Source organism: Semicossyphus pulcher, unplaced genomic scaffold (genome assembly GCF_022749685.1).
Source record: "Semicossyphus pulcher isolate SPU_LCO1_2020_fin unplaced genomic scaffold, fSemPul1.0.p SCAF_4, whole genome shotgun sequence".
Taxonomy (NCBI): domain Eukaryota; kingdom Metazoa; phylum Chordata; class Actinopteri; order Labriformes; family Labridae; genus Semicossyphus; species Semicossyphus pulcher.
The window spans coordinates 4,099,026-4,336,854 of NW_027211715.1; the positions used below are offsets into that span (position 1 = coordinate 4,099,026).

The 237,829-nt window shown below is 42.1% G+C and overlaps 4 protein-coding genes across 8 annotated transcripts; 1 reads left to right on the forward strand and 3 right to left on the reverse strand.

The window, feature by feature from the left end:
- Nucleotides 1–29,585: 29,585 nt before the first annotated feature.
- Nucleotides 29,586–118,242, reverse strand: LOC138607171 (gamma-aminobutyric acid receptor subunit gamma-3). 3 transcript variants are annotated; one of them, XM_069679739.1, is made up of 9 exons: nt 118,190–118,242; nt 117,822–117,967; nt 85,577–85,644; nt 60,826–61,046; nt 49,126–49,208; nt 44,534–44,671; nt 39,003–39,155; nt 33,290–33,489; nt 29,586–29,864 (listed from the first exon to the last, which is right to left on the reverse strand). In XM_069679739.1, the coding sequence occupies exons 1-9, from the start codon at nt 118,240–118,242 to the stop codon at nt 29,586–29,588; spliced, it is 1,341 nt and encodes a 446-aa protein (XP_069535840.1). The 3 variants fall into 3 exon arrangements, with proteins under 3 accessions (XP_069535840.1, XP_069535842.1, XP_069535841.1); XM_069679741.1 differs by lacking the exon at nt 118,190–118,242 and adding an exon at nt 31,710–31,758 and having other exon boundaries at nt 29,586–29,857; nt 117,822–117,915; XM_069679740.1 differs by lacking the exon at nt 118,190–118,242 and having other exon boundaries at nt 29,586–29,893; nt 33,283–33,489; nt 117,822–117,915.
- Nucleotides 118,243–127,243: 9,001 nt separating this feature from the next.
- On the reverse strand, nt 127,244–166,330 carry gabra5 (gamma-aminobutyric acid type A receptor subunit alpha5). 3 transcript variants are annotated; one of them, XM_069680537.1, is made up of 10 exons: nt 165,939–166,330; nt 163,855–163,939; nt 163,557–163,681; nt 162,584–162,651; nt 160,357–160,577; nt 152,642–152,724; nt 137,352–137,495; nt 133,367–133,519; nt 132,859–133,070; nt 127,244–130,339 (listed from the first exon to the last, which is right to left on the reverse strand). In XM_069680537.1, exons 2-10 carry the CDS (start codon nt 163,935–163,937, stop codon nt 130,049–130,051), a joined length of 1,380 nt encoding a protein of 459 aa, XP_069536638.1. In that variant the 5' UTR covers nt 163,938–163,939; nt 165,939–166,330; the 3' UTR covers nt 127,244–130,048. The 3 variants fall into 3 exon arrangements, with proteins under 3 accessions (XP_069536638.1, XP_069536639.1, XP_069536640.1); XM_069680538.1 differs by lacking the exon at nt 165,939–166,330 and adding an exon at nt 165,523–165,824; XM_069680539.1 differs by lacking the exon at nt 165,939–166,330 and having other exon boundaries at nt 163,855–163,992.
- gabrb3 (gamma-aminobutyric acid type A receptor subunit beta3) lies at nt 135,923–204,656 on the forward strand. Its single transcript, XM_069680540.1, has 10 exons — nt 135,923–136,017; nt 168,649–168,696; nt 171,496–171,587; nt 171,681–171,748; nt 187,437–187,657; nt 189,799–189,881; nt 190,456–190,593; nt 193,995–194,147; nt 200,443–200,687; nt 204,309–204,656. The coding sequence occupies exons 1-10, from the start codon at nt 135,923–135,925 to the stop codon at nt 204,654–204,656; spliced, it is 1,491 nt and encodes a 496-aa protein (XP_069536641.1).
- A 15,431-nt stretch (nt 204,657–220,087) lies between these two features.
- On the reverse strand, nt 220,088–230,328 carry LOC138607197 (stonustoxin subunit alpha-like). The gene is made up of 5 exons (XM_069679764.1): nt 230,154–230,328; nt 228,007–228,075; nt 227,811–227,907; nt 224,852–226,327; nt 220,088–221,683 (listed from the first exon to the last, which is right to left on the reverse strand). The coding sequence occupies exons 3-5, from the start codon at nt 227,881–227,883 to the stop codon at nt 221,133–221,135; spliced, it is 2,100 nt and encodes a 699-aa protein (XP_069535865.1). The 5' UTR covers nt 227,884–227,907; nt 228,007–228,075; nt 230,154–230,328; the 3' UTR covers nt 220,088–221,132.
- Between the last annotated feature and the right edge of the window lie 7,501 nt (nt 230,329–237,829).

Below are 237,829 nucleotides of genomic sequence, written 5' to 3' on the forward strand. Positions count from 1 at the left end.
TGAAAGGCCCTTGATGGACTCCACACAGATCACATGATGAATAAGTTGGTATGCCCATTCCTTGTCACTGTATAGTATTCTGGTTTGCCTATGTGGTTTCCAACACCAACCCACTGAAAAAGCCATGATGAGAACTCGCCCAGTTGAAGCCAACCTAACCCAGACAGGGCCCATGTTAGCCCTACTAACATGGGCCCTGTCTGGTTGGCTGGATGGTACCTAGCACGCTGAGGCTAGCAACCCTCTGGATCATTGATGCTACCTGATAGTTACATCCTGCCCAATCTGTACTGTGCATCTGCAACTGTCAACAGAGATGGGAAGGAAGTGAGATGTCTCACTGTCTGACTATTTCCATCGTCAGCTCAGGAAAAAAAAGAATTTATGAGTTGTAAACACTTTGTTTTTGACTCATTTGATAAGCAACTAATGATCACTTTTAGGTTGCCAGGTTGGGAGGAAAAAACTCTCTTGCTCGTGAGTCCTTAAAGATATGTTCAGATTGCTCACAATGCTCATGCCTGTGAAAATAATATGTATCTTTAAAACAATATTTTTTATAATAATGACAGTGTGTGTAGCTTATAGTCACGAACCCATTAAGAATGATCTGTATCTGCAGATCACTTTTAAGGGCTTCATGACAAGTTTCAGCTCATTGTTGAGCCCCGCTCTACGAGCATCAGCTGCCTTAATCAGAGTTGAAGCTGGCGTCTCATCATCCATTTTGAGATCTGCACTGAGACAGAAAACAGAGATAGACCAGGATATCATCAGCATAGCGGTGTAAACCACCAGGTGAGATGGTGGTCGGCGCCATGAGACGAGATGGGAGGGGAGCCAAGCACAGATACTTGCTGTGACCTGGTGCAAAGATCAGCAATGAGTTGTTTTTAAATGAATTGTGGTCCAGATGCTCTACAGGTTTTTCCATAAAAGGTCAGAGGTCAGATGGTTAAAAGAGGGTCTTCCTGTTCAAACAAAAGAGTTAAAAGCTAAACCGTGTGTCAGAAACACTCACCAGAGGGATTGTTTACAACCTGGCTAACCAAAAAGTTGTTCCTGTTTAAAAAGCCTTAGTAGATCATTCATCAGCCATTAATAAAGCCATTAGTAAGCCATTTATTATCTCTTAGAAAGAGCTACACATAACTTCAATAGTCATTTTGGCTTCTCCCGCTTTTCATAGGAGAATAATCTGCTGTTATCCTGGCTTTAATTTGCTGACAGCATCAGACTGCTCTGTCCACCTCCACTTTCACACACAGCTTTTAGAGTTCTTGACATCTTAAAAATGATGAAAATCACTAAATGTAAAGTAGAGACCAAAGGGGTCAATCACACAGGAACTTCAGTGGCTGGTTCTGTATCTACAGCGATAGAGTGGCTTTTTCTCTCTTCACATTAAAAGCTTTCTGGTACTTCACAGTGTTTCCTCTGAAGTTTCACTGTTGTTCTCCTGCCACTTCCACAGCTCCGCTCTTACTGTGTGTATTGGCAGCGACTGAGAGTAAAACTGACTTTCATGTTCCCTTTAATGAGTCCGGCTCCACGCCAACTAAACCCCAACTACACAGATCGATGTGTGTAGCTCCTGCAGGACTGTTGTTTCAAAATAAAACTCCCGGGGGATCATGACAGCTTGAAGCGAGGAACCCTCCTGTTTGTTTCAGTCATCAGAAACTGTTTGTGTTGTCCACTTTGTTCCAATACAGAGCCGTGCTGTGGATCACAGCATTAATTGTAGCTAATTAATTAGATAGCCTTCCACCCTTGGAGAACTCGACATGGTTCTGCAGCATTAATGCATTTTATGTGTTCCAGCAGTTAGAGCGATTAACGGCTGAGTGCAGAAACACTCATTTCTGTTTTTCTGCACAAAGATTCGCTGCAAAATTCTCAGAGTTGTATTTTCACTTTCATGTGAATTATGGGTTAAACAGGTCGCTCTTTTTGTAGCCTCCACTTTTTTTCATTTTACTTGGATTACCTCCGCTTACTTACAACCTTCACTTTGTAAGAAATGAAACCAGATATCTTTATGTCTTCGGTTGAAATGAATGGGCTCATAGTTACGCACAGTGTAACAGTAGCTCTATCCCTCTGTTCTCTCCACATCTCTCAGTACTGATGCACCCATGTTAGAATACAATACCATAAAAGTGCCCTCTTGGATGCCCCTATGGTAGATACAACAGAATAAAAGGCCCTCCAGGTTGTAAGAAATAATGAAGTGCCCTGTCAGTGGAGAAAACCGGATTCAGTGCCCTCGGTTGTGTTTTTGCAGTGGAGAAAACATGATGCATGATGCTTAAAAATGTACAAATAGTGATGCAGTGCCCTCTGAGTGGAGAAAACACGATACAGTACACTAATAGGTGCCCCTAAGATGGAGAAAATATGATGCAGTGCCACGTAGGGTGCCATTACGGTAGAGAAAACATGATGCAATGTACTCTTACACTCTATTGACAAAAAGACATACAGGGCCTGCTAGAGTTGCCTTTAAGTGGACAAAATGTCATACAGTGCACAAATAACTGCCCTAAAAAGTGATGCACTGCCCTCTTAGTGGAGAAAACAGTATCATACCATCTTAATAGACCAATTAGTGGAGAAACGCAATAAAGTGCACTTAAAATAGAGCACATTTGATGCATTACAACCTAGGAAGTCCCTCCAGTAAAGAAAACAATATGCAGTGCAATGATGGAATAGAGAAAATCAGACGGATGCGAGCTAGAGTGCTCTTTCAGTGGAGAAAAAATCATGCAGTGCAATAATGGGAGCCCTTAAAATGGAATTACAGGGTGCAAGACCCTCTAGGGAAACATTCCCGTAGAGAAAAAGGAATGCAGTGACAGGGGCTTTTTAAATGGAGAAAAAGCAATGCAGTGATCTCTATCGAGCCCTTCCAGTGGAGAGAACATGATGCAATGCACAAATTACTGCCTTACAAATGAAGAAAAACAGATGCAGTGCCGTTGCAGTGGAGAAAACATCATGCAGTGCTCTCTAGGGAGCCTTTGGGGTGGAGAAAATGCAACGCAGTGCAATAATTGGATCCTTTCAGTGGAGAAAACATGTTGCAGTACCGTTGCAGTGCCATTCCAGTGGAGAAAACATCATGCAGTGCAATAATGGGAGCCCTTAAAATGGAATAAAAACAGGATGCAGGACCCTCTAGGGAAACACTCCAGTAGAGAAGAAGGCATGCAGTGACAGGGGCTTTTTAAATGGAGAAAAAGCAATGCAGGGCCCTCTATTGAGCCCTTCCAGTGGAGTTAACATGATGCAATGCACAAGTTACTGTCTTACAAATGGAGAAAACATCATGCAGTGCAATAATTGGACTCCTTAAAATGGAGGAAAAAACGTGATGCAGGACCGTTAGGGAGCCATTGCAATAGAGAAAAACAATGCAGTGCACTGACAGTTGGCCTTCCAGTGGAGTAAGTGCGGTGCAGTGCCCTGAGTCCACCACACACACGTCCTGTGTATAAACTACATGTGGAAGCTGTTGTTAAAACACATCCTTCCTCCCTCCCTTGTGTGGTGGATTTCCTTCACTATGACTTTGAAGTTTTTCTACAACATTTATTCATTTTCAGTTCTGAGGGAGTTTTAGATAATGGAAATTCTCATTCTCTCAAACTCACATATCACACAGCTGCAGAAGCTTGTTTTATTGAATGTCTGTCTTTGTACTCGATCCTGCAGAAACCAAAGCGTGATGGCTCCTGGTGAACGGCTTTTGCTTTGTTTGCTCTGCTCTTCTGCATAACTGCTGACATTTTGACGGCGCTGGAGCAAATCCAGCAGTTCTGTGAGCCACTTATCTGGTGTTCGGTTTGGCCATCCTCAGCGAGAGCGTATTTATTATGCTCACTGACCCAGACGTCTCCCTGAAGACAATCCATCGAGTATTTAATCTTTGTTCACAGAAATCAACAAAGACCCAAATCAATAATACTGACCGGGTTTCTCTAAACTATTTGAGTTTTCTGAGGCTTCAAAGCAGCTGGGAACTGACTAAAACAAGAAAAAAAAACATCAGTGCAGCTTTATTTAACCGACACGACCTGCGAGTCCTGAGAGAGGTGGTGATTTAAACCTTAGATGTCGCAACAACACAACGTAATCACGTGTGCAAACACAAGCCAGGTTACAGGCAAGGATACACAACAGAAACAGACCACACAATGGAGTCATGCAGAAGAACGACACGGCAGGATTCAAAGAGCCAGTGAAACATTTCTGCTTGTTGTATTAATTGATAAAGATGGTAACAGTCTCTTCATCGCTCCACACAGACCTGATGTTTCCTCTTGTATCTTCTGTCACATCTTTTGAAGCTTTAGCAGACGTAGAAGTCATCATCTATTTGCTAAGGCTGTTCTCTTTACTCTTTACTTTATACTCAACTTATGAAAACATTTTGATTTCTTTATAGACATATTGGAGACGTTGTTAGTGCTATATGTTACAGCTTACTGCCATTAGAAATCAAACCATCCATTGAAAGACAGACCTTTTATAAACTACGATTATTGTCCCAAATACATCAAAGAGGGACCTCTACCACACATCGCAGAATAGAGACTATTTATTGCATTATGCACATTTTTAATACGACCATATGTAAAAAAGACACAAGTGGGCAACAATACTTATTGTTCAGTTACAGTTAATAAAAACAATAAAGCAGGAAATGTTAAGCAATGCAGATTAAGCAACACTGACATTTGAAAATCATCAGGCTAATGTAGACGTGCTGCGGTTAGCTAAACAACTGATTAGCATCCTCTAATTACGGCTGCTATTTCTCTCACACTAACTGACTGCTCTTACTTCTTTAATGCTTTTAAATGTCTGTTTACAGCAGTTCTGTTTGGTGACAAAGCAGGGACACAGTAAAGTAACACATGTAATATTTGTTTGAAGTTAATGTTGGCTAGCTGACTTTAGCAGCTTATGTTTGTTAGCATCCCTGGCCACACCTGGACAATTTGCTGCTCTCTGTCAGAGGACGCCACACCACCAGTGTTCCCTCTAAAGAAACATGAACGTAGCTTCAAACTTGATCCTGTCTGGTTTGGCAACAAGACAAGAGACCCCCCCTCACTACAATATTTCAGTCAGACAACTAACGTTTGTAATAGTTTGAATTAAATCCTTAATTTCACTCAGGATCAATAAAGTATCTATTAATCTATCTATTGGTTATTGCAGCAGCAGAACATAGCTTGTGTTCAGCGTCTCGGCTCCGACCTCATCGCTCCTCACACATTTATTTTACAGAAATTTGAGGAGTTATGAGATAATGTCTTAAACCCCTCCAGCCGGAGCCTGCAGGTGGATGCTGGGGTGGTGGTGGGGCTGAAAGTAAGAGTGCAGTACTGGTGCAGGGCAGCAGGGGCAATGACAGAGCAGAGGGAGAGACCGGACATCTTGCAGCTTACATAGACGCCACAGTGGGAGGAAGTGTTTGTCAGATGATTGAGGAAAATGCCTGACCTAGCTCACGTGCATTGCCTTATTAGTTGCCACTGTACGTTTCCTGCTTTGACGTCTAGATGGGTACTGTGAGAACGGTCTAATCCAGTGTGAGCGGCACAACACAACCTGCATTCTACCTGAGGTGTGAACTAAAGCAAATATTTGCCCATCCAGATATGTTTGCAAAACAAACGTTGTCATTTCTTCTTCATTACATCCTCCAGAGGAGATTACTTAGATGGAAAACAACTACCGGAGTTACATTTCAGCGGTATCCTGCAGGTGAGGACAAATAAGGAGCGCCAGACCACAGCTCCAAGAGTCAACCCTCTGTTCATGCTTCGCAGGTTCATCACGGCTAACACTGATGTAAGTTTATTCCGGGCTATTCCGTCCAATGTCAAGTCCAACTTACCTCTTCATCAGTCCCAAACAATAAAATCTTCCGGTCTGGTCCCGCTGGCTCACATGGTAGAACAGTCGCCCCATATTCAGAGACTTCTGTAAGCTTCCAGCCCTTCCCTTTCTCTGTGTGTCCTCTTCTCTCTTAGAGGCCGTTTTCTGTCTAAAAACGTGAAAATATATGATATAAATATGATTAAAAGAGAAAAATCTAAAGTGCTGGACGCTGGGCTAGCTCAGTCTGTAGAGCAGACGCCACATACACAGAGGATACGGTCCTTAATGCAGCCGCCACAAGCTCATTCCCCCACTCTCTTCTCCCATGTCTCTTGTCTGTCTTCAGCTGTCCCATCTAGTGAAAGCAAAATGGCCAAAAAATCATCTACAGTGATATTTAACTAAAACTGTAGCCTAATATGCTATGTTGAAAAAACTTTAGAGCTGGCTAAAGTTTAGAGCTGGAAAACCAAAATATACCCCTTTCACATTAAAATGAGCACTTTGGCGCATTTTTCAGACCCGAGAAGACCTGCTAATAAATGCAGATTGTCAATTTTCCCATTGCCAGTGAAGTATACTCCTCTTTTCTGCTGCGTCACCATCTGACGCCACAAACGCACCAGAAACAGGGTTAGTAAACAGTGAAGATGTTACGGTGGTTAGGTCTTTATTTTTTCTATCACTCACTCAGTCTGTTTATCTAAGTCGGCGCCAACAAATTTGGAACGATGTTCGAGCGCCGCTTGGAAGGAGACGGGCGGAATTTGTAGCTGAGACGATAGCGGCAATTAGCGTGTTGACACGGGTTTTGTGTTCCCATCAATGCCCGTCGGAGCCGAGGCGATAATTACTCGGGTCTACTGCAGAGTCATTTGACCCGGGTCTGAATGCAGATCGTAACCTTTCTAAGCAAAAAAGCTGGGTGTTAGCAGGTTTTTTGACCAGTGGGAAAGAGGCTTTAAATTGCTGGAAAAAAGGTTAAACACTTCCAGATTTATGTGCTATTTTTAGTTGTTCATCACTAAAAGCAACTTATTTCTTATAAGTTAGCATGCGGCCTGTTGTTCACATAAAAATAGCGATTATAGCGGCTTTAAGTTTTGGCTCTTTAATGACCTGAATTAGAGAATTAACAGTTCTCAATGATTTTTCTATAATAATTATTTTGCTTATAACTGAACGCTTCTTTCAGAGGGTGTTTCATGTAGGATGTTACATGGTTGAGTTAAACTGTATACTGCCTGGCGTATGCTAATCACTACCGACTCAATCATGGCGCAAGCATGAACACACACATCGTAATCATCTTATATCTCATTTTCCACTTGTAGCTCTCCAGATGAGCTTCGATGTGAGCATTAATTAAAAAGGGAATATTGAGATAATGACACAGAATCACCTCACAATAGAGTCTGTTTATAGCTGAATATATTGTATTATGGCTACTCGTGACACTATTGTTCCTCTGACCGGATGAACTAATTAATTACAGCGGTTCAATGAGAATTCATTCGATTTCCTCTAAGAAGTCTCCTCTACCCACGGCTAATGCTCTTATTCATCAAGAAGGGATTAAATGTGTTGGAGCTTCTGTAATTAAGAGCTGCAGCGAGGGAGCTTAAGAGGATTCACTTTAAAGGCTATTTTAAAAAAGCCTGATCCTGCTGTTACAACACAAAGTAAAACGATACAGACCGAAATAAACGTCTTCCTCTTTGATCGCCACGACGCTGAGAGCTGACCTCGAGGACGCGTGGGAGGAATTACACACTGCTTTATTAACATTAACAGATGATTAAAATGTTGTAATTTCAACAGCTAATAAAAAACAAGATGAATCTTCGAGTTGAAACACAGTATGAGAGAGACAAATGAATATGCTGCAGTGCATGGTGACCTTTAAAGGGGACCTATTACGCTCATTTCCAGCTCTATATTGTTATTCTGAGGCTCCACTTCAGCTCTGCATGAGTCACAGGTATAAAAAGAATACCTTATTAAGCTTATACAGGCCCTTCATGCAGCCAATAGACAGTATAAAAAGATGGCCGACATGACAGCTCCCTAAAAGTGAAGCCAAACCCTCTCTATCGCCCCCTGCTGACTGGCTGCAGTATAGGTCATAAAGCCCGCCTCCTCCATGTTAACAGATGGGACATGAGTCAAACTATAAAATCAAAATACACGTCAAATACATTTTTCTCAAACATGGTTTCTGTCATTATAGTTAGTTCTTATCGTGCTGATTTATGTCCAAGTATTAATTTTTCTGACAAGTTTATTTTCAATTAGTTATTTGATGCTGTCAAAATGATGATTGACAGCTCTGTTGACAAATACGGCTCCTGCAGACGATCTGTTCTAGATTAGCAGAATGGAGGACGAACGGCGAGAGGTGACGTAACTAAAACAATCACTACAGTCATTGAAGTTTCCATACCTGTGAACGTTAACCTCAGACCAACACAAGAAGCTGTTCTGCTGTTGAACACGCCGGTGTGCGGGATCCTTGCTGTTTTTTCGGTAAGTTAAGTGTGTGTTTGGGTTAGCAGAAGTGGCTACGGCGACTTCACCCGCCGATCTCTACTGTGCAGTCTCTGGCTCCAAATGATGTCACCATCGCAAGATGGCAGCGCCTATCACAGGGGCTATGTTGGCATCATTTTCTTACAATGGTAGCAGATGGAGATGCATCGTCCATCTATACATATTTCTTTTCCTCTGGGCTCAAAAGCACGGCTCATGAGCCTGTTTGAAATTAAAAAAAATAAATACGACAAATTACTAATTATTTTGAGCCATCCTCGAGTTTGTTTCCGCCGCTGATGGAAGTATAAATACAGGAGGTGATCATTGATGGTGTATTTGGGGAGTTTCTTGTTCCTGGAGTAAAACATGTAAACTCACTGCCTCTGCCTGTTAACGGTCGAGCTCTGGACGGCTGTTCCTCCTCAATCATTAGAAGTGGTTTAATGGAACCAGCTGATGTTTGGATAAACTCACCTGTTTGCTGTCTTAGCCAGAACGAAACTCCATTTTGAGTTTCACCAGTAAGCCCTACCTGTTTTTACGTGTTGCATCTGAAATGTGGTCAGACATAGAAATGTGAAAACAGCTGCAGCTACATGTAAAGGATTTCTGGACAGCCGCTGTGTGCAGTGATTGAGCCCAGCGTGGAGCCGGCTGCCACGGAGGGTCAAGACACTGCAGGTTTTCTCTCCATTCAAATGTTAAAGCAGCTGCTTTCACTGATTAGGAAGTTTATCCAGAGAGGGAGAAGTAATCAGCCGATCACCTGGTGTATTCTGTGCTCCGAGTCCAAACCTGAAACTCTCCAACCTCTACGACTCGAGGCGTCAAACTCCAGATTCAGTCTGAACATAGCTCCATTCTCCACCGTGTTCAAGTTACTTGTGATAATTATCTGTCATCGCACCGAACATTCAAACAGGAGTCATCAAAGCCCCATTATTTTCCTTTCAGTAGAAGCTGCAGCGCCTCGTCCGGGCTGAAGCACAGCTGATCAGAACTCGCCCTCCTTGTTACCGTTCCTCCCCTAATAGTGGAGCATTTGCATATCTATGACAAAAATGTATTACACTTTCAATGGCTTATTGTTTATAGACATGTACGAGATGATTGCAGAAAAAGGAAATAAGACTGCGTAGCTTGGACTTAATTGGATTTCTTATCTGGCGTTGTGTGCATGACGGAACAGACTCGGAGCTGAAGTCACGATCCTGCAGGGTTTAACTTTCAGCTGCTGTTCAGGACAGAATCTGAAGGAGACAGATCTGAGGTCTGACGCCAAAGACACTGCAGAGAGATTAGCTTCTTTTAAAGGCCCGAAGTTTGTCATGAAAAAAATAAATGTAATTTAATATTATCTCTACAGCTGACACATTTATTTAACTTCTTAATTTTAAAGCAAAAGTTAAACAATTTGTATGCTTTAATTTATTCGCTTTTTTTTTTGCCAACAGTTAGTCCATAAAACTTCCTGCAACCTTTGAAACCACATCGCTGGTTTGATATCGATCTTAGAACCCATCGGCTGTAGTCTGACGACGATACAATCTCTGCGGACGCTGGTGAACATGCCGGGGTAGACGGGATAAGGACTTCCAGCCAAGACGTCCTTCTCCGTGCGCTGCATTGTTTACAGTCCAGTCAGCAGCTCGAGAAGCGACCGTGTGTTCAGATCAAAGTGAAGTGAAATTCTCCCTCCAGATGTGTCTGCTAAATAAACGCTGTCATCTCTTGGTTCGTCCCATCCCCCGGAGGAGCGCTCGTTCATCTGTTTGTGCTGAGTCTCTGTTTCACTGTAAACAGCAAGTCACACAGAGGCTGCACTCTGGCTTACTGCAGCGGGATGAAGCTGAAAAACATCATGATGCAGATTAGGAACAAGTCAACGTGAAGCTTTGTCAGGTCTGTCCTCAAGAGGAGAAGAAAACTACTTTAACATGAGACGTTTGTTTAACGGAGGGCGGAGCCATCATTTATGATGCATTCAAGGACAGCTGACAGCTTTCGTGACAGCGTCAAGTGAATTTGTCTCAAGTTGACATTTTTGATCTCTGAAGATTGTTAGCTGTTAGCATGCAGATGTCTGTTTATAGAGATCAGTAAGAAGCTAAATCATCGTCAGATAGCCGCTGATGGGAGCCGGCATGTTATTATGGCAGATCACGTTCCGCGTGCTTTTGCTCTTCACACAGACTGCTACAGCCTGCTGGTACGTGCCTGGTCAGTAGTCTAACTTACTACAGATGGAAACCAGAACACTTCCCAAACTGAGATCTGATCACATGCTAATAAAAGAGATTAGATAGACATACACTCAGTATAGACCTAGCATTGTTGGCTATACAGCAATAAGTATATCAACATTCATGTAAAATTAGGTCCAGTGTATTTCCAAATGTAAGTAACTTTCTTTAACGTTGGGTAAAGTCCAGATCAGTGACAAGGTCGATAACTCCCAACGCTCTAGAGTCAGAACAGTCATTTAAATACAATTTAAAACAACTGAGTATTATGATTCAATCATATTTGATATGAACATTTGACGACGCTTCAGGAAACTTGGATTTAAAATCGGGCTCTGTAACCCAAGAAGGTGTTTTTGAGCTCTGAAAAATCTCAGCCTCACGGCAGTTTGTGACCTTATCATGAAAATATCACAAACAGATTTGTGTGCATCGATATGTATTTAACTTCTTTATCATGTTCGTTGGCATGAATGTATTTCAGTTGGAAGTACATTCAGCACGTGTTGGTGGCCAAATGACAGCCTTCAACAACAACGCCACTGTTTGTGTCCCCTGTGAAGAATGAATGATGACAGATGATTTTACCTTCATGTTTTCCTCAGCAAGTAGTTCTACTGCATAAACAACACAGAAACCACAGTCTGGTCATGTTTAGGCACCAAAACTACTGCTGAGAGAAATAGGTTGGCTTTTGGACAAATCTATAATAACTTAAACAAAGGAAGTGAAGTGACATGTATGGTACATAACTTATGTCAGTCGAAATAATTCAACTTTAACTTCATGTCCTGTATATGACTCAAACTCCGGTGTGAGTTCGACCCATGTATCAACCCTGCCTACGGAAGCCCTAAGCGGACATGCATCCATACATTTTATTTTCTCGAGATAACAAAGCTGGTTTTCTCGTGATAACGGGATAATCAACAGGCTGCTCACTGTGATGTTACAGACAGTATGGATGCATGTCTGCTGAGGGCCTCCGTACCTGAGCAACACCCCTGTGGACTCTCTGCTTTCTACACGTCCGTAAAGGCTCAATCAGAAATGCTCGAAATGTACTTGAATTGAAATACAGTACTTTGCAATTTGTGCTGAGTGATATGAAACAAAAATAAATTAGTGTGCACATACACACATTTATGTTTGTAACCATGGCTACAAACCTCCAAAAGTGCATCAGCTGCAGGTGAACTACTTAATAAAGATGGCTGCTCTTCCAGCGCCGTTCTTGCCGTGATAAGAAGCCTCACACTCAGAGACTGTCACAAAGGTAGATAAAGAAATTCAGAAAATAGAGAGAATATTGAGAAATGAAATCACTGATATGAAAAAATCTTACCAGACAGAGATTTCACTTTGAATAATACAAACTTCAAACCATCCGAGGACATTCAGGGTTCAGACTCTGTGAGAGAAAGCGTGTTCCGTAACCTCTCGTTAGAGGACTCTGTGAGCATTAAAGACACTGCTGAGGCGGCAGATCCGTCTCCTGATGATCTGACATCGCAGTGGGACAGAGGGTCGGGCTGACTGTCCCACCTTCTACACCTTCTGCTGCTCGGCCCGGCAGGAAGTAAGCGCTCTGATTTACCTGCATGAGCACATCATTTGTACAGCACTAGAGAAGGTACTGTGTGATCCAAGAGGCTGAACCCATCAGTTAGTGTAATAAGTGCTCTATTAGGTATGAATACTTCAGCTGTCGTAAAGTAGCATCTTGTTCTCTGGTTTCTTGGAACGACTTTCTCTAATAACAGAAGCAGAGTGAAGTGCGCCGTCTAACGTGGAGTCATCAGACTGTGTGTGAGGAAGAGAACCAGATTATTCCAGCAGCTAAACGTTTACATCCCGCACCTTCCCTCCTCCTCTACACCTGCTCCCAGCTGGCTGCACACAAGGATGCATTGTGCAGTCACTCTAATTACCTACACAGCTTCCTCCTCCCTAAATGCATCAGCTGAGCATCGTGGTGGAAGCTTGCTTAAACCGTGAGACTCCGTTCAGGAAAGATGTGTAATGTTTTTCTCATTTTTTCTGGAGCTGAAACGACCGAGAGCGCTGGGAGCGGTTTAAAACACATGAAAGGGTGTGTGACCTTTGAGTCAAACTTTTTACTCGATTATTAACAGATTTTTAATGAATGTAAGGTAAGCGAGCGGTGATTAAAAAAGCTGCTGAATACTAAAATGACATTATTCTTTAATTGGTGAAATAAATGTCTCACATCATAACAAATGGATAAATGACAAAATGTCAAATGCTGCATTTAATAAATGTCACTGTTTATCTGCCGACGTACTTTAAAGGGATATTATCCAAACAAAATGCACATATTAATAAGCTCGCAGATGAGAGTTTTATTTATTCCCTCTCAAGTGAATTATTCCTGCTGTCTTTGTTTTGTTTGTCATGCTGGTGACATGGTTTAAGGGATGATAATGTCCAACACTGACTGACTATTAGAGGGATCCCAGGAAGGTTTGTTCATGTATTCGTTTTTATTACAGGGTCATCCATGGACAACACAACTGTTAGCTATACAGAGCCAGAGTTAGTAATTTAGCTGATTCACATCTGCGTTCCCTGGGCAGTTAGTTTTGTGATTTCTCGATCTCGGGACCTGCAGCTATCGTCAGGTAACAACATAGCCTCTGGAAGCAACGGCTAACCTTTCAGGACCTCTGGTGTAGCTCGTAGAGATAAAGGACATCCAGCCAAGACTTCCTTTTCCGTGCGCTGCATTGTTTACAGTCCGACAAGCAACTTGAGAAATGAGAATGGAGTTGGAGGTGAGAGACGAATTCTAAGAAAGAAGATTGTTAGCTGTACTTGTAACGCAAACATGTGAGGCCCCCCCGCAGCTAATCCTGGGTGGGCCCATTGCACAGAGCATCTTTCATAGCGAAGACACGTCTCATTTCAAAGTAGCAACGCAATTTAACAGACCACTTTATAACACTGGACACAGTTTATGGAGTGATTTGTATCGAGTACATTTTAAACTGTACGCTTTTTAACACACATGCTGCGGTTTTTACTTTATTGTGTATTTGAATTGAACACCGCGCACCCCGCAGCTTCACCTTCAGGTGAGGGAGACCCAGGTATGCCCCCGATCAGTCTTGGATGCCATCGGTTATAGTCTGACGACGATGTAGCCTCTGCGGACCCTAGTGAACATGCCCGGGTAAACGGGATAAACAACTAACAGTCAAGACTTCCTGTTCTGCGTGCTGCATTGTTTACACATAAACAAACAGATTTTCTTGTGATTGACTTTAATTAACGGCTCTTAAGTTTGCTGAAATTTCAACATCATGATGCAGATTAGTAACATATCAACATGAAGCTTTGTGAAGGTCTGTCCTCAGGTGGAGAAGGAAACTACTTTAAAATGCTTGTTTGTTGAACGGAGGTCGGAGCCATCATTTCTGATGCATTCAAGGAAGTTGGGAAATCTGAACGGCTTTCGTGACACAACATCAGGGAATTTATCTCAAGTTGAATTTTAGCTCTAGAACAGCTGAGGTAATCATTAAGCTCAAAGCATGGCGTCACTCGGCCCTTCCTCTGCTCTCAGGATCAGCTTGTACAAACATTAATCTACCTTCTCATCTACTTTATTCTCATACTTGACTTTTCTTCTGCAGCCACACAGTTAAGTTACATGTAGCATCTTGTTCTCTTGAATTTATATTAGAAATGTTTCATTCTTATTTCTCCGACAGAATGACTTCAGTGTTTCACACTGGACCAAGGTGAGGACTCAGATGCAAGACTCTGAGACAGGTCGCAAGAATCAGAGAGCGTTTAATCACAGTCAGGGTTCTGCACACAGGAGATCAGCAAGCAGGCAGAGGGATCCAAAACGACAGGCAAAGCCAAAGTCCAAAAAACAGAAAAAGGTCAGATCAAAAGGAGCACAAAACACGAGGGAACAACACGAACTGGCACAGAGGGGGGACACAGACACCTTACAGGATACTCTGGGCAGTGGTTCCCAACCTTTCCTCGGAGCCCCCCCCGGACATCTAAGAAAGGCTGAGCCCCCCTACCCCCCCCCTACCCCACACACACGTACACCAAACAATAAAGTCTATAGTCAGCCTGTCGTTTTAGTTTATCACAGTTATCTTTAGTTATAATCATAAATACCACTTTTAGTTACATTTAAATACGTGGATGTAGACATTTCTGCATGTGTGAATGTGTGTCAAAGAATATAAATCTGTGTGTATGTATGGATGAATATATCCTTTTAACACTTGAACAGACTTGATTATCAACTAAGTGCTTTTTTAATGATTTTATTTCACATGTGCAAATCTAATCTGGACAGTCTCAGTGCAGACAAAGCCTCTTGCAATCTTTGGCGCCCCCCTGAGGGGACCCGGACCCCAGGTTGGGAACCACTACTCTGAGAAGAGCAGATTAGACGCAGGTGGAACACATTAGGGCGGGGCTAATCTCTGTTTACAGATTCCACATAGAAACATCGAATCTACAGGCAGGACGTTGATTTCCGGGACGGCAAGTGTTCTGGTTTCTGTTTGTACTATGCTTGTCTGAGTAGTATTGACCAATCACATATCAGCAGGCTGCGGGGTATGTAGGAAAAACAGTCCATGTGCAGAGCAAAAGCAGGCGGGACGTAATGCACCGTAATGACATCCCGGCTCCCATCAGCGTCGTCTGATGATGATTTAGCTTCTTATTAATCTGCATGCTAACAGCTAACAATCTGTTCTAGATTCTAAAATTCCCCGACGCGGTGTCACGAGAGCCGTTTAGCGTTCAGATTTCCCGACTTCCTCGAATGCATCAGACATGATGGCTCCGACCTCCGTTCAACAAACGAGCATTTTAAAGTAGTTTTCTTCTCCTCTTGCGGACAGACCTGACAAAGCTTCATGTTGACTTTTTATTAATCTGCATCATGATGTTGAAACTTCGGCGATGGTAAGACCCGTTGATTAAAGTCGATCACAAAAAAAACTGTAAACAATGCAGCATGCGGAGAAGGAAGTAGTTTATTGCTGACCGCCGGTTCACCGTTGTCCCCAGAGGCTATATCATCGTCAGACTATAGCTGATGGGAATCGGAGATTAGGGCGGGGCAGGTAGTCACATGGGAGGGCAGGAAGTGTGAGGATCTGAAACGAGACACAAGGTGAGTATCAAAATAAAAGAGGAAACACAAGACGTGAAACTTTAGTGTAACAAAAGTGAGATGAGACACAATCAACACGTCGCTATTGATCATTGTGTGTGCATCATTGTGTGAACAAAATAGTTCATTTGGTCTGATTATGAATTTGTTGGAAAATACTTGATATTCCAAACATCTCCGGCTTTTGTGCTCCGAGGCCACTCAGATCTCTTTCAGTCGAGTTCCACTTTGTGTGAATTATTCGTCGTTTCACGCAAAGAAACCTTGAAAGTTGCTCTCGAAGTACTGAAGCAAAATGTTGTGAAGTCAGATTGACAAAACAGAGTTGCTGCCTGATCTTTAGTTGCACTTCCTTATATCAGGAGGAACACGGTTACCATGGCAACTGACAATTTGTAGGGCCGAGTAGGCAGGTAAGCGGAGGTCGACAAACAGCGCTGATCTGTGTGTGAGATAAACTAGTTTTGTTTTTGTTTTTCCTGCAGCTGCATCACTCCTCCACCGCTCAGACACAGACTTTTAATGACTGCTGAATATTTCTGAATGAATCACTGTGTGCACCTGGAAGATGATGCATTCACTTTAGTTGTTCCTGCACATCATCATTTCACCTTGTGTTGTTTCTGCCTGTGTTATGCACCCATCTGCAGTGTGCTGGATTGACTTGGAGGCATTTGTGCAAAGTCTACCCCTTGACTCCTGACCTGGGAGACCCCTGCTTCTTCTCTGCTGATGATGCCTTAGAGGGGAGTCCGACCCCAGAATCCTCTCCTTTTTACCATCACTGCTTCTATATCGGTTTTCTGAAATGTAAACCTGAAGCTGTGCTAAATATTTTTATATTTACAACAGATCAAGTGACTGCTTTTTTTAAAATGTGAAACGATTTGAACACACAGAGAATCATCATTTAACTCTGCAGTCGTCCTCATCTCTGCAGTGTTTTAACATCTTCCAGCTCATTTACTTTGGCTTGTCTGGTTGCCCGTTTACAGCCACAGCAGGAAGCTTTTCCCTGCACCGAAACCAAACATCAGACAGACGATGTTTGTAACTCTGGAACATGGGGGGGAATTTACCAAATGGCAGGTATTTCTGGCAGCAGAAGACCAAAAAAGAGCTGAATGAAAAATGAAATTCACAGTACATTCATTTCTAGAGCTAATGCTAATGATAGGAAACTGTTTGCTAGCGCCAAAAACTGCTGTTCCTCAAATGACCACTCGAGGCTGGCTCCAAAAGCGAGTCATTCTCCAAAGACTTCCATGTTAAAATGATCAGCTTGATGTTTACATGTTTACAGCAAGAAACAAACAGTTGTGTTTTTATGATTAATTTCCCCATTCATGACAACTGTATGGGAAGAGGTTTTTATATAACTCTAAAATTTTGTATAATTAAAGGTGTGGCTGCTTTGAGTGACAGGTGGGTGCCACTAGCTGCCACTCAGCTAATTCTGTCACTAAACTTCCCCTCTCGCTGTGTTTGTGGTGTTGGTGCCTTAATGAACAAATAATGCGGCTATTTTTGCAGATAAACACAGCTCCACAACACTGGTGGGACTAAGAGCCTGTGTTGTCATGGAAACAGCTCTGCCTAATGCTGTCTGCCTCTGCCCAGTTCACTGTCCTATTGTTAGCATAATAAAGACCTGTAAAGGTTACACTGCGTCTGTCATTCCTGTTATTAGGCTGCAGAGTTACAGAATATGGGCCGTAAAAGAGGCTGTGCAGTGACGGTAGAGACGATACATTCAAAGGTTGGCGTACAGGAGGCGACACGCCGTCCTGACAATATAACACACGTGTAACGAGTCGCGAAGGGGGTTTAATTTTTGGTAACACAAAAGTAATCTAACACATTTTTTCAGCAGGTAACTCTGTAACATAACAAGTTACTTTAAACAGTAACCCAACACTGAGAGATTCACATAAGTTGTATCTTGTGGGGAACATGAACAATCCTACGACTGTTGGACAAAAGTAGTAACTGAACAACTGACAGACCAACATTGTAATAAATAGAGCCATGCAGCCACCATAACACAACTAATAGTAGTACTATAGCAGTGTTGTATTTACTGCTCTTTGTGTTGTAATTGAATGAGTTTTGACCCTGTAAGGCTGCTTACCTGTCTCTGTACTGATAGAAGGTGAAATAGATCCACAAAGCTTGGCTTCTACTGTGCATAACTTCACAGTCTACCATTAGTAACTTCTGCTCTTTGTTTTTGTTTTTGGGTGACCCGACCTTTTAGTGATGTTCTGTGTTGGCAGAGATGTTAACACTCGCTACACTGTGAGTGTGTTTGGAAAACAACAGTCCGCCATGTTAAATGCAGAGGTTTGGATTTTGACCCTGTGGTGAAAAGACAAACAAACTGTGTTCCATCATTTATTTATTGGTGTGAGCAAACAGATTTCCAAGGGGCACCCACTTACGTAACTTCTCCTCTAAAAGTTTAATATACAAATGCATTTTTGTAGACAGACTCACAAAAACAACTCAAAATAGTTTGTTCCTTTGAATATATGTTGTCTCTCTCAGAATGTCTGGAGTAGCCTGCACCAACTCACCAATGTGAACATTTGCTGCAGAGACTGGCAGCCATTTTGTCTTCTTGCTGCAGATTGTTAGCTTTGAATGAATGGAGTAGTTTCCCCAATTGGTCCCATTGTGCTTCTACCTTTTTCCATAATAATTTTGACAAAGCACAAGAGGTGTAGAAGGAGCAGCTCAGGTACGATTGAGCCTGTCAGGGGGAACATTTTCTAATGAAACCATTAAGTCGTGCTTCCAAAATAGACTCACTCTAAATGTGTCTATGAGGAGCTTTAACTACTTATGAGACAATCTAAATGTATTTCTTATGCCTCTATATGGTTTACAGACCATCACAGAGAAGATTGACTTTTTCTAAATAGTTATAGTTAATTCCTGTGAACCGGGTCAGATTCTTTAAAAGCTTGTGTTTACGTTCTCCTCAGTGTTTTTCACAGTACCTATTCTGTTTAAAGGAGAGTATTTAAAGCTCCTGTGAGGAGTTTTTCACCGGATATAAAACAGACTAATATTAATTCTGATGACTCTATATGCCCTACAAAAGCAAACCAGACCATCAGCAACAAGACAGATTAATTCTATATACTTATTTTTAATGCTTGAAACTGCTGGCGGGGGGTAGGTGACGGACGAAGCGATTAACTGCCTTTGTTTACATTATCCAGGGGAAACATTTAAAGTGAGTGATACATATGACTGTTAAAGAAAGCAGGATAATGTGTTAAAAACAACCACTTAAGCATGTACAGGACAAAATCAGCAAAGAGGTAAGAGGTACGGCTTTGTCCACAGGGGGCGCCAAAATCAACACAAAACAAAAGTTCCTCACAGGAGCTTTAAAGAGAACTATGCAGGTGTGGACAGACTTCACGACTAAAGTGATAATAAGCCGAGAATTGCCTGAAGAAAAAAGAAGAAAAAGAAAGCCATTAGCCCTCAACCTCCAAGACAGGTGTGTAGTGTCCATTTTGTATTTGAAATACATCATGAGATGCGGTGGTCCCTGGAGGTAACAGCTGACATAATTGTAAAACAACTCGCTGATAATGTCCCATTAATGCTGGTCTTGCTCCAGAGCTCCAGAGGTGCTGATGGGTTATTATTATGAAGACATGACATTACAGGGAAGGTTAATAAATGGAACAATGCCTGTGAGCTAGTTCAGGCAGACAACTCGAGCTGCGCTGATTCACACTTGACATGCGTCATTCTCCACAATCTGACAAACACTTCCTCCTAATGTGGCGCTCTATTTACGCTGTAAGATCTCCGGTCTCTCCCTCGACTCTGTCATTGCCCCTGCTGCCCTGCACCAGTTCTGCGATCATACTTTTAGCCCCACCACCACCCCAGCATTCACCTGTAGGCTCCAGCCATGGGGGGTTTAAGATATCATCTCTTCACTCCTCAAATTTCTGCATGTAAAATAAATCGATGAGGAGATATGAGGTCGGAGACTAGACACCAAACACAAGCTGTGTTCTGCTGCTGCAGTAACTATTACGACGCGAGTTGTCTGACTGAACCGTTTTCCCATCATTATTATTATTACAGACCAAATGAATCTTTAAGCTGTAAGAACAATACTATTACAGAGTATCACCATCGTTGTGTAATTTTATATAACCATACAAATACAATTACCTTATCATAAGCTGTGTTTATAAGAACCAGAATGATTGCCTCCACCACATCCGTCCATCGTCATTTTCCACAGAATGACGATGTAACGGAGAAGAAATATATTTGTATACTGAAAATAATTGACAGCAGACATTATTTTAGAAAAAAACAGTAAGGCTACATCAAACAGGAGAGGTCACACCACAATCTTTTACCATATTAGGACAATAATACCAGATAATGTCTCTCTGGTATTTTGTCCAAAGCATGTGATTGTCAGTAGACTCTTCTCGCCACATCAGAACAAATAGGTACACAAGGGTATAAGCGCAGGGGAGTGTCCACCAATGGATTAATAATTAAATAAACCAGACGTAATGAAATTCCCTCCTCTGTCGCTAAGATATCGTGTTTATAGGAATGGACATGAGGTCACATGAGGGACCTTGACCTTTGACCACCATGGAGTCCATGGATGTTTGAACATATTCCCAGCTTTATTGACATTTTATTCACAAAACCAGGACGGCAATAATGACCAGAAAAGGGTTTTTTCCAGGACATTATGAGGCTTCAGTGAAGTTGACCTTTGACCTTTTTGGTGTTAATTGTTATCACTTCTTTATTTTATCCCATTAGACGTTTGTGTAAAATTGAGTCATCATAACAGTTTGAATTCTTGCGTTGTGGACAAAAAGGTTTTTTTGCGAGGTGACGGTGAGTCAGTTAATCTGCGAGAATAGGAGGTGATTTCTGCCTCATACGAATAAGTTCCCTCCAGGTGTTCCTGGAATTAATGCGTTTACAATGTGATGGATGGATGTACAAATGGACAACCCAAAATCATCGTGCCTCCAGTCCCGGCTGTCTACGGTTCAGCACTCAAATTTTATTAAAAAGAAGTACATCTTATGTCAACAGGGGCCTCCAAGATATTTGATGTGCAATTTATATGAAAAAAAATTATTCCATATTTTATGGTTTATTGTTAGTAGTGCACATTTCAAATATAAAAAGAAACATGGGTGTGAAAATAGCATGGGCATCAGATATGGATTGTATGCTGGCACGAAAGCAGAAATATCATCAGAACAACCCCACTCACAGGACAACACGCTGCTGAGGAGTACAATCTCTACCCTCGACTGTACATCACGGTAATGAGATATCTATGTCACACTGAAGCCACAAATATGAAAACACAAAGAAGTGTACAGTTGAGTATTGTGTGTACAGTAAATCAGAGCATGTCAACAAAAATGTGATTCACCACCGTTGAACTGCAGATAGCAAAAGTTTGGCTACAGAATGAAAGATTGTGTTAGAAAAACACTTTGAGAACAGCAGCAGACACTTCTGACACCTCCTCAGCTCGCACAGGAGCTGTAAGTGAGATTTCTGCCACAAATAAAACAACAGTGGATGAACTGGCACATCACATCAACCATCTTAAAGCACTTCTAGCTTAATAATTATTTCTGTTATGCTCATAGTACATCACTGAATACATGTAACACAACACCGTCCTCGACCATGATTTAAGCTATCAGAGAATAAATGTCTTTGGCTTCTTCATCACAATAAAACTTCTGAATGTGGCTTAGAATCAATGCAGTGTTTGCACTGACTTCAAGTCACCAAAGCAGCAAGAATTATCTGACAATCATGTCAATAAAAGTGACCAAATTATGGAAACCCTGAGAGGCAAGTGTCAAAAAAATTCTTGGATATTTTTAACGGAAAAAAGCTGTTAATAATAACAAACAGATTTAATAATTCAGAAAAAGAAGTGATTCTTGGAAAGGTTTTATACTGAACTATTTATTGAAAAAATTGGTTAACAGGTGCAAAATTAAAGAAAAAAGATTTCTGGATCTTTTTTCTCAATTTCCTTTTTTTGGCAGCAACTAGAGACAAAATGTTTGAATGTTTTTGAATGTTTGAACATCCATCCCCATGTTCTTATCAAGACTGAAAGCAATCCAGTGATGTAACGTGATGTAATGTGACGTGACGTGACGTAATGTAACGTTGCAACAATCTTGTTTTTCACCCGTTTTACAAAATACATTTTCACCTATGAATTATTTTGTAACTTTTCCCCCCAATTTTTTTTAACCTATTTTAAAACAAAAGAATGACTTACTAAAAAGCTACAATAAAACCTTAATAGATACATTAATAAAGAATAAAAGATATTATAAAGATTATACTGCCGTTTCTCAGTTATAAACACAGGGGAATATACATTTAGATCAGACTTTCATGATGGAGCAGCATGTTTTTCTCATGAACCTCTGAGGGCTTCTGTACCAAATGTCCAAAAAACAAAAATAGTTTTTTGGCAGGGATTTACTCAGCCCATCAGCGACAGACAGATAAGTTTCATGTCTAAATGTCTGTCCCTCCCATGCCCATCTGCATAATCCCGCTGATCCTCGGCACAGATGATGCAATGCCCAGAACGGGTTCACTGGTTCAGTCTGGAGCCACACACATGCCCATACTGGCCTGGGATCAAATCCCAGCCTGAGTCCCTCCCTGTGGTTAGCGCCTTTGCTCTCCCTGAGTCTGCAGACAAAATACTGAAAAATGTGGACTGTCCAGTTGGAAAAACATGATGCAAAATAAACAGCAGACATGCCAGCGAGAGCTAGAGTTTGGGTTTTTAAAACTTCAAATGTCATGTTGGGAGCGGCGAGACTGCCAATGGATAATCTGTTTGGTCAGTTTAGAGACACACTGAATTCATTTTGTCCAAATCTGCCGTCATGCCAGACAAAGCGTTATGAATGTTAATGTAAATCACTGAAGATCAAAAAGTAACACCTGCACACCAACTCCAATCTACAGTTTTTATTCAACATCATTAGACAATATATCAGTTCAGCTGGAGATCTGTCACGACTGACGTTTTTAAATTTGTCTTAATGAGATCTTACAGAAAATGTGATTAAAATTAACTCTTAAAAGACCATCTGGAGCCTTGTTGCAACCCAGTCTCACAGCAGATCACAAGATAATCATGAATATATAATACATGCATTAGTGTGAGTGGACATTATGTTCCCTTCTTTTTGTGTAAGTCAGCATGAATTCAAAATGATATGTTTTTGGAAGTATTTTTTGTGCCTGTGATATGAACGCCTTTTTGTGTCGGTCAGCGTGGCTGCATTATGTGGTGGTGCCAAGAGTTATGGCTCGTGTCAGATTTAAACCCCAAAGTAAACATTGGTGTATTGTTCTCACCCAAACTGTAATCTTTTTATAAATTTAACTGCATAGTTTTGGTGACAAATCTAAACAAAAAATGATTGGTAAGGTTTAAAAAAATGTATTGTTGTTTCATCAAAAATAGTCAATAAAGGGAACTCAAAGTAAAGTCAGTTAATTCATGTAACGGGCCGGACAATTCTTATTTAAGTTGAAATAATAAAACTTTGACTTCAGGTCTAGCATGGGACTCGTCTTGAGTGCAAGTTCCAGCTCATCACCTCTGACTACCACTTTCTGGATCTTTATACTGCAACTACTGACTTCTTAAAAACGTTCGCGTACTGGCACAAAGCATCCCTCCAACGTTTGGAATTCGTGCTGACTGACAGGAGAATAAAAGCAAAAGTCCATTTACATGTTAATATTTATTATATTTTCATGACCATTACACAAACGTCTGTCAGACTGAGCTGCTTATTCACAATAACTCTTGAGTCCAATTAGAAAAAAAAGTGCCTTCTTGTGTCTGTTGCTGCTGTGTGATTAGCCACAATTGCCTGATAATACAAAGCGAGTCAAGAATAGTTGACAGTATTATTTTAACAGTCAAGGCCCTGTTGTAAGTATTTAGTGGCACAATACAAAGTTACACATGGGTGCATCCTGATGGCTCAGTTGGTTAAGGTGAACCAGTCGTGACAGCCACTGTCACATGCCTCCCTCCTTCAGTTGTTTAATCACTTTCTGTCCTAACATTGAAATGCAAGAGTTATTGTAAAGTTTAGCACCACTCAAAATACCTTATTGCATCCCCTTTCATCTGTCAGCAGAAGGGAGTCAGAACACTGTAACACCTGGGCTCCACAGAGTAATGAGCAATCATTTAACACTGCAAAACACATACTGATCATTAATATGATATAAAACAATAGTTTTGCATTCACACTGTGGCTAACAACATGACATGTGTGGCAGGCTTAGGTGTGTTATTGTTACTATTATTATTATTTGATACAGATACTTAAATAAGTTGTGTTTATATGACTCAAATAACTAAAAAGAAATGTTTATTGAGAGAAACAAACAAGAGCCACTTTTCTCTGACGTCACCCTCTGGGTGGGACGCTGAAATGCTGTAACAATGTTGTACTGCTCACATTCAGTAAAAGAATAAAGAATTTGAAGTTGTGTAAAAGTAAGGAAACATTTTTGCTGCTTCCTGATTGATAAGCAACTGAAAAAAGCTGCAGCTAACGTTAGCATTGAACCACTTCCTTACTAACATCACCATTAGCAAGACATTTAGGCCTTACATATTGTATGGTATGGTATTGTAAGCTAGGAAGTTGTGTTACTGTTAGCTAGGTTTACTCCTTTCTTCCCTGAAAGCAAACACTTTCAAATAGTAGTTAGCTAAGAAATGTTGCTACTGTTAGCTAGAATTTTACACCTATTAGATTTTATTATGTAAAATCAAACTGTATTGTTAGCCAGGAGGTGCTATTACCTTTAGCTAGCTATCTTGTGACACTATCAAACAATATTGTTAGCTAGAAATAGGTGCTACTGTTAGGTAGGGTTTTATACCTCTCTCTTATTGCATCATGTAATACTATCAAATAGTATTGTTAGCTAGGGTGTACTTTTAATGATAGCTAGGAATTCGCACCATTTTTTTTCCCCCTATAGTGTAAGACAGCATTGTTAGCTAGGGAGTGCTATTACCTTTAGCTAGCAATTTGTGCATTTCTGGATGTATCTTGTAACAGAACTACGATGTATTGTTAGCTTGGAATAGTTGCCACTTTTAGATAGGATTTAAATTTCTCTTAATAAATCATGTGATACTATCAAAGAATATTGTGAGCTAGGAAGGTGTACAACCGTGTTCTATTGTATCCTGTAACACTATCAAACCGTATTTTAGCTAGGAAAAGGTGTACGCTAAGATTTTACAACTCTTATTGTATCATTTTATACTATCAAATAGCACTAATAAACAGTATTGTAAGCTAGAAATATGTGCTGTCTAATTTATACATCACTTATATTGTGTGAAACAGAATTGCTAGCTAAGAATTGGTGTTAGCAAGGTTAGCTAGGTGTAACACTTTCTATCTGTCTTGTTAGCTAGTAAGTGGCATTACCATTAGCTAGGAGTTTGTGCCTTCCTCATCAAATTGCCATTAAACACCATTAAAAAGATGAGTAGTTAGCTAGGAAGTGTTGTATTGCTAGATTAAGTGACTGAATGCTAGCATCAGCTGTTGTCTTGCAGAAGCCAAATGGTTATCAAATATATTGGTTTTATGGCCCGATGTTGCTCCGGGATTTCAGCTTTAGTCTTTTTAGTTGCTGATCATTCTGGAAGCAGTGAAATGATAAGGAACTGTCAGATACCCTACCTTAATACTATTTTCATTCCTTGAACACGGCAGTAGGCCTACAACATTATAACTTTTCAGTATGACATCAGAGGAAAATGGCTGCTGTGTAAATATGGTCAAAAAACTGGTGCTCTACCAGCCATTTCCATTCTGTCTGTCTGCAGGCACAGTAGGCGGCACTTTACAGCAGTGCTGCCTGAGGTTATTGTTCTCCTCCTGTTTGAAATAATGACCATTCAGTTTCACTTCACTGCATAGAGCCACAATGTGAATGCAGCATCACCCACAATCGGCAAATACTCCACAAGTCAAAAGCCAACATTAACAACACTGTTTCACCACCATCCTTTACTGTGTGTGCAGTATCAAAACATAAACGTCTAACAAATTCATGATTCTTCAAACTTGCCAGAAAACATAAACGACTGGGCACATATGTGAAATATTTGGCACATACATAACAAATCGATTAAAAAGAAAACAGCTTGAAAAAGGGATATAAAAAGTCCACTTACTGCCCAAGGCAAAGAAGTAGCCTTCACTGAGGTGAGGTCTTCACCATGCTGAGGTTATTATCAGAGGTAAATATGTATTAGTGGTGTTCATCTCAGCTCTGGGCGGGCTACACTAAGGCAATTCAACGGTTGCTAATGCCAGGTCTAAACACAGGGAAATCAAATTAAGATACAAACCGTCAATATTAAAACTATAAGTCTGTCACTGGTCTTATTACAACTTCTTCAGGGTCATGTTAAACGGTCTATTGCGTTCAAACAAGAGTCAAACCGAGACGGGTTGTCCTAATGAGTGTGATTATCATATTGGTGCCTGCAGTAATGTACAAATGACGCCCATTATATTTAATTTGTGCACTGTTCACATAACGGAAAATAAGAAGCCCAATTCTAGCCTAAAAACTTCATCTCGTGTGTTAGGAGCTCTGGTACGATGTGGCTGCTTTGCAACACCAATACATAGTGAGAATATGTGTAGCATCTAGAAAAATCACATTTGAATTACACCCATGGCTGCCTTTGTTCCCTGGGTGTTTCATCTCAGAGGCCCCACAATCTGTGTGTGACAATGCAGTTGGAAAAGCTGTGTTATACCCACGTTCTATTATTATTTTTAACCCCAGTTTGATTTTTGTAAAACCTAGATATACCCCCAAAATACAGGCTCACATACTGCTCACATCAATCAATAAACCGCTTATTTTTCACATTTCTTTTAAAGGTTAATAAAGCAGTTAATTATTATTGGAAACAACATTAATTTTCTTTTTGGCTGACAGTAATCTGAAGATTGATACCACTCTGATGAGTATGAAGCTGAAGCAAGCAGCTAGTTGGCTTAGCTTTGATTAAAGACTGGAAGCAAAGGGAAACACCTAGCTTGTTATTTTCCAAATGAAACCAAAAAAAGTATCTTAGCATTAAACACATTATATCTCTTTTGATAACCAGTACAAAAGCAAAAGTGCCCGTTAGAAAATAAATGTTATATTTATACTGTCATGCTTGTCTGGTAGGAAGAGAAACAGGGGACCAAAGAGCAGTTCAACTGAATCAGTTTTAAACGGGGAAAAACAAAGCGGCAGACTCCAGGGTTGAAGAAAAACCTGTTCACAGCCTGGTACAAAAAACGCTTTTGTTATAAATAGTTAATTTTACTATTGAAGATAACTGTAGGGGGTTGAACTTTTTTTAAAACTCACCTGTTCAAATAATATTGATACTTAAATTATAGGGGCGGGGTCACTTGAGTGACAGGTGGATACGAGGGCTGTCTGTTTTGAACACAGAAGAAGACACTCCTTTAGTCTGATAAATAAAGTGCAGTCGGTCACCACCACAAAAAGAATCTCCTCTGTAGAAACACAAAGTTAAACTAGCTCATTCACGAGCTGATGGATCAGCCACAGACACAGACGGTTTAACTTTGATAACTTGCCATCCCTCCCTCCTCTCCAGCACAACCCTCTCATCCAATTACGGTCACGTCTGGCTCCAGAAAACCAACATGGCAGCAGCCATATCCCGAACTCAAGGCTTCATTTACACAGTTCAGAAACCAATGGGTGACTTAAGGGTGGCTACATCCATTATTTATACAGTGTATGGGGAAAATACCAGGCTTACAGATCTGTGAGTCAGGCAAGGGTCAAACTAGAAAGCAAGCCGATGCAGGCATACAAACCAAAGGCGTGAGCATTAAATCAGAAGTCCGGAAAAGAGACGATTATGAAAACTGGCAACGGTAACACTCAAAGAAAGTGTTGGAACACTGTGGACGTGGGTAGTGTTTGTAGGCTATACGAACACATACCCACAAACACAATGACAGGTAGTGAAGCTTCACAAACAAGATAAGAAGGTGAGAAAATAAATAAACAGGAAACAACAACAAAGGAGAAAGCTTAGACAAGACAGTACGTGGCACTGTGAGTTATACATGACAGCGTCAACCCATAAACAGCAGCTAACATTAGCATTAGCCTTAGTAACATAAGGTTTGAAGTTTATTGATCCTTATAGAGAAATTAATCTTTTTTTCAGGCCATATTGCCAAGCCTTAGGGCCCGATCAGACAGAACGCGTCTTATCAGCTGGGGCCTTTTTTGTCTTTGTTTTCACTGAGAGGCTTTTTGCGCGCTGCTTTTGCGTTGCAGAGCACCTCACGTTTTTTTCCGCTCTGTGCGCCTCTCGTTTTTGAGGAAACGCTCTGAGCACCTTGAGTTGAAAAAACTTCAACTCAAGCAGAAATGCGCCCGACGTCATTGGTGTTTTTTCTGATTGTCCAATTGGATGAGAGGCGAGCTCTTTTAAGGCTTTAACAAAAAAGGCAGTGCGGTGCACCTCATGTTTTACAGCCTGCAAAATGCGCTCTGTCTGACCGGGCCCTTAGACGGAGCCTCGTTTAGACGTTGGTCTCTGTTACCAGTCTTTATGCTAAGCTAGGCTATCGTCACTGCTCGCTGTAGCTTCATGTAACATGAGAGTGGTATCAATCTCCAAACCTTCGTCTTAAGAAAGCCAATAAATGCATTTACCCCCCCAAAATCCTCAAATGACTCCCTTAAAGGATATCCTTTAAAAGCTCTTTGCTCCAACGCAGTTAGTAAAGGGACTTTGTAGTTGTATTTTCTCCTGGGTGTACATCAAGTATATTCCAATGTATGGTATTTGCCTGTACGAACATGAACTAAACCTAAACAATGATGGCATGACATGTTTTTCTTTCTGCTGTCAGGTTAACTCAAATCGTCGTCTTTCCTGGGAACTGATTTATTTATTACAGCTTACAGAGCTGCTAATAGTGAGCAGGCAGGAGGAATGAGTCATGCCTAATGGCTGAAAGTCAGTGAGAAGAGATAAAACCCGAATGATTTTTCATGTGGTTGTTGCAACAAATGGCTGTTTTATAAATGTAACTCAAAGCTCTGAATGAGAACAGCCATAATCAGTCAAAGCCAGGCTCTTCTTCATCCTCCTATAAATCATTATTCCCTGATTATTGTAGCAGATAGTATCTACCCCTCCAGAGGAAGGCACTATGAATGGTTTGAATGTCCTTGGATTTTCATCAACTGGATTTGACTGATGGCTGGATAATATCGTGCCGGCACTCTCCCTACAACACGAGTCCTCCTTCTGAGAAGTTTCGGGAAGAAGTGCAAAGCAGATTTCAGATTGGTCTTCAAATCATGGTGAGCACACAGGCCGTCCCGTCCTTCCTCTGTGTACAGCATATTGAAGGGAATCAGTATTGTGATGTATTCTCGTACCTGAAGTCACAGAGGCAGAAATCTCTTCTTGGCACAGGCCTGTCCTCTCTGTTTATCTCCAGCTTACTGCTTCAGGTACCACAGACAGTTTATTTGGTGTTACCTCTTTATTCATCTTGCATTTCCTCAGTTAGACTGTGCTGTCCGTCTCCTGCGGCGTGCTAAAGGTAGAGATAGCCCACCCAGTAGACGATGTTGAACAGTAAGAAGGAGGTGGGAAAAAAGACGCGCGAGTATGCGTCCAGTTCAAGTAAATCTATGTGGACGCGTCCTTTTCTCCACCTTCCTCCTTTACATTCTTCAAAGCAGCAGAAGAAGCTCTGGCAGTCTTTTCCGTCCAAACACTCGTAGACACAAGCGTCCTCAAAGTCCTGCCAGTACAACGAGTTATTTAAAGTGATGGCAGTGTGTGGAGGTCTCACGTCCAGGACTGAATAGTTCTGAGAAGAAGAGAAAAGTAATTTTGAAGTTAAAGCCATGTTCATTCATCAAATATGTTTTTTTTTCAGATTGTTTTTACAGTGGAAGATGTTATAACTGTGTATTTTTCACTCCTAACTCAATATGTCGTATTTGTCAGCGGCCCAACGCCTCAAAATACGAAACTGTAGGGACCCATCTAGCTTCACTTCTGGCCTTTTGTTTAGATGTGCCATTGAAGTCCTTTAACACAGTAAAAACAGTCCTCATTGAGTCGCGCTACGGGGCGATGGAAGGGTCAAACATGGGACCATCAGCCCGGACACTGGGGATTGATTTACATGTGACCTCATTTAGAAAGTGGACTTCTTTTATAAGGAACGCAACATTAGTTACAGCAAAATTCATTAGTGGTGTAAAAAACTGATATGTTTCTTAAGTAATGTGTTTTTGTTATAACTTATTCAATCAAGACGATGCCTTTCATCTTCACCTAATCAATAAGTTTGGTGCCTTAAATGAACCTTACCAATCTGCAACACTTTAACAATGTTACCTTGTGTTTATTATTGTTCATCGTCTAAATCACGTGGCATGTTTCAAAGAAAGCTACAATTTTAAAGTAAGTGTACGTTGAATATTTATGCTAGCTACACATGCAAAGTGACGCTGACTGTACATCCTCATAGTTTAAAGCAGAGGGCCACGAAAACGGGAGTGAGAATTTGAATTGTGAACACAGCGGGTCACTGTAAATGTCTTACATTTATTTATTTACTTATTTTATACAAAGCAATCCCTGAAGAAAGCATCGTCAGCAGCGCTGTGACTCTGATTCGGTCCATCGGATTTAGTCTCTGCAACCTCATTGACTTTTGGCTGCTGGTTTTGCTTTCTTACACTTCACAGTAATCTTTTTCTTGGCAATGAATTAAAGTTTATTCCTCTGATTGGTGCAATATAATATAAATGATCTGAGGGGACAATTATTCTCCAAAACCCTTGAATTATTAAAAAAAAAAGCTTTGTATTAATGTGTTTTATTTGTAGTCAGATTTGACCCGTGCTCGGTTAAAGTTAGCCAAATCATTGGTATGCACCAAACACCTGAAGTCAAAGAAGATGGCAGCGCGGCGCTTTCCGACAGCAGCTCTCTGACTAAAAATAATACTTACACCCGAACTAACCGAATGAATCTTAGAAACCATTCGACTGGTTGTGCTCCAGAAGGACTCAGCTCCTTCCCAGGGGACATAACTCGCTCGATCGAGTGCACAGAAAGAACGAGACCGGACCGGCTGGGAGGAAACACAGGCGGCAATGTGAGAGGAGAAAGAAGCGAGGCAAGTGAGCTGGAATCTGGGCTCGGCTGAAAGCGGGCCAGCGTTAAAATGCACTATCTCGTGTCTTTCTTGCCAACGCCCGCTCTCTCATCAGTAAGATCGATGAGCTTAAACTGTGGACCAAGCGGGGCTTGGACAGCTGTCTGATGATCATAACTGAAAGCTTTTTAGGCCATGACAATAAATTACCCATCCTATCCAGATTAACATCACTAGTCTTTTTTTTTTTAAGTACTGAATTGCCTTTTTATTAGGAGCCAGAATAATATTGGTTTAAATCCATTAATAGAGGCGAAGATATCCTGACTATTTAACACTTCAGTCCAGCCAATCTTTAATATCTCCTTTTACTGTGAAACTTGGATGACAGACTCATACCATAATGCAACTGCCCAGATCTCCCTGCACAATAAATACACACATCCTTTAAATCCATGTCTCCAGCTTGTAAGGCAGACTTTTATTAAAATCTGAGATCTAATCCTACGTCAAGATAAACTCAGACTGGAAGAAGCTCCTTGAGGGCCTTAGAAGAAAATACACGACTGTTTTCACAGGATCTCTTAGTCCTCTTTATTTCATGTGTAAAGAGGTACAATCCTGTTTTTCTGTTGGGGAGTTCAGTGTAGAGGCAGCTGCGGCATTAAACAGTATATGAAGCTTTTCCTATTGAAATGAAATACTGGATACGTATGAAATAAACTGAAGTAAAGAAATATTTCCAACTGGCTGGAGATTTATTTGCATTTAGAAAATAAAATACAATTGTCTGAAAGATGGAAGACATGACAGCTCCCTAAAAGTGAAGCCAAACCCTCTCTATCGCCCCCTGCTGACTGGCTGCAGTATAGGTCATAAAGCCCGCCTCCTCCATGTTAACAGATGGGACATGAGTCAAACTATAAAATCAAAGTACACGTCAAATTAATTTTTCTCAAACATGGTTTCTGTCATTATAGTTAGTTCTTATCATGCTGATTTATGTCCAAGTGTTCATTTTTCTGACAAGTTTACTTTTAATGAGTTGATGCTGTCAGAATGATGATTGACAGCTCTGTTGACAGGTACGGCTCCTGCAGCCGATCTGTTCCGGATTAGCAGAGTGGAGGACGAACCACGAGAGGAAACGTAACAAAAACAATCACTACAGTCACTGAAGTTTCCATACCTGTGAACGTTAACCTCAGACCAACACAAAGAAGCTGTTCTGCTGTTAAACACGCTGGTGTGCGAGATCCTTGCTGTTATTTTCAGTAAGTTAAGTGTGTGTTTTGGTTAGAGGAAGTGGCTACGGCCGTTTCACCACCGATCTCTACTGCGCCGTCTCTGGTTTCAAATGAGGTCACCATCGCAAGATGGCAGCGCCTATCACAGGGGCTATTTTGGCATCACCATCGTACAAATGAGAGCAGATGGAGACGCGTTGTCCATCTATATATACAGTCGTTGGTGGACACAGGCCCTTAATTATATAATCTTAGCTACATTTTAAAACAGTATAACATGCATGACAAACAGGTATTTTTGGATATCTACCATCCCACAAACTAAAGAACTGTATTGCAGCTTCATAAATCTCTGACAGACTTTTCAAACTGTCGAGCAGGAACATGTAGGAGGGGAAACTTTCGGCGATATAGGCACATTTCACTTTTTAAAACTATAAAAAATGAGCTCATATAGATGGAAAACTCAAACAAAACTCCGCTCTGGAGATTAAAGCTTGCCTCTGTCAATTTAGCAACATACAAATTAAAGCTTTAGTTTTCCAGACAGAACAGAAGTGACAGTCTGCAACCCCTGCCTTCAGCTGTTGATGGGCCCGTCTGTCTTGAATGCTTGTTCAGACTGATGCAGTGTCCCTTAAAATAGAACCAGTCTTATCAGAAGAGCTTATAAAGGGCAGCGTCACATCATTGCGACCCTGGAAGGCTTTCTCACATCTGTCTTCTGATTACAAAACCAAATCTCTTCGAGAGTTGCAGTAATTCTACATATAAAGGCATCAAACACAGCTACATTCTATTATCTAAGTCACATATGAGTTCACGAGTAAGAATATTTAATATATTTGGATTTAAAAGAAGATTTCATAGACTCACCGATCTTTTTGGCTGCATGCAGCTGGGTCTTCGAGTGCTGTATGAGTAGTAATTTAAAGTTGCATACTCCATCAGAGCAGCAAAGACGAACAGGAAGCAGACGGTGACGAAAAGGTCCATGGCGGTGACGTAAGACACTCTGGGTAGAGACGTCCTGGCCACACTGCTGAGGGTGGTCATAGTCAGCACTGTGGTTATACCTGAGGGGCACAAGAAAGAACAGACGTGTAACAGGTAATAATGGAGGTCCAAAGGGTTTGTGTTTGATGCTGGTATTGATCTGTATTTAAGGTCACATGTGTACTACTTCCTCCAACTGAAGTTCATTTTATCAACAAAGCACAAGCAAAGCAGGTACATAAAAAATGAAGAGAAAGAACAATTATTTTTTAAGAAGTCAAAACTGATCAGTAGAGGTATTGATGGATCTGTGCAGTGTTTGGCTCGAGCTAATCTGTGATCACCTCGACTTAGAAATGAGATGTTTTATACTGTCTTGTCGTTTTGAAGAAGAGGAAGCAGACTACATGAATCCTGTCAACTACAGTGAACTTGAGCACTTTTTATAAGTTGTCAGTACGTTCGGCAGCAAGAGAACATTTTGTTCTTGAAGTTGACGTGTTAGAAGCAGGAAAAGTGGGCAAGCGTAAGGATGTGGGCGACTTTGACAAGAGCTAAACTGTGATGGCTAGACATATGGGTCAGAGCATCTCCAACACTGCAGCTCTTGTGGGGTGTTCCCGGTCTGCAGGGGTCAGGAGCGACCAAAAGTGGTCCAAGGAAGGAAAACCAGTGAATGGGTGACAAGCTCAAACCTTGGGTCCTGCCATTCATGTGGATGTTACTTTGACATGTACCACCTACCTTAACATTGTTGCAGACCGAGTACACCTCTTCATGGAAACAGTATTCCCTAATGACATTGGCATCTTCAGCAGGATGATGCGCCCTGCCACACTGCAAACATGGTTCAGGGATGGTTTGAAGAACATGAGTTCAAAGTGTTGACTTGGCCTCCAAACTCCCCAGATCTCAATCTAATCGAGCATCTGAGGGATGTGCTGGACAAACAAGTCAAGACAAACCTCGCAGTTTACAGGACTTAAAGGATCTGCTGCTCACGTCTTGGTGCCAGATACCTCAGCACACCTTCAGAGGTCTAGCGGAGACCATGCCTTGACGGGTCAGGGCTGTTTTGGTGCCTACAATATTAGGCAGGTGGTCATAATATTATGGCTGATCGGTGTAGCGCATATTAAAACACTGTACATTGCGCTCTTTCAATAGGAATGGTATCAAATGTCTAAAATAAGCATCCCTTCATTAATAAAGTTTAAATCTGCCTCGTCGTTACAGAGAAAGAGAGCGGGGAAATTATTCCACACAGGGATTTTTTAATGTAAAAAAAAGGTCTACGTCTCTATACCTGTCTACCTCAGACTGCTGCAGCCTTATTTTAGCTTTGAACAGACTTGAGAAGGAATTTTTGCATTAACAATGAAGAAGCCTGACTTCACCTGTGAGCATTGTATTCAGGAATGTCTGCATAACTCTGGCTCGCTCTGCATGCTGCTTTTATTCTAAAGTTCTACCATTAAACACAGTAAACATGTATTCATTGTTGCCTTCCAACATTGATCAACTTATGGTAAAATGGTAGATAAACTGCATTTGTATAGCACATTTTTAGTCTTCAGTATCTTGTTTAGAGACACTTTAACATGCAGGAATCAAACTGCTCCGATTAGTGGATGACCCTCTGTACGCCCCAAGCCACATCTGCCTTATACAGTTGATATGGTTGATATGAAACTTGGCCAACATTTACATATCGAGTAGACACTGCGATATTTTCATTCATAAGTTTCTGGCCAAATCGACAAATATAAGTGAAATATCTCTCTATCCTTGTAGCTCTGTTTTTGGTCTCCACCAGCAGCTGAGAGCAGCCTCTGACTCTTAAGCTGTTAGTTGCTCACTTTGTGTTGCGCCTGCGTGGCTGCTAAACATGTAGCACAAAAGATTTTGGAGGTTTATGGTGATGAAAGAAAAGAGACCAAAACAGTTTAGCTGGGGTCATAAAACCAAAACAATGAGCTGAAAGGTGCTCTAAGACCTCTGCAGAGCTGAAAGGAGCTGTCAAGTAGTCATAGACTCTTCTGTGAGTTTACCTTCTTAGTCATTTGATCTATCTTTATTTTAAAGATATTGACTAGTGCAGCTTTAACGTCTGAACACCCTTGTGAGCATGGTGTGAGTAGCGTGTCGCAGAACAACATCTGGAGATTTGTCTATTTTTTCTCGTGTGACTCACGAGATTCTCAGCAAAAGTTTGACTGTGAAAATGATCTGTTGATTGTCATACCGACAACTAAATTACACCTTTCACTGCAGTGTCAGTGTCTAACCCTATATCTGCATACTATGTCACAGACATGAAAAAAGTATTTCTAAAGCTACAACAAGACTTTTAACCCTTTCAGCCCTGTAATTGACTGGCGACCAGTCCCAGGTGTACCCCGCCTCTCGCCCAATGACAGCTGGGATAGGCTCCAAACCCCCCGCGACCCTGAACAGGATAAGCGGTATAGATAATGGATGGATGGATTATCAAATGCAACATTAATGTAGAGAAGTAGGGCTGGCAGTAGAAACCATAGACTGTATAAAAAGATGGACGACATGACAGCATGACAAACCCTCTCTATCGCCCCCTGCTGACTGGCTCATAAAGCCCGCCTCCTCCATGTTAACAGATGGGACATGAGTCAAACTATAAAATCAAAATACAAGTGTTGTTTTCTGACAAGTTTACTTTTAATTAGTTATTTGATGCTATAAAAAGAGGTGTGACATCATGATTGACAGCTCTGTTGACAAATAGGGCTCCTGCAGCGTTCTGTTCCTGCTTCATTTTTGTATTACGAAAGGACGAGGAGACCTACGTCCATCTTTATATACAGAAACACGGCGTCACATACAGGTAGGGATAGTCAGCGTGGCCTGGAAGAACCTGTCGGTATTACAGTTGTTTTATTTATGGTAAATAACCTTTACAGACTCTTAGCTGCGAAGTTAGAAGCTGACATTTTCCTTTTGACTAACATCAGATGTTGTTGACGTCAGTCAGCTCGAGAGACGTGAGGAAAACCTCTCTATCTCAACTATGATCTCATTCTCTCCTCTCTCCCATCTCCCCCTGCTCGAGCATTGTCGAGATGCCTGTAAGAAAAAAAACACATCTGTGACTGTTTCACCGAGTTTCCATGGTAACAAGCTGGCCCCATCTATTTCAGGCAGACATCTCACACGTTTCCTTTGGCCTCTGCTCGCCACAGTGATTACACCTAACTGCCTTCTGCTGATGCTGTGGCACAGATTCCAGAGTTTTGGCTCTAAATGATAAAATCAGCTGCAGGTTTGAAGAGAAGAAAAGTCTCTAAAGCGTGTGTGAGAACTTACTGAGCTAAATTAGTCCTGTAACTACTTGTTATTAAGGATCAAACCTGAGCTGATAAGGTATGACTCACACTCACCCCTTTGTACACCTGAAGGACTTCATCTTTCCTCCTACACTGCTCCCGTACTCCGACAATCAGCCCACATCCAACATCCATTCATTATTCCCATCCTTTTTAGGATTTCTTGCATTAATTGATCCAGATCCTTTGAAGCAAAGATGACAGATCAATGGCACTCGTTTCAATAAGAAAACTACAGCTAGTTCAGGACGCTGTGGCTTTCACTGCTGTAGAAACTGCACTGGCTACATGTTACAGGTGATTTACACTTCATATTTGTTTATAAAGACTCCAGAAAGGTAAGATATATAAGACAGGATAAGGATAAAATATAAGTATAACGTATCGTATCATACCATATTGTATTGTATCGTAGTGTATCGTATTGTATGGTATGGTATGGTATTGTGTTATATTATATTGTATTGTACCGTATCATAATGTATGGTATTGTATCATATTATATTGTATCCTTTTGTATCCTATTGTATTTTATCATATCTTAATGTATCAAATCGTATCTGATCATAACGTATGATATAGTATCGTATTGTGTTGTATGGTATTGTCATCATAATATATTATCATATAATGTAACCTCATTGTGTGAGTGAAAGTATATATACTCCTGGTCAGTATTGCTCCACTACAAGTGAAAGTTGCTCAGTGAAATTATTACTTGAGTTAAAGTACTGGAGTACTCGCTTTTAAAATACTACTTTTTAAAAAATCTCAAAACGTGTTTTCACGATGCCTGAGTGCAGTCAAGAACACGTGGGAGAATCGTCCTCCTTCTCTGCCGAAGCCATCATTACTGCGTTCAACCATGGTACAGGTACGGCAACACCGCTTAGACAAACCACACGCAGAACTACACGAACACTGTTTACTGTCTTTCACATTTAAAAGAAAAGAAAATTAATCAGCTGACTTTAGAGCAAAAGTAGCGAGTAACGAGAGCGTTTATAGAAATGTAGCGGAGTCAAAAGTACAACATTTGTCTTTTAAATGCAGTGGAGTAAAAGTTAAAAGTTTCCCCCCAAAATAAGACGAGAGTAATGTAAAGATACAAAAAATGTATTTAAGTACAGTACTCAAGTAAATTTACTTTGTTACTGTCAGCCCCTGTATAATATCGTATTGTATCCTATCATGCTGTATTGTATCGTATTTTATTGTACTGTATCTGAATGTATGACATTGTACCTTTTGTATCATATTGTACTGTATCACATTATATTGTATCTATTGTATCATATCATTATGTAAGGTATCGTATTGTATAGAATTGTATTGTTACGTATTGTATCATATTATATTGTATCTATTGTATCTCATTGTATTGATTTATTATATCTTATACTGCATCATATTATTGTATCATTGTATTATCGTATTGTATCGTGAAAGCACATGTGAGCACCTTATGTTTTCATGTGCTTAATCTTTTGAATTTACAGAACAATAAGATTAACAAGCTCTGTCAGTATTTTCTAAAGTGAAATAAAGATTTATCTTTTTAAATCTGACTTTTGGAGTAAAGTTATAACCCAAGTGCAAGTTTAAATTCCTTGCATTTTATGTAAAGCACTTTGGGCTGCATGTTTGTATGACAGGCGCTATGTAAATAAAGCTGAGTTAAGTTGAGTTGTTTGTTTTCAAGCTTTGACCTTTTCATAAGTTGTTGATTCACAGTAACGCACACAGATGCTCTGACCAGAAGCCATCAGCAAAGATAGCTTAGTAGTTTAAACTTATAATGTTCAGAAGAAACACACTTGCACACAATATATTTTTGTGATGCCAATCTATAGAAGAATATCTTTAATGAAAGGCCCGGGCGAACACAACCTCACTCAAACACGTGTACAATAATGGATTAAAGTGTAAAAAGAAAAGAAAATCAAAATGTATGAAATTAATTACCTTACCCAAAATGTTCCACAGGACTGCACGACAACAAACAGAGAGCATGAACAAAAGAGTTAAAAAGTTAAAACAAAACAGAAAAAGCAAATGGAGAAACTGAAGTTTAGTGACAAACAAACACGCAGCAGAGAGCAGCACATAAAGATGGAGCAGAACATGGTTTCAGTGAGCAAAGGAACACCTCACAAATATGACCTTTAGTGACGCCGGCATCGTGCTTCTTAATATTTCAAAGGCTGAAATGAAAGAATGTTCCACAGTACCTAAAGCCGTTCTGGCGGGCGTGGCGTCTTTTTTGATCCAGAAGGAGACCCAGGAGAGGACCACGGTGAGGATACACGGGATGTAGGTCTGAATGGTGAAGTAACCCATTCTCCTACTCAGGTCAAAGTACACCGTCATCACCACATAGTCACCTGAGTGCGAAAAAAGACAACACAGCTGGATGTGGAACTTTACAGACACACGTCTCTGATCACTTTAGACATTCGGGCTGGGCGATATGGCCCAAATCCTTCATCACGATATATCATGTTTTCTGGTATCTAACTAATAATAAATCCATATGAAATAACCACATGATAACGCCTATTTTTGGATAATCATGAGTGAATTAAATACTTGACAAATAAAAAGTTTGTGTTTTCGCTTGTGGTGAGCCAGAGTCCTTTTCTGCACGTTAATGTCCATGTTAATAAACAGCGCCTCCCTCTATGGGTCACTCCAGGTTAACTCCCTCAGCTGCTGGTTTTGTGACATCATGTTAGAGACGATATAGAAAAACTCACCCGATAGACATTGTCATATTGTTTTTGATATATATTATCATATTGCCAGCCCTGTTAGACATCATTACAAAAATGGTACTGAGGAGGATAAACAATAACAGGGAATAATCCAAACAAACAAGAGCTGACATTTTATAAGCAGTGACAAAACACTTTCAAAATAGAGTCATGCAATACACTGTACTTTTGTGCACTTATTTTGAAGAGAGACATGCAGACACACATATATATTTGGATAATTTTAATGTTCAAATGTCGTATTTTTTCATGTGTTACTATAATGTTTTTATAATAGTTTTATGTGTGGTTTTGCTTATATTTGCTGGGGATTTGTTTGTATTTTGTTCACATTTTTGATCATTTTTTTTATTACAGTTTCATGCCGGTGAAGTAAATTGGAACATCAACTATCTGCACTGCAGTGGTAGACCAACAAGACTATTATAGAATAATACTAATATGTTTTTGTAAACAGAAACAAAATAATTAACAAACTGTGTACATACTGAGAATAGTTTAATTATTTTGTCATATCTTTTAATGTCTTTATTCCACCTACTTTGTGTCTTCTTTATAACTTGAGGACTTTATTTAATTTGCCTGTTTTGTGAGCTGCTGTAACGAGTTCATTTCCCCTTTGGGGGATCAGTAGAGCTCATCTTATCTTATCTTATTTTATTGCTCATCTTATATGTATTTCTTTTTTTGCTCCTCATATGAAACATTTGTAACTTAAAATGAGACACTGATAATATAACACCACAGTTGTCTCCATAAAATGTGTCTTCATATGAATAATAATGCATCTGTTATTTATATTATAAATATATTTTGTATTTATTACAAAGTAACAACATTTTAAATTGTTATTTAGTCATAATGCATGGTAATTATACTCAGGTGTGTATAATAAACACTCATGACAACAACTAAATCTCCACCTGCTGGTGACGGCTGAGCTCTTCAGCAGAGGTGCACCGTAAGTGAAGATTTGTTATTGATGTCAAGAATGAAACATAAAAACCTGAACACATCTTAAAGAGTTGTAAATCTTTTTATCTAAAAACACATTGTAGAGCTGTCACTCAGTCATGTCTCATTAAGTAGAATTACAACTATGTCAAACCATCATTTATTCAGCCTCTGTTCACCTGTCATTAAATATCTCTTCATGCAGCAGTTATGGCCGATATATAAGAAGGAGGAGACGTTTCAATTAGCCTTAGTCCTTATATCCGCTGTAACACATCATTGGAGGTGTTTAATACCAGTAGGTGCTACATGGAGCGGGACGGGGAGTCGGGATGTAAAGGTGAAGTTTCATAAAAAAACTGATAAATGCAAATGATTTATAACATTACTAAAAATATAAGAGCTGAGTCAGCTCTATGCAGATTATTACAGCTTCCTCCTGATTTCTCCCTTCAGCTGATAACACTTTTTATTAGTGGTAGGAACATTTAATTAGACTTTAAAGCTGCATGATATAAACGGTGGAAGCTGTGAACTGCAGAGAAGACGTCTGACACGCTGACAGTTTGTTTTTGATGTACATAGAATCCATACGTTGTCAATTCTTTAATTGATAGGGCAGCTGAAGAGAGACAGGAAATGTGGGGAGGAGAGAGTGGGGGGGCGACATGCACCAAATGATTGGCAGTCCGGCAGTCGAACTTGGGATCAGTGGGTCGAGGACTGTAGCCTCTGTATACCAACCAAGCTAAACCAGCGCCCCTGTGTTGTCAGTTTTGACCAAATTAAAATGTGTAGATTTTCTTGAAATCGAACCTTATTTACATACATTACATTGTTTTGTATATAATGCAGTCTTCATTGTTGGTTGCAGAGTCCACATTCTTGCAAATGTCCTTTAAATACACGACATTAAATGTGTTTTAATTTTGTAATTATCTCTTTATATTGTTGGTTTGCAAGTCTGTGATTCTTTATTTATATCAGACCTCATTCACAAACATTAAAAAGGTATGTTGCCCTGTACAACATCAGGAAGATGCAACACAACTGCTGGTACAGGCTCTTGTGATATCAGGCAATGATTATTGAAACTCCCTCCTGGCAGGCCCTCCTGCATGCACGTTCAAACCTCTGCAGATGATCCAGAACGCAGCAGCGCGACTGGCCTTCAATCAACCCAAAACAGCACATGTTGCACCTCTGCTCATATCCCTCCACTGGCTCCCAGTCGCTGCTGGCATCAAATTAAAACTAAACCCTGTTGCTCGCTTACAAAACAGCAACAGAAACTTCTCCTGCCTACCTGAACGCCCTCATCCAGGTCTACACTCCGTCCCGCCCACTACGCTCTGCCACTGAAAGGCGCCTGGTACTCCCATCACAACAGGGCCCTAAGTCTCTAACTTCTCCTCAGTCGTCCCCAGGTGGTGGAACGAGCTACCAAACTCCTATCTTATGACCAGGATTTTCATGATGATGACTATGACTGTACTGTAAGAGCAACACACTTGTTGCTCTTCTTGTATTTATGACTAAGTAGTTTCACAGCATTAAACTGGCTTTGTGTTTCACCAAATCAACAGGACTGAAATCTTAAGGAACACAACTTGATTGTACATTTTAGGTCCAGCTTGTTCAGCGGAGAACCCGTCAGACAGTCTGCAAAGAGTTGCAAAGCAGAACCAAGAGGTTTAAGCAGCGATTGGCTGCAGTGGCTGGCAGTGACAGATGGAGAAGGAAGAGATAGACGGATGCATTTGTGACTTTCTATCTTTTGATGGGATTACATAAGCGATCATTGGACAGCGAGAGGTTTGACTAATGGATTTGTCTGTTTATCTTGGAATTGATTTGGTGGTCTGGACAGGGACTTAATCATTTTTTCATTTGCACACTTTTCAATTGTGGCAAGTACAAGTGCAGGAGGGGAAACTCCAAGGGTACTCACCATCTACTTGGTATATTTATTGCTTTAGATTTATGCGTTTTTTTTAAATCAGATTTTTGAGTTTTGACAGTTTTTTCTTGTGTGATTTTCCTCTAACGTCTCAGCTTCCTCTTCTCAAACTAATGTGGAAGAATTTCACAATTTAGAAAACTAATAAAGAAAGTTGATGTGACAAAACTTTTTCTAAACAAAAGATCTTATATACAGTCTTTGGTATTGACACTGAATTTTAACACATTTTCAATGAGCAATATGTTTGAAACTCTTAAAAACTCATAAAGTAAAAATTCATATATTATATCAAAGTCGGGTGTCTCATACAGGATTCACAAAAATCTAAGTGAAAAAAAAGACCCAAAACTATAAAAAACTGTTTTACTCTTTAGAACATTTCACAAGACTTTGTGGGCGTGGCCACCGTGATTGACATCTCCCTAGCTCACCTGCAAAGTGATTACTATTGTCACAATCAGCTCTGTGCAGCCCTAAACAGTACGTTTTTTAAAGATTGTTTTTTTGGCTTTTTGCCTTTATTGACAGGACAGCTGAGGAGAGACAGGAAATGTTGGGAGGAGAGAGTCGGTGATGACGTGCACCAAATGATCACAGACCGGGAGTCCAACCTGCGTTCAGTGCGTCTGTAGCCTCTGTACGTGCTGCTGCTCTACAAACTGAGCTAAACCAGCGCCCCTGAAACAGGACGTCTGAGCCGTCTGAGCCAGAATCAGAGGAGGAGTCAGAGACCCTGATATTTAGTTTCACTCAGTCACTAACTGGTGAGTTACAAGATGCTTTGCTATCTGTATCATAGTTAGCATTGAGAATACACATGCATCATTAGCTGAAATGTTAGCTCTATAGTGTTAGCTTCTACCGCATTGCTATGGAGCTAAACTCCCTCTATTGACACCTGCCGTCAGAATAAGATAATCAACGTCCTGTACTAAACTTTAGCGGTAAAAACAACCGTGGTCGACACTCAACACCTGCAGCCATGATGCTAGCGATGAGTGTAAATAACCAGATAGCTGTTGTGTTACTTTGTCCACGATCTCTGAACCTATCGGCAATAGTGTGACGACAATATAAACTTTCCGGGCGTTCCAGTTCAGCCAGCGGTTAGTGATAAACGACTTCCTGCCCAGACTTCCTCCTCCGTGCGCTGCATTGTTTACAGTCCAGTCAGCAGCTTGAGAAGCGACCGTGTGTTCAGATCAAAGTGAAGGTAAATTCTCCCTCCAGATATGTCTGCAAAATAAACGCTGTCATCTCTTTGTTCGTTCCATCGCCCGGAGGAGCGGCCGTTCATCTGTCTGTGCTGAGTCTTAGTCTCACTTTAAACAGTAAGTTACACAGAGGCTGCACTCTGGCTTACTTCAGCGGGATGAAGCCCAAACAGAAACAGATTTTCTTGTGACTGACTCTAATTAACGGCTCTTCAGTTTGCTGAAATAACAACATCATGATGCAGATTAGTGACAACATGAAGCTTTGTCAGGTGTGTCCTCAAGAGAAGACTTTAAAATGAGACGTTTGCTGAACGGAGGTCGGACCGATCGTTTCTGATGCATTTGAGGAAGTTACGGAAATCTGAACGCTGAACGGCTTTAGTGACACAGCATCAAAGGAATTAATCTCAAGTTGAAATTTTGTTCTAGAACAGATTGTTAGCTGTTAGCGTGCTGTAAGCGTCTGTTTATAGAGATTAATAAGACGCTAAATTGTTGTCAGATGACGCTGATGAGAGCCGGGATGTTGCTGCACACGCCGCAGCCTGCTGATAGGTGATTGGTCAATATTATTAGAGATTATGTTTCCTATGACTATGGTTCGTGTGATTAATTGCATAATGTTCACAATAAATATCTGAGCGTAACCACGTCCAACTCAAACCCAAAATCAGGAGAGTACAGAAACTTAAATGACCTTTCACATTTGGATGGCAGGTAATTTGTAATACTTTGTAATTGCTTATAATGATAAACATAAGACCCTACCTGACACAGTGAGGAGGATATTGTGGATTTGGGTTTTCCGGTAGCGTTAAACTTGAGTAAGAGACAGTACAACAGACACATCCTACCTGCTGTGGTCTTTATTATGTCTGTGGTGTTTCTCAGGCCCATAAAATCAAACTGGTAGAGACGCCAGGACTTCTGGTCGGCCGCCTCCACAGAGTTCTTCCTCCACTTGTAAATCATCTCGTCTCGTGGGTATCCATCTGCAATTACACAGAGCATGTGTGTGTGTGACCCTGGGCGGTACACGGCACATCCTAATGATAGATCTGGTCGTGCAGACAGACCTAGGGCCACCCAGAGCAACATTAGTCTTGTGCTGGAGGCTGTTTAATGAAAAGACGGTGGGGAACGAAGACAGAAGGCAGAGGGAAAGTGGTTTAATGAAAGCTTTGGTTCAATAATGCGCTGAATCCGTCTTCATGTTGAGCCTGACCTTCACATGACGCGCACACAGCCTGGGAGTGCTTTTACATCGATCATGTGAGGTTAATGACGGGTTAATGATTCCATCTCTGCGCTGCCTGAGTCACCGCGGTTTAAACAGACATATAATCATTCTGAGGAGGAAAACTAACAAAGTTATGACTCTGCCTGTTAGCGTGCTGATGTAACAGGCTGTCGATTAACACAAACATTAACTGGGAAGATGCACAAACTACTAATTGTTTTCAAACATGCCTGATGAATGAATGCCATTAACATTTGCTATTAATGATGTCATTAAAGAATCAGCGATCGCTGCTCAAACTCAAACGCTGGTTATTCAGAAAACATCAGCGCTGAAAACAAATTGAACGGAAACACTGGTTCTTTTATGTCTTTTACATGAATCAGTTCATCTTATATGTATACATGGACAACACCGACAACATTAACAGGAAGACATGTTGCCTTTCACAATAAAGCTGCTTTAGATCAATGTAATCTTCACAGTCTCCTTGTTCTAACAGGCCCTGAAGCCGGTCCAGACTTTACTGTGTGGTTTGAACCAAAGTAGTGATCCCTAAACATCTCTGCTTGAACAGTTTGAAGCCCAGTACATGTGATGAGTATCATATTTGATATTTAGCAATTGGATAAACCAGAAAGGTGCACCTGGTCACTTTATCAATGAATAATTCTTTAAATGAATCATGAGGTCCTTCTTCACTTACACAATAATCTCTGAACCTTCGGCAGGTGTGACTGAATGTCTTCATCTGAATGTGAAATTTATAAACATACCCAAGTTACTCGTAAACCCTCTCTATCGCCCCCTGCTGCCTGGGTGCAGTATAGGTCATAAAGCCCGCCTCCTCCATGTTAACAGATGGGACATGAGTCAAACTATAAAATCAAAATACACGTCAAATACATTTTTCTCAAACATGGTTTCTGTCATTATAGTTAGTTCTTATCATGCTGATTTATGTCCAAGTGTTCATTTTTCTGACAAGTTTATTTTTAATTAGTTATCTGATGCTGTGAAAAGGGGGTGTGGCCTCTTGATTGACGGCTCTGTTGACAAATCGGGCTCCTACAGCGTTCTGTTCCCGAGTAGCAGAGTAGAGGAGGAACGGCGAGAGGAGACGTAACTAACACTAACACTACAGTCATTGAAGTTTACATAAGCGTCTAAAAAGGAAAGCGACCGCTTCCTCGTCAGCGAGGAAAATCAAGAGTTACAACCGGAGCCAACCGTGGACGTCTGGTTAAACTGGGAAGTGTCCTCCTGCGAGTACCCTTTAGCGCCATTAGAGGCGCCAAAGAGAAACTGAAATCCTTGCGATTATAACTTGAACTGAAAATCTCTGTCATTATAAGGAAGTACTGAACGTTTACAAATTGTTAAATATCATCTGTCTGTGACTCGCAGGTCTCCAGGCTGCGCTGCTTTTAGTTTTGTTGATTTGTCCAACTCTACATGTCTTTTATCATCTTTTGCTTGTTTGTTTGCTTTTTTTCTTTATCTTCTTTTTTCGACACAGTAAGCGGTCTGAATTAAACTGATATGATTTGACCTCGTTCTATCACAGCCATCAGACCTGCATCTGTAAAGGTTTCCATTCACAGCAACAGTCTGCTTTAATAACAGACTGTAAATGCTGTGTAGTTGACAGATCAAAATCGTGCTTTCACAAAGCCATGTATTAACGATCATTTAGACAAGGTGAGTTCATAGTGGAGATTAAAATTAAGTCCTGATTATTCAGCTTTCGCTCATTTTATAAAGTTAACTTTGAAAAACAAAGAAAAACATGACAATCTCCTTAATGGCACATCATCAATACACATTCGATTAGAATTCATTTAAACATAAGAGAGAACAAATCACATCTTTATGATAAAATCCTGTAAATATTGTTTCTATTTCAGCAGACAAGCTGACAAGTTTGACCAGATGTTGCGTGCTAATTGTCTGCAGCGCCTCTACTGCTCCCCTTCTGTTTGTCTGCTCGACTCTGCTTCATGTTTGCATCTACTCTGCTGATTGTCCCAGCTCCCCAGAGGCACGCGGCTTTAAAGATAAGAACATCCAACTTAGTCACAAACAGAGACGTGGTTATGAACACCAGATTGTCATGATTCCAAGCGTGCACCAGGTTCAAGGTCTAACCAGCTGAATGAACCCTAAAATGTCACTTTAAACACCGAACAGAATGAATGTGATTTTGACAGAGCAGTATCTGCTGAGTAGATAAGTAATTCTCACCCCGTTGAGCTCTCTTTAATGGACTCTTGTAATATTGCATTACGTGCTTGTGTACTTGTTTCTCTATAAAGGGGAGGCAGTCTGCTGCCGGTGTTCACACAGTTTAGTACTCGAGTTCACTTTAAAAGCACTTCTGCTTCAGTTCACTGTACTTATCTTTCTCTTAGTTCTGCAGACACCTCAGTACGAGCCTCCGCTAAGTCACACTGTTCAAATGTTGCCATAGTTACCTGAAGCAGCCTGAGTGTGAGAGGCCAAGGATGCAACACAAAGCTTCACAATGATGGCTGACAGAACCCCTGTCAGTAACACATTATTTATTCACAATTACAATTCAAACTGTGCAATCCTGACTCAACAGTACATCATTATGTGCAATATATCAACTGTAACAATAATGCTTCTTATTTATACTACTCATAAATACCCCCAGTAGGTCTCCCTTTTGCATGCACACCGTCCTCTGAAGGTGTGCTCAGGTATCTGGCACCGAGACGTGAGCAGCAGATCCTTTAAGTCCTGTGTGTTGCGAGGTGGGGCCTCCATGGATTGGACTTGTTTGTCCAGCACATCCCACAGATGCTCGAATGGATTGAGATCTGGGGAATCTGGAGACCAAGTCAACACCTTGAACTTGTTGTCTTGTTCCTCAAACCTTCCCGGACCATGTTTGCAGTGTGGCAGGGCGCATTATCCTGCAGCTTGAGCTACAGTAGCTCTTCTGTGGGAAGACAGTTTTTAGCTAGCCAAAATTAGCATCCCAATTTATATTTAAGTAACTGTAATGTACACAATGCACCTTGCTGACTAAGCTAGCATTAGCACATAACTTAGTGTTTGCTAACCCCTCATTCCTCTCCTGCTGCACCCTCTCATCAAAACACGGTCACTTATGGCTCCAAAAACCAAAATAGCAATGGTTAAAACACCAAACTGGTGGCCTCAAAAGGTGTACCAGGGGCATGAAGGAATAAAAATGGGGTACCAGGGGCGCGAGAATCTGGTGGATGCAGCCACTTGCTGTTTCCCAGAGAGGGGAGCTTAATACCCTTTCCCACCAAAATTATTGCGTTGGATGCCGATTCCTAATTCCTATAATCTTTCCCACTAAGCAAAGAAGCCGGGTGTTAGCGGGTTTTTTGACCTGTGCGAAAGGGGCTCAAGAGTTGGTCTGCAAGTTCGGGAGGTGGGCATGGTCCCGGAGGTGGGTGTGAGGAGGGGGCTGGAGTGCTGGGCCAGGCCCAGGATGGAAGCCCTCCTGGGGGGCGCTCCTGGGGCCAAAAGCGGCCCAGTGAGGTCTGTGTTATTCAGGCAAAAAGGCCTGAGCCTTGTCTCATTTCTTTAAAACTGGATTTCCAATTTCGTGCAAAGATCACCTGCAGAAACTGGTAAAAGTGTGTCGGAAGGGAAAGCTGTGGAGGGCCCCACGAAACGCCTTCTCTGTCCACATACCAGAGTGTGACCTCAAGGTGTCCACTTCTCATATACAGTCTATGATTCATAATAATTCCATGACAAAAATAACTTGATTACTTTTGGTGACGCACTTTATTTATGTAAGTCCTCCAGTCGTCACACACACACACACACACACACACACACACACACAAATGTTTTTGATTTGTCATTCAGTCCCTTTGCCGTCATGTGTTTTAAAGCAACACTTCTAAAATCATATCTGATTATAAGAGGCCACTTCAACAATGACTCTGCACCTCTACTTTGACTTTGGTCACACAAGCAGCTCAGCTCAGGTGTGACGACAGCGATGGACACCAACCTCAGCGTGTTTTTTTTGCACAAGATGCTCCAAACAAACATTGTTTTCCTCTTTGGAGCTTTCCTCTCAGTTCATATACAGTGAATATTTTACATAACGAGATGATTTAAAATACATGCTTTGGACTGACATGGCAGAATCAGACTCTTTACAGAACATGGCTTTGAACAAGGCGTACTCACAGCTGGAGAAGATGAGCGGACAGGAGTGTTCGTCCATGGGGAAGTTGTGCAGCTGCAGCTGGCATTCAGCGTTTATAGTCAGCCTGAAAGAGAACAACACAATCAGATTGTGATTCTTTTAAAACTGTAGGAACAAATACACACGTCTTCCACTACATCTATAAAAGTTATGTCTTGTAGATTATTATTATGCGAATGTGTGCATGACTAAATAAGTGCTCATTAATGTTAATAAAACACTAAATCTCAGCCTGAAGTGGGGCAGCAATTTTCACATCAAGGTATAATCAAGGTACAGGGAAGAGATTAAAGGGCCATAATCAGTCAGTGTGAGACGTCTCTGCATCGTCTCGACACCGGCAGGCTCCTCCTCCCTGTAGGCCAGGTGCAGAGGTGGAAGAATCTGAACTCTGCTGCTTGTCTTTCTATGAATTGCTTCTTGTTTAGTCCTCACGACCATTTGTAGACAAGAAATGTTTAAAAGGAAACTTTCACCCATAAAAAACGTCTTTTAAGACCCAGACAGCAAATAACAAATTCAACACTCTCAACTTTTATCAATTTTTTTAATCTTGTTAGTCCATGAAACGATGAGTTGATTGACAGACAGTTAAAGGTACCTCTTGAGTAAGGGCATGTGTCAACTAAAGGCGTTTTTTGTGCTGGCAGCGCCCACGACTACGATTTTAGAGCGCTTCTCACCAAAGCTCACTGTTGCTAGGTTACGAAAGTCGTCTGGTGGCACTTCCACTTCCTTTGGTAGTGACTGTTAAGTCTGTTTTAAATCGCTCTGTATGCGTAATATTTGCTTTTATTCAAGGACATTTTACAAAGAAATCGAGCCGCTATTGTTGTTGACAAAGTTGACATCAGAAGTCCCGCCCCTTCTTGATTTTGATTGGTCGGTGAGGGAGAAGTGACATTGACGAGCGTGGAAGTGTTCCAAAAGTCGAACTGAGAGAGTGAGCGCAGCAAGAGAGGTATCTGCAGAACCGGGTACCGCAGACTATACTGTAGCCAAGTAGAACGAGCTGTGTGCGTCAGGACCAAAGACAGTATAAAAAGATGGACAACATGACACCTAAAAGTGAAGCCAAACCCTCTCTATCGCCCCCTGCTGACTGGCTGCAGTATAGGTCATAAAGCCCGCCTCCTCCATGTTAACAGATGGGACATGAGTCAAACTATAAAATCAAAATACACTTCAAATACATTTTTCTCAAACATGGTTTCTGTCATTATATTTAGTTCTTATCATGCTGATTTACGTCCAAGTGTTCATTTTTCTGACAAGTTTACAGCTCTGTTGACAAATCCAGCTCCTGCAGCCGATCAGTTCCGGGTGAGCAGAGTGGAGGACGATCAGCGAGAGGAAACGTAACAAAAACAATCACTGTCTCAGTGACATCAACTGTTGGATGGCAGAGAACTTTCTTCAATTAAATAACTCCAAAACAGAAATAATACGAATCAATGCAAACAACTCCACCCTCCATATCGACAGTGGCCTTGGCGCCCTGTCTACTAATGTAAAACCTACTGCCAGAAACCTTGGCGTAATATTCGACTGTGATCTTAACTTCGACAAACACATAAAGAAAGTTGTACAATCCTGCTTCCACCATTTACGCACCATCTCATAAACTAAAGCAATAATTACCCAACCGGACCTTGAAAAAATAATCCATGCACTCATCTTCTCCAGATTAGACTACTGCAACTCCCTCCTCTACGGAATCAGCCAGAACTCTCTCGCCTCTAACTAGTCCAGAACGCTGCAGCTCGGCTTCTTCCTGGTTCTAACAGACGACATCACATCACCCCCGTCCTGGCTTCTCTGCATTGGCTTCCAGTGACTTTTAGAATTGATTTTAAGATTTTACTGATCACTTTTAAAGCATGCATGGGTCTGGCTCAAAGCTACATCACAGAGCTGTTAACACCATATGAGCCAGCCCGCAGCCTTAGATCCTCAGGTGGGGGCCTTCTGGTCGTTCCAAAGTCGAGGCTTAAAACCAAAGGGGATCGTGCCTTTGCCCCTCGGCTTTGGAACAACCTGCCTGAGGAGGTAAGGCTCGCAACATCAGTGACATCTTTTAAATCTCTTCTTAAAACTCACTTTTATAGACTTGCTTTTATGTGATGTCGTCTTCTTATTGACTTTTATCTATCTTTTCAAATTTTTTATTTCGCTTTATTCTTTCTTTATCATCTTTTTATTTGCTTTTGGTTCTTTTATGTCCTTTTATTGTTTTATCATTATTTTGTTGCTTTTACAGCTCTTATTTAATTTCCTCTCGTTTATTTGGTTTAGCTATTTTATTTCTATTTACGTTTCTACTTTGTCTTGCTTTGTCCCCTCGGTCTCAGGCCTGGCCATGTTGTGTGGGTTCTCCTATTGTTGGGTTCTGTGCTTTGCTTGTTCTTGTGATCTGCTGGTTTTACGATTTGCTTGTTTTCCTGTTTTTCTTTGCTTCGTTGTCAAAGCACTTTGTAAATTCTTGTTTTAAAAGGTGCTATATAAATAAAGTTATTATTATTATTATTATATTATATATTATATAAGTTTCCATACCTGTGAACGTTAACCTCAGACCAACACAGAGAAGCTGTTCTGCTGTTAAACACGCCGATGTGCGGGATCCTTGCTGTTTTTTCAGTAAGTTAAGTGTGTGTTCTGGTTAGCTGAAGTGGCTACGGTGGCTACAGACCGTACTCTCTTTTATTATTTAGAGAGACCAAACATTAATCCACAATGAGCAACTTGGCAACAGTGGCAATGAATAACTTTCTTTTAACGGAGAGAAACCTCGAACAGAACCGGACTCATGGTGAACACAGACATCTGCAGCCACTGGTGGGACAGAGACTGGGACAGAGAGAGGCAGGAAGAGGCCCAATGACTCCACAGTTTATATTAGTGAAGAACTATTATGAACAGAACTTTACAGGACATCTTTTTGTGATTACTCTTTAAAGGTTTGGTTTGTGATACTGATCCATTACACCTGCTGCATGTTTGATCAAATCGTCAGCTGTCAGATCTGTGTGCTCTGAACACAGAACCTGAACACTGGTTCACTCTGTACATGAAAAACAAACAAAGCTGCTCAGAGCGAGCTACACAATAGCTCCCATAGACAATCATCTTACTTTCTAGTGTGCCAAGATATGTTCATATTGTGATGTAAGCTGCAGCAGCAGGGGAGTTGTGAGTATCCCTGTCTAACTGGTGTGCTGGCTCTGCGAGGCTGTTTATCTCCTCAGTAGAGCCCCTTTTTACACATACACTGCTCTCCTAAAATTCCTGACATCGTTTGGGTTGGGTGCATGTGTGAACGCAAATACCCAAATCTGTTCACCCTGACTTTATGCAGAATTTATCTTGCAGCTTCCTAGTAAAAAGTCAACGTGAAGTCGGGGTGAGCCGACGTGTGAACGCAGCAGGTGATAGTCTGGACAGCGAGTGAGCAGGTGATGACGTTTCTCTGCCTATACTCTGCACTGCTCGCTCCATTTGTCTGAATTATGTTTTCCACTCTTGTGCCTGTATTGTGGATCGCCCTTATACATGTTGTAGTGATAGAACAGTCACCATTATGGAAGACTTTCTGTAACTGAGGTGGACATGTTTCAGTAATGCTGATGTTCTTCTCTTCAGGCCTCAGGATTCATTGATCACTTAGGAAAAACATAGTTAGTAGCAGCAGGACATTCTTCATTTTAATGTCCTCAAATGACTAATGAATGACTGCTAAATGTTTAAAGCTGTTGAAAAAAGCTGTGCACATCTGTTTGGAAACAGGTGCGTAGGAGAGGAACAGGTCAAACAAAAAATGTAAACTCCCGCACACGGTGTTATTTGCAACGTTTCGGTACCAGACCTTCGTCAGGCAACGTTTTCCTGATGAATTTTTGTTTAAACATTTAACATGTGTAACAACTGTTATCTTGCATTAAGTACAAAAGCTAAAGATTGACGTTAATCATCTTTAATGTGTCATGTTCGACCCTTGTTTGTCTTTGTATGTTACTCATATTAATGTTCAGTTCTTGTTTCCTGTTTTATTTTCCCATTCATCCTTTTCTCTTGTGTATGTTGTTATTTCCTGCCTTTGTAAGTGACTGTGTGCCCCGCCCTTATTGTGCCTTAATTGTCCCACCTGTCCCTGATTACCCTTCACCTTCAGTACATGTGGTTGCTAGCTGAATCTCAATTTGGGGGCTGCATCCTTCAAAGGACGCAGCCCCCAGTGACTCTCAGGCTGCGTTGGGCAGTGAAAGATGCACCTGATGGATCCTCCCGGGGAAAGAAGGACCCATTTGTCGCCAGCATCAGAAGGAGCCTTGGAAATGGGCAAGCCTTCAACGCACCGCTGTGACGCAAACCGCCTTCATATTCGTCCTTCGGAGGATGCGGCCGCTGGATTAAGACACTGCTTTTATATTCCCCTGTTTCAGAACCAGTGCTTCTTGTGTGGATTTTTCCTTGTGACTCTAACAGTGTTTTTATTATGTTTTGCATTTAATCTTAAACTGTGCTACTGGGTCCTCTCTCTTTGTGTTAAAACCCAGCTTCAGCATCAACAGGCCTTTGCTGCCTTCAGTGGCCTTTAATCCACAAAACCCAGAGCCAGTGGTGAGTGCACAGCTGGACTCAGTCCACTGACAAGTACTGAAACACTTTTGTCCCTCTGGTTGTTTATCTTGTTTTATCTCACTGCTCTGCTTCCATGTGTTCTTCTACTCTGATGATGTACCAGCTTTCTCGTCTTAGAAAACAGCTCACTGCTGTCATCATGTTGGTTTCTGGGGAAATGTCTGTTAGATGCCGTCTGTCCCTTAAGACTACATAACATAAGTTATCATTATGCAGCTGACATGTTGAAGACCCTCGATTATAAACCAATTAAAGAAAGCAAGTAACGTTTTGTATCTCGATGGGAACACAGGAAACATTAAGATTGTGACAGCCTCTTCAAACATGATGAAATAGTCTGGCTGGTTTCAAACACGAGACACTAAACCTGACGGAGAAAACAACAAGGAAGACATGAAAGGAAGTAGGGCTGCAACAACTAATCGATTAACTCGATGATTAAAATAGTTGGCAACAAATTTCAAATTTAATTTCATGCACGGCATGCGCTGTGAAAACGTCACTGGGGGCAGCCAGCCAATGCTGCGGCTTGTGTAGCTCACGTGATGAATTACAGGAAGTTACAACATCTCCGCTCTTCTTTGGGATAAACATGAATTATTTTTCAATGAGGAGTATCCGTTTGTTGTGCAGTGCTGATGATGTGTCCGCCTCCCTTAGATAAGTGTCCGTTTACATGGACAAACATACGATTGTGGTTTCTAACGTTAATTTAAAAACCAACGTAATGGACTGAAACTCCCGCCTGTTTCCTCTCCTCTCCGTTGTGTGATGGGCCCACAGCCGGGCCGCTGATAAAGCAGCAGAGGACAGTAGACCGTGGTAGTAAAGCTTTTAATAAGCTAATGCCATGGGTAAAGCTAATTCAATGCTAACTCTTGATAAAGCTAATGACCAGCTTCATTAAACATCACAACATGGAGAGAAAACTGACAGAAAGTATTTCTGTCCTTCACGTTGTTTTTAAATTAACTTGTAACAGTGTGTTTGTCCGTCAGAGCGGACTCTAATCTATCGCTAATTAGCTGAAATTCGGTCGGACAGACACTGGAGTGTAACATGACATTATGGAGTTTTTTAATACTTCGTGCCATTAGTCAGAGACAGACTAAAGTGAATCATTTATTTATTCACAACAGAAACTTGAAACATGTCTGATTATATACATTTTGGTTAGTTACATTTCCCTTTTATACTCCTTGACGGCTGCATCCCCAATGTTCTTTTTTATTGTCGTGGCCTCGTCTGAACTTTCCTTTTTCATGTGAAATTATTCAGTAAATCAGCAAGATACTAATTGAGTTACATAACTGATATATTAACATTGCATTGTTCAAGATAACAAGATATAATATTTTTGTGTTTTGAATATAATGCTAAAACTAACTTTTTTCTTTTGATCCGATTAATAATCAATAAATTGTAGAAATATAACAGATTAATCGATCATCATAATAGTTGTCAGTTGCAGCCCTAAAAGTAAGAATGTTGAAAGACAAATTTTCACACAGTTTAATTTCCTTAAACTTGTTCTGGAAAGAGACGAGATAAAGTCCAAAATAAGAGAAAAGAACGAGTAAATGATGAATGAAAAGTTCAAGAATGGACAGAAAAAAAAGAAAGTAGAAACTTTTTAATGTAATTCTGATATGATCTTTAAACCTCATTAAAGCATGGAATTGGGACAATATCATGCATGTGGGAGAGGCATGGATATCACAAAATGTCATCTCTGTTTACTGCAGCCAGGCCAGCGCACAATTAATACCCAATGACATTTCATTGTCTTTCTCTGATGCCATCAACGGATATTACTCCTCAAAGTTTGCACGCTCCTGAATACTGAATATCGACAGAAGTGTGTGAGCCCCGGCTTTGCCTGTGACTTGATTCGCTTGTAAAAGAGGTGTTAGCCTTTGTTCCTCAGGAAACGTGTTACCTTTGTGTGAATTGTTGACATTTCTGCAGGTCCAGAACAAAGTTTACAGACAACAAAGTCAAGGCAAAAAGTGTTTGGATAATGGCTGCACTAGAGGACTTCAAGTAAAAACATTTAAGGGGTAAAGTCTGACAAACTCTCACATCTCAACATATTTGAGTCACAGTATAATATTTTCCAAAGACTGAAATATCCAGCAGGGTCACGGTTTAAAAGACTTCTACTGGATTCTTGTTGAAACTCTCTTCCATCCTGCTCCTGTATGGTGCAGGGAAAAGGACAAAATTAAGACTATTGAGAGGCCAAAGGAGGCTATATCCTTCTTGGTGGCGGTAATGCGATGCATTGCGCTCCAATATGCCACTAAAATACAACAGAAGAAAATGACTAGTCAAATCAATGGCTAATGTAGCTAGCTTCAGCGTGCTAGTCGCCAGCATCGGGAGCTAATGACCAGCCTAGCCAGTAGCCGATCCAATGGGTTGCTATGTTAGACGCATGACTTGCCATCCTGTTCGAATGAATTTACCATCGCCGGCCTCTCTGTTACCTGCGCTGGCTCATCACTGGCCAGATCAGTAGCTGGCTTCGGCAAGGATATAGCCCCCCTCAGCCTCTCAATAGTCTTAATTTTGTCCTTTCCTCTGCACCATACTCCTGGTGTTAAGAAAAGAGGACCAGTGAGCACAGAAAGAAGCAGCTTAGCATGGTTAGCATTACAGGCTAACAGGCCGCCATCGACGAATATCCTTCCTCCTTATAACTGCAAACTTTAACTGGTTGACCAGAGCTGCAGTAACACACATCATCCAACTCTAACATTGCATTCATTTCAGACCATAGACTGTATTTATAATGAACATAGCCACCATGAGTTCTCCCATTTGTTTCTCAACTGTCCTTTTTTAATTTTGAGTTTGGTATTTTGGCTGCTGCCATGGCACCAGGTCTGTGTTGTAAAACATAGTGAGAGGACCTAACAGCAGACTTGAGGAGGATTTACTAAATAAAGAAAAGCACAACAAATGGCTTACTTTGAGTCCAGGGAATTATAGTTTAAGAACAAAATTACAAGGTCCAGAAAACACAGGAACACGAGGAATACACAGGAGGAAAACCACACGAGAAACATGGTCAGGTTTAACGAAAACAAACTAACAGAGACAGGGAAAGAGAAGTAAGTACACCAGGAAGGTTAATCAGACACAGGTGAGACAATCAAGGAACAGGTTAAAAAAAATAAGGCCGGGGCACATGATCACACAGGTGGGAAAACACACAACTGCAGGAACTACAGCTACACACCGGAGGGAAGGGTGAATGGCAAAATAAAACCCCTCATCCCAATACTTATAATTAACCTACCACGTGACCTAATTAACCTACCACATAACCCTTAGTGGTCACTGCAACCCAACCATTGCCTACTTTAACAGACCCAGGCCTCATCATCATGCGAGTTCCAGTTATTGGCCGATACTACAATAAAGTATTCATCACAAAAGAGAAAAATCGAGAGAGAAGGAAAGAGAGAAGAGTTCAAGCAGAGAGAGGTGTGTTAGAAAGAAGATGCATGCAGAGCCAGGGAGAAAACATGTCACATGTTGGATTTTTGGAGCCAGAAATGACAATATTTGGGCAAGCGGATGGAGCAGGAGAGGAGCGAAGGGTTGGCAAACGCAGAGTTATCAAAGTTGTACAGTTAGTGTCCATGGTGGAATAATAGAATGAGATTCTATTCGTGGTGGCAGCTGACCGGAGCTGTTTGACTAAAAAGTTCAGATAGAGCAGGGGAAACATGGCAGACCTGCTGCTGGCTCGCTCACATCCCCTCATGGAGAGCCAGAGGAACTTAAAAGAACCGGTCCCCTCAGCACTGCTGTCAGCCGCAGTCTCTCCAGGAAAACTCCAACAACAAGCCACAAATAAATATGTCTAAGAAACAAACTGAATGAGCTAACAAGGAGGCATTTGGAGCACAGACACAGATTTCTGCTAGTGTAGCAAGTAGTGCTGACATATTAATACTATAATACTAAAATTTCACCCACACTTCACACTCACGGTGTGTTAGTACAGTAAACTGAACAGAAAGTTAAATTATTTGTCCAAGATGTCCATGAAAATATCCTCAAATGGCACCGTAACGCAACATGGCCAAGAGGTTAAATTCAGTCCCTCGTAGCTGTGATGACACCGAGCAGGCCGCTAACACGACCCACCTGTCACTCAAAGTGACCCGTATATTTCTCATTAATACAGAAGTACCCTTTCTTTTGAAAGGCTGTAAATAAAGTTGTTCTTGCTGGACAATGTTGGACATTTTAACATGAGGCCTAATAGGGATTGACTCACTTTTGAAGCCAGCCTCAAGTGGCCACTCATGGAACTGCACTTGTTGGCTCTTCAGCATTGGCTTCCTTATTCAGCCCCTGAGGTTGACGTTGGTTAGGACACAGTGACAGCAGCTCTTGTGTGTCCAGAGGCTTTCAGTCCCCAGAGTCCCCTCCATTTTTACAACCTTTGTTTCGCTCCTTCAAATCAAAACTCTCATGATTTGTCTGCCACAATGAAATCGTTTGTTTGGTCTAAGGTAAATCTACTTTCCACATGTACAGTACATTTGACGTAAACATACTTGAACATTATTCATTGAAAATCCGGAAATGACTCACAACATAAGGACAGTTCCAAGGACAGTGTAGAGATGCTTATTACTGAAGGAGCCGCTTAAATTAATGTCGAGTGCTCCAATTACAAAGAGAGCTTTAGGGCACGAGGGCGGCTGCCTCAGAAAATTGGTCTTAAAGCTCAAGCAGGCAATTTGCACTTACAATTGGTAATCACAGGGGCTAATTGCTTTTGCACTGCTCTTTTTTGGGGAAGTTTGCATCACAAATTATTTTTCATAAATTCTTCAGTTAAAAAGGCTACAAAAGTCTTAAAACAAACAATATAAACTGATTGGCTGATTCATAAACCTCAGTGATTCTTCAGGGAAAGAATGGACACACAGCGCAGAGACCAGGAGATGCAGGAGGTCATTATAGACCGTGTTGATACAGCTTTTAGATAATAGGCTACATTACATCCCATAAATCAGACCACATATTACCTGTAAGTAAAGGTGCTGCAAGAGATGCAGCGTCATTAAAACAAACTTTCTACATGAATTTGTGGACTCTGCACACCCGGTGTAAATTAGCTTACTGTCTTTAGAGACTGTGTTACTTTCATGATGGTGTCTGATGAACTTTTTGATGTGGACAAAACAAGGCCTCTGCAGCTTTCAGTATCTAGTGTCATATCTTGTGCACCTGAGTCACAGCCTCTTAATTCATTGAAAGCTTGGAAGTCATATGGAAACGCTATTTATGATGGTGCTGAAGATTGAGATGTTTGAGAAGCCTAGAGTCACACCTGATCGTCTGCCAGGGGTTTTATTTTTTTCATATTAGTAATGGCATTACTTGAATAACAGCATCCTCTTACTGTCTGCACCAACAGGGCGCCTTGAGGTCGAGACCCAACAATCGATTTACTCCATAATTTCATCTATTGGTAACACAATTATAGAATATTGGTCACAGCATTCATAGGAAGTTCTCTAATGAAACGTTTAAAAGCAACAAATCCTACAACAGGGAACACCGGAAACAAATCTTGTCTAACAGGGTCCATGCTCTAAATTTGTCAGTTTGCGTATTTGTGACGTAAAAAAGTTTGGGAACAACTGCTTTAAAACAAGGTTCTGATTGTTTAAAACAGTAGGCCTCTCCATTAATGATGAACACAATTATAATGTTTCACTGTTAAATTAGCTTGAGTATGCAGAGCATAAATTCTGCACAAGCTTGAACTTTGTGTTGCATAACTTCACTGAAGAACTGAAGTCGTCTAATCCCAAAGGTCAGCTCTGGTTTTATTTTACTCCACCAGGAACGGAGAGGCCAGAGAACGTCATGTGTGCGTCAGCGGTGGATGAAGAACCTGAGAGCCCTACTTGAGTAAAAGTACAGATATGATACCAGATAATGACTTTGTTCAAAGTGACAGTCAGCTGTTTTAATATTACTCGAGTAAAAGTCTGAAAGTATCTGAAATTTACTGAACTTAAGTATTAAAAGTATTTATCTCATATTAATTGTACTTAAGTATTGGAAGTAAAAGTATGAGTAAATGTTGTTAATAAAAAAGTGGACAGAATTTCCTGAATTATGAACTTTATTTTTAACTGTAAACCACCTTAAAAATGTTGCCACCTGAAGGAAAAAAAGGTGTTCACAGCTTAAAGGCTTGTTCGTCGAATAGTTTGTCTTCCATCATCATGATCATCATGGTCACCAGGGTCCCCACCGTCAACACCATCACCAGGGTCACCACCATCACCACCGTCAACACCATCAACACAGTCACCACCATCAACACAGTCACCACCATCACCACCGTCAACACAGTCACCACCATCACCACCATCACCACCGTCAACACAGTCACCACCATCACCACAGTCACCACCATCACCACCGTCAACACAGTCACCACCATCACCACTGTCAACACGGTCAACACGGTCACCATCATACCCACCGTCAACACCATCACCACCGACTCCACGGTCACCAGTGTCACCACAGACACCAGGGTCACCACTTCATCCTTCACCGGAGTAGCGAGAGCTGATGCTGTTGCTGTCTCTGCCTCTATCATGCATCCAGTATCACCGTTAAGTGGTTTACATGTGACATGCCCGGACTTCACTTAAAAGCGAAACCACAGCTTTGAAATCTCTGTAAGTCTTGCTGCCTCTTCTTCAAGGTCTTTATGGCAGTTGGCGTCCACCATGTTGCCTTACTGTCGCCCTCAGTTTTTAACCTCTCAGGTTTCGCTCATTTAAAGCCAATCCAAATCATTAGAGCACCAAACTTCTCCAGATTTAATTTTGAGAAACGAAGATTCTTAGAGGAAATGCATCGGAGTAAAAGTGGAAGTAAACAGAAATCTAAAAACCCAAATAAAGAACAGATACTCGTTGAAAATACAGAAGTACTGTAACAAAGTACTGGTACTTAGTTACATTACACCACTGTTGTGTGTTTACCTTAAGGTGTAGAGGATCTTCCCATCGTTCCATATCCTCAGCAGCTGGTTGGGCATTGTAATCCAGTGGGAATCTGCATTCTTGGAGTTCCTGAAGATGGTGTCTGGCAGCCAAATGAGTCCGACCATGTTGCTGTTCAAAGTCAGGATCTTCATTGTGCTGTTGTATCTGAGGCGGCTGTCTGTCCACGTCTGGGCGAAGATGATGTCTATTTGGTATTCCTAAACAGAGAAACAACAGACCCGTAAGTGGATTTACACAACAGTTTGACGTGAAGCCATTTCATTTAAAAACCATCACTACAGCTTCTGTGTCCTGAGAGAGAGCAGAGAGGAGCAGCTTCACCTGCGACTCAACTATATTGATTTTCCCTCTAAATGACAGTGAATAGGAGGATTATGTGTTTCAGCAACACGTCTCTGCATGTCGTCTATCATTCATCACATTCACCAGCGGGATGCTTTATCATTTTACTCAGTCGCTGGGCCTGACGTCGAGCACAGACCTCACCTGCCATAGATTTACTTTACCCACCGCCGTGCTGAGAGAAACCTCCTGTCAGACTCCACACTGAAACTCAATTCATGTTGGTATTTATTGATAACAGAATCAAACACTCATAGTGAAGAAGGTATCATCAATAATGTAAAGGTAATGCACATTCCCAGTCAGTCAGATTGCTGATGGTGTACGTTTTTGTTAAATATCTACGTGGGGCGTGTCTATATGTGACTGACAACCACTACAAAGGTGATCCTGTCCTCCAGGATTGAGGCGTAGTAATGCTATTGTCCAAATATGGCTTTGGAAAAAAATGCCAGACTTAAGACTTCAAAACGGTTGTCCACAAACCAAGAGGTGACATCTTCACATCTTTGATCCATTTTTAGCACCGAGTATTAAATAAAGCAGAGGCTGATAGCAATATGTTATGTAGGTATTCGTTAAAAACAAAATATAACTCAGGCTACACCTGTCGAAACTGAAACTTTCAAAGATGTTTCCTGCTGTGAATCCATCCTGTGACCGGTGTGGACAGGGGCCAGCCTCATTAGCACACACAGCATTGTTACTTATTGGTCTAAGATATTCCAAACTTTATCTGAGATCTTACAGAAACAACTTAAAGGTATAATAAGGAGGATTTTCCTAGAAAAATAAAATATAGACTTTTACAAATACAATATGATATAAAGCATCACTTATGGGCCTCTATACATGTGTGTTAGTGAGTGTGTGTGCAGACCCTTGTGAGACCCTTCCCTCTGCATCTATTCTGTCGTTTTGCTTTGCTCGGGACCTTTTCAGGAGGGGCGCTGTTGTGGTTCCCTGAGCCAATCACAGCGTACAGGTGAGAGTGGGAGTGGTTCAAATTAGCAACTGGGCCCCATTCAGACCGGCGACCATGGCGAAAGAGCGATGCAGAGTTGCTCTTCTTTCTGCTGGACAGGTAGGTGCCTCAAACCGGGTAGGACTATCTAACCGGAGGTAAGCATGCTAGCGCAAAGATAACCGGCAGTTAGCATGCTTTCGCAACGGTAACCAGCGGATAGCATGCTAGCGCAAAGGTTACCACGATGCTGTCAGTGTTAGCTCGGAGGGGTGGGCGTGTTCTCGCACGAGAGAGTGAGAGTGAGCTTCTGGTGATGAAGAGCCCAGGAGGAGGAGCCCAGGAGGAGGGGCCCAGTTTGAATGTGTTGTTGACAAAAGGCAAGGAAAAATCCTCCTTATTATACCTTTAAACAAGACCCCGTTCTGGCAGTGTTTGGGGTGAGACCAGCTGCTGTGGAGCTCTGAAACAACCAAAGCGATGTGATATGTTTAGTGACATTGTTAGCACGAAGATTAATCTTGCTGAATTGGAAACAGACAAAACCACCAGCTGACCTAACCTTACTGAATGATGTAATGAAGCACTTACAGTTAGGGAAAGTAACACTTTCACTAAGAGGGAAGGTACATGTATTCTACACAACGAGACAACCTTTTATAGACTATTTCATAAGACAAACCCATGAATGAAAACAGAAACAAGATGTAAAACATAGGACATCCTCTTCTTTTCTTTCTTTTTCATTGTAGATGTATGTACAGAATGTGTTTGGGCGTACATACCGGAGCCACAAAAGCAGGACGTGAATGTATGAGCCAAATGTTCATTAGTTGTTGAGATGATTCACACGAAATCTCCTGATGGCCCTAAAGAAACAGTCAGAGAACCACGACCCATTACATTTGAATTTGGAAACTTTGACCTGCTCGCAGAGCTAGAGGAAAAGTCAGGGTATCACCAAAGCGATCAGGAATGTATCTACAAAAGTTCATGTCAATCCAACCAATAGTTGCAGAAATCTTTCAGCCCTGACTAAAGTTGCTTCCTTAGAGCCATGAATGCAAAAACTCTAAAACTCCAGCAGCTGTTTTCACGAAGTCTGCGGCTCTGAGCCCTTCCACAGAGGTTAACAGCAAACGTGCCCCTCACTAAAATGTCCCTGTTGCTCTGCAGGAACCTTTGACTTCTTTATTCAGGCTGCTGTCACCTCTAATCTGAGGACAATCTATCCAGCTCACTGATTTGCTTCTCCTTGCTCTCACAGCGGGGCTGTGGTTGAATAATCAGCACAGCAAGAAAACAGGAACAGGAGAGTCAGGAGGGCGTCAGGCAGACGGGCAAATGCAGTTTGGAAACCTGCAATATTAATGTCTGGCCGAGGCTGAGGATGGACTGACACCATGGTTATGTCAGGATTTATTCTATCTGTACCTGTGTGAGCAACATTTCCATCTCATTTAAAGGGGGTGGAAGGCTCATTTTGAGCCAGGGGAGCTGTTATCTCCCTCCAATCTTTGTGCTATGCTAACGAACTGCTGGCTCCAGGTGCATATTTACCATATAGACATGAGGATGATGTCACTCCTCTCATCTAACTCTATGCGAATTTTTCGAAAATGTTAAAACTTTGCTTTAAATACATGTGAAAAATACTGTGTATACTGCTGTGTTAAAGTTATAATCTCGGAGATTTTCATGAGAGTAAATGTCCATTAAGTCACTATCCATCAAATGAGGTCACACAATGGTGATTGAGCCTGTGGCCCACTGATGAAAGCCTTTGCATTTGCAGTATTACAGACTGGGTGTCTGTGGCGACATTCGTGGAAAAAATGAAACGCGTGCCCAGTTAGTGACGCGTTTTCCATCAGCCAGCAGTGGTTGGTCTGCCAGAGAGGGTAGGCGGAGCTAAGTGGCTGCTTTTCCGCTCTCTGCAAGTGTTGCTAGTAAACAGTAATCTACTATGGCTGAACAAACAAAGAAAAGATGGATGACTACAGATACAACTTCAACAAGAAGTGAAAATCCAAAGAAAAAGAAACAAACTCGACGCTCAGATGAAGCAAACAGTCTGAAAAGGAAAGCGACCGTCAGCCAGGAAAATCAAGAGTTACAACCGGAGCCAACCGGGGACGTCACACATGCAGCACTGTCTGGATATCTGGGAAGTGTGCTCCTGCAATTACCATTTATCGCCACCAAAGAGAACGAAACTAAAATCTTCCAGATTATAACTTTAAACCCCCGCCCTGTAAAACCAGAACCCATGCTGAGATACCACAGACGATCTCTTTAGCCTGTTAGAAATAAATGTTATAAACTTCATTCAGGGATTAAAAGTGCTACAGACTTGAACTTGTTTCAGCTTAATTGATTAACTGTACAAAGTCTGGTTCTTACAGTAAATGATGTCTTTTCTCACCGTCTGAAACTCACATTTCTAATGTTCAGGCGATACAGGGGGAAACCCTGCACAGATGGTTTCCCCTCAGGTGTGTCAGTTTCTGCTGATTTTAGCACCTTGAGGTGTGAATAATTTACAGTAAACAGCCATGTAGGTCACATCTCCCAGTAGTAAATAAACATCCTCAACACACATCCAGGTATAACTGTTCTCGATGGAGACACCTGATTTGACTCTGAAATAATACCAAACTGCGACGGTATCCCAGCGTTAACTTTATACAAGATTAGTTTAAAGAAAAATCCTGGTAAGGGTGAAAATATGAAGCCAGCGTTGACCTTTGCCAGTCCGTCCAGGAGGGTCGATGTTACATTCCCACAAATTCACGCAATTCAACCGATTGCCACAACTTTTTTGTCGACCTTACAGTTCTGGCCAATTTCTGCAACTTTTCCTCAAATTTGCTGATAAACCCAACACAAATAAAGAGTAGAACAGTATAAATGTAATAAATAATGTGTAGATTCTTTCTGATATCGACCTGAATGATGTCAGAACACACACAGCTCTTTCATCCAATAGATGGCCTTAGTTTGTCCCAGTCGCTCACCCTCAAATTCCACGGGATCCGTCTCCAGCGCGCTTGCGCCCATCTCCGGCGCGTGTCTTTAGCGTAGCAGAGCGGAGAGACGCGCCGGGTCTATTTTTGACAGAGGCCGCTTAAAACATGAGTCAAGCTGAACAGAGCAGATCGTTCCAAACAGTCAACACTTTTAATGAAGCAGTGTACTCTCTACTAAAATCACCGAATGATCTCCAAATGAGCAGATAATCAACCTCAAAGGTGCAAACTGAACTGTTGTTTGTGTGCTCTGTTTAACATTGATGTTATCGTGTGATTGAGCAATTCTTGCGCGATCTCGCAAATCCAGCTGCTTGGGCCAGCGCTCCGCTGCGCTGTGGATCAGACACGCTTCCTGTGGGCGAGGGCTCGCGCCGTCTGACGGACCAGAACCGTGGCGCAGACGGAACGCGCCGGACACCGATCCTGTGGGTTGAAGCGTCACAGTGGATGTGTAATTTAAGAACTGCCCGCAAAATCCTGGAGGGATTGATTTGCACCATATCACAACGTATCCAAAACCTCTGGGTGAAACTATTCTGACCTTTTGGTCTAACTAGCCAATCACAGCACAGCAGCACGGGACTACACAGTACAGTATTTGGACGTCTAATTGAGATGGCCAGCTGGTTAGAGCAGAAAAAACTTGGTGTTTAATTCTTCTGTTGAGATGTTAAAACTTCAGAAATATAGCTGAACTTTTACTGACAGAGATAGGAATATAATTTAACGTGCATATACATTAATTACACTGTAAAACATCTGCAGCTCTTTAATTTGTTTTCAAATGTATCTGGTTGTTAGTGAACATCACCGCTGCATTCATGGATATTAGATGCAATTTGATGATGCAAAATACTGCTCCGTTAACTGTGTATAAGGTGATATTTGCTATTTAAATTGACTTACTGTACAAAGATGTTAATGCGAGCAATGACAAAAGATACAATAATAAAAAAAATGCTCATAATAATAATGCAAATAAGTGTAACTTGTCCGGACTAGCAGAGACAAACATCTCCCCAGCAGCAGAGTTCTTCGGCTCCTCTTCAGCAACAACAACTCAGTAAAGCTGAACTGTACAGATACATAAATAATGCTCTGCCTTCCAGCAGAAACTCGCACCTTTTAAATGCATTTGACCTTTACCCCGTCTCTGCACCAGTTTGAATAGCTCACCAATTAGAGTGAAGTCTATAATCAAGAGAACAGCGGGGTGTTCGTGACCTTTAATTGTACGGAGCTCAGAGGAAAAACTGAACATTAGCCGGGATTTAATGACCAGAGGAGGAAAAGTGCTGCAAATCAAATCAACTAATACGAGCCGTCTGGAAACAGAGAGCTTCAGATGGAGGCAGAGAGCTAGATCTCAAATAATGCACCGGTATTTCCAGCCTTGTAATCTCTTATATAATTTCACATCAGAAGGTAATTTTAACTATGCTGAAAGAGTATCGATCTCATTCCCCCTCCCCGCTGCTCGCAGCTGCCTTCAGCCTCTACAGCCTCTACAGCCTCTACAGCAGGGGTTTCTGGGAAGAAAGTGGGTCTTTTACCTCGGCGGCCTCAGAGGAGCTGCTATATTAAGGCTGCTGATTTAGAGGTACTATATATACCTGCAGTAAAATCAAAGATACTGTTGTACATGAGGAGCAGACCTGCATGAGGAATCCATCCATGCAGACTTATCAGAGGCTTATTACTGAGAGGAAATCCCACCTGTGTTGTTAAAGTGAACCTTATTTTAGAGGAAGAGGAGGAGGCAAACACTGTATGGTTAACATATATGTGCACTGTACACATGTGTTTGGGTATTATAGATCCCTTATTTACGGTTACATTTTACTGAATCAAAAAAAGTGAAGAAAACTTCCCTGTTATTGTTTTTTTAATGACGTCTCCCTCGCGCACAGAGCCGAGTCCACACAGATATGACTTTGGATTTAAAGGACTGGACTGGCCTGCACAGAGACCTGACCTCCACCTCTGTAAACACCTTCAGCATGAGTAGACTGTTAACTTCCTATCAGACCTTATCACCAACATCAGTTTCTGACCTCTATAATGCTTTTGTGGCAGAACGGGAGAAAATAATGCAGCCAGGTTCTGTACGAAAGCCTGACATTGACTGGTTTTACAGTGAAATCTTATGTCGCCCATATTGGTCTGAAGCAGAAAGCCTGGGTCAACAGAGAAACTTCATAACCGCCTTCATGATCCCCGTTATCTCTAACTGATGCTTGAGGCTTGAAAAATGACTGATTTTAAATGTCCAACAGCCCTCCACTAACATTTTAGTCTCGTCCTGTTAACGAAAACAAAACATAGGCCTACTTAATCAAAGATCTATTTTTTAGCTCGTCTCTTCGTCATGGAAAAAAGGTTTATCGTATGAATAAAATAAACACTGGTTCACTTTAATAGAATCTGCAAGAGTGAAGGAGGTACTTTTATAAAAAATCTTTTGCATGGAGCTGAACGCCATGGTCTTTGACCTTTTAAGGGCCCGATCAGACAGAACACGTTTTAGCAGCTGGGGGCTTTTTTGTAATTGTTTTCAATGAGAGGGGCGCTTTTTGTGGGCTGCTTTTGCGTTGCAGAGCATCTAGCGTTTTAGAGGAAATGCTCTGAGCGCCTCGAGTTGAAAAAACTTCAACTCAAAGCAGAAAAGCGCCCAACGTCATGGGTGTTTTTTCTCATTGTCCAATCGGATGAAAGGAGAGGCGGGCCTTCTGTTAGTTTACAATATAACGGTAAGACAGCTAACTGACAGCTAATGATTCGGTGGTTGCCTTAACAACAGTAGGAAAAAAAAGCACAGCAAGTTGTTTTTTTTTTTTTTTTTACTGTAGGCTTCAACAAATAAAGGCAGTGCAACGCCTCGCGTTTTATAGCCTGCAAAAAGCATTCTGTCTGATCAGGCCCCAAGGGAACTGGGAAACTAGCGCGGAAGCTAGCGTAGCCTGCTAGCTGTGTTGCACTAACAAGTTTTATTTCAGCTCCTCTGCAGGAGTGTACAAGGTCCACAAAAGAAGCAATGTAAGTCATATAGATACGTCATATCAATAAAATGGATTGACTGATTGAGAATGCAGACATTAATGACACAGGAGTCAGGTGGTAAAAAATTTTTTATCCCAACTTAGTAATTGGTTAACTATGAGTTAGGGTTGTACCCAATTCAGAATTTTCCCTGTAAACCAAAGATCAATACTTAATCTTCTTCTTCAATACATTTTGTACAGTTCTGAGAAATATAAAAAAAATAGTATTTTTTTTATTCAAGGCCTTTTTGTACTCATAGTAGGTAGCAGCCTTTAGAAGTCTCATGCTTTTTCTAAAATGAGTCTTACTTCAGAGGTTTTGTTCGTCCTCTGTCATGTGAAAACAGATTTCTGTCTGCACAAAGAAATCCTCACACAACACAGAGCGTCTGTCCTGCCTGTCTGCAGTCAGCTCTGTCAGCTGAATCCTCGTCACAGCGAACAAAAGAGGAGAGGATCACAAGTCGTTAGCGGACTTCACAAACATGTAGCATGAGAGCTGAGAGGGTCAGAGCACATCCTGCAGTGCTGTGTTCACAATGATGCAGTGATTTTACCGACTATATGAGATTAACACGTGGGCTTTCTGATTAATATTTCCAATCCTCTATGTTTACAGAGTCAAAGTCAGCAAGCTAGTAAGCTAACTTGTACCTCTAGTATGTTCCAGGTTGGCAGTTAGCAAACAGTAGTTTACTAACCAGCCCTGCAAAAACACACTTAGTCACAAAGCTTCAAGAACTACCCACTTTGTAAGGATGTGTGCAGAAAGTTGAGACCATGCAGTGACAAAATGATCAGAGAATGACTTTCTGACAAAGAAAATCCACATCTCGTGATATCACGCATTGATTACTGAAACTCCCTCCTGGCAGGCCTTCCTGCATGCACATTCAAACCTCTGCAGATGATCCAGAATGCAGCAGCGCGACTGGCCTTCAATCAACCCAAAACGGCACGTCACTCCACTGTTCATATCCCTCCACTGGCACTCCCAGTCGCCGCTCGGGCCCTGAGTCTCTCTTCTCCTCAGTCGTCCCCAGGTGGTGGAACAAACTCCGTTCGGTCTGCAGAGTCCCTTTCACCTTTAAGAAGAAGCTAGAGACCCAGCTCTTTATGACCTCTGAGATCGAGGATGTAGTTCATGCTGACTTGGATTTTCATGATGATGATGATGACTGTACTGATCTTGTTGAGGTTGCTGATGATTATTATTATTAAAAATAAAACAAAAACGGCCTATACACTGCCTGTCAGCACCAGTGTCCGATCGCACTTGAAGCTGTTTGTTGGCTCTTACTGACTTCGTTCCCTCCTGTCTCGATCGTTGCTTGTGTTGTATTAACTCTCAGATGTCGTCGCTTTGGACAAAAGCGTGTGCTAAATTAAACTGTAACATTATAACATAAACGGCCGCTAATGTCGGAACAACAGCTTCGAAAGTTTGGGAAAACTTTGGTGCACGATTTCCTGAGTTGACGTCATATTATGCAAACGTAAGCGGTCTTTAATGATCAATCATGAACTGCAACCGTTAATCAAACATCATATTAACATTTTTAATACATTATGAGGTTGTAACAGTGACTTCCTGTCCATGTAGAGCGACCTAGATGAGTCAGAAGTTGTTTATTATTAACCCTGACGACAAGTTGTAATATTTAAGTGTGCTATTGTTGCAACAATTCTAGGACACTTCTTCCTACCATCTTATTACCACTGAAAGATGAAGGAGCGCGTAAATGTACACGAAACTTTGTGGCCACACCCCCGTCAGTGATGTCACCACAGGTGTTTCTCGTTAACTCTCTTCTCTGCCCTGATCCACTTTTACTTTGAAAGGATGCTGAGAGGAAATTGAAATGTTTAATTCCCTCATTCATCACTCTCTCTCTCCCGTCTGCACGCTGTTCATTTGGGTCACGCTGAACACATTCACTCTTATAATAGAATATTTCCTAATCAGTTTTCTAATCAGGTGGACAAATAGGAGTATTAGTCATTATTGAAAACCTCCATGTGGCTTAATGTGGACTCTGATATGTGGGGAATTATTCTGCCACAGTTTACACGCTGTTTAAAACGACCAGAATACAAATCAGAGCGTGACAGGCGGACTAACAGCTCAGGATGGAGTAAACAGCTGGACTGTGCGGCGGCCTGGTGGAGCCTCCTGCCATGATAACACACGGCTCAGTGCCGCCTGCAGAGCTGCAGCTTTGATTCTGTGAAGAGAGCCGAGCAATATGCCACTGACCCTGCTGTCACCTCACGCTAATAAGGAACGGTTAATTATTTTTCAAGAATTTTGTGGATGAACTAAGGTGCACACTTTCCCCATAATCACCACATTCTGTACCTGCAGAGAGCAGGAATACGAGTAACATAACATGACCCATTACGGCTTCTTATAACACGGTCAGGTAGACTTCTGGATTCTGATTGGCTGCGTGTTGCCCATTAAAACCTCAAAATGTTCCAGTGATGCAGTCTATTTACAGTCCTGAGTGTGGCAACACCTTTGAAGTGCTGGTGTTGATAATTCGCACATAAAATTTGTTCCGTTTACTGGGGGAGTGAGCAATATTTTTATTGCAAAGAATGTTCTGGAAAAGGTCAGAGATAACAGCCAGAGAGGAGTCCATTATCAGGACAGTATGGACACTTGGAGGCTGTCCTCCGCTTTTCTTCCTCTCAGTCGGTACATTTCTGATTAAGAATACCTTGAAGGGCATTATCCTGCTAACACGATGCTCACTCGCTAAAGGAAAGACCATTACGCTATGTTCTCATGCATCCTGCAAAAGGCAGAATTTGTCTTTGACTTGCGTGTGCAAATATATTTCGAGATTCGTTCTTTTTCTTGTGAACTTGCGTACATAAAAAAAACAACATATCGTTCCCCCCAGCCTGCGTCGGTACCACAAAAAGACAGCAGTCAAAGAACAAATAACATAAAAACATACAAACATAAAACATTAAAGACATGAGGGTGGAACAGGAGCCTGAGCACAGTACGTTAAAGTGCTTATAGAAAGTGTAATTAGCCGGGTACATAGCAGCACAGTTGTTAAAGTGCTGTAGAAAGTGCAGATTCAGAGTCGTCACAATCGGTTGCCATTTCATACACGAGGCTGAACTTTTAACTTTTAACGATACCTGACGGGTTTGAGAAAAGCTTAAAATAATTTCCATCCTATTAGGTTTTAGAAAGCTAATGCTACGATTCAAAGTCAGTTACAGAAAGTACGGTCGACATTCAGTACATTTACTTCTGTTTAAATATTCTGTTTTATATTGTAGTGGAATGCAGCCTCTTTACTTTAAATGTTCTCATTGTCATTGGTTGTTTGGAGTCACATGATAGTTAGTCATGTGATCAGCGGCTCGGTCATGCTTATTGAGAAAGCCATTTTCTTGTGTGACAGAGAACAGACCTCCTTTTGTATCCAGCTCCATCTGCCTGAGTAAGCCTTGGAGAAGCTTTGTTTGTGAGTAAATTAGTTCAGTTACGCTCATAGAAATAATTTCTGCTCATATTTTATTCTTGTTGTACATTTTTTTGATAGGAAACTTTGTAATATTTGATTTACAGTTTCACACGACTACAAATAACCTGACAACATTCAACACTGTTACTTCAATTAACAAGTGTGCAAGTGCTCTATGAGAACTCACTTCACGTTCCTACATCATTGAAGCTACCTAGCATCATAACAGTCCCTTCTTAAGACATACTTTTATCGGCGAGCCTTTCCGGATTTTACTTGAATTTTAATTAAATTTTAATAATTAATTTAAAGGGATTTTATGTCTTTAGAGTTCTTTTAAATGAAGTTTGTATATTTATTAAATGAATTGTTATTTTAATATCTGCCTTTGATTTTATGACCTGTCTGTTTTACTTCATGACCTGTTTGTTTTGCATTGCTGCCTCTGTAAAGCACTTTGTAACTTTGATTTTGAAAAGTGCTCTACAAATAAAGGTTATTATTATTAACAGTCAAGTTAGCGTGTTAAGCTATCCGGTAATGTGTGCCTCGCTACGCGCTCAGGTATCGGAATAATACTTTAGCTTGTTATTATAAGGATTGTGTAAATGCTGCGTTCACATGGATTCAGGCAGATGGTAGACAGTAAACCACATCTTATTTAGTGGACGAGAGCAGCACGGTAAACTTAGACGATGTCAGCGTATAATGCAGGCCACAATAACGGTAGCAACATCAGCGCCAAAGTTTAAATGTTTAAACTTTTTGTCGTCCTCCACGAGGGAATAGAAACAACCAGATGTGACGTAGCTGCCTCGATAAAGGAGAAAACACGGTGACCTGGCTTGACGGCTAATCATCAGAAACAGAAATAATGAATTACTTGATTAAGGAGTTTGCAGTCGAATATCTAGCTAAAAAACAAAATAACTTTGATTATATAAACTTTAGATTTTGAGTGCAAACAGCATGAAAATATGTGTCAATGGTCTTTTTTTTCTTTGGCTAGTGTCTGTGGTATAAACGGGATCAAAGAGTCCATTATCAGGAAATAACGAACACCTTGCCGTGCATTATCTGTTACTTATACCACATTATGGCACAGTGTGTCTAAAAAATGTTACAGCTGGGTGGATGGACAAGGTATAAGAGGAAAAAGTGGATAAAAACAACACAACATCTTGTATTTTTGCAGTTGTACATTTCCATCATTGCTCCTCTTCTGTCTGACTTTACCTTGAAACCAAGGACTCGCATTAAAACTCAATTCTCTCCAGCTCTGCATAACCGAACAGACAAAGAACTCAAACAGTGAACACTGCGTCTTCTCCTCCCACAGTTCAAGGTGGAAGTAGTATATTTTCCAGAACATACACATTTGAAATTTCTACTTTAATAAACACAGTCTGTTACACTCGTTCCCCGAGGTCCTACACCGGTCACTGCGGCAGATATACTGTAAACTGGGGCAAAGCATGCGGCTCGAGCTCCGCAGTGTGAAGTGGACTCTTTATGATTATGCAGTAAAAGGCACACAGAGCGTACAGTATCCGTCCTGTGCTTTGAGACATCATGTCATGTTCCTTTGTTGCCTTGAAGCCTCGGCTTGTGCCCTCATTAAAGGCTGCTAGAGGTCGCTTAGAACGAGGAGACGAACTCTCATCACACACCTGCTGCTGAGAGTTTTTCCTCAAGTGCACAGACACAGTGTGTAAGGGCTGGAAATCCCCAAGTCACTTTTTAATTGTGGGTGATTTGATGCTGCAAGACAATATGTGTGGGTTCTTTGGCAGTCTACTGCATTCAGGTCAGGGGAGCTGGAAACTGTAAATTGCATGCTGGGAAAGGTTCTACCCCCCCTCATGACCCTGTAGAGAATAAGTGGGTGTAGAAAATGAATGTCACCAATTAAACACTTTTTAAAGGTCTAATAATTAGGATATTCCTAGAAAAATAAAATATAGACTTTTACAAATGTTCACTTATGGGCCTCTACACATGTGCTAGTGAGTGTGTGTGCAGACCCTTGTGAGACCCTTCCCTCTGCATCTATTCTGTTGTTTTGCTTTGCAAGGGACGTTTTCATGAGGAGCGCTGCTGTGGTTCCCTGAGCCAATCACAGCGTATAGGTGAGTGTGGGAGTGGTTCAAATTAGCAGTTGGGCCCTTTCAGACTGGCGAACATGGCGAAAGAGCGATGCAGAGTTGGCCTTCTAGCGCAACGGTAACCGGCTGTTAGCATGCTAGCGCGAAGCTAACCGTGGTGCAGTCGGTGTCAGCTCAGCGGGGTGGGCGTGTTCTCGCACAAGAGAGTGAGAGTGAGCTTCTGGTGACGAAGAGCCCGGGAGGAGGGGCCCAGTTTGAATGTGAAGTTGACAAAATACAAGGAAAGATCCTCCTTATTGTACCTTTAATGTTCTGTATCAATGCAATTAATTGAGTCAACAACCAAAACCTATTTTTTCTCCTCAGCATTGATGATCTGCTCCTCCACATTTTGTTTGGCACATTCACACATGCATGATGATCGTGATGGTGCGTCCCTCCTAAGATAAACCTGAACATGTAAAATGGATTACATCACAGATTCTGGGTCCTTGTTTTACAGTGTCAAAGGTTGAAGTCAACATTTGTTGTCATTTCATTACATAGTCTGAAAAATTATAATCCAAACTGCGTCTCATGCATATACTCTTCCACACGAGACACACCCTTGACAATCAAAATGTTGTCCTGTCTGTGTGAAATGAAAGCAGCATTGTGGTATTTTTTTGACTTTTTTACTATACACTTAAATATAAAGTGCATACAAAGAGTTTATAATGTCATAAAAGCGTGTTGAGAAGGATGTAAGAATTCACATCAACATGAGATCCAGAGTAATCTCTATTTACAGATTCGACATGTAGATGTCGAATCTGTAGGCAGGGACGTGGGTTTACAGGATGGCAGGTGTTCTGGTTTCTGTTTGTAGTACACTTGTCGTTGTTGTAGTCCGTGTAAGTTTGACCAATCACGTATCAGCAGCCTGCATATGCAGGAAAAACAGTCCGTGTGGAGAGCAAACGTAATGCACCGTAACGACATCCCAGCTCCCATCAGCGGCTATCTGACGATGATTTAGACATCTGCATGCTAACAGCTTACAATCTGCTCTAGATCTAAAATGCATCATGAGATAAATTCCCTAACGCTGTGGAATTCATCTTAAAAAGCCATTCAGTGTTCAGATTTCCCGACTCTCTCGAATGCATCAGATCGATCCGACCTCCGTTCAACAAGCGAGCATTTTATAAGTAGTTTTCTTCTCCTCTTGAGGACAGACCTGACAAAGCTTCATTTGGACATTTTACTAATCTGCATCATGATGTTGAAATTTCAGCAAAGGTAAGACCCGTTAATTAAAGTCACTAACAAGAAAAACGGTTTATTTTTCTGTAAACAACGCAGCACGCGGAACAGGAAGTCTTGGTTGGCTAGACGCCCGGCATGTTCACCGTGTCCCCAGAGGCTATATCATCGTCAGACTAGAGCTGATGGGATCTGAGACTGGATCCAGAGCAATGTGGGATTTTTGAGTTTTAATCTGGTGATACACTAATCAACTTCTACATCAACATCAACAGACAACGTCAATGTTTAATATCGGCTGTACACTTTTATATTGAAAGAGGTCAACCCCCCCTGATCTGGAAATGTAAGATCAACAGCGACCCCCTTGTGGTAAACATACAGCATTACATCAGAAATGCTCCAATCACAGCCCAGATTTTGGGTCATGTGATCTCTCGGGCCTGAAAAAATTCAGAACAATGGCGGACATCCAGGCGCAGTGGACTGAGGAGAACGAACACTGATAAAACATTCCTCTGGTCAGTGAATATGTGGAGAACACCTGTCAGGTAAAAATAATTGAATATAAACTAAAAACAAATTTGAGATGATTTATTGCAGTGAAATTTGTCAGTGAGCAGATTTGCATTAGGTCGTTTGAGCTAGCATAAATTCTGGTCCTGCTAGGAGTTGCTATGGTAACGCTGTAGTTGTGACAGGAACGGAGGAGTGCGGAGAGCCTTGTTGCCCTGTGTCTGATCATGTTGCTCGTTGTTGTTTACGTTGTCTGTTGATGTAAAAGTTGGTGCATGTATCACCACTTTTACACTGACGTCGATTTTGGAGAGAAACCCTGAAACATAAACTGATCTCTTCTGAGTGGATTGTGCAACATTTGTAACCCATATGTCTCTGTAAAGGAACACAGAAGGCTACTTTCCTGAACAAATAACTTTCTGAAACAATATCTAACACTATCAAATTGTCAGCCAATCCTAGACCACCGTCTGCTGAGCTGTGATGCTCTGCGACATGTGCTGCAGACAGTGCTGAGAGGACTGTATAAACAGAGCAAACTCTGTTAGACAAACTGTGATGACACATTTCAAACTCACCCCAAGCACCGTTTGCTATCAAAGCATATCGGACAACATGTACGCAGATACTGACGTCTCTGTGACAGGCCTGATCATTTCAACCAGTATGTTAGTCAGGCTTTAATCAAGGCGAACAGAGTCCTTTGATAGTCTCAATGTCACCTGGTACACCCCGAATCTTTCCTTCTTTCCCATAACTGCACAGCATCTGCCTCCATGCCTCCAACAGTCAGTCATCACTAGTTTAAATGAAGTCGTGCCTCTGCAGATCAGCTGCCTGTGTGCAGCCTGTAACAGTGTGAGGATGATCAGCACTCGAGCCACTCAGGTATCATGAAAGTTGTGAACACTTGTAAAACAGAAGGATATTTTTATAAGTTCATTACATGCTGAGTGAACCACACCAGCAGAATATTAATACTCCTCTGAGATCTGTTCTTTTTGTGGCGTTACCAAGAGCCTCATTACGATCCTCATGCTGATGACTTCATTACCCGAATCCTCCATCCAGAAAAATTAAATGTTTCACTCGAGCTTTTGAGTGAAAACATCATTTCTTTCTGTTTCTGAGCGATCCTGTAACTAACCAGCTGACCCACCTATCAGAGAGCCATTTTCGTGAAGTGAACACAAAAAAAAATTCAAGGCAATTTCCTCTCCCAGCAGGTGTGAGCCAAACAATTACAGCAAGCAGCAAATTTCAGGAACATTACAGATTAATATTATGCTTGGAGCTAAAGAAAAGCGAGGACGCTGCAGCAGTCCTGCCAGCAGCTCGCTGACACACAGGGAAATGAACTGGCATGAATATTGTATTTGTCCTGGTGTTCAGAGTGTGCTGGCCTGTGTGTGGGCAGCTCCTCCACAGGGTGAGAATAGCATCAGGGACACTCTGGCACCACTTTCCTTCTGGCAGGAGATTCCTGGACGACACCGAGCAGCCTTGGACACGGCGAGAGCCTCCAGGATGAAAATGTCTTCTTTATAATTACAAACAGGCGGCCTTCTCCAAAGCAGCATATGTTTCTGCTTCTTCAAGCATCTCGTTCAGTCTGCTGAGTGGGTCATCTATGGCATGTCACTGTGCCTATAAGGAGCGAATTAAATAGTAGACGGGTTTCCTATTAACCATGTAGCAGGATGCATGTGCAGCAGGAGGGAGACCAGGTGTGATGACTGTTGTCAATGTCATGACAGCCTCTCTATGAGCTACAAAAGCAACGACAAGGTTGATCTTATAGTTATTTTTGATACCTGTAACCACCAAGAGCAAGCGATACGTTTGAGTGTTAAAAGAAAACAGGATGACATTTTTCGTGCTGCTTACACATATACAGGACTTTGTCCACAGGGGGCGCCAAAAGCCGCACAAACAGAACGTTCCTCATAGGAGCTTTAATTAGGGATATTTTCATGAAGTAACTTTACGTGTTTGGAAGCAAAACTTCTGTATTTTTAGGCCATTTTGAATGTATTTACAGGACAGCTGAGAGAGACAGGAAACGATGGGAGCAGAGAGAGGGGGATGACATGCATCGAGGACTGTAGCCTCTGTATGTGGGGCGCCTGCTCTGACTGAGCTAAACTAGAATCCCCAATGTATGCAACACTTCTCGAAAGCTCTGCCTGCGTCAGCCTCGACTCAGGTCTGTGAAAACATCTTTAAAGATTCTATCTTATGCATTATCTTCTTAGTGCTTGTCTTCTTCTGTCTCTATTGCATTAACACATACACTTTATATTTCACTTATTGTTTTTTCTATTTCTGTTATTCTGTATTTTTATCGAATAATCTGATGCTATAATTTCCTTCAGGATTAATACATTTCTATCTCATCTCTTATTCCCAGTTTCCATGTCTTCTGTTGAAATTATTCAGAATTCTGTTTAATGTTTGATGCAACTTTTGTCACCAGAAATAATCTCATAAAACATTTACAGACTTTGTTACATACATTTTTAACAACTCAACAAGAAAATACACAAAATGTAACAAACATCAATGATTGAATTTGATTTAAAGCTGCTGTGAGGAGTTTTTCACTGGTTAAGAAAGAAGGCTACAAAAGCAAACGAGACCATCAGCGACGAGATTGATTATTTCTATATTGTCATTTTAAATGCCGGACAGGGGAGTAGGTGTCAGACGAAATGATGCACGCTGCCTTTGTTTACATTTTCCAGGGCAAAAATTAAAGTGAGTGATACATATGACTGTTAAAGAAAGCAGGATGAGATTCTTTGTTAAAAACACCACTTAAGCATGAACAGGACAAAATCAGCAAAGAGATAAGAGGTACGGCTTTGTCCACAGGGGGCGCTAAACCTTGCACTGTTTAATCAAAGAAAGTGCTGCAATACTTAAAAGTATTTGTTCTCATATTTAAAAGTAATTTTGCTATTTCACTGTGCAAAATAAAGCTCGAATGGAATTCTTTTGTCTTTTGGTACAATTTAAGGAGCTGACTGTTTGTATCTGAATTGCCCAGCTGACTTTGCTACAAGCTGATTGGCTGTTCAGACATGTCTTATGCTATTACCCCTTTTCTGTTTTTTCAGCTCAGGTGCTGTGAAAATAAGTTCAGTGTTTGGGAACGTGTTTTTTTTATAAATAGCACAAACATTTCAGAAACATTTATAACAATCCACGTTTTAGGATATTTCTTTTTATTTAACTTCCATCTATCATCGATGCCGCTTATTCTGCTCAGGGTCGCAGGGGGCTGGAGCCTATCCCAGCTGTCATTGGGCGAGAGGCGGGGTTACACCCTGGACTGATCGCCTGTCAATCACAGGGCTGACACACAGAGACACCACATGTAGGGCGCATTCACACCTAAAGTCTGTTTGACCAAATTGTTACAAATTGCTACACAGTGCGAGGAAACTGCTCTCTGATTGGTCAGAATTTCCACATGGGTAAACTCCCTGAAGTAAACAAAGAGAGAGAGCACACTGATCAATCAGACTTAACATGATCGCAGACTTTAATGTTTTGATGTCGGAGTTTTTTACTTTAAACCGACACCGTTCCACAGATCGATCAGTTCCATCTCCTTTAGTTCGTCACTGAACAGTTTGAACACCTCTGTGTTCTCGTGCGTTTCCACAAGCATTTGTGAAACTGTTTGGTCAGCCCATATTTATATTTCCTCATTGCTCCTCCACGTCTGTCCTCTACTCATCTCACTGCGTGTATCTGCAAATGTCAGCACCTGTAAACACTACAATGCACAGTTTCATGTTTTGCTTCCTTTATTAGGTCCTGCTTTAAGTCCGTTTACGTCCTCACCAGAATCAAACCGGACTGTGGGTCGTTTGGAAACGGACCGAGACCCGTCTTTTTTAACTGACCTGGTCCGATTGTTTGGTCCGCACCTGAGTTGGATTCCGGGGTCACTGACCTAAACAAACAAACGCTCCAGGGTTCCGTTCAGTCGGACTAAACAAGGCTGGTCTGAACCCCGCCCTTGGAGTCATCAATGAACCTAACAAGCATGTCTTTGGATTGTGGGAGGAAGCTGGAGTACCTGGAGGGGACCCAGGTATGCACGGAGAGAACATGCTAACTCGACACAGAAAGGTTCCCTTACGTCTGAACCACGGTTCGAACCAGGAACCTTCTAGCTGTGAGGTGACAGCGCTAACCACTGCACCACCGTGCAGCCCCTTTTCATTTAACTTCCGCAGTTCTATTCACATTTCTTTCATTACTTATATTGTACAACACGAGGAACAAGACACATTGGATTACAGTGGAGATGATGGAGGCAGCTTGTTTCCTCACAGGTATAACAGAGTCTACCTTTCTTGTGCGTCAAGCTTGCTAAATTTAGCATGAAGATTACACTCATGCTCAATGAGTGCATATGTACAGAGCACTCAAGTAGGCAGGTTGACAGGCAGGTCAGCATCCATCTGATGGACTTATCACAAGGATGCAACAGCCACAGATCCTTTTCTCTTTTTGTCGGAGGATTTGATTTATTGTTTTTAATTTCAATAAGGTTTAAGGATGAGATCAGACATCTGTAGCTCCTTTTCCATTTGGGTAGTCAGTTTAGGGCACTTATTAGGATGCTTCCTGTGCAGATATACAGTTCTTACAGTGTCCAAGTAAACACTCTGCCAACAGTACGCTGCAAGAACTACCTATCCCATGTTGTCATGAGAACGCCCGGAAAGTGGTACAAAAAGGATGGATGAAAAGATCAGCCTTCAAGTGATGTCATTGCAAATGTCAGAGATTAGCACCTGAAACCTTTCAGGCGCTGTGTAGGCAGTCACACCTGCATCTTATAAGGCCTACAGTCCTGCAGGTTCTCAACATCAACATTTCTTTTGTATTTTAAAACAGAAACTCGTCCACAGGTGTGCTGAATTGATTCCCGTGATCGTCCACATTTCTTCTCAGTTTATTCCCAAAGCGAGAGAATTAATCAGCGTCTGTGTGCAGGAGTCATGACACCCTGCATTATGCTCTGCATTGTAATTAGAAACAATACAAGTGTGACAGCTGATACTGTATATGAATTCTTCCCCGACAATGAGGCTTAAAATGAGCTCGTCACACTGAGAGGCTGTCTGAGTGCCGCTGTAGCTCTCAATGCACTAAAAATACTCATTTTAATTACAACACAGAGCTGACTGCTAATGCATACTGAATATTCCAGACATGCTAATATCAAGCACAGGACTGTCACGGATACAATGTCCCATGTACCGAGACATTTACGAGCTCAGCATGCGGCCTGATCTCACGCTTAACCTCCTGAGACCCGAGTTTTTGTTTGGTATGCATTTTTAATTTCTCCTACCTTTTGGGGATTAATAGGACCTAATAAGTATAAAACCAAAGAATTGTCTTTGTGTTACATTGAAAAAGTCCCAATGTCCTCATGTGAGTACATTGTCTGGCCTTGTCTGCCATATCAAGCTACAACTGTTCATACGCATTAAATAAACAAGTTTCAATCATAAAATCTGAAGAGGTTTTGTTCCTGGTCAAGTTTTCTGTAGAGACCGACTGTAACAAATTTTGGTCGGGATCACGGCCATCTTGAATGTACACTGATCAGTGTAATTTGCTTTTGTGAACACAGGGTGGTGGACAAAGTGTCCATGAATGAGACCAACGGGTCTAAGTTTTGTAGAATTAAATATAATGGTTCAGTGAAGCCAAAATGTAATGTCCCCGTATGAGGACGCAGGGTCTCAGGAGGTTACATACCACAGCCTGGTCAGTACGCTTCAGATAACAACACTGTAGAAACTCTGTAGCACGATGTCTGAACACTCTCACTTACAGTGTGGTGATGTGATGCTGGTGACACTTTCCTCCAGGAGATCAGTGTTTGATTTCAGTTTGAAACATTTACGTAACAAACTTGAAATGTGAAATAAAATCTGTACGTTAGTTACATTTAAGTAACATTAACGTTAAATTATTCACCTTTTTATGTAAACTTCATATTTATACTTATTTAAAACTTCAACTGTTTTGCAACATAAACAACACATTTATTATTGTTGTACGTATAAAACTGAGAAGCAGCGCCCATGACCAACGCCTCGCATTTTACAGCCTGTCTGATCGGGCCCTTAGCTTTTCCTCCGCCGTTGTTGTTGACAAAGCTCTTCTTTCTTCTTGATTTTGATTGGTCGGTGAGGGAGAAGTGACATTGACAAACGCAGCGGTGTTTCAAATGTTGAACTATTTTCAACTGCGAGCGCAGCGACAAAAACCAGCTGACTCGGTGCGTTTTTTTGCTGAGCATGCTGCGTTGAATTGTAAATAAAGTATCGAGGTCTGAGCCTCTGAGTATGGCATTCGCAATTTAACCGCTGATCAAAATCGGCGCCCCGGCTTGTATGAAGTTTGAAAGTGTCACCCGACATTGCATTTGTATTACTGCTCACTTCACTGCAAAACTGAACTAAAGGGCTGCTTACATCTTATTTTGAGGGGCAGTATGACAAGACGTTTTATGTCCAGTTATTGGAATCAGTTAAGATGGAGGAAAAACTGGAAAAGTGCAGCCCTACTTTTATATTAATAATGATGATTAGAACGATTTATGAGAGTCTGGCCACTTGCTCTAAAGCAGACCTGAGAACAGATTAACAGCATGCACAGAAATGTTCCCGATCAGATAAACAGAAAACAGCTGATCTGTTTGGCCCTCGCCTGACTTTAAATCTGTTTTTACTCCAAACTAAACTCTCCTATCTCAGCCTCTGTATCCTTCTCTAAAATCCACACCTCTCCCTCCCTCCACCACTCTTCACCCACACACTCCTCGTCCTCTAATCTTCATCCAGTTTCCTTGCTTCCTCCTTCCATTTCCTTATCCAACCTAGACTCCCTCCTCCCTCCTCCTCTGAGTTAAAGCATCGGATGATTCAGGCTCATAAACTGTTGTGATTTAAAATGAAGCATGAAGTCAAACCTGAGTCAATGTCTCATAAAGATACGCACACAGCGACAGTGTTGGACAACACACATATTGTTTGTAAAGAGGGACAATTAGACAATAGATACATCCAGATTTAGAATACTAAATTGTCATTGCACAAATTTACAATGAAAGTTCAGTGCAAATATACAAAAAATAGTCAGTGAACTGCACTTAGTCGTGATAAAATGTTCGATATTTTAGAGAGCAAAGCCGCTGCGTACCGCCATCTTGGAATCACAAAGACAACCTAAAATGTTGTGAGTGAATTTCTCCACAGACAGTGAAATTAAACATCATTTGTCCGTCACAATCACACTGATAGGGGTGTCTAACAGTAGGACTTTGTTGCTGTGAGGATGCTGTGTGCAAAGACATGGAAACTTCATCTGACACTGTGGTCCACGAGACATGACTGCAAATGATCGCTAAGTCAAAATGCCGTCGTTCTTAAATCATTTAATCATGAAACTTTATTTTCCCAGACGCAGACTTAACTAATGATTTATTTAAACACAAAAACAAGGCACAAACAAGAAGAGTCCTGGCACCAAAAATCCAACGAAAAGGTCCAACGAAAAATCCAACAGAGGGAGGAAACACGAGGAGAATCCACAAGATAAACCTAAACTAAACTCACAGGAGAAAACACCAGAGACTTGATGAAGATAATCATCCATGATCGATTAACCTACTGGACACGCTCACCTCGCGTTCTCTCTCTCTCATACCTGCAGCAGCGTCTCCGCACATGCTCGTCACAGAAGCAGCACACATACGGAGAGAGAGAGACGTCCGCTGGTGCTTCCTTCCTGCAAATGCAATGATTGAGACGCCACGTCTTCTGTTAAATTCAGACCTTATTATTCTGCGGTAAAAGATTTTAAATGCAGCTGTGTCGGTCTCATTAGTCTGTTCTGATCGTAACGTCTTTAATGACGAGCCTCCTTCCCGCGCGGCTCACCTGCTGCTGTGAAAACGACTTTGTAAAACGTGCAGCTCATGATGAATGTCAACAGAGCGGAAACACAGAAAGAGAAGCACACAGGATTTCATACAGTTACCTAATTTTAAAGAGGGTGATTTAATGTCTGCTGCAGTGTTTTATCTGCAGAAGTGGGTCAGAAGTCCTGCGTCCATGGACTAAAGGTTTCACAACAATTGACTAATGCCTGACCCACACCAAAAGATTTTTCAAATTTAACAGATGTTGAAAAGGTGAGAGACCTGACACATGACGATATGTAATCATAGATTGAACAGTTTTGTTCCTATAGTGTGTGGAGAGCAGCGATATGACCCAAACAGCACACCACACACTTTCAGACAGATTCATTCACCAACAAACAGTCCGACTCTCACAACTGGAAGTCTCACAAAACTCTCGTGGTCAAACGAGACTTTAGAGTAAACAAACATGGCCGACGACGGGCAGGAAGAACTGGCAATGATGAAAATTCAGGAAGAAAAAAGAACAAACTGTGGATGAGATGTTGTGAACACGGGCTGTACGTGTTACTTTACGCTCCCCGTTTGCTTTTGCCGCCATGGCTGCAGTTGTTGTGCTTCCTGCTTCAGTCAGCTTGCGTCCTGATTGGCTATCGTTTCATTCCACGTGACAATCCACAGACTGCGTGCTTGGCTGTCCTCGGGGTTCCCCCCCACACTACAGGATAACGGATCATAAATATTGAACATGTTTAATATTTACGATTTGTAAACAGTGCGGCCTTCCGAGCAGATCGGGGGAAGTAAAACCAGTCTTAACATCCCTCGCAGCGCAGGAACATCTGGAGAGATCATCTTCAGAACCATCAAAAATTGTGACTTTGCTTACGATTGTCTGAAGGGGGGAATCGGGCCCAAAATCGGCCCAATTATCTTGTAGTGTGTACCCTGCTTAAGGGGTTGACAAAAGTCAAACTAGCAAAGAAACCGGAGAAGACAAAGACTACATACACTGAGGGGAGAGACTAGTGAAAACAATGAGGGCGGGGCACACAGTCACAAAGGCGGGAAAAGAAACAAAGGAAGGAAGAACAGCAACACAAGAGACTAAGGCTGTTCAAAATGCTGTACTATATACTATATACTACATACTATATGCTACATACCATATACTATATACTACATGTATGTAGCATATATATACTACATACTGCATGCTATATACTGCATACTGCATTCGACGGTAGTCTGTAGTATGGAGGAGCTTTTCGCCAGGCGGAAGTAAACAATAACCGCTGCTTCTTTAGCTATAGCGCCCCCTTCTGCTGGAATGCTGCGGCTGTCCGTCATTTCAACTGCCGCTTTGACGTTACAACGCTTTGCATTGTGGGATACAGTAGGCGAAGTAGACTGGTCCGTTGCATACTGGAGATATTCTCCAAATCAGTACGACATCGGGGCATTTGCTTTTGCTTTCGTTTGCATACTACAGACTACACTTTGGCCAAATCAGTACGTACTGCTAGTAAAGTATGGCATTTTGAACACAACACATGTGACATCAGCGGAACAGGAAATGAAAACAAAACAAAATACATAATTAAACAAGAATAATTCATGACAGAAAAATGGATATAATATTAGCTTCTACTTATATTTGGTTTAAATACGGCGTAGCTTTTAAAATCAACTCTAAATGAACATCATCATAAAGTAAAAACTGGAACTACTTTTTCACTTCCATTCAGACAATTAAAGAAGTTTAAAAAGGGAACATCCTTAATAAGGAAATTGACACTGATAATAAAGTCGACTCTCTTCTTTTGCACAGACAGCCTCGATTCTTACAGCATGAAGGCAGTTAAACTCCCTGTTTGACATCTTTGTTCTCACAGTCACTTCTTATCAATCAGTCATCTCACTCAGACAAGCCTGCGCCAGCTCACACTCCTGTAACGTCGTCAGCATCGCCGTGGAAAGTTAAAAAAAAGAGCACTTCCGCTGTAATGAAAAGGATGGACTCACCATATTTATTGACGACACCGGCCCGATGCTGTTCACAAATATGTCCACGTCTATCACAGTCGGTTTAACTGTGGAGAAAAGAGAAAATCATTATCGATCAGGACTTTAGGCTCCATACCTGCTCTTTGTGAATCACAGAGAGGAAAGTGAAGTTGGATCAATGAGACTTTGTTGTTGTGAATCCTTTGAAGAGGAGCTGCCGTGTGAAGCAGTCCTCAGGGGACTCAGCCGTGCTTTTATAACCTGGGCCTTATTTCTTATGTATTTTGGGGTAAAAATGATAAAAGGCTCAAAAAGTTTTTGGAACTGCGCCAGTGGATTGCTCCAGCCGGCAGCCACGACGACACAGGCTGCAAAACGTAATCCTCAAACCCAGATCAAAGTATGTCCACTACTCATTCTTGTTTTTGCCACTGACCTGCTCCGATTGTTTCAGGTGAAACAAAGAGGTCTCTCTGTAGGGATCTTTCCATGATGTTGTCAACACTTAAGTAACAGACGCATCTTTCAAGGAAAAGTCGAGAACCAGAAGTGAATTGTTGCAGGAAGAACACGAGGAAATGTGTGAGTGTGAAAGAGGAGAGTTTGTTTTGTTGGAGGACAGAAGGCGGAGCATGGCTTGTTAAGGATTCATTTTAAAACCTTGTTAAGTCATGGTTTCATGTTGCTAAAACTTAAAGCAGCTTAAAGTTGAGAAAGATTAAATTGTAACCTCTCTTTAAACCTTAAGATTTTTTAACCCTTAACAGATGTGTAAAAGGTGAGAGCGCCATCACATGATGACAAATAATGATTGAGCTGTTTTGTTCCTGTAGTGTGTGGAGAGCAGCGAGACCCACACTGCACACCACACACAAACAGATTCATTCACCGAGTGAACAAACAGAGTCTGACTCTCACAGCTGGAAATCTCACAAAACTCTGTCGCTCATACGAGACTTTAGAGTAAACAAACATGGCCGACGATGGGCAGGAAGAATTGATGATAGTTTTTGGACTTTTTACTGAAAATTCAGGATGAAAAAAGAACAAACTGTGGATGAAGTGGTGGAGACGGCGTGAACATGGGCTGTACATGTTACTCTACGCTTAACGTTTGCTTTTGTCGCCATGGCTGCGGTTGTTGTGCTTCCTCCATCAGTCAACCTGCCTCCCAATTGGCTATCGTTTGGTTCCATGTGACAATCCACAGAGTGCATGCTGGGCTGTCCTCGGGGTTCCCCCCCCCCCCACTACAGGATATTGGAATATAAAACATGTTTAATATTTGCCACGAGGTCTTCTGAGCAGATCGGGGGAAAGTAAAATCACTCTTAACGCACCTCACACCGCAGGAACATCTGGAGAGATCATCTATAGAACCATCAAGAAATTGAGACTTTGCTCACGATTGTCTGAAGGGGGGAGTCGGGCCCAAAATCGTCCCGATTATCTTGAGTGTGTACCCCGCTTTAATCGCAATTTACAACATCTTTACATCTTTATTCATTTTGATTTAGGTGAGCAAACCTTTAAATTCAGTTTACAACTGTGGCAACAAAAAGCACTTTTATTGGACGTACTTTGATCGCTCACAGGTGTCCATGTTATGTTGCAGCCTTTTTGTTTTTGTACCTTTTAGTCATTTGGAACAAAATAAATAAATAAAAATAGGACTTGAAAAAAGTGCTTTAATAATGTTCATACGATGCTCTTCATCAGTCAGCTGCAATTACACATTCATGCCTTGACAAACAGGTGGAGCAGCAGACTGCACCATCCTGAACACACTGTTAGACATGCTGACACTTCGCTGTAACATAATAAAGAAGCAGTGCCGGCCCGTCCGCTAGTTCTCAGTCCCACTGCTTAAAACCCTGCTGGTTTTCACTGCAGCCCACTAATCATGAGCTGGATTACACCTGAGACACCCGATGAATGTAATTAACTGATAAACCAGCAGAGCTTCTCTCACTGATTGGACCAAGATGAAGAGCAGTGCTGCTCTTTGTCCTTCCTCTAAGTCCACAGATCTGTAACCTGAAGGTGGGAGATAATTCTTTAAACTGATTTCTTAATCAGCAGCAGAAGAGGACAAATTCTGCAAACAGTGACGGACTGAGTGCAGCTAGCCAGGCGCTAACGCTAAACACTACTACCTGTGTTGGGTTGCTTTGGTAAAGAACACATGAGAGTGGGGAGAAGAGTGAACTGAAATAATGATGACAACATGCTAAAAGACGCTGACTGCAGTGTTGGCGAAAGAGCAGCTGGGCCGCACCATTAAGTCGGAGATGTACAGTACTTGCTTACTTGCTGCTTGGCCTTGCGTTCGCGTACACAACCGGCTGCGTCATGAACTGAATTGTTCACATACTTGTCTCTGCACTACACGTGTTTCTGGAGGATACCTCTAGAGGGCAGACCAGAGAGCTCAGGCTGTAGGCAACAGCCGTATGTGCGGGATGTAAACAACTGACATGGAGACACTCGAGGAGGTTACTGTGATGTTCATTCTGATCAGTGGACAGAACACACCGTCTGCACCGCCCCCACTCTGTCTCTACGACATGTTTCTCCGTGCGCGGACGTAACGGTCCAGGATTTGTTTCTGTTTAGTTTTGCAGGTTTCCACGTCGACTTCTAAAATAATCCTATCTGTCTCCAGCTGTTTTGTCAGGCATGTTTGTTTCTGTGTAGCAGTAATGACACTATTTCGGCTTCTCATGATTAAATAAAAATGATTGACGATTGCATATAAAATCAAGTGCTCCCTAAACTAACAGCCCCTCCCCCAGGGGGCGATGGAGAAGTTTGGGCTTCACTTTAGGGGGGCTGGCATGTCATGTGATGAGCACCTACCTCGCAGCAGCAGTTTAGAGTGGAAGAGTAAACAACAGAGACGGTCGGAGAAACTAAAGTCAAATGTCTGGAACAGAAGAGCTGGAAGCAGCTCGTCATGATTTGTTTGGAGTGTTTCAGAAGAAAAACTAATATGCAAAGAGGTCATGAAACCTGCGTCTGCGATGCAAAGCAACACAACTAACTTGTTCAAGCAGCTGAAAAGAAGCTGAAAAGACAGCACAAAGTGCAGCTTGATGAGTGTATGAAGGCCGAGAGGAAGAACGAGCTGCTCCCCGTCCTCCAGCGCCAGGTCAGACATCCAGAACAGAGACGCTGTACAGAGACACCCTATCTGAAATTACCGACGCAATCACATGTAATTTATTAATTATTTGCCTCTGCAGGATTCACTTAATAGTCTAAGTTTGATGCAAAATTTGTACATGAGCCGGACTGTAGCACTAAAGTGCACAAAAACAAACGCAGAATCCTCATGATGGGCGTCATTAAAGCTAAAACTTTCTTCTTGCCAAATGATTAATCGTAAATGTAGTAGTAAGCCTACCGGAGCTCTTTAGAAAATGTATAACAATAAATGAAAATACTGTATAAGAATAATAGGTTCACTTTAAGGGAAACAAAGGAGTTAGTGCAGATGAATTAATTCCTTTTTTCTGTATCAGTGGTTTAAGATTATAAGGTAGTAAGGAGACATGAAAAGCTCATGCAAGCAAAACGTTAAAGCCACATAAGATCACAAAGTTAGTGAGGCCTTAAGCTAAACGTCACAATATGTCAGCTGTTGTCAACAGATATTCTGGCCAAGGTGAATCATTCCTCTGTCACTGGTTTTACACGTCAGAGCTGTGTCCTGCAGGCCGTTGTTGTGAGCCGTCAGAGGCTGAGTCACATAAACATCCATCAAAGTCGCCTCCATCAGGAGGGTCCTGTACACCGAGGAGAAGGTCTGCCAGGTTAGCTTACAGCAACACATCAACACACCGCAACAGTGCATCCAAACTATCAGAAAGTATTCCCTCTTCCTTATTGTCTATAATCGGACCCCGTCTGGCTCCCACAGCTTCCTTCGTGGTAAATCACTCCTGGCTTCCCCTCTCTGTGCCGCTCTCCAGGATTTCACGCCCAGCGTTAAAGTGTCACTTAAAGGTTGAACTTTTAAACCGGCTCGGAGACAGCTGTGACACAAACTGCTGCCACGAGCGTTCACATTTACATAGCAGAGAGCTCCTCCATCACTTTACATCACCTGTCTGCGGAGCCTTCAATGTCCCAACCAATTAAACTGGCAGCGAGATTTTCTCCACCTGCCAGTCTCCGTGCAGCGCTCGCTTCACGCGTGAACAGATGGCTCGCTGGAGAACACTTGTGCCGAGTCCCTGCTGAGGCAGCTTTTCAAACCTCCACATTCAGAGCGGCACAACACCTGGTGAGCACAACGCACAGATCCACTGTATACACCTCCAAGACCTACAGCTCGAAACATGCACATCATTCAAATTAATCATGCAAAACCCTGTATGATAACTCTCGATCATACCACACAACCTCCAGATGCAACAGAAGAGGAAGAAAACACTTCAAACACGAGTAACGTGTAAGTCAGACCTGTTCACCTGGTGGCCTGTGGGGCTTCTCTGGCACTTTAACGAACTCAGTCAGGCCCGTTAATCATTTATAAAACATTAAACATATTAAAGAAAAAGGAGCTTTTAACAAATTTTAAACAGACTGAAATCAATACTGATCTACAACAGCAAACAAAACCAGCAGGAAGATGATCTTTGTTACGGCACACAAACAGGAAGTGCCTTCATCTGTATTTTCTGCCAGAAAAGATCCACAGTGAGTGATTCGACTGAATGTTACAGGACAGCAGGAGGAGAGTTACTACAGGACAAATTCAGCACAGACATAAGAGGTATCAGTTCCACAGGTGTCGCCTAGATCGACACAAAATTGAAGTTGCTCACAGTTTCTTTAAGGATAAAAAAAACCTTAAAATAAGAAACGAAGCTTTATGAAGCTCAGGTCCTGGGCTGTTCAGGAAAAAGACAACGAAGAGAGTGAAACTGAATCTTTCTCTAAGATTTAAAATGTTTACATCTTAACGTTCCGAGCTTTGCAGGTCTTTTTATCTCAAATACTTTTCCTTCTAAAAAAGTCTTTACATGAGCCTGATTTCAGTCGTCAGTTCAGAATATTCTCTCCTGGATGTATTTTGCAACTAAGACGAGACAATTAGAGACAATGAGCTGTGCTGGGTGACCCTGAACACTACGCGGCTCTGCTTGTCCCCCCCTTCCTCGCTCCTGACCCAATCTTCTTTCCCAAACAACGTGTTCATATGCAGACGTTGAACTGAATACAATCTGGGGTGGGCAATTTACACTTGACAGAAGGGACCTGTATCATAATGATTCAATGGTATACACGTATACGGATCTGTCAGAAATCCATCACATCACAATCAGAATCAGGTCTACTGCTAAGTTTTACACGTACAAGGAATTTGTTTTGGTGGTTTTGGTGCAGAACGATTAACACAGAAGTAGAATAAAAAAATAAGTAAAAGACTTAAACAGAATTAGATAAAAAAGCAAATATAAAGCTATATGTATAAGACAAAATATGTAAACAGGTGTGATTAAAAACTGTGCAGATGTGCAGGATATTAGTGAGTGCAAAAGCTTACAGCACAAAGTTAAAGTTAAAAATAAAATAGTGCAGTGTACAGACAATATAAGAGTCCAGTGTGCGTTGATGTAACACATAGTCTGAATTAGAGTCTGAACATGGAGGTGTCAGATGTGCGTTTGTTTTCTATAACCAGATTCATAAATCTTCTCGCCTCTTTTTTGTGCATCTACTGCCGTGTTAGAAGCTTTCTTCGTTGTAGAATTCTCTTTGCAACCCGAAACCAATAAACCAAATGCTCTGACACTAAAAAAGATACAAAAAAACAGGCCTGTAATAACTCCAACCAATTAATTGTTGGGATGGCTTACCTACCTGCCTACCTGCTCCCTCTGCCCACCCACTCATGGCCCATTGAGTATTCCACAAGCTAAAGCTAGCAAGCTATTAGCATAAGATTAGCAGAGAAAAATAGTCAACAACGTAGACTATTCTTGCACCATTAGTGAGGAAGTGTCCTTCATTTTGTGGTTGGATACTTTCAGCAACTAGCTTGCTGGTCTCTCTCCAAAACTCGAGCTTTAACACAGATCAAGAACCAAAGGAACCCTGAAAGGCGTCATCAGGTTGCTCCACCAAAGTGGACCTGTAAGATCTCTGCTTGTAAGATCTGACTTCACAGCAGAGATCAAAACAGAGAGAAAGAGAAGAAGAAGAAAAACATTGTTTTTGGGATCCATCGGACGGATGAAACAGCTCATTAGTGTTTCCAGATGCAAATATGAAGAGAAAGGCTTCATCTCATTTAGATCAAACGTACTCTACACAACAGTAAATACTTTGTTATATAAAGAGGCACAACTCTCTTTTCTGTTAATTAGGCTCATGTGCAACTCATTTGCATCGGTAATTTATGTCGAGCAGGAGGAGGCGTGCGATCATACAGTGAAATGAAAAATGAGGTGTGTGTAGGATTTGAACAAGGATGTTATTAAAGTACACTGAGAGCTTTTTCCATCTTCACACAAAGACCTCATTTGAATACATGCGCCTCTTGAGGGCTTCACCTTCAGTCTCTATGGCCCACTCTGAAATTATAAACGGCTCATATATCTACACGTGACACCAGCTGAGCAGGTATAAATAGATGACCAGCTGGAACACCTCGATGTCGGATCATCGGAGACAAATCAGCATGATATCCATGTTACGATCCAACATGTGATCATGTGACTCACCGTCCATTACGCGTAACAAAAGCACCTGCTTCTTTTGTTCATAATAGCTCAGCGTGCTTTGTGCACAACGGTCAGGTGAAGTGGAACCTGAACCTTAGGGATTATTATTCTCTCAGACACAGAGCGGCATTTTCACTGCCTGATGTTCATTTCATTTCATAGCACATTGATCCATACCACAACCAGTAACTGAGACGGTTCTTATGACAAAATTAAAACTACATTTTTTATTGGAACAGAATTTATGTTCTCTATTCTACAATCTGTAGGCAGGCACGTGGATTTTAGGGACGCAAGTGTTTGCTTGTAGTCCGAGTAATACTGACCAATCACGTATCAGCAGGCTGCGCCGCATGCAAGAAAAACAGTCCGTGTGGAGAGCAAAAGCAGGCAGAACGTAATCCGCCGTAATGCCATCCCGGCTCCCATCAGCGTCATCTGACGACGATTTAGCTTCTTATTAATCTCTATAAACAGACGTCTGCATGCTAACAGCTAACAATCCATTCTAGATCTAAAATGTAACTTTAAATACATTCCCTTGACGCTGTGTCACAGAAGCAGCTCAGCGTTCAGATTTCCCGGCTTCCTCGAATGCATCAGATCGATCTGACCTCCATTCAACAAACGAGCATTTTAAAACGTTTTCTTCTCCTCTTGAGGACAGAGCTGACAATGCATGAAGTTTTACTTCTCACTAATCTGCATCATGATGTTGAAATTTCGGCAAAGGTAAGACCCGTTAATAACAAGTAAATCACAAGAAAACGTTTTCTCTTTCTGTAACTATGCAGCACGCGATGGACGACACGACAGCTCCCTAAAAGTGAAGCCAAACCCTCTCTATCGCCCCCTGCGGACTGGCTGCAGTATAGGTCATAAAGCCCGCCTCCTCCATGTTAACAGATGGGACATGAGTCAAACTATAAAATCAAAATACATGTCAAATACATTTTTCTCAAACATGGTTTCTGTCATTATAGTTAGTTCTTATCATGCTGATTTATGTCCAAGTGTTCATTTTTCTGACAAGTTTACTTTTAATTAGTTATTTGATGCTGTCAAAATGATGATTGACAGCTCTGTTGACGAATCCGGCTCCTGCAGCCGATCTGTTCCTGATTAGCAGAGTGGAGGACGATCCGCGAGAGGAGACGTAACAAAAACAATCACTACAGTCATTGTACAGTCAAGTTTCCGTACCTGTGAACGTTTACCTCAGACCAGATGCTGTTCAGCACCAACTACCAACACATCTACAACATTATTTAGTTGTGCCTTTGTTGAGCATGTTTCCTGCTCAGTGAAGTTTGATACTGTCGCGCTGCTTCTGTCAGTTTTTGTGCTGCAACAAAAATAGATGTTCCGTAAAAGATAAGAAAAATGGTGGTTCAGCTTTTAATTATAAACCACTGAAAATTTGTGGGTTTGACCAAGAAGTTGCATTGCATTACTTTTGTCATTACACAATGCCGCATTGTGTTGCAGGCTGTAATTCTGCAGCTGCCTACAGTGCCACTTAGCAGCAGTTTGGGGGCCTCTCATTAGCTTTAGGACAAAAGATAACATGAAGTAGAAATTAATAAGTAGTCGTGTGTGTGTCATTTATCAGTGCAACCATCGGTGAAACAATTGGAGCAGCCATCTACTAAATACACTGCGCTGCTCAGGAAGCTGCCTCCTTAGATACACAAAGTATATTGTGTGAAGATGTGCAGTTTGAATAACAGGAAGACAACAGAGATGAACTGTCTCTGGGGAGGGTATAATCCGCTCTACAATGGGGAACCAGTGCTCCGAGACACACAGGCGATCATCCAGTGACGGGCAGAGGGAAGCCGTAACCTCTTGTGAGATTTATTTGTCATTAAGGTGGGCAGAGGATGATGAACAGGTCCACAGAGACGTTAGCTAATCTCTTCCTGGTTTGCTCTGCAGCCGGGCCCTGCCTGATGAATGGAGCTACATTAGCTGGTGAGGAGCGAGAAGACAAACTGCGGCCGCGTCTCTGTGTTTGACAGACTGACAGTGATGTTTATGGCAAACAACAACTTGGCTGCAGCTGAATATTTGCCTGTTTTTGTTCATATAAAATTAGAAATGTCCTTGTCAGGCCGCATTAGCTTTATTTAGAGAGACTGCTGGAGCAAAAAGTCAATGAAAAAATATAAAAAGTAAGCAAATGGAAAAACAACATCACAGATGCAGATTTCATCGTGTCCTTCCAAGGGTAATCGTCCCTGTTTAAAAGGGACTGAAATGTTTAATGAGTTTGTTTGACTTCCACTCGAACTGCAGCATCAAACTGATCAATTCTGTTGACCTCTGTGGCCCGAGCGTTACCCTGAGTGGGTTCAGCTCTTCCCACCACATCCCCTCCTGTATGGATCCTCAGTCAGGACGATAATCCATCTTTGATTTTCAATAATTCCTCATCAACAATCACCCCCAAACAATAAGGATTGGGGCGCGGCGTAGGTGTTGTGTATTAGAGTGAGAGCTGTAATGAACAGGTTTAGTCCTCTGAATGCTAAATGAGCTGGAAAAGCTGGTTTCAATCACGGTACTCAGAAGAAGAAGAAATAAGTTAGAGATAAAAGTAAACACTTATCTCTTGTCACAATTCTGACATAACATAACATATTTATGAGTAAAATGAAGAGTGACCGTCAGATTTAATTAAGTCAGATTTTTAAGTTATTTAATAATTTTGATTTACTTTCTTTTAATTTGGAACAACTGATGTTTTTGACCTGACGAGTTAAAACTTCATCTTCTTATAAAAGAAGATTTTGAATTATAAGGGCAATTCAATCTATTTTTAACACTGACTCTGTATAGCAGACCAACCGCAGGGGCAGAGGGTGCGGCATTTCAGCCACGTTTCAGCAATGGACAGCGCTGCACCTACAGTATAGCATCACTGTGTGATCTGACACACTCTCTCTCTCTCTCTCTCCTTAAAAAAAAACAAACCAGATTTCTCCGGAGCGCGTCCCACGTGTTCTCACAGATCTGTGGCCTTTTGCACAAAAGGACATCGGCAAATTTTACAGTTGTGAATTTAAAATGTCTTTCAGAAGGGCCCATCGAGAAAGCTCTGCACCCTGTGGGCTGAGACTCCCCCACTGCACTGACTGGATATGAGAAGTGGAGCAAGCCACCATTACGTCACCAATCAGTTTGTAGCATGCCGTTCTGAAGCCTCAAGTTTGGTCGCCATCTTGTTTTGTAGAAGCAAGAATGGACGAGAAGGTGAAGACGCAATTCTGCGCTCCAGTTCATCAGTCAGGCGGTTGCCACCCCCTAAAGCATAACCTGCTTTATGGTCTGTTTAACTGTGAAAGGGACGATTGGCCATGATTAACAAATATAACGTCTTCTTAAGAGGAATAGAGATTAAGACCAAAGACATTAGTACAAATGTTTACTGAGGTAATAAATCAAATGAGAAGAAGAATAACTTTCTCATAGACCTCTAGACAATCAGACTTATTTTTGCACTAAGTGGAGTCGCCCCCTGCTGGTCATTACAAAGAATGCACTTCTGCATTGGCTTCACTTTTGAATCCTAGAGGCTCTTTCTACTTCTCTTCTTTTTTCTTCCTATACTTATACATAAACTATAAGGTATATTGTGCTATATTACACTTATGAATACTTATTTAAGCAATATCACAGGCGAGGTCGTGATGTTGGACTGAATGTCTGTGGCTGTGATTCGGTCACAGACACGAGGCCGCATCATGACCTCAAGGGTGCGGCAAATAGTAGTAAACAGTAACAATCAACAACAGATTACTTTGTGTTCCACTAACTCAACTACTTACACAACTTAACTGAAACTGGGCTTTTGTTGCCAAGCAACCCAAACATTCTCCTGCACTCTGTAGCTGTGTCCCAATCATAGGTCCCCATCCACGGGCTGGAGGATTCGAAGGAGGCCGTCCACGGAGGATGCTCTACTTATAGCCTGTGTACACCGTTAAAGCCGAACTGAAATGAGACGGACTGGTCTACCTTAGCATCACCAAACGCTGCTCCTGTCGCCTAGCAACAGGTAGCTAGCAGACTAAGTAGCTAGCATAACTAATGTCGAGTAAGTTAACCTACTATTTTAAAAAAGAATTTGTCTCAAGGGCCCTTTCGTTTTCTTAAACGTGTATCTCTAGCTATTCGATTGAGCTGAAACCTTTTACATTTTAAGGTGTATTCCGCGGCCGCGTAAAAGTCCGCCATTTTGTTTGAATTGGCGCGCGGTGCATCTCAGGATACGTTGGGACACGAAGGATGCACCCGATGGATTGGGACACAGCTTGTGTCTCCAGGTTATACCACAGATCAGCTGTTTTATCATGTACAGATAAATTACTGTGTGATTCAGAGGTACCAGCTTGATCAATGGAGACATACACAGTCTGCTGTTATACAGTGTTCAGAACGCCTGGCTGAGGCGGAGTAATATACTGAGTGAAAAGTCCCAGTCATGTGCAATCCGACTTAGTCACTGTTATGGGCTATGAGCCAGATTATGACACAAAAAGTGTGAATTCTCACTTATTTTGACTGAGTAACTAAAACGATGAACTCACCATCTTTTCATTTGGACAGTTTGAAAAGATGAAGAATGGAAACGTTTTTTTCATGCTCAACTTTGTGAGTCACTTTGACTCATTATCACAGCGCTTTGTTTCCTCGGAAACCTTCAGGAGCGAAACAGAACTTTATCATTGTCTACTTTCTCACACAGAGCTGTTTCTTGTCCACATCTCTGCAGTAACTGCTCGCCGCTGCTGCACATTCTCCGTCCATTCATTAATCACATCAGCTCGCAGGAACTCCCGATGACATAACTACATGTGGGAAAGTCGCAGCCTATTCTCGGTCGCCGTCTTCAGACTCTGAGCCGCGGCATAATGACTTATGGCACAAAAACTTCAACTTCCCCTCTCAGTGTCCGGGCTCATTACTAGAAGAAATGCCAAGGGCTCTGAAATATTCAAAAAGCAGAACAGATCACCTCCCCGGGGCTAACTGTACCCGGGCCGATCATCTGTCAGCCTGCGAGCAGCGAGACACCGAGGCGGCTTTAAGAAGAGCTCTTTAATGAAAGTGCAGGACGGGAGCTGCTACGGCTGCAACTCACTTACATCTCAGTGTATTTAACACTCTACTGTTTATTCCTTTAACCGTGAACGGAGCCACTCTGTCATATTTTCTTTATTAAAGACTGGAAAAGGGCACAAATAACTAATGCATGACTCATGATGATTTAATGCAGGATGTATCAAGAGCTGCTGTTGCTCACCGTGAACACATGATCCAGCCTGATTGGTTCAAAGGATCATCAGTGAAGGAATGTTCATTTACAGCTCTGTTCTAACGTTCCCAAACTCAAGCACACCGAGGCCCACTGCGAAACTAAAATGATTCATGCTCCTACCCGAACGTCTGTTCATACAACTCTGATCAACAGCTGAGGCTCATATTTAGCTGATAAACTTTTATTTCATTAACAAAACTATTCTCTGTGAAAGTGGACGCTCAGCAGTTCAGTGCAATAAATAATCCATCCACATACACGTAACAAAAAGAAACACATCAGTGCAAATATACGGAAGCAGACGTGCATTTTATTTCCGGTTTGTTGCCAGATTGGGGCGGCTTTTCGCCCAATTGGGCTTCTTGTGATTGCTTTGAGCTGGGAAACTTGTGTCGGGCTGGTAGATGTAGTTTGGGCTGCTTCTGTCTGTTTATTAAAAAAAACAAACAAGCTTCATTCATTTTATGGTCAAAAACAAAGATTTGGTGGTTCCCACTCGCTCACTGTTTACCCATTTGACGTCACTGTCATTGACAATGTGAGATACATTTTCTTTTTACATTTCTTCAATCACAAATATCAACTTAAGTCACATTCTATCATCAATCAATGCCTAAATAATGACGGATTTTCTTTATGTTTTTGGTACATTTAATGGCATGTTCATTTATTTATATATTTTTTAATCTATTTATGGGTTTTTTTTAGATGACCTGTGTGAGCAACATTTCCATCTCATTTAAAGGGGGTGGAAGGCTCATTTTGAGCCAGGGGAGCTGTTACCTCCCTCCAATCTTTGTGCTATGCTAACGAACTGCTGGCTCCAGGTGCATATTTACCATATAGACATGAGGATGATGTCACTCCTCTCATATAACTCTATGCAATTTCTTTGAAAATGTTAAAACTTTGCTTTAAATACATGTGAAAAATACTGAATAGCTGTGTTAAAGTAACAATCTCAGAGATTTTCATGGGAGTAAATGTCCATTAAGTCACTATCTAACAAATGAGGTAACACAATGGTGACTGAGCCTATGGCCCGCTGATGAAGACTTTTGCATTTGCAGTATTACAGACTGGTGTGTCTGTGGCGACATTCGACATGCGGCGCCCAGGTAGTGACGCATTTCCCATCAGCCAGCAGTGGTTGGTCTGCCAGAGAGGGTAGGCGGATGCTTTCCGGTCTCTGCAAGTGTTGAACAAACAAAGGCTGAACAAACAAAGAAAAGATGGATGACTACAGAAACAACTTCAACAATAAGTGAAAATCCAAGAAAAAGAAACAAATTCGACGCTCAGATGAAGCAAACAGTCTAAAAGGGAAAGCGACCGTCAGTGAGGAAAATCACGAGCCAACCGTGGACGTCATGCGACACTGTCTGCTGCCAAAGAGAGCGAAACTGAGATCTTCCAGATTTGAACTTTTCCCATCACTTCCAGCGAGGATCCTTTACGTAGTTCTATCAGTCTTGATGACATGATGACTCGATGATGGTAAATGAGGCTGAGCGCCTGTTCAAGCAGGAAGTTCATCATCTATTCATTCATCATTCATTCATATCACTCTCTATCTCTTCCCGCTTCTCAGCTGATCATGGGTGTCTACTGTTGTTCTCTCTGCTGCTGTCACTTTGACACTGATCGCTGCGACCCTCCTCCACAGTCCCCTCCAATCCAATTTTCAGTGTCCACATCTTGCATCCATCCTTCCTTTGCCACCACCATCGGGGGGCATCCCATCTTGCCCCTGGCCTCACTATCCCTTTTGAGTACATGAAGACGTCGTAATGGTTTTATTTAAACTAAAATAAACAATTGTTCAGTCATGATTAAGTTTTACCTGACTGAAACAGAGAGAGACGGTGCATTTGAGGAAAGAGAGACATTTAACAGAGGTTCTTGTCTGGATTCAAAGTATGGATATAAAGAGATTAATAAAGATCATCAGGCGGCTGGGTGTGGTAAAAAGTGCAGCTACACCTTCCTCACTCACCTCACCTGACTGTGACTAAACGTGCTTCAACATTTAAAGAACAAGAACGCAGATTTTTCCTGTTTAGTCGTCGACATTCAGCCCGCAGCTCTGATTAATCACAGTGAACTTAACGTACGATGTGTAAGTCACACGCATCCATCACTGTCGTCTGCCGGGCCGACTCTGACACATTCTGACAGACTCCTTTGTTACAAACTTATTTACAAGGTGATGTTCAAAACAAAGGAGTCCGACTTCTCTCTGTGTGGAAGGTGGCATTTCAAACGGCACGTTGTTTTGTTCTCGATGTTCTTCTTCTGTTCTGCCCTGCTGCTTTCAAAGCCTTTCATATTACTCAGATGGTGTCAGGTTTTAAGTGCTTTGTCTTGACATCACGCTCAATAGAGAGACAAAACAGGGAGAGTCCATCACAGAGCTGCACATGTACGGATCAGGATCTATATTCAGATTTCCTGATTGTCTGGCTGTTTATGTAATTATCTCTCTATAGAGCAGCTTTTATTGGTGGAGTCAGTCCTGCTCTGCCAAACTATGTGTGAGAGAAATGTGTGAGTTTCCTGGCTGACGGTCGCTTTCCTTTTTAGACTGTTTGCTTCATCTGAGCGTCGAGTTTGTTTCTTGTTCTTTGGATTTTCACTTCTTGTTGAAGTTGTATCTGTAGTCATCCATCTTTTCTTTGTTTGTTCAGCCATAGTAGATTACTGTTTACTCGCAACACTTGCAGAGAGCGGAAAAGCAGCCGCTTAGCTCCGCCTACCCTCTCTGGCAGACCAACCACTGCTGGGTGATGGAAATATTTAGTCTTTCACGAGCAAGGACCACACCATCAGTGAGATACACTTGGACCGTTTATTATTACAATGGAATGTTAAACAATTAGGATATGAGGATAATAATGATAAATGAAGATGGCTGCGGTGTGTGGAAGGCTTCGTTGGGGATCAGCGGCAGCTCCCGGGCTGGCGAACCCCCAAAAGCTTCCTTGAGGATGGAGATAGGACTGAGCTTTGCAAAGATCTTGAAGGTTGAAGCGGATGTAAAGCTGGTAAGCTTGAGAAGACCAACGACCCATGGTCTTACTCATGTGGTCTGGGACCCCTCGGCAGGAGGCTGTTGGGGCTGCTCCAACTCGGAAGGAGTGGCCAGAAAATAAGTTAGGAAATACCAGACGAAGTTAGAACCTGTTTGAAGTGTGCCGGGAAAACGGGAGAGAGAGTCAGCGATGGTGTTGCAAAAGAGAATAAATTGGTGGGTAACTGACAGCCATGTGAGGCGGCACATGTGAGGCGGCACATATAAGGCCTATGTGACTGCGGGGGAGTTGCTTCAACCCTTATTGAGGATGTCGACGACAGCAAGATTGTCAGATCGAACGAGGATGGATTTTCTTCATGTCCCCACGGGAGGGTGGCGATAACGACCGGATATATTACGAAAACCGCAGATGATGGTTGAAGGGGTTTTGAAGAAACTGCAGAAACTCGAGTGGCCATTCGGCAGAGAACCACTTTTGTCCATGTGACATGTTGCGTTACCGGCCTGCCCTTTTTATCCACTTCTTGGGGTAAAGGCATGGAGGCAGCGAAGCTCATGGCAGCTGGAACAACAGTGGGTGATTGAGTGGTGAAAGAAAAGTGACTGATGGTAGAAAGGCTTTGGTTCTGTGGTTTTTTGAAGGGGATGGTACAGGCGGTGGCGGGGTGAGTGATGACCCACATGTGGCAGCTGAGACCAGAGCAGGCTGCAAAAGTGCGGCAGTACTGCTCTTGATCCGGGCAACCCCAGAAGGTGCCTTGATTAAATTGCTACAGGTGAGCCGCTGCGCTGGAGGTGAACTGGACGTGGTATTAGTAGAAGCCCGTACCGCCAAAGTGGAGGGCTAACTCGAGGACCAAGGAGAGGTAATCGTCAAGCTCCTGTCCACGAGCCGGGTAGACGGAGCAGATGATGTCTCTGTAGAGGGAGAAGGTGTAGGCGAACTCCACCGCTGTGAGCTCCTTGGATCGAGACGGGGTCTTGGCGCGCATGATCAAGATGCCGTCATGACTGTTGAGTAGGCGCGGTTGAGAAGGTTGGTCAAGGGAGGGAAGAACTCCACGAGGTCGATATATTAACCACTCAGGATCTGGTGTCAAAGGTGAGCTTTGACAGGAGCTGGTTTAGGAGGACGTTGGTTAGCTGGAGGGACGGCTGAGGCCATGGAGAATTGAAGGCCACCTGCCGGCGGGATTGTTGCGACCAGAGGAAGAACGGATGGCATGACAAATAGGAGGAGAGAAAAGGGAGAGAACCTGGCAACCCGGTGCCAGTAGAGGGTGGCCGATGTAGGTGGGAAGAAGAGGCAGTAAGGAGAGAACCTGGCAACCCAGTGCCAGTAGAGGGTGGCGGAAGCAAGTGGGAAGAAGAGGCAGTAGGGAGAGGACCTGGCAACCCGGTGCTGGTAGAGAGCAGAAAGCAGTCCACTGTTAATGGACACTTAATCTAATAAGAAAGAAGATCGCCTCCAGTATGTATTTGTGTGTCTTACATTACAGTGTTTATGTATTTTAACAAACTATCAGAAGTCAGAAGAGCATTATTTTTTTATTATAAGAGACAGACATCTCTAAAAACGTGCTATAACAACCACCACAGTGATTAACGACATGTCGTCATTTACAGATGAACTCATTTAGTCACCGTTCATGCTCGCTTTATTTACATTTAGGTTGTTTTGTTCAAACTTTATTGATTACTACGTCAATGTACGAACATTTTTTTACATTTAGCGCAGGGCTGGACAATCAGGTTTACATATGTCACCAAGATCGCTATGAACTCTGGGTAATTACCAAAGGAAAGTCTGCCGATATGCCGACTCACGGAAAGTCCGCAATTTGGCGTTAAAAAGTCCGCATCAGAGCCCGCACGCACTTGGTGATCAGCACTCAGCGCTCACACACTTAGCTGGAACGCACCTCAGAGTCTGTGAGCCGGTGAGTGCTGAGATTTGGATCGGGTCTTTGTCTTCCTCTGTCTCTGTGCCAGTTTGTTTTCATCAAAGTGTCGACCCTTGCTCCTTGTGTGGATGTTTCCTGTGGATGTACCAGTGTTTTTACCGTGTTTTGTGGAGGGTTTTTTTTGGATGTTTATTTCTACCTGCTCCCCATGGACCCAAACAGTAAGCCTTTTTGTTTTGGTCTTTCTGTTTATTAAATTCCTTCTTTGGCAATTGAGTCTTCTACATACAGATGCTGCAGTCCTCACAGCGGCTGCGGGTTCGACTCTCGTCCATGGCCCTATGCTGAGCCTACAGTCATAGAATACATTAATACTGAGCGGCTGTAAAGTCTGCTGAACACCTCTGCATATAGTCGCCCTGTAGGATACGCTTCATGTTTATTTGCAATTCTGTATAAACTGTCAGTTTTTTAAGCGCTCTTATAAAAAGATCACAGTTAACACGTCTCTTCTTCTCTACAGCATGAATATAAAACCTTGGACCATTAAAATCAGCATCAGAAGAGCTTTCACTTTCAAACACAAAAGCAGTCACTTTATGAAAGCAGTCTGTTAGAGAAGGCTCTCAGTGAAAACATGTGGGACAAGACTGTCCACTGTTACTTTAAAAAGTGCGAACGTTTCCCTCTGCTGCGACTTCCTGTTGAAAACATTCACGAAGCACTGAACGCACGCCGAGGTCAGCCATGACCGCAAACGTTCATTTCCTCACCTTGTTATTTTCTGCTTTTTACATCTCTGTGGGGGCATAATGGCAGAGTGAGAGCAGCTACAGTGAGCTGATAAATAAAAAGGGTGCAGGTGACAGCTGCACACCTTCTCCTGCTGAATAAGTGCCAAGACTAAATGTGCTTCTGTCGAGTGAAATGTCGTTCCGAGGTGCTGCAAACAGTGTTTGTGGAGCTCCAGCACAGAAATACACTCTTAACTTAGGCTGCCTCCACACTTCTGCATTTTCATTTTAACACAACAAAATTCATCCAAACAAGTTCAGCAGCGTTTCAGAACTTTCCAGAAGCCAGAAGATGCCTAAGAAGCCAGAAGATGCATATAACATGCACTTTCACGTACACTGGCAAATGTGTGCGTGGAAACCGGCACACGCAAAATAGGTCCTGGTTCTCTCTCCGAAAACATAAGCCTCTATGTACGGATAATAACGCAGCTGGACACAAGGATCACTGTGTAACAACTTCCTGCAGTGAAGGTAGGCAGTCGCAATAAATCACAATTTCAATGTTATCGCAACATGAGCAATAAACACATCGCAAAAGTTTTAATTTATCCCAATGAATGAGAACGATTATTGATGTAAACAAGCCGTGCTCACTCAGTATATGTATATGCTTTATATGAAGCCCAATCAGCTGTCAGCTACCCTCACATTAACTGGTGTCCATTTTGTGGTGGAAAGAAAAAACACTTTTGGATTCATGTAGGATTCAGGAGGAACATGATGCAAACAGTTAGTGTGTAAAACACGCAGAACAGCACAGAGACTTAGAAACTAAGAGTTAGATAATATGCACCCTTAAATATTGATGTTGTAACTGCCAGCAGAAGCAGTTAAACAATTTTAGATCATTTAATAATTTCATATAAATACAAAAATATTTTACGTTTTAATAAATAAGAATTTTGTTAATAGATACAAGGAATAAAGAAATAAATAGTTAAATATATATATTACCCATATATATTAAAATGGTCAGAGAGGAGCTTGTGTTCGCCTCTATCACGGGGTCGGAGTGTTTTCTATAGACTGACGCATGTTGAGCTGAAGCGTAAGCGCATCATTCCAGAGAGAAAAGTTGTTTTTGCAAGTTTTACTTTGTCTTTCCGTGTCCTGAAGAAGTGGCGTTTTTAACGGAGATTTGTTACTTGATCCCTCAATGCAGCCAGTGAGGTAGGAAGTGTTTTATTTAGGTTATTGTATAACGTTATTATCATATTGATTATGTTCACGTGATAGGTGCGTGGTTGCTACTGTAGCGCATCACAAGTATTTAATTTAAACAGTAGAGTTAAATTAGAGATAGATTGTTTATGTATGTTGTGTAATTATTGTTCTCTAAGAGAATGTTTTGTTAATTGGATTTCAATTGTGCTTTATGTGTTTTGTTAGTTTTCACGGCTCAATAAACGCCCGTACAACAGAAATCTTTTGAGCTCGTCACTTTACATCTTGAGGGAAGTCATCGATGTATTTATAGCGCTGTATGTCGTTATTAATCTTTAACAATAATCTCACGTCGCAGAGTTTTCTCTTGTGTGCAGGCCTGGTAGGCAGTCGTATTTTATTTACTAAGTTTATTTGTAAAGGGACCATGTGCAGTATGAAACATAAATGTTGCTATTTAATGCATTGTATTAGAGTTAGCTGAAAGAGGGGGATTATGCTGTGTCACATTTTAAGACAAATATATATAATTTTACTAATGTTGGATGTGAGACTTTCTTCTACGCGCTCGCAAAGTGCAGCCTCAGCAGGCTTCAGAGAGCTGGCCAATCAGAAGAAAGTGGGTTTGTAAGGGCGGGGCTTCTTAAAGGGACAGAGCTGACTGAGTCGTTACAGGCAGAGGCTGTATGAGGGCCTGCACAGAGCACCAGTGTGAGAAGAATGTAAATTATGCTCAGCTTGACCTTTGACCACCAAAATCAAATCACATCATCCTTGAGTCCAAGAGGATGTTTGTGCCAAATTTTTTGAAATTCCTTCAAGGCAATTCCTGAGATACTGTGTTCACAAGAATGGGATGGACGTGAGATCACAGTGACCTTTGACCACCAAAATCTAATCACATAATGCTCGAGTCCAAGAGGACGTTTGTGCCAACTTTTATTATAATTAGCGTAAGAATTCTTGAGTTATGACCACAAACATGTTTTGTGATGTCACCGTGACCTTGACCTTTGACCACCAAAATGTAATCAGTTCATCCTTGAGTCCTAGTGGACAATTGTGCCAAATTTGAAGAAATTCCCTCGAGGCGTTTCTGAGATATCGTGTTCTCAAGATTGGGACAGATGGACGGACAACCCGAAAACATAATGAAAACAGTACAGAGTTACTAGCATTATATAATAACAGAGAACAACAGCAGCTAGCATAAACAACAAGGTCAGCAGCACCTGTAATTAGTTACTAATATTAAATTAATCACTGCATGTCCATGTGTTGTTGTTGTTAGTTTTGTTCTGGAAATAGTTAATGTTAATGTAATGTTAATAGTTAATCAGCAAGCCAATTTGGGTGTGTGCATCATCATTTCCAAGAGCTAACACAAGCTTAAGCACAAACCTGGAGTTGTCAAACTCAACTGAACCATCGGCATGTTTAAAAGTCTCATTTTTACAGGCTCTAAAACACCTGAGTGTAGCTTCAGTTACGGTTTGGTGTTAAAGAAGCTCTATGCTATGATATCTGACTCGTGACTAAAGGGGGAGAAAGTTATTTCTTCTTACAAAAGTTTTGTCCAGTCTCACTACTTGCTGAAAAACTAGGCTCAAATATGACCCAGTATGGTTGAATATAGCACAGACACAATACTGGGACAACCTGTCTGAGTACCACTGTGGTGTTTTGACCCAGTGTTGGTGTTATTCTTATATCACTGTTTGGTTAATGGGTCAAAAACACCTTCTGTTGGCTGCTTTTCTAATTTGTGTACTGGGTAAAATGTACAGCGCAACACTGACTCTGGTCTTTTAAGGCTCCTGTGAGGAACTTTCAGTTTGTGTTGTTTTTGGCGCCCCCTGTGGACAAAGCTGTACCTCTTATCTCTTTGCTGATTTTGTCCTGTAGATGCTTAAAGTAATAATCTCGAAGATTTTCTTTCAAATAAATGTCTGTTAAGTCGCTATCCATCGTCGAATGGGGGGGTCCGCAAGCCTGGGAGCTGCCGCTGAACCCCAACTCAGCCTTCCCCACACGGCAGCCATCTTCATTTATCATTATTATCCTCATATCCAAATTGTTTCACATTCCATTGTAATAATAAACAAATGTGTCTCATTGATGGTGTGGTCCTTGCTCGTGAAAGACTAAATACAATGGGAAGGTGAAGGTAATCAGACATAGGTGAGACAATAAAGGCGGGGCACACAATCAAATAATTAAATTAAATAATCTCGAAGATTTTCATGTAAATAAATGTCTGTTTAGTCTCTATCTATTGCCAAATAGGGGAACGCAATGGTGATTGAGCCTATGGCCCACAGATGAAAGCCTTTGCATTTGCAGTATATAGTATTATTATGGACTGGGTGTCTGTGGCAACATTAGTTAGTGACGCGTTTTCCATCAGCCAGCAGTGGTTGGTCTGCCAGAGAGGGTAGGCGGAGCTAAGCGGCTGCTTTTCCGCTCTCTGCACGTGTTGCGAGTAAACAGTAATCTACTATGGCTGAACAAACAAAGAAAAGATGGATGACTACAGATACAACTTCAACAAGAAGTGAAAATCCAAAGAAAAAGAAACAAACTCGACGCTCAGATGAAGCAAACAGTCTAAAAAGGAAAGCGACCGTCAGCCAGGAAAATCAAGAGTTACAACCGGAGCCAACCGTGGACGTCTGGTTACATTGGGAAGTGTCCTCCTGCAATCACTGTTTACTGCCAAAGGTGGCGCCAAAGAGAAAGAAACTGAAATCTTCAAGATAACATCTTTAAGTCATCCTGCTTTCTTTAACAATCATGTATCACTCACTGTGAATCTTTGCTGTGGAAAATGTAAACAAAGGCAGCGTGCAGTTCGTCTGACACCTGCTCCCTGCCAGCAGTTTCAGGCATTAAATATAACTATATAGAAATAATCAGTCTTGTCGCTGATGGTCTGGTTTGCACAGTTATCAGAATTAATTTCAGTCTGTTTCATAACCAGCGAAAAACTCCTCACGGGAGCTTAAAGTGTTGAGGTGAAAAGTTCAGCCGAATGATCCTATCCGAAATATTCCTGCCTGTAAGCATTTAATGTTAACTATCACTACAGGCACACGAGACACAGCTGAGACTCATACTGAGTGTGGTCTGTCTGGAAACATTACGGTATCACTTAACATGCAGGCAATGTGGTGGAAAGCCCCCCTGTTATTTAACCACGGGCCATTACGAGCTTTAAAAAGTCACTTTCATTAAAGCTCAGAGGACAAGGTCGAATGACTTCAGTGCACCATCTGCCATCAGAGGCCCGCATCACAACAAACGACTTTTTAATTTACTTATCTGAGGTCTGCGGTCAGGGGAATTAAAAAAAAAAAACAGGCTAATTGCCCACATCCTATTTATCATTGCTGATTTGAAATTATCCCTACAAGTTAATTTAGTCAGCGGTGGCCGGGCAGCCGGGGAGGAATACAGATCTGTGATTCACACAAGAATATTAATTACCTCCGGCAAGGTCCTTATGTTTCTGTGCCGTTTGTTTGTCTGTTAGTCGGCAGGATTACTGAAAAAATTACTGGGCTAATTTACATGAAACTTAGTGCAAGGTTGAAGCACAGGTCAAGGAAGAATGCATTAAATATTGGACTTAATCCGACTCAAAAACAAGCAAAAATATTTCACAAATTGAGTTCTTAAAGTTTTGAAATATATCCAGTCATGTATGGTGGCTTTGCTTGCAGATTTGCACATAATAGAAGACTGGACTTTTGGCCTTGATGGTGGTCTGTGCCCTGAGAGTGCCCCGAATAAATGTGTGTGTGCGCGCGTGTGTGTGTTAGAGACAGAGTGGAAAACACTGAGAAAAAAGAGAGAGGATCTGGTAGTCCCCAAAGTAGCTTACTGAAAAGGTCACTGTGTTTATTACTCAGACACTTTGTTTCTGCATGACAGCTGAGCGCTGAAGCTGCATCATCCATAAAAGCTGAGATTCCTCCTCTTGTCATGATTTTTCCTGGATTACTAAATACATCAGTCCACATAAACCAGGTCCCATAACGTCTACGACTATAAACACATTATGCAGTTACAATGATTGATATTTTCCATCTTTAACACTGCGTTCAAATTTGAAAATTATTCAGTAAAACGTTAGAATTGGACGCCTCAAATGAAAAACTGCAGCCAAGTTTCATATTTTCTAACACGGATGGCAGCACAAATTGGATCCACTGCCTCCCTGGCATTTCCTTACTTTCATTACACACTGTTTCTTCTGACTGGAAACTTAAATCATATAAAAAAATAGAGAAACCAACTGCACAGTAGCTGCTCAGCACCAAACAGCAGACAGACACAGTTACAGACTAGCTGGGGAACAAAGTCGGGCATTTAGCAGCTCAACAGCCAGGTTTAGTTTTCAAAGAAAGATGGTAGGGACCAAAAACAGAGCTCAAAGGAAAGCAAATATTGACCTTTATTTATGTGCACACAAACACTACATCTTATTAAAGATAATGATGCGACAGTAATGCTGGGTGTGTAAGTAAGCAGATGATTCTTTTAGTGTTATGGCAGGTTTAAAGAGACACTATCATTCAAAATGAATGAAAATAGGCTCATGTGAAAACTTAAGAAAAAAATCACCCTAATATTAACCTTATTTCTATTGGAGCTTAGCATTTAGCTGTTGTGGTATTACAGCACATAACAGCGCACAGTCAGTCACAGTTGGCACTTAGCAATCACTGTATTTTTTAATATATAGATGGACGACGCGTCTCCATCTGCTCTCATTGTACGTGAGGCCAAAATAGCCCCTGTGATGGGCGCTGCCATTACGATGGTGCAATGGTGACGTCATTTGGAGCCAGAGTCTACGCAGTAGAGATCAGCAGGTGAAGCGGCCATAGCCTCGTACGCTACCCAAAACACACACTTCACTTACAGAAAAAAACAGCAAGGATCCCGCACAGTGGCGTGTTTAACAGCAGAACAGCTTCTCTGTGTTGGTCTGAGGTTAACGTTCACAGCTATGGGAACTTGACTGTTTTAGTTACGTCTCCTCACCGTTCCTCCTCCACTCTGCTAATCTGGAACAGATCGGCTGCAGGAGTTGTATTGGTCAACAGAGCTGTCAATCATCCTTTTACAGCATCAAATAACTGATTAAAAATAAACACTTGGACATAAATCAGCATGATAAGAACTAACTAAAATGACAGAAACCATGTTTGAGAAAAATGTATTTGACGTGTATTTTGATATTATAGTTTGACTCATGTCCCATCTGTTAACATGGAGGAGGCGGGCTTTATGACCTATACTGCAGCCAGTCAGCAGGGGGCACTAGAGAGGGTTTGGCTTCACTTTTAGGGAGCTGTCATGTCGTCCATCTTTGTATACAGTCTATGGCAGCTAGATTAAGCTAGCTTACTTTCTTCGGAGCTTTACAGTGATAATATGTAGCCCTGATTCTGCTGCCCCAAGTGGCCAAACATTGTTGCAGGTTTAGGGCCTGTGTCAACTAGCAGTGCCTATTGTCAGCACAAAAATGTATACAGTTCAGTGTCCTCAGCACAAAAATTCCCTCAGTGTCAGCTGTTTTTATGTCGCTGTGTTCAACTTTTCACTTCTCCCTCACCGGCCAATCAAAGTCAAGAAGGGGCGGGACTTCAGATATCAACTTTGTCAACAACAACAATAGTGTTGACATAATTAGCTAATCATTTAGGTTTTTTGAGTGTACAATTTCCAGGTGTGGAGCTGCTGCTGATGCCAGCACACGATTCCTTTACATTGTTTTTAAGTTTCTCTGTAAGATTTCATTGAATAAAAGCAAAAGCTAAATAAACCTTGAGGCGAGATTCTTTAGTCAACCGCTGTATTGCTCAACGGCAATAACATTAATATGGATTTACAAGGATTAAATTGTAGACAAAAACTCAAATCTATTAGTCCTGTCCATTAGGGTAACTTTCTCACTGAGTTTTTTCTGTGTCTTACTGATAAAAACACTACATTTCATCAGAGTCCAGAGTATCACGACAGAAAAAATGTATTTAAAAGGAAACATGCAGCTCAGCATCCCATGACTCAATAAGTTTATTGTTTTAGTTCACAGAGGCCGTCAGCGTGCAGGGATAGTGTTAAATCTGTGTCGAGAGTCCTTTTCATCGTGTGAGGAGGCCACAGTGATTCATCAGTATAAATGCCGGGGTGGTTCACTGTCCATATGTCACTAAATGTTGTCAGAAAATCTTTAACTGGTTACCCTGAAGAGACAGAGGAGTTGGAGAATTGAGCGAGGTACATAAAAGTCTGAATGTGTCCAAATATTTAGACAAATTGTATTTTGAAGCTTGGAGAACATTCTTCTTTAAAGTCTCAGGCCAATAAATCTTTTTGAATTGTATGAAATAAATAAAGGCAGCAGAATATGTCCACCGGGTGAGTGCAAGTGAAAAAAACAAACCCGTATGTGCTCCATGAAGCAGGCCAGCGAGAGGTTAGGGTTCTTTATTGGAGTCAAAGTGACACACGGACAAAGTGACGGAGAGAAAGTGGCACTTAGGATGTGAGAGATGAATCGAGTCTCTCAGGACCGCCTCAAAAGGTCTTTCCCACCGCTCGATGTGTGAGGGCATCGACGTGTGCCCCCCAGTGACATCCAGTGTACCAGTACTATTTGTTCTCTTCTGTCCCCACTCTGTCAGGCTGAAACAGCAGGGCTTACCTGGCTCATTGTCCATAGTAACAGGTGTAGTATGAATGCAACACCTGGGGTCCGTTTCAGAAAGCGGGTTTAGTGAAAACCCCGAGTTTGTTAACCCTGAAATGAGGGAAACCTCGGGTTTGCCGTTTCAGAAAGAGAGGTAACTTTAACTCTGAGTTGGTTACTATGGTAACTGTGTCTGTGAACCTAACCTGGTCGAGAGCAGGTTTTCTTCAGGAAACTCAGAGTTTCTCTCTGTCTCCTCCCTCTAGAATATAAAACCCTCATTCGACTTCCTCATTCATTCAGCCCGTCTCACGCGTGTGTTTGAGCGGTTACCGAATTAAAAGAAGAAACGTTGCGTCTCTGTGCTGCTCTGACCGGATTGCAAAAGTCTTTTATAATTATGATTAAAAAAAATCAAAAGACAAATCTGTGTCAAAGTCATAACTTTTAGATTTTTCTACCACTACTGCCGAGAGCACTCAAATAAGACGCCGTAAGTTATTGGAATATTTTTTTTTAAACTAACACAATTCAGTTTAATCAAGATAAATTATAATGTATGTGAAGTCAGCATCATGTTAGGGATAAAGCTAATGCACATTAAAACAGCCACTGAATGATATTTCATTAGTTTAATATCTAATATATGATTGAAGTGAGGTTCAGCCATGAGCCTGTTCTGCCTGAGCCGCACCTTTGAATTATGTTCTGGTATTTTTTTTTTAACTGCTTCCATGTACGTTTTTCTCCCGCTGGATTGCTCCTAAATTAATATACATTTAAGCTTCCGGTCGTGATTAAGTATTAAATAAATGGACCCGTTCAAGCAGTTTCTTCCCACGCCGCTTCTCTCTCTTTTGCAGCTGCAGCCGTGTTACTTTATTTTTCTAAAAACATGCTCGTATTCGCTGAACGTCCGCATGAGGATTTCGAGCTCCACTGGTGTGACGTAGGAGGACCTCTTTTTGTGTACCGTTGCCATGGTGAATCGTGGTATCGGGGCTCCATTAATGGTGGCTTTTTAACTCCGGCTGTACCTACTCAGAGTTGATTAAACTAACTCTGATCAGCTGTCCTGAAACCAAAAAGCCAGCGAATCTTAACTCAGAGTAAGTGAAACCACAGTCCGGGGTTAGACTGAGGGTTTGTTGAGCCTCCTTTCTGACACGGACCCCTGGCCTAAAGGCTCGAGTAATACAGATGCAACAGCCTGTTAAGTAAAATACATTATTAGGATTTTACATTTGAACTTAAATGTTGTCAAGCTCCTTTTATAAACATATCATCTGTTTCTGACACAAACTTACTGTTATCTTTATACTACTGCTTTATTAAAATATTTTAAGCATGCATATATGCTGAATAATTTACCAACCAGGGCTGCAGACCCACAGGAACACAGAGGGTTCGCTGTGAGGCCATTCGTGTGTGTTTATTTTATTAACTGCATATTTTGTTTGCCACTCCACGAAAGGATTAAAACTGAATTACAGTGACCGTAAAGAAAGTCAGAGAGCTTATTGGCAATACAGTCATTCGCTTTCATGCTGAGAGTACGATGAAAAGGTCAATACCACCCTCCTGACTAGATGTTAAGCTAGAACCAGCAGCTCATTAGCATAGCTTAGCATAAAAATGAGAAACAGATGGAAACAGCTAGCCTGGCTCTGTTAAAAAAACAAAAACAACTGTGAAACTAAAATCAGCACATAAAAACTAAAATGTAGGGATGGGTATCAAGTACTGGTATTTTTTGGTACTGGTATGAGAATGGTTAGTACCGAAAGTACCAATAAGCTCCTGGATTAACGGTGCTCCTATCTGTAACATTCAGTCTTATTTAATGACGTTTTCATTCAATCGTTTCGTTCTAACGTAGCTGGCATCCGTCCTCGATAACGAAGCCACCGGCGTCAGGCAGTGACGTGTCATTGTTGTGGCCTCATGCTGGAGAAAGTCTTGTAGGTCTATATGGCGGACAGAGCAAAGCGCTCGATAGTTTGGGCCCACTTTAACAAATTTATCTCCGCTGCATCTTCAAGCAATTTATGTAAAAGGATAGTTGCGTCTAAAGAGGGTAAAACAAGCAACCTCACGAAACATGTACAAGTTCGACAGTTCATAAATCCAAAGCAGTGCGGTGTGTTTGACTGCTTTAGCAAAGCGGCTAATGCTAATGCTGTTGCTAGCTTAACTGCTAGTACGTCCTCAGTGAGGCCTCCGAGTCCTGGTGGCTTGATAGCAATGCTGCAGACTGGATAAGCCAAACTGAAAATGCAGTTAAAACACATGGGTCTTATAAATAAGCCTGTAGTTATTCAGTCACTGTTATTAGCACTTCCATTAGCATGTTCCGTTTTAATCCATAGACAGCATCAGGCAAGCATCAGCCCCAGCTTCATCTACAGTGGCTAACTTATTGAAGTATCGATAAGCAGTATCGGTATCGATAATATCCTAACGATACCCATCACTAGTAAAATGTGTAACTTTTTATATATATGCCAAGCTAAGATTTGTGAGGCCCTTTATTGTAGAGGAACGTATGTTTAAGTATAGCTTTATTTCCTTAAGCTCTCATGTTGCACATTTCTTTATCTTATCACGACTAACTGTCTGACACACAGCAAATATGGCAGGTGGGCTAAGTATTCCAACACTGACACATTATCACTTTTTAAAATCAATATGGCGTTATGTTAGCAGACAAATGCACATAACTGAAAAACAGCAACATAATCATTCGACATATTCACTAAGTTATGTGTCTGCTCTTAGAGAATGTCTTTTACTAACTCTGTTTATGGTCTCCACCAACTCCTGAGGGAAACCTCTGACCCTTAAGGTTCAGGTCCGGCCAATCACAACCATTTATCTAATGAGGGGACGTATGAAGTTCTGAATGTGCTACCCTGTCAGTATTAAATGAACTGGATGGTGGTTCATGTTACATAAAATGGTGTTGGCTACCAAATCATGTCATGCCAAACATCTGGTTATTATGTAGAACTTGAAGCCATATGAATTGGATGTTTGTGCTAACTACATAGCCTAGCATCCAACCGCTATGTCTCATTGCTCTGATTGGTTGTAGTGTCCAGAGGCATTTTAATCTGATCTTGTTGATTAGAAACTGAACATTAACTGAGAGGTTCCAGACTTTCACATTCACAAAGTGGCAACGCCAGGCTGGAAAATCCTGGCAACGAAGACAGACACCCAGCAAGCTGAGGAAAGAACCATGTCTGAGTGAGTCCATCTTTTGAAGACTCTGTAAGTGTCAGCGTGACCTGCTACTTTGTGTACTGTTATGATTCAGCTGCTCTGGTAGACGAGCACCTGAACTCAGCTCCGTCCTGAGCTGTGGCAAAAATTGTTGTTTTAAACAAAATAAAAGCAATTTTTTGTGTCAACCACAGACTGTATAAAAAGGTTGTACGACATGACAGCTCCCTAAAAGTGAAGCCAAACCCTCTCTATTGCCCCCTGCTGACTGGCTGCAGTATAGGTCATAAAGCCCGCCTCCTCCATGTTAACAGATGGGACATGAGTCAAACTATAAAATCAAAATACACGTCAAATACATTTTTCTCAAACATGGTTTCTGTCATTATAGTTAGTTCTTATCATGCTGATTTATGTCCAAGTGTTCATTTTTGTGACAAGTTTATTTTTAATTAGTTATCTGATGCTGTCAAAATGATGATTGACAGCTCTGTTGACAAATACGGCTCCGGCAGCCGATCAGTTCTGGATTAGCAGAGTGGAGGACGAACGGCGAGAGGAGACGTAACAAAAACAATCACTACAGTCACTACTCGCCTATCACGGGGGCTATTTTAGCATCACTTTCATACAACAGGAGCAGATGGAGCCGCGTCCTCCATCTATATATTCAGTCATTGGTTCCAACTTATACCTGATAAGGTACAGGTCACTGAGATATACGATATGAGGCCCATCTCCACTGTGCATCCATTACAGCTCTCTTAGAGTAAAGCATTACATTTCTTCATCTTAGCGCCCAAAACAACCAGAGACCAAAAAACAGCACGCAGATCTTCTCATTCTCATTAGAGATGAGAAAATCTGAGTTATAGAGACCCTCATATCTCCCTCCTGCACTCAAAGTTCCAACCTCCAAATGTAATTTATATTCATGAGGGTATGCTGATGAGCCGCTTCATGACCTTTGTTACTGCAGGTCAGAAACCAACTAACAGCTGAGAAACTGGGCCAGTTTCCTCCTGCTTGAGAAAAACTACCACTCACATTTTACCTTTGTAAAAACTTAATTATTTCAGCATGTCAGATCTGAGGTCTTCTATAAACCTGTAAATGTTGTTCATAAAGTTTTTATATCAACACCTCAACTTTCACAAGTGGGTCAGGTAGCTGCTTTGTATGATATTCAGCCATTCGTGCTCATCTCAGTCAGGTGTACAGTTCATACAGTCACACGCACTGCTCATCACAAGCATCACCACACAGCTACATTATAAATAAACAGTTGATGATGTTTAACATGACAGCAGGAGTATCTGCTATTCAATTAGCTGGTTAATTCTACTGTAGTTATGGATGTGTTGAAAATAGAACCGTCTCTGTGAACACTTTCTGATGTGCCGCATGGTGTTTATTTATTCCCGAGGATAGAAACATAAGTCGTTTTGTTGAAACTGTTTCTCCACCCCGCCTGCATCGCCACACCTGACCGAGCCACCTGCCCTCTGACCTGTGACTCCCGTTTCTTTCCCTCCAAACCAAGAACAGGGAAACCACCATGTGAGTTCAAATGGACTTTTACCTGAGTTAATTCTTGTTTGTTGATATAAGCTGCATTATTTATAATTAAACACTTTGATTGATATTTACTTTGTTAGATTCCCATTTTATTTACCTTGTTTACTGAAGAGAGAAGTACCAAACATGGAAGCATTAATGCTGTCAGTTTGATGAACCTTATTTAAAGCTACCTAAGTATTATTGTTTGTTCCACTTTAAAGACCCCCTCCAGTGAACATCAAGTGTTTAACCTTGTAAACATCTCCACGTGGTGTTCTTCATGTGCTATAAGACATATCAGGGACATCATGAGCAGTCATCTCCATGGCTGGGCCTGTCTGCTTTTAAACTGCAGTGTACCAAGGACAGGCTGAACAACACGTTTGCAGATTGGCAGGTTTGAGACATCACAAACCTAAGGAGCCAATCCCGTTAATGGACGGGGTGACGCTATGCATATAATTATGTGTAACCTATGGCATCCACTTCGGGGATGTGCGAGTCAGCTGTAACCGTCATCGTCATTTTTTAACAAACTCATTACTGACTACTAACGTTAACGTTACTACTACTAATTACTACATTCCAAACTAGCTAAGTTTTAACAAGTTGTCTCTAAACGATGGCAGAGACGTGTTTTGTTTTCGTGACGGAGGGGGCGGTTGGAAATGTGCATAGTGGGCGTGGACTATGTGGATTCAGGAGTTTTTAATGAGGGAGAAGGAGGAGATGCTTTGGGAGGATTTTAACAGGGTAATACAAGACACAATTTATTATTTCAAGCAGAGCATTTTATACGTCTTAAAACATGACTGGAGCTGCTCTATAAGATTTGTTATATTTCCTTTTGTCATTGTATTTGTACATGGAGAAAATCATCCACATCCATCTCAATAAACCTTGAACCTGCACATGCACTTTATGTGACTGCAACTCTTATTTGAGGTATTATTGAAACCATCAGGTGTTAACATGGAGTTATGTCTTGTTGTCCTTTTGTTGTCTGAGGGAAGTGACCATGGTATAAGCAGGATAAAGCCCTCTGAGTCGTCCATTATCAGAAATGATTAGATGGTCTGGAGTCCAGTTCTGTCTTTTCCTTGCATCTCAACCGACTTAATAAATCATGATTGATTGTTGAAAATGACAAAGGGACATGTATATTCAGTGCACAATTATAAAGACTGCATATGATTATCATGAATAAAAAACCTGAATGATTTTCGGTCCGATGATGATGGCTGATGGTGATTTCACTGACATACTGTTTGCATTTCAGTGTGAGATCTGTCATAGATATCCAATCAGCCGATAAGCTGTCACAGAGGTGTTACAGCGTGTTACACACACATTAAACAGAGATGTCACCTTATCACCTAACTTGCAAGATGGATGGAGGTGTTAAAAGAAGCTGTGATGACTGACCTTGAGGAATATTATTATTATTAGACGTATTTATTTAAGACAGCTGCTGTGAGACGTCTTCATTGATTATTCAGGTTTGTACAGCAACTGTGACTGTAAAGATGATTTCTGCACATTATATATGTTTAATGATACATTTAATTGAATATATTGTAATTGTATGAGGTGTTCTCCCAGTGAGTTAGCTATTTATTCTACTTTAATCACAAGTGAGTGACAGCATACCAGACTATAATACCCCCTGAATCTGCAGGTTAACAAAGGGCAGTTCGAGGTGTTTCTCCAGAGCCAATTAAACAGCTCATTTACATCTTTAAATGTTAAGCATTTACCTATTAAAAATCTATTCCACAATCTCTGCTTCCCCAGCATGACAGTGAGACAAAAGGTCAATTACCTCCGATATCCGGCCGCAGCTTCTTGTCATATTCTTTGAGTAAATTGTTGAGTATTTCCGTGGCGTCGGTTTCCTGTGATTTAGGAGCCAGCATTTGGTTCACAGTGACATCCTCGTATTCCTCCTCGTACTCGATTGTTAGAGAGCTGTACAGGTAAAGAGAAGGAAGGTGGTCAGAACAGGCGATGCCATGAAGAGGATTCTGCAGACTGCATGCATGCAAACACCACGTCAGACTCGTGGATAAACTTGGCTCGCTTAAAGTTTTCCTGACAAACATCACAAAATTAGGAGAGTTTACATTTTATCAAGGTTCCCTGAACACAACACTAATTTAAGAGCAGTTTTAAACAACACACGCAGCTTACCAGGTGTGGAGGACAGACAGAAGTAAAACATAAGCCAGAGATTTGGATGTCATGTTTCTCGCAGGGTGACAACAAGTGGAGATGTGTCAGCGGCGGGCGCGTGTCGGTGTCTGGAGCCGGTGGTCACAGCAGCTCAGAGGATGAACCGAGGGGAAAGCTCCTCATAGTTTGTAATCCAACAGAAATCATTGTTAAAATCAGGCGTTTAAAATCCTCCCTCTCAGGCGTGTTCACGCGCAGGAGCAGCTTCTCTCTGGGAAAGGTTGCAGTTTAGTCCTCAGATTCGGGCTCTGCTGGTTTTACGCAGGTGCGCACACTCTGAATGCGTCCTCCGAAAGCAGCTCATTCATCCCAAACTCCTCTCTGGGTGAACCTGCGTCACTCCACTGTTTACAGCACACTTTGCATTTCTCAGAAGAACAGTAAAATCAGCAGAATAATACTTCTTAAATACTTCTTTTTTTGTCCTCATTATTTAAGGATTAAAATAAAACAGAATTAATTCTGGTTGGATTTATATTTTTAAATGATATAGCCTTTTACACTAATGATACATCTGGCCCATATTTATACATAAATATTTGCAAGTCCTTTATTGTGAAAAAAAGTCATGTTGAATATGTTTATGTTGTCATTATAACTCATCATTGATAGATGTATTTTGGTGATGTACCTGCAGTCCATGCACAGGTGATGTTGCCCTTGTCAGTAGCCACATATTAATTTGAAAGCTTTCACATCAAAGTGCTGCAGGAGCTCTTTCATAGCTGCCAAATGCTACTAATTGGCATGCAGCCGAACACAGTTTAAAGGCACCTTTGTAGCACTGTTTGTAATTGTAATTGAGGGCCCTTGTGCTCTGTTCATACTGTGTGTCTCCTGCACCAACAGTAGCCGTTCTGTGCACAAACGGTAGTCAACATTCTACACTTCAACAGGAAGCAATTTAGAGTGCATTTTTATAATGTTGGAGGGCTCCCAAAAGCCTGTAAAAACATGTGTAGCAGAGACCAAAATATCCTGAGTTTTACACACTAGTATGGGTCGGGCTCTAGACTCTGTAAGGAGTGGATGCACCCACTGTGACATCATCCTTTGGTTCGTGGATGTGCTTTGCTTGATGCCTCAAGTGTTCACATTTTGGCCATCACTATCTTGTTTTCTTTGAGTCAGAAGAGGCTGACTGCAGAACAGCGCACGAGAGGAAGAAGAGGTTAGCAGCTAATGCTAGTGCTGCCTCAGTTAGCAAGGTGCGCCCGTACCTGTGATATAAATTAGGATGCTAATCTTGGCTAGCAAAGAAACTTTCCAATGACTGTTTTGATGCGACCAAACTTTTTCAGGTCACTTAAATCGCGACCTAAATCCTGCTTTATCATTTTCTCTCTCAATGGGAGCATCATTTACAAAATGATCATCATGTTGTACTGAAGAAGACTTAAACCAGAGACCAAAAACGTATTAGGAAAATATTTCCTGAGGTAATAAATCAAGCAAGAAGAAGAGTCATTTTCTCATAGACCTATATAAACACAGACTTCTTTTTGCATTCAGAAGAGTCGCCCCCTGCTGGTCATTACAAAGAATGCAGGTTTAGGGTACTTCCGCAATAGCTACAATTTTGAGGCTACGTCCCCTTCTTATATACAGTCTATGGTTAAGCTCCAAAAACATCCTACATTTCCCATGATGCAACTGGATAGGGTCTTCCTCCTAAATTCCCACTTCTTTAAAACCCCACACCTCCACAATGCAGAGCCAATCTGAATACCACCCTGATGACATCACCATGACATCATCAGAGTTATGTTTCCAAACTTTTTTACATGTCATTTTGGGTCACACTTGTGCTTTAGCCCTCTACAGCCACCGTAGGAGAGCTCTCTCCTGAGCCGGTTAACTGAAATTCACGTGTAAAATCTGCGGAGTGCCCTTTAAATAAAGGTTGTTCTATCTTTAGAGGCGCGCTCCGGAGAGAGAGAGCGGGGTGAAAGGCAGAAAGTCTGGTGAAAAAAAAAGCCAAGAAATAACACAAATGAGCCGACGCTGTAGAAAAGGGAACAAACGTCTGTCTGCCTCGGTGAAACACCAAGAACCAAACAACAATTTCTCCCTCTGTCGGCCTCTTGTGTTTTCCTCTGACACGTACACAAGATTCCTGAAGGGTCGAAATGAGCCGCTGAGATAAACAATGCCTCGCTGACACTCAGTAAATATAGTTTAATTTGGTTTTGATGGAACCAAATAATGTGAATCATGTTTTAATGGCAGATTCTCTTTCACACTGGCAGGAAAATAAACCACGGCAGCATCAGGCTCGCTGCACAGCTACAGGCTCCAGCATGTTTAACAGGCAGTGATGATCCTCTGACACAGAGACCGTCTGCAGAGCTGCTGATGCTGCTGCCTGCTGTCGCCCTCTGCTGGATCATGAGAGAAATACAGAGAGTGACCTGTGGTGATTAACGGCAGAGGATTTGTACAGAGAGGGAAGCAGAGCTGCAGGAGGAGCTCATCTACACAGAAGATCATGCATCATCCTCATGCAGTACTTGGGACTATAATGCATGGTGGTAACTACTGAGACATGACATTATAAGGACATGTTGGTGTTCTTCGACATTAGTAGACTCTAAATTTTGTGGAAGAGTTAATATATATAACTGATGAACTAAATGTTTTAACACAGTTCCATTAAGCCCGAGTCTGTTTATTTTTAATGAGCCATCAGCGTCATGTGACCTGACGCCACCACCAGACTGTGCCTTTGTTTGGAGGGAAACTTCTGGTAAAACAATATAAGCGTCCTCTGCACCAGCACCGTCCCCGTGGCACACGTCTATTGGCTGGCTGCCCAAGAACAGGTATCAAAGAGGCTGTTTGATGAGGTGAAGTGGTATCGTTTGAAAAATCACTTCTATATCTGGCATTTCCAGTGTTTACGTAAAGCAGCAAACTGTTGTTGAAACTAACTGAAGGGTTCGCTGTATTAGAAGAAACTTTTGTGCATCACTTTAGTTACAACAGAGTATTACATTTTTATTCTTTAACGTGACCCTGAGATTATGAGAATAAAGATGTAATTTAAGAAGAAAAAGTCGTAATATTGCGATCACAAGTCTTAATTTCAATTTGTTTGTTATATTGAAGGGTAAACTCAAAAGAGCGGCCAGCCGCCTGCGCTAAAATCATGAGTCATTTTCAAATTAAATCATTTTTCAGAGTCTGATGCTAGTTACAAAGTGGTGCTGATGAGCCAAAACATTAAGTATTTCTATTTGTGAAACCTAAACTAAATATAAAGCTGTGTAATGTGCTTGCTAATGTTACACGGTGACACAGTCTGCAGCGAAACCCAGGAGATCTTGCATGTTCTCGCCAGGTACGCCAAGCATCCATGCTACCGCGTGTGTTCAATAAATACAGCTCAGTCTGCATTAATATTGCGACTTCCTTTTTTTTTTGTAAAATCACGACTTAATCTCAGACTTTTTTAAGCTCTAAAGTGGCTCTAATATGCCATCATACTTTTATAATATATTATTTACTTTTGATGGAAATATATGCAGGTATTTATTGTTTAAAGAAAAGCTTCATAAAAAATGTTTGCATGAAGCCTTAAATCTGTCAAGGACGCATATGACCACGAACAAACAGCATGTAGCATTAAAAATGAATGTTGGTTTAAATATTTTTTAACTGCTTTGACTCATTTTCAGTCAGGAAGTATCTCACAGATTGTTTTGGGAGTAACTTAAATGACTGGAGCTTAGGGACATCAAATATCTGCTGTGAGGCATCAGAGCTGAGGGCAGTGAGACGGAAGGAAAAGGACTTACTGAGGCCATACTCGACCTTTTAACTTGACCCACAGGTTTGGTGGGTCTGTATTGTTCAAACAGTAACTGGACTGTGCTTACACAGCCCTCCTCTCGTCCTCAGACTACTTAAAGCACTTTAACACTACATGTCACATTCACCCTTTCATACTCACATTCACACACTGATGGCAGAGGCTGCTATGCAAAGTGCCAATCTCCCGTCAGGATCTATTTCTCCATGCACACACATGCACATACATGCACACACACGCACACACACGCACACATGTACACACCGTTGGCTAAGGCTCAGTGACAGAAGCAGCAGGAGATTGAACCACAAACCTTCCGATTGAAAGACGGCCGTAATCGGTCAGTTTCACGTCTCATTTAGATCCATTCTAACGTGAAATGATCATTAACTCAGGAAAATCAATTAAACCTGACATTTAGCTACAATGAGCTTAACAAACACATGACGTCATCAACCTGATAAACCTTAAAGAAATCTCACTTTAGCTGCTCTTGACAGGCGAAGGAGAACTCATGTCATGGTGGCGGGGCAAACTGAGCATCAGGTTCTCCTCCTGTTTGTAAGAGCTGTGAGTGAGGGCAGACTGAGGTCACCTGTGTCTAATTGATTCCACACAGCACAGGTGTGCTTGTTGCTGCCCTCCAGAGCTTAGAGCAGGGGTGAGCAACCCTGCTCCTGGAGGGCCACCTTCCTGCATGTTTTAGGTTTCTCCGCACTCTAACACACCTGATTTGAATGATCTGCTCGTTATCAACCAACTGAAGCGTCTCAGGGGATTGATAACGAGCGAAACATTTGAATCAGGTGTGTTAGAGTGCGGAGAAACCTAAAACATGCAGAAAGGTGGCCCTCCAGGAGCAGGGTTGCCCACCCCTGGCTTAGAGGGATCATGGCAGATTTAACCTTTTATTGCAACAAATGTGAAATACGTTGTTGGGCTCTGGTTCCTCTGCTCTCGGATTAGCTTAGCAGCATGCTAATCATACACAGGGAGCACAACGCAGACACCACAATAGGAATACATGCGTTGTCCTGAAGCAAGACACTGCCTGCTTCTCCTCTGAGCTACGTTAAGTCTTTAAAGCGCTTGTTGTGAGATCTGAGGCCTCTGTTTGGAGTTTCACTGATTACAAACAATCACTCATCAGTCAGCTGATTCCTGCTGGTTCGTGTGACTTTCCTCACGAGCTGTCGCGATGCTTCATGTGATGCAGAGAGGCGCAGAGAACAGTCCCGTAACAGCCTGTCCGTGCACAAACACAAATCCTTGTTAATCTCTTTGAAAAGGAACTGTAAGCATTTACTACTGTGTTGTTTCAGCTGTCACTACACTTCCATTATGAAAACACTTATTGCACAGAGTCAAACCTAAACCACATCCAGAGTCCTCAGAACACAGAGCAATGTTATTTTTAGTAACCTACGTACTGAGTGCATTTAAACATGCCCTTGAAAGCATTTGATTTCATCTTTTCATTGCATTGTACTCAGGTGAGCAGCAGCACTGTGCAAAAATTTTACAAACTACTTTTTTGGTTGACATCTGAGTTTTTCTGGGGCCATGGTTCTCTGTCGGACAACGGTGGATCGCTCCCTTCGGGTGGGGGCAGAGGTGCTGCCCCCAAGTGAAGGAGTTCAGGTATCTCAGGGTCTTGTTCACAGTGAGGGTGAAATGGATCGTGAGATTGACAGATAGATCAGTGCAGCGTCCGCAGTAAAGTGGGCGTTGTACCGGACCGTCGTGGTGAAGAGGGAGCCGACCCGTAAGCGAAGCTCTCAATTTACCAGTCGATTAATGTTCCAACCCTCACTGATGGTCGTGAGCTTTGGGTAGTGACCGAAACAAGGAGGTCGCAGATACAAGTGGCCCAAATGGGTTTCCTTCGCAGGGTGTCTGGGCTCAGCCTCAGAGAGAGGGTAAGGAGCTCGGATGTGCAGGGAGTTCGATGTAGAGCCGCTACTCCATCGCATCAAAAGGAGCCAGTTGAGGTGTTTCAGGCATCTTTATTGATCCCTCCTGGGCGCTTCTCTGTGGAAATGTGAGGAGACCCCGGGGCAGACCCAGAGCCCGATGGAGGGATTGTATATCCCACCTCGGCTGGGGACGCCTCAGGATCCCCCAGGAGGAGCTGGGAAATGTTGCTAGGGAGACGGACATCTGGGTCACCTTGCTTAGCCTGCTGCCACCTCGACCCGGCTCCGGATAAGCGGAGGAAGATGGATGGAAAAAGAAATGCAACTTTACCCCATGCACTTAGAATACAGTACAATGCTGTGCATTGTGTCTTTGCTGATGCTTTACAGGGTTAACTCACTGTTTCTGACAGTAAATGATTCACAGTACGGGATGTAAATATCTCAGTTTTTGTGTCTTGAATGACCATTTTTCTGTCGATACATAAAAGTAAACTGATCCAAGTAAAGACAGTTTGTAACTTTGGTTTAATTGACTGCAGTGTAAAGTCACTTTAGACATCATTATCATCTACACTGATACAGCATGTGCAACAGATGAAACGATACCTGTGAGCTAGTTCAGGCAGGCGACTCGAGCTGCACTGATTTCACACCTGAGTCATTCTCCAAATAATGTGTATTGTCGAATCAAAAGTTTGGAAGAATTCTGTGTAGGCTGTGCAATGATGGTAGAGTCATCACATTCGAAGGTACACGCAGTCCTGACAATATAACCCACATGCATAAAGAGCTGCAGAGGGGTTACTTTTCTCAGGAGGTGACGCAGAGTTACTTTTGTAATAACGTTACCCAACAGCTCATGAGGTATAAAACTGGTGTCAGTTCGGCACCATCCAATCAAATCAAATCAAATTTAATTTGTATAGCGCCAAATCATAACCGAATAATAACTGTTTTATTACGTTGCTTTCATCCTTTGTCTGGCACTTGTATAAATTTAAAAAGGCTTTTATCACTTGCAGGAAAAAGCAGGCTTGAATCAAGCTGACCTACTTATTCTTTATAACAATAAACTTCTGTAACGTTCAATGTTTTTAGACTTTCTCTGCAAACAAGTAGTGATCTGATGTTTGAGGTAGAGTGATACTCTACACAAAGCTGATTGATGCTTTTTATTGATAAGCCCTGCAGTGGCCAAGCTGTGTGGTTCATCGAATTCTACATACTAAGTTATGGTAAATGATATCGCAGTCCTTTGAGCCTCTGCAGAGTGAAGGTAAATTCACACTTGACTCTGTTACAGCAGAAAGTGCTCACTCAGCAATCCAGAAATCAAAGACGCCAGTCGGCTACATGCAGCAGCTACAGATGCCTCGTGTGCTGATAAAGTAGCTGCAGTGTGTCTGAACATAAGGTACAGCAGTGTCCTCTCATCCCTCCTGACTCAGCACTTCTGCAGGCGTGTCATAGATAGCACCCATAATGAATAGTGCCCTATATTAGAATGCCCACACATCCCCCACAAGTTACTTACTCTCAACACTTTCACAGCTCTCTGTTGGCCCTCAGCCACCGCCTGCACAAACCCTACACACACCTGTTTGTGGTCTGTGTGATCCACAAACATACACCTTAGTGCTGACATGAAAAACTCACAATACTGTATAGGAATGGGGCGCTGGTTTGGCTCAGTCGGTAGAGCATGCGCCCCACATGCAGAGGCTACAGTCCTCGACGCACTGATCACAGGCTTGAGTCCTGTCCTGTTTCCTGTCTCACTTCATCTGTCCTACCTAATAAAGCCAAGACAAAAAAATAATCTTAAAAAAACAAAATACTGTATAGGAAACGTCAAACCCTCTCTATCGCCCCCTGCTGACTGGCTGCAGTATAGCTCATAAAGCCCGCCTCCTCCATGTTAACAGATGGGACATGAGTCAAACTGTAAAATCAAAATACACGTCAAATACATTTTTCTCAAACATGGTTTCTGTCATTATAGTTAGTTCTTATCATGCTGATTTATGTCCAAGTGTTCATTTTTGTGACAAGTTTATTTTTAATGAGTTATTTGATGCTATAAAAATGATGATTGACAGCTCTGTTGACAAATCCGGCTCCTGCAGTCGATCAGTTCCGGATTAGCAGAGTGGAGGACGAACGGCGAGATCTTTGCTGTTTTTTTCAGTAAGTTAAGTGTGTGTTCTGGTTAGTGGAAGTGGCTACGGCGGCACCACCCGCCGATCACTACTGCGCAGACTCTGGCTCCATATGATGTCACGATGGCAGTGTCTATCACGGGGGCTATTTTGGCATCACTTTCTTACAATGGGCGCAGATGGAGACACGTCGTCCATCTATACATACAGTCATTGATCCGCACTAAAATGATGCATTCCAACAGTTATTCTTCCACACAAAACCACGAAAAAATACTCCTGAGCTCCTTTCTTTGTGAAGGCCAAAACCCCAAAGTGAACTGGTGAGCGCAATCAATATGATCAGGACCATTACTGCCCAAGTTCAGGTGAACACTCAGTAAACAATTAAGAAAACTATGAAGCTAAACTTACAGTTGGTGCTCCTACAGTGGTTTTAATACATATTCACATGTATCACATTGCATGTTATCTATTTATGCCCTGTAAATAAAATAACCCATCTGAATCACTGTATAACATGCAACATGTAGGTCAGCAAACATTCTGAGTGGGTTAGGGTTTAGAGCTGTGGTGGTGGACGAGCGAGGTCAGCCCTCCTCCACAACATACACTGTGGCCTATCTCTGCTCCATGACTGATGTCATTCGGTGCCATCAGTGACAGCTTAATTTGCTGCAGAGTACGGGCCGGCTGAATGGAAAAAGCAACTTAAATGGAGCTAAATCCTTGACAAACAGATGTGAGCCAGATGTTACCACCACAGAGACCCCCAAGATGGATTTACCAGCCCGCCAACCGCAGAGCTGCATGATCTGCATGTGCATGTGTATAATCAAAGGAGAGGCCGCACGTGCAGGCTGTTGTTCCATCAAGGAAGATTAAAGCGGCGTTTTATCACGTCCGCTGCATAAATGTCTCTAAATATGTAGATTAATACATTATATGCTGGATCGCACTCTATCGTTCTCTGTGTGCTTATCTGAAATCTCACAGGAGAGACGGAGGAGAGTCTCTGATGGGTGATGACCCGACAGTCAAAACAAGCCTCTGCATGTCAAACACGACGAGATAAAGGCGTTTCATTATCTCGGCGCTCTCTGTACTAAAAACAGCACACAGATTGAGTCAGTGAAGCTTTATTTGGAATCAGGTATGCATAACAATTGAGAAAAAAGTAAGGTTTCAATAAGAGCCTTACTCAGTCATCTGCACAGGTCTGTTACCAAAATAAAAGAGAGCGCTGTGCTTCCAAAGGGAGAAGAGCAGAGCCAAAACAATCAGAGTATAGTCATATATAGAAAAAGACTATTGCCAAATCTGCATAAAAAGACAAACTAAAAGTCCAATGATCACATTTTACCATCAACAGAAGTCATTAATAATAACAGCATTATTTATTGCTTCAGATATTTGCATTTAATGAACATTCGGTACCTAAAATTCACTGAAATGTAATAATACAATACAACGTGTGTGCTCCATAAACGTATTAAATAGTGTCCGGCCACACTGAAGGCAGAAAGTCACATGATCACATTCATATTGATTTAACCCTCGACCCAAACAGACGACAAGCAAAGGTTTGATCGTTTATGGGAGAACAGATGGGAAAACTGTAAAACGTACTCTGCTGAGGTGAGTGCAGCCGGCATGCAGCCTTCACAGGGAGTTTAAACCGTTTGACTTCATGGGCTCCGAAGGAAACCTTAAAGACGTCTTAATTTAAGTTAAATGCCCAGTCCCTTTCTGCTTAAGAGTTTCAGGAAAAGACTGAAAGCGCTCTCATATCAGTGTGGCAAAGACTTAGAACCAGGAGACGTTTAGCTTAGCTTAGCTTAGCAGAAATATTTACAAAAGAGGGAAACAGATATTCTGGCACTGTCAGAAGACAGTGACTTCCATTAGCTACGGATCCAAGTTAGCCGTGCAACTAGCAGTACTATCAGCTGGCTCTGACTGGTGTTGGGCTCTGAGCACAGGGGTGTGTTAGTGTTCACTCCTCCGGACTCCTGAAGCCCCTGTGCTAGTGAGAGGAGTTAACAACATCACTTCACTGTGCTCAGAGCCTGACACCGGGCAGAGTCATCTAAAAGTAGCCTACCGCTAGCTGCACCGCTAACTGAAATCTGTAGCTAACACAAGCAACACTTAGCAGTGGTTACTTCAGGAAAGCTGATCGGAGCCATTTGTCAACAAAAGTTGTGATTTCTTTGCTCATGTTATAAAGTGTTATTGCACAGCCGTCACTGGTACATGGACAACAGAGACTCTCTACTCCAGCGGTGTCTAACTGTACAAAGTCTCACTGTCTCATCTCCCTCTCTCTCCCATCAGTTATAAACCTGTCACACCGAGCGCCCCCTACAGGCCTGGAGCACTTCCATTGCGTGGACTGGATTTGCAGCGTTTTTCTTTTGCATGTGATTTCTGGGTTTGTGTGTTTCTGACTTTGCATTGTTTCTGAATGTGCAGCTAGTTTGATATTCATGCATTTGTTTTGAACTGGCATCATTTATGAATTTACAGCCTGTTTCGTCTAATGGAAAATGTTGAGGCCGCTGCAGCACTTGTTGGCCACCGACGTTTTCAGGCTAAAAGCTAAGCTAAGCTAACAAAACAATCGCCTGGCTGTAGCTTTATAGGACTTTTGTGATTAGAGGGGTACCAGATTCTCATTTAAGTCTCAGCAAGAAAGGGAGAAAGTGTTTTTAAAAAAAGGTCAAACTTTTCCTTTAAGGTAACGTTCTTTTGGGGCATTATTTTAGGATTAAGATTTAGGCCGACTTGATTTCTTGTTTTTACCTGGAATGCTAAAAAATTGAACAAGCCGGTCAATATGACTCTCTGTGTCTTTAACTGGCCTGGTAACCAGACAAGCTGGAATCAGTCTCTTCACGACAGCATTTACTCTACATTATGAAAAAAGGTGAATCTGCTCCAAAGCATTCAAATATTTATAACATTCGCGAGTTTTCATCAAAGCTTAGAAAGAACAAAATTATGTTTTTAAATGTTTTACGTGTTTTTAAAAAGCGTCGTATGTTCTGTCAAAACTGCTAAAGCTCAAGCTAATCTGCTCATTTCTCAACATCCAGTCAATGAAGCACTAGACTAGAGTAACACTGTGCTGCTGTATATGCATAACATAGAAGCTAACCTTACTGGCGTAGTGGTGCTATTCTAAAAGCGGGGGCGTATATACATGTTTCTTAAACTAGGTACAGTACGTACAGGATCCTCCACACGGTGACCTGGAAACAGAAGCTGCCTCTGAGCTTGAGCTCTGTTCCCATTTCATCTGTACAGAAACAGAAAAACTGGCCATTCAGAAGTCGGAGAAATGTCGCAGGAAAAGGAACAAACAGACAAACTGGTTAAATTAAAGTTGTAAAACAGGCTTCTAGAAATCTGATATCTCAGTGCATTCACGATGAGTTCTCACACTCTGAAGGCAACACATTAAGCATGGCTATTCATCTGCTTTTAACAAGGAAGCAAAGTCCCATGTGCCTGGGCCCGTGTCGCACACCTGGACCTCCAGCCCATTTCACAAAGTAAGAAAGGTAAAAGCTGCTTTTGAGTCACACAGTAAAAATGTAGTTTGCATAGCATTTGGCCTGGCTGTACCATCGTCTGCTGCAGACTTGAGGAGAAACTATAAATGCCAAATGCTAAAATGTTCAAATATCAGAATTTGGCGGAAACAAATCTGTGACTTGAGTTCTGAAATTAAACTGTCATAGAGGAGAAGTTGTATGTTATATATGTACAAACTCAAGGCAAACATGGCAACATTATCCTGAAGCAACAGACATGCAATGTTATCCAATGACATAAAAAAACACGGCTATGATACAAGGACTAAGTGCTTGGCTTCGAATTTGATTGCGCTCCAGTTATCAAATCCTTCAGAGGGGGTCGGAGCTCACACGGCTCCTTTGATCACTGGTTCCCTGTTGAGATACGTGGCCCAGTAGACCAGGTTGAAGGTCCCAAACAGCACGGGGAACACTATCCTGGACATCTTGTCGATCTTGCTCACGCTGTTGTAAGTCTTTTTGGGGTCCGGGGCCTTGGTTTCAGTGGGTTTGAGCTGGACGGCCGTGCTGTTTGAAATGGTGGAGATGGACGCGTCCTTTGTAAGGTTGGTTGTGTAATTCACTCCGGCTGAACACGTGTTGTTTGGCTTTTTCGACAGAGCCAAAGGGTCCTTCTTCTGAAAGGGACAGAGACAGGCATTGATTGAAAGAACCAAAACCACACCAAAAATAATAACACAGGCTCAAACACATGCACAACAACACAAAGAGAACAATAAAAGATGGCCAGTGATGGGTGAAAACGTGGATCGATGTTCCCGGGCAATAATGAACTGGCACTGTGCCGCTACACTGCAGACTGAACTGTGAATTTATTGATCCACCATTTCTAAACTTCTACTTCTTCTACTTCTAATTCATCTCTATAATCATGTGCGACACGGACTTCTCACTCTCTTTCCACTCTAACACTCCCCGACTGTTAGCAGGAAACACAGAGAGAGAGAATGAAAAGAGTAGAGAAATTCAAACTGCTGAAGACATAGGTTCACCCAGCTGCTCATACATTAGCTCGTAATGCTACAACATAGAAAACAGCACGTCCGGTAACACATGCTGATGTCTGCATCGACACAGATGATCATCCAGCTCTGCCGTTCTTCTCATTTCTACAGAGCGTTTCAGAATCTTTTATATGTTATTTTGCGAAACTTTATCTCAACTGTTCTAATTTGTTCTGATCAACCTCGTAGCCAGGTGCACGAGGAAGTAGTTTCTAACATAAAACATGTTGCATTGACTAATCCGGCGACCAATTTGTGTGTAGCGCCATCTTGTGTAGCCGCCATAACCGCGGTGGCAACTCGATGTCTGCTGCTGCCTGCTGACTGTGCCAGCAGCATAGTTAGTTGGATTAAAGATGTTAGAAGAAGAAGACATACTTTATTAAAATCTTTTCACTCTGTTAGTACAAACATGCTCCACACACATAGGCCTGAAATACACGCATGCACAAATAGGACCCTATGGACATGCACCAATGGAGAGATGTCAGAGTGACACGTGGACATGCGCCCCGAGCAGTGGGGATTTGGTGCCTTGCTCAAGGACACTTCAAGCTCAGGAAAACCACTTCCATGCTTGGTTCATACCGGGAAGAACTATCCACCCTCCAGTTCCCAACCCAAGTCTCTCCACACTGAGCTAACAAAGAGACAGCTGCATCCAGTAACTGATGAAGGTACGTTAATCACACACTTATTTCGATTTGACATATTAGACATCGGTTACAACAACAGCCTGATTACATGATGGAGAAATAGAGAAAAAGAATCGACCATCGCCACATGTTTGTGATGAAGTGCTGTGTAATATAACATATTCTACTAGCTAGTTAGCTTAATCAACTAACAGCTGCATTTAATCTTCACAGGCTAGTTACATTAGCTAATACGTTTGTTATAGATAATCATTCAGCACGTATCTTCTATTTTTCGGCTGACAGTTGCTCTGAAATGATTACATGCAACTCTTACTTTAATATGATAGCTAGCTACAGGAATATTATATATGTGATCATTTCAGTAATCGCCTGGCGATGAACAAATGCCTCTACAGGTCACTCAGAGAGGGCAGACATCACTGTTAAAATCATAATAATAATTATTACAATAATTCTAATATTCTCGATTCACTTCTGAAGAATATCTCAGTCCTCTGCGCGGTCAGTAAATCTGTAAAGTGTCTGGTCTCGTACAGGCGGGCCTCTTCATGACGTTATTACTTGTGTACTTTGCACTCTGTTTGTCTCGACTGTTAGAGCAGCCGATGACTCTACAGGTTCTTCCCGATGTCCTTAATATCATTGTCAAAAGTAAATTTACACAGAAAGTAACAGTCAAAGTAGAAAATTGTTTCTCTTCTGAGGACAGCTTGTATTCAAACACACAGATGTTGTAGGGAGACGCCACCGCAGTGATGGCGACTCGTTAACTTCCGGGAATTCCCCGGATTAGTGTATAAGAAGTGGATGCAGCCTCTGTGACGTCATCCATTGATCTGTAGACCACCTATTGAAGCCTCACGATTGGTGTTTTGGACATTCGCATCTTTAATCTTTTTTAAGACAGAAGTGAGCAAGGATTGGAGAGTGGATACACATCGCTACGTCTCTTTCCTGACTGACAGGTTGCTGTAGTAACAATCTTTTATACTCTAATTGGCGCCATAATTTACAAGATGACATCATTCTGTATTGAAGAAGACTTGAAATGAGTATTTGAGATTATAAAGTTATGAGGAAAATGTTCACTGAGGTAATAAATCAGCTGAGAAGTAAAAGTCTTCTTTTTGTAACCCTGGTCTGATCCTAACACATGTACATCACTCAAACTGCCAAATAGAAACACAACAATGAACTGCACGCTGCATCCAAACATTTAACCACAAAGATAGAATTATAACTAGTGTTGGGACTCCACTGATTACATGTCGAAGGCCCAAAATAAACTATTAAACTTGAGTCCGGCGTCAGTGCCACGAATGTTTGGTCCCCACATGGTGAGTCGGCTGCAGGGGTTTGGGTCCCCACAATGTCCAATCAACAGGAACACTTACACACACACACACACACACACACACACACACACACACACACACACACACACACACACACACACACACACACAGTACACACCTTGGGCTGTTGGGCCTCCATTGCCTTTTTCCCGTCCCAGGCCCAGCTCCTCTTGGTGAAGTAGTTGACTGTGGCGAACTCAATGAGGGCAGAGAAGACGAAGGCGTAGCACACCGCGATGAACCAGTCCATAGCCGTAGCGTAAGCCACTTTGGGCAGCGAGTTACGAGCGCTGATGCTGAGAGTGGTCATGGTGAGCACTGTGGTCACACCTGGAGGGGAGAAAACTGGGTCACTTTGGTGAATCAGACTCACTCCTCTGTTTTTATTCATCTTTGTTCTGACAGATTAAGTCGTAGTACAATGAGGACACAGTTCAGAGCATTGCAGACAAAACATGCAGCAGCAACACATGATTTCATTCAACTTTCAATTTAATTTCCAGACCTGTGCATCTACAAACACTTCAAAGTGAAAACACTGCCGTTACTTGACAGGTGTATTCCTGCAGAATATAAACATATAAAGTGTCAAATCTCAGATAATCCACAACTAATTACAAACTCACCAAAGACGGTCCGCGCTGGCACAGACTCACGGTTCAGCCAAAAGGAAACCTGCGACAGGATCACAGTCATGAAGCAGGGCATGTAGGTCTGGATGACGAAGTAGCCGATCTTCCTCTTCAGGTAAAAGTGAGCCATCATCACCGTGTATTGACCTGCAGTGAACAGACGAACACAGGAGGAGAAGATGCTGTCAGAATTCTTTTTAAATGTGAATACTTTCTGCTTTCCTTCCTCCTCTCTGACAGTGAACGCACAGATTAATCAATAATAATAATCATTAGTTGCAGCCCTCATCTGAAAATGAAATCCCGCCGCTGAATAGTTAAAACCCGTCACAACAGATCTGACCCGAGGACGCTGAGAATGAATGGAGAGCTATTTATAGACAAACCAATATTCATCATTCCCTCATTAACATGAACACAGGCGCTGTTTATTTTGGGCCAATCCCACAAACACAGTCCTGCTGCTGAGCAAACACTGGACCAAACGTCTAAATAATTCATGGCTTAAAATAGTTCCCAGAAAAGGCACTATTTATGTCTGTTTGACCAATGTTTGATAAAATACAGCTCAGCTAGGACACTGAACACACAAGCGATCAGAACATTTTGGTCTTTTTATGGGATTAGGTGACAGTATAAATACAACCACAGAATATCTCCAGTCCAGAGTGATACTTTAGTTTACAACATAGAGTGTATAAAAAGATGGCCGACATGACAGCTCCCTAAAAGTGAAGCCAAACCCTCTCTATCGCCCCCTGCTGACTGGCTGCAGTATAGCTCATAAAGCCCGCCTCCTCCATGTTAACAGATGGGACATGAGTCAAACTATAAAATCAAAATACACGTCAAATACATTTTTCTCAAACATGGTTTCTGTCATTATAGTTAGTTCTTATCATGCTGATTTAGGTCCAAGTGTTAATTTTTCTGACAAGTTTATTTTTAATTATTTATTTGATGCTACAAAAAGGGGGCATGGCCTCATGATTGACAGCTCAGTTGACAAATGGGGCTCCTGCAGCGTTCTGTTCCAGAGTAGAGGAGGAACGGCGAGAGGAGACGTCACTAACACTAACACTACAGACAGTGAACTTTCCGTAAGCATGAGTATCTGCTTCAGACTGACACAAGAAGCTGTTCTGCTGCAGACTGAGCCCACCTGAGGGCTCCAACACGTCAAGGCCACAAGGTAAAGGTGTGCTTTTCGTCGTCCATATACAGTCACTGATGTAGAGCTGCAGCCAGCTGATGGTTAGCTTAGCCTAGCATAATAAAGGAAGCACAGAGATCTATCCCAGCTGTCACTGGGTGAGAGGCGAGGTACAATGACAGGGCTGACACATAGAGACAGACAACCTTTAACACTCACATTCACACCTACGGGCAATTTTAGAGTCACCAATGAACCTAACGAGCATGTCTTTGGGCTGTGGGAGGAAGCCGGAGTCCCCGGAGGGAACCCACGCATGCACGGGGAGAACATGCAAACTCCACACAGACAGACCCCCTACATAGGAACCGGGATTCAAACCGGGAACCTTCTAGCTGTGAGGCGACAGCGCAAACCACTGCACCACCATGCAGCCTGCATTAGTAAAATGTTAAAGGAACGTGTTTAATTTGTTTCTCCATCAAAATATGCATTTTTCAACTTTCATGGTTCTTTTTGTGGTATTAATTAATACTGTTTTTATCATTGGACTGTTTCAGAGGGGGCTTCCTGTCTCTGGGACCCTTTTAACAGTTGTTCTTCACATCATGTTTTTTATGCTTGCGGTCATCCTAGGACTCATTTTTGGATGTTTTCATTTCCTTTGGTAATCAGCGTGTGCCGTCCTGGGAGGCTGTGATTAAAGGCTAAAGAAAAACTTTTACTTGAAAATCTCCAGGTCAAACATGTGAGCTAAATTATTGTAAAAGTATTAGAGTGCAGAAAAATCATATCCTGTTAATCAACTGAAGATTGCATTTGAAGGATTTCTTTCTGAAAAATCCCGTCGAGCCGTGGAGTCTGATAAACTATAGGAAATCCACAGATGACTGCTGCTTTCTCCTGGCAAAATCGGATTTTTCTGTCTCACTAATCCCTTGTCACAATCTGCATCCTGTATATCTCTCTCCCTCTCTCTCTCGCTCTGCCTCTCTAACCCTCTCTCTCTTTTTCTATGTGTGTGAGTGTGTTAGTGTGTATGTGTGTGCAACAGACAGTCTGTCCAGTTCTGTCAGGGCCGGCCACACTTGATTGGGGACATACATCGCTGCCTGCTGAGCTCGAACACTAAAACAGACCTGGATCAGCGGTGATTACACGCAGGTGCACAGATGAGTGAGGCGGAGGGGGGCTGAGAGGGACGCAGGAAAGTTTGGATGCTCCGTGCGATGCAGCGACAAGCATCATGTCATTAAAGAAAGGGGCACCTGTGTTGCCTTCGCTCCGAGGACTACTAGCCAGCAGCCCTGCTCTGTGGTGGCACGACTGGGCGAACTCCACGCTGATCTGACCGCCTTCTGGGCTTGGAAGTGGATGGAAATCTGCGAGGCGTGAAAATGCGGTTGTGGTGGATTTTACTGTTTGGTTTTTGGAGCGTGTGCGGGGAACTGCCATTCATAGCGGAGAACAACGCAGCTATGCTGGTCAACTGGTGAGTACAGATCAGAACCATCTGTTGAGCTCCGCTGCTTCCTGTCATGACCTGAGAGCGCTGATGTGTGTAATGTAATGAAATTACAAGGTTTGCTCAATGCCTGTGGCTATATTTCATCTGCAGCGGCTTAACCTGAGAGGTCAAAGGTCACCTCAGCCCTGTGTGAGCTCTTGGTTGAGCTATTCTTGGCTTGTTAAAGAGGGTTTGTACCTCAGATTAGCACCCCTAATTAAGGCCGTGTGAGCTCAGTGTGTCTGAGCAGCGCCGGGTGGGCACAGAGGAGCACAGAAATATATACGACCTGTGTGTTAATCTGTACTTGTTGAGCGCCGGGTGTTTCCGGCAGCCCTGCAGGATTTCCTCATGCTGCTTATGAAGCACCGTTTCACACGTAACACGACATGTTTCATACTCAGACATGATCCAGTGTGAGCAGCATCTTCCCCTGGCAGGATAAAGCAGCCCGCTCTGTGTACAGCTATAGGAACTCCCCGTGTAATAAACTCTCCAGCAACAAGCAGCAGAAATGTATTATCATACTTCTTTACATAACAGGATTAAGCAGATGTAGCTCCCCCCTCCAGCGCAGCAGCCAATCCCTGCGCTGTGACGTCACTCAGTAAAAGCACAACTGATGGGCCTGCATGAGGATTAACCCTACAGACCCAATGGCTCAGACCCCGGATAAGTGATTTTTTTTGCCCCCCCCTCCTCTACTCTTCTCTTCCCTTGCTGCCCCAGAGACAGCTGGCTGTGAGTGGGAGGCATCCTCAAATCCTTGTGTTTCATTCATTGTCTCTATCCAGCTTGATTTGAAAAAAAAAAGTTATTCTCACAGCATCTTTGGTGAGCACACACTGATAACACCGAGCCCAATGACAGGTTGTAACAGGGGCTTAACACCCCCGCTGACACTACTGTACCACCAAAGACTGTACATAACAAGTGGACGCCACATTGTGGTGTGTGGGCCACTGCTTTGACGCCTCAATTTGGCATCTTGACGCCGCCATCTTGTTTTTTCTGAGCCAGAAGTGACCATATTTGGTAGTGGTGGAAAGCAGCCGGGGTTAGCAAATGCTTAGCTCAAAATGCTAGCACTAGCTTGTCTTTTTCTCATAGACTTCTATAAAATCAGACTTCTGTTTTTGAATCAGAGGAGTCGCCCCCTGCTGGCCACAGGGACAAGGCTTTTAAAGGGTCAGAATAACTGAGTGACACAAGGTAGCAGAGGGACCAAGCTAGTTCCAGCTAAGGTGTAGATGGTTGTGTCTTATAGAGTAGGTGATCTTTGATCTGAGGTGTAATCGTCCCGGATCAGCTGACTGTACCTCGGCTGGTGTAGATGTCCTCTGTTCCCGCAGTCTGACCGATCAGATGGTACTGGTTGAGCCGAGAGCCTTCCTCTGCCACCACCACTGACTTGGCCGCTCCCTGAGTCCAGGTGTAGACCACCTCTGAGACCGGATAGGCATCTGTCAAAACAGCACAAAAAGATGTACAAAATACATTTCTGAATCTTTTTCAAATACTTCATCAGCAGTTATCACTGTTAAAAACTTGTATTTCTATTGGTGGAGCCTGACTGACAGCTGACATTGTGTGACAGGCGGGGTTTACCCTGGACATGTTGCCGGTCCTTTACAGGGCTGACACATAAAAACAGACAATTAAAAGAGCAGTTTAGAGTTGATAATTACCTTAAGCTACTGTGAGAGGTAGGAGCACCTGGAGAAAACCGGCCCTGGCACAGGGATGAAAACTCCAAGTCTGTCCACAGTTCAGTGCTAACCACTGCACCCCTGTGCCACCATATATTAAAGAGCCAGTTCGCCAATTTTCACCCTCAGTTCTATCATGCTATAATGAGGAGCTAATGCCATTATGGTAAAATAAATGCAATTTCGCTCTGTGCGTTTGGAGGACGCTTCTCCAATGGGCGCTGGAAAACCAGGGAGCTCGCTAAACTACACTTCCTCAATCTAGGACGTCTAGCCTGCCTCCGATGTCATGTCTCATTCAGAATCGTCAGGTTTGAAATGTAGACTGCAGACCTGAAGGTTTTTTAGATGATCCTCCGGTATATTCTCGTTGTAAACTGTTGTATTTCACTCCATCATCTCTCGCTGGGCTGTTTCTTTCAGAGGGAGGGGCGCAATGCACGCTGGGTGTTGTAGGAATGTAGAATGGGCGAAACCACGAGCTGTTTGTACAACTTTCTCCACAGCTATGGCGCCTAGTTTCAAATATTATTGCTTCTATCAATTACAGAGAACACCAGCTTTGACTGACAGTGGCTTTTTCCAGGGGTGAACTGCTCCTTTAAACCAGCGTTGTACAAATCACTGCATAGAAGTGGTCGTTTTTCAGTTTTTAACATAACATGAAGCAGTACAGAAACACCTCATGAATTAACTAGAAGGAGAGACGTTCATAAAAACATATTGGCTTGAGCCTCTTAATAATGTTAAATTGTTGTGTACTGTGTTTGACAGAAATGTCGACTCTTTACACTTCCTGTTTCAGGTCACAATGTCAGAAATAATCTGTCTATTGTAGGTAGTTTGCAGATTCTTGACTAATAAGACACATTGAACCTCCAACAAGCAGGATCCAGGTACTCAGTAAGTCTGGAGCTTTCACACCTGTCTGTCTTCAGGACTAGCTAAGACAGAGGGCGTTCTTTTTCATTTAGGACATTTAAAGAAGCAGATGTTGTGATTCACTTAGAAGGCTGATAACACCTCATTATTGTCTAAAGGTCAAAGGTCACAGAAACAAATGGAAAGGAATATATTTGCAGCAGTAGCTCATGTCGTCCAGCTCTTAAAGCTACCTTAGTATTATTGTTTGTTTCACTTTAAAGACCCCCTCCAGTGTAAATCAAGTGTTTAACCTTGTAATCATCTCCATGTTCTTCATGTGCTACAAGACATATCAGGGACAACATCAGCAGTCATCTCCATGGCTGGGCCTGTCTGCTTTTAAACTGCAGTGTACCAAGGTCAGGCTGAACAACACGTGTTCAGATTGGCAGGTTTGAGACGTCACAAACCTAAGGAGCCAATCCCATTAATGGACGGGGTGACGCTATGCATATCATTATGTGTAACCTATGGCAACCACTTCAGCAATGCGCGAGCCAGCTGTAACCGTCATTGTAATTTTTGCAAACTCACTGCTGACTACTAACGTTAACGTTACTACTGCTAATTACTACATTTCAAGCTAGCTAATTTTCAACAAGCTGCCACTAAACGATGGCAGAGACGTGTTTTGTTTTCAGCTGTTATTTATGAAAGGAGAAACGTAGCACATAGTGGGCGGGGCCTATAGATTCAGGAATTTTTAATGAGGGAGAAGGAGGAGACGCCTCGGGAGGATTTTTACAAGGTAATTAAACGCATTTTGCAGAAAAAATATATCAGACACAATTTATTATTTCAAGCAGAGCGTTTTATATGTCTTCTAACATGACTGGAGCTGCTCTTTCCACCTGTTTCTACATGTTAAAGGAGCCTTTAGTCAGACACTGATCCTCCTGATGTGTATAGGATAAGATTCAAACTTTGGGTAAAGACTTTACCACTCTAATGTAATGTACAGTCGTGTTGTGACTGCACACTTTGACAACAATAAAACAACTTCCTGTTTCAAACAAAGACTAAACAAAGGGTCGTGTCCCTTCAGCCCCGACTAGGTGCATGTTTACTGTATTAACTTCATGTTCTCTGTGAGCTTTTGTTGTTTCTTCCTCTCTAGCAAAGATGAGTTTGATGATGACATGTTACCTTAATAACATTACGTAAGAGTTTACTTTATAGTCGTGTTTTCAGGTCACATTTGGCTCCTCCTGTGAACTTTGATACGATGATGAAATCCAAACATGGACTCAGGTTAAGCAGATAAACTCACAGTTCAGTTATTTTGCTGCCCTGTTGTCCTTCCAAATATGACAAGCTGCAAAAAAGTCACTTTATCCCTGAAACTAGATAAAGTAACTCCCTGGGAGTAACACCACAGAGCTGAGTTCTACTGTAGTCCCAAATCGTCTCCAAATAAACAGAACTTTCAGTGATGTTAGCATTTAAGTCATCCATCCAGCCATCTGTTATGTTCGTTTTGTCGTGTCATGATAGTTGAAAGATGATGGAGCTCTAATTCATGAAGAATCTTAACAGATATTGGCTATTCAGTAAATATTTGTTAGGATTATAAATCCATTGTTGGTTTCCGTCTTTTTATGGGATTCATTGATGAAAAAACGTCTTTGTAAACACATTTAAACTTAATAAATCATACATTTCGTCCTTACGTTTTTCCTGGAACTTTAAAACCGCCTGTGATTAATTGTCCATCACGATTGATTTCACTAATCAGCAACTTGCAGAAAATAAATCTATTTGCTTGCAAAGTTTCGGTGCTCAACCTTCATCAGGTTAACACTTTGTGAAAAAAGGCTGGTGATCTGAAGCAGGGAGTGCTACAAGGGAGCGCTTGTAGCCAGTCAACATGTCTGATCTCAGTAAGTAAACTAATAAACAAATAAATATATCATCAGAGTTAAAGTAATAATCTCAAAGATTTTCATTTAAATAAATGTCTGTTAAGTCACTTTCTATCTCCGAGTGAGGAAACACAATGGTGACTGAGCCAATGGCCCACTGGTGAAGGCCTTTGCATTTGCAGTATGACAGACTGGGTGTCTGTGGAGACTTTCGTGGAAAAAATCACAAGCTGCGCCCAGTTAGTGACGCGTTTCCATCAGCCAGCAGTCGTTGGTCTGCCAGAGAGGGTAGGCGGAGCTAAGCGGCTGCTTTTTCGCTCTCTGCAAGTGTTGCGAGTAAACAGTAATCTACTATGGCTGAACAAACAAAGAAAAGATGGATGACTACAGATACAACTTCAACAAGAAGTGAAAATCCAAAGAAAAAGAAACAAACTCGACGCTCAGATGAAGCAAACAGTCTGAAAAGGAAAGCGACCGTCAGCCAGGCCTTCTAGATTACAACTTTAAAGTACCAAAGGGCTACATTCCAACCAAAACAGAAAACATGACAATAGATCATGAGACCGAATAATAAATTAATAATATGAATTTTACATCATACATAATTTTTTACAATTTGTCACCCTAGTCAAGAAGAAGTCCCCACAATCTGCACTAGAATAACAATCAAGAAATGCTCCTCCATGGCAGATCATCTGTATCATCTGTGGACGAACCCAACACAGGAATAAAAAACTCAATGTCTACAACAAGTACATCCCAAAGCAAATCTAGATAATGCCTCGAGACTGAAAAACTTGTTGAATAGGTGTGCACATATGAACAAATGTATCCAGGACTGTGTAGACAGCAAGCAAATACATGTATTTTCTACACTGGACAGTGTGCAGGAGATTTTTCCTCTCCTACGCGCCTGTCCTGTAAGACAGATTTTCTCTACTTCAAAAATTACAGTAAAAGGCCGAGGTCAGCCTTCAACACAGGCCCTTTCATCACTCGTCATCCCATCTCTCTCTCTCCCATGCATTTCCGGTCACTTGTCAGTTTCCTTTATCCATTAAAGATTAAAAAAAGCCCCAAAATGTTGTTTATTTAAAGATTTCTTTTTGGCCAAGGACAGTGGAGAGAATCTGAAATGTTGGTAGAGAGAGTGACGAGAGTGGCTGACATGCAGCAAAGGGCCGAGGGTCAGAGCTGCATCGAGTACTGTGGCGCCGAGCTAAACCGGCAGCCCCCCAAAAAATGCATTTTAATAGATAAATTACAGCAAGTCTGATCCTTTAAGGACTGTTTCAGTGGTGTCCTCACAGTACACTCAGCATGAGAGCAGAAAGGACACCTCTTATAACAAACATCCTCCAGGAGAAGCAGGATTTCCTTTGGAGTTCCTCTGTGCTGGATGTGGCTCGGCTGTGACACAACACTTGACCTCTCACCCACTTTGCTTCATTACGAGGAGATTAACTTGGTGTCACTGTTAAGAGCTCGTGTTTGCATCTGATGTAATCAGTCGTCGGGTATCCCAATGTGCAGATGTTACTGACCGTACCGTGTTATGTGTGAACGTTGGCACGGGCCGAGAGATGGCCTCAAATGATTCCAGGTTCACCCACGCTGTTTGACCTCTCAGCTTTGGAATGATTATTTCGGTGCCTTATTTACCGTCCGTGTGATGCACAGATTATAGTAAGCCTCCGATTCGGCCTGCCTCTGATGCATTTCAAACACTCTCTCTTTCATTCATGCAGATTCATCTTAAAAACAAACCCTGCTAAATGCAGAAAGAGCCTCGCTCGTACTGTACCCGAGTACAAACCTCACACATACTGTAGCTGCACTAAGTCTGTGTTGTGTCGTGTGTGTGTGTGTGTGTGTGTGCATGTATGTGTGTCAGCCTCTCATTCGTCCTGCCGTGCGGTGTCCAATCTGACAGTATTGCACTAATCCAGCAACTGTGGTGTTAGAAGACTTGACAGCAATTTAGATTGAGCGCGCTGCACCAGTGTGTGGATTATCAGACACTCTGCATTGTCTCATAAATCTTTTTAGGGATGAGTTACGTGAGTTACTCGATTTATTTAGATTCTTTTAGAACAAACATCATTTCACGTCTCACATGCAAAGTGTGTGACTGAGTGTTCCCCTCGTCGCGATCCTGTGCCTGAACACAGAGCTTTGTCTGCGGATGGATGCTACACTTTGTACCAGGAAGAGAAAAGACACGTTATGTAATGGCTTAGCCGCTCATTGCTCTAAAAGTAACATGTAAAAAATGAACTTTAATCCAGTGTAATAAAAGATTGAGGGTGACAGTTTGGATTTATGTGCTGCTGCTGAAGTCTGGACGAGCTGCAAGAGATTTAAGTGTTTCTGAATGATTATAAATAGTTTATATGAAATTAATTAATTCATAAAAGCAATACAGCATGCAATGACCTTATGAGAGAGGTACATTTTGGGGCTTTTTATGCTTTTATTAAGAGAGAGAGGACAGTGAACAGTGTCGGGAACAAGGAGGGAGAGAGGGGACGACACACGGCAAAGGGCCGAGGGTGGGAGTTGAACCTGGGCCGCCACATCGAGGACTGTCGCCTCTGTATATGGGACGCACATTTTAACTGCTGAGCTAAACCGGCGCCCCTGTGTTACAGATATTTAAAAGATTTTGTCATATTGTTGACTTAAAAAAATATTTTCTTGAAATGTAAGACTTTGAAGAGAAACTTCTTCACCGTAAGATAAAAACAGGGCGATCTGTGGGAGTATCTAGTATCCGCTTTCAAAGCTACGCTGACTTGAGACATTTTATTAAGTTTAAGATACCCAACAATTATAAAATGATTTTTATGATACTGCTGTTTGCCTGGCAACTATACAGTGACGACATTTTAATAATTGAGCTCCTGAGGTGCAGACAGGTGTCATGACTTCACCTCTTAGCTTAGCTAAGCTTAAAGGTTGAGGATGGGAAGCTGCAGACATGCTATCAGCAGCTACTCACGTCTTTTTCAGACTGAAGCATCAAACCATCTGATTCTGAGGAGGGCCTTTTTTTATGCCTTTATTGACAGAGAGGACAGTGGATAGTGTTGGAAACAAGAGACTTTAACTACTGAGTTAAACCAGGTTTCTTTCATTTTGAGGCTAAGACAATACTTCCCCAAAACCCAAACAAACAAAGAAAAGAAATAGAAATGTTTTTGGGTGCCATTGAAGTTAACAGCTAGTAAACCCAGCTAGTGGGAAACATTTCCATAACAGCGGCTAACATTACAAGTTCTAATTACGTTTGAAAGAAAACATTTGAATCTAATATTCAAAGAACGTTTTAAGGATGTTTATCATTTCAAATAAAGTTCTTAACGTTAAAACTTAAACTAAGACAAAACATTTTAACTGCAACATTCTGAAGACATTTTCAGGATGTCATTGAGGCCTGGGACGTCAGAACGCCTTTCATAAAACATTTGCTCAATGTGACATAAAAACAAAGGTAGAGCATGCTCACTGCAACATGCTGAGGATCTTTTCAGGATGTTCGTACGGCCTGAATCAGAGCGTGATTTATAAAACGTTCCTGAAATGTGATCTGAACATTCTCACTGCAACTTTCTGAAAATGTTTTCAGAGAACGTTCTCCGACTATTAAAAGGAACATTCTGGGAACCAAGTAAAAACATCCCGCTCAAAACATCACCAGAACATCGCACGTAACGCTCTTAGAGCAGCTGGTCAATATGCCAGTGGAAGCATCGGGTCGATGAATGGCAGCACTGTGAGCTGAAATAGCTTTTTATTATAAGACAGCCTCAGAATTCTTTAAGTCTGTTGCCACCTTTACTTCCTGCTTACTTTTGTAAATAACTACTCTAATATTGTTATTCTTGTTTTGCAGTAAGCCATACACTTTATGTTTTCACTTATATTTGAGTTGTTTTTTTGTATTCTTCACAATAATTTCCTTCTATCTTATACACTTCTATCTTCTCTTCTCTTATAACTCTGCCTTCAAACAGCACTCACATGTACACATGTTCCGCAGGCTGTAATCTTTCCAACTGTTCATTGTGGCCATCAATAGATTGCCTCCTAACAGGCCTCTGATTGAAGAGCTGGAGGACAAACTCAACAGTCCTCTAGAGTTCATCAGTTTGGGTTAATCAAATCAAGCAGGTATCGTTCTGAGTGAATATTTCAAGTCGTGATCAAAGTTCACTCTGAGCTGCAGGGAGGAATTCAGGGCTGAAGACGACGCTGGAAGATGAAACCTTTACAATTCACTTTCAGTCATTAAAGAAGTTTTTTTAGTTTGTGCTTGTGTTCTGAGTTTAAGCTCATTAATTATTTGATGCTTTAAAAAGGGGGTGTGACCTCATGATGGACAGCTCTGTTGACAAATCGGGCTCCTGCAGCGTTCTGTTCCCGAGTAGCAGAGTAGAGGAGGGACGTTTAGAGGAGACGTAACTAACACTAACACTACAGTCACTGAAGTTCCCATATCTGTGAATGTTTGCTTCAGACCAACACAGGAAGCTGTTCTGCTGTTAAACACACCGATATGTGGGATCTTTGCTGTTTTTCCGGAAATTTCAGTGTGTGTTTTGGTTAGCGGATCTCTGCTGCACAACTCTGGCTCCAAATGACATCACCATTGCAAGATGGCAGGCCTATCACAGGGACTATTTTGCCTTCAATGTCATACAAGGGGAGCAGATGGAAGCGCGTTGTCCATCTTTATATACAGTCATTGGTTTTTCCAATCACTATTAATGTCCATCAATCATTCATACTTCTTAAAAGAAGAGTTTCAGCAAACCAACTCAAATAATTACTATTTAAAGTCACACAAATGACATAATATTTACAGAAAGACGGTCGGTCTGATGATGAAGACAGAATTGATCTGGTTCATACAGCTAGTGAGTAATAATCAGTGCTGTGACCAAGTCATCTTTGCTCAAGTCCCAAGTAAGTCTCGAGTCATTTTTTCTTGGGCAAGTCAAGTCAAGTCACAGGTTATGTCAAGTCAAGTCAAGTCGATTCCTTAGTTAAGTCAAGTCCCGAGTGAAGTCACTTTTTTTCCACCCAACATCCAGCACTCTTACCTGTAGTATCCGGTCTTTATAAAGAGAAAAGACAAGGTGTTAGTAGCCCGTCTAATAATGATATTATTGGCCAATTTATATAACCTGTTCAAAAAGTATGACAATGAATTGTATCTGTGTTATCTTGGCACAGACGCAGCCATGATGATGGTCTGCTCTGAGAGCGTATTGAGTAGTAACGAGTACGACTGATGAGGCTTCTCTTTGGGGGCTTTGATGTTGCGTGTTGCCATAGTGAGGAGTTTGACTGTCAGCCAGTCATCCAATCATGACAATCACATACTGGGGAGCTTTTTGAGTCGTCCAATCATGATTCCCAGTTTGCGCTGCGTACATACTTGATAGTTCGACAGAAATTTGACAACATTGAATTTTACAACATTCAAACTTATGAACACACTGAAGTCATCCGAGTCGTCATGCCTCAAGTCCAAGTCGAGTCTCAAGTCAATTATTTTTTGTCAAGTCAAGTCGCAAGTCATCAAAACAGTGACTCGAGTCGACTCGAGTCCAAGTCACCAAGTCTCAAGTCCACATCTGTGGTAATAATCTATTGATCGACTCCAGACTGTATCATGTCTGCCAGGTTTTTCATTAGAACAAAGAAACATGACAACAAGCTTCGTATTTTAGCCTCTTTACACTCAGAATGATGTAGAATAGATTTTAACATCCGGTTACTTTTAAGGAAGATTTAAGTTCTTTTATCTCTTTGAACAAAGTTTCTAGCTTTTTCTTTTATACACTGTTTTTATTTGTTTCATATAAAAACTGGAGGATTTAATAACTTGTCAGTCTTATGTTGCGTCCTTTGAAAAGCACTTTGAAATTGAAATGTGCTCTATAAATAACTATCATTATCATTATAATATCATAATTCATAGAAGTGTGTTGTGCTTTTACACTGCATGCTGTTCCTGGAAGATTAAGTCACTGACATTAACGGAGTATCCCTGATTTGGAACGGCTCCCAGTGTTCAGCGGCTGTGGGTAAACACTAGAACTGTAATGCAAAGAATTGCACCGTCACATGTGAACTTTAGTTGATTCACAGGACATAGAAGAGCTTAGTTAGCATATGGATTAATCAAAGAAAGAGAAACCAAAGGTTCATTTAACCATAACTGTGAAGATAAGGATGCAAAGACACTAAATCAGTACGGTAACCTGCGGTCGAAATGTCTGATCCTTTGTTTAGTGGCTCTCTGTATGATGTGTTTTACAGCACAGACTGAACGTGTGCACTTGTGAATCAGCTCGTCTTATTTCAGCTCTTTCCCCTGCAGAGGGGGGGTTCCCTCTCTCCCCCTGCAGGCTTTTCCACAACCCTTATGAACATTGAAAAGTTAAAGCTGCTGGAATTGAGGTCATTTACGTTCCTGCCCGAGTTTTCTGTCCATCATTAGGACAAAGAGAAACACAGGCAAACACAATGTGAGAACACCTCCTCATGAACAGCGGGACACGTTTTAATAAGCACCCAGATGTGATTCAAATGAAGGAATAAGATGTTAGATGCATTGAGTAAAGAGAGTGTGTGAAAATGAGCTTTCTATTTGCATTTCAGGTCATTTTAAAAAGTGCACAACGCAGGCTCTGCCTCCTCTATTTATTTATACGCTATTATTTCAGCTGCAGGGACTCATCATCAACATGTTCGTTTCATTGTGTTATAACCCAAATATAATTAAGGCCAGAGTTAGCGCTCAAGTCCCACAAATACAGCTCTCCAAAAGTATAAAAAACTCAGATTTGCATAAATTAATAAATAAGATAACAAGCGCTGTGTTAATGTTGCTTCTTGTTCCGTTTCCCTCATTTTAAGGAGATTTGTAACCCAAATCTTGCTGAGAAGATCGACACCACTCACATATCACATGTCTGTTAAATATAAAGCTACAGCGACGATATGTAAGCTTAATTTAGCTTAGCTTAATTCAAAGCTATAATCTCGAAGACCTCAGTTTCACTCTCTTAGGCAGCACCTATGGTATTAAACTGTAATTGCAGGAGCACCCTTCCCAGATATCCAGACAGTGTTGCATGTGTGACGTCCACAGTTGGCTCCGGTTGTAACTCTTAACTCTCTGGCAGGCCAACCACTGCTGGCTGATGGGAAACGTGTCACTAACTGGGCGCCGCTTGTGATTTTCATCATTGGGCCATAGGCTCAATCATTGTGTTACCTCGTTAGGCGATAGATGGAGACTTTATTTAATTTATTCACATAAAAAATCTTCGAAATTATTACTTTAACAAACAAGATATTAGAGGTTTGAATGGGTTACATTAGAAGTTCAATCAATCAGTTTTTTTTTATAGCGCTTAATCATAAATAAAGTTATCTCAAGACAAAAAGAGCAGGTCCAGACTCTTTGTTATATTATAGAGAGAGACCAACATGAATCCACCACGAGCAGCCAGATCCCGGCTCATGCTGAAGAGCCGTCTGCCTCGACTGGATGGGCCGAAAACTTTGACAGAGGGAGATGCAAGATAGAGACAAACAAACAGCAACAACAGCGACAACAACAACATATGTCGTCGTTGCAACAAGTTATAGCAACTTTTATTGCTTCAGCCGAGCTAGCTGTTTGTTTCCATCTAGTCTGCAGTTTTCATGCGAGGCTTCACTAACATCTCCTGGCTGCAGCTTTATATTGAAAGAACAAACTTAAGAGCAGAATCAACCTTTTCTTGCAACCGTCCACAACAAAAGAATAAAAGCAAAGATGGAAAACTACAAAGAATCACAAGTAAAACGTTTAGCGAGATGAGGGGGGCAAGCTAGGCTACGACTTTAGCATAGTAGCAGAAACGGACAGCTAAAAGGACAACTGACAGAATCTGTGGTGTAAATGGGAATGTACTTGATGCCAAAGTGACACCTCATCCGACATTGTTTGTTAAGCAGAGCGCTACTGTCAGTGACAGCAATATCACAGGAGAGAGAGTGCTGTTGTACTGAATATCAGCACGGCGGTGACTCAGCAGCTGTTGTCCTGCTGATATTCAGTTCAGCAGCACAACCTCGAGTGTGATCGAGTGTGTTTTTATACAACAGTGTCACAGAGGGATCGACAGTGACACGCAACAACAGCTTTATGCTCATTTCATTATTCATTTGGATCCACCAGCAGAAGTGGTTCTACAACGGGACTGGAGCTGGACTGCTGCAAAGAGCATGCTAATAATTAGCTTAACACTTGCTACTCCGTGTGTGTGTGTGTGTTTGTGTTTCTACAGGCTACCACAGACCAGCTACTTGTATTATGTGCTTTTATCTGTATGTGTCCATTTATCATGCATCCAGTGAATTACAAGTCTGTGATTTTGAGGTAGCCCACAAGCTTGATCAAGCAAGACAAAGACTGTTAGCTGTAAACAGTATTCAGAAAGCCTGAGGTGGAGTGATACATAGGTAAAGGTCCCAGTGCTGTTGTACTCTATAGCTGTGTCCCAGTCAGTGTTGCCAACTGAGCGACTTTCTTGCTAGACTCTGCAACTTTTCAGACCTTCTCTGCGACTTTCTTTCTAAAAAGCAACTAGCGACAAATTCAGTGACTTTTTCAGACCAGTGAAATATATTATATTGTAATTAATTCCCATGTTTGCTGCTCAGAGTAATCGCAATTCACGGCTACAACAGCTCGAGCTGCTCTCTCTCCTCTTGTCCCGTGCAGCAGCACTGCGCAGGCAGTCAGGGGTGGGCGGGGCTTGCCTCACAACCAGTAAGCATTATACAAATTAATATGTGATGATGTCACCAATATGCAAAGTAGTGTATTGCGTCATTTGGAGACTTCTAGCGACTTTTGGAGCACGTACTAGCTACTTTAATTGGAAAACAGATGGCAACACTGGTCCCAGTCCAGGGCAGATTGCGTCACAGCGGCGTGACGAAGGTTGTCCCAATTTGAAGGCTCCTTCAGATGCCTGAAGTATCCCAAGATGCATTGCGCGCCAATTCACACGAGATTGCAGATTCTTACGTGGCTGAGGAAAACTCTTTTTGGTTTTAACTCAATCGAATAGCTAGAGATACACATGTTTAAAAAACAATAGGGCCCTTGAAACAAATAATTTTTAAAATAACAGGTTGAGTTACGTGATGTTATTCTAACTAGTTAGCCCGCTAGCTACCTGTTGCTAGGTGGGCCGCCTCCTTCGAAGGCTGCAGCTGAATTGGGGCACAGCTTATATCAGAACTCATGGACTTCCTCTCGTCCAATCAGATTACTTGGTTTGAACTGACTGATGCATAATGTAAAATGAACTGAGAACTAGCTGTGTGTGTTAAGCTAGCCAAAAACAATGCTCCACACGGCTAACAGCCAAAAATATATTTCATATTTCAGGCCATTTCAGTGAATTTACATAATTCAGAACATTTCTATGAATGATCAAAGTTTCTTTGAAGAGTTACAATGATACATCTGTTATACCTCGCAGACTGTTGAGCAGTAATAGAATAAAGGGTCGGAGAGCGGGACCGCTGAAAGCAGAGCTGAGTCCATGAGAGGTGATTAACACAACGGCACAGGACAGGTCTGCTGCCACTCTGAAAGCCTGCCGCTCGTGGCTGAGTGCTGTCCATTAGGTCAAAGGATTAGCGGGGGTTAATGGAGTCGGAGAAAACAGGATATGCCTGAACCACAGTAACTTTTACAGCTTATAACGTCGCACGGGCTGTAGTTTTACTCTGGCATTAGGTTTTTAAATCATTTCAGGGTTGACAAAGTTTGCATCTGGATACTCTGTCGTTGGTGTTAGCAAACTTTGTAATGAAAGCTCTTTAAATCCTGTATTTTCATATTTGTCTTAAAACATAATACTACCAAGACATTATGTCAATGAAAAAACTCTGAGCTATTTTATGGTGTTAAAACTTTTTGGATGTTTCAATTATTTATCAATATATTTATTACAAATTACACTCATCATTTTTAAGCTTATATTTTAGCCTTTGATGGTTTTTGGATTTGTGATTAGCATGAGTAAAGTTTTTATCCAAATGTTGATAAAATAAAATCTGCATTCGATCCTGTTTCACGCCCTAAATGTGATTTAAACAAACCGGACTACAATCTGCTTTTAAACATAAAACAACAAAGATTTTTAATTGTATTTATTGATATCATTATCCTTACAGGGATCAATAAACCAAGTCAACTGAAGTATCTCATTAACCTATAATCTCATGCGGTAAAGTCCTTAGTGTTTAAACGTCTTCTAATTAATCCAAGCAGGTTTTGGCTTTTTGGGCTTCCCGTTAACTTAATTGACGTCCAATTTCTTGGCGGCTGAGGTGGTTTCAGTTAGCGGCTCTGGTTAACCCCAACCTCCGCTCTCAGCTGGGGATTGAGGTGAGCAAAGCAGGTGTGGAAGCCGCTAAATGTCGTGCATGCAGCAGACGGACGATGGGGATAACCCTCCATACGTCAGTGCAGGGAAGACCTTAAACCCTAATCTTAAGCTGACAGGACAGGAGCTCCCCAGATCTCTCTGTGCCATCGCAGCTGTGTGATGCCACCTAACTAGGTTAGAAGTCATGTGGAAGGCTGGGCACGAGTCAAAACACGGATCAGCTGTGCATGTGCAAGGTGTAGGGTTCGATTTTTAGGTTACCTGCAGGGGCGGATCCTGACTTTTGTAGCCTAACTGGGGCACTGACTTCAGCCGGGGTGGCTTGAAGTATGCGTCCACACACACACACACACACACACATATACACACGAATAAATAGCACTTATTTAGTCTTTCTATCTCCACTAATCATATCTTCTTTGACTACTAACATTAAAGAGTGTAAAAGATGGTTTTACTTTAACACAACACAGTGGCAACATATAAATCCTTTCAGCTTAACTTCAATTTAAAGTAATAATCTCGAAGACTTTCATGTAAATGAAAATCTGTTAAGTCTCTATCTGTCGCCAAATGAGGTAACACAATGGTGACTGAGCCGATGGCCCACTGATGAAAGCCTTTGCATTTGCAGTATTACAGACTGGGTGTCTGTGGCGACTTTTGCTGAAAAAAATCACAAGCGGCGCCCAGTTAGTGACGCGTTTTCCATCAGCCAGCAGTGGTTGGTCTGCCAGAGAGGGTAGGCGGAGCTAAGCGGCTGCTTTTACGCTCTCTGCACGTGTTGCGAGTAAACAGTAATCTACTATGGCTGAACAAACAAAGAAAAGATGGATGACTACAGATACAACTTCAACAATAAGTGAAAATCCAAAGAAAAAGAAACAAACTCGACGCTCAGATGAAGGCAAAAGGAAAGCGACCGTCAGCGAGGAAAATCAAGAGTTAGAAGCATGACAAAGGGAGCCAACCACAGACGTCTGGTTAAATTGGGAAGTGCCCTCCCACAATTACCATATATCACCATTAGGGGGCGCCCATGAGAACAAAACTGAAATCTTCGAGATCGTCAGTTTAAGGACTCAGAAAGAAGAATGATGTCCATACTGACAAGGCAAACACCCAATCATAGCTCAGGATCTTGGGGTGGCACCTGGAGTGTCCAATCAGATTTCAAGGGGAGCCAATGCCACCCCTCTGAATCCACCTGTTTACCTGGGTGTAAGAGCAGGTTTGGTTTGTGTGTGTGTGTGTGTGTGTGTGTGTGTGCCACAAATATTTCCCATTAAATGTGGCCGAGGCAGTGAAGGATGCAGGAGAGCAGCCCTGACATGTTGATTAATGGCTTAATCAGGAGCAGTGTGTCACTGTCGACATGGCTATCTCCTGCTAAGCCACAACAATAGCTTTAGCACCTGAGGGACACGGGCTGGCAGACACACCCAGGTACATCCATCCTGATTCCCTGCACGGATGAAGACACTAAATCTGATGCCATGACAAAACTACATGCTACTTTTCTCACTAGTGACCTCATGTATTTTTAGAAATAATGTGACTGCTGAAACATAACACTGTACCTTTACCTGCAGTGTTCAAAGCTGTGACAAACTGTGTGCCTGCGCGCAGGTTTACTCACAGCTTCCAAATTTAAGGGGACAAGCATGGGCGTCCATCGGGAAATCCTCCAGCTGCATGGGGCATTCTGCTGATATAGTCAGTCTGCAGGAAGAAGAATGCACGCAGTCAGATTCATGTAAATAATAATGATGAACTTTGCTTGTATAGCACTTTGCTGTGCGTTATAACGAGGTAAATACATGCATGCAGATGTAAAAATAGACAGAGCACATGAAGAATTCAGACAGAAAGTAAAACTCAACTGATAACAGTAAAAATATGATGCAAATAAATAAAGGAAAACTACACAGCATGTATATCAGAGGAAAACAGGAGACAAATTGACTGTGTGAGAAGAGACATCATCACCATCATGATCACCAGTTTCACAAATTAACACGTCCTCTCATTCTGAATTATTTGTTTCATTTAGCTTGTGTTTAATTTAGTACACAGCCATTAACCAATGAGCATCATCCTCTGTCTTCATTAGTGCGTCTCAGATAGTTAACAGCAGAGAGGAATGTAATTTTCATTTTGCAATAAGCAGCAGAGCCACCAGAGGGACCCGCGATGATGATGGAGCCCAATGATGGAGGATGATGATGCAACCGTTTGTGCAGAAATGAGCCCGAGAGTTATTTAGGAAACAATTGAGGATTATTTGGTGGAGTGCGGCTGCCACCTGTCTGTGGAGCCGAACAACGTTACGTAAAGCTTTACTGGAGGCAAAACATGTGAGGTTATCCTGAGGGGAGAGGGAGCACACAGGCTTGGCTAATGCTGCCCTCTAATGGCCAACTGTATACAAGGCAGAGCAGCTGGTGCCAGCAGACAGAAGAGTAAGTGACACTGACTGACAGACATTTAATGTCAACAACACAACGCCACCAGTTATAATATTCTGCTTCTTTAAAATGTATCTCCACCACACTTCAGAGGGAAATTTTTTCTTCTTCTATATTCAAGATTCAAGACGTTTGTCACTCCGGTTATACAAGTACAGTCGTGTGAAATTCTTGTGCTGGCAGGCTCCAATCAAAAGGGTTAATATGAGATATAAGGGGCATCTAAAATATAATAAAATAACATACTGTATATTAACAAAAAAAAGGATGCAATAAGGATAATATGAAATATGTCCTTTTTTCTAAATATACACTGTGTAGGCAGAATATACACATATGCAGAGGCGGAAATACACATTCACTGGTGGGTATTGCATATGCACGAGCGAGTATTGCACAAAAGGGATTTAACTGCACTTGTGTGTGTTGAGGTTTCATTTATTTAAAAGTCTTACGGACTGGTGGAGTCTAGTTACAGCTATAGTTAATTATTTCTTACAGCTTAAGATTTAACATGCAGCATACAGCCAGCATTTAAAGTATACAGACGGCTGATCTGGGTCTCTCTCTGCAGATTAGACATGTTCAGCTTTTGTTCAAATGGAAAGGACTTTACTTTCAAGTTTGAAATCGAACTGTGATGAAAATTTGAGGTAAAAAATGAGGCACAAGAAATCTAAAATATTTGTGTTTGATAGAAATGTGCAGCCATAAAAAAGCGCCTTAAACAAAGAGTTTGGCCAAGCTTACACAGCTCCACTGAAAACGTGTTTTTCTCTGGTTCTACTATTGACAGGTTTGTGTTTGTGTAAAATCAACTTTTGTTTAATTGTATAAAACATTTCTCCCACTTCTAAATAATAGGTCTTCTATTTGTAAAAAATACCAACTGGTTAAGAAAACCAAAAGATGCAATAAAGATGTTTTTCAGACCTCGAATAAAGCAAAGAAACGATCCGAATTTAGCTCCAGAGCTGTATGGTATGTGCCAGACAAAATGAAGGGCGGCACAGGGACGCAGCAGGTGAGTCTCTTTGTTTCAAAAAGGGGCCTTCCTGTGTAGAGTTTGCATGTTCTCCCCGTGGATGCGTGGGTTCCCTCCGGATTCTCAAGCTTCCTCCCACAGTCCAAAGACATGCTCGTTAGGTTCATTGGTGACTCTAAAATTGCCCGTAGGTGTGAATGTGAAAGGTTGTCTGTCTCTGTGTGTCAGCCCTGTGACTGGCGATCAGTCCAGGTGTAACCCCGCCTCTCGCCCTATGACAGCTGGGATAGGCTCCAGCCCCCTGCGACCCTGAGCAGGATAAGCGGTATAGATAATGGATGGATGGATGGATGGAAAAGATGATTTTTAAAGTATGACTTCACCCTCAGGTCGGAGCCTGACTAATGAGGGGGCTGCAGGGTGGTGGCATGGCTGTGACGGGCAGGAGCTGTTTTATTACATTGATCAGAGGGTTGTTTTTTTAAATATAAATTTAGTGATGTAAAAACTGGTTGACTCGATGTCAGCGTGAGCCTCAGGGCTGGTTAAAGAGTTAAAAGTGTCTTCAGCCGTTTTTAAACCAATAAAATCGTGTTGTTTAATAAATTGTGTATAAAATGAGATAAACATCGGTATGAATGTGTTTCGTCACAGCAGCTCAAAAAACACATTTAATATTTATTCATATTTAACTGGGAGAAACTAAAAGTTGAATCTGCTCAGTAACAGGTTCAAAACATGTAGTGTATATAAAGCAGCTTATATAGCTCCACATTGACCCTCCATGACATTAATATAAACTAGTATAAAAATAGACCTCTATATTAAGATATCACTTTGAAAAGAAGAACTCTGATAGCACATTATGCTAATAGATGCATGAATACAAAGAGGGTTTGGAGTGAGCACAGAGGAGGGAGAGAGTGTGCGAAAGGTCGTCTGCTGTCTCATCCGTTCTGCTGGAAATATTCTGCACATCAACAAACAGTGGCCTCGACATTTCAACAGAGAGAAGAGAAATACTGATGAGTGTGGGACTATACTGACGGTGATATATTACACAGCTCAGTATTATACTGTTTATTATAATCAGCTCTGCTTGTGTGCTGTGTCCTGCATCTCTCTCTGCTAGGCTGTTAACAGGGGGAGTGTCTTACCTGTTATCAGTGTGTGTGTGTGTGTGTGTGTGTGTGTGTGTGTGTGTGTGTGTGTGTGTGTGTGTGTGCAAACTGTTATTGATCTAAACTTCCTATTCTGGAAATGTAAGTCTTCATTTAAAATCATGTTGAATGTCTCAGAATGTCTTGACAGAAATGTTTCATTCATGAGAGTGTGTGCTTCCAGCTTCTTACAGGTGAGCATGTGCTGCTTTTACTGCTGGTTGGAGAAAACAAGCAACTTGAATTTGACACCACGGACTGTGGGAAAATATATATTAAATATTGATTCACTATTTCTTAATATTTCATAAACAAAAAGATCAAGTGAAAGATCTTTCTGCTGTCTGTGTGAAGCTGCTACACACATGCACAGCCGACAATGTCCAGTCTGCCCCTGACATCGAGAATGTGCAGTTCCTGCACCTGGCGAACAATGTTGGCATGTCATCTGTCAAACGCTCCTTCAGCCTCGGATGTATTTAATCGTCCTGTATGTGTCTCTCTTCTGGTTTCAAACTGGTCGCATGATATAAACATCAACGAATGTTCCAGAGGATTACCTGCTGCGGTCTCACATCGGCTCATCCCGACTTCTTACAGACATTTTACTCGGAAGCTGGCAGGAAAAAGTCTGCATAAAGTCGGGTGACAATGTCTATTCTTACTTACGCTTATTTAAATGTATTTATAGTTTTATATAGTTTGGTATTTATTGAGAGGTATAGTTTTAATTTACTGTGTGCAGTTTCTTTTCACAGTTTTATTATCGTTTCTTTCCATCATTGCTTTCTTTTAAAGTGCGAGTACCTCTTTTCTTTCCCTTTCATGCAACATGATTTGGCAGCAAAACTTCTTAAAATCCTTGAAAATAATCTGCAAATTAATTAATAAAAAAAGTTCTAGTTCAGTCAGACAACTCACGTTTGTTAGAGTCTGAAATGTTTATCGCAGCAGCAGAACACAGCTTGTGTTTTGCGTCTCGGCTCCAACCTCATCATTTTACATGCAGAAATCTGAGGAGTGATGAGATGATGTCTGAAACCCCCCTCTAGTCGGAGCCTACAGGTGGATGCTGGGGTGGTGGTGGGGCTGAAAGTATGAGCGCAGTACTGGTGCAGGGCAGCGGTTGCAGAGGGAGGGAGCGGAAATCCTGCAGCTTAAATAGACGCTACACTGGGAGGAAGTGTTTGTCAGGTGATCGTGGAGTGTCGAGACAAGTGTGAAATCAGTGCAGCTCCAGTTACCTGCCTGAACTAGCTCGCAAGCGTCGCTCCGTTTGTGGTCCAGGGAAGTTATTTTTATTAAAACCAAAAACTAATGTAGCTATCAGATCATAAGAATAAGATCCTGGTGTATGACAGAGTGGGTTTATACTACGACAAATGTGTCTGGGTGTTCTCGAGCAAAACAATAAACAGAAATAGAATAAAATATAGCAAGTAAACAACAAACAGCACTACAGTCTGGACACGTCAATAAAGCAAAAAAAAGAATAAAATTATGAAAGAAATTTGCATAAAATATTTATCTATATGAGTGTGATGAAAGAGCGGCACAGTCTGTGCAGGAATGTGTCTGATATTTCCCAGGGACAGTGCAAGAGTTTGATCTGCCTCTGTCGCGTAGATTAAAGTATGTTTCTATAAATGACATAAATTACAAACATAAAGTCTGTTATTATCACAGAGCAGAACTGGAGCCGATACCCGGGTCACTCAGGTCAGCAGAGCTTTATATTCTGAGCATGATACCCACAGCGGGACGTTACAGTAAACTGCAGGACTGAGCGGCTTTAATTAGTGACGTCAAATCTGTGAGCTACTTCCTCCTTCATAAATCATAGTGACCGATAAGGACAGTGGAGACGAGCACATAAATTAGCAGCTGAAACAAAAGAGATAAATATTGGTCATTGTTATTTCACACAGGTACGTGTGATGTTTCAGGTTCAGAGGAGATACGAGGTTTTAATGGTAGACTAGCCGCGGCTCCGATCACTACTTGTTCTGTGAGAAGAACAACAGAGGGGAGTAATGCATGCACAAATGTCTCTAATAACCTGGTTCCCAGAACACATTAACAGACCATAGTGAACCCGTTTCTAATGGCCTGTAGTGTGTGGAGGAAATGTCAGCAGATCAATAACTGAGCCCGTGTCCACTTCCTTCATTTCACGATCATTTGATTTGGAGGATTTAACGTCCTGATGAGAAGACGACACCGACATCAGTGAGATGCTTCTATCTAAGAAGTGTAATGACCTCAGAAAGCCCCATTAACCCTCTGAGCACTGATGATGAACCAGGATGTGTTTGAAGTGACTTCTCAGGAACAGATTCAGACCTGACTGATGTGTCGGTCGGACGAGATCATCAGCTTATGATTTACAGTAACACCGAGTCAAACTCCACGTAGGTGTAAACATACTTGGCAATATAAGCTGATTATGGGGCGCTGCTTTAGCTCAGCGCTTAAATCGTGCATCACGTATACAGAGGCCCCTCGATGTGGCGGCCTGGTTTCGACTGCCACCCTCATCCCTTCGCTGTGCGTCATCCCCCACTCTCTCTCTCTTCCTGCTTCTCACACTATCCACTGTCCTCTCTCTATAATAGAGGCATAAAAGGCATACAAGGGCCGTTCAAAATGGTGTCATTACATAGTTTGTCCAGCAGAGGGCGTTCTGACACCACAGTTTGTAATCCTCTCAGCACTGTCTGTAGCACATTTAGCTGAGCATGACAGCTGAGCAAACCACTAAAACTGGTTTAAAGTGTAGTTAAATTTAGATATGATAGCAGGGCTGTCAACTCATATTCTAAATATGAATATATATCTAGTGAAAAAAAAAAACTACAGCGGCTGTCTCACAAGCTTTCACGTCCTCGCGCGCACTCTCTTGGTTACGTAGCATCTTTGAATGCATCACGTCACTTTGTACTATGATCCATTAATAATTAACTCGAGTCCAGCGGGCGTGTCCCAGCCCGGTCGGACAGAGAGAGAGAGAGATCCTCACCCTAGCATAGCAGACAGGTACAGGTATGTTGATTTTTTAAAAACATGTTTATGTTTAAAGACATGATCTCGAAGTTCTCAGTTTCATTCTATTTTTCGCCACCGTATGGCAATAAAAGGCAATTATGGGCGTATACGTCCCAATTTAACCAGACGTCCATGGTTGGCTCTGGTTGTAACTCTTCTGTGGATTTTCACTTCTTGTTGAAGTTGTATCTGTAGTCATCCATCTTTTCTTTGTTTGTTCAGCCATAGTAGATTACTGTTTACTCGCAACACTTGCAGAGAGCGGAAAAGCAGCCGCTTAGCTCCGCCTACCCTCTCTGGCAAACCAACCACTGCTGGCTGATGGAAAACGCGTCACTAACTGGGCGCCGCTTGTGATTTTTTCCATGAATGTCGCCTCAGACAGTCAGTCTGTAATACTGCAAATGCAAAGGCTTTCATCAGTGGGCCACAGGCTCAGTCACCATTGTGTTACCTCATTCGGCAACAGATAGAGACTTAACAGACATTTATTTAAATGAAAATCTTTGAGATTATATCTCTAACATGTCTGTTCTACTGTAACTGAATTCTTTTGTTTATTTTGCAAACAGGAAGCCTTTGTTGATCTTTTAATCGGCATGTTTATGTTTAAATAAATATATCTGCAAGTAAGTTTGTCTCTCGTTGTGTTGGACATATCGCGCAAAAATAGATATTCGAACAGGTCGAACCTGTGTTCTTTTAGAAGGAATAATCAAAGTCAATTCTGACAGCACTAATATGTCAGCAGCCGTGAGGCACTGTCATTTTGTGTCAGCTTTGGCAGCATGTGTTGCTTCTCTGTCATATTCTGTCTTGTACATGTTTGGAGAAAAATCCTCCTGCTCCCTTTTAACTACTCATCACTGTAAAACTCTGCAGGAGAAAATGTGAACAAAGGCTCTTTTTTGTGCACACTACAAAAGTCTTTGTCCAAATCCAGCTTGACAGCAAAGGTGGCATTCAAAGGAGTCATCTTCTCACTGATGGACTCCTCATGGCAGGTTTAAGAGCGATGCCTTCGGAGTACCTTTGCATACTTTCGACACACGATATCAGTCGTAAAGGTCTATTATGATTGTAGCAAAAACTATTGGCTTCAATTTGATTGTTTTTCTTCCACTCTAAAACATCAGTCGGGGTCTGAACACGTCGTATTAAACGCCTGTCTGTAGCTGCTTGTATGTTTGCACATTATTTAAATCATGTCTACAATGTCTGGAAGAGGAACTGTGAGTGTTTATAAGCAGAACAAGTCCTGCTGGTTTCCCGTCAAAGCACATTTTTCAGAGATGCAGTGATGTAGTTATTGGTGGAGGACCAGGGCAGGAGGAGGAGGAGGAGGAGGAGGAGGAGGAGGAGGAGGAGGAGAGTGAGAGCACCGGGTCAAAGCAAACATTTAAGTTCCTCTGACCTCCAGTTTACAGTGCGAGGACAACATGATGACGCATCAATGCACCACAGAGACGTGTAGTAAGAGCGTGTGGGCTGTCTGGGAGCAGCAGGGGTCTTATAAACCATTACCAAAGAAGCACTACAGGCTGACGGAGGCTTTAGTCATCTCTCCCGCTCTAATTGGATTACACAACATCTCTAAAGAACTCTCATCAGCCCTTATGATTAACTGATTTATGGCTGTGAGACTGATTAGAGAAGAACTGTGGCGCAGATCAAAGCGGGTTTAAAGCGAGCGCACCTCATGGTGTAGAGCAGAGTGCCGTCGTCTTTCAGCCGCAGCAGCTTGTTGGGTGTCGTCATGTTGTGTGCGATGGATTTCTTCCCGTTGAGGAAGAAGGTGTCCGGAGTCCAGATGTTGCTGGCCAGGAGGTTGTTCAGAGGAAGCATCTCCATCGGCCCTTTAAAGCACAGTCGTTCGTCTTTCCAGCTTTGGCGGAAGAACACGTCGATCGTGTACTCCTGCAGAGAAAATGACACAGTGTACACGTTCCCATTAAAACATACAAAGAACAATAATCATGGTGTTTTTAAACCTGGGCCCTATTTGTGTTTATTTTGGGTCAGAAGTTTTGGACGCCGCTCCAGTAGATCGCTTCAGCCTGCAGCGGAGTAACAGGCAGTGATGGCTGCAATGTAATCAAAGTACATCCACCTAAAGTTCTTGTTCTCGCCTCTGACAGGCTAAGGTCGTTACTCTAAGTATATCACTACTTATAAAAAGGATTCGTACAGATATAAATGTTTATATTCAAGAGTATGAGCCATCACATCCCTCTCTCTTTAAAGGCACCAGATTACACTGACTAAACAAGTTCATTTACCTTGTAGAACACTGCAGTTGCTTGTCTGGTATTTCCTAGATCTGTGGATGTTTTTGGGTGTTGAGTGAGTGACACAAGTATCTTGCAGGATCTGCACTAACCATATTAAACACCAAAGTCATAAAATACCACAAACAAACTGACCGATGGAGGCAGCGGTACCAGCACCTCCTGTGGTCTGCAGGGTGAAACTGTTGTTTTTGTCAATGGAGTCTGGTGGCTTTGAAGAGAGTTTAGAGAGTTTCTGCTTAAAAAAGGATCTCGCTTTAACACAAAAAGGTCTGTTCTGTTGTTTACCTTTCCTCTAATGATGTCAGACACTTAGAATAACAGAACTTTTAGTACCCGGAGAGAACCGACACATTAACGGGGAGAACATGCAAACGCCACACAGAAAGGCCCACTGCGTCTGGACATGGACTCCAACTAGGAACCTGCTAGCTGTGAGGCGACAGCGCTAACCTATTAATCATAGAGACCAAACATGTAAAGAAACAGGGCCCGGGCTTAAGAACACTGGACTTCTCCTTTAAGTGATTCGTCTCATAAATGAATGAATATTGGGAGTAGTGTGTCAGAAAGGTAAAAGCCTACAGCTGTCTGTGAACACGCGTTAAACACGATGAATATTGAGTACAAACTGTATGAGTCAATACATTTGTAATTTATTGAAGTGCAAACAAGGCGACATATTCAAAATACACCTGCATAAACACTTAATCAGTGTGCATTGTCTGTTCATTTAACATTTTGCGTTCATTAGATACGATAGGGGAAGATACACAGCAGGGGACGACATGCAGCGAAGGGCCGAGGGTGGGAGTGGACCCTTCAGCCGCTGCGTTGAGGACTGTAACATCTGTATATGGGGCGTCTGCTCTACTGACTGAGCTAAACCAGCGGCCTAATATGCAGCATTTTAGTTTAGTTGTTGTTAAAACTTCAGGTTAGTCAAACAGTTTACTCTCGTTTAACCGAACAGCGTTGTGTGACTGTGATATTCAGTCTGATTCTCTTTGGATTTTTAGAACAAAGTTAGATTTGAAATAATGTATCAAGGGACTTTGAATCTTCTGATAACTTACGAGTTAAAGTTATAATCTCTCAGTTTTGTTCTCTTTGGCGGCATCTGTGGCGATAAACGGTAATTACAGGAGCACACTTCCCAGATATCCAGACAGTGTTGCACTGTTGCCGGTTGTAACTCTTGATTTTCCTTGCTGACGGTCGCTTTCCTTTTCAGACTGTTTGCTTCATCTGAGCGTCGAGTTTGTTTCTTTTTCTTTGGATTTTCACTTCTTGTTGAAGTTGTATCTGTAGTCATCCATCTTTTCTTTGTTTGTTCAGCCATAGTAGATTACTGTTTACTCGCAACGCTTGCAGAGAGCGGAAAAGCAGCCGCTTAGCTCCGCCTACCCTCTCTGGCAGACCAACCACTGCTGGCTGATGGAAAACGCGTCACTAACTGGGCGCCGCTTGTGATTTTTTCCACGAAAGTCACCACAGACACCCAGTCTGTAATAATACTATATACTGCAAATGCAAAGGCTTTCATCAGAGGGCCACAGGCTCAGTCACCATCGTGTTCCTCATTCGGCAACAGAGTATCACTTTAAAATGTGACTTAATAAAAGAACTTCTTACCATTTCAGTGTCGGACACTGGCCCGAAGCTCGTGACGAAGATGTTGGTTTTGATCTCTGTCACCTTTTCTGTAAGAGCACAAACAGCCAGACTTAGTTTCAAAGCTGCAGACACTTAAATGCAGTCAGTACTAATCAATAAATCAGATTATCTGCTTCTATAATCATAATGTCATTATACTGTATCTGCCTGTGTATTCAGCAGAAGTGTTCATTTGTGCCCGTGCAAATTACATTCTCCAGCCTTTATCGGCTCACACTCCTGATGTACGATGTTATCATTCATCCTGCTTTGTAGCTATTTACAAAGAGTCTTTATTTAGTGACAAACATCTGCAGGATCAGAGCGATACAGTACAACAGTTTCCACTGATAAGGTCACACACAGTTCATGATACACTCTGACTTAATGGTGTTTATCTGCGGTGATTCATCAAACTCTGCAGCACTAAAATCACTTTGCAGCAGGAGGGAAACATTTTCTCTCCTTATTGTTTCGTCCTGATTCTGTTTCTTCTCATTTCTCCTCTGATGAGAACTTCTGGCCTGCATCTGCCGAGAACAACGTCCCTGCTGTTTAATGGCAGGAATAATGGCTTTCTCAAGGTCACACTGGCACACTGTGTGCCTCAGGGTGTGTTCACGGTGCCATTAAATCATACTTAGAGGGGCTGTAAACAGCTGATCATGTCTCTTTGTCAGAGACCGGGTGAACACAGACACATTTTTCCTGTCTGGAACAAGCAGGAGACAGATGTTGCCGTGCAGAGGATCGTTCTCTGTGAGGACTGAGGGGCTGAAATCTGTCACGCAGAGCTGTCCCTGCAGCTTCCTTTCATCTGTGCCCAAAAGTACACAGCCTTCTGTTTGTTGTTATCAGGACGGAGAGAGAGACCCCGATATAATCATAAAATCTGTCCTCACCTCGTAAATGTGTGACTGTTTTATGAGGCATTGAGGCGTGCATGTTTTACCTCCCAGTCCAGGGCGGAGTCTGTTGTCGTAGCCATCCAGCAGCCCGTCCAGGATGCGCGTGAAGATGGTGATGTTGTCATTTAATTCAGCCTCTTTGGGAGTTCCAGTTACTTCCTGAGAGAGGCTGCGTGCACAGGAGCATTTTTAAATCATCAAAGAGACACAAACTAGTTCACAAAATGTAAGTAAGTTCAAAGCTACATTTAAATCTATGACAGAGGAAGTTAGATTTACTAAAGAGGAGAGTTATTCAGAGCGTGTCTTTGTGCTACAAACTCGCAGGAGTCAGTTCCTCACCTCAGACGGCAGGTGATGCTCACAAGCAGCACACAGACCCACAGACGTCTCATTGCAAAGCTGTAACACATTCCATCGCCCATTCCTGAAAAGAGACGTGCTCACTGATTTAAAACCGCAAGAAGTGAGTTTCCATCGGCTTTGATGAGCGGCTGCTGAAAGTGAAGCTGCAGAAACAAGAGTTATTTTTAGAGCTATTAAAGCTGTTGTCCTCGCAGCTTCACAGTGAAACTTATGAATAAATATGAACAAATACACACAGTGTCTCTCATTATTCAGCTTCTTCTGCATGCACTCACTTGTCACATTTGACCCTCGCTGCAAGCATTCAGCTGGAAATCTTTCTCAGGTGCACACGTTCTGTCACTGCAACAAAACCCAGAGTCACAGTGCCTCAAACTATTTATGTGTACACAGACACATGTTACCTTTTCTCACTGCTACAGGACATCTGTAGCATGTGCAGATGTTAGCTGCTGAATAATGCAAAGTTCTACTTCTTTGTTGGACCCTCTCGTACACACACACACACGCCCCTCTCCCTGCAAGAGCCTCGTCTGAAGTGTAAAGGTGTGAACAGTAAATCTTTATCAGGTGCACAAATACAACAACACAGAAACAACTCCCGAAAACTACAGCAACTACTGAAAGTGTCTTCTCACTGCGAGGGCCTCAGTAAGCTGTCGAGTGATCGGATCATCTTTATCAGATGTACAAACGCTACACCAGAAACCAGAGTCACAATACACAACGCTGCAATGTCCCCACACCTGAATACATAAACAAGTGTTTACTGCCTCTCTCAGAACGACAGAATGTCTATAGGGCCTCTACATGTCGCCTGATGCCCAATTTAATCCTCCCTATTATATGTGTAGACGACAATGTGTGTCCTTTCCTTGCTGGACCTGCTCATAGAGCCACCTATATCCACACAAGAGCCTCCTCTAAAGTGTAAAGGTGCGAAGCGATCAGTCAATCTCTATCAGGTGCACATCCACACACCTTCTGCCTCTACCACCAGGACAGGACAACATCAGTGGGACCTCCAGATGTTAGCTCAGGTCTGAATAATGCATAGTTTATCATATCAACGTGTCCTAGCTGGACCCTCTTGTACACACAGCCATCTCCCTGCAAGAGCCTCCTGTGTAGAGGTGTGAACCAGGTGCTCGATGCTACAACGCTCACAATGCTGCAACATCCTCACTCCTAAACGCACCCACAGCTGCATCCTGCCTTCGACACTACACAGAACATCTGTAGGACCTGCAGGTTTTAGCTGCTGCCTCAATAAAGCAAAGTTCCTCTTTGACTTGAAAGCATGAGTCCACTCCTGTCTTTGTCCGACCCTCTCCTACACACACGTCACCCTGCAGGAGCCTCCTCTTTCGCAGTGTGAAGGTGTAAAATGGTCAGTAAACATCAATTGTTACATCACAGAAGCAAATCCAGAGTCACAGTGTCCAAGTGAATGCAGCATCCAGCCCTCCACCTCTCCGACCTGCAGATGTTAGCAGATGTCTAAACAATGCAAGCTTCTTCCTTTACAAGCAAACATGTGTCCTCTCTTTGTTGGACCCTCTCCTACACCCTCCTCTGGAGAAGTTGATGACAGGACACAGGCTCATCTGTCCGGTCAGAGCTAAAGGTGTGACATGCCTCTACCTGTCTCAAGGTATCACGATGCTCCACGAGCACAGCTGTAATCCCGCATTCCCTCCTGCACCGCAGCAGGACCCTTCAGTGAATCCCCTCAGTGTTGCTGCTGTGACTGTACGCACTCTGCACCGCATCCTCTTCATTCACGACTCACTCATGCACCCACACCCCCACACGAGCCGCCTAATTCCCCGGAAAGCGCGGACACCCCTCTTCCTCCGGTTACATCCCCGCAGCCCGCGGTTCTCTGAGTCTACAGCCTCCCGGTGCAGCTCCTCCAGCATCAGCAGCACACCTCTGCTACACACTACAGTAGAACAGCTCCTCCAATGCCCACACCTCCGACCACATATCCCACTGTACTCTGGCCTGTTATAACATCGCTCTGCTGCACAGGCAGAGCCGCAGCTGCCAAATCTTACCACACAAGACGATGCGCAGTCAAACTTCTCCGCAGATTCCTCTCACGCAGATTGCACTTGTTTCCTATTTGGCATCAATTCTGCAGGACGTCACCTCCATCCGCGCGCGGTTATTGCATATCGGAGAGGGAGCGGGGGGGGAAAGAGGTGGTCTAATTTCAGTGTCAGCGAGGTTTATTTGGCCCCACAGCGATTAAAATGTTGGCAGCGGGAGAAGAAAAGCGTCCCAACACTTGTGCTGACCGACCATCCTTTACAGTTTGGTCTCCGAGGAGCGCGAGCACACAGCAAGCTCTGCACAAAATCCAGCTCCGTATCCAAAGGCGAAGTACAATGCAAATAGAGTTTAGTGAGAAATAAAGAGACGAAGCGTGCAGTGCGGAGAGGAGAGCGGGAGGATGTGTGGACGGAGAGATGCAGGAGAGAGAGAGAGAGAGAGAGAGATGAGGAGGCAGATAGAGGAGGGGGCGGCGTGGAACAGAGAGAGAGGGAGAGAGAGAGAGAGGAGGAGGAGGACAGGATAAAAGGGTATCAGTAGTAACAATGAGAGCTATAAGAGGGATCTCTGCAGCCTCTCAAAGCTTTAATGATCTCCTGCTGATCATTAATCAGCTCAGTGTGGTCCACAAATGATCTCAATCTCGGTTTTTTAGGAATGTTGCGCTAAACTTGAGCTGAACAGAAGCAGGAGCGTTAGAGACACAAACCATGTGGGTTCTTTATCTCATTGTAACAGCGTTTCAGAGCCATAACTGGCAGCAACATACTGTATGAATGTGATGAGCCACAGTGCAGATGGTTAATGGAGTTTCGACCACTCAAAGTACTTGAACACGACATGTCAAATTCACCTTTTCACACACGTTCACACACTGATGGCAGAGGCTGTGATGCACAGTGCCAATCTCCACACTGATTGCTGGATGCCTTCGGGAGCAATTTGGGGTTCAGTGTCTTGCCTAAAGACGTGTAGCTTTCAGCAGTCGGGGATCGAACCCCCGACCTTCTGACTGAAAGTCGACTCTGCCACTGAGCCACAGCCGCCCTAAGAGTACTGAGATCCTTGACTTAAGTCCAAGTATCAATGGCACACTGAGATACAGTCCTGCATTCAGAACCTCATTTAAGTAAAGCACAGATGTCAGGTACCGTTCCCATAGCGACCTGAACTCTGAGTGTCGGGCTCATACAGAAACAACAACAGCTGCACGATTAACCCTTTAGCTAGGCCTTATATTCATGAAGTTATTATAACGTAGGTTTGGAAACAGGACCACGCCTCCCTCGCTGATCCAATCACCTGTGTCTCATTAGGTCTCACACCTGCGCCTCCCTCATGCATACGCCTGCCTCACCCTCCTCCTTTCCACCCCATTTCTCTCCTCTCTCCTCTCGCAACACAAGAACCCCTGGGGGATGCTACATCAGAAAACCCATTGAGACATGCCCCCCACGCTGTGTCTCGACCCCCAGGTTCCTGACGGCTCCAGCTAACTCGACCCCATTCGACCCCCTGTCGTCCCACCTTACCTGCACCCTTCATGAAATTGCCTGTTTCATAGTTGAGTTCTTTTGAGTTTACACCAGCGACATGTGCTCACTTCTTTCTGTTATGTTGAAGAGGAAGAGTCAGATAGCTGCAGAGGTTACTGACTGCAGCGTCCTCTCTGTAGTCCTGTGACAGTGACGGCTAATCCAAGGCGCGGTTGAATAGTTAATTGAGTTTAAGAAGTTGCTGCACGGTGGTGCAGTGGTTGGCTCTGTTGCCTCGCAGCTAGAAAGTTCCTGGTTCAAATCCCAGATGGGACATAGGGGCCTTTCTGTGTGGAGGTTGCATGTGCCCCCCATGCATGCGTCGACTTCCTCCCACAGTCCAAACACATGCTCGTTAGGTGGTGACTCTAAAGGTGTGAGCGTGGAAGGTCGTCTGTCGCTGTGATTGACTGGCGACCTGTCCGCAGTGTGACCCCGCCTCTCGCCCAATGACAGCTGGGATAGCCCAGCCCCCCCGTGACCTTGAACAGGACAAGCGGTATGGATGGTTTCAGTGGATAATAAAAAGTACTGTATTTCATCTGAAAGTACTCACACGTGTACCTGCATGCAGTGATTGAGTAACTGTACTTAGTTGCTGCAGCTGCACCTGCTTCGTATCGCCTGATGTCTGAGCTCCTGACGACAGCTGATAACGGCCATTTAATAGGCTGATAACACCTGAAACGGCTGCCAAGATGTATAATAGGGAGAGTTACAACCTCATATTAACTTACATGGCAATCATTTCAGTGAGCACCATGAAGTGAGGTCAGGGAGGACTCTGGGATTTGTAAGACTTCATCTTCTTTTTTTCATCTGCCGACTGAAGTGGGACACAAACCTGAAAGAACAGAGTCCTGATTTCTTTGGTTAATGGTCCAGCATGCAGCAGGAGACGACATGTCACACACACACACACAGAACAGATATAACTCAGTGTGTCATCATCCTGCATTCATCTGCACCAGCATCAGGGTCACATCCTACATAGAGGCGGGTTTCTATCACATTTTACAGAGGAGAACAAGTGCAAAGAGGTTTGTTGTGGCGTTGTAGCACCTTTATGACTCTTGATTGCAGGTTGAAAACAAAGGCAACAAATCTCAAGCTACGGCACAGAAGAATCAGCCAAAGTATTTGAACGTAACATGATCTCTCTCTTCTGTCTTTACAGGAACGCTGTCGATGGGAACAAAAAGCTGTACGCCATCTACGACACCAGGTAAGAGTCACTCCTTAAAAACTTGTGTAAAGCAGTCGTGTAGTCTGACATGAAGCAGAAGGCCTAAAGAGTCTCATTTGTTGGGAAGGATCCAGTTCCAGCACGCTCTCGTCCCCTGCAGTGATATTGAACTTCTTCCACTACAGCAGAAAGTGTAGCAACGAGGGAAAAGAGCTCAGAGAGAAACGGGACAGAGAGCCGTCTGTGACAGGAAGGACTGAAGATGAGCGACACAAAAGTAACTCACACCAGATCCAGAGATTCTCTCTCACTTCTGCTGCCAAGAATCGTGAAAAATATGCAAGCTAATCAGAAGTGATTAAACAACTGCACAGACAATATGAGACTTCTGAGGGGCCAGATACTAGCCTTCCTGAACCCGCTCCAACCGTCTGACAGTCCTGAAAGCAACTGAATAGTCGTCATTCCTCTCACTATAAAAAGTGACATGCTCTCGCTTTAAGAAACGTCATGCATGTAAGCAGCGTTTCTCCTAAAAATCAGTAGGTTGTTTTATCATACGACAGCACTCACAGGGCATCGACTGAACCTCAGGTGCTTTGATTTGGAAGAGACACTCTCTCAAACATTGAGCTGTCACATATATACGGAGCGACACCTGCGAGCTAGCTCAGGCAGGCAACTGGAGCTGCACTGATTTCACACTTGACAGGTGTCATACTCCACAATCATTCAACAAACACTTCCTGTGTCATTGCTCCTGCTGCCCTGCACCAGTACTGCGCTCGTACTTTCAGCCCCACCAACACCCCAGCATCCACCTGCAGGCTCCGGCTAGAATTAAGATATCATCTCATCACTTATCATCAAATTTCTGCACGTAAAATAAATCTGTGAGGAGCGATGAGACGGCAAACACAAGCTGTGTTCTGCTGCTGCAATAAACATTTCAAACTATAACAACATGAGCTGTCTGACTGAGACTTGGGTTGTTGGCGAAGTGACTTTAAAACCATTAGACTGCAGGCTACAGAAACTGAAGTTGAACTACAACAAAGCTAACCTTGCGATAAATCTATACTATTTAGAAAAAAAGCAGTTTAATTAACTATGATGTACACCGGAAGCCGGAGGCCGACATTCATCCGAACATTTTATTTACTCCGTTTTCCCGTGATAACGTGTAATTTCCAGTTGTTTTCTCGAGATCTCGTCTTATTTATCTCGAGATAACAAAGCTGCACCCCCGTAACGTCAGATGATCGTGAGTCGAATCCCCAGAGTTTCAAAAGCACAAAACAAAGGGCCTGTTTCAACCTCAGTCCTGTCATGCTATCATGGGGAGCTAATGCCATAATGGTAGGAAAAAATGCAATTTGGATCTGTGCCTTTGGAGGACGCTATCCGCTTCGAAAACCTCCAACAGACTACGTAAAACGAGTCATCTGGCGGAGGCCAGGGAGCTCGCTACACTACACTTCAATCTAGGACGCCCGCCTCCGATGTCATGCCTCGTTCAGAATTGTCACGTTTGAGATGTAGACTGCAGACCTCAAGATTTTTTAGCTCTGAGCCGTTGCCTGCAGTGAAAGTGGTAGTATTTCACTCCAGCGTCGCTCGCTGGGCCGTTCCTTTCAGAGGGAGGGGCGCAATGCATGCTGGGTGTTGTAGGAATTTAGAAGGGGCGAAACCACGAGCTGTTTGTACAACTTTCTCCACAGCTATGGCGCCAATTTCAAATATTATTGCTTCTATCGATTACAGAGAACACCAGCTTTGACTGACAGGGGCGGAGGGCTCCTTTAACGTAGCACATTAGTCGGGCAATGGCAGCATGGCATGTCCTGGTCTTGCTCGTGCAATCCTTCACTGAGGTCAGGATAAAATAAAAAGGGGTGCAGGGTTTATAATAGGAGGTTTCATTACATTAGGCAATGGTAACATACATTTTAAAATAATTTCTCTCATTTTATGAATTTTATTTTAATGCTTGCTTAGAAATTAAACCCACAAAAATGGCTTAAAGAAATGTGACTTTGCAAATATGAATGTATATGCTATTAGCAGGGAGCTGGAAAGGTAGTTAAAATACTGGATCAATTAGCTGTAGCTCAGCACTCAGTGCTACTTTAACTCCAGGTCGATCTGAGATCCTCACATCAGGATAAGTGTGCTTCTACATGCAGTCAGTCACGTGGGCTTTAAAGATGACCAGGACAGGCTCGCGCACACTGACATGAAGAGTCATTGTCCTAAAGTCAGAGTTAGCTCCAGTCTGAACTGAAAAGGCTCTGTGAGGGATTCATATGAACCTTGGTGACAACATATTTTGAATGTTACGCACGCGAGCGGCGGACCTGTGGATTTGTAAGAGCTATTGTGGATATTTAAAAAACATTTACCGGAGGATGGAGGCACGGAGCAGCCTGTGTGAGGCTCTCCGGCTCCGCAGCTGCATCACAGGCAGCAGTGAACACATCTGACGTCCCGGTGGACGCGTCTCTGCCTCATGAAGCATGTTCACACAGGCGGAGGACACGTTAGACACCATGTGGAGGGAGAGGAAGGAGTCTCACCTGATGAAGCGGAGCTCGGCGGGGGTGTGAGCATTGGGGCTTCTTCATTTAGTCATTTGTTGAACGCTGGACCGCGAACACCCACCCAGACTCCACACCGGGGATGTGGGGACCCCGGGCATCAGGGCTGTTTGACTGGGTGTCTCTGCCGCTGCTCGTGGCGGTGATGTGCTGCGCGCAGAGGTGAGAGTCCGGGGGTGAACACCGGACACAGGTGAAGCTGTCCGACCTTAATTAAGAGTTCTTGTTTTCTGTCTTTCAGCGTAAACGAGCCGGGGAACATGTCTTACGTCAAAGAAACTGTGGATAAACTGCTGAAAGGATACGATATCCGCCTCCGGCCGGACTTTGGAGGTAAGTTTCACCCTGAAAGTAACCCGGAAATGTTTCTGTGTTGCTCTGTTTATCATTGCAGTTTTTATTTAACTTTATTGTGTGTATTTTCAGGTCGACCGGTCGCTGTTGGCATGAGTATAGACGTGGCCAGTATAGACATGGTGTCAGAGGTCAATATGGTGAGTTGGATTTCTATTGTTTTGTGGGCTGTTTAACTCCTTCATCTTAATTAATTAAACTGCTGTATTAAGGGGTTAAGTTAATCAAAATCCAGGGTAGTACTTCCTTGTAGTCGCCGTTAATAATTGGTTTAGAATAACTGGATAATTAGCTAGTAATTAAAATCCTTCAGACCCTGGAGGTTGACTTTTTAGTCGTTTAGGTACACAACTGCAAATAATCTATAACTTTACTAATAGCTTAAAAAATGTATTTTTTTTAAGATGACATTAATCATATAACTCATAATGAGAAGAAATCAGTTGATATTTTGCTAAGGTGGTTGTTTCTTAGTTTACTCTTGGGGTGCTTCCTCCTACGTCACATAGAGGGATGCATGATTTTTTGCAGATATCCAATACGCCGATATTTTCCAACCCTTTTTGCTGATTGCTGATTTAAATATCAATATATTAGGCACATGTTTTTTTCCACCTAATTGCAGAGAACGTCAAGTCTCCCCTGTAGTGGAAGTGATATCATGCCTACTCTTCTTGTAGTGGCCCACTGGCAGATACAGAAATAACATAACACAGTGCTTTTTAAAATGAACACGTTCACTGGGCAATATAAGAAAAGTACTTAAACCTAGGTTATATACAAAATGCCTTACTTATTTGTATGCAACATTTTCTTCCCAAAAAAACTGTAATATTAATTCAACTTAAACAGGCTTGGATGATCCTGACAACAGCCACAGCTCGGGCAAATTTTACCTTTTGCACAGAACAAATACATCAAATAGGAAACTTTGAAAAACTGCCGTCCCACAGACATCTAGGCTGCTGATGCCGATATGTCATTTTCAGGCCATAATCTGCAGATACCGACATCGTGCATCCCTAAATATAAGGGTACATTTTTAAAGATAATTTAATAATTCTTTATATTCTCTTTAAAAGCTATTATTAAGACGAAATGCTGTGTTGCCAGATTGTGAAAAATCCCTCCTGCTGGTTGTAAAAATGTAAACGTTGGTACAATAAATAATCTATTAATACATTTCCTCTCACTTCCTGCCTTCATGGCGGCACTTTTATGTGAGAGTTTTCACAGTAATCCAATCTGCTGTGGTGAATGCAAATAAGTTGTTAATAAACGCCTTTTGCTCCTGATGCTCTGCAAACTTGGCAACCCTGAAGCTGCTCCTATTAATATCTTAACGGATGTGTAAATGATTAGTAAAAGGCTTTTTAACCACACATGAAGCTTCGCACTTCAGCTTTATACTTGTCTGAAGGTAGTGCTTAAAGGGATACACCCAAAATATGTTAATGAATGTGCCTTACAAAGTGGTGTAATGTGTAGAGGAGCTTTTGTCATAAATAAAGCCACTAGTTACTCCTTCTAAAAGGTGAGTTATTAAAAAGTGCTGTCCAACAGTCTGCATAACATTCTGCATGTCTCCAGTCTGGTGTGTAAACAGGAAGCAGTTTAAAGATGCGTTCGTGTACAGTCCGGAGTGGTTTGGTCGTCGCTCCGTCAGACTCATGTTCGGTTTTACATCCTGGCTCGCCGGCTGTGTGACTCCAGCAGATCCCCTAATGTTGCTGTTAGACGATAAGGTCAGCAAGTCCTGCTGCCATGTCGTCGTCTTCAGATACATAAAACAGGCGGCATCTTTACAAGTGTGTGTTAGTGTGTGTGTATGTGTGTGTGTGTGTGTGTGTGCTGGGGCTCTGCAGTTTAAAGCCTGTATGCCATCTATCATCGCTCTGAAGTGCTGACAGAGCCTGATGCCCGATCACATGCTACCAACAGGAAACAGCAGCTGACATGCTGTCCTGAAGAGTGTGTGTGATGAAATGTACCCGCGGTGCATGTCAATGCATCTCTTCACCGCAGCAGCAGCAGAGTGAGAGCCACAGAGGAGCTAAACACTCATAACCCAGATTTATATTTTGTAAATAAGTCAGGTTTAGTTTTATTACAATACAGGGAGCCGTTGTTTTGTGCTCTGATGGATTTCCTGTGCAATTAATCTGCATCTTGTATTTACATATTCAAAGTCACGAGCTGCAATCAGTCAAAACCTTTCCTCCTTTTGGGGCGCTGGTTTGGCTCGGTTGGTGGAGCAGGCGCCCCATATACAGAGGCTACAGTCCTCGACGCACTGATCGCAGGTTCGACTCCCGGTCTGCCGATCATTTGGTGCATGTCGTCCCCAACTCTCTACTCCCCACATTTCCTGTCTCACCTCAGCTGTCCTATAAATAAAGCCAAAAAAAGAACAAAAAACAACAACTTTGGAGTGAAATCCGAACACAAAACTCCACTTACAATTTAGTCAGTCAAATTGAACATGGGGCTGCACGGTGCAGTGGTTAGCTGTCACAGCTAGAAAGTTCCTGGTTTAAATCCCGGTTGGGACGTAGTGGGCCTTTCTGTATGGATGTTCTCCCCGTGCATGCGTGGGTTCCATCCGGGTTCTCCAGCTTCCTCCCACAGCCCAAAGACATGCTCGTTAGGTTCATTGGTGACCCTAAAATTGAGTGTGAGTGTGAAAGGTTGTCTGTCTCTACGTGTCAGCCCTTTGATTGACTGGTGATCAGTCAAGGGTGTAACCCTGCCTTTCGCCCAGTGACAGCTGGGATAGGCTCCAGCCTCCTGCGACCCCGAGCGGTATAGATAATGGATGGATGAAACATTTTATTTGGCTTTTGAAAACAAAGGTTAAACTAATCGTCCCTTTTCGTCGGTTCAGCAGCTCAACAAACTCCTTTAACAGCCGACATGCGTCTCGTGGTTTTTCTGTAAGATGCACGTTTATCAGATTTATTCCAAGACTGCCTGCTGACAGTAAGATGTCATGTCATGTCAACTGAATAGCATTTAAAAGAAATCTTCTCACAGGATGAGTAATTATAGACGTCTGGATGTTAAGTTATCAGAGCAACAAGCTGTGTAAAACGTATCGATAGCCTGACTCACAGCCCACGACGAGCGCTGAAGAGATGCTGATTTTTACTGTTTTAATCGACCTCTGTGGATGATTCTGTCCTGGTAAACTCTGAGCTAACGGGAGCTGCAGCTCACCTCATAACAGATGAACACTGCAGGGTCATTTTGAGACTCTCTGTGCAGAGAGACGACTTTCAAAATAAAAGTCCCCTCAGTGTCTTCTCAGCTGATGACTTCAATCAAAGACTTTCTGGGGCAAACCATAAAACACATATTTATACATTCAGCCTGTGTTACACCTTCTGAGGAGATCCTTATGTCTGAAGTCCATTGAGAATAAATGTTAACTTTCCTTTAATCATCACGTCCTGTAAGTATTCTGTCAGACTTTATAAACCCCTTGGAATAAAATAATTGTCTTACCTACTGAAGGAATAATATTCTTTGTTAGCCAGCGTCTTTGTTTTAATACTGATCATCAATAATGAATAAGTCTAATAATCCATGCAACTGTTACTGTGGACAGAAGAAGAAAAATGTGACTCAATGTTTCTGAATGCAAACATTTCTTTCCGTCTCATTAACGCTGAAAATCTGTTTATTCAGTTAACTAAGTCTCAGCACTTAACGGAGCGGGCCTAAGTCCTGTGGTAGAGACCACGCCCGCTTTTAACTGATGCAGTCTGTGTAGCCAATGTGGATGAAAGCACTTGGCCTCCTCAGTGGTGATCAGATCAGACGGTCTGTGCTAATGGTTCTTGGCGTGCAGAAGGGACAGAGGAAATACAGCTCCTACTTATCGCTGGAGGAACTGGACGCAACCACAGAATAAACACTACAACGGGCACTTCAGCCAAACAATGATGCAAATGACAGGATTGAATTTAGTCAATGAGACATCACAGGAAGATACCAGATATCCAGAAATGTCCACACAACCCTGATAGAGGAGAAGACCACAAACACACAGGAAGCAGCAGGGTCATTGGACTTATAGATCAGAGTGTTCTGAGCAGCCAGTGGCACAAAACACTGCTGCAGTTTGTCTGCAGCTGTATCAAAGTACCGATCCAAAAGAATTACCATGGTTAACTTCTGGAGAAAGCTCCTCCTGTAAAACCTCTTTCACACGTGCACTGCAGCTCTGAAAGTGTCCTGACATTGTCCAGAAGGGCTGCGATGGGTGAACGCAGACGGCTGAATGTTTCACCCCCTCTTAATGTGGCCTTTTTCCTGCCAGCCTGCTAGGAGAGGGTCCGCAGGAAGTCGGGTTGAGCCGATGTGTAAATGCAGCAGGTAATAGTCAGGAACATTCACCGCGAGCGAGAGGGTGGAGGCCGTTTATATCATGCGACTGGTGCGAAACCGAAAGAGCGACACACAATAGATTAGAGACGAAGAGATTCTGGAGCGTCTGGCTGTGAGGGCCAATGGCCAAATTGTTTGTCAATTGCGGGGAACAGCAAGGGACTCGGTCGTGTTTGACCACATTACTACCACGACACCCCCCATGACACCCCCACGCCCATCCGCCCGACAGGGGAAATCTCTCATCGTGAAGCACATCAGTCTGGAAACTGTTCGGGCAGAGTGTCTTGAAGTTTTCAGGAGTTCGTGTGTGAAAGGGGTTTCAGTTGATATTTGCTGGTAAATATTTGCATCTGTTTTATTTATTGGCTATGAAGCTGTTGTAAGGCCACAGTTGCATCCACAAAAGGTATCTCATGACACTTCAAACAGTACAGGTCTAAACCGTACCCATCCATTTGTATGTGACGCGACTCTCTGTTTATACGGCTCTAGATACTTTGTTCGGGGAGTAGGCGGGGCTGCTCATCCGCTGTCCTCACCTACGTCCGCAGCGCGCACCTGCGGCCTCATAAGGACAGTCCTTGTAACCCACAAAAGAGCACGTTGACCTGATGCGGCCAGCCACATGCTAGGTTTTGACATTAGTCTTGTGAGAACATGAATCCACCGTGAGCAAACACTTGACAGAGAAAACACCTTGAGCAGAACCAGACTCACTGCTGAGCAGCGTCTGCCACGACAGAGACAATTATGTAGCATGTCATTTGCAATACCTGGCCCTTAGATGGGCTTTTTAATAATCAAAAGTTAGCAACAAAACACAAACACAACAATAAATATGTTCGTTTAGAAAATAAAACCCAGAACTTAACAAGAAAATACAAACAGAAAAATCCAAAATACAAAGTACGCTACAAAAAAACACCATGAAAATACTGGAAAATAACCTGTAAGAGACTTTTAGAGAAGCAAAGTAGGACAACACACGACTATGAAGCTCTAAAAATCGTGTAAAGTTAGGAAAGATGAGCAGGATGTGTTTTCCAGCACAGGTTTGATTGTTTGATGATTTACTGCACCGTGGCAGCGTCAGTCTCAATAACTCTAAAACCTTCACACTTGGCTTTTGTTATTGCCTTCTTCTTTGACATATAGCTCTAAATGGCTCTAAACACTTCAAACCTAAAGCCCTCTGAGATGTTCTCTGAAAAACAATAATAAATCTAAGCACTAGAGTATCACGTCACGAAGCCAGACTATCTAACAAGCTCAGCTTTCACGAGATTCAGGTGTAGTGAGAATCTACTGAGCGCAGGAGATGGAGTGTGTCTTCAAACTTTTTCTCTCTTTTCTACAGAAACTTCTCGTGATTTGGTAAAAATGTGATATTTCCAGATCAGCTGTCATTCCAGTTTGAAATCTGCAGCAAACGCTGGTGACAGCTGGGTGAGTGGCGTGTCTGGTGTCCAGTCAGACCAGTGAAGGCTCCGTATGAATGTCTGAGTGAGGATGACAACTTGTCAGTCAGCTATTGTGCAGCTTGAAGGGAAAAAACACCCGTCCCGGGCAAAAGCTGAGTCACACGATGCCACTCAGAGAGAGGCTGAAACTTTGAGAAATAAACCAAAGACGACTTAACCAACGAAGTTTGAGGCTTAACCTGAGGTGGAGGGAGGTTAGGTCGTAGAAATGCACATAAAGTCCACCTGGGTCGCGGTTGAGAGCAATTGGTAGGTCGAACAACACAGAACTTTTACCCAGAAGTCCATGATGTTTGTCCTTAACCTAACAAAACCTTCCTATTCAAGTTCACAGGTTGTAGAGCAGAAGAAACAGGTTATAAAGAGTACCTTGAGACGGCTGTTAGTTTCCTTGAAACAGGCGCACAATGGCTTCAAAAGGATGCAAAACGGGTACCTGAACACTAAAAGGTACACTGACACAGACACCAAAGGGTTCCCTAAAACAGCAGCTTAAAAATACCTGGAAACAGAAATGAAACAGTACACTGAAACAGATGCCAAAGGATAAATTGAACAGATGCTAAAGGGTACCTTGAAACAGACGTTAAAGGATAACTTGAAACAGAAGCTACAGGGTACCTTACTATAGCTGTCTAAGGGTACCTTGGAACAACTGCTAGAGGGTTCCTTCAAAGAGACACTACAAGGTACTCTGAAACAGCTGCCAAAGGGTACCTTGAAACAGCAGCTAAAGGGTAACAAAAAACAGAGGCTGAAGGGTACCTTAATAAAGCTGCTTAAGAGTACCTTGGAACAACTGATAAAGCTAACCTTAAAACAGATACGCTAAAGGGTACATGAAACAGATGCTGAAGGGTACCTTCTAACAGGTACCAAAGGGTACCTTGAATAAGCTGCTAAAGATTACCCTAAAGAACCACTAAAAGGAACCTTAAACACACAATTGAGGATTCCTTGAAACAGGAGCTAAAATGAAACGGGGGCCTGACAAAGCGTTGATTTTTGGGCCCTGACAGTCCTCCAGGCTGCGTCATCAGCCTCACTTTATTGTCTCTTGCTCACTTTAGAAACACCAGAGCTGCTGATGGATTGCTTGTAAAGTGCATGTGTGTCATGTGCGCACGTGTTACCGGTTTGTGTGTTATTTGCAGAAACTTATAATCTGTAAGTAGGATCAGAAACTACATTTTTTCAGCGTCAGTGGTTGTTGCTGGGAAACAGACCGATTAGATCTGCACTGCAGTGCGTGTCTTGTCTCTTTTCATGTACCTCAACGCGGTCCTGTTTGTAGTGTGGCTCACTTTCTGCACATGGAGTCCAGAGGAGCAAACTTGTGTCTCTCTGCATTTTCTGCAGTCCAGTTGCACCATGCCCAACATTACTCGCTGTTTTTGTGCTAAAAATCTGTCAATAAAATGTGTTTGCAGAAAGCACTTTATAAAGTAGCAGCACAAAAGGTAATCTTGGTGTTAAGATGTATCCCAGACCGAACTCAGTGGGGCCTTTTAAGAAAGAGCTGTGATCGGGGTTTATGCAGCAGAGTCTGATTCCCTGACACAGGCAGGTTGTAAAGCTGTGAGAAACGAGAGCAAAAGGAGAAAACTTGGATCGAGATCAAGTTCATCTCGCTGACTTTAGAAAGAGCTGGAAGCTTGTCAATGTGATGCACAGCTCTGTTCCACATGCCTCACATTGTGCAGGAAATAGGGAAAGGAGTGATATTACCAGATTTGAACTGTGCATCCTGCCACAGAGGTATGCATAATGAGCTGCAACCTGTAAAACATGTAAATGCAATGTTTCAATACCACGTTAGTGGCCAAAATCAGAGCAAGGCTGCTGTTTCCTTCCACTGCCACTTTTTACTATATGCTAAGATAGGCTAAGTGGCTAGCTTGTCTATTAACAGTTAAGAGAGTCGTCTTGTCTCACTTGCATAAAGAAAGCAAATAAGTGCGATTCATAAAATGTTGAAGTTTGAATTTAAAGAGTAATAGCAAGAAAGCCGAATGTTCTCATCCCAGGGTTCAAATATCAAATATCAAATACCAACGCTTTGTCAGGCTGCTATACAGATGCATAATGTACCCTTTAGCATGAGACGCGTCAGGCTTTCAGCTACCTCCACTGTAAACACATTCGCAGCAATATTAGACACTAGGAGCAACTGCTCCAACTGTCCAGTACATGGGAAGTCAGGATACACAGAAGAAAGAGCAACACTATCCATGTTAAGAGAGGGTTGACGTGGGTTGTTGGGTCAGACGCTTTTTACAAGGCAGCGGGGGGGTGGGGGGTGGGGTTGTGTTCAGCGTGAAACCAAAAGTAAACATGGACCGTAAACCGAACACAACTGCCACCGCTTCGAAATATTTACCCCAAAGAAAATACTAAACAGTGCCTGTATGTGTTAGAAATACAGAGGAGCGTGAATGCGTTAAATGCAGGATTTAGAGCTCTTTAGCTCAGATGTAAATCAACGTAAAGGTCTGTTCTGACTGTTGTAGTCGAGTCACCAGAACTCCAGTCCAGTCGAGTTCCTAGTGTTCAAGTCCAAGTCCGACTCCGAGTTAGCTAGTAGCTTAACGGTAACGTAATCAACAGTCCAAGGAACTTTAGGAACTTACTTACTTTTCTGGGTGCATTCTGGACAGACGTCTGTTAAAGTCTGACGTTGTCCCCGTCTTCTCCTCAATGCTTCTTTTACATATCGAACATGTTGCACTGCTCTTGCTGCATTTGCTGTAAAATCTTTCAAAGCGTAAGATTCGTGGCGCCTCTCTTTAGGCCTCCCGGCAGGAACTGTTGCTGTACAGGACGGGACGTGAACGCACATGCAGGTGAACACACGCGCCAGCCCGTGCTCGAAATTGAATAAATAGTTCGGGCCTTAGACAAAAACAATAAAACAGTCCTTTTCAATAAGTAAGTCTAAGTCCTCCTCTCCATCGTCAGAGTCCAAATGCAGTCAATGCTCGAGTCCAAGTCGAGCCCGGAAATTTAGGACTCGAGTCAGACTTGAGTCCGAGTCCTGGACTCGACAACACTGCTGTCGTCTACCACAGACCACAGCAGAGGTCCCTCTCTCTCCCTCATAGAAGTAGAGAGCATGTCGGTGTTGGAGTTGTGCTTTCAAACAGTCACATTCACACATTGTATTGGCCGGTTATAGCCTGTGTGGGCGAGCTGCGGAGCTTGTTGTCTAGGAAATGGGATTATTAATATATTTCTGACTTTCCTCGCTCCTCTCCTTTTATTTATAGCTCAGAAATTAAGACTTCACTGTGTCCTTTTCTAGTCTGTTGTTATTTTTAAACTTTACCACATGTTCACGTTATGCAAGTACACGCTAGGAACAAAGTACGATCTCTTAGGGGTCTCTCCTTTAGATATTACCCACTAGAGTTTATACACTTTGTAAAGAAGCACCTGTCTAGGCTCATAAAGGAGCTCACATTGTAAAGCAGATCCTTCTTAACACAGTTTTTCAGTGGCCTCAGTATTAGTCAGCTGGAAGACGGATCCATCATGTGCTAAAACACCCTCCATTCTGACACTTTGACATTATCCACCTTCTGCCTGCAGGGAGCGGTACCCCTAAAAAACTCAAACTACAGATGTTCTCTCAGATTTATATCGAAGGACTCAGGTAATAAGTCAGCCATATAACACATCAGATGGCCTCAGGCCACAGCTACTCACGAGAACGGAGAACTCAGCTAGAAATAGTCCTCTGTAGACAACATGCTGAGCTTTCTTCTGTGCTGGAACAATGCTGCATTTACTGTTATAAAATAGTGACCCTACAGGTATATAAACCCTCTGTGCAGCAGAATTCTGCTGCTTGTCACTCTAAAGGTGCTTTGAATAAAAAAAGCGCTCTAATTGAGTTGATAGACCTTATGTAGGTGAAGCTAATCGAGGCTGAACTTTTGATTGATGCAATAAGTTGCCTAAACTAAATGTTTAAATCATTGCAGGCTGTTTCAATGTTAATGATCACTGTAAAGCTGCCCGACAACATTCATAGTTCAACATCTGATCTAATGACAACGTGTATATCTGCAGTTTCCCTCTGAGCTTTATTCTTTCAGCTTTTTGTTTTGGTTTTATATTCCGCAACTTAATCGAACAAAGCACCTTGACGTCGTGCTGAAACCAACACTCACTTCCTGGTCGACAAAAAGCAGACGTAACCATACAGTCAATGTGAAATTGGCTAACTGCAATGTTTCAGTTGTCATTTTTAGCTGCAACTAGCTGCACAAGCGTCTTTGATCCACCCAACAGATAAACCTCACACTCAGGCTACCCAGTGAGCACCAACATCTGAGACCTAATTTTATCCACCTTTCAACCGGCTACATCGTGGTTACCACATCAACATTTTAACACATTTTGAGTTAATTTTAGCTTTGAAAGTTTGACGAAAGTGATGATTGTAGCGGCATTTCTCCTAAAATCATTTTGCAGCAGTGGTTCAATCCGGTCTACACAAAGACGTAATTTAAACACATTTTATTTCTCATACAAAAATCATAAACGCGGCGCTTTATGGAAGAAAGATGAGAATGTGCAGGTACTTTGACTCTGACTGTGAAAGCAGAACGACCCCTGGATGCTGACAGAGTTTAATACCTGAAAGGAAGACGAGTTTTAAGAGATCTCGGTGGCCGACGGTGATGAGTGTTGGACTTGAATGCAGCTCTTGTGAGATCGAGTCCATCTCCGTGTTTGCTGTAAGTTTTTCGTCGGTGACTGTGACTTATACATTATTTTAGCTGCTAAATATGAGATGCAAGATTTAAATCTGTGTGATGAATCTTGGTGAAATCTGGTCTACACATATAATAACATTTAATCCATGTCTTTTACATAGTGGGTGAAAAAACTTTCACTGTGTTTTAAACAGAAAAATGCTCCCTGAATAATTTAAATACAATATTCAGCTCCTAAACGTTGCCTTAATTAGCTAAACTAACTACCTGACCTGCTGTGATACTTTTGAACCACAAACACAGATTATGAAATCAAAGTGTTTCGACTAATGCTAATGTCGACTTAAACAAATAGAGCGTTAGCTAGCCAGCATCAGTGCTCAGCAGATAGTAACGTTAGCCTAGCTAACTCTGTCCTTCTTCACATGCTGAACAGAGAGCTGTCTTTGAGCATGTTGGCTCTTTGCAGTTGGAATCTGAAAAACCTGATCCTTTTGTTGTTACCCACACCACCAACTTTTCTTCTACTTGCCTCTTTTGTTTCCCATTAAACTGTACGTGTGAGTCGCAGGAGTTTTCTAGCCAGAAGCTAGTAACCAAACATTGTGATTCGTTCTATTTTCAGTATCATCACTCTCATTAACCTAATTTCCTGCAGCTGTAAATAGCCAACCGCTCTGCTAAACATGCTAAACACTGCCCTCAAGCACCAAACACGCAACAGCTAAAGTTAGCAACTAATGCTAGCTGGTGGAGCATTTAGCAGCAAATGAGCTTTAACCTGTCCTTGGACTAATGCAATCATTTAACCCATTTTATCTTTATGCCTGGCTGAATTGTGTAAATGTGAATGAGTTTATCGACTTTCCAGCACATTTACAGACCCCTGTTAAACGTGCTGAAGACCTCGGTTTTTAGAAATGAGTACCTTTTGTGGGTTTGGTCGTGCTTTGGCTTTGGTCATTGATATTTTGAGGAAGTATCTTATGATGATCAAACATAGCTTAATCCAAAGACGCACAACTGATAAATTAAAGGACAGATCCTTGACTGATTCTTTGTTTGTAGGTCATAGTTAAACCAAAGTGCTGTGTTTTAAACTTGACATGTGGCCTAAAATATTGCAAACTGCATCTATGTGAAAAGGTTGTGTGTTATTTTTGTTTGTTTTCAGTCCTATAACGCTGCTGTCAGGAATGAAGATCTGAACTAAGAGGATTTGTTTTCTTTCATGTGGCTCTGGAGAAAACTTGTGATTTCAGTGATCTAACAGTCCTCATCCCGCCACGCTGCAAAAATAGCTCACCTGAGACTTTGCTCTCATGCTTACAAACAGCGTGTTAGAAGGGGGTGAAAGAAATGAAATCATTTAATGAAAGCCTTTTCTTAAATGTGTGGGAGGACGCAAACTAGTAAACGCATGGTTTGTAAAACATATACAGTTTGAACTCCACTGGGAACACTTAGCTGTCTCATGGAGTGATGAAAAGCCCCCTCTTTTATGGGGCAAGCATCTCTGAGTGCTATTCCTGTATTCCCAGCAGACATCCTGGCGTTAGGTTGACGTAGACGATGTTTGACTGGCACACAGTAACCACGTCTGCGTATGAGACCGAACACTCAGCGAGCCGAAGACGACACGACAGGCTCGTCCTCCCACTGGGCCTCATTTAGTCACCGGTGCTGAGAACAAACCTCTTTCTGTCTCTCGTGTTCTACATATCTGACAACAAACAACTCTACCCTTTAGGGCGCAAAACTCAAATCATTTTAGGGATCTACAGTTATTTTAGCATTTTTTAAATGTGAAAAGTGATGCATAAAGGACGCTTACACCGCTTATAGTCTGCTGCTTTAAGAGAGATTAAAGTTGTGTTCAGACCAAAGGCTAGTTTTCAAATAGCACGATAACATACAGTCAATGCAGAGGCACAAGTGGACACCCGTTTGCACCATGCTAACGATGCAAATCATACAGTATGCCCCTAACTGAACCCCTTTTGACATACAACTACGTAGCAAACTGTAGCATACGGAGCACGGAAGCTGTAAGCGATGCTGCAGCACAGCGAGGGGGATGGGATATTTATTGCCAGTGCACAAAACTTTACAAAATAGAACCAAAGCGAGTATTTTTAGAACTTAATTAAACTCAAGTAACAAGTTAACAACATTTTGTTAAACCTATTCACTGACAAGGGCTACACGGTGGTGCAGTGGTTAACGCTGTCACCTCACAGCCATAAGCTAGTTCGAAATGCATGTTCTCCCTGTGCATGTGTGGGTTCCCTCAAAGTGACCCCAAATTGCCTGTAGGTGTGAATGTGAGCGTGAAAGGTTGTCTGTCTCTGTGTGTCATCCCTGTGACTGACTGGAGATCAGTCCAGGTGTAACCCCACCTCTCGCCCAATGACAGCTGGGATAGGCTCCAGCACCCCCGCGACCCTGAACAGGATAAGCGGTATAGATGACGGATGAATGAATGTTCACTGACACGGAGCAATTTAGGACATCTTCATTGACAAAAACTGAAATGTTCTCTGGTGTCCAGTCCAGTCATTAGTCAGCGTCATGGATTTTTCATCATTTGCATTTTAGTTATTTTAATCTTTCAATTTGCAGAACGCTTGTTAACAGTCTGCTAGCTAACAGGTCATCAAACCCAGCACTGTTTAGCCTCAAGTAGCTGGAAGCTAATCCAGATACAGTCCCTGGAGAATAGGGGAGGGACCAAATATGAATACGGCAATATATCGTCGTCCTGACTCGTGCAATACAATGATTAAATATCAATATTTTAATTTACAAATATACGGCACTCTAAACAGATTTCCCTGTGATTTTGACTCACCACATCACTACTTCATGACTCCTTGTGAAGGCTACTTATGACTGAGGGGAATGAGGGTAACGTGAACGGAAATTAACGAGCCGAAGAAGTTAAGCAGAATCGTGACATTATCGTTATCATGGGCCCCGTATCGTATCATTAGTTATCCTGCCATTCCCACCCCTGCTGGAGAAGGTAGTGTAACTTGACAAGCTGAGTACATCTCCTCATGATGTTATGAACCCAAACATGATGTTGTTTGGCTTCCAAATGTTTGAGGGTTGTGTTTAACCTTTGCAAATAAACACAAGAGATGCTGTGATCAAAGTCGCGCCGCTAACGCAGGTCAAAAAGCAGGCTCTTGCAAACATGAATTTGAAAGTAAAATATCAGATCAGCACCTCCTGTGTGCCTGCCAGAGGGTGTCTGTTTCTCTGTACACCAACTCAAGGTCCTCTGTGGAGAATCTGCTGAGGCCCGGAATAGATCCCTGTGGGACTCTGCAGGTTACACAGGGTACTGAGAGCAGGAGGACCTACTGTACTTTGTGTACAGTAAGGGTGATGTGTCATAGATTTGTTTGTGAGATGTTAAAGCAATGTTTAACTTCTGAGATGGGATTTAAAGATCTTTAAAGGACTGAAGTAGTTTTTGTCTAGACGTTGAGTGAGGGTTGTTAGATGGGCTTCAGAAGAGCTGTTGTGTAAAGCTTATTCAGTCAGCCCACACCTGCACTGTGAGTGGGACGGAGCGTAATGAGGGCGTCTTCTGTTCACTGGGGTAAAAGGCATCTCTAAAGAGGCTCAAAGAATAAAACACTGATGTCTTACTGTATCGCATTGATTACTACAGAACCTACACCAAGTCTGACTGCTTTAAAAAGTCTCTTTAGATGAAGATTAAAAAGAAATGTGGTTTATTTAATTTTTTAATCAGAAAATAACAACAAGATGAAAAGCCACAAAGTGTCAGTAAAAATAGGCACTTTTCGACATAGGGTGGATTTATTAATACTGATTGTTCGTACGCACACTGAATTATTCACAGGAATCAATATTGTATTATTTTATCCTGTCCATGCAATGCTCTCCATACACAAGACACGCCCAGCGTTTGTCAGCAGTGCACGATGCAGCTGCTGTTTTGCACCAAAGTGTGTCGTGTTTAATGACAGAATCAACAAAATAATTGCAAGCCTTTATTTTATAAACCTGCTCAGCAGTTTCCCAGGTGAGGACCCCCCAAAAATAATTAGTTCAGAGTGTAAAAATAAATACACTTATTGATTTTATATCCGAAGGAAATGTGGGCATTTTCAAACACTGTACTGTGAATATGGTTATGCACCAGAGGATTGAAATGTAGGCATTTTGTGCACAGCGCCAAGTTTTTGTTTATTTCCTGAGAAGTGCTTATTTATTAAAGAGGACATTAGTCAGCAGAACAAAGCGGAGCGAGCTGGTAAAGAGCTCCATTAGAGGCCGGAAAAGCTTTTGTGTTTGATGGATCCACTTGTGGAGCGAGCGGCGAATGAGCGCACGCTAAATTATTGAAACAGCCTCATGTCAATGCATGTATGGCTGCTAATCTATCTATCTATCTATCTATCTATCTATCTATCTATCTATCTGTCTGTCTATCTCTCTATAGCTGTCCCTATTTATATTTCCTCTCTCTCATGTATCTCTCTCTTTCTTTATAAACCGTTTTTTATACGTCTGTCTTTCAAATCATCTCCAACTCTCTTCCTATCTCTCCATCTCTATCTATCTCTTTATTGATTAATACATCCCTCTATCTATCTGCAAATGTCTTTATACTTTATCTAGATATCTATTTCTATGTTCTCTCTCTCTCTCCACATAACTATCTCTATCTACAAATGTCTACATCTTTATCTTGTGACCCCATTAATGACCTAAACTCTTCTTACAACTTTATATCTCCATCTATATCTATGTCTATCTGTACATATTCGTACTACATATCTCGCTCTCTCTATATATAATATCTATCTATATGTTCAGCTGTGTATCTCTCTTTAACCCGGCGTTGATGCTGTGCCTGCAGTAATGGAAATCTATAGTCTGAGGGCTGCTGCCAGTTTGTGCAGAGACCAGCTGAGGTTTCTTGGTGAGACTTAAATTAGGGTCAGGGGCAGACTGAAGAGAGTCACAGTTTCTTCTTTAACAGTTCTATAAATACATCACCTTTGTTAGAAATAATCTGTGTTGATATCTGGGCTGCAAACGGTTAACACTGAATTTGACAACTTTGTAATAAAGTCTGGCTTCAGTTTGGACAAAGTCGGTAACACTGGCACTTGTATCTAAGGTGTAGTATAACTGCATTTCTCTGACTTGTTGTGAAGTATAACCACATCACGCTGTTTCTCTCCCCTCAGGACTACACGTTGACCATGTACTTCCAGCAGTATTGGAGGGATAAGAGGCTGGCCTATGTAGGGATCCCTCTGAACCTGACCCTGGACAACAGAGTGGCAGACCAGCTCTGGGTCCCCGACACCTACTTCCTCAACGACAAGAAGTCCTTCGTTCACGGCGTCACTGTGAAGAACCGTATGATTCGACTCCACCCGGACGGCACTGTCCTCTACGGCCTCAGGTGAGCAGGGACCTTTATTTACCTGCTAAAGCTCTAAACCCACTGTGTGTTTACCTGTCTTGATTAAAAACTGTATAATTGTGCATTATCTGTCACCGTGAACAACTAATAAGTGACCATAAGTGATTCACAAAAGAGTGTTAAAAACAAACCAAGAGATTTTACTGTCCTTCAGTCCGGACGGAAGGTGTTTCACTGTTTATGGCAATAATAACTGGAAGCAATGTCACAAGAGTTCTTGTCGGAAACATGCTGAATATATTTATATGAAAGGCTCAATAAGTTAACTATAAATTAGACATCAACACTTCATTCATAATCATCCATTAAAAGTCTTGGAGCCTGCCCTTTAAACGTGCTTTTAATGTGAAAAACCAGGAATTCAGCATTTTGAGAAAGGTGGCTTAACATGAATTAGGAGCAGAAGAAGAAACAACCTGAAATCATCACTGTTTTTAGAAACCAACCTTTAGCCACCGTCCAGCTACTATCTGAATAATGGTTATTAGAAAAAAGACTCTTCTTGAAGACAGAGTGATTGCAGCTAAAAGCCTGTTTATGCTTACAAATTCATATCCTATCATGTGACCAGAAATAAACTCAGTCTAGATCTTTTGCTTCCCCTGCACACATAAATCTGATCCAATATGGAGCAGCAGGAATAACGCATGCATCGTATGGAAAGTGATGTATTTACGGACACAATTATTTCAGCCATACCTACAATAACCGACAGTTTTAAATATTGTACTTAAAAAAGAAGATCAAATTCTCGTTACCGTGGTGTTACATGTGACAATCATCTTGTCTTTCTCTTACACTGTAAACAACATCTACACTTGTTGTGTCACAGTGATGGAAACAAAGGAGTCATTTCATATTGTTGCATATCAGACAACCTGTGAGCTGTTACAGGTGTATACTGAATAACTGTGCAAATAATAATCCTGGAATTTAAACAATTTTAATATCTCATACGAGATGTGGACTTGAGACTTGGTGACTTGGACTCAAGTCGACTCAAGTCTCTGTTTTGATGACTTGCGACTTGACTTGACAAAAAAATAAATGACTTGAGACTCGACTTGAGGCATGATGACTCGGATGACTTGCGTGTGTTCATAAGTTTGAATGTTAGCTGTTAAATATAAAAAGATAAAATTCAATGTTGTCAAGTTTCTGTCCAACTATCAAGTATGTACGCAGCGCAAACTGGGAGTCATGATTGGACGACTCAAAAAGCTCCCCGGTTTGTGATTGTCATGATTGGACTCCTCGCTATGGCAACACGCAACATCAAAGCCCCCAAAGAGAAGCCTCATCAGTCGTACTCGTTACTACTCAATACGGTCTCAGAGCAGACCATCATCATGGCTGCGTCTGTGCCAAGATAATACAGATACAATTCACTGTCATACTTCTTCATCAGGTTATATAAATTGCCCAATAATATCATTATTAGACGGGCTACTAACACCTTGTCTTTTCTCTTTATAAAGACCGGATACTACAGGTAAGAGGGCTGGATCTTGGGTGGAAAAAAAGTGACTTGACTTGGAACTTGACTTGCCTTAACTAAGGACTCGACTTGACTTGACTTGTCCAAGAAAAAATGACTCGAGACTTACTTGGGACTTGAGCAAAGATGACTTGGTCACATCTCTGTCTCATACCAACAAAGATACCTCCTTTTTTTCTGGCTTTCATGCCATCACGTTGGATCCTCTGTGACACAGTGGAGCGTATGAAGAGACTAAATGTTGTATTTGTTTTGTTGAAGCCATTAAGGCTGATATTCTCTCATCTCACATCACATCGCTCGTCTCGTGTTTATTCGGAGTGGATGGATTCTTAATTTAACAATACAGATCTGAAAAGCCTGGAAGTGCCATTAGCAGTAATTGACAGAGACTCTGACTTCCAAACAGATAATATTGAATGTCAGTGCATGGTCATAATTTGTTCTAAATTAGATCTTGTCTCCTCAGACTGTAGGGGAGAACATCGCTATGAATTTGCTGTTGTATCTTCCTCTTTATGACACGGTGCTTTGACAGTGTGTCGTCACAAATGAGCCGCACCGTTTAAAACGAGGTCACCTGATTAACGTGCGCCTCTCCTCTGCTTTTGTTTTGCTCCAGAATCACGACGACAGCGGCCTGCATGATGGATCTGAGGAGGTACCCGCTGGACGAGCAGAACTGCACCCTGGAAATTGAGAGTTGTAAGTTTTAGCTCCACGTCTTGTACGCAGTAAAGAAATACAGCGGACAGCTGCACTTTTTCATCCCCTTTGAACAGCACCGTTATTCTCATAAAAAAGTTCTCACACTCTTCATCTCCTGGAGACAGAAACTGCACCGGCTGCTGAATTGCTTTCGATTTATGAAGCTGTCGTATTTCAATGAGATGGCCTGCTTGGTCCTCTCCAGTTAGAGCTGCTGTGTTCAAACAGGAATGCTTTCACTCTGTGATTTCCATATTTGAGTACAGTAATGATTAGTCAAACTGCATCAGTCTTGATGACATGTTTGGCAACCTGCGCTAAAGGTAATAAAGGTACCACGCATGTGCTGGAAGCATGTCTGCCTGCAGTGACACATCCACATGAGGATTTACGCCTCGTGTGATCAGCACTTTCAGCCGGCCGAGTCTGTGTCATTAATATGACTTACTGTAAAGCAGCTGTAGCCATTAGACCACCAGATCTCGTATAAGCAAATAAAACTCAGTTATTAAATGTAGTCCTCAGACGAACTGTGAAGAATGTAAGCGTGTTTTTGTGTCCGTGTTTGCAGACGGCTACACGACAGACGACATAGAGTTCTACTGGAAAGGAGGAGACACGGCTGTGACCGGGGTGACACGCATCGAGCTCCCACAGTTCTCCATAGTCGACTACAAGCTGGTTTCCAGGAACGTGGTCTTTTCCACAGGTGAGTTTACAATAATGCTGTTTGCTTGCTTTATAACTGACTGTCCGTCCCTCCAGGAAATGTTTAACCAATTGTAGCAACTTTTCTGCAAATCAACCATCCCATTCAACATCCTATTTCCTAACAATCATCCTGTTTTAATGCACGTATGAAGTCATTTATGCCACCAGACTCACTTTATATTATATATCTATTCAAAATACTGATCCTCTCGGTGTGCAATGTTGTATAAACATCAGAGGGCATCTTTGACTGTATCTTAATATGTTTAATATCGTCTCTCTTTCATGAGCTACGGTGATTCCAGAATAATTAATCGACTACTCGATGTCTTCTTGTCATCATTTATCCACGTTTACGTCCTGAAAACTGTTAGCCGCCCAATTAGCCACTTGTGTTGAGTTAACTGACCAATCAGAGACTGTGTCCTGGCTTTCCCTTAACCAGAGGCTCTGTTACTGATGTTTGTGTCAGTGCTGTTTTCAATTAGTCGTTGTACAGTGAGACAGTAACCCCTCAGTCTCTTATCAATTGTTTTATGCTGCCGCAGCAGCCGAACAGAGAAGACCAGCGTAAATGTAAAAATGTGTATTTTAATGCACATGTGCAGTGTGAAATGAGCATGACTATTGACTTTAGTGTCTTTGAGTTTTTACACATTTTATTTTGAGTCCTGACGAACAAAACGACTCACAGCTCGCTCAGCCAATAGATGTTCTTATTGGAGCGTTTGTCCCAGTCTCAAATCATCGCAACTTTTTAAAAAAGCTGCCACAAAATCAGGCACGTAAGGCCGCAACAATCACAGAAATTGATAAGGAAATCCTGAGGGGACAGACTAATATATCAGATACTCTCCTCCTTAAAATCTGACCCCATAAGTTAAGATACACTGCAGATCGTGGCTGCCACTCGCTGTGTCTCAATTCAGGGGCTGCATCCTTCGAAGGACGCGGTCTACAAAGGATGAGTCATTTCAAGCCTGCATAGAAGCTAAGGCCGAACTGAACAAGACAAGACTTCCTGTTTGCATCAGCAGCTGTTCCCGCCCTTACCCTAGCGTCACCAAATGGTGATGGTCGCCTAGCAACAGGTAGCTAGCGGGCTAACTAGCCATCATGACTAACGTTGTGTAACTTAACCTATTATTTTAAAGATAATTTAAAGTTTCACAGCCCCTTTCGTTATTTGTAACATTTGTATATTAAAACCAAAAACATTACATTTTAAAGTGTATTCCTCAGCTGCAAAAGAGTCTGCCATCTTGTTTGAATTGGCGCTCATTGAATCTCAGGATACGTTGGGCCACGAAGGATGCACCCGATGGATCCTTCGTGGTCCGGGTAAAGGAGGACGCATTTGTTGGCCGCGTGTGAAGGAGCCTTCAGATACGTCCTCTGAAGGTTGCAGCCCCTGGATTGGGACACAGCTATAATGTACATAATGATGTCAACAAACGTACATTGTGATGCTGAAAGAAGGAAGCCTAAGCTTTCTGCTGCTAAAGAACGAATACTCTGGCGACTGTTGTTTTTATTTTATATTAATTTAATAAGCTTAAACTCAGCTAATCGTCTTTTTAAAACTGAATTGCTTCAGTTTGATCACATTTAATTGACAGAAGCCAAACAACACAGCTAACGTCAGGATGTAACGTAGCCCTGCCAACTTTAAACAACTGATAAAAGAGAAAAACAGAATGAGACAAAACTCTTTAATTGTGTTTTTAATCCCTCATAGTAAAAAGCGAATTAATAAAAACAGTTTTCAGGGCCTCTTAAGTTTCACAATCACTAATTATCAGCAGCTTTCCTCTTTGTTGTCTTTGTTTTCCTGGAAGAATCCATTTACACACAACAAGATCCTTTTTCCGGGATGTGAATCATATCATGACCTCTCTCGTGGGTACACCAGAAGAGGGAATCATAGTGCGGAGACAATTATCCCTCTGGTTCATCAAGCTCTTGATAAAAGAATGGGGGTTGTTCTTACAGGAATATTATGTATGCATGAGGCAGAGCTCTGGCAGTATGAATTATTCTCTTATAATACAAAAACTCAGAGGCCCAAAACAGTGATAAATCCCACGGCTGCATTCATAGCGTGTAGGATGGAGATAATACTGATAAGGCTATTAGAGCACATTACTGTCAGGGTCAAAACGTGATGCTTATAGACTCTCATTATGCTTTTAACATCTCCGAGGGGCTTTTAGGACACAGGGAGGAAAGCAGGTGTGTGTTTGATCACTTAGTTAGCTTACAGTAGAAACCATAATGGGGCAGCGAGGTCGCTTAATGTTTGCAGAGATCTTTTTAGACTACAGTTGCTCAGGAACAGTCTCATGTTCAAGTTTAAAGAAACACAATCAACTGACAGTTGGCTTCATTTGTCAGCCAATGAGGTTGAAGCTTGCATGAGCCTGGTATCAGTAGGCTCGTTCGAGATGAGCGAGGCCTGCGCAGGATCGATCACCACCTTGCCAAGCACATTGCAGAGCGAGTCGTTTCCCATCATGCACGGAGTTGTGCAATCGGTGGAAACTGAGAGTGCCTCGCTCCTGTGAGACTTCCAAGCCTCGCACAGTCGGGTGTTCAGAGCAAGTCGGACAACATTCTCACTGTCATGCAGTGTGCTTGGCAAGGCGGCGATCGACTCTGCGCAGGACTCGCTCATCTCGAACGAGCCTAATGTTGTCCGACTTGCTCTGGTTTGAGTGAAGCGCCTATTGGCTGAAAAAAGCTTTGACACCACCCACAAGGAAGCGATGAGACTTCTGACTCATTCATCGTTACTCATTATACTTCATGAAGTGTCGGACGGACACCAAACGGTTTTATCAAAGCTCTGACATTCACAATGTAATGCTTTACTCATTCCTCATGAACGCTGTCTTAATAAACATAAATGCAACAACGTTTATATTGAAAATAACCAAAATCAAAATCCATGAATAAAATATAAGGAGAATTATTTGAAGAAGGACTTGGTATACAAACTCCTTTATCCAATTAAAATAGTAATAATAAGGAGAATAGTAATAACAACAACAACAACAACAAATGAAGCCTTCATTCACATTGTTTCACAGTGAGGTGTTGGTATTATAGATGCTTGACGAGGCGAGCAACAAAGAAGTGTCCGACTTCATGTCTGCAATCAGCTGCTCTCACCTGTTGTCGAGGCGAGCCGGCAGTCATCCCTAATCCTAGCTACGAGCTCTCAACAAACCGTTCCTTTAACAGAGAATATGTTTGTGTGTGTAAATAGAATTCATATTCTCTGCACTGTTCTTTTACAGATAATCTCAAGGCTAAGTTTCATGCCATTTGACACATGCTTGACTCGCTTGTTCCCCTTGAATTAAAGGGCTTTTTCCTCTGCACCGTCCCCTCCTGCAGGTGCCTACCCTCGACTGTCTCTGAGCTTCAAGCTGAAGCGAAACATCGGATACTTCATCCTGCAGACGTACATGCCCTCCATCCTCATCACCATCCTTTCCTGGGTGTCGTTCTGGATAAATTACGATGCCTCGGCTGCCAGGGTTGCATTAGGTATGATGTGTCCGTGCTGTAGATTGACCTCAGCTCTGTAGTCTCACCTTCAGTCTGATGTCTTTTGTGTTTCGTGGTTTCCGCCTGCAGGTTTGTAAACAGTGACTGTGATCAGTTCTACAGATAATTAATTAGGAATTAATGGTAATGTGGCCCCAGTTATATTTTCTATGAAAGAAGCAACACTCACAACAAACACATGATGTAGTGGTACACATTCAGGGGGGAATTCACTGAAGGATTGTGCAGCTTTTGCTCCCACAAAACCTGTGCAAATGACACCAAAGACTCCGCCTCCTTCTCCAAGCACACGCAGAGGGCTGAATGCACCCCAAAGCAACTCTCTTTCTTTATTATACAAATACCAGTCTCAGATCCCATCGGCTACACTCTGACAACGATATAGCCTCTGGGGACCCCTGTGAACATTTTAGCGATAAAGTGCTTCCTTTTCTGCATGCTGTGTCGTTTACAGAAAAAGAAACAGTTTTTCTTGCGATTGACTTTAATTAACGGCTCTTAAGTTTGCTGAAATTTCGACATCATGATGCAGATTAGTAAAAATGAAGCTTTATCAGGTCTGTCCTCAAGAGGAGAAGAAAAGTACTTTAAAATGCTTGTTTGTTGAACGGAGGTCGGATGGATCATTTCTGATGCATTCGAGAAAGTCGGGAAATCTGAGCGCTGAACGGCTTTCGTGACAAAGCGTCAAGGGATTTTATCTCAAGCAGAATTTTAGATCTAGAACAGATTGTTAGCTGTTAGCATGCAGATGTCTGTTTATAGAGATTAATAAGAAGCTAAATCGTTGTCAGATGATGCTGATGGGAGCCGGGATGTCATTACGGCAGATTACGTTCCGCCTCCTTTTGCTCTCACACACTGATGGCAGAGGCCTAAGTGCCAATCTCCAATCAGATCTATGCCCATTCATACTTGATGTCTATGTCACCGGGAGCAGTTTGGGGTTCAGTGTCTTGCCCAAGGACACTTCGACATGTGACTGTAGCAGTCGGGGATCAAACCACCAACCTTCCGATTGAGAGACGACCGACTCTACCACTGAGCCACAGCCGCCCCAAAAGTAAACACTCAGCGACACGGTATAAACACGTCCGCGTATATAGCAGCAGCATTAACCAGCACCGGGACGAGGTGCCACTGTTAACAGGAATACACTCACTTATAAGCCACCTCTGCCTCGATCATCCCGTCGCCATGATCTGTGACAGCAGCAGCGTTGTGTGCATGTTTACAGTTTACAGGCAGGTGACACACAGACTGCAGCACAGCGGTCAGGTCACTCTGTGCTCTGGTGAAAGGCTGCACGAATGTGACGTCAGAAGGACTTTTGTTGTAGAACACGAGAAACTTTTTGTTTTGCACCGAGCAACAAGAAAGTAGCAGCTTGACGTGTTTCACTTAATTTGCTTTACTACTGCTTGTCCTGTAATGTGACTATTACGCACATCGCAGTTGTTAAACGATAGATCATTCAACCCGACCAGCCAGCAGCGGACGTGGAGGTTAAAGATTCTGATGCAGCATTACACTCAAGTATCAGGCTGGTTTTATCTGTATGAAATACATACAAAGCACAGTTGTTTCCTCATGTACGACAATGTGAATGGATAAATATCACATTGAGATTTATCTGTTATCATGGCTGTTTGTTCCTCTCAGTCTGTGTGAGGCTGCTGCTCTGTGGTGAAACAGGAGACTGGCCCGGGATGACTCACTCTTTCCACTGAAACAAATATGAGGCTCACTCACTGCTGGAAAACACCCCACATCCCTAACTGCATTGATCCCTACTACTGAAGAATACTCCCCTTAATAAAAACCCTCACTCAGCATCAATGCTCACAAAGTACTGACTGTGTTAGAAAGAGCACCGTGCTGTGTGTAAAGATGGATGTAGTAAACTGTGAGGGGCCTGCTGAGCTGATAGATTTGGAAACACTTCTGTTGGGTCCGAACTGTTCGGGGGACGAGAGGGTTCATCTGCTGTAACAAGTCTACGACGAGAAGTGAGATATTTATGGACCACATTTAAAAACATCAAAAGTGCTTTACAGATAAAATCACATAAAAACAGACAGAAATATGAGGATATACGGGAATGAATAATCTTCATATAGTCATTACAAACAACTAATTTAGAGATAACAAATAGAAGCTGATGAAAATCACAATCCATCAATGAGACTTTTTTAAATCAAGGTAAATATAAAACAAAATGCTTCACACCTGAAATTAATTATAATTATTAAAACATTCAACTGCCAGTTAGAGTCGAGTAACTCAACAAAGGTGCCCTGATGAAGACCAAGTTAGTCGCAACACCTCGGCTATTTTAAAGTCTATGTTTGCCATGTGAAATTAAGGCATTTTAATTCTACTTAAATCCTACAGAGCGGCTTGGATGTGTAAGGACAATTGCATTTTACACTATTTAATTGAGTTAGTTCACCCATGCAGTGACGCCTTCACAAGATGAGTTAACCACAGCAACACCAGAGTATCTAAAGAGCACCTGTATGTGATTACAACAAAGACCCTTCTGCTCCTTTGTCTTCAGAGTCAATAAAAGCGGCATTCAATGAAAATAAGGAACAGAAACTAAGGAAGCCTAATCTGGAATCTCTCACTAACTTGGTATCACATATATACGAAGTAAAACAGACTCAAATATATACATAGACAGAAAGATAAGTAAAACCTCTATTAATGGGCAGACTGAAAATGTTAAATATAATAAATAGATAAATATTTAAAGCTCAATTAAAAGCCAGATTGGTGAATGGAATTGGTCATCGGATCTGAGGGGTCAGGAGGTGGAATAATGTCTGAGATGTAACCTGGTGAAAGTTCATGCAGTGCTTTAAAAACAAGTAAAAGAATATAGTAAGAGCGCTGTGTGAGCCCCTGTGTAATCAATGCAGTGACAGAACATTAACACCAACTGTTCTGTTCAAATTCAATCACCGTCTATGTGAAGATTGAATGTAGGTTTCCTGTCTGTCTGGTGATGTGAGTAAAATGACAGAAACTTCAATTAGAGGGAAAGGAGCAGCGAATCTCACTGTAGCTGTGAGCGGTGTAGAAGAGTGTATCCGGTACAGTTAGCAAAGCGTTGGTGCTGAATTATCATCAACACATTTTTGAAACAACGTTTCCTTAATGTCAGACAGAGAGAGAGAAAAACAAGCTTCTCATTCTTAACCATGAACCATCGACTTTGCCGACGTAAATGATAACTGTAGCTGGTAGTTTAAGCTAGTTAGCTATTTAAGCTAATGCTAGCTCTTATGTTAGCTTAAAATGCTCTCTCCAGCTTATTTTTAAATGTTTATACTATACTTGTTTTAAAATTATAATGTCAGTATCCTTATAAGTTGATAATCCATTGGAATAAAGACCTGGAAATAAAAAAAAAACTTGATTTATTGGATCACTACGTGGTAAATGTTCTTATATAGCACTTTTCTAGTCTTCCAACCAATGTCACAGTCACCCATTCACGCTCACATTCACACACTGATGGCAAAGGCCTGAGTGCCAATCTCAGTGCCAATTCAGTGTCTTGCCCAAGGACATATTGACATGTGACTGTAGCAGTCAGGGATCGAACCCCAAACCTTCCGATTGAGAGACGACCGGCTCCACCACTGAGCCACAGCTGCCCCTAAACTTCCCAAATTGTAATAAAGAAAGGGTTATAGCTGCTAACATAACCCTAAAGTCTGAAAGCATGCTCTACCAGCTTCATAAGCCCCTTTCACACATGCACTGCACACTGAACTTTCCAGCATTGTCCGGGTGGGCGGCATGTGTGAACGCAAATGGATCATTTTTCACCCCGACTTTATGCAGACTTTTTCCTGCAGCCTCCTGGTAAAGTGTCTATAAGAAGTCGGGGTGAGGAGATGTGTGAACGCAGCAAGTTATAGTCAGGAACATTCACGGGCGCGGTGATAACATTTATATCATGTGACCAGAAGAAAAGCAGAAAAGCGACACATAACAGGGTGATTTAGAAACATCTGAGGTTGAAGAAGAACGATCGCAACACGACAACAGCAAAGATGTCTGGAAACTGGGGAGATGATGGGATTCGGGAGCTTGTGGATGTGAGGGCCGACTCTGAAAATGTTAGACAGTTGCAGGGGAGCAGTAAGAGACTCGTCGGTATGACCAAATGACTACGCTGCTGCGCTACACTGTGACGTCGGCAGCAAACTTTTTCTGTCATGTGCTGCCCCTACCCCCCAATTGACATTGAAATGACATTTTTAAGAGTTGAAAGGGCAACTCCGGAAAATGTCAGGGGCAGACTGTCTTCTGCCAGGAGTGCATGTGTGAAAGGAGCTATAGAGCTACCCTGACATCAACCATATCCTTCGGCAAAGCCTTTGATTGGATCTGTCTTCTGGGCTGGGGTTTTGCAAACAGCCTAAAAGTTATAATCTAAACTCATTTCTCAGTCTGCTCCTGTGCTTTTTACAGCTATAATCCCAAAGACAACACTGAACTCTGCAGCACTGCACTGAAAATATCTCTGGGATTTGTTGAGTAACGCTCTCCTCTGAGCTCAGAGAGACTCGAGATTCTTGCTCTTGCCTTTGTTCTGCAGGAATCAATGCCATACACCCACAGTGCTCTTGACACCCACACACATACAGTACTGTACAGTGCAACATTTTTGGTGTAATTATATAAGCCTGAGTCGACAGAAATAGACACACAGTCCAGGATGGTGAGCGAAATCCAGGAGACGCACAGAAAACGGCACAGACACATTTATTGTTGATGGTGCACATTATGAAGAGAATTACTACACTGCTGTTTGTTGTGTATTTGCTGACGCTGTTTACTCGCTGCGTGCTTCATGAGCTGTAAACCACAAAGTGGAACATTTTCTGCTTAGCCAAGTAGATTAAACCTGAAAGAGGCGGCGTCCACAGAGCCTTTTACTTGTTCTTGACCTTTTAAATGTTGTATCATGGTGTGATTTAAATGTTTGTACCTGCAGCAGAGGACAGTGACATGATAGAAAAGTACATTGCTCTTTCTTAATGACTTAATATCTTTCCGTATACCTTCATTTAAGCCAATTTAATGCAGCACACAGAGACGTATCGGCAAGAAAAAGACATGCATGAGCTCTGTCACTGACTGCTTAGGGGACCATTTGAATTCATGCAATAGCAACATCTCTTTTTTCATCCATAAGTAACCATAAGAACCATGTACAATACGTGCTATACATTTAAGAGTACCCATCGCCGTTTGTGTTAATGTGGCAGCTGGGTATGATTGAAAACCAGGGATCACAGCAGCTTTAACCAGCTTATTCTCTAATTAATTAGTCTTAACACACCCAAACAGCGGCACATCCGTAACATTGATTTGAATTACAGATCAATGAAGGCAGCTGGATATGGCTTCATTCATTTCCACAAATCGTATTAGAGAATTATTCAGAAGATCGTCTTTTAGGGGGACAGTGAGGGGCGAACATTAAGCTAAAACAGTCACGTTTGACGTATATTTTTCCACACACGTCTCTTGTGCGTGGTTGGCTCTCACTGTGTACTTTGGTTGGTGGCTTGATACCAAAATGTAGATGCTACAGATGCTACGTTTAGCCTTTGATAGTTTGATTCCAGCGTTGATAAGATCAAACATTCAAAGGAATCTAAGGAACATTTGGAGTGGTCTCTTTTCCGGAGCTGTATAAGCAGCAGTATCAGTGTTGTTAACCGCGGTTTTGACCCTGTATTACTTGGTATTAAAAGAGAAGCTAATTTTATGTTATTCTCCACCCTTACTGTGAACACAAACGAAAGAGAAGTGGGTTTCTTCTCCTTCTAGTGTTTAGAGATGGTGTGCAAATTAGCTTTAGGGTGCATAACCGCCATCCAATGGACTAAAGATGAACTATGTCTTTGTTTATTGTTTGTTTTTGCTTTGTTTTGTCTTTGTCTGTTTTTATCCTCTATAAAGCACGTTGTATAAAATGTGCTATACAAAAAATGTAATTCTTGAAAGGGAGTGGCTTTAGGGCAGGCGGTGAACTTTGTGAATAATGGTGAAATTAAAGTTTCTCCAGTACGACTTGTTCTTACAAAAGAGTCACACATGTAGCACCAGGTTAGGGTTAGGGTCATTTGTTGTGCATAACAAGAACAACAAAAGAATATCTGGATAAGGAATTTTGTCTGTTAAATTCTACTAAATTCTGCCACTAACATGAGCAAGTTAATACAAGCGAGTACATTCTTCCTTCCAGGGATCACCACTGTCCTGACCATGACAACCATCAACACACATCTGAGAGAGACTCTGCCGAAGATCCCGTACGTGAAAGCCATCGACATGTACCTGATGGGCTGCTTCGTGTTCGTCTTCCTGGCTCTGCTGGAGTACGCCTTCGTCAACTACATCTTCTTCGGACGAGGCCCTCAGATGCAGAAGAAACTGGCTGAGAAGGCGCAGAAGGCAAATGATGAGCGGGAAAAGTTGGATAAACTCAAGGTGAGAATTATTTCAGTACAGCAGAGAGACACTGATCACTTCACAGGTTAATGACAACGGGCCACAGCGGTTTAAAGGAGCAGTGTGTAGGATGGAGCAGCATTTAGTGGCGGCGCTCCCATCAGCCCCACTTCCAAACTTGTAGCAGCCCTGACAGTATCTGCTAAATCGTAAAAACATTGGGCCTCATGCAGCAACAGTCTCTGAAGTTTCTCTAAAATGTTCTCTTAATTTTCTGTTGACAGAAAAAATGAGAGAAGTCAGCCAGATGCACCAAACTTTCTTAACCATCCCAATCTGCTCTTACCCAGGAGAGCTGAATGACAAATCCCACTTGATAATTAGCGTCATAATTAGCATAGGTAACGCCCCTTTAACACCATATAAGGGCAGGTGCATGTTGTGCCGTCTGCAAATGGGCACAAGGAGAAAAAGAGATGCCACCGAAAATGGGAGTAAGAAGAAGAGGAACTACAGCAGCAGAGAAATCGAAGTACTTTTAAATCAACTGAAAGTAAACTTGATCTTCCAGGGTGGCCGAAGCATCTAACAGCAGTATGTAAGCCATTCAAAAGCACAAAGCACACAAGCATCCAAGGGTTTTTATAGGCTTCATTAGGATCAGTTGAGCAATAGTATCTCTTTAGCCCCAAAATCAAATAATCCAATCATTACAATTCCCCTAAAAACATACAATAATCTAAATTTGATTATGTGATGCATTTTTTTCTTACGTTTCTCAATTTTAAATGTATATTTCTGTTTATTGGACAAACAATTTGTGGACTGTGAAAACCAGAGTTCTTTTTTTTCTTATCTTGGTAAGAGTGCTCTCCACCAATCGTAAAACTTTCTCTTACCTGAGAGAAGAGCCAAAATAAGAAAACACTGGTGAATCCCAGAAACCAATGGGTACCAAGAAAAGATCGTGGATAAGATCAAAAATAAGAGAAGATTTGTTCGTATCTCGCTTCTTGCATGAGGCTCATTGTGTACTCAATGGACAGAGTAATATTCTGTCACTATGATACGAATAGCTCCCTAGCTAGTGAAAGACTTTATTCCTGCTCAGAGCGTGCATTGGTAGGTTGTGCTCAGGTAGGCAGACAGGTAAGCCATCCAAATTTAAAATGACTATCAGAAGGGCCCATCAAGAAAGCGCTGCACCGTTTGAGCTGAGAGTCTAGGTCCATCCCTTCTCCTGTGTTATGAAATGTTATGTCAAATGTATGTCTTTTGTGTTCTCTTCTAAACCTTTATGTTGCAAATGGAGCTGCTGTGATGCAAGAGAAATGTCAGACTTGGTCTGACAAAGTAATATCTCTCTATCCATCTATATGTAATGGCAGACGATCCACCCTGCAGAGATCAAGAATTAAGCAACATTAATTTATGAACTCTGCTGTCGAATGATGTCCGTGGATTACAACAGTGTGATACACCTTTAAAATAACAAGTGTAATTTAAGTTGGACCAAAATGTAATGCTTATTTTTTATCTACATCACATGCACATTAGTGGAAATCTTCCAACATCCTCCTCCTCATTGTGAAGCTCTGTGAACCAGTGACTCTATATAAAGATGGGTGTGTCTTCATGTTCTCTCATTGTACAAAACGGGCGCTGCCATCTTGCACTGGTGACGTCATTTGGAGCCAGAGCTGCGCAGCTGGCTGGTAGAGCCGCTGTAGCCACTTCTGCTCACGAAACACAAACTTACCGAAAAAAATATTTAACAGCAGAACAGAGCTGTCAATCATCTTTTTTACAGCATCATATAACTAATTAAAAATAATGAACACTTGGATGTCAATCACCATGATAAGAACTAACTATAATGACAGAAACCATGTTTGAGAAAAATGTATTTGACGTGTATTTTGATTTCATAGTTTGACTCATGTCCCATCTGTTAACATGGAGGAGGCGGGCTTTATGACTTATACTGCAGCCAGTCAGCAGGGGGCGATAAAGAGGGTTTGGCTTCACTTTTAGGGAGCTGTCATTTCATCCATCTGTGCTGTGAACTCTCAGCTAACACGTGACCAAAGCTCAGACACTGTTTGTGTTTCTCCCGGATAGTCCATTCAGGAAGGAGGCAATTGCAAGTCTTCGTCTCTTAAACTGTCCAATCAGGTAGAAGGGCGCCGTCACTCACGACGGGTGAGTTTCTGCCACCGCCTGCTGTGTCACACCTGTGGAACCTCCAATGAAACTTTGCTGCTGCAGGGCAAAGTTTGACGTCCTCATTTAACTGCCGAACATGTTTAATCCCTGCATCTTTCTGTCATGACCGTCATAGATCTTTTCTCCATTCTGACTCCATCTGTTGTGTTTTGTCTTAGTGCGTGTGTTTGTTTGTTTTGTCTGTAATGAAGGATTCTCCTCTTTGTTTTGACCTCACCAAACTAGTACACACCAAATACCATCTCATCATTTAGCTCATCAAGTAATTATATCTACTTTCTATTCTATTCTATTCCAAAAGCACACAGAACAAGGACTACATGGACTCTCTCCAGTAAGTTGGTAACACAAACACTAACAAATTACACTGTACACAACAATGAGAATCATTAATACTTTAGGGTTATATTTCCACATGTTTTGGTGTGGAAAGAGCTCTTACAGATTTAGACTGTTATTCTAACTGCCTGAAAACATTACAGAGATGATCCCTACAGAAATAGACATCTTAATTAAGGTATTATTCTCATCTATTCAACCAGGAACAGTCGTTATATCACTCTCTCCAAAGCCGCCAGACTCCATTAACAAAAACAGTAATTTAACCTTGCAGAACATGGGAGTTTCTGATCTACTGCTGCCTTGATCTGTTAGCTTGTTTGTGTGATTGTGTGACTTGGGTGTTTTAAATGGTCAGTTTGGATTCATCAATATATTTGGTTAAAACACAACAACACAACAAAATTATAAATGATTGAGGCAGAGGCAGGCAGGCGTCTTCTGTGTCCTGTGAGGTTAAATTAGTGTTTTTGTTAATGGAGTCTGGTGGCTTTGAAAAGAGCAGTGTAACTTGGTTGAAAAAAAGGGATCTAACTCTTCAACAAAGTGGTCTATCTGTGCCGGGATTCTTTCCTTAACACTGTTACTTTATTTGTCATTTAGACCCCAAATTATGTCAAAATAGCGTCTACATACACACACGAGGTCTGAGGTGGATCTTCACATCTTCATATTTTAATTTCACATGATAAAGAGCTGTTTCTGTAATTAGTTTACACTGTTCTCTGTAATAAATATTACCTTGTCTCTTCCTCTCATGCCTTGCGACCACACTGTTTTATTGCCGTGTACATATTGTGCCTCTATTTTTGCCACATCGGTCTGAGTGATTTATATGTTTTTGTGTTGGAAGCAAAAGCTGTCATGAGTATAAGAGCCACCCAGTCCAACCTTGAGCTGATTTGTGAGAAGTGATTTAACTTTGAGACAGGAAACCTGGTTTTGAAGGCCGCTCTCTGTTTCCCCGGCTGTAATCTGTCAGCCTGTTGGAAGCCGGCGGCCCCGGGGCCTGACGCATGCTGTACATGTGTCATCAGTCACTGAAGCCTCAGCTCGCAGCCCATTTTTAACACCGCTCCTGTCTGTTGTGCCTAGGTCGACACCCAGGGGAACATTTTGCTGACAACCTTGGAGATCCACAACGAGGTGGGAGAGAATGAGATCACAACCACGCTGACCGAGACCCACAACTCCTCCTCCACGGTGTACGACAACTCGGGGGTCCAGTGCAGGAAGCCGAGCGTGCAGCGCGACTCGGCCCGCCCTAGCGTGGACAGGAACGCATATCCAAAGAAGCCGCGTCTGAGGAGACGATCCTCGCAGCTCAAAATCAAAATCCCAGACCTCACCGATGTGAACGCCATCGATAGATGGTCACGGATTATATTCCCCTTCTCCTTCTCCCTCTTCAACGTAATCTACTGGCTTTACTATGTCAATTAATGCACGGATGATGATGTTTGTGAACCCATTTCTGTCTCGTTCTTGTTTTTGAATGAAAGGACACTTCTTTATATAAGGAACATTACATCCTTATGGACTTTTTTTTTTATTGTCGTGAGTGAAGACTGATCACAGAAGGGTCACTCAGACTGTGTGCATCCTTCCAGGCACAGTCACAAGGAATTACCTGCAGAACTATTTTACAAATACTTCATGTGCTGTTTACGACTCTCTGAAAACCCGGGACGCTGTAACTCATGGAAAGAGGCGCAGGCTTTTTACAACTGGCCCCACAATTCCACTGCTCACTGTAATAGCACTTGTGCTAATGACAAAACAGCTGTAAAAAACTGATAGCAGTTTTACATCTCAAATAGTCTGTAAATGTGCACATTAGAGCCGACCGATATAGGACTTTTGAGAACGATACAGATACCAATTTTAGAGGGGAAGCATTCACCCAATACCGATATAGCAGCCAATATTGCGATTTTTTTAAATACAAGATTGAGATAAATACATATTTTCTATGTGGATTGTGCACGGATTCTGCACCAATATGCCTATGCAAAGGAACTCAGACAGCTTCTTTCTTAAAAAAGTCACCACATTACACAATTATTTATTATTTTCCATTGTCAGCCAATGCTAGTGCAGACCAGCATCGCTCAGCTGTGATGATCTGCTACATGTGCTGCAGACAGTGCTGAGAGTATGGTGGAGTTAGAGAAACTCATATTGTCACCATATTTAAATCACCCAAAGCATTGTTTTCTGTGTCAGTGTATTATAAAAAAAAGTTTTCATAAAGGCACATTTCAGAAAACATACACGCACATGCCGATATATCTGTGATTGGCCCGTATCTGCCCGATAATATCGGCCAACCAACATCGGTCAGGCTCTAATGCGCATACGGTAACATGGTCAAATATCTTCATAAGACCACAGAGAGACTCTGACTTTTGAAATTAAATCTTAATTAAAGGAATAGTTGAACCTTTGGGAAATGCACACATTCGCTTTCTTGCTGAGAGTCACTAAAAATTGATACTGCCCTCATTTCTGTATGCAAATATGTAGCCATAGCCAGCGGCTTGTTAGCTTAGCCTAGCATGATAATTGGAGATGCGAGGTAAGCGTTTTTCCTAAAACCTCCAAGTATTCCTTTAATTTGCCTCGGAGTCGACACAAGCAACTGTTCACTGGTTGTTTTGAAGTGAACTCTGTGATCTGGGGCTTTAACACTGTGTTCGTATGTCCAAAGTAAGTAAGATTATGCTGCCTAGGTTTTATTAAAGATATAATCTCGAAGTTCTCAGTTTCATTCTATTTGGCGCCACCTAATGCAGACAAAAGCGGGCGCAACGGTTGTAACTTGATTTTCCTGGCTGATGGTCTCTTTCCTTTTTAGACTGTTTGCTTCATCTGAGCGTCGAGTTTGTTTCTTTTTCTTTGGATTTTCACTTCTTGTTGAAGTTGTATCTGTAGTCATCCATCTTTTCTTTGTTTATTCAGCCATAGTAGATTACTGTTTACTCGCAACACGTGCAGAGAGCGGAAAAGCAGCCGATTAGCTCCGCCTACCCTCTCTGGCAGACCAACCACTGCTGGCCGATGGAAAACGCGTCACTAACTGGGCGTCGCTTGTGATTTTTTTCCATGAACACCCAGTCTGTAATACTGCAAATGCAAAGGCTTTCATCAGTGGGCCATAGGCTCAGTCACTATTGTGTTACCTCATTCTGTGATAGATAGAAACTGAACAGACATTTATTTACATCAAAATCTTCGAGATTATACCTTTAAGAAGAGAGAGGCTGATGGAATCCATACCAGCATTTTATAAAAATGTTATTCTGTCATTCACTGCCATTGAAATATTTTAGGGAAATGTGCTTTTATTTTATTTTATTGTTTCTGAGATTTAGATGAAAAGATCAATACCACTCTAAACTTAACAGTGAAAATCATCCTCCTACCAGCACCTCTGAAGCTCAGTAACACGTTTATCCCATTTGGCCAGACACTATTCTCTGTGTACAGATTTTCCCTGGAACTTTTTTGTAAGTTTGGACTTAACCAGGCTAGCTGTTCCCTCCGGTTTCCAGTTTATATTCTACGCTAGGCTAACTGACTGCTGGAAGTACCTTAATAGTAATTAATGTACAGACCACAGGCTGTGTAGGCTACCGTTATGAAGCCTCAAGTTTGGCATTTTGGCCGTCTCCAGAGGCAGAAGTGACTGAAGGAATAGAGCTGAAAAAGACTGCGGGGTAAAGTTATCAGCTAACACTAGCGCTAGCTTGGCTAACATAGCATATCTGTAATTCATGGTAAATATGATAATTTTGAAGACTAAGTTTTGCTAGCATTAAAAACTGGATTTAAACAAAATGTAGTTATTGGAAAAATGTCTGCTAACTCATCAGATTGCCTTTTAGTACAACTGTACAGGTCGCCATGGTAGCAACTTGTCAATCACAAGGTTAACATGCCCGAAAGACAAACTATCGATAAACTAAATGTAAACTGAGGTAATAAATGAAGTTAAAAGAAGGCTCATTTTAACCAGTGTAGTCGCCCCCTGCTGGTCATTAGAAATAATGCACTAATTCCACTGCACAGTCTATGATACAGACACCAGAGTGGTTTCAATCTTTTCATCTCAATCTCGCATCCAGAAAGTGAACAACAGTATTTCACAAAACATCAGATCATTTCTTTAACATTTACCAGTAACTGTTTGCTCTTGCTCTCTGGTATTTAAAAAGAATGTCCTAAACCGAACGACAGTGTATGTGTCATATGAAGGTAGAAAAAGGCTCTCATTACAGGGAACATGTAAAGTTTACACTATTTCACTCGATGTCACTGTCCTTTCAGGTCTGCTGTCACATGTTATTGATTTTGTGAAACACTCATACAGCATCATTCACATGGCCTTCTTTCTGTCAGACTGCATGTGGACTGAGTGTAAATGTCAGATTTTCACCAACCTTCACGTTTATATTTCTTCATGTACATACTGTTTAACCCTGCTCATGTTCTGTCACTTCACAGTAATTACATGGCTTTGTTGTGAACAGTGTTTCCTCAGTGGTTTCTGGCTTCGCTGTTCTGTTTTGTTAGCCTTTACACAACATTATCATTTCCTATATTTGTTGTAAATATAAAACACAATATCAGTGCTTCTGATTATTTCCATTCTTTCCCGAAGAAGTAAGTACATCATGTGAGATACGACAAGGGAAGAAGGATTCGGTGGGTATGTAGTATCTCCAAAACAGCAACTGTTGGCATGAACGGCTCTCAACGCACCATCTGCAGCGCTCGACGGAGCGGCTCGCAGCGCGTAGGAGTGACACCACCTGTCAGAGTCTACTCAGCTCAGCGACACCCGGGTGCAGCCGCCTGACGGAGCCCAACATCCCATAACACATCAAAGACAAACGCAGGACTACTGAACCAGGCTTCACATTCTCACTGCACTAGAATTTCCTTGTCCATTATGCTCGGTAATTTCACATTAAGTACAGTAGTAGTAGTAACAGTGGCACACAAAACTAACAGACTATAATAATATATTATATATTTTCATTATATTTCAAACCTAATCCTGTGTCTTCATCATACGTCCCGCCAGCATTCACACAACCATGAAGCGACCATTTTTTACCGCAGACTGTTTATAAGAAGTGGACGAAGCCTCTTGGTTTTAAAAGTGAAGCCAATGTGCCTTCAAGTGTCTTAAACCTGCATTCTCTCTAATGACCAGCAGGGGGCGACTACACTGGTTGTAAAAAGAGGTCTGATTGCATGGTAGACTTATTCCCTCGGTTTACATTTTCCTAATGAGTTTATGGTTTCAATCTCTAGTTTCAAGTCTTCTTCAACACAGCATGATGTTCATTTAGTCAGTGATGCTCCCATATAGAGTCACAGAGACCAGAAATCAGGGGAGGGTTCAGGGCAAACAAAAAAACAAAATCAGTCTCCCCCTTAGCCTCCAAAGTGTCTTGTCATCTCCTTCTTCCGTTCCTTCACACTCTTTCCACCGACCAATGCTCAGTATGCCGCACCAAACAGCGGTTTAGGCTGGTCACACTGGCTGCAGGTGTAATGCAAGACCAGCGGGCGAGTTGACGGCCCCTGCCCTTTTAGCAGAGGCCTCAGCCGCCTTCCTCTTCCTGAAGCTGTGGACCTCAGAATTCTTGGTCCAGGAAGAGGAGGCAGACCAGCAGGAGAAATGAAGCCACCTGGGACCTGTGTGGTGGTGGTGGAGGAGGAAGAAGAGGAGGAGGAGGAGGAGGAGGCAGACCCCTGTATGAGGGCCCTGGCTGCTCCTCGGGGAAGAGGTATTCAAAGGACTCTCCTTGCCCCACCGGTACAGAAGAAAGCCCTTTCGCTGGAGGGAGGGCCTGGAAGGCGACAGCTGGAGCAGGGACCACGACAGTTGCCTGCAGCATCACAGCCTGCCGTCCCTCCCTAAGACGCTTAGAGTACTTGAAGACAAACACAGGCCGTCTTTAGGCTCCTCATCAAAAGATAAATCACAGTACAGATTAGAACACATCAACACAGCTTGATGTTAAACTCTCACCACTGAGATAAAGTCCTCTGATTCCTCAAAGAGCTGAATATATGAGTATGAGGGACCACCGATTCCTGGTGATCCCTCCAAACCGGGTGCCCGCAGGGTGGAGATGAAAGAGTTTTGTCTGAGGACGCAGCTGAAAGCGTCACAGAGAGGACAGTGTGGGTTAATACACAGCAGGTTTTTACTCGAGGAAACATTAATATTAGAAATGAGTCTTACCGTCGGAGTCTCTCGTTACCAGGACAGGAGGAGTCCTTCCCCTTCGCTGCCTTAAACCACCCCTCAGACGGCCTCTCCCGGTATCTGGGAGGTTAGACATCTCGTTGTTTGTCACGCAGGCCCAGGCAATGCCAGAGCGCGATGAGTCTGTCTACCCTACTGTCAGTAAGCCCCTGAAGGCTCCGTGCCTCCGGCAGGGCCTGGTCCAGATTCTGGACATGCTGGTATCCTGGCTGGCCGTCAGGTCCCTGTATATTCTCCTCCTGAGAAGAAACAGAGGAAGGGGAGGGAGGCAAGAGCAGAGAAGAGAAGTCGCTGTTGTGAGCAAACAGAGCGCTGTGAAACATTTCTGTTTTGTTTATGTCTAAATAAAATTATTATAATAATATTTCATAATAATAATAATATAATAATAATATTATACCTCAGTGTCTGAGGAGGGCTGCTGGGGAGCAGGAGCCTCAGGGGCCTCGGGAGGGGAATCTTGGTCAGGGGTGGCTGGACTGGATGGCTCCGACCTGGGTGCGTCTGCTGGATCACCTGACCGGGCTGCCTGAATGGGGTATCGGAAGACGGTGGGGTCTTCGACGTCCTCCACGATCTCCTCATCCTCCTCCTCGAGCGACTCGATGGCAGCAGCCAAAATTTTTTGCCGAGTATTTTGATTTTATAGTTTGACTCGTGTCCCATCTGTTAACATGGAGGAGGCGAGCTGTATGACTTATGCTGCAGCCAGTCAGCAGGGGGCGATAGAGAGGGTTTGGCTTCACTTTCAGGGAGCTGTCATGTCGTCCATCTTTTTATACAGTCTGTGGTTAAGACATATAAAATCTGGCCTACTAGCAGTATAGAAGTATGGACTTCGGAGCGCACCCTTAGATTCATCCTCTGGGAACCATGAATGGTTTTATCAAATTTAGCTTGAGTCCATCTCTAATGTGTTGCCTAATGGTGTGATATTTTACAGACCAGGTCAACACAGGGCTTAATAAACTATAAAATTCATAAGGCTTAAAATCAAAAATGCATTTGGTAAAACAAGAGGAAAAGTCAGGATCACCAGAGTCGGTCAGATTCTTCCTTGGGACAAAATTTCATCCAATATTTGTTGAGACATTTCAGTCTGGGCCCAACCAACCTACAGACAATACCAACATGGCAAAAAGAAGTAACAAAGACATCTCAAATATACAACAAATCTCCCAAATGTACTCAGAAATTAAGTCTTCCCCCACTTATCGATGACCAGCACTAACAGAGGCTTGGAACAACAGCAGAAATAATTCTTATACAGGCGTGTCACCACCAAGTTTCTGCTGCTTTATGCAGATTTTCTTTTCTGTTACAGGATAATAAAAGCATGAATTATATCTTCTGCAGCAGTGAATATCATAAGCCACTTTAAAGAGGTAGTTTTTCTCCTGGGACCTCGTCAGCAGAAACAGGATTTAAACTTTTACAACGGAGATATGATCCTCGTGTATCAACACCAGCGAGCTCTAAATGAGCAGTGCTGCTATTTTTTTAATAAGACCACTGTAACCGCTCCCGCCAGATTTTATATGTCTTAACCATTCATTAGTCAGGCGTCCTCATTCATCCTCGCCGTCCTTTTCTGTCGTGTTATATTTCAGCAAACATTAGTCAGTCTAATCTCATTTTAGTCACTGTTCCTTTATCTACCTGCTCGTGTTCATGTTATAATGTATAGTAGTAGTGTGGGATGAATGGATGAACGGCTGTCTGATGTGGTGGGGCTGTAATAATTCAGTTCACAAATTAAATGTGATTTATAGTCACACACTTCAGAATGGGCTGTGCGTTTCTCTGTGTGTCGTATGTTATGATGATGTGAGACAAAAGAATACGATTTTAAGACTGAAATTTCTCTTAATGTCTCTGAATCGTGTGGCTCCGGTCCGCCGATCGCTGATTACACGATCGCCTTTGTTCTGGTGACAGATGAGATTAATCGATCCCCTGGAACCGTTCTTGGATGTTTGACATTAACTATTGAATGAAACAGGAATATTTTTACATGTAGAAGTCCACTTTCGTTTCTTAATACCACAGTCCACAGTAGTATGTTAGATAATGGTGTGCTTCAGGTTAGGCAGAGGCCTTTTAAACCTAAATTCTATGATAAATTAAAGAGAGTCAGTCTTACAACAGTACTTAATGTTGTCACGACAGAGGAAGATGCAGGATGGAGGCAAATTGATAATTCAGAGGTGAGGGTGTGTGTATGCATAGTATGTAACGTGTAATGTGATGAGAGAATACGGAGTGACTGAAATAAAGCAATAATGTGAGGGAAAAGAGAGAGAGATGGTGACGTTAATCGAGCCAGCACAGTAGAGATCGGCAGGTGGCGCTGCCATAGCCACTTCCGCTGAGCGAAACACACACTTAACTTACAAAAACACCCCAGCAAGAATCCCACACGCCGAGCATTTTCACATTTTCTGGAACTGCCCAGAAATTCGGACATACTGGTAGGTGGCGATAGGAGCAATACAAAACATATTTGGTGTCGGGATCGACTGTTCTTTTCCAACCACTTATCTGGGCAACATTGCAGCTCACTTTTCAATACAGGACAAATACTTATTAAATATATTAATAGCAGCCAGCAAGAAAGCAGTAACACGGAAGTGGCTACAATCCAACCCTCCAACAGAGACTGAATGGATAGATATTGTCACTAATATTGAATGTATGGAGAGAATGACCTTCTCACTTAATCTGAGGGCAGAAAAATGTCTGCAATGCTGGGAAAAATGGATTGTCTTTGTAACTTTAAGAGGAGATGAACCATTATTGTAAACTGACATGTATTTCCATCTCTATATCATAAGGATTTATAGATGACCAACTGTCTGTTCTCATTGTGTTGTATTGTTTTTCTATGTCTGTATACAAGAAATGAAAAAATAAAGTATAAAAAATAAAAAAATAAAAAGAATCCCGCACGCCGGTGTGTTTTAGAACAGCTTCTTTTGTTGGTCTGAGGTTAACGTTCACACTTATGGAAACTTTAATGGCTGTAGTGATTGTTTGAGTTACATCTCCCCTCGCCGTTCGTCCTCCACTCTGCTAATCCGGAACTGATCGGCTGCAGGAGCCGTTTTTGTCTACAGAGCTGTCAATCATCATTTTGACAGCATCAACTAATTAAAAATAAACTAGTCAGAAAAATGAACACTTGGACTTAAATCAGTATGATAAGAACTAACTATAACAACTAACATTTTGAGCGCCCCCTGCTGACTGGCTGCAGTATAGCTCATAAAGCCGCCTCCTCCATGTTAACAGATGGGACATGAGTCGAACTATAAAATCAAAATACACGTCAAATAAATTTTTCTCAAACATGGTTTCTGTCATTATAGTTAGTTCTTATCATGCTGATTTATGTCCAAGTGTTCATTTTTCTGACAAGTTCACTTTTAATTAGTTATTTGATGCTGTAAAAAGGGGGTGTGACCTCATGACTGACAGCTCAGTTGACAAATGGGGCTCCTGCAGCGTTCTGTTCCCGAGTAGCAGAGTAGAGGAGGAACGGCGAGAGGAGACGTAACTAACACTAACACTACAGTCATTGAACTTTTCATAACTGTGAATATCTGCTTCAGACCGACACAAGAAGCTGCTCTTCTGCAGACTGAGCCCACCTGAGGGCTCCAACACGGCAAGGACACAAGGTAAAGGTGTGTTTTGGGTAGAGGAAGGGGCGGGGCGTCAATACTGCGGTTCCACCAGACGATCTTTACTGCACAGACTCTGGATACAAATGTGCAAGATGGCAGCGCCTAATCTGGCAACGAGAGGAGGTGTATGTACAGTCATTGTGATTGACTCCAGATACCTTTTCCATTATAAAAAAGGAGAAGAAAAATAACAAACCAGGAGACTTGAAAAATTGGTACCTACAGATTTACTTTAGCGACATTGTTTTCACTAAAATATCTGTGTTTTTTCTGTTTTTACATATAGTTCAGAGACACCTCAAAAAAGTTTTTCAGAATATTACAGAGCCATAAAGTTAACTAGATGCAGAATCTGCAGATTATGAGCAGATTTCTGTTGTTTGTAAAAGCAGCGCAAAAATTGTACAAACAGTGGTCACTCGCATGCTTATTTGTTGTGCATCATTAACTAAAGCCTTCATAATGGCAAACACATCTCTGAAGCTTTTGGTTTAAAGCCCAGAACAAGCAGCCAAAAAATGTCAACCATTACTGCACAGTGACAATAAACCTGCAACAAATGTGATGCTGCCACATCAAAGCAGGCCTGACGAGGAGTCAGAAATCACAAATCTGGAGAAAGTCTGACAAAATCCAACAAGATGCTGGACAGTAAAGCCTCCTTGTAAAAGGCTGCCTTGAGGATTTGACTGTGTAATGAGGTATTTTTTACAGGGAGTCTGTCAGATGGGCGGGTGACACAGTGTCACTCAGTAATTGGCATGTAAATGAGGGATCAGATGGTACAAGGATCATAGCAAAGAGACGGCTCCTCATGGTGGATTGTAAGGACTGAAATTAAACTGCACAAGGACTTTCAACATAATAATATAGATTAAGAAAACAGTTGTTGGAGTTAAAAGAGGTTTTTCCTGTTTGTTTCTCGCTTCCAAGTCTTCAGATTCTCTCCTGATGAGCCTCGGGGCATGTGTGTGCAATAAAAGCAATAAAGGGAAAACTTGATGGGCTTCATCGGGGAAACTATGAGGAACATAATTAGACAAAGGCAATAATAATTCTGAGTATAATGAGACAGGAAGTTTGAATATCTGTACATTTCCACAGGATAATTTATCTATACGAGTCATGGGTGGGAGCAACAACAGCAGCTGCAGTGTGAGTAATCCCCCGAGAGCAGGTGGACCAACAACCAGGAGGCAACACAAATCTGATCTCCAGGTTCATCAGAGAAGCTCTTCATCACCAACAGAGTGTGAACACAAGGATTTATCATATTAACATCACCAGCATTCATCAATTCTGCATGTCCAACGATACTTTCAGAGCATGTGAAATTGTACAACTTGTTCAAAATATACAGTGTAAAGTTCTCCACATTATTAAAATAAACATTAACCAACATTAATGAGTTTAGTTCATCAGTTCATCTCAGATTTTTCGTATCAAAAGTAAATATATCAAATTATTACACGGCTGTTTAAATACTTGACTCTGATTGGGTTATTCCGGGGTCTGCTATTTCTCGACAACAGGCCATTGCTATGAAGAACAGGCCGTTGCTAGAGATGCAGCTCTAATTAAATCTGGAGGACTAACTGTAATCATATCAATCCGCAGAAAGAAGTCCGGAAAATTTGACGTCCGTCTGTTTACAGAGGGAAAAAAAAGAAAAGAGACGAAACAGCTAGGTTAGCTCAGTTTAATGTGAGTAATAACAGCTAGGTTAGCTCAGTTTAATGTGAGTAAAAACAGCTAGGTTAGCTCAGTTTGATGTGAGTAACAGCTAGGTTAGCTCAGTTTAATGCGAGTAAAAACAGCTAGGTTAGCTCAGTTTAATGTGAGTAAAAACAGCTAGGTTAGCTCAGTTTAATGTGAGTAACAGCTAGGTTAGCTCAGTTTAATGCGAGTAAAAACAGCTAGGTTAGCTCAGTTTAATGTGAGTAACAGCTAGGTTAGCTCAGTTTAATGTGAGTAAAAACAGCTAGGTTAGCTCAGTTTAATGTGAGTAACAGCTAGGTTAGCTCAGTTTAATGCGAGTAACAGCTAGGTTAGCTCAGTTTAATGTGAGTAACAGCTAGGTTAGCTCAGTTTAATGCGAGTAAAAACAGCTAGGTTAGCTCAGTTTAATGTGAGTAACAGCTAGGTTAGCTCAGTTTAATGTGAGTAACAGCTAGGTTAGCTCAGTTTAATGCGAGTAAAAACAGCTAGGTTAGCTCAGTTTAATGCGAGTAACAGCTAGGTTAGCTCAGTTTAATGTGAGTAACAGCTAGGTTAGCTCAGTTTAATGTGAGTAACAGCTAGGTTAGCTCAGTTTAATGCGAGTAAAAACAGCTAGGTTAGCTCAGTTTAATGCGAGTAACAGCTAGGTTAGCTCAGTTTAATGTGAGTAACAGCTAGGTTAGCTCAGTTTAATGCGAGTAACAGCTAGGTTAGCTAAGTTTAATGTGAGTAACAGCTAGGTTAGCTCAGTTTAATGCGAGTAAAAACAGCTAGGTTAGCTCAGTTTAATGTGAGTAACAGCTAGGTTAGCTCAGTTTAATGCGAGTAAAAACAGCTAGGTTAGCTCAGTTTAATGTGAGTAAAAACAGCTAGGTTAGCTCAGTTTAATGTGAGTAACAGCTAGGTTAGCTCAGTTTAATGCGAGTAAAAACAGCTAGGTTAGCTCAGTTTAATGTGAGTAATAGCTAGGTTAGCTCAGTTTAATGTGAGTAAAAACAGCTAGGTTAGCTCAGTTTAATGTGAGTAAAAACAGCTAGGTTAGCTCAGTTTAATGTGAGTAACAGCTAGGTTAGCTCAGTTTAATGTGAGTAACAGCTAGGTTAGCTCAGTTTAATGTGAGTAACAGCTAGGTTAGCTCAGTTTAATGTGAGTAACAGCTAGGTTAGCTCAGTTTAATGCAAGTAAAAACAGCTAGGTTAGCTCAGTTTAATGTGAGTAACAGCTAGGTTAAATCAGTTTAATGTGAGTAAAAACAGCTAGGTTAGCTCAGTTTAATGTGAGTAACAGCTAGGTTAGCTCAGTTTAATGCGAGTAAAAACAGCTAGGTTAGCTCAGTTTAATGTGAGTAACAGCTAGGTTAGCTCAGTTTAATGTGAGTAAAAACAGCTAGGTTAGCTCAGTTTAATGTGAGTAAAAACAGCTAGGTTAGCTCAGTTTAATGTGAGTAACAGCTAGGTTAGCTCAGTTTAATGTGAGTAAAAACAGCTAGGTTAGCTCAGTTTAATGTGAGTAACAGCTAGGTTAGCTCAGTTTAATGTGAGTAACAGCTAGGTTAGCTCAGTTTAATGCGAGTAAAAACAGCTAGGTTAGCTCAGTTTAATGTGAGTAACAGCTAGGTTAGCTCAGTTTAATGTGAGTAACAGCTAGGTTAGCTCAGTTTAATGCGAGTAATAACAGCAAGGTTAGCTCATTTTAATGTGAGTAAAACCTGCTAGCTTAGCTAATTTAAGAAGGCTACCGAGGTAACCGTTCATTTTTAAATTAATGAAATCATTTCCATATTAATATGATGTGCCAAATAAATTATTTGGTAAGTAAATAATCGTGTAATAAGCTGGATATTGAGGAGGAACTTGACCTGACAAGACTGACAAGACCTGTTGGGACACTAAACCATCCCTCACATAGCTTCAGTTATTTTTTTGTCTGGCTGAAACATGTTTAGACCTTAAGGCAAACTTTGTAAAGAACGCCCATCACATGAGCTTCTGGTGCTCAGAGACTTGTGATGCAAGTCAAAAAAGCCCTACGTGGTAATGAGTTTTTTAAAATCAGTATCTTCATTCATTAGAAAGTTAAATTAAAATGCATTTCTTCAAAAATTCTAATCCGAACGTTATCACATGTCAAAGCTCTCCTCATGCAAGTCCACGCTCATATCTCGAATAAATCTATGCTTATTATACCATTCATACAGCAGCATACAGTATTAGCTAGGGGTGGTTAGCGCCTCATAGCTAGAAAGTTCCTGGTTCGAATCCCTGTTCAGACATAGTGGGCCTTGTTGGGGTCAGTGGTGACTCTAAAATTGCCCGAAGGTGTGAGTGTGTAAGGTTGTCTGTCTCTGTGTGTTACCCTGTGATTGACTGGAGCCCCCCCCCCGTTGTTAAGGCAACCACCACATCGGTAGCTGTCATCAACCTAACCGTTATTTTGTAAACTGACAGAAGGCCCTCCTCTCTATTCATCCGACTCGACAATGACAAAAAACATCAACGATGTTGGGCGCTTTTCTGCTTTGGCCCTAACTTGCAAGTTTACCGAAGTGTAACCCTAAAAAACTGCAGAGCCCATTTAAATTATCAGCAAAGTAAAACAAAACAATGCAAGGTTATTTTCTTTATCATACAATGCCCTGTGAATAAGTCAGGTAAAATGATGATGTTATTACTTCGCAGAAATTAAAGCCTTAATGAAATCCTTTCATGTAGCACATGATTTATGCAAATGACAGATGTGTAGCTCCGCCCTCTTATTATAGGAAACACCATTAAGCTGACAGGAAAATAAACTATTCAGACAAACCTGCAGCAGCTTCACAGTATGACCGTCATGCTGGTTTCAGCTCAGCACCTGAACTCATCACTTTTATTAGCAAACCTCAGCTGGCTGTGCAGAGTGCAGAGCTGCACACCAGCTGGGTTGCAGGCTGTCCACATGCTGCTGCTGCTGCTTGCACCCAAATATAAAGTCCATGGTTATAGATACATGGAGAGCTGACAGAGTTTAAATTCAGTTTCATTCTCATAAATGTGTTGTCTAATACAAAAAAATATTTAAAATATTGCCACAAAATTTTATACAAACTCAATTCTTCCTTTACCCCAAATTGTTTGTCATAGACTTTTACAAATACAATATGATATAAATCTTGACTTATGGGCCTCTATACATGTGTGTGTCCTTGTGAGACCCTTCCCTCTGCATCTATTCTGTCGTTTTGCTTTGCATGGGACGTTTTCAGGAGGGGCGCTGTTGTGGTTCCCTGAGCCAATCACAGCGTATGAGTGTGGGAGTGGTTCAAATTAGCAACTGGGCCCCGTTCAGACCGGCGAACATGGCGAAAGAGCGATGCAGAGCCGGCCTTCTTTCTATTGGACAGGTAGGTGCCTCAAACTGGTAAGACAAGCTAACCAGCGGTTAGCATGCTAGCGCAACAGTAACCGTCGGTTAGCATGCTAACGCAAAGGTAACCGTGATGCTGTCGGTATAAGCTTAAACAGAGAGTGAGCTTCTGGTGACCAAGAGCCCAAGAGGAGGGGCCCATTTTGAATGTGTTGTTGACAAAATGCAAGGAAAAATCCTACTTATTATACTCAATTTGATTAAACTGTAGAACTGTTTGTCCGGCTTTTTAATAAAACTAATTGAAATGAAGTCTATGGAAATTTGTTCTGCGTGTTAGCATTTACATCTTGAACATGTTAGCATGTAGCTCAAAGCACTGCTGTGCCTTGTAAAAGTGTATCAGAGCTAATATTATTTCAATCCTTGTTTTATTGTAAATGTTCCATCCATTATTTATGCCGGTCACGGGCTGGAGCCTATCCCAGCTGTCATTGGGCGAGAGACAACCAAACACGCTCACATTCACACCTACGGGCTATTTTGAGTCACCAGCGAACACAATCTCGGATCCCATCGGCTATAGTCTAGTCTGAGACGATATAGCCTCTGGGCACACCTATGAACGGTACGCTTCATTTTCTGCATGCTGCATTGTTACAGAACGAGAAACCGTTTTCTTGTGATTTACTTGTTATTAATTGGTCTTACCTTTGCCGAAATCTCAACATCATGATGCAGATTTGTAAGAACTAAAAATTCGCGCTTTGTCAGGTCTGTCCTCAAGAGGAGAAGAAAACGTTTTAAATGCTCGTTTGTTGAACGGAGGTCGGATCGATATGAAGCATTCGAGGAAGTCGGGAAATCTGACCGCCGAACGGCTTTCGTGACACAGCGTCAAGGCAATTCATCTGTCTGTTTATAGAGATTAATAACAAGCTAAATCGTCGTCAGATCACGATGTGAGGCAACAGCACTTACTATGTAATAGAATTTAAAATGTTATAATGTATAATTTAATTGCAAATTTGTTCTCAATTAATAAAAGCTTTAAAATCGATGATACTTTTGACTGCTTAAAATTAAACTTTTCACTGAATTTTTTTCACCACTAAATTGACACCAGCTTACCTTATACCCAGGGCCCCATCTAAGAGGTAAAATGTTTACATGTTTAATGAGAAAGCGTGGCTTGTTTACATTAAATATTTTTTATCACTCATAGCAATAAATTCAGACTTCTACAATGTGGTTTTTTTTGTGAATGCTCATACTGCAAAACGATGAAATTGCGATTAATTGTGCAGCCGGATGTATGATCAGAACTGAGATATCAATAAATACGATATTTGATATGAACCAGATAGTTAAGGATGAGGACTATTCTGTGCATTTGATTGTCTACAGATTAAGTCATCATTTTAAATCTGCAGTTATCTTGTTTTTGTTTGTTGATAAAACAAAAATGATGCAGCCAAGGTTAGCCTACAACCTTTTCCTGCTTGCACGAAAATAATGCTCATCATACAAAAAAGTTACAGCTGATGTGGAAATGAGATGCAATCGTGCAACGCAGCAACATTTTTTTTGTTGCTGTTTTTTGTTAATGTTTTTTTTTCTTATTTTTTCTGCAGGGTGAGTGCTTGTGAGCGCTCGGCGCACAAAAACAAAATATCCGTGCCGTTCAAGTTCTGATCAATTTCACGCGTGGAGTCGTAAAAGGCTTTGTAAGCAGCTGGTGCGCTCCAGAAAACTCACCATTAGTTCGAGGTCAGTGAACAACAACGGAAGTGGACTTTGATTGCAGATGTTTTTAATGAAATTCAGACACAATTCAGTGACAAGTAAACATGAGCTTTCATCATTCATTATCAAAATGTAAATTATAATAGAACAGAAGAAGGTGGTGGTAGAATAGTGCTACCTTTGTTCAGTTTTATGTGGAAGTATAAGGAGAAATCTTTATATAGAGGACCCGACACGTCGCCAACCTGCTGTTATTGTGCTGGATTTTTTACTCTATAATGGATTAGATTTCTCAGAGTGGAACCTTTCTGGACTTTCTGCACCGTCAGCAGCCTTTGGCGACCACAATGTCTCAGCTGTTCGATGCATCCTCTCTCCCACTCTTAATGATACAGTCATTATCACAATCAGCGCTAAAGCAGATCTTAGACTAGATTTTCACATGGTGCACTCTTATCAAACACTGACACTACAAGAAAAAGTGTGGAAATCAAAAAATATCAGAGCCTGAGACCGGAATGTCAAGATATATTATTTTGTTTTTGATCTGTTTAACTGAATTTGAACCTGAATCATGTGATATCGATAGATTACGGCGGCCGACAAGAGTAATCACGCTGCAACGGCAACAGGCTGCAAAATCAGAAATGATACAAATTCAAAAACACGTGCAAAAGTCCAAAACACATTCAACGTCAGAAATGAAAAAAAAAAACATGCCGCGAACGGCCGAAACAAATGCATTAATATCAAAAGTGCTGCAAATACACAAACGATGCAAAGTCACAAACCCAGAACATGCAAAAGAAAAACGCTGCAAATCCAGTCCTCACAACAGAAGTGCTCCAGTGCCGTTGTGTAGTGCGAAAGCTAAGTGTGAGTTCTGTTAGCTACAGATCTCAGTTAGCCGTGCAGCTAGCAGCTCTTATAGACGACTGTCTTTTGTCAGGCTCTGAGCGCAGTCAAGTGTTGCTGTTCACTAACAAGCACAGGGACTTAATGAAGATGCAACGTTTCTGAATTTGCAGCCTGTTTCTTGTCATGGAAATCGTTTGGCCATTGCAGCGCGAATGCACTTGTCCGCAACCGTAATAGATACCTGGACAAATTAAACACCAAACAGTTCACAGTCACAGTTTACATACGCAGGAACACGTAGTTGACTTTGCCACAAATTGAAAAGGCTGGGTAAACGGGCTCCGTGAACGTGGCATGGAAGGTGTGGAGGTGACTCAGTGTGTTGGATGAGACTTTATAGAAAGACAATGTGCCACCAGGCCAGTCCAGATACACTCCAAGTCGGCCGCAGCTCGGCGAGGGAATAGTGCAAGACTTTTTATTGTGCTCTGCATAGAGTTTCTCTTCTGATGGCAAGAACCAACTGTGGCCTAAACACCAAGACACATCATTCCCTCCAAGCCGGCACCAGTCCCCTTTTCCTCTCCTAGACATTCCTTCGTAGCAAACACCCACAGCAACATCGTCACCTCGGTCAGAACTCCAATCCAGCTCCCAGTAACACCGCGTAGTCAGCCCTTCCCTGCACAGAACCTGAGGAAAACCATCAAATCTCTGTGGGAGAGGCTCGTACGGTTTGGATGATGCCCCATCTGTCGCCTTCTTGTTTCCCTCAGAAACAGTGAGAGAGATGTGTGCTGTGTTTTGGTCCAGGGTGAGAGCGCGGGCATCTGAAGGAGAACACAAGACAAGTCAACTCTCATCAAAATAATTTTCAATATGTAATATAAATAATTTAGATTGGTTTACAAATAAGAAAATAATAATAATAAACAATTTATGGTAACACTTCAGATTACAGTCCACAGGTTACAGCATTTTTACCTGATGGGAACAAAGAAATAACTTGTTTGGTCATTGTAGGCGCAATTGAGACATACAGGTAAAAAAAATTGCATTTAGGGGGGACCTAAAATACACTAATGCTTTGTCAACGTCCCTAAACATAATTAATAAATACAAAGTACTAACAGAACTAGTCCCTGATGAACATATGTCCTTTCACAAGACCAATGTTCAATTCACGTTTAAGTTCTCAGATTTGTTCTATTTGGCAGCACCTTGAGGCGATAAAAAGCAATTGTGGGCGCATACGTCCCAGATAACCAGATGTCCACGTTTGGCTCCCTTTGTTATGGTTGTAACTCTTGATTTTCCACAGAAACGGTCGCTTTCCTTTTTAGACTGTTTGCCTTCATCTGATTTGTTTCTTTTTCTTTGGATTTGTACTAATTTTTGAAGTTGTATCTGTAGTCTAGGCATGGGTTTAAAAAAATAGATTTTTATGATTCGAATTGATTCCCATTTGAATGACCCAGTATCGATTAATAAATCCTGTGATCGATCTTTAAAAATGTGTAGAAACGTTTCTGAGCGCCCCTGAACGCAGCACACTCCCAAAAGTTCAGAGGCCCTCTAATTCATAAAATTGTTAATATTGTGTTGACTGCTGAGTGTTTGTCATGTTGAATAAAAAGTACATGTTACTTCTTTGGGGTCAATTCTTATTGTAAACATTAAAAATGTTGCACCGTAATAATGCACCAGTTTAGAGGTGCATTGATATTGTAACTGAAATACCCCGAATCAAATCGAATCGGGACCTTGTGAATCGCAATTAAATCAAATTAAGAAATCCTTATCAATACCCAGCGCTACTGTTGTCATCGATCTTTTCTTTGTTTGTTCAGCCATAGTAGATTTCTGTTTACTCGCAACACTTGCAGAGAGCGGAAAAGCAGCCGCTTAGCTCCGCCTACCCTCTCTGGCAGACCAACCACTGCTGGCTGATGGAAAACGCGTCACTAACTGGGCGCTGCTTGTGATTTTTTCCGCTAATTTCACACCATTATAAATCATCATTTACATTTTTAAACCCACATGCTACAGATTTCCAGATTTTCAGCTCCAAAAGGCCATTTTGAAGTTGCGCGGTAAACAGAGCGAACATTTAAAACGATATGAATCATTCTTCATTTCAAAAACCTCAAACATGGGCTTAAGATATGGCCATGTGTGCTCAGGTGGAGAATCGTTATCCTTCTCTGCCGTAGCCTTCGTTACCACCACTAAATGAACTGCCTGATCTGAGTGACGTCTGCTCCGCATTAAACCATGGAGACGCGCGAGGTACAGTTACGGCAACACCACTTAGACAAACCACATGCAGAACTACACAAACACAGTTTACTGTTTTTCAGATTTTAGAATAGAAAAGAGAATTCATCAGCTGACTTCAGAGAAAAAGATGCAAGTAACGAGAATATTCATAGGCCCCTTCCACGAATGCACTGCACTCCTGAACAAAAGTACGATATTTGTCTTTCAAATGTTGTGGAGTAACAGTCATATGTTTCCCCAAACAATAATACTCAAGTAAAGTACAGATACTCAAAAAATGTACTCAAGTACAGTACTTTACTTTGTTACTGTCCACCCCTGCATGGAACACAATGATGACATTACTAGAATACGTCTGAGTCCCTGCAGAAGGACATCCTTTTTCCTTATCCATCCATCTGTCTTCCCCCAGCCCCTTTCACACATGTACTGCACTCCTGAAATTTCTCGATATTGTCTGGGTGGGCTACTGCAAACGGCCAAATTTTTCGCCCTGACTTAATGTAGACTTTCCTGCCAGGCTCCTGGTAAAATTTCTGCATGAAGTCAGGTTAAGCCAGTGTGTGAACGCGTGTGGGCGGGGTGATGATGTTTAGTTTGTGAACGTTGCGAAACCAGAAAAGCGACACATAACAGCCGTGGCATACTCAGGCTGTTTGAGGGGCAGGGGCAAAAAAAGAAAAAAAGGGCACCAGTTGTATGCCATGGTGCACTAGTGCGCAGAAAGTTGTGATGTGAAACAACAACAGGGGCACTTTCAACTATAGGCATCCCATGAGGGCACATTGTCTTACATGAGCCCATGAGGGCACTTACGTGGCATTTTTTCAAACACTTCATAACACGATGATTGAAAACATCCAAGGTTGAAGAAATATAATTTATAAGACGACAACAGCAAAGATGTCTGCAAATTGGAGAGATGAAGAGATTCGGGAGCATCTCGTTGTGAGGGCAGAGGCTGAAATTGTTCACAAGTTTTGGGGACCGCAGCATACTTTTTGCGTCATGTCCTGCCTCATGAGACCCCCACTCCCCTCCTCTATCCGACAGGGAAAATTAGGGACGTGTGAATGGGCAGCTCTGGAAAAATTCAGGGGCAGAGTGTCTTGAAATTTTCTGGAAATTGTCAGTAGTGCATGTGAGACGGGGGGATTCTGTCTCTGAGCTTGTGTGACGGAGGAGACCAGCAGCAAAACTCAACAGTGTGATTGTTTGAAAGGCGACATTTATCTGCATTTCACATGGTTCCGCATTTGAAAGTCGTCCGCAGTTACTGACGGCAAAGTCTTTACCCATGCAGATAGGTTGGTGATGTCTGGACATCCAATCTAATCACATGTAAAAAAAAAAAAAAAAAAAAAAAAAAAAAAAAAGTGCAGATGCTCCGTCTTAAAGATCTGATTGGAGACACAAGTGATTTGCCTGTAGTCTGAACAATTACTTTGTTATCAATACACAGTAAAATGTACCAAGAGTTACTGTAGACGAGCATTTGGATGGAAGCCCACTATTCATGTTTTATGAGGTTAATCATTAGGGCATTAATCTGTGTCCTAGTTTATGTAGGTGACACCATTCTCTGGTGCTTTCTTACGCAGGCCTGAATTTCATTCTGAAATATTTGAAATGTAACCTGATTAAAGGCCTGTTGGGTTTCTGAAAATTATACATTTTCTTATTGACTAAAAGAGGGGAAAATGCACGAAAATACTTACACCAAATTAAAGCACTTTTGTCTTTAATCTTCTCCACTGCTGGAAGGTCGGGCTTTGAAAAATCCTCAGTGATCAGAGTGCCCTGCTTGTAATGGTAGATGTTTGCTCCATTGTACTTCCCATTTGCTATACCTGCAACAAAGAACTTGAATCTGCTGTTCTTCAGGGCTTTGGCAAGGTCATGGAAAGATTTGGCTTTCTCTCTCATGTTGGTTACCACTTCATCTGAGAAGTACCAGTGATCTTGTGTCGTTGGAGGTTCACCAGAAATATTCAGTTGTTCAGATTCAGTGTAGTCGGCCAATTCCTCTAGGTAGGGTTCAGTAGTTTCCAGTGAGGTGAAAACAAAGCAAAGAGTGTGCTCTACACCCGGAGAAAGAGCCGCCCTCTCCAGCTCTGACTGATCTCGAGCGATCTCTATTCCCTCCATCATATCCACGCAGGAACTTACAACATTTATCTCTCTCTCTTTGTCATACATCCACTTGGTTAGTTTGTCATGACTGAATGGTGACTTGTCTCGGCCTTCCAAGATTTCGTTCAACTTTCTCCCACCTTCTTTACCGGTTCTGATGAAGGGGAGTTTCTTTGCAATCTTCTGTTGCAGAGTGGATTTGTAATGGATGCAGAGTTTGAGGAAACTGCTCAACTTGTCATGAATCTTTGGAAAATGCTTCACAACTTTGTGTTCCAGAAAGTCATTGCATCGTTTTTCCAGTTGATGCAAGTCTTCCAGAGCATTCTGAAGCTTTCTTACAAATCCAACACTGATCTCAAATATCCTCAGAGACGGTTTGAGATCCAAAGACGTCAATGGCATCAGCCAGACCTTCAGGGGAACCGCATTCTCTCCCTTCTCTCCTAGTAGCTTGGGAAGATTAAAGCAAGTCTTAACTGCCATTTCAAAAGAGACGGGGTTGATGTCAAGAAGGAAGTCTCCGTAGAATTTGCAGGATAATTCGTCCATCAGGGCCTTTTCTTTGTCAGTAAGCTTGATATCAACTTCACCATCAATATCAAACTTAAGAGTCTTTTTTATCAAAGCCTCTATGCTTCCCTGGATGTCCTGTATTCTGCTCGCCTCTAACTTTTTAGTGTCAAATACAAAGAAAGCATTTGCCCCATAAAGGATGCCTGTGACTACATGTGTTGCCAAGACCTTCGCGACAACATCTCTTTGTTTTTTATCCATGTTTCCAAGAGGAGTCACTGACAACTGCTTGAAACTAGTGGTAGCTTTGTACTGAAGCGTCACCCTGCTCTGGTGGTGGAATTTTTTCCTGTCGTTCAGATACTTGGCAGATCCTCCCACTTCCACCAGTCCACTCAGGACACTGGCCTTCAGGGAAGAATCAACATCCAGCAGGAGAGACTTGTCCTCTATGGAATCTGACGCAATGATTTTAAACGCACTGCTGATCTGAGAGCTCTCAACTGTGTGCTCTTCTAGAGTTGTTTCATTGCACAGCGTCACACCTATGGAAAATATCAGAATAAAGAACATATTTTTTTAATATTAAGTCAAAAAAAGTGAGGTGCCTGTTTAGCTCAGTGGTTAAGGAGTGTTCCCCATGTACTCAGGCTCAGTAGTCCATGTAGCTTCCCCGGGCTCGAGTCTGACCCTTGGCCCTTTGCTGCATGTCATCCCTACTCTCTCTTCCCACATTTCTGACTCTATCTACTGTCCTTTCGATTAAAGGCAAAAGGCTGAAAAATACAGCGGACAAGGCAACTTCACAAAGCACAAGCAATTATCTAGCTACAGCTCCGGATAAACAGAAGAGCCCATTGCAAAAAATCTTTTTTTCTCTGGTTCTACTCTTTATAGGTTTGCGTAAAATGAACTTCCATTTCATTGTCAATAACATTTCTCCTACTTCCAAATAAAATATTCTCATTTAGGTCTTTTATTCCGCAACGCCAAGAAAAAGTGGCCAATGCCATTGTGTTCCGGTAGATCAGCAGCATGTGCCGTTGATGATGGCATGCCACTAGGGGGCCAGTGATTGTTAGACTGGCATGCCGATCCCCTCAGTGATATGCCACATATGCATACGTGCACCTCCACGTTCGAGTGCAACCTGCCTTTGGAAGACGAGTGGCATATCACTGAGGGGATCGAGAAGAGCGGTCCCCTAGTGGCATGGCATTGGCAACGGACATGCCCCTGAACTACCGGTACACACAGTGGCGCATGCCATCGGCCAAGGGGGCAGAGATTAGCGTGTCGACCCTGGTTTTGTGTTCCCATCAATGCTGATCGGAGCCGAGGCGATAATTACCCGGGTCTACTGCTGAGTCATTTGACCCGGGTCTGAATGCCGATTGTAACCTTTCCCACTAAGCAAAAAAGCTGAGTGTTAGCAGGTGTTCGTGGGTTTTTGACCAGTGCGAAAAGGGCTAATGTGACAAGCTGTGGACCCACATAATTTATTTCTTAAACACTCTACAATAACCAAAAGTTGCGAGCATAATTGGGGTGACTATTTCAAAAGTTTTGTTATTGTCTTTGTTCAAATATTATTGTCTGGGGGGCGCCGGTTTAGCTCAGCGGTTAAATAGCACATCCCTTTATAAAGAGGCCCTCGATGCGGCAGCCCAGGGCTTGGCTCCCACCCTCTGCCCTTTGCCGAGTGTCATCCCCCCTCTCTCTCTTCCCCTGTTTCCGAAACGATCCATTGTCCTCTCTCTCTGAATAAAGGCATAAAAAAGGCCAAAACATGATTGTCTGGTATATTAGTGTTAATTTTGTCAAACGATAGTTCAGATAAAATATGTTGTAAAACTTAAAAAATGAACACCCAATACCATGTGAATACATATATAACAGTACACATACATTTAAAATCCCTTTAAGCTGATAGGTAAATGAAAAATAAATTCAGATGTAACTTTTGACCTCCCTTAATCTCTGATTTTTATTCAGCATTATGCATTTGAATTGAAAATTGAAATTTACCTGGTATCAGTTTATGATGATAGGCATCATAAAGCATCCCTAAGGTGAACGGTCGACCGAGGGCCGACTCCATCACGTCTGAAGAGATTTCTCCAGTCTGGTTATAAAAACATAACATGGCAAGTCAAAACCACAAAGCCTTCAACACTTGATCAAACAACAGATTTAACATCTGGGACGCAGTGTCAACCTCTACCTTGTGGCCTTGACGTGTTGGAGCCCTCAGGTGGGCTCAGTCTGCAACAGAACAGCGTCTTGTGTTGGTCTGAAGCAGATATTCACAGTTATGGAAAGATCAATGACAGTAGTGTTAGTGTTAGTTATCAAATAACTAATTAAAAGTAAACTTGTCAGAAAAATGAACACTTGGACATAAATCAGCATGATAAGAACTAACTATAATGACAGAAACCATGTTTGAGAAAAATGTATTTGACATGATTTTGATTTCATAGTTTGACTCATGTCCCATCTGTTAACATGGAGGAGGCGGGCTTTATGACCTATACTGCAGCCAGTCAGCAGGGGGTGATAGAGGGGTTTTGGTTCCAGTTTTGGGGAGCTGTCATGTCGGCCATCTTTTTGGCTGACCGCTGGGGTCAGCCCTACATATGGGTCTGTATGTGACTGACTGACTGACTGAGTAACTGACTGACTGACTGATTGACGGTCCTTTTAGAGCCATAGTTGCAACATCGCAATGGCGGATCATGGAGCATATTGGACCTCCACTGACGCGACACTCTGTCTACATGGCTCGGGATACTTTGTTTGGGGAGTAGGCGGGCTGCTCCTCCGCTGCTTGTACGCTATCCTCACCATGTCCACAGCGCGCATATCCAGGGGTAGTTTCGGGTCTTTGTTTTAAAGGTTTTCCATGGGTTGGTCTTAACAGAAAACGATCTTATTTAGAAACGGGACCTTAATTAACACACAGCGAAAACAACCTTGTGAGCCCAGACAGAGACAGAGGGACAGATCACACCCAAGTGCCGTCTGTAACATGATGTTATTTATTTATTTTTACTAACATATATACTCATGGCCTGCGGGAGACTTATGACTATGTTTTTATTTCAAAGGAAATTCAGCATGAACCGCAATAAGGAGCCTGTGAGTGACTCTATCGAACAAATAACTTCCTGGAAAAGTTACAAATAAAGTAAAAAAACAACAACAACAGCCCGGGAAACACTTCAAAATAAAAGCATTGTGTACAAACAACAGGAGTCAGAATTCCAGATCGGACAAGTGTTGACCTACTTTGCTCTCCATGCCTGTGACTTTTACTTCAGGAAGAGAGGTTGATATTGCTGTCAGAGACTCATCACAATTCATTTTCACCGTGTATTTTGGCCGAGAACCGCACGCGGTAAAAATAGGCGAGCCTTCTTCAGCAGTGTGAAGACGCTCATCTGTTTTCATGCATTTCAAATGAAAATGAACACGTCCCGCAGCCATCACACACACGCCATGCTTCCAGTGTTGCCCACAAAAGCGCACATTGACCTGATGCGCTCAACCACAGACTAGGTTTTGACCTAGTCTTGTTAGACAGTCTGTGGTTCACACAGAGTTTGTCTGCTGCAGGGCTGCTATAGTCAGCCCCATCTTTCTACATTAAGTTTGCCTGTTATAACGGCCATTATTAATAGAATGCTTCATTTAATTTAGTTAAAAATGTAATTTATATTTGACACTGTTCTGAGATTTAAGAAATATTTTGAGGGGGTTTTGTGACACATTCTACAGATAAAGGCATTGAAACAGTGAAAGGTGTAACATTGCTTGTATCATGTTAATATGACTGTCCTAAAAGGATTTTCACCAGATACTCTGAGCTGCTGGTGCGGGCTGTGTGGCTGCTCTCACCTGTTGAATCTGAAAAGCAAGAGGCTCTGCGTCGCACGTACTCTGCTCAGGCATTCCAGGCAAAAGTTTGCACCCACAAGTCCCATAAGTAAGGAATTATACGTTATTCTACCTGCAGTTAATTTCCTGTGTTGTGAGTCGTGTATTGATGTGTGTTCAAACTGAAGCTGGAGTGATTACTGACGGCTGAGTCATCAATGATTATATGTTTAGAAAAGATCACTTTAGGCCAAGTGCATGACATCACAATAAGCACATAATCTTTTAAATAAAATAATGCAAAAAAGAGAAATCATTAAATATTATAAGCTATCATATATACAAGTTAAAAATATCTTTATCATTGTTTTATAAATCAATATATGAAATAAACAATCAGTATTATTTTACTAATCCAAATGCAGACAACGGAGGCAGAGATGATGCAATTCAATGATTTTACTGCAGAGAGGCAGTGAATAAAAGGCTTACTGGTACGGTGAAGCAGCTGAGTCTCCAAACCAGGGAAGGCCGTCCAAACAGTCAAACAACAGGAAGCAGGAATAACACAAGTCCAAAAAAAAGGCAAGGACGAGGAAAACAAAGCAAAGATCCAAAATGTGAGGATTGAACTCAAGGAGAGGGCTGCATCAGTTCACACAAACTGGCACTGACAGAGAAAAATCACTAACACCAGGATAGGGAAGTGCACTAAAGCTAAAGGGATCGGGGTGTGGCAAGCTACCGCACATGGGAAACCACAAGGGCAGGAAGTGAAGTTACTGAAAAGAGAGAAGAGGTGAACATGTCAAAATAAAACTGGAAACAAATAATGAATGACTCTACATAGCATACAAATTCTACATAGAAATATAGAATCTGGGTGATAGATAGTGACTTAACAGACATTTAGTTACATGAAAAGCTTTGAGATTCTACCTTTAAGGATTAATACTATGTATGACCAGAGTAACAATTTACCAAAGGAAATGTGCCACATTGAAAGCTACTCGCAGACTGTTGCAACACAGCCTAAATAGTGGATTACAAGGCAAATAGCCAATCATAGTTCAGGATTTTGGGGTGGCCAATCAGATTTGTGACTTGACAGACATTTATTTATACGAAAATCTTTGAGATAATACCTTTAAGTATAATTGTTTTTTGGGGGGGGAAATAAACACTCCAAAAAACTCTTTAGAAACAAAATATTTGGCCATTCCTTTGTAAGTCTGTGATATGATTCCCCACTGTAGGGCTTCTTACTTCCTGTGCTTGGAAAGAACAAACACCATTCAAACGTCAAAGATCACAGAATTGCTTTCTTGTCAGTAAACGGTAGACACCACTTAATAAGATGTTTTTGAAGCCTGCAAACAGTCAGCAGAGTTAGGTAAAGTCGTCCATGTACAACACTCACCCCTAACCTGGCATGTAATGAAGCGTTCTGTAGATTATTGTAATATCTCTAAATAACATTAGCTTTATGATGCTCCACTTCCTTGGCACACTTCATTTCAGCTGGCAGGACGCCCAGAAGCCCTTTAAATTAATGAGATTATTGTACATATGCTGCGCTCACCTGAATTCTCTGAGCCTGCAAGCACACTCACTTCTCCTGCAGCCCAGTTTAAGAATTCACTTTGCAGCAATCTAAAGAAAGAATTCACATGTCAAACGTCAGGTTTAGACTTGCATGTGACATACATGTAGAGGAAGAACAGAGCGAGAGAGAGAGAGAGAGAGTAGGGCTGCGGAGGGTATCTTTTAAAACCACACAATATATTTTTGCCATTTATCAGTTATCCAGAGACCTGATTATTAGATTTAATATTTCAATGAAGATCAAGCTTTCTACAATGTGTCATGTGGATATGAGGACGTTGTGGGGCCTTCGACTGCAGTCGTGGGGTCGGGGGTTTTTTGATTAAAGAAGCTGTTTTAATGGAATTTTCTGCAGTCTTTATTTACATTTTTAGTAACCATTAAAATTGTACAAATGTTTTTGCGGATGGAGCTGCCGTAGCCACGTCCGCTAACCAAAACACAACCTTCACTTACTGAAAAAACAACAAGGATCCCGCACACCGGCGTGTTTAACAGCAGAACAGCTTCTTTGTGTTGGTCTGAGGTTAAAGTTCACAGTTATGGAAACTTCCATGACTGTAGTGATTGTTTTAGTTACGTTTCCACTCGAGGATCGTCCTCTAGTCTGCTAATCTGGAACAGATCGGCTGCAGGAACCGTATTTGTAAACAGAGCTGTCAATCATCATTTTTACAGCATAAGTAATTAAAAATAAACTTGTCAGAAAAATGAACACTTGGACATAAATCAGCATGATAAGAACTAACTATAATGACAGAAACCATGTTTGAGAAAAATGTATTTGAGGTGTATTTTGATTTTATATTTTGACTCAGTCAGCAGGGGGCGACAGAGAGGGTTTGGCTTCACTTTTAGGGAGCTGTCATGTCGTCCGTCTTTTCTCACCTCATATAAACCGCAGAGAAAGGGACTGCTTTCATCCAGAGAGAGGCATACACACTGCCAAACAAATGTGGACGGATGCACCCCAGAGCAGCTCAGAATGTGGTCTGAGTGATGTGTCCTCAATGCAGCAATGGGTGAGTTTATACTCAGTGGATTACTCAGGGCGCATGTTAATACCAGGTGTAAACAGAGCCTATGAAAGACTTCAGAAGAGGAGGGAGTCGTCTGTGTCTGAATGATTGCCTTCAGTAATACATCACTGGCATATTTATATATTATAACTATGTGTTTATACAACTGGAATCTTCTGCCATGTTTTGTGTGCTTGTTCCGCGTGTTTAAGTTCTCTGAAGTCTCACATTTACAGCTGAATCTTTATCCTTCCGCTGCATGTAAGCTCCTGTTATGCATTGAGTTATAAGGATTACCAGACTCCGTGGGGGTCAGGACTCTCCTCTGGGTGACACTTTATATCCTAATTCATCCAGCCAATAAACATGTCGCATATGAATAAATAAGATATGGCCTTTTCCTTCTGTGCCTCGCCTTCAACCGGGGGAAGTAACTTTATAGAAGTAAGGCGATAAATAAGGAGAGGAGAGCACAGGAAGTGGGAAGAGGAGAAGTAATGCAGTACATGGCCTTTTGTTACAAATGAGACATTAATTGACGACGTAATGCAGATAAATGTCTGGTTTTATTATCGTTTTACAGCATTGTGTGGCCTTACTTCTTAATATATGTTTTCTTAACAGCTGTTTTTATGCTACTCACAGGTTATAGTATTTGACTGGATCAGTGAAGCATGCAAAAAGTTCTGTTCACTGGCAGGTCTTTAGAGGCGTAAATGGTGCACACTGGTGTCACCAAAATGCGAGCATAACTGTTTTCTTGACATTGAAATCTCCAGGTGGCTCAACTAATTTTTACTTTTCAAACTGCATTTCAAACACCGATACTTAATACTCTTTTACTCAGACTGCAAAGTTATAACTCACCATTTTCTTACAATATCACTGAAGATAGGACTCGAGAGACTGAGCCAAACTACAAACCTGTGCACGAGCGTGATTTATGGCCTCACAGACGGCAGCCCTGACCAGAAGCATGGATTTCCCACTCATTACTCCGACATTCAGAATGGAAAGCTTCAATCATCAGCATGACAAATAGTGTGATTCTGCAATTTTATGTTAGATTAACCATAATGACATATTAAGTGTCATTAAGTAAGAGTGGCAGTAAGGCCCAAAAGACTGATGACCAGACAGATAAAGTGATTATCCAGCCTTACGCTGGTCTGCAGAGGCTCCTCGCATAATGTGCCACTGTATGTCAAAGTGACTGTAACACTAGTGTAAGGATTCTCAACGGACTTCCCTTTCACGTCCTTCCTCGTCTTAGGGTCAAACAGCCGCATAATGCAAACAACTTCCTCCTCTTGTTTAACTGGCTTTACCGTCACAGACGTTCCCAGCAGGTCAGCAGAGCAGGAACAGCAAAATACTGTCAGTGATTTCTGTGCGAAAACTCTTCTAGACGTCTCTGGGATCAATACCTGTCCAGAACAAACTGATGTTGATTTGGAATTAAATATTGATTTAATTCATTTAACAATGTCATGATATTGTCCATTTGAAACCAGGAGGACAATGAGAGTAACATTTCAATGTTTCTTCTTGTAGCAGAGGCGGTCCAGATGCTCCACTGATTCTTGATTAGGGCTGCACGGTGGGCCAGTGGTTAGCGCTGTTGCCTCACAGCTAGAAGGTCACTGGTTCAAACCCCAGCTTGGACAAAGTTGGCCTCTGTGTGGAGTCCGCATGATCTGGAGAACATGGCTTCCTCCCACAGTCCAAAGACATGCTTGTAATTAATTGGTGACTCTAAAATTGCCCATTGTTGTGAGTGCGACAGGTTGTCTGTCTCTGTGTGTCAGCCCTGGCGACCAGTCCAGGGTGTACCCCGCCTTTCGCCCAATGACAGCTGGGATGAGCTCCAGCCCCCCCTGAACAGGATAAGCGGTATAGATAATGGATGAATTGTTGATTTTATGGCAGTTTTGTTTTTATAATATTCATGCAAATAAAGCAATTTGACTGTGCAGGCAAATGTCATCCTGATGAATCCAAATCATCTTGTACCACTACAAGGTTCGTACTCGTGGATAACTATCGGAGGGATCATATTTGGGGTGAGAAGAAGAAGAAGACATTCTTTATAAAGTTTTTTTCACTCCGTTAGTACAAACATGCTACACACACATAGGCCCGAGATACACACATGCACAAACAGGACCCTGTTGATCCTTCGTGGCCCGGGAAAAAGGACGCATTTGTCGGCCACGTCTTTGAAGGAGCCTTCGAAATGGGACGGCCTATGACACGCTGCTGTGACACAATCGACCTTGAAATACGTCCTTCAAAGGATGCAGCCCCTGACTTGGACACAGCTATAGTGTTTTATGCACGTTAAGCTCAGCGATCTATAAGGAGAACTCTAAACAGCGTCAGATGTAGAATCCAGTTCCTTACCATAAAAGCTGCTCAGGTGACTAAGTTACCTGAATCTTCCAGATAGCTTTCTCCCATGGGATCAAAATAGATGTTGCATTTTTCTAATCAAATTGGTCTTATTATTCATCCTCCATTCATTCTATCTGAAGGTGACATAACTAAAAGTCAATTTGTAGGTATTCTTAATGATGTTTTAGAGTTCCTGAGTTGGAACTTGAACACAGTGTTGAGTGAAATGAATCGTTCATAACTCTGTGTCTGCATTTGTGTACTTTTTAGGAACATTCACACCATGGATGTGAGTTCATGTAGCAGTATATCTAAAAATGTCATGGTTTGTACACAGGAAGTGTTATCGTCATTCAGCTAGCTATGATCGTTCAGCTCTGTCTCACTCTCCTTCTGTAAGCAGCACCCACGATCATTAACTCAGGGCTGTGTGTATCTGATATTAAAAATTAACAGTTCGATCATTATCTGCGTGACAGGAAGAGATGTCCATTTTCTTCGTCAACGTTCCCGTCAGACATCCACCACTGACTCGTTGATTAACGGGTCATATTGTTGCTGTGTGTTCCGGTGTTTTGTAATTAAAAGTGCCTTCGCCCTCTGGCAACATGCGCCCGTTGTTTATGCAAGATCTTTCTCCATCTATGATTTCCCCAAGCGCCGGCAGCTGCACATTTCTGCAAGTTTAGCAAAAATGTCTCCATTTTGCAGGGAAATTCATCAAATCAATTATTGAGTTAATTACTTTGATTTATTTGGGTTTCTGCACATTGAACTTCTGTCAGCATTATACATTCAGGAGGCAGCCAGCTAAATCCTTTGATAACTGGATCGTGCACACAGCAGAGAGTGACTGGTGTTATTAGACTGCTACAGTATGGATCTACATAATAACAAAGCAGAAGCTGTGAATTATTTAGCAGAATAGGATATTGTGGAAACAATGATTATATTTTAGAGCCATGTTCGTGTAACGGTGTGACCTTGCGTTGTGTCGTTTTAAAAGTATCACAGACGAGGACTCACACTTTGGTTGTTTATTCTGGTGATGGACAAATAATCACTGGAATGTTCTCCAACATGCAATCAGGATGATACTAGAGATATAGAAATGTGCCACACACACACACACACACACACACACAGCTTGGCAAGTGGCTAACTTAGCTAGCAACACAGCATACATGCTAATGTTGCTAGAACAGATACAGTGAATAGTGAACATGCAAATCTACAAATGCACATACGTCCATGTCTAAACTACTCTAGGTACACTACAGCTGTATCTGGATACGGAGGCGGTCTACTGACGTTGAGCCATTAATAGCCTGTGTAGACGTCAAAGCCGAACTGAAATGAGTCATCGGAGGATTTCCTGTTTACGTCACCAGCTGGTCCCTTGCGTCACCAAACGCCACTCCTATCGCCTAACAACAGGTAGCTACCAGGCTAACTACACTGAACAAAAATATAAACGCAACACTTTTGTTTTTGCTCCCAGCTGAACTCAAAGATCTAAGACTTTTTCTATGAACACAAAAGGCCTATTTCTCTCAAATATTGTTCACAAATTTGTCTAAATCTGTGTTAGTGAGCACTTCTCCTTTGCCGAGATAATCCATCCACCTCACAGGTGTGGCATATCAAGATGCTGGTTAGACAGCATGATTATTGCACAGGTGTGCCTTAGGCTGGCCACAATAAAAGGCCACTCTAAAATGTGTAGTTTTATCACACAGCACAATGCCACAGATGTCGCAAGTTTTGAGGGAGCGTGCAATTGGCATGCTGACTGCAGGAATATCCACCAGAGCTGTTGCCCGTGAATTGAATGTTCATTTCTCTACCATAAGCCGTCTCCAAAGGCGTTTCGGAGAATTTGGCAGTACATCCAACCGGCCTCACAACCGCAGACCACGTGTAACCACACCAGCCCAGGACCTCCACATCCAGCATCTTCACCTCCAAGATCGTCTGAGACCAGCCATCCAGACAGCTGCTGCAACAATCGGTTTGCATAACCAAAGAATTTCTGCACAAACTGTCAGAAACCGTCTCAGGGAAGCTCGTCTGCATGCTCGTCGTCCTCATCGGGGTGTCAACCCGACTGCAGTTCGTCGTTGTAACCGACTTGAGTGGGCAAATGCTCACATTCAATCGAGTGGCCCATGGTGGCGGTGGGATTATGGTATGGGCAGGCGTATGTTATGGACAACGAACACAGGTGCATTTTATTGATGGCATTTTGAATGCACAGAGATACCGTGACGAGATACTGAGGCCCATTGTTGTGCCATTCATCCACGACCATCACCTCATGTTGCAGCGTGATAATGCACGGCCCCATGTTGCAAGGATCTGTACACAACTCCTGGAATCTGAAAACATCCCAGTTCTTGCATGGCCAGCATACTCACCGGACATGTCACCCATTGAGCATGTTTGGGATGCTCTGGATCGGCGTGTACGACAGCGTGTTCCAGTTCCTGCCAATATCCAGCAGCTTCGCAGCCACTGAAGAGGAGTGGACCGACATTCCACAGTCCACAATCAACAACCTGATCAACTCTGTGCGAAGGAGATGTGTTGCACTGCATGAGGCAGATGGTGGTCACACCAGATACTGACTGGTTTTCTGATCCCCCCGGACCCCCATTTTTGAGTGGCCTTTTATCGTGGCCAGCCTAAGGCACACCTGTGCAATAATCATGCTGTCTAATCAGCATCTTGATATGCCACACCTGTGAGGTGGATGGATTATCTTCGCAAAGGAGAAGTGCTCACTAACACAGATTTAGACAAATTTGTGAACAATATTTGAGAGAAATAGGCCTTTTGTGTACATAGAAAAAGTCTTAGATCTTTGAGTTCAGCTCATGAAAAATGGGAGCAAAAACAAAAGTGTTGTGTTTATATTTTTGTTCAGTATAGCTAGTAAATAGCTAGCATGACTAATGTCAAATAACTTAACCTATTGTTTTAAAGATCATTTGTTTCAAGGGCCCTTTAAAGTGTATTCCTCGGCCACATAAGAGTCCACCACTCATTTGATTTGGTGTGCAATGAATCTTGGGATATGTTGGGCCACATGATGGATCCTTCGTTGCTGTGGAAAAGGAGGACGCATTTGTCGGCCGCATCCGAAGGAGC

Bases quoted from the DNA above. Each gene is read 5' to 3' on its own strand.
- LOC138607171 (XM_069679739.1), bottom strand. From the start codon at position 118,242: ATGACATCCAAATCTCTGGCTTATGTTTTACTTCTGTCTGTCCTCCAC. The intron at 85,645-117,821 runs GTAATTGACCTT...TTTTCTCCACAG, and splicing joins GCTGCGGCCGGATATCGGAG to TTAAACCGACTGTGATAGAC. The intron at 29,865-33,289 runs GTGAGTCTATGA...TCTTCTTCTCAG, and splicing joins GCATGCAGCCAAAAAGATCG to AACTATTCAGTCCTGGACGT.
- gabrb3 (XM_069680540.1), top strand. From the start codon at position 135,923: ATGCGGTTGTGGTGGATTTTACTGTTTGGTTTTTGGAGCGTGTGCGGG. The intron at 171,588-171,680 runs GTAAGTTTCACC...GTGTATTTTCAG, and splicing joins CCTCCGGCCGGACTTTGGAG to GTCGACCGGTCGCTGTTGGC. The intron at 189,882-190,455 runs GTAAGTTTTAGC...CCGTGTTTGCAG, and splicing joins CACCCTGGAAATTGAGAGTT to ACGGCTACACGACAGACGAC.
- gabra5 (XM_069680537.1), bottom strand. From the start codon at position 163,937: ATGGGCGATGGAATGTGTTACAGCTTTGCAATGAGACGTCTGTGGGTC. The intron at 160,578-162,583 runs GTAAGAAGTTCT...TTTTCTCTGCAG, and splicing joins CAGTGTCCGACACTGAAATG to GAGTACACGATCGACGTGTT. The intron at 152,725-160,356 runs GTGCGCTCGCTT...TTCTTCCTGCAG, and splicing joins ACTCTGCTCTACACCATGAG to ACTGACTATATCAGCAGAAT.
- LOC138607197 (XM_069679764.1), bottom strand. From the start codon at position 227,883: ATGGAGTCGGCCCTCGGTCGACCGTTCACCTTAGGGATGCTTTATGAT. The intron at 226,328-227,810 runs GTAAATTTCAAT...TATTTTCCATAG, and splicing joins TCATCATAAACTGATACCAG to GTGTGACGCTGTGCAATGAA. The intron at 221,684-224,851 runs GTAAGTATTTTC...GTTCTCCTTCAG, and splicing joins CAAAAGTGCTTTAATTTGGT to ATGCCCGCGCTCTCACCCTG.